Source organism: Delphinapterus leucas, chromosome 14 (assembly GCF_059928025.1).
Source record: "Delphinapterus leucas isolate spDelLeu-1000000601 "Yukka" chromosome 14, BTC_Dleu_Yukka2, whole genome shotgun sequence".
Classification (NCBI taxonomy): Eukaryota; Metazoa; Chordata; class Mammalia; order Artiodactyla; family Monodontidae; genus Delphinapterus; species Delphinapterus leucas.
Genome location: NC_143142.1, coordinates 82,216,564 through 82,504,921, shown reverse-complemented (window position 1 = coordinate 82,504,921; position 288,358 = coordinate 82,216,564). Strand labels below are relative to the sequence as shown.

The 288,358-nt window shown below is 38.9% G+C and overlaps 2 protein-coding genes and 2 pseudogenes across 15 annotated transcripts; 1 reads left to right on the top strand and 3 right to left on the bottom strand.

Annotated features, from left to right (window-relative positions):
- Positions 1 to 26,928: 26,928 nt before the first annotated feature.
- Positions 26,929 to 65,248, bottom strand: SOCS6 (suppressor of cytokine signaling 6). Of its 3 annotated transcripts, none has more exons than XM_022584278.3 (3): positions 65,170 to 65,248; positions 60,201 to 60,389; positions 26,929 to 37,114 (listed from the first exon to the last, which is right to left on the bottom strand). In XM_022584278.3, exon 3 carries the CDS (start codon positions 36,983 to 36,985, stop codon positions 35,378 to 35,380), a length of 1,608 nt encoding a protein of 535 aa, XP_022439986.1. In that variant the 5' UTR covers positions 36,986 to 37,114; positions 60,201 to 60,389; positions 65,170 to 65,248; the 3' UTR covers positions 26,929 to 35,377. The 3 variants fall into 3 exon arrangements, with proteins under 3 accessions (XP_022439986.1, XP_022439992.1, XP_022439989.1); XM_022584284.3 differs by lacking the exon at positions 65,170 to 65,248 and adding an exon at positions 64,506 to 65,143; XM_022584281.2 differs by lacking the exon at positions 65,170 to 65,248 and having other exon boundaries at positions 60,201 to 64,485.
- Positions 65,249 to 124,052: 58,804 nt separating this feature from the next.
- RTTN (rotatin) lies at positions 124,053 to 287,775 on the top strand. 12 transcript variants are annotated; one of them, XM_089895303.1, is made up of 50 exons: positions 124,055 to 124,626; positions 124,967 to 125,154; positions 126,011 to 126,188; positions 127,825 to 127,914; positions 130,306 to 130,399; positions 131,752 to 131,866; positions 132,828 to 132,978; positions 136,035 to 136,200; positions 138,471 to 138,652; positions 140,900 to 141,015; positions 152,422 to 152,592; positions 158,140 to 158,352; positions 159,556 to 159,668; positions 161,067 to 161,193; positions 163,742 to 163,867; positions 164,394 to 164,510; positions 165,425 to 165,564; positions 168,305 to 168,476; positions 170,030 to 170,129; positions 172,162 to 172,250; positions 172,597 to 172,714; positions 174,289 to 174,385; positions 175,023 to 175,091; positions 178,731 to 178,919; positions 179,552 to 179,791; positions 181,023 to 181,167; positions 187,985 to 188,139; positions 189,309 to 189,528; positions 195,632 to 195,760; positions 196,225 to 196,335; positions 198,027 to 198,185; positions 199,407 to 199,478; positions 209,921 to 210,110; positions 211,588 to 211,679; positions 217,691 to 217,784; positions 221,955 to 222,147; positions 223,729 to 223,819; positions 226,990 to 227,143; positions 230,244 to 230,381; positions 233,119 to 233,336; positions 240,956 to 241,061; positions 241,813 to 241,910; positions 243,680 to 243,757; positions 247,403 to 247,529; positions 249,593 to 249,795; positions 253,061 to 253,328; positions 259,189 to 259,292; positions 260,381 to 260,450; positions 261,526 to 261,655; positions 287,675 to 287,775. In XM_089895303.1, exons 1-49 carry the CDS (start codon positions 124,596 to 124,598, stop codon positions 261,609 to 261,611), a joined length of 6,693 nt encoding a protein of 2,230 aa, XP_089751429.1. In that variant the 5' UTR covers positions 124,055 to 124,595; the 3' UTR covers positions 261,612 to 261,655; positions 287,675 to 287,775. The 12 variants fall into 12 exon arrangements, with proteins under 12 accessions (XP_089751435.1, XP_089751439.1, XP_089751429.1 ...); XM_030762001.2 differs by lacking the exon at positions 287,675 to 287,775 and having other exon boundaries at positions 130,309 to 130,399; positions 261,526 to 261,834; XM_089895304.1 differs by lacking the exon at positions 287,675 to 287,775 and having other exon boundaries at positions 198,027 to 198,173; positions 261,526 to 261,834.
- Positions 207,085 to 207,908, bottom strand: LOC149747659 (small ribosomal subunit protein uS14 pseudogene; annotated as a pseudogene).
- On the bottom strand, positions 254,339 to 259,055 carry LOC149747658 (small ribosomal subunit protein eS1 pseudogene; annotated as a pseudogene).
- Positions 287,776 to 288,358: the final 583 nt, after the last annotated feature.

Below are 288,358 nucleotides of genomic sequence, written 5' to 3'. Positions count from 1 at the left end.
GAGCTAATGAAAAGGAGAAGTATCTTCTCTAACTCCCCTCTTTTACATTGGAGGAAATCACCATCCCAATACTTAATCACTCTATCTCAAAATTATAGTATCACTAGAAATCATAGAATTATTGGTCCAAGAAGCTCCCACACTGATCCTGCGTTACCAGTGACTCATATAAAATCACTGTGCACAGAGTTATAGAGCTAGGAGCAGATCCCAGGGAACAGGTAAATCTTTCTTCTGAAGAACAGAAGTCAACTTTGCGACAATGACTGTGTGTTTTCATTGGGTCCACAAAAAGCCGTGAGGCTTTTGACTTAGAGGCAGGGCTATGCTTGCTTTTCCCAAGGGAGAGGGATTGCTACTTTGGCAAGGATTATGGGAATAAAGAATGTTGATTGTTAGTAGCCAAAAAATCAATAAAAAGGAACACTATACGAGGTTAAGAGTATACAGTAAAGAAAATGCTGTTAAGGAAAAGTATCAAAATTAAATATGGTTAAAAAAAGTATATGGTAAGTAGACCATCTTTTTAGGTTAGCCAATCAGTTTTAATGGATGATCTGAGAATGAGTTTGACGAGCGAACCAAAGAGAGAATAATGACAAAGAAAAAAAAGCAACAAAAGCAGCAGATTTTTCCTCAGAACATTGTTTGCATATTGTCAAATTCACAGAATAACGTGATAAATATTAGTTTGACTTCAACCAAAAATTAGATAGGTTATTAGTACTGATACAGATACTGATGTAATAAACACAATGAAAAGTCACATAATTAGGAATAACTGATTCACATTCATGGATCATGCATTATAAAAATGGTTCACTGCTGTAAGCCAGTCATAGAGAGACAAATATCTTATGATATTGTTTACATGTGGAATCTAAAAAAAAAAGATACAGGGACTTCCCTGGTGGCGCAGTGGTTAAAAGTCCACCTGTCAATGCAGGGGACATGGGTTCAATCTCCGGTCTGGGAAGATCCCACATGCCGCAGGGCAACTAAGCCTGTGTGCCACAACTACTAAACCTGCGCTCTAGAGCCCACGAGCCACAACTACTGAGCCCACGTGCTGCAACTACTGAAGCCTGCACGCCTAGATCCCGTGCTCCGCAACAAGAGAAGCTACCGTAATGAGAAGCCCGCGCACCGCAATGAAAAGTAGCCCCCGCTCGCCGCAACTAGAGAAAGCCCATGAGCAGCAACGAAGACCTAATGAAGCCCAAAAATAAATAAATAAAAATTTTTAAAAAAAGATACAAATGAACTTATATACAAAACAGAAATAGACTCACAGACATACAAAACAAACTTATGGTTACCAAAGAGGAAAGGCAGGGGAGGGATAAATTAGGAGTTTGGGATTAACATATACACACTACTATATGTAAAATAGATAACCAATGAGGACCTACTATATAGCACAGAGAACTACACTCAATATTTTATAATAACCTATAAGGGAAAAGAATCTGAAAACGAATATATACATACACCTGTATAACTGAATCACTGCTGTGCACCTGAAACTAACACAACATTGTAAATCAACTACACTTCAATAAAAAAAATGTTTTGAATAAATTAATGAAAAAATGCTTCATTGTTACTGGAACCAAAGTTTCCTAGAAAAATAACGTCCAAATTCCTTTTGCATTTGCAAAAAAATCCTAGTTACAGATATTAAGAAACTTCACAGAGTTTCATTCTCCTTTTAAAAACCTTGAAAATAATTTTTATTATTATTTTCATTTTTATGTGTTTCTTGTGTGAATTTCCACTTAATAGAATGAAAGAAATCATTTATTTTCCAGTGTATGTGAGATGAAAAAGTGTTATATAAAAGGAAAGACAAAATTTGTGAAAGCAAAGGCACTTGGATTTTGGAAAGCATCTGTCAGAGTTAAAGACGGAGATTACAAGAAATTGTTGCAAAATAAATAAAATTCATTCAGTTCCATATAATCATTTCAAAGTATCTCCTTTATACTAGTCACTGTGCTGTCTTCAGGGAATTCAAAGATGACTAAGAAGCATATGTATTAGCGGGGGAGAGAGACACATAAATAAACAGATCATTTTGATAGAATACATAAGTGCTATGATAGAGATATCAATCGAATTGTAAGTTTTCAAATGAGAGAATTTTTTAAATCCACATACAACATCTTTCTAATCAACTAAGAAACAAGAGAGATATATAGGTTTTTTCTTCGCTCCTGCTTTTTATTGCTAGAGTATATTAACGTATTGTTTTCAATTTCTTTATTATTTACAGTCCGAGTTTCCAAGTCTCTCTTCCTTCTCCCCTCCCCGCCCGGCGCTTCCGAGCCCCTTCTCTCTCTTTTCTTTTTATTTTTCCGCACCGCACTGGCCCCGGAGAGCCAAAAATAATCGCGGTTCTAGATAGAAGAGTGTCCGGGCAGCCGGGATGGGGGGCCTCGAGGGGGGATGGAGGGCCTCGAGGGGGGATGGAGGCAGGGGACGCAATGGATTGCGAAGCGGCGGTGGCGGCAGCCTGGGCGCTGCTGAAAATGGCTCCAGGAAGCTGCTGCTGACAATGCATGAAGGGGTTCTGCTGACGTGCCAAGGTCCTCCAATGCAGATGTTCTTAAATACCTGTGGTAGCAGAATAATGGCCCCCAAAGATGACCGCATCCTAATTCCCCAACCTGTGAAACTTATGTTAGGCGGCAAAGGGGAGCTAAGGTAGCAGATGGAATCAAGGATGCAATCAGCTGACTTTCAAAAAGGGAGATGAGGACTTCCCTGGTGGCGCAGTGGTTGAGAGTCCGCCTGCCAATGCAAGGGACACGGGTTCGATCCCTGGTCCGGGAAGATCCCACATGCCGCAGAACAACTATGTGGCCCGCATGCCACAACTACTGAGCCCGCATGCCTAGAGCCCGTGCTCCACAACAAGAGAAGCCACTGCAATGAGAAGCCTGTGCACCGCAATGAAGAGTAGCCCCTGCTCACTGCAACTAGAGAAAGTGGCGCGCAGCCACAAAGACCCAACGCGGCAAAAATAAAAAATTAAATAAATAATTTTTTTAAAAAACTAGTGATTGAAATGCATTATCACCGATGCTTAGCAACAATAATAATAATAGCAATAGTAATATTAATAATTAGATAGAAATAAAAGTACCAAATTGAAGGTAAAAATAATTGCACAAGGATAGGACTTTAAAAAAGTAAGTTTCTATTTTATTATATGTAGATTTTAAATTAATTACATATTTAACATTTACCATCTCTATGTCATACCTGATTTTTTTGGAAGAGGTTTTATAGCTCATTGTATTCTGTGTTGCTAAGAACACGTTTTCTGTGGTAATCACCTGTTAAAGAACATTACCAAATTGTACTGATTCTAGAAGTGTACACACAGAATTGCAGACTATAGACATTCTTAGCCAGCAAGTACCTTAAAAATCATAATTCCAATATGAACAAATTGAGAATATTGAAATCATAGAAAGTAGAGATAATACTACCATGAAATAGAAGATCACTTAGATCCCAATCTACTGATGGATCCCACAGAGAACACTTACAGGAATTGTAGCTAAACCTAGAAAAAAGGAAGAGTTAATGGTGCAGTGACGACAGGTTACATAGGAGAAAAGCTGTTAAGTGAATAGAGAGGGAAGATTCAAGATCAAGGGTACAAGTTACAGCAGGGAAGTAAGTCAGGACTTTACACTAGCAAGGATTGTTAGCAGTAAGGACGGCTAATCTTTCAGTGAGGAGAGCCCAAGGTCACCAGGAGTGCCCACAGAAGGAATGAATGGGGAATGTTGCAAAAGGCCTCACAACACTGAATGGAGAAGTGCATGCAATCAAACTGCCAGGTTCTGAATTTCACGAGACCCCGGTGACTGACCCTAAGTCACCAGCTATTTACTTGTGTACTAAATACATTTAGAAAAAGAATCATCAAGTACAATAATTACCACTTCATTCCATACAGGACAGTTCAACCCCAGAACTTACGGTCAGAATCAAGGACCATCCTCTAAAGTGAATCAGTTTGGCTGTAGTTTTTCTCATTCCACCAAGAACTGGTGAAAATTGCCCCTTGAGCCTGTATGGACCTTTATGGCTGCCTTACCAATAAAATGTGGCAAAAATGAGGCTCTGTGACTTCCACGACTAGATCATTAAAAAAAAAAAAAAAGCCAGGGGCTTCCCCAGTGGTCCAGTGGTTAAGACTCTCCCTTTCAATGCAGGGGGCATGGGTTCAACCCCTGGTCAGGGAACTAAGATGCCACGTGGCTTGGGGTGCAGCCAAAAAATTGAAAAATAAATAAATTGCACATCTCTTTAAACAAAAAAGCCACGTTGTTTCCCCTTGTTCTCTTGGGGCACTTGCTCTGGGAACCCAGCTGCTGTGCTAGGACGAAGTTCAGACCACGCGGCAAGGCCACGTCAAGGTTTTCCGGTCAATGCCCAGCTGAGTCCCAGCCAACTGTCAGACACGTGAGCGATGCCTTCTGCATGACTTCTAACTGCATTTGCTTGAGGGGGTCCTAAGCAAAAACCACCTGCAGCTGTGCTCAGTCAAGCCCCCTGAATTGTGAGTGATATCCACAAAAATTGTACCAGGGTTCCACCAGGAGAGAACCAGAACTGGAAGGATGTAGATTTATGGCAAGGAGTTAGGTCATGATGGTGGGGGCCAGGAAGGGCAGGCTGGCAGCTCTCGGGCAGGAGCTGACTCTGCGGCCCACAGGGGGGATCTCTTCCTCCTCAGGGAAGCCTCAATCTGCCCCTGAGGACTTCCAACTGATTGAATCAAACCAACCCAAAACATCAAGGGTGATCTCCTTTACTTAAAGTCAACTGATTATAGATCTTAATCACATCTATAAAATATCTTCACAGCAACAACCCAGATGAATATTTGAATGACACAGTACAGCAACCTACCCAAGTTGACACACAAGGCCGACCACCACAATAATGAAAGGTTTTTGGTTGTGTTAAGTCATTGAGTTTTGGGGTTTTTTTTATATTAATTAATTAATTCTATTTTTGGCTGCATTGGGTTTTCTTTGCTGCGCACAGGCTTTCTCTAGTTGCGGTGAGCTGGGGCTACTCTTCACTGTGGTGCGCGGGCTTCTCATTGCGATGGCTTCTCTTGTTGTGGAGCACGGGCTGTATGTGCACGGGTTTCAGTAGATGTGGCTCGCGGGCTCAGTAGTTGTGGCTCGTGGGCTCTAGAGCGCAGGCTCGGTAGCTGTGGTGCACGGGCTTAGTTGCTCCACGGCATGTGGGATCTTCTCGGACCAGGGCTCGAACCCGTGTCTCCTGCATTGGCAGGTGGATTCTTAACCACTGTGCCACCAGGGAAGTCTCAAGTCATTGAGTTTTGAAAGTGAATCATTCTGCACAAAGAGGTAACTGGGAATGTCATGGACGTAGATTTAGTAAACACTCTTGCTTAATAATCTTTAAGAGCCCTTCCAACCCCAAATGCCATGATTCACTACATAAACCTCTTACTAAGTCTGAAATGATAATTCTAGTGTCTAAAACTCCCATGAAGATTTAACTGCGTTCATAGCCACCTTGATTGATTCATGTGGAGATAAAACCAAAGACCGTTTAGATTTCTTTGGCTAAAAGTAATAGAAGTTCCTATTTGAAATAACCTTAGGACAAGTAAATTTATCGTGTCTCATAGCAGAAAGCCCTGTTCTGAGGCATAGTAACGGGGAGGGTGGCTGGTTGCAGGGCTGTGTAATTAACACTTGAGCAATGGCAACTTTACGGGCTCCGATGACCCCCATCTCCCCGTCCAGTCCTTCCCAGCTGTGTTTCTTTCTTAGAGTCATGAAGCTTCTCCAGAAGATTCCTCCTCCCTCCCCGCTCCTCCAGGAGCTTGCTCTGAGCCCCTTGCCCAGAGAGAATGAGGTAACTATGGCCAACTTCAACTCGCCCCTCCCCGAGGGCCTGTCCCTGGAGAGGAGGGAAGGCTGCAGGAGGGAAGAGAAAGGGGGCAGGCAGAGTGTGTGCTGATTTGAAGGCAAGGAGTCTGCAAAGAGAGACAGCTGGCTCAGCACAGGTCACAAGAAAGTTTCCTAAGCTTAGAGACCACCTCCAGTGCAGCACGGCACTAAGAAAAGAGTCCCTCTCTGGGTGTCTGACAGAACTGAATTCAAATCCCCAACCAGCCACTTAACGAAAAGTGTCATCTTCATTTATTTAAGTCGACTAAGATCCGTCGTCTTCTCACGGACAGTAGGGATAGTGGCACCCGTGTGACACGCGGGTGTCAGCACTCAACAAGGAACGAGTGTGTGCTGATCACGGCTAGGGCGCCCCACGTCAACCGCACGCAGCAGGTACTTTCTTATTCTCACCCCACAGACAGTACGCCACCAGCAAGTGACATGCTCCAGGTGACACAGATGCTGAGACCCAGAGCATGGACACAACACAGCCTGGCTCCAGAGCTGCCCCCCTCTGCCTTTTGAATCCAAGCCCGGACGAGGCCAGGCCCTCAAAATACGCTGCCCCATATCACCTGCAAGACATCACCCTTAGCCGTTGCCACTACGATGAGCAAAACAGCACTGACATACCCTGTGTCTGGGGGCCAGTCTACACTGTCTGCACATCCTCACTCCTGACACTGATGAGAGACACACAGCAAATCTCTCTTAAATGAATACACTAACAAGGAAGGTAGGCAAAATGTGGGCTTTTGGGGTCTAACCCATAAGAGAGAGAAGGAGAGGTTTAATGAGAAATGGCTCTACATTTGTCAAAGAATACAATCTATTTTAAAACATCCACTGCGTGTGACAGCCCGGTTGGACAGCTCAGTGGTGGCACAGAGGACACAGGACACATCCCTGCCCTCCTAGAGGTACGTTCAAGTCCATGAAGGGCCGTGGACAGAGGCATAAACGATTTATATGTCTATAACATGTTCAAGGCTGATCACTGTCGGAGATCCATAACGTAAATGTCTATCCCCATTTTTACCGAGAAAGATCCTGAGGCCCAAAGGCTTTGAATGACCTGCCACCTCGCACACAGGTGGGCCGTGCTGACTAGGCCCAGGGTGAACAGTCCAGGCGGCTGTCACGTTGCATTCATGTCACAGGAGTTGCCAAAGCCTGAGCCTGACTCTCTCCCTTCCGTGCAGCAAGGCCACACGGCTGACAAGGATCTGTTCCAAGGGCTTCACCAGGGAATGAAGGGCAGACCTGTGCATAAATAAATAAATCTCAGGCTTGATGTCTTATTTTTACCCAACGCCAAAAACCAGTTCTTTCCTCCTTTTGTCCCTGGGGAGATCTTGGTGGCAACCGCCTGCCTGGGCACAGGCCTGTCCTCCTGGCCTGCATCGTCATCGGGCCATTGTGACCTGAGGACTGGATGCCCCTTTCTGCTGGATCTTGTTAACCCCAGTTGCTGCTAAGCTGACTTGTCTCTTGTTTTTCACTGTCCTTGTACTCTGGCTCCTGCTTCCTGACAGGGGCTTGTTTCTCTTCGCTCATGTCTACTTTTTGCTAACATATTCTTACAGTTAGGCTTTTATATTTTACTTTCTTCCCCGTGCATATATAACAGAACCTGGATGAAAACACAAGTTTTGTAATTTCGGATTACGAACTCTTTCTATTCTACTCCAAAGTTTCCTGATACATTACATGGATTTTGTAAGAAACAATCCGCAAATATTTACTGAGTACCAAGCGCTCTGCTCAAGGATCTTTCAGTCTAGGGGGTAAAGCACACACACGGGCAGACGATGATAACACCGTGTGTTAGCTCACGTGCTGGGAAAGCAGAGAATACGACAGGAACACCCAGGGTGTGCTCCTAACCAATCTCGACAATGAGGAAGAGTTAACCCAGAGCTGGGAAAGGGGGGTGGTGGTTTGATGCTTGGGAGGTGCGTTCCAAACAGTAGAGAGCCCAATGCGCTTAGGAGAGCCTGTAAACACTTGCTCACCCTGACCGGTTGAGGCATTTGACACAAGTGAAGTTTGGGGTTTATGTTGGTGACAGTGTGGGAATCACCAAAAGGTGTTCAGAAAGATGTGAAAATAGACGCAAAGATTCACTCAGCAAAAGGAGATGGAGTATAAAGCTGATAAGGACACAGTCCCCAGGCTCCAAGACGCTCATCACCTCCTGGGCCAGACAGGTAAATAAACAAATCATTACAGAACAATTTGTTTAGTCCTAAATATAACTTACACACAAAGGGCTGTGGGAGCCAGAGGAAGAAGCCATTAGCGCTGCCTGGAGGAGAAGAAATAAAGGCTTTGTGTAGGTGACAACTGGGCAAGATGACAGACGAGTGGGTGGCAGCCAGTCCTGGCAGAGGAGATGGACACTTCCCAGCCGGCGGTGGGGCAGGACCAGGAAAGTCACCTCCAATTCATTACCCAAAATTGAATTAACCAATTCAATTGCCATTGTCTTTACATTTCAAGTCTTGGGAGTTTGTCTCCTCCTGTTAGAGATACTGAATGTTAGACTGTAACTTACAGCTCTCTTCTCAAGGATTTTGAATGTTTACAGAGCACTCCCTATCTAGTGCAGTCCAGAAACAAAAGGAGCCTTTCAGGAGTATCTGCGGTACCAGGAAGCTCTGATCATTTCTGGAGGCTATATTTGTGCAAAAACCACAAAATCAGAAGCACGTAGGACTGGTGTGGGCTGTACCTGGGCGGGGCACATCTGGACCCACCTTGGTGCCCCTTACAAAATGACTCAGAATCCAAGTGTCCAAGTCATGGGCTTAGAGAGAGAATCTTCCTTCTCTCTAGTGGCATCAAACTTTGCACAGGCTTCAGCTGGAAAGAATACTACACTTACTATGTTCTTCTTACAGTCCAATAAGTGCATTGCTGAAGCACAGAATGTCATGGGATACAGGTTTCTCAGTTTTTCCCATAACACAGCTCAGTATCAGTACATAGAGAAGGTGAGGTTGACAGCCCAACATCTCCTTTGCTGAGAGAAATACAATCAAGGCGGATTCAGGTTTACAGTTCGGTAGAGTTCTAAGTTACGTGTGATAGTAGTTGTGGACATGGTGAAATAGAAACTATACAAAATGGGTTGAAAATAAAGGAATGGGCAGTAATTTACCAGGGAAATACAAACAAACTATGTAGGAATAGCAAGATTAATAAAAGATTAATAGGGAATTTAATGTTTTAAGAAGTCACAGGGTATGGGACTTCCCAGATGGTCCATTGGTTAAGACTCTGCAGTCCCAATGCAGGGGTCACGGGTTCCATCCCTGGTTGGGGAACTAAGATCCCACATGCCACGCAGCACAGCCAAAAAAAAATAAACAAATAAAAGGTCACAGAGTAATTTGGTAATGATAAAAAGTCATGAAAAAGATATCATAGGGTTTCCCTGGTGGCGCAGTGGGTGAGAGTCTGCCTGCCGATGCAGGGGACATGGGTTCGTGCCCCGGTCCGGGAAGATCCCACATGCCGCGGAGCAGCTGGGCCCGTGAGCTATGGCCGCTGAGCCTGCCCGTCCGGAGCCTGTGCTCCGCAATGGGAGAGGCCACAACAGTGAGAGGCCTGCGTACCGCAAAAAAAAAAAAAAAAAAAAATCTACAAATAATAAATCCTGGAGAGGGTGTGGAGAAAAGGGAACCCTCTTGCACTGTTGGTGGGAATGTAAATTGATACAGCCACTGTGGAGAACAGTATGGAGGTTCCTTAAGAAATGAAAAATAGAACTAACATAGGACCCAACAATCCCACTACTGGGCATATACCCTGAGAAAACCAGAATTCAAAAAGAGTCATGTACCACAATGTTCACTGCAGCTCTATTTACAATAGCCAGGACACGGAAGCAACCTAAGTGTCCATCGACAGACGAATGGATAAAGAAGATGTGGCACATATATACAATGGAATATTACTCAGCCATAAAAAGAAACGAAATTGAGTTACCTGCAGTGAGGTGGATGGACCTAGAGACTGTCATAAAGAGTGAAGTAAGTCAGAAAGAGAAAAACAAACACCGTATGCCAACACATATATATGGAATTTAAAAGAAAAAAAAATGGTTCTGAAGAACCTAGGGGCAGGACAGGAATAAAGACGCAGACATAGAGAATGGACTTGAGGACACAGGGAGGGGGAAGGGTAAACTGGGAAGAAGCGAGAGAGTGGCATGGACATACATACACTACCAAATGTAAAATAGATAGCTAGTGGGAAGCAGCCGCATAGCACAGGGAGATCAGCTCGGTGCTTTGTGTCCCCCTAGAGGAGTGGGATAAGTAGGGTGGGAAGGAGACGCAAGAGGGAGGAGATATGGGGATATACGTATACATATAGCTGATTCACTTTGTTATAGAGCAGAAACTAACACGCCATTGTAAAGGAATTATACTCCAATAAAGATGTTAAAAAAAACAATGGTAAGGAAATTCCCGGCGGTCCAGTGGTAAGGACTCCGTGCTTTCACTGATGAGGGCTTTGGTTCCATCTCTGGTGGGGGAACTAAGATCCCTTGGCCAAAAACAAACAAACAAACAAAAAATGGTAAGCACTTATTGTTTGAAACCAATGAGTGTCCATCCCTGAATTTTGGCTGGGGTCAATCCCACCAACATGAATGAAGAGACGATTGTTGAAGAGGAAACCAGGTGCCCTGTACTCTCTGAATTCACTCTCTGAATGAATAAGAAAGACAAGATAGTAAGGATGACCTTGACAGCCGTGCACAAAGGAAGACAAGTACACAAAGATAGGACTGGGGTTGTGTAGGAATCCCTAGACCTCTTGGAGATGGTTTTCTAGACAAGGGACAACCAAAAAATGTGCCAATGTTACCTTAAGTAATTTATCCAGTCATGTCCCTCCCCACCCTTTCTACATTTACAGATTTGCAAGTTAAAAAAATTTATTGAAATGCTGTCAGGCAGTGAGATATTTCTTTATTTGCTAACGGGGGTAATTGGGAGTTTATTTTTATCGGATTCTTTGTGTTGGCAACAGCATAAGAAACCCCAGAGCAAGAAACTTTCTGAAGGAAAATTGCAGGGTAAATTCCAAATGACTGAAAGTTCACCAACAAAAGGGGCATAAACAACCAACATTTTCTCTCCTCATTCTGTAAAGCTATCTTGCTTCCTGTTTCTAAAATTTTTCCAAATTTAAAACTGATTTCTCAATCATTGAATTTTTTAAAGCACGTGGGCAAACACATTGAGTTAACAAGTGTGTTCTCAGATAGTAAGAGAAGGCCACTCAGCAAACTTCGGGATACACGCTTCAGAGTCAAAGAGAACATAGCCTGTCTCTGCTGTCCATTGGCTATGGAATGGAACTGGAACACACTGCTTAAACTCTCTGTCTTGTCCCCTTAAAATAACTGGGACAATATCTCCCTAATAGGGTTGCACTGGAGACCAATGGCAATAATGCCCATAAACCACTTAGCCCAGTGCCTAGAAAAATCACTCAATATTTGCTATGTTATAATTATCATAATTCATGGGAAATCTGTTCCAAACACCTGAAATGCAACTCTTTACTTAAATGTTATTTAATATCCCTCACGTGACTCTAAAATGTAGACATCTGAGAAATGAGGTAGAGCTTTCCTCATCCACCAGATGCAAAAACTGAGGATAGAAGACAACATACCGACAAATCTGTAGCAAAATCAAAATTTCCTCCTAGCAATCATCTATACAAGTGAAAACGGCCAATGCACAGAGACATTAACCCTCAGAACCAGAAGAGGATGCACTGACTAACCCCCGTGTTTATCTGACAGAACTACCCAGGCCTAGGCAGTCAAGGAGGGCAAAAATCGGGCCAAATAACTATTTAATGATCTAGTTAATTAAAATAGATCTCATGGCCTCCTCATAAAAGTAATAGTAACAACAAGCTTATATATATATATATGTATATATATGTATAATATATATGTGATATTTCCAGGTATTGTTCTAAGTACTTTCCATATATTGATTCATTTTCATATAGTGACTCTTTCCATATATTGGCGCAATACATGACTTTCCATATATTGACCCCATCTGTTGACTCATGGTCTTCACGACAGCTCTGACAGACGGGGACACCATGGAACTGACCAGTGCAGCGACCAGCAGGGGCAAGGCTGGGATGCACACCCTGGCTGCGTGCCTCAGTGTCTGCGTCCTACCATTACACTCTATGCCCTACACAGCCCAATATGTCCTGCAGCCATATTTAAATTTTAAATTAACCTAATTACGCCAAGGGGGAGGGATGGATTGGGAGTTTGGAATTAGCAGGTACAAACTATTATCTACAGGATGGATGAACAACAAGGTCCTACTGTAGAGCACCGGGAACTATATTTAACATCCTCTGATACACTATAACGGAAAAAAACATGAAAAAGAATGTATTTATATGCAGAACGGAATCACTGTACAGCAGAAATTAACACAACACGTAAATCACCTACACTTCAATAAAATAAAATTTAAAAAATAAATTAAATGACCTAATTAAAATTAAATAATATTACAAATTCAGTTCTTCAGTGGGACTAGCCACAGTTCAAGCGCTCAACAGCCACACGTGGCTCGTGGCTTCCACTGGACAGGGCAGGTGGAGAACATTTCCGTCATCACAGATACTTCTCCTACAGCCCTGCGCTCCTGACCATGACACTGCACTGCACCGTGGACTCCAGCAGTCCGTCCGCTCTACCCACCCATCGTAATGGTTACACTTGAATTCAAAACATATTTAGGTTATCTCATTCTCTTATTGAGAAAACAGCTTACTCAGGGCCTACATTGTACACAGCTACTCAATATAACACATCGAAGGGTGCAAAGCAACTTTCTGAGACAGTAATTTTGCATCCATGTAATCCAAAAATTAAGCTCAGACAGGAGTCAAGAAAAACAAAGCACATGCAGAGGGTGAGGTGGAGCGCTGTTGGCACGAATCTTGAGGCGGAATCAAATTGCTCCATGTCTGTGATTGTCTATTCCTAACCAAAGTCAAGAGCCCCCAAAGTAACAGAAATGATTGACGACCACCAGTTGTCTTCCATCAACATCTTTTCTTTCTACTCTTCTTTCCTTCTCTCATTCTCCTACTGCATTTCTGCTTTTCTTCTAACTCCCTCTGAAAGTACCACAGTCTTTTCAGGATCCAAGTCATTCACAATTTATTATGAGAATTAGGGAATGTGTTCTTCCTTTAAAACCCCTCCTCCTTCTCTTTCTCCAGCTCCTTTTCTTGCTTTTCACTGACAGCAGCTGCCATAACAGTGAACCTGTTATATGCCAGAGCACTGTGCAGTGCGCCTTATTCTATTATCTCATTTAACCTCAGAACAGCCTCATCTGGTAGGATTGCAAAAGCTATTGACAGAGAGAAAACCAAGGTGTAACCTACCCAGGCCACATAATAAGAGGTGAAGTCTGGATGCGGATTCAGGTCTGCATGCCTCCAAGGACTGTGCTCTTTATTGATGTCGTAGGCCGTCCTCAGCATCCTCCAAACAGGATCACCTGGAATAGTGGAACGAGCTTTTTACTAAGGGAATAAAAAATACCTTGGCTTTCAGCCTATTCCAGAATAAATTCAACTGTTATTGTGGGGAAATTATTTAATGTCTCTGGATTTCAGTTTCTTGTTTGTCAGATGAGGAACCGAGGGAGAGGATTTTTGAAGCCCCTTCCAGCTCAAAACTAGAATTCTATTCTACTGATATAAGTATATTTTAATTTTTCTCCTAAGTATATGACTTTTATCACATTTTAACTGATGACAACTAGTATTTACTGGTTGTCACTATGCGCCAGGCATTTTACACACAGTATCTCATTTCATCTTTATCTCAACCTTGGGAGGTAATTTCATTTGGATTAAATTAATTCCATGGTGCAGAAATTGAGACTCAGGGCAGCTAAGTAACTTGCCCCAACTATGAAGGATGGAGGCTGAACCCAAACTCAAGGCATCTGGCTCTGTACTCAAAGGCTGCACTGACTCCCAGTTGTACCCACAAGTCCTCCCCTGGCCATATGCTAGACTTTTCACAGCACACAGATATCTAGCAGTAGAGAGTAATAGTACAGAAATGTATTAACTCTCCAGAAAAAATGCAGAACAGAGGAAAAACCAAGCAAACGCATTTTAATGACAAGCCTCTTACCAGTCTGTGATGCAGGAGGCATATTCAACTTTTACCTGCCTCATTCCACCTACAGAATAAACTTTCATTTGTGAATTAAGCTGACTTACATGGACTCTTCAAAAAAATCATATGAAGAACACTGACTGTAGTAGCTCCATTAAGCTTAAAATGCCATATAGTTTTTTAAAACTGGCATTTCTCCTTACACGTTTAATAATAATCTTTTTTAAGTGTGGGTAAATCCTGGCTCAATAATACTATCGACAAATGAACCTGTAGTACTTTAACTGCCTGAAGTTGGTGGACACTAAAAGTCTCATACGGGATCTGAGCCCCTCCCACGTTTGGCAAAAAATAGTGGTTTATAAGGGCAATTAAGACATTTCTGGAACAATCGCTCAACATTCTCTTGGGACTCTCTTGAGAATCTCTCCTCACGTAAGTATGTAAGGCTATAAACTGTTTTCTTTTTGGCTTAATCAAATGTGTCATAGGAAAATCCCTCTTGTGGAGCAAATGTATGGATAGACATGTGACGAAGCAAATATAGTAATAGTTCAGTTATGGAATCTAGGTGGTGGCAATATGGACACTTACTGTACAACTCTTTCAACTTTTATATTTGGAAGTTTTACAATAAAATGTTGGGAGAAAAGTCCCTCTTATAAGATATGTATTGCATATTCTACAAATACTTATTGACTCCCTACTAGACACCAGGCACTGGTATATGCTGAACAAGGAGCTTAGGGTTTAATGCAACAGTCCTGCAGCATTGGCTTAGGCTACACTTGGAGCCCAAAGCCGAGGACCAGATAATCTTTCAGTTGAAACAGGAAAACCCCCATGGCCTACCCAGCCTGAGAAGGCCCCAGTTATGTGCCTGCTGACAGTGACCCAAACAAAGACTGTCACATACATTTGCAAGGCAAACAGAAAACTCCTGGCCCACAACGCACTCCCACCACCTCCATACCACTTCCCAAAATCCCACCCTAAGGGGAAAAAATCCCTCCCAAATTGGACATGGACCAAAAGCTGTTTGAATTTCCTCCTTTCACTCTATAAAACTATCCTTTCGAATCCCTTTGTGTCTCTAGCAGAAGGAGTGAAAGAATAGCTGACTCCCTCACTACAGGAAACTCTGAATAAACAGACTTCGATAAAGTCTACAGGTGGTCTTCAACCATTTGATAGTCCTCAACTACCATCATCGATATACTTCGTTAAAATCAGTTGTGACAACCCTCTAAAAACACATAGCGCACCTGTATTTGTTTCCCCCTGTGTTTCCACTCTCCTTGGATTGCGGTCTGCTGTTAAGAGAGATGGTGACACAGTTACAGGTCGCTTGCCCAGAGTGGCACATAACCCAAGGTAACTCCTTGACAGCCTGTCACTTGAGAAGGTCATCTGCCTCTTGGGGAAACTTGTTGAAAATGGCTGAGTATTCATCGGTGTGCTCCTAAATGCTTTGCCCTCCCCAAAGTAAAGCATAGGGAAGTGTCAACACTGATGGCTGCCTGTGGGCTGCATATTTACTTTGTGAAACAGTGGCCTGAATAATCATGACTGAGTCACTCTAGGAGACTCAATAAAAAGCATGGCATTGGTCCACATGTTTTGATTCAATATCTCCCATCCCATCTGACCAAACACTCAAATAACTCACTCCTGATGTCTCTTCTCATGATTTCAAACCAAAGTGATTAAGCTCTCCTCCTTGAAACGCTCATAGTTGTAAGTCCTGGAAAGAAGGCATGAAGGAAAGCAAGACAGGGAGGGAGGGAGGGAGGAGGAAAGAAGGGAGAAGATAGCCCTGTTTTACCATCTCTCCGAACATGGAGAGGAAGATGATCAAAGTTCCTTGCAAGGATATATCCTCAACATTTTAATCTTAAAGACGCCAGTCACAAGGGCACATAACACCATTTGTTTCTTTCTGTTTTATGCTGCCTCACATTTTTCAGAATTGCTGCTGTGCTCCATATATAGGTCCCTCCAAATCTGCTGACGGAGGCTTACTATCGCTCACTTCTGAATCAACAAAGCCTAACGCAAAAGGGAAGACCTAGCAGTGTAATACCCAGTCGGTGCAATAGTCCCTTTTGTCATTTTATCCAATAGGATTTTGGAGTTTCACTGCTACTATGATGTTTTGAAATCTGATAGAAGCTAATATCCACCTAAGACAATCAACACCCTTCTGACGCGCTCTTCAGAACTGGCTGACTTGAGAAATGATGTGTGTGTGTCTGTAGATGTCTTCACAAAGAACTAGGTGAGGTCCTCTGAGATTCCTACAGGTGGGAAATTAGAAAAGTGCCTTCTAGATTCTTCTAAAAAGGTGTCTATTAGTATAATGTTCTGATTAGTATCATGGCTGCAAAAGGCTAACCCCATGAGTCCGTCGGCTGGGAACGCCTGTCACACTTTAGGTCCCTAGGGAAAGATCCCTGCTCGTGATGCAGTCAGGCTGTGCATGCAGCAGCCCCCCGCTCTGTTTAAATACACTGTTGACCTATTGCCTGACGCCGGCGGCAGCGTTCCCACAGACCCAGCTGGCCAGCCAGGTCAGCGCAGCACAAAATGAACCACCTTGGGACCCAGAAGCTTCTCCTCAGCCTTTAGCTCAGATCCTCTGCAGGTCGGGCAGGGTTGAGGGGGCCCTGGTTCCAAAGGGGAGGCCAGGTGCCCAGGTGCCATACAGGGGGCACAGAAGTGACCAGATGAGGCCCAGACCCATCTGGCAACTGAATGAATTTGCCCCTCCAAGATTCACTTTATCATCCAAATGAACCTTCACTTCCTCACCAAAACTGGGAATATATGTAAAACGACACACATAAAACTAGAAAACAAACTTCCACTCTGCACAAAAGTAAACACGCATAGGAAGGCTACTATTGCTTACCTGAAAAAGAAAAGAAAATGGTAGCTTCATTTTTGACATCTAATCGTTTTGACTTACATTAGCTATGGCAATAGTGATTGAGAATAATGACCCACAGACGAAACCCAGATACCATAACCTGCCTGACTCTTGGGTGTGGTGTCCACTGCGAGTTGCTGAGGCAATATCACTTCCCTGTTTCATCCTCATTTAGAGAATTTCAATTCTGACAGGAATGGCACTGGGCCCAGAGAACAAAACAGTCATCAGACCCTACTGCAGCTAAAGGTCACTGTGGGACACGGTTCAGGGCAAGAAGGTGTACATTTACTAGGGTTTCTGGAGATGTTCCAAGGCCTGATCTAGCCACTTACTCTTCCTCATTCATCCTTCTTCTTTGTTTCTGGAATGCTAACATGATTCTTAGATGCTCAGCCATTATGCATGAAGGATGGTGAAGTAAAAGGGTGAAATGAGCCCAGCCCTAGAACAGATGCACTGGACCCTGAAATGACCACCTCCATACTTTTTGCAAGAAAAATGAAACTCCTTATTTGTTTAAGCAGTATCAAAGTTCCTGCCCCTCTCAGCTAAATCTATCCCAAGTAAAGAGTGTGGATCAAGAAACACCAACATTTCCCAAAATTCTTTGGGTTTTATTCACATCAAGTGTTCCCTTCATTTTCAGATAAAGGAGATCACCTTCCGAAAGATGTGCTCATTGTTTCCAATCTGACCTCTCTAGGAGGAAGACAGGTTTGGGGTCCTGGCATTTTGGCAATTAAGGTAAAACTAAAGGAGAGTCCAACTCCATCACACTTCTCTTCCAAGGTGAGCTACTGAAGTCAATATTTTATTGAATACAATAAAAACAAAGAGAAATGTCCAGGATAATGATGCCAGTGTACGTTTCCTACATTCCTATCAATGGGAAACGATTCTAGAATTAACACATAGAGTTGATTGTATTGTATACTGCCTAACGCCAAGGTCATCCTATGCATTCTCCAACTATTTAGGGCAAACAAAATACAAATTTCAATGTAAAAGTATGGAATTCAGAGAAACAATCATTTAAAAGGAGAGATCCATGAATTCCAGCTGTCAATGGACATATATCAAACATGTTTTGGACAGAAAACTTATTGTCCTGGTACCTTTGGTCATTCGGAGCCTAGAAATGAAATTGTTCATGCCTAGTTCCTAGATTTCAAACTGCTACCCCTTTAATTGTTCATCCTCATTTATAAAATCAGTAGGATTAATGGTCATTTGTCTCCTTCCAAGGCAGTTATGAGAAACGGATCAATGCCAGTACAACTTTCCCCCTCAGTTCTTCAGCTTGCACAGGTAAACTTCAAAGTGATTTAAATGGACCTGTTCCATCCACTCACGTACAGGAGCTGATTACCTTTCAAAAATAGTGTAACAAAGTTCGGAACCCCATTCTTCCATGCTCGATGGGAAGTGTCAACTGCCTCGGCGGTAAGTTTGTCAGAGTCCATTTCCAAGAGTGAGGGAGGCTGTTGGCAGACACTGCTGTCTGTAAACGGAGTAGAAGGGAAAGAAAGAAAAGGAGCTTGTTAGTTGCAACAAACTCTTTTGTTGGCGATTCCTCATCCTTTCTCCTTGCCCACCTCCTAATGTAGACGTTAAAAAAGCGAGATCCTTTTCTAGCCACTTTTGTAGCTCAGAGAGGCCATGAGACCCCCTTCTGCCCAAAGAGATGTAAGGTAGAGGGACTTCTGGGAAAGACTTTTGTTCCTGGATAAAAGGAAACAGGTATGTGAGAAGAGCTGCCTCTTGCCACCTTGACAGCTCTCCTCCTTCTGCCCTCATACACGGCCGCATAAAGACTTGCTGTCTGTAGGTGTGGCAATCACCTGGTGACCATGAAGCCTGACACCTAAGGATAAAAACTAAACAGACTACAGATGTTGAAGCATAGGAAAGAAAGAACATGGGACCCCCATGATACTAAGTCACAAACCAATCTGGAAACACCTCCTTCTAAATATCTTATTAAGTTTGCAATAAATGTCCTGTTTTAATAGGACACCTAAAAGAACAATACTGACTCCGATTCAGCATTGGGACCTACAAAATTATAAGGGTTCTAAAAATATAACACAAAAATAACTCAAGAACTGGCAACAGTTACGGCCGAATCCATGAATAATCAATTTAAACAGCTTGTTAGTTCATGGAAATATTTACCTGGCAGAGTAAGAACCAGCTGGAACAATTCCAGGGTTCCTGAGCCTCCATGGCAATTTAGAATGAGTGTCAGACTTCTCTGGAAGGAATTTCACCACTCCCTCTTCACTGAGAACGTGCTTATTTACCCTACAGGCACAGGTATAAAGATCAAGGAAATAATGAGAATCATTTCTTATATTTATATAGCAAATTATCTCTTGATAATTTTGTTTTTAATAATAATTAATCTTTGCAATATCCTTGTGGGGGGGAGAAGGGATAAAGAATAATTACTGCCATATTAGAGGGAAAAGATACAAAGAACAGGAAATTAAGTGATCACCCATACATCACAGTCAACATGTAGCCCCACGTAAAGACAGCGAGTAAGCCAGCAGAGATTAGATTCCAGTTATCTTAAATCCCAGTCTAGCCTCTGTCCCTCAGGTACTCTTTCCTGATGACAGCAGATGATCCAAATGAGTCACTCAGTTCCTTACACCTCCCAGAAACTAGGACAGGATTCAGAGGGAACACAGACAAAAAGGCAAGTCAAACCAGCTCATTGAAATCATTGTAATTAAGGCACCATAGTCATTTTTTGTCTCCTAAACATTTGGAATAAAAAAAAAGAAAAAACAATAATAAGGAAAGCACCGATACAAAGGAATGCTTAAAAGTCAGAGATATTTGCAAATAATGTCTCCAAAATAAGCAAAAATAGAGCAACTAGCAGTAGCAGAGAGGGAAGAGATAGTTTAGATATATATTAAGTACTATTTGAGAGGTAACTGAGGTTAAGTGAGCATTTTGTTTTCATGTGTTAATAAGGCATGCCACAACTCTTTCAAAATAATGTGAGGTGGCTGGGAATAAAGTCTACATGAACCATAGGGCCTTTAGAATATCAATAGTACTGCCTGAGTGCAAACCCTTGCCTTGTCACATACTAGCCACGTGATTTAACTGCTCACTGCCTTAAGCTAACTGATCGAGTTTACTGTGGGAGCAGTAATAGCACCAACCTCAAAGCATTCTTACCTCATCTAAGTTAATGTATCTGAGGAAGCTCAGAGAACACCAAGCAGGATAAATGCCCAAAAAACTACACCTAGGTATATCATTTTCAAATTACAGAAAATCACAGATTAAGAAAAACCAAGAAAGTCCTGAAAGCAGCCAGAAAGGAAAAACACCTCACCTACAGGGAAACAAAGATAAGAATTACATCTAACTTCTCCTCAGAAACCATGCAAACAAGGAGAAAGTGGAGTGAAATATTTAAAGGGTTGAGAGGAAAAAACCTCACCAACCCAGAATTCTGTACCCTATGAAATTATCCTTTAAAAGTAAAGGAGAAATAAAGTACTTCTCAGACAAACAGATATTGAGAGAATTTGTTGTCAGCAGACCATCCTTTTTTTTTGCGGTACGCGGGCCTCTCACTGTCGTGGCCTCTCCCGTTGCGGAGCACAGGCTCCGGACGCGCAGGCTCAGCGGCCATGGCTCACGGTCCCAGCCGCTCCGCGGCATGTGGGATCCTCCCGGACCGGGGCACGAACCCGTGTCCCCTGCATCGGCAGGTGGACTCTCAACCGCTGCGCCACCAGGGAAGCCCCAACCATCCTTATAAGAAATGTTAAAAGAAGTTCTTTAGAGAGAAGGAATATGATCTAGGTCAAAAACTTGTTATCTACATAAAGGAAGAGCATGGAAGAAGGAAGAACTGGCTGTTTTGTCACAGTTCCTTAGACTGATTTATGAAACTTTTAAGAGGAATTTTCAAGGTGAGTTAATGTGCCACTCAAGATCAGTCTTACGTCTTTAGGTTCGATTATTTTAATGCTGGTGATAATCACATGCGTGAGCCTCCCCACCGTGATCCAGCAGGTCTGGGGTGAGGTCTGGCCATGGGACTAACAGCTCCCCAGGTAACTGTGCTGTGCAGCCAGAGCTGGGGGCCATGGCTCTCAACCATTTTTGGAAACTGGCAGGACCTACGTGCCATCTTACGCAGTAAACCTTACCCAGATCTTTGCAACACCAAAGGCTGTTCCCAACTTCTAGGGGCTGCCCATATTCCTAGGGTCATGGCCCCCTCCTTTCATCTTCAAAGCCAGAAATGATTGGTCAGGCCCCTCTCATGTCTTGCATCTCTCCCACCTCCACTGTGGTCACATCTCTCTCCCTCTTTCTCTCTCTTTCTCTCTCCTCCCTCTGACTTCAGCCAGGAACAGTTCTCTGTTGTCAAAGGTTCCTATGATTACATTGGATCCACTTAGATAATCAAGGATAATGTCCCAATCTCAAAATCCTTAATTGAAACACATCTGCAGGGACTTCCCTGGTGGTCCAGTGGGTAAGACTCCGTGCTCCCAAAGCAGGGGGCCCGGGTTTGATCCCTGGTCGCGGAACCAGATCCCGCATGCATGCCGCAACCAAGAGTTGCATGCCACAACTAAGAAGTCTGCACTTGCAACTAAAGATCCCGCATGCTGCAATGAAGATCCCACGTGCCGCAACTAGGACCAGGTACAGCCTAAATAAATAAATAAATAAATAAAACCAAAAAACAGAGCTTCCCCCAAAGCATAAAAAAAAAGAAAGAAAGAAAAGAAAAGAAACACATCTGGAAAGTCCCTCTTGCCATGTTACTTAACATATTCACATGTTCTGGGGATTAGGACCTGAACATCTTTGGGGCATCTACCTATCACACTCGCTACTCCCCATCCCAATCCCAAAGTCTTTTAAAAATTATTTTACTAGTGTATATTATTATTTCTGGATTTCTTGTTTGAGCCTTAACATTAAGATAAAGATTTAACTCTTTTATGTGCCCACACATTCACATACATACACCCTCCTCCTTTCCCCATTCTACAAATTTCCCAATGAGTTAACCAAATATTCTAGCCAATTTTTGGTTAAATCATTACCCAGGTGTTTAGATTATTATAAGCATGTAAATATTTTTATAACTAAAATAGATATTATGCTATGATTATTTTTTCTTTCTTACATATATGTCATTTCTTTCATTCACTTAATTTTCTCTGTATCAATCACCTTTGAGGTTCTCATCAAAATTGGGAATCATTTCTCAGTACATTCAAACACAGCAGAAAATCTAGTAATTTTTTTTCTTTTCTTGAAAATACCTCTCCTTGGCCTTATGCCCTTTCACTTAAACTTAGATTGATTGTTCTCGAATCTATTATAGCTAATGACCTGGAGATATTCTTTTGGTATCACTTCCAGGATTCCCTTCACATTTCTCCTATGTTGATGATTAACTGTCCCTTTTACTCCCTCTTTTTTGTTGGAACACATGCTCCAGTAGCTCTCTGAGAAAAGGTGCATGATTTTGTTTAGCTTGCATGTCTTAAAATATTTTTATTTTGTTTAGTGTTTAGGCTCTATATAGTATACTGGGTTGTAAATCTTCTTCCCTGTCTCCAAAATGACATTGAGGTTTGAGAGACAATCATGTGGAAAGTGGTCTATATGGCATCTTGTTGTTATGGAGTAACAGAGAAGGACAGTTTTGAAGGAGTTACCCAGAATGACACCTCCACCACAGCATGCTCTCAAGAAGATCAGTTTTAGAAAACAACAGACATAGTACTTGACAATCTGGGAAATGACTCCCTGAAATATCTATGCTTCCATATTTTAAAATAGTTTTCATGTACTTAACCTCTAGACTTTTATATACTTAACGCCATTTGAGGACTACTGTTTTAAAGAATTAACTCTTGAAATGTGGGACCCAAAATGTAGAGAGAAATAAAAAACCTAGCTTTCTTACTCTCTCCTTATTTTTTACTTTTCACCCTTTATTTACTTTTTATAGAAACAAAGAGCTTTAGCTATTTCCTTCTCCTGTAACACCTCCTCCTTCCACCTAATAGAACAGTAGGAAAAGTGGTTCAATGGCCTCTCTGTGATTCTGATGTTCAATAACCTAAATTTCTCTAGATTCTAGAATATTCAAATATAATCATCAATGATTACAATTTTCCTTTCTTATTTTTCATTTTAAAATTTATATTGGAAACATATATGGTCCTGTTTGCAAGATATGAAAAATTTAAGATTTATATGTACATTATAGATAGAAAAGATTCATGATATTTAAGGATTTTAAGATAAAGATGATTTTAAGGATTCAAGATAATGAAGAAAAGAAAGACTTCAATAATTTTCAATCACCCTTCTCTTTATTGTGAACAATTTTGGCATACATGCCTACTAAAGGAAATTATTATTAATTTTAGTAAAATTTTAATGACAGTCACCATGTCCTAGATGCTGAATATTATGGCAATGTTATAACCTTAATTTCTGGGTTTTTATAATCTCTTTGTGGAGCCCAGACAGCTATACAGTGAACAGTTAAGCAGTCTATGATTAATTGCTAAAATGAGAGCTATGAACATACAGTAGCTGATTCAGTATGATGTAAGACCTAGACTATTAGGAAATTTGCTCCAGAACTTTATCCTGTAATTTATTTAGATGAAAAATAAAATTTACTAAGCTGTAAGTTGCTGAGAAATGCAACTGAAAAATTTATACTAAAATTCAAACAGATTAATATATATTCAACCTCTGGGTCTAAGCATATTCATTTCTACCACAAGCTCTGAATAGGAACAAACATTATGATACTAAAACTGAATTTTTAGCCTAAGCCTAACATGGAAATGGAAGCTGAAAAACGTAAGTACAGTACATTTATTTCTTTTACCCAGAGTTTTACTAAGAGTTTTGAGTTATTTGAACATTTAGACCTCTTACACTTCAACTTCCTCTGAAAACAATAGAAATATATTCCCACCCTGTTACAGTTTTATCACCCAGTTCCTATAGAGAAATCCTTTCAACTGAAGCAGTTTAACAAAAAGGTTAAGTCCAAGATGCTATCAATTAATGATGAAGGTTAGCAATTTAGTAGTTGATAAATGTTACATATTTAATGTACTTAGATGAACTCTTTCGTGCCCTTGAGCTAATAACTCATATTAATTAAATTATTTAGTTAAATGCAGAATTAACATTTAATCTTCTCATCCCACGGCAAACGTATCTTCCCATCACACGGCAAATGCACATAGCCTGAAAAGCCACAAATGACTAGAAATAATATAAATGTGTAGGTATTTCAATATGTAAAGAAGAAAAAAAATCAATATTTGGTTCAAATTGTTCTAAAAACTCAAGTTCAGACTTCCCTTTCTAGTTGGCATTTGCCAAATTTCTGGATTCCACCAATTGTCTTTAAGTTCTAAACAGTGAAAAACTACTTCCTCAGAAGCAGACCAAAAAAAGAAAGAAAATGAAATCACTTTTAAAGCGATCAAAACCAACCATCAACCATCATTACCAGGGAAATAAGTAGTCAGGATTTGAGTGAGACCTTGAAGGCATAAATATAAACTTCTACATACCACGCCTTAGCTGTGCTTCTCAACTGAAGGCTCTAAAAACTACATGGTTTCCAATAAGTGAATTACATTCGTATTTTTTCCATAATCAAAGGACATAGATCAAAGTTTGGTTTCTCAACCTTGTTACTTCTTGAAGAAGCATTCTCATGTGAAAATGAGACCATCGCCTGAAACCAAGAAACCAGTTCAGAAAGTGATCAAAGCCGTGAAAAAATCATTTTGAAAGTTACTGAGGGACATGCAAGCACACTTTATTGAGAGCCCCGAGGTCACAGCAGAGAAAAGTATTGATGTATATTTTTGTCTTGTGCTTTGTCATATTTTTTTCATTAAAATGGCTTCGTTTGGAGACCTATAAGGAAAGGCAGTGCTGTACTAAAAGAAGGAAAAGAGGGTGTAGATTTTAACCTTTCATGGAATCATTTCAGCAACTGAGATTTCCTTTTACCTTTAATCTTTTCACATGGAGGAAATATTTTAGAAATGAATCTCTACCTCTCCCCCAAAATCAATTCTCGTTTTCGAAAGGGAATTTTGTTAGATACTGTACATCATGCACAAGTCAATATAGAATGAATAAAAATGTTGTTTCGGGAAAGGCAAAAAGGCTGAGTTAGGGTTAGAAGACTCCAGGGATGGGGGTGGCAAGAGCAGAGTAAAAGCAAATTAATCCCAGGATGTTTTCCATCCAGAGTAAATTCATCTACTGACGATGGAAGGTGGAAAAAGTTCTCTTGGTTAGGGATTGGGTTTGTCTAGAACTTTTAAACAACCAAAAACACCATTATAGGTCATATAGGTCATGAGAACTATCATTACAACCAAACATCTAACTAAATGGGAAAGAAATTAATTTCTGCCAGTTAGGCAATACTAAGTTCTTAACCTTGTTATAATAAAAGCTGTCCCTTTAAATAGTTCAGTAAGACAAAGACTTTTCTTTATTTCCATAGATGGGTCAAAAGGTGCACGCAATACCTGATGTTCTATGGAGTAAATGCTCTGGGCACAGCAGAGTCTTCATACCACGGCACACTATTTTTTAGGGAAAAAAAGAAAATGAGAAATGTAGGGAACGTAGGAAATTCCACGCCCAGGGAATCTTGTATCTACTCTGCAATTCATATATCTGAAAATTATTAACTATCAATGGGTTTCCCTGGTGGCACACTGGTTAAAAATCCACCTGCCAATTCAGGGGACACGGGTTCGAGCCCTGGTCCTGGAAGATCCCACATGCCATGGAGCAACTAAGCCTGTGTGCCACAACTACTGAGACTGTGCTCTAAAGCCCACGAGCCACAACTACTGAAGCCCATGTGTCACAACTACTGAAGCCCACACACCTACAGCCGATGCTCTGCAACAAGAGAAGCCACCACAATGAGAAGCCCGTGTACCACAACGAACAGTAGCCCCCGCTCGCTGCAACTAGAGAAAGCCTGCACACAGCAACGAAGACCCAATGCGGCAATAAATAAATAAATAAATAAATTTATTTTTAAAAACATTATTAACTATCGAAAGATTAAAGTTATTTTTAATAAGATACTTTAGAATTTTTAGGCTTCCCTGGTGGTGCAGTGGTTGGGAATCCGCCTGCCAATGCAGGGGACACGGGTTCGTGCCCCGGTCCGGGAAGATCTCACATGCCGCAGAGCGGCTGGGCCCATGAGTCATGGCCGCTGAGCCTGTGCCTCCGGAGCCTGTTGCTACGCAACGGGAGAGGCCGCAGCAGTGAGAGGCCCACGTACCGCAAAAAAAAAAAAAAAAAAAAAAGAAAGATACTTTAGAATTTTTAAAGTGTTTTAGTTTAGGCAATATTTATTAAAGTTAAAATGTAGTAAAACCAGTAGTAAAATTCTGATAACCTCCTCTCTGTTCTCATCTTAATGAGATGACTTTATTCTGAGAGGGTTTTCACATTTTCTTTGATCTCTGTCAAAACTCAGTGTAGCTGGAAGCAACCTAAGTGTCCATCAACAGATGAATGGATAAAGAAGGTGTGGCATGTAAATACAATAGAATATTACTCAGCCATAAAAAGAAACAAAATTGAGTTAAAAGAAACGAAACTGAGTTATCTGCAGTGTGGTGGATGGACCTAGAGTCTGTCATACAGAGTGAAGTAAGTCAGAAAGAGAAAAACACATACCATATGCCAACACATATATATGGACTCTAAAAAAGAAAAAAAAAGGTTCTGATGAACCTAGGGGCATGACAGGAATAAAGACACAGATGTAGAAAGTGGACTTGAGGACACGGGGAGGGGGAAGGGTAAGCTGGGACGAAGTGAGAGAGTGGCATGGACATATATACACTCCCAAATGTAAAATAGATAGCTAGTGGGAAGCAGCCGCATAGCACAGGGAGATCAGCTCGGTGCTTTGTGACCACCTAGACAGGTGGGATAGGGAGGGTGGGAGGGAGACGCAAGAGGGAGGGGATATGGGGATATATGTATACATACAGCTGATTCACTTTGTTATACAGCAGAAACTAACACATTGTAAAGCAATTATACTCCAATAAAGATGTTTAAGAAAAAAAAAAAAACCTCAGTGTAGGGACTTCCCTGGTGGTCCAGTGGTTAAGACTCCACACACCCAATGCAGGGGGCCTGGGTTCAATCCCTGGTCGGGGAACTAGATCCCACATGCTGCTGCAAAGATTCCGCATACCATAACTAAGACCCGGTGCAGCCAAATAAATAAATGATGGGCTTAACAATAACCTGGAGATTGCAGATGTAAGGATTAACTAATTTAAAGCTCCAGCAAGAGAAATTATACAATCTGAAGCACTGAGAGAAAAATGGTTGAGCAAATAAAGAGCCTCAATGATATTTCGGAAAATATCAAGCAGTCTAACACACATGAAATTGGAATCCTACAGGGAGAGGACAGCAAGAAAGGGACAGAAAGTATTAAATAAATAATTTAACAAAAATTTCCTAAAGTTGGTGAAAGACATGACTTACAGATCCAAGAAGCATAATACATCCCATATATACAGGATAAATACAAAGAGAAACACACAACTCAGTACCTCGTAATCAGACTACTGAAAAATAAAAATATAGAGAAAAATCCAAAAGATAAAATAAAAAATAATAAAGAGAAAGAGAAAAATCTTAAAAGCTGCTGCGGGTCAGAGGATTACACAAAATTGACAGAGAACAATAATATAAATGATGGCTAATTTCTCATCAGCAACATTGGGGCCCTGAAGACAATGGAATGGTGTTTTTAAAGTGCGTAAGGAGAAAAATACAGTCAGCCCAGAATTCTACATCTAGTGGAAATATCTTTCAAAAAAGGGGTAAAATAAAGATATTTCAGTTAAACAAAAAATGAGAGAATTCATTGCCCTCAGACTTGCACTATGAGAAACACTAAAATTCATTTTAAATAGAATTTAGCTACTTTCACCTAATTCTCTAAACTCTTCAGGCTAATCATATGTGCTGACAGAGTTTAGGACAACGATTCCAAGTCTATAATGAAAAGAGTATTTGTTTTAATGGTACTGAGCTGTGTATAATATAAATCACTATTTCCCAGAAGTATGGAGGGGAATTTCGCTTAGATTGATCATAATTATCATATGAACACGGGTGGTTAATTTTTCTACTCATTTAGGTATGGGCAGAGAAGCTGAACATAGGGTGGAAGTATAGTTAGAACTTCTTTTGGAAGGAAGTTGTTGCTCAGGGTGTGGAAGTGAGTTGGCCAAGCATGGGTATAGGAAATGAAAGAGAAACGGTGGGGTCTTTCTTCTGCTATAAAGCAAAAAACCATGGCTCCTAGTACAACAGGGCACAATGAATGTCTCAGGCAATCTGATCAAATTCATTAGCAAAAAAAAGCAGAATTAACACTTTTCCTCATGCACCAAACATGTGGAGAAGTCCTCCGAAGAGTTCAATTTCACTGAATCTTGTTCCTGTATTAGTATATTAGGTAGTTTTAAGAAACTTGACGAGGCCATACAAGGGAAAGCAGTGGTCCCCTTCCTCGGCAATAGCATATGAAGCCCCCCAGATACTCCACCAGTTAGGCCTCCGTAAGTTGTTTAAACTACAGAGTAGTCCCCTAGAGGAGAAGACAGTAGGTCACTCACTTGCTTCTGCTACAGTTCTTTCCCCTGACAATCACAGATAGAAACGCTCTAAATAATAGAAAACCCTGAAGAAAGGCAGGGTATCACATGGGATGAGCACACAGATTTCAGAGCCTGACCGTATGAGTTTAAAACTGGGTTCTTTGTGGCTTTGGGGAAGTTTACCTCTGCCTCAGTTTCCTTTTTTTATGACCCTCAAGTGCCTGCCTTGCATAGAGCTCTTATGAGGATATGAAATACATGTTAGGTTATTAGCAGTATATGTATTTTCACAACGTGTTTTCTATTATAATTAAAAAATGAATGGTGTAAAATCCAGCTCTCTGGTTTCATCTGTAGATTCTACTAAGTAGACTCCCGGAGAACCCCCAGTTTTTGCAGGGAAATGGATTCTTCTGCATTTAAAGATATACATCTATTGGTTTTCCAGGCAAGTGTCACACCGAATAGTCACTGTTAGGCTGGTAATACTTAGGGCCAAATGGCGCTCACCAGTTGCCAGCCACAAGAGAACAGTGTGTCAAGGACTACAGTGAGAAGTGGGCTGTGACAAAGGCATTAGGTGAGCAGGTGGCTTCAGAGTGACAGTTCTCAATGGAGAGGACCAGAGACACTACCTCTTAAAGCTGTTGGGGTGGAACGGCGCCAGAGGCCAGATTATTTACACAAAGGAAGGGAGGTTCTCTTTAACGGGATTCTAGGATGGAATTCCATGTATTTAAGAGAACATTATACAACTTCACTTGTGACCTAGGCTGGTGTTATCAAAAGCTAGTGTCTATTAGACTTACAGAACAAAGTGAGAGACCAGAAAAAGCTAGCTTCCTAAAAGAATCTGTGCTTCCTAAAACTTCCTTGGTGTGGGGAAATCCATGGCTCATGATCAAAAAGAGTCTTCAACTTAAGATGGACCCTTTATTTGCAAGCAAGTTACCAAGGACAGAATTTGATGGCCCAAAATGACCTCTAGGCAAAGGCAACTGGCCCTGTTCATAAACCCTGTCAAAATAATCCCAGCTCTGGTCAGCTTCTCCTTGGCTTTTACAGTCTGAAGGAGCCCTTCCCAGGAGGACCCTCCTCCAACCCTTCTGGAAGAGGTGGTGAGGCTGCCTGGTATTAAGTACGGAAAATGCAATTTAAAACAAAACTCCAGGAGTCTGGCTACAAAATTCAGCTGTGCTCAGAAATGGATGCTTAACGCAGACACCCACTCCTACTGGGTTCTTTGTCAGTGTCAGGCCCTGGTGTTAACAGGAGGCCCTGGACTCTGGGAAGGAGGCTTGGGGAAGGCGGACGGGGATGGTGGGAACAAAGAAGCTGAGGCAGAAACATCCGTTCGCAAGACAAGTCATGCAAAAAGAGCAGGACGAACAAACACTAGTCAATTTTTTAAAAAAAGATGTTTCAGAAGGTTGGGAAGCCCTTAAAACTGGAGACTGGAATACGAATAAGCTAAAAGAATTAAAGGAAATGTTTTAAAAAATAATGAAGTTTAAATGAAGCTAAAGAGTTGAAAGAAAAAAAGAAAACTAGATTGGAGGTTAAAATAGCAGACAATAAGGACTAAATTGAAGTGAAATAAAGGTTAACATATTTTTGACTCAGAAAGTTGAAGGTCTAGTAAAAGAATAAGTAAAATCTGTGAGGTTAAAAAAGTTAAAGGTGAGGTGGCAGGCAGTACGAGAAACTGACTATGGTCAGCATGATAATCAATTAGGATGCTCTGAGGTGGACCCAATGTTCTCAGTAAGTCATCTCACAGTGGACAGCAAGTTTTGCTCTCTTGTTGAATGAGTAAGAATCTGTTTATTTGGCTAGGGTGTAAGTTTGTGAAGTCTATACTTCTACATAGTTCTTGAGGCCTGACCATTCTCTTTCCTTAATTTCATATTTCACTAGCACCACCATCAGCAAAGTCTGACATTAGAATCAATGCTGTCTATTGATACCAGTGCTGGAAAATGTGGTTAGAACATGACGTTATTTGGAGTCTATGAAAGACAAAATTTGTGATATATTCTGAACAAGGTCATTTAAAAATTTATCTTTGTATCAGCTATGATAAAAGCCTTGTTAAAAAGTAATAGAACAACAAAACGCGAAAGAACGTTTAACCCAATATGGTGTTTAAGAACTTTAAAGGCATATAATGAAATTCAGGGGCTATGAGAACTCATTCCTGCCTATGAAGGGATTTCTAAATGACTTCTACACAAACCACTATTTTGATAACCTGGTTCTATATCTGTGAAAATACCATTAAGTAATAAGGGACATATTTTTTCAAATGTCACAATCCAAACATTTTACCATTAGGCCTAACATTCTTTTAAATGAGGTTTTATTACTGTGTCAATTTTAATTAGTCTTTGCTTTGCAAATGTTCTGCCAACTCACTCCAGCTTTTGTATTGAAGGCTCTAAGATATCAGCAACATTGGCTAATTCCTAATTTGTTGGATGTCTCCTATGTCACCATTTCACTTTTGCTGTTTTACTAAAATTTGTTGGTACCTACCCTCCAGTAACTGCCCAGTTTATGGGACATCCAGAAATTATCTAGTTAACCCTATACTAATTAAAATCCAACTCTGCATCTGGTTATTAAATAGACTGCAAGGCAGACCTTGTGAACGAAATTTTTATTTACACACTGTATCTAGAAGCAGATACATAAATTCTTTATACGATTAATTTCCAAAAATGTGCAAGAAATTACTCTAATTTGTTTACAAACCAAAACACCTATTAAAATCAATGGACTTTGGATAATTCATTCTGTGGCGTTCTCAGTACAAATGGTTCACACCTGATTCGAAACATACAGAAAAGTGTAAACTACAGCAATCTGGATTGCAAGTATTAATTCCATGGCACTCCAACGACTATAAAATGTCTTTAACCCAACATGTATACTTATTACAAAATTCTATAAGAATCTTTCATCATCTCTGGATGTAGAGTTTGGATCACTTTTCAGAAACGGCAGCTACACATTCGGCATGTTTTAACTGATTAATAAAAAAGGATGTTTATAAAAAATCTTTACAGGATTAAAAAAGTATTAAAAGAAACCGAATTTGTGATTACTAGCGTACCAATACTTTATTCTAGAATTTTAAAGTTATTTATTTACGGAACTGGCGACTGTTCCTTATTAGAGTTTTCAACCAAACTGTCTATTGCTGGTAGCATGATTTCATTTTCAAATTACGACTTCGCATTCGATGAAAAGCCATGAACATTTAAAATACGTTACTTTGAATCATTCATAAAGCAAGTATCTCTCATATACAATGTGAAATGTACAATGATCAAAATTGGCATTTCTGAAAGCACTGTTAAGAAAGATATTCAGACTGGTAGCACTAGTAGAGACACTCCATATAACCTACCTAAGATTTCAGTAACTTTTATCCTGTTTCAGTAATACTGGCTCAGAAGTTATCATGTGTATATACTTGGGTTTTACTTCCTATATGCCAGTGATATAGCCTTTTGGCACATGATTTTCTTTAACAGCAAGATGGTTGCCCTGTGTAGCTGGTTTCCTTAAAAACTATTTTTAGTTCTATGATCGTTTCCTGTGATATTTTTTGACCTTCCAAAATTTTCACATTATTGCACCAAACAGAGAACAGTTTTCCTTAGAAAGAGACTTTTTCAAGTACTTTCTATGCTTTCTTATTATTTGTAAAATTGCATAATAGTGTCCTAGTAACACTGGAAATAGCTTCTGGCCTCCATCATGTTTCTGTGATGAGATATTTGATAAAAAGCAACTCTGATTCATTTATTATGGCAGAAAGATACAGCTTTCTTGTTTTCTTTTTCTTGCCTTGAGCTCAGATTTTCAGAAACACATATTTAAGAAATCACTTACAGGTAGTGCCCATGTCATCTACGCTACCATTCAACAGAATCCAGAAATTCACCCAAATGCTACCTAGACAAAACTACAGGATGATTTCTCTTTTTCCCCTTTCCAATTTTAACCAGACTGTTTTACTACCCTACAAAGCCAGTCTTTCACATTATGTTGTACTGCCTATATGCCAAATGGTTCTCTTTAAACAAAAGCAGAAAATACTGCAACGCTCCTTTCTCTGTTTGTAAATAACTTCTTGGCAAATATTTTAATTTTTACTGATACACTATCAGACCCTAGCAATTTGAAATTGGATTAGAATAGGGCATTTTACTTAAAAGTATTTTATATTATGAACATAAAAAAGCACATTAAAGATTGGCTTTCTGAATTAGAACAGTATCAAGACTTGCCCTCCATAAAAACACGAAATACGATTTTAAAACCATTTATATGGAAATCAGAATGATCTTAACTTGAAACCAAATGGCTAGATCTTAAACACATGGTATCATGAGGAAGGCGTGGGGAACAGGCTACGCCCACATTAAAATGGGGTTCAGGGCAGTCCAAAGACCTCTGTGCACCACGATCTCACAAAGAGTACATGTAAATGCTTCTAGAAACATGGAGAAGCCATCTCAACATTTATTATTAATACACAGTGACTCTGTGACAATACCTGCCATCTAATATAGATGCACAGGGACTTTTAACTCACCCTAGATATATTTTAAATTGTTTAAAAATAAATAGTTTTGCAAAAAAATAGTTTAAATGTCTTGCATTAATTTGATAAGTTTACAACTCTGTAATAGTTCTTAATCCAAATAGCTTACAATGAACACTTAAATTATATTATTACAGTATACTCCATATTCCATCTTATTAGGTGAAAACATATCAGAAAATGAAAGAGGAGTCTTTGTAACAAGGTACAATCAAACATTCCACCAAAATTAAGTACCTTTTCCCCTTTAAGTCAAAATATCATAACAGATATTATGGCATTGTGCCTTTTCTTGGTAATTCTCAGTTGACTCTAAAAAACAAAGAGAAAAACATGGGGATACTGCTTATGTCTGAATGTCAACGCTATTAAATTTGATCTGAGACCTTTACTCTTGTTTTTAAATGGGGGTAAGAGATAGGAAAACCGAGGGACAAAGGAAGAAATGTCTTAAATTACATGCTTCGTCTGAGAGGGAAACATTTCCTTTAAAGTTATGTAGCTAGAAAACATCTTCTGGATGGAGCAATTCCGAAACACTAAAGAATCATGCAGTAAATAAACACTGCATTTCAAAATAAAAAGTATTGGAGGTAACATACTCCACCCCCGCCCAAAGGACTGACTCAGAAGAGATGAAAAAACTAATGATGTCAATTTACTAAGGACTTAAAAAGAAACAAATAGAAAACGTATTTTTAAAGGTCAGTATATACGGTAGGCAAACACTTCCATACACCTGATTGGGTTTTAATATTTTTCTTACATGGTGCTCCACAATCTCCACAGTTTTTCAACTAAAGTCACTGGGTTTTTTTGGTTTTTTGTTTTTGTTTTTTTGGTGGGGGGAAGGAAGGGTCAAATCTAGCACATCTTAATAGTGACTGCATAAAAGAAAAATATAAACCTAACTTTAAAACAATGTTTTCTTTCTATTCAAATCAATTTAAAACTTTATATAAACTTTGTGTTGCAAGAGGATCTAGTCCATTTATGAAAATCATTTCTACATCAAGTTCACCCAAGAAAATGTTGACTAAGCTAAAGAAATCACAGATAAAACATTTTACCAAAGGAAAGTATAGGTAACAATAAAACTGCTTAACACCGGAAACTATGATCATCTAGTATTTCTTTAATAGTTCTAGTTCCATTAGGTCTTTATATGTTACGCCAATTTGTACCAGAGTTTAATGACAGAAAAGGCAACCATTTCTAAATTGGTGGTATACATTTCTTTACAATTCTGTAAGGCCATTTATTAAAACAGACAAACCACAAGATGAAAATGAAGGCAACAGAAAAGTCCAACTTCTCACAACCAAAATAACAGCACAACCTTGAAAATAATTTAGAACTGAATGTTGTAAAAGATATGTAGCAGATCTCTGTTCCATTACCCAAGATTACGTCAGTTCATAATTCTAAATAAATCCTTCTGAAGTATGAAATTAAAAATCATTTTCAGTGTAGGTGTGACTTCTGTGATTTATCACACGGCTATGTTTACTCAACACTATCTTTGAAAACGGGCCATTGAAAGAGACATAACAATGTTCATTCTATAAGTTTCATTTAACTTTACTTAGGATTGAATACACATGAAATGTGCTTTTAATGCATAAAAATCACAGTGGATAGCAGCAAAGGACTGGGGGCGGGGTGGGTAAGGAGAATCTGATAATTCACATTGTGATTATTCTGCACACTGATGGAAGATAGTTCACTCTTCTAAAACCTCAAGACTTCCCTTTTTAAAGAACCAAAGTAAACCCAAGACACCTTGCCGACACTTCCCCACCCCTAAACGGACTGGTTACTCTTTTACACATAAAACTGAAACAGTATGGCAGCAAAAGATTTTGATAGCAATGGAAAGTCTGTAAACTGTATTTCAATCTCTTTTCCTTCCTCCCCAAGTGCAAGACGCAGGGTTCTCATAGCCTCTCAGTAGTGCTTCTCCTGTAAATAATCCTTCATTTTGTTTGGCAGAGGCAGCTTCTGAATCAGGTCTATTCTGGTGTACTGACGGATGACGAACCGGCACAGGTACTGCAGGGAGCGCACCTGCATGAAGCGGGACACGGGGTTGGTCAGCCTGACGGGGTAGGTGGCCGAGCCCGGCAGGCGAGACCTGGAGTAACAGAAGGCCCCGTTCTCGGAGTCCCTGACTGAGTGCTCGATCAGGTCCACGATAGACGTGTGTCCTTCCACGTCCGGCTGTTCATAAAAGCTAAACCTACCATTTGAATGTTCGATTCTAGTGTGAAGGGTCTTGCCATGCGAGCGGAAGCTCAAGCTTAAAAGGTAGCGGTCGTCAGAACTGTCCCGAACGAGGAAAGAGCCATCCGGCACGTTGGCCAGCTTCCCTTCTGCCTCCCAGCGAGTGATGGGGCCCCAGTACCATCCCTGTTTCGCAAGTTTCTTCAGCTCCTCCGTAAGGCTTGTCACGACCATGGGACCACTACTCTGCACCGAGTCATAAACTCTGGCAACCCCGGGGGCAGAGTTAGGATCGAAATTCAAGTGACAGCGCATACTTTCGGCCACGTGGGCGTCGGAGCTGGCGAGCCCGCCGAAGTTCCTTTGGATCTGATTCGTCTGCAGGGGAGGTAGCAACGGTGAGAGTGGCGGGGCGTCGTCGGGACTCGCTCTTGGGCTCTGCAGCACGACTCCCGTGGTGCCGATCAGCAAGCCATTCACCGACTGGTCCACGAAGATCTCTGGGGCCACCACGAGGTCCGGGTCTACCTGATTCTCGTCTTCGGGGAAGGAGCCCCCTCCCACTGGAGGAGGGACCGCGGAGACTTCCATGGGGGAGGAGCCGTCCAGACAATAGCCGCGCGGTCCTTCCAGAGGGTACATCCCCTCCTCCAAAGGCACAGTGTACTGAATGTAGTCCTGAGGCACGAGTCCGATAACGACAGGCACATGTTCTTCCAGGTGGAGATGCAGGTCCCCATCCTGAGACTCAGAACTCTTGAGCGAGTTCGTCTGTTCTTGGCACGCGGTGTCGGCCTGGAGGTCGTGGAAGTCCTTGCGCACGCCGTTCAGGGCCGGGCCCGGGCCGGGCGAGTGGACCAGGGCCTTGACCCTCACCTCCATCTTGATGCACGTCTCCTCCGACGCGGTGGGGCGCAGGGGCCACGGCGTGGGGCTGTAGTGGTGGCTGCGCAGCGAGGTGGACCTCATGGGCCTCTGCGCCCTCACGTCCTTGAAGACGATGGGGGCTGAGGAGGAGGAGAAGGTGTCCTCGTCCGCGGAGCCCCCGGAGGGCACGCCGCCCTTGCCCTTCGGCTTCTGTTTCGCAGACAGCCGTCTTTTCAACGTACCCATTAGGCTTTCACTTTTTGATCTACTCTTTCCGCCTTTTTCATCTTCACTGTTGAGATCACAGCTGGCTATATCTTTCCCATAGCAGCTACCAAATAAGGAATCCTCTTTTCCAAAGTCACTGGCTAGTGATGGTTGTTGTACAACCATAAAATCCGCTTCTTCTTTACTTTTATTCAAGTTGAAAGATTTCCGGAAGGTTTTAAGACTAATCTTCTTCATTCTGACTAGTTACCTAATCCAAGGGAATCAATTTCTCTCTGGAATATTATCCTCGAACATCTGGAGAGGCTGCACGCAATGCTGCATCTATGTATTTTTCCCACTTCATTTACCCTTTGGAGCCATTTTCTAAAAAAATGCAAAAAATAAAAAATGTTAGAAGGTCATGTTAAAAAATATCTCCACAAAAAGTTTTATTTTAGTCACTTTCAATCCTTTAGCTTCTGAACAAGGATGCCTGAGTATGTTTATAAGAAGGTAAGCTCCATTAAGACATATTTTTTCCATTTCACATAGCACAATGCATCACTGCCTACTACATGATCAGCACTGGACAAATATTTGATAATGCTTAGAGAGCAACCCCGACTCTACCTCTTTCCTTTCTGCACCTTACTTTGATTTTACCCTAATTACGGTTGGTGTTCCTTACTTCCTAACACAGCTCTAACAGAGCCACTCATCCTCTTCACACTGATCCACACCGGCCCCGGCCTCTCCAGCTACCAAGCTACCAGCCTGTGTCTTGCAAACGGCCAGCACTCAACAGAGAAGGCCCCACATCCGTAATAAGCCTCATCGATTCTACAACAAGCTATACATATTTTTAAATATTCAAACATCTGTAAAAATGAATTAAAGCAGTCCCATCATCTGTGATGAGTTATCTAGGAAAAGCCTAGAAATGTCCTTCTATAGCCATGAGTTAGTTCAGCGAGAACAGGGCCCATCCACCTTCGCGTTGCCAGTACCCTGCACAGCCAAGAGCGCCCCGAGAGGGGTACTTGCAGCTTCAACACTTTCACCTGCAGGGAACACTCTTAACAACTAGCTAAGTACAATTCATCATAGTAGTAGAAACTGCATTTATTTGTCTTAACAGGTAGAAATTGGTGACCTGAAGACTAATAAAAGCCTCCCTGTGTTAAGTGATAATTTTCTGGCTCACTAGCAATGAACCCAATTTTGTCCACCAAAAAACTGGGCATCAGTTCACACAGATATTAAGAGAACGTAACTACCAATATCCATAAAACCAAAGGCTGTGAAAACCAGACAAAACAAACATGTTTTGCCACAACAACAGGGACGTTGCAAAGGAAGTAACGTTTACAATAATAACCGAACATCAGCAAATTCTCGATAAACGAGATCAATGGATCGGTATCCAAAATGGCTTGTATCTGGTCTGTCAGGAGCGTCACCCCCACCACCTCCCAAACCCAAGCATGTAAATCTATTTAAAGCTCGACGTAGACGGTCAGGCCCAGCTGACTTTCTAGGAATGGTATAAAATGTTAATTCAGATTTCTAATTATTAGAGAAGTGTAAATCAAAACTACATTGAGGTACCACCTCACATCTGTCACAACGGCCAACACTAAAAAGTCTACAAATAAAAAATGCTGGAGAGGGTGTGGAGAAAAGGGAAACCCTCCTGCACTGTTGGTGGGAATGTAAATTGATACAGCCACTGTGGAGAACAGTATGGAGGGTCCTCAAGAAACTAAAAACAGAATGACCATATGACCCAGCAATCCCACTCCTGGGCACATATCCTGACAAAACTCTAATTCAAAAAGACACATGCACCCCTATGTTCATAGCAGCACTATTCACAATAGCCAAGACATGGAAGCAACCTAAGTGTCCATCAACAGATGAATGGATAAAGAAGATGTGGTACACAGATATGATGGAATAGTACTCAGTCATAAAAAAGCATAAAATAATGTCATTTACAGCAACATGGATGCAACTTGACATTATCATACTAAGTAAGTCATAAAGAGAAAGACAAATACCATATGATATCACTTATATGTGGAATATAAAATATGACACAAATGAACCTATCTAAGAAACAGAAACAGACTCATGAACACAGAGAACAGACTTGTGGTTGCCAAGGAGGAGAGAGTTGCGGGAGGGATGGAGTGGAAGGCTGGGATTAGCAGATGCAAACCATTATATATAGAATGGATAAACAACAAGATCCTGCTATATAGCATAGGGAACAATATTTAATATCCTATGGTAAGCCATAATGGAAAAAAAATATTAAAGAATGTATATATGTATAACTGCATCACTTTGCTGTGCCGCAGAAATTAAAGCACTGTAAATCAGCTGCACTTCGATAAAAAGAGAGAAAAAAAAGTTCAGTTTCAATCTTAATTATGAAGCCTTTTGTTTTTCTACTGCTGTGCCTCGTTTATGCTATTTTTCTCCTCCTGATAAATGTTCTCTTCTTCTTTCCTAATCCACCTTTCAGGGAATTCCTTAAAAAATATACTTCCTCCTTAAATATTCTCTGATCACCCAGCCAGAAAGGAGTTCCCTCCCTTTTCTGGACTCCAAATACTCAATCTGTACCTCTTTAATAGTATGTCACACAGTGACTTAGAACTGCTTGTATTCTATTCATGTCTTATCTCTCCAACCAGACTGTAGTACTAAAAAACAGAGACCATGTCTTATTCGTTTTTTATATTCCTAACCAGGAACTATCATTAGATACTTAATAGACACTGCTTAAACTCTTTGATACCAAATAAATATTCCTTAGCTGTCAAGTAAACGGATAGAAAAATCCACTGTGCAAAACTGGCGAAATCTCCTCTTATCAAAATAAAGCACTCCATATGGCTGATTCGCTTTGGTGTGCAACAGAAACTAACACAGTATTGTGAAGCAATTATACTCCAATAAAGATCTAATAAAAAAATAAAAAATAAAAAAATAAAGCACTCTATCTCCTATAAGAATCAAAAGTCATTATTACAAATGATCAAGGATTGGCAATTCCACGTAAAAAAAGACACACAGAAAAACACGTGTCTATCTGTTAGCAAGCTCTACCATCCGGGTAATGGGTGCCTACTCCCATACTTCACATGGTATGTGTTCAGACATGTGAAAACTACTGAAGAAATTCCACCAAATAAATACTAGTAAAGAGAAGGAAGTAAATATACTAAATTACATCCCACCCCCCAATACTTAGTACCATGTAGTTGTATAAGTACATCTAAAAATAAAAAGTATCTTTGATCTCACAAGTTGAGGCTGGGTGAAAAGTGGCCTAACAATGACATTACCTATATAAGTACTATGCTGTCATCAGGTCCAAAAGAAACATAAGGTTGTCCTCAGTCTCAGAATATTACAGTAGGTGCTACAGACTGTCCTTTCTGCTTGTAAGCTGCTTTTCATAAAGTCCTCTACTGCCCTTTCCCCCTCCCATTTGTAAGATACTCTACTGGATCCAAGAGGAGTTAAGATGTGTGATTCAAAACTAAGAGATGAAATCTGTGAGCTCCAAGATGGGTGAAAGAAAACGACAAGTACACCAATATGTATAAAATAGATAACTAATAAGAACCTGCTGTATAAAAAATAAAATAAAATTCAAAAAAAGAAAAAAAAACGATAGGAAGAGACTGGACAGACACAATCTGATAGAGTATCTTTAAGCAGTCAACTACGAACATGACCAACGATTAAAAGCCTAAGTCAGACCAGACTGTAAATAAAGACACAGGGGAGGGCATAGTGATTCCTGATTCTGCTTCCTAGCTGCACCCTAACCTGCTGCACGCTAGCGTGCGGGTAAAATTCAGGAGGGGGTCTTAGTGGTTCTGCCAATCTGCTGAACTCACAGACCAAATACTCTATGTTCCTTTCTCTACCTGTCACTTTCCTCACACCCTCAAAGGAGTCCTGACCTACAAAAAAGGTCTTCTGTCTTCAGAGAAAACTCTGTACATGGGAAGAATGCACCTCAGTGGTAACAGAGCCAGTGGCCCTAAGGTCCCGGTACTCACCATTTCCTGGGAGAGGCTGCCTGGGCCGTGCAGACACAGACCAAGTAAAGCAAAGAGGACGATCGTTGGTAACTGTGACAGATACCATGAAGGAAAGGGAGGCTATCAGAGAACACCAGGGTTCCTACTTTAGGCTCCATAAACACGTAAGACACGTATCCAAGGCCTCTCTGACAGCCAAATATTTAGGCTAAGGCTGGAATGATGAGAAGGAGCCAGTCGTGCAAAGGAAGGCTGAGTGAACAACTTTCTAGATTGAGGGAAGAGCATGTGCAAAGGCCCTGAGGTGGGAAACGGCAGATGCAAAACTGAGAAGCCCAGTGTGCCCGAAGTCCAAGGCGTGAAGGATGAGTGGGCACAAGACAGGCACGGCAAGGTACCTGGGTCTGGTTCGAAGTGCAATGAGAAGAACTAAAAGGTTTCAAATATGAACATGGTCTAGTTTATATATGCACTTCCCAGTTTTGAGACCACACATCATCCTCTCCAACACAGGCACAAACCCATCAGGAGTGTAACTTTGTTGACAAAACAAACCAAAAAAGCCCACAAAGAACCCAGGGGTCTCAAACTGCCTCATCTGAAAAACAGATGAACAGTTTCTGAATAAAAGTAAGATGCTAATCATGCGGAGCCACTTGGAGATCTCGGGGAGGCTATCCAAGTTCTCCTAACAGGCCACATGCCTCTTAAATTCTTCTAACAATGGATGGGTGGGGAGAGTTCAAGTTCAACATAAAGCACTGGAGAGACTCAAACATGAGTCAACTGCATATAAAGGTTTTATTCATAGCTAGTTTCCATTTGCAAGCAATTCTTCATAATGCCCCAATTTTGTGATATAATTTTAGTGAATTACATTCAATTTCAATTCTGGTAGGAAATAGTTGTGGTTTCAAACCCTTCAGGGTCCACCATTTATGGATAGGCCAGTCATTAGAAACGTGTGTGTGTGTGTGTGTGTGTGTGTGTGTGTGTGTGTGTGTGTGTGTGTGTGTGTGTGTAGGTGTGTAGACACAGTTAATGCAGCTAGGAACACATACAGACTCATCCCAAGGTTGAACGGAAAACATCTGCAGCACATGCCCAAGCTTTAGGGATTCACAACTTGGTAAGTTCTGAAAAGTAGGTTCAGAGGACGAAGAAAGATTCAGAACATGAAGTGGAAAGGAGGCCTGAATAAGAACACACTGCAGGATCCAGGCAGCCTATAAGAAGGCAACAGCCTCATCTCCTGCCCACATACACTCTGGTCTTCCTCGAATCCAGCCGCCAAACTGCAGGAAGAGTAAAACCCGAAAGAGCTTTCCATCTCACCCAGTGAAAAACAGGTCTTTACAGCGGACTGCAAGGCCGCACATGATGTCACGCCCCCATTCCTATACCACTCTTCCCTTGCCCTCTCCACTCGCGTCCTGGTGCTCTGAGAATACTAGACATGTGCTGCCATTTAGGGCCTGGGCGCTGGCTGCAAACATTACACAACCAACTCCTCCCCCGCCACTTCTTTCAAGTCTTCACGACTGTCACTTTCTCAGTGAGACCTGCCCTGATCATGCCATTTAGGCTGCAACACAAACCCGCTTACCATGCTCACTCATTTTCCCTGGCAGACAACAGAACTGTCTTAGTAGGTTCTCCGTCACTCTCCCCCCTCTTTAAAGAACATACGCTTTACAAAAGTAGGGATATTAACTCTGCCTTACTCACTGATGTGTCCCAAGCATCCAGGAACACAGCACGGGCACAGGAGGTGCTCAGTAACTATGAGTCAATAAATGTTAGACATGCAAACCTAATCAGGTATGGTGAACGGATCCCCTGCCCATCTTCACCTTCCTCACTCCCCACCTCAAGCAGTAATTCACCGTCATTTAGGAAAATGTTACAACACTCCTTAACATGGTCAATAAGGTTCTACACAGTCTGGCTATTTTTGATGATTTCTGCTCCATTCACATTCACCATATTTTCACTCAACACACAACTTCTTAACATACTGCTCCTTTGATTTGAACTGTGGTTTGTTTGTTTTTTTTCCATTCTCCTCCTTGACTAATTCCTTCACACATCAGCTCATCTGTCAGTTCCTCAGGGAACATACCTTACTCTTCCTGATTAGGTGAAATCCCCCAATTACATGATCTCAGAATACTGCATACCTCTCTGGCCTATGATTTTTATCTGGGATGTATGCTTACATCTGTTTGTATGATTATTCGATTAATACCTATCACCCCATCAGACTATGACTGAGACTATGTCCATTTTTTTCCCAGCATGTTATCGCAGCACCTAGCTTGTATCTGGCCCAAAGAAGGCACTCAATAAATATATGCTGAATAAACAACAAAGTAAAATGAATGAGAACACTGGTCCACAATGACAGGCGACTTGATGCTGATGTATTTAATTGCCTCAAGAGCAGAACCGGTAACTGCCTCTGATGTGGTAAGTATTACATTTAAATTACCCTTAGTAGATCTGGGGTTCAAATGGTTCTGCTTCCCACTATCACAACCATTTCACAGAAAACAAGACTGATAACCACAGTAAAAGTACTTGGTAATTATCTACTTGATAATTATTCCTTTTTCAACTACCAACCCATATGCAACTTAATATAACATTCAATAAACAAAATTCAATCCTAAACATTAGAAACTACAAAAAGTTCTAGTAGGCCATATGGTCTTTTATCTCTTCCCTTCATTTTCTAGGCAAAGATTACTCTGGAATTTTTAAGAGTATCTGTTTTTCTGTTTGCACTTCTAAAAATACATGCCATCTTTTTATAGGATTACCATCTGTCTCATCATGCCGAAGTAAATGTTCTGAATTAGTTTCACTGCTTTTCTAATTGTAAAATTTTAAGTTTACACATATACTTGAAAATGTGTATAAAGCTTCAAGGGGAAGTTTTAGACATGAATACTTTATCCATACAGGCAGAAGATAATATCTTCAAATAATTTCACAATCTGTTTTTTAAGGAATGATTGGAGGCAGTCATGCTTGCCATTGTAAAATGAAAAAACTTAAAGGACAACATCAAAACAACTACCTAACCTTCATCAAACAAAATAGCATTATTATTGCCATTTTAAAAGTGAGGAAACTGAGTCTCAGAGAGATTAGAACTTGCCCAGATAAGTTAAATAATTTGCCACGAGGAAAACTAGCAGATCCAGAATTTGAACCTGGATGCTGACACCAAAGTTCACATTTCCCCTATAATAAGCTGCCCTGTTGGTTGTGCTCGTGCTTAAGTCAGTGGTTCCCAAACTTTCCTGTCTTGGGACCTTTTTGTCCTTTTAGAAACTACTGAAGGCCACAAAAAGCTCTGTCTCTGTGGGTTATAATCTACTGAAATCGTTTCTTAAAAGTTAGTTGTCCTGGGCTTCCGTGGTAGCGCAGTGGTTAAGAATCCGCCTGCCAATGCAGAGGACACGGGTTTGAGCCCTGGTCCGGGAAGATCCCACATGTCACGGAGCAACTAAGCCCGTGTGCCACAACTACTGAGCCTGCGAGCCACAACCACTGAAGCCCGTGCACCTAGAGCCTGTGCTCCGCAAGAGAAGCCACCTCAATGAGAAGCCCGCGCACCACAACGAAGAGTAGCCGCCACTGGCAGCAACTAGAGAAAGCCCATGCGCAGCAACAAAGACCCAACACAGCAAAAAAAAAAAAAAAGTTAGTTGCCCTGGGAAACACGAAACCATATCAAGAATTTTTTTACTCTATTACATTTAATCCCTATTAGAAATTAGAGATTTAATAAAAATATTTATTAATTCATTTTTAAATGACAATTTACTCATTACATGTTAACATAAATAATTTTTCAAGAAAAATAAATACATTTTCCCAAACAAAAATTCAGTGAGAGAAGTAGTACTGTTTTACGTTATTGTAAATCTTTTCTCTGTCTGACAAGACAACTGCACTCGTCTGTGTTTGCATTCAATCTGTTACAATATGTTGTTTCAGTTAAAGTGTAAGAAGAAAATCCAACCTCCTACAGATATAGAACTGGAAAGGGGAGGATATTTTATTTAATAACCTTTTCCTATAACTGTGGATAGTCTTCTTGTGATACTAGAACAAAATCAAGTGCTAGTTTCCTAAAAGTTAGTAGTGCTAAGAAATCTACAGCCACATCAAGAATTTTTTTCCTCTACTACATTTAAATCCATTGGTCTCGGTGACATTTTGAATGAATCCTTTATGCAGGCATGATTTTTTAACATCATGTATTAGTTATTTCATTATACAATATCAAAAAATTACATGTAATATCACCACTGATCTCATCAGAAAAGTTTGTAAGTACTGGGAAGCAGTTAAGCAAACAGTGGTAGAAGTTTTCCACAATTCTAATTTTTGCTTGAATCTAACGTGGGCAACGATATTGTCAATGAAGAGAAAGGCTTTACTTTGACCATTTATAAGAAAATATCGACTGAACACTCAAGTTGATTAACCATAGTTTGTCTGTCAATTGTTCTTTTAGGTAAAAGTGGCGCGTCATGAAAGAGCAGCTAGTTCAGTAAGTAACTCAAACAATGGCACAAGGCTTCGCTCAAGACACCTTCATTAGCATGTGGTACAAGTGCTTCCTACGCACTTCCATTTCATCATAAGGATTTTGAAAAGGTGTGTACTCAAGGTCAAAATGTAATAAAATTAATAATTTTTATAGCTTCATCAATGACATTCTTAAATGTAACTGGAATTTTCTTCTTACTACAAGTGCTTGGAGGTGAAGAACATATGACTACTATGAAAGTTTAATACTATTACACAGTTAGTGCCATTGCTTTGTTCGTGGTAAGGCACCATCAATTTTATTCACATTGCTTTTGCACCGTCAGTAAAAATGGCGATACAGTGAAAAAGGCAAATGTTTTAGCATTATTATGAAAGGGGATCCACAAACCATACTTTGAGAACTGATAGCTTAAACTACCTGTGAAAACAGTTTAAAAGAACAAAGAGAAAGACTTTTAATGTAAGCAAAGCATCGACGTTAAAAATTCGCAAGATAGGAGGTTCACTGTTGTAACCATCTCTCTGCATTTCACTTCCAGCCAGTTTCTGAATGTGACATGGCTCATGCCCTTCCAGGTCAGCTCCTTGAATTCTACTCCACTGCTCCTGAATCTGCCAGGTCACTACCTGCCACTACCTTTATAAAAAAGGAAAAATATAAAAGAGATACTAAAGCCTTTCCATAAAGGGAGAAGTAGAAATGAGGGAAAGAAACAGACCATATAAAAAAAGAAAATAAGGTCAATGGCCAATATAACAGGAGATGGAATTTAGGTCCCAATGTTTGTTATGCCAATAAATATGAATGGGATACACCCACCTATAAAAAGAAAAAGACTTTCAGATCTGGTTTTTAAAATCCAATCATATGTTACATAAAAACAACACACTAAAACCAACTGCCTCATAAAGTTTCAAAACATCATAAAATTTCTATTAGCCACCTCTTTCCAATTCTCCTCTTCTTCAGCATTCCTGTGATTTTCTTATTCTATCAGCTGAATTATATCTACTTGTATTCTATTTGAGATCAGGAACACTATCACTTGGTCACTTGTTAGACCCCAGTAACTGAAATAGTTCTGGGCATTGCTGATGCTCATCCAAACTTTTCTGAACTTAGAGTCTTTTTATTTTTTCTAAGTTCTTTCTACAAAAAAAAGTTAATCGATTTGTAAACACTAAATAAATGCAGATGGCTAAAAAATTTTTCTGTGGAATTAGGTGTAAGCAAAACCGCTCTAAAGGACTATGAAAGCGTTATTTCAAAAAATATCTCGGCCTTTGTACGAAGGTTGCTTTGCAAGTGTGATTATAATTTTACTTAAAAGAAGTGCCAAACTGGAAATCAAAGATGATGCATTATGGAAGGCTGGAGATGACATAATTCAAACTGACAGAGTTTTTAGTCACTGATTATTTAAAGAAAAGACATTGGTCCTACACTTGGAAATGAGTAACAGTGCATATTTACTTCTTTTAATTTAAAATAAAATGTTTAAAAATACATGAGTGTATGTTTCAGTGCAGTTTTTTTTGTTTTGTTTTGTTTTTTTGCAGTACGCAGGCCTCTCACTGTTGTGGCCTCTCCCGTTGCGGAGCACAGGCTCCGGACGCGCAGGCTCAGCGGCCATGGCTCACGGGCCCAGCCGCTCCGCGGCATGTGGGATCTTCCCAGACCGGGGCACGAACCCATGTCCCCTGCATCGGCAGGAGGACTCTCAACCACTGAGCCACCAGGGAAGCCCTTCAGTGCAGTTTTTCCATTAACTGATAAATACCAATCCTAATTATTTTGGGAAAAAAATCCTCTAATAGAAAAGAATGAAAAAAGGCATAAGCTAACAACAACTGGCTGTCATAATCAAGAAAAAAGGGAAAATGTGTTTACACAAAATTAGAAATGGAAAGAGCAATAACTATGGATCTATGAGAAATCAAAATATGTTAAGAGTACTTTGAAATGCTATGAAAATTAACCTGAAACTCAGATGAAATGGATAATTTTACGGCAAATATATATTACCAAAATTTATATCAGAAGAGGGAGGAATCCAAAAGAGGCTGACAGTTGTCAAAGAACCTGAGACAGTTATCCAAGAACTACTGTGGCCCTCTCTTCCCTTGGGGAGAAAAAGTGACAAGTCACTATAGATATATGTCCAATACTCACACTAAACTACTTCAGGGCATAGCGAGGAAAAAAAAAAGGCTCCCAAATTTATTTTTGAAGTCAAAAGAACATTGATACCGAAACTGGACAGAGACAACAAATTCTAAAAAACCAAAACACCAAAATCTCACTTACGAACACCGAAACAGAGATCTTAAACAGCAGCAAACATTCAGAGTAGTGGGGGGAAACAATTCAACTAGATAAGGTACATCCCAGGATGGATGGCATGGCTGTATATTTGTAAATTTATTAGTATAATTTATCATAGATCAAAGAAGCAAAATCATATGAGCATAGCTATAAAGAACAAAAAAGGTCTGAAAAAATAACATCAATTTCTGACTTCCCCCAAAAATAGTCTTTGTAAAATTGAAATAGATGGACATTTAACACGATACATATAACAAAATTATGAGCCATAATGAATAATGAAGAAATGCTGAAAGCCGGCAACAAGGATGCCAATTATCAATACTTTATTTAGCATTATTTTTAACATATTAGCCAATTAATTAGACAAGAGTAAGAAATAAGTATAAATATTGGAAAGGAGGAGACAAATTGTCATTATTTACAAGTGACATGATTGAATGAATATCTGGAAATACAACAGATGCAGCTGAGGAACTACTGGGGGGAAGAAGAAAACTCAGTTAAGTAACTACTTACAAAATGTATATGTAAAAATCACTAGTAATTGTATATTTTTTAAAAGCTGGTAAGAAAATACAATAAAAGACTAGATTCTACTTATAACAGTTTTTAAAAAGATGAAATTAATTTTTTAAATGTCCAGAACTTCATGAAAAACTCTAAAACTCCTCAGAGGATCATAAGAGATCTAAATATATAGAAAGACTTATCTTGTTCTTCAATAAAACAATTCAATTCTGTCAAAATATTAATTCAAGATCCCATAAAAACATCATTGATGTCTTTGCCAGAAACCTGACAAAATGATATTGAAGTTAACTCTGACATATAAACAATGAAAAGAGTAAGGAAAATCCTAAAGGACATATGAAGGAGGATGAGCTGCACTGGATGTCAGAACACACTGTGAGCGCTTAAACCTGGAGGGACAAGGACTAGGAAGTCAAGAAACAGACCAGACACATAGGAAAGGCTCTGTAACTACGACAGGTGGAACTACCGGAGGAAAGGTGGGTTATTAAAGAGACGATGAGAGTAGGTTGGAAAACCATTCGGGAGTGGTGGGGAAAGCAAGATTCTGACTTTATTTCTTATGTAAAAATAAATTCCAGAAGGATCAAATATGTAAACAAAATAAATAAATAAATAAAAGTTGAAGGAAACTCTTAAAAAACTTGCACTGCAAGAAAGACTTTCTATGCACAACATAAAATCTTGACTCCATAAAGAAAAAGATCGACAGATGTAACAATGCAAAATGTATAAATTTCTGGATAGCCAAAAAATGGCATAAAGCCAAAAAAGCAAACTGGCCAACACATATGACCAAGGATTAATTTCTGTCACATAGACCATGCTCTTAGAAATCAGTAAGAGAAAGGCACACAATCCTATAAGCAAACGGGCAAAATATACAAAGGAACAGTTCACACCAAAAGAACGATGGAAGAAAAGAAGTCAAGCAAACAAGTAAGAGAGAAATCAGGCAAGCAGGAGAGGGAGAAAATGAATTCAAGTGGCCAGTCAACACCCTAGAAGATTCTCAACTCATTCACCGCAAAGAAATTAAAGGAATTTGGGCGTGATGCGAACTGTTCTACAACGAGATTGTGATGGTGGTTACATGACAGAATGCATTTGTATAAACTCAACAGACTGTACACTATAAAGGGTGTTTCACTGTACATAAACTGTATATCAACCTTAAAAATTCACTAAAAAGGAAATTCAAAACAAAACAAGATAATATCTTTCACCAATGAGTTTGAAAAAACTAACAACGTTGGCAAAGGTATGGGAAACTAGCACTGATAACTAATCTTTGAAGTGCAAATGGGTACAACTTGTGGAGGACTATTTGAAAATATCAAAATCAAAATCTTAAAATTCACATGTGCTTTAAGCAATAATTATGCTATTAGGAATTTGTCTTTTGGATCCATATTCATGCCGAAAACAGGAACATATGGAAAACAATGTTCGCTACAGAATTAAAAAAATGAAAACTAATATTACTTGATCATTTACCTAGTAATGGCCTACTATTGGTAAATATAGGCCGCATATTGGCCTAATATGTGCCAGGCCTTGGGTTAAGCCTTTGGAATACACTGCGTCTCGTTTAATCCTGATAACCCAGCGAGTTCGGTACTAGGCACAAGAAGTATAACACAGTGGGCAGCACTCCTCTGAAACCAGAATGCACGAGTTCACGTATATCCCCAGGTCCACCTTTTATCGGTGTGTTATCTTAGAAATAACAGTATCAATCATGCAAGTTAGTTGTAAGATTTAACTGTGTTCGTAAATGTGATGTCCTTAAAAAATGCTGACCACACAGTAAGCTATACAGGTGCTTGCAGCTAAAGGCAGTCGTAACAATAGTAACATTCCCATTGCATAAACGGGGACGCTGAGGCAGAGATCACAGCACTTGCCTAAGATCACAGAACTGATTCTACAGAACGAGTCCACTTAATCACTACACAAGACTTTTGCTGCATAATTCATTTTGGTAAAAATGTGGAATTAATCTAAATACCAGGGAGCAACAATAAAAATACACATCAAAAATCAGTGGACTAGTTTAATAAATTATAATCCATCAATACGACAGAATATTATATAAAGAAAGGGGTCTAAGATATATTGTTGGAAAAAGGCAAGTTACAAAATAAAATGCAAATATGATCCCATTAGTGTATTTATTTATATGCCTAAATATGTATAGTAAACGTCTCAAAGAATATCCAAGTATCAGTGATTACACTTCTAGTGAACAGGAAATGGGATCAGGAAGCCCTACATGCAAGACATACATTTTCTACAGTAGATCTTCCTGTGGCAATGGAGCAGGTTTCACTTTACTACAGAACAATGACCACCCTCTCCCCTTACAAAAGAAAATCTGCAGCCTGTGTAAAGGAATGTGTGTCTGTGTGTTTCAGCCACCTGGTGTCATGAAAAGCAGGACTCTGATGCCCTCAGGGTCAAAGGTAAGGTCTCAACAGCTTTCCTTAATCATCCATCTCTCTAAACCTGCTTAAACTGTTCCCAGTTCTCCCCAGCTTCTTATCTCCTGATCCATCTTCCCCTTTGCACCTTGCCTTGTCTCATTCCATATACCGCACTCTCTTCTTTCAGTCTTTTGCTTCCTATTCACAACCCAGACTCTCCCAGCAGCTCTGATCCCTATGAAGACCAGGAATGAACACTTGATCCAGCCAAATCCCTGACATCAAACCACCTCGGTACCACTGAGTTCACTCCATACAAGTGGTTCTCATCATTCACTACAATTTCTGTATGTTTCCTTAACTATGCCCACCTCTTTGCCTCCCTCTCCTACAGTATTTATCACTCCAGCTCACGTACTTGTCTTGACACTGATAAAACACTGCACTTCCTTGAACAGTATAAGGAGATAGCTGCAAACCACAGTAAAAACACAGGGGTGAAAGATAAAGTCCTTACCCTCCAGGCCCTTAGATTCTAGCAGAGAATTTAAGTAAGCAAGCATTTGCAGAAGGGTTGTAAAAGGAACACATTAGGATGCGACCATCATTCAAAGAGACCTAACTCACACCAGGAGGAAGAGGAGAAGTGTCCTGTCACTACGGCTACTAACACCACCACAAGCACCACCCACTAGGAGGTTACTATGCACTAAAATGCACACTAATCTCCTTGAATCCTCACAAGAACTCTGTTTGGAAGGTCCTATCTTTATCTCCATTTTATAGAAGAGTAAACGAAACCTTAGAATGTTTAACAATTGGCCCAAAGTCACAAAGGAAGTTGCCAAGCAATAGACACAAGAGCTGTCACGTGTCACTTTATCTGACTGTGTTAACACAATATGGAGCCTGGGAGGACAGAGCCTTGTGGTTCTGAGCAGAGACTCTGCAGCCATCCTGCCCGAGTTCAAATCACAGCCACCACCGCCCAATGATCTTGGGCAATCATGCCTCAGTTTCCTCATCTGAAAATAGGAATTAAAAAGTATATACCAAAGAGGATCCACTTCTGGCATGATGGAAAGGGAAGCTAATAAATCCTCTCTGTAAAAAGTAACTATAAAGCTGGGCCAAACTGTCAAAAGCAACCATTTCAGCATTTTGGAGATAAACTAACAGCATACAACTGAGAAGCTTATTCATAAAAACCAGTGAACACTGGGACTTCATTAAAATTATAGACTTTTGTGTTGCAAAATGCATCAGTAAGAGGAAAGAAAAGCCACAGACTGGGAGGAAATATTTGCATACCATATATCTGATAAAGGACTTGTACCCAGAACAAATATATGAACAACTGTTTAAGACTGAATGAAAGACAAATAACCTGTTTTAAAATGGGCAAAAGACTTAAATAATACCTTTTACCAAAGACATACAAATGGCCAGTAAGCACATGAAAAGGTGCTTAACACTACTGGTCGTGAGGACAATGTAAATGAAAACCACAATGAGACACCACCACCCACCCACTAGAAGGACAAGACCCAGCCTTAGCAAGAATGTAGAGAAACTGGAACCCTCCTACATCACTGGTGGCAACGTAAAATGAGTTGGCTTTTAAACATTTTTCTTTTTTCCTTATTACAGGAAAGAATGATTAAAATGCTTGACTAGATATACAGAAAACAAAGATTTATGGAAAGGCAGGTAATTTCAGACCCCTAGGAATCACTCCGTATCAGTTTATACAGATCATCTACTTCCTTTTTTCTACAGCTGTATAGTACTTGTGTATTGACGTTTTATTCTTTTTGTGGTGTCTTGGAGAACTTAAGTTTCTCACTGTATTTTAGTCGAATTTGTAAGTCTTCCCTCATTGCAGGCCGATTCTATTGTCTTAAGAAATTCTTCCAACAATGAAAGCATGTATCTCCTGTTATTTCCTATAAAAAAGTATTAAAAGTTCTGCCTTTCACATGTAAGTCCTTGGTTAATACTTGGTTAGTACTGACTTATGTGTGAGGTAGGGATTAATTTGCATTTTTCCACAGGGATAACCAATTGGCTCAACACATTAACAGAAAAATACTGACCCTCATAAGAATCAAAGAAATGCAAATTAAAATAGTAGTGATTTTTCACAAGTCAAATCAGCAAAGATTTTTCTAAATGATGATGTTCCCTACTTTAAAATGTCTTAATATAGTTGTAAAAAATCACTTGGCTATATGCAACTCTTAAAAACATTCATACTTTGACCCAATAATGCTAGTTTTATAAATCCTGAATATGAAAACAAAACATAACAATGTCCCCTGCATTATTATGTGGTGAAAAATAAATTTAAATTTAAAAAACCAGAAACATTCTAATTTCCAACATATGAGAACCGTAAACAAAATTCTTACACATCTACACAATGGAACTTTAGGGAACCACTAAAATTGATATTTATACAGTTAAAAATAACATGGGGGAAAAGTTCATATTGTTCATTTGTTAAGTGCAAAAACACAGGAAACAAAATCTTATGTAAAGTGTGGCCTCGATTATGTAGAAAGAATAGGGAGGAAAATCAGACCAGAAAGAAATACAGCATAACTGTCAACTGGATCATAGAAGACTTTGTAAATATTATTTTCAATACCTTATTTTCAAAATATTCTATAATAAACATGGAGTGTTTTTATAAGAATAAAGTCTGTAAATTTGTTTGTTCTTAAGGTACTTTTTAATAGGGAATGGCTGAGTAGATCCATCAGGTCAGAGCAGAATGCAAGGTCTTTTCTTGGCTTTTGTACATGGCATGACTACCAAACAGAAAAGTAAATCAATAGTTAAGAATACTGCATTATTTTTGTTTTATTACAAACTAGAAAGCCCCCCTCCTCCTCAGCCCACTTAAAATAACTTTTTGCAAATCTGACGTTACTTTTTATTTGGTGTATGAAATATTCAAAGTTTAAATGCTAAGAGTAATAACCCCACCAGCTCTTCAATGACCCTCTTCCCTCCCTACTTCAGCTTATATCCCATGATTAATCACCATCATTCCACAGCTCACACCTTCAATTCCCTTCCCCCATTCTCACTCTGAAAAACTCCCCTGGCAAAACCACAACACCCGTTAAATCCGACTCTCCCTGTGCCACTCCTGCACCCTTATAGGCAACATGGCTGGAGAAACACGTGACCACTCTGGCTGGTCTCACTTTGTAGTCATCACCATGAACCTCAGATGGAGCCTTAATGCCGCCTGGAAATCAAACCACATTCCCCTGGTCCATTCACCTCTCACTTTCCTTGCCGACCATATCACATCTTTCCTCATACCTCCAACACCTACTCCCCCATCTTCAAGCTCAGCAGGTGGCCCAGTGTCCTATTTCACAGAGAAAACTAAGAACTTCAGAAGAAAACTGCAGACTCCGACATCACATCAACCCATATCCATCCTTTATTATATACATCCACGCACCTTTCTACAGGGGCCCCTCCACTGGTGTGCTTGGTCTCCTTCCCCTTCCAAAAATTTCCCTCTACTGGATCACTCCTAAAAATGTCACTTCTCATAGATACAAATAAACTTGTCCTGACCCCACTTTCCCCACAATCTATGGTTCTGCCTCTTCAATCCCCCCTGCAGCAAAACGCCTTGGGAAAATCATGCATACTTGAGACCTGCAATTCCCTTTCTCCCATTTTCTCTTAAACCCAAGCCAGAGAGACCTACTACACCACCATTACACAGAAACTGCTTTTGCCAAGGTCACTCATAACGTCTCCATTGCAAATCCGGCACGGGCTCTCAGTCCTGATCTTACACACTCTACCATCAGCATCTGATACAGCTGGTCACTCCTCAGATGCTCAGCCTCTAATCTCTTAATGTTGGGGCACCCTGCACTCAGACCCCGGTCTTTTCTTCTCTATCTACACTCACGTCCCTCAGCAATGTCATTCATTCTCATGCATGGAATAATGATGCGTCATCCACTCCCAAACTTTCATCTCTTTATTTAGCCCAGTTATAGTCAACTCCCCTCTTGACTTTGCTGCTGCGCTATCTTATAGATATCTGAGACTTAGCATGTTCAAAACTAAACTCTGGATTTTTCCCATCCCACCCCCAAACCTGCTCTACCTGCAGTTTTTCCCACTTTCATTTATGGTTACTCCATTCTTCCAACTGCTCAGATCAAAACCTTCAGAATCACCCATGGCTTTTCTTTCTCTCACTCCACATCCAATAGCTCAGGGGTTCCCAACCCCCGGGCCTCGGACTGATACCGGTCCTCAGCCTCTTAGGAACCGGGCCACACAGCAGGAGGTAAGCGGTGGGCAAGTGAGCGAAGCTTCATCTGCCACTGCCCATCATCATCGCCCGCGTCACTGCCTGAACCATAACACCTCCCACACCGCCAGCCTCAGCCCCGCATCCGTGGAAAAACCGCCTTCCATGAAGCCGGTCCCTGGTGCCAAAAAGGTTGGGGACCGCTGCAACAGGTCACAAAATCTCAATTCCTATCTTCAAAATATAGGCAAAATCCAATCACTTTGGGGTCCAGTCTCCACACTGGACCAAGCTGCTGTCCTACCTTGCCTGCATCAATGCAACGGCCTCCTAATTAGTTTCCTGCTTTCCCCTCTGTCCCCGCCCCCAACCCAGTCTTCTCTCAACACTGCACTGGTGCTCAGGGAACTGGCACCAGATGCCTGTCACTACCCTGAGTAACAAAGTCCTGTATCTCTGACCCAGGAGTCTCATGTCTTCTGGCAGCAACCATGAAACTGTTTCTGGCTAACTTGATAGCTTGCAAGGAGGGTAAAATCTCCAACTCCTCACTAAATAACTGAAATGTAGTAGATGTAATAGAATTGCTTTCACTTCTTTTAGATCCTCTGGATCTTCACACAATAAGCTTTATTTTAAAAAGCAATACGGGGACTTCCCTGGTGGCACAGTGGTTAAGCATCCGCCTGCCAATTCAGGGGACACGGGTTCGAGCCCTGGTCCGGGAAGATCCCACATGCCACAGAACAACTAAGCCCGTGCGCCACAACTACTGAGCCTGCGCTCTAGAGCCCACATGCCAAAACTACTGAAGTCTGCGTGCCTAGAGCCCATGCTCCGCAACAAGAGAAGCCACCACAACTAGAGAAAGCCCACGTGCAGCAACAGACCCAACACAGCCAAAAATAAATTTAAAATAAATTTATTTTTTAAAAAAGCAATATGAATATTTGCATGGCTACAAAGGTAGACAGAGACATTTAAACATAATCAAATTAAGAAAAGTAGACTTAAAGTTGCCATATAATTTAAAATTAAGAATGAATTTATAATTATAGCAAAAGCTCTAATAAATTTTCTATTTTTAACATCTTTATTGGAGTATAATTGCTTTACAATGGTGTGTTAGTTTCTGCTTTATAACAAAGTGAATCAGCTATACATATACATACATCCCCATATCTCCTCCCTCTTGCGTCTCCCTCCCACCCTCCCTATCCCACCCCTCCAGGTGGTCACAAAGCACCGAGCTGATCTCCCTGTGCAATGCAGCTGCTTCCCACTAGCTGTCTATTTTACATTTGTAGTGTATATATGTCAGTACTACTCTCTCACTTCGTCCCAGCTTACCCTTCCCCCTCCCCGTGTCCTCAAGTCCACTTTCTACATCTGCGTCTTTATTCCTGTTCTGCCCCTAGGTTCATCAAAACCACTTTTTTTTTTTTTAGATTCCATATATATGTGTTAGCAATATGGTATCTGTTTTTCTCTTCCTGACTTACTTCACTCTGTATGACAGACTCTAGGCCTAATACATTTTCAAGTGATTCAAATCCCACTTTGTGAGCTATATACAAAAATACAATGTAGCCCTAAGTTTGCTACGTGACACTGAGTGAGTCTCAGATTCCCCATATAAAATAAAGAGGCTGATCTCTAAAACACATCAAGCTCTAAAATTATCTGATTCAAAGAAAACAAAAATACGCAGAGACTTAGAAATTTAACCTGTAGAGAAGTTTTGTGAGCACTTCTAAGTATCTTTTCCTGTAACTGTGTTCAACACATTGCTATTAAATTGAATATATAACAAATGTTCATAAATTCAATCATTTAAAACGTTAATGGAGCTGGCTTATAAGATTTGATTAATGAAATAAACACTCTCAATTTTTTGATTCAGATTTTAACATGCTGTATTTAAAAAGTAGTACACCTATTACCAATTCATTACTGTCTTTATGTATATACCTGCTAATTTTTAAAATGTATACATTTTTACACCTTTCCAGGAACTTACCAATGTTTTAGCTAGAAACATAGTAAATCCCTAGTCTCACCACTTCCACTGCCTATAAGAAAGTATTAAACTATTGGTTAAACTATGAAGTAGGTAAGTTCCTTTGAGAATTTTTTGACAAACTGTTGACAATTAAGTAGGGCCCAAATATCTGTTTGCTGTTTATTTTTATTCTGGGACAGGGGTGCTGTACCAAATAGTATAATGATGGAGTTCCTTCTCTACTTTTCTTTCTTCAAAATTTGTTCATACATAAAGTCTCTTAAATATAATGAACTACTAAAGCAAAAATTTTTAACTCCTAATGGCAACATGCACATAAAAATAATTGAAAAGTAAAACAATTGCTTTGACTGCTTTCAGCCTTTAGGTCTTAACACAAAGCTCCAATTTAAAATGAAATGTGTCAATTATGTGTTCAAGTGCTTTTGCATAGAATATGTAAGAGTTTTTCATTCAATCTGCATTAGAGAATAAGAGATTTTAGTTATAACAATCTTTTCCTCATTTTATATAAGTATACCTAATAAAGAAGAGCAGATTTGGGGTACAAAAAGTAATCCACAAAAGATTTATTAAATGTATATTAAGAGTGAATGTAAACCACATTCACTGATCATTAGCGATAAAGGGCATCCTGCAGAGCAATAATTATTCAAACGAATGATACAGTCCTATTAAGCAAATATAAAAATCTTAAAAACTGGAAAAGGTTATACACACTGTAAAATGATAACTTAATTATCAAAAGTAATCACTTATTATAGGCTGCCAAACAGGGGATCTCTTGACACTTTTAAAATGATCCAAGTTAAAAATAATTCATGTTACCCACCATAGATCAGCAGGCATTTCATAAATTAAGTTGCACAAAGTTCAGTAACATAGGTGTGGCTTCATGACAGCACTAACTGAAAACACACTGAAAACCTTTATTTAAAGAAAAATTAGATTTGGGTTTCCCCCAAAGTAAAAGACTTTAATATTCACTGATCCTAGCAAAACAAACAAAAACTATTAAAAAGAAAAAAACTTTGAATGAGCTTCTAATGAAACATATACTTTTTTATCTCCACACACACGCACACAAAAACACAAGGACAATGAAAACTGGAAAACAAATGACAACAGAATTAACTGGCTTAAACAAATGAGAGAAAGCTGAAATCTAAGCCTATTGGAAGGGAAGGCAGCAGAAACAAGCCTAAGAAAAAATATCACAAATCTGAAACAAGAGTCAGATGCTATTTATTAAAAAGTGGGGGTAGAACAGTTAGAAAACAAAAACTCCTATAAACCAAAATAAAAATTCAACATAAGTAAAACTGAAAAAATCCTCCCCCCAAAAAAGAACCAGAAAATTAACCGACTTAAATATTTGAGAAGAGGCTAAAAAAAATTAATATATCAATCCAGGAGGTCCAACATCCAACAAAAAAAGAGCTTTAGTCAGGAAAAGAAAGAAAATGAAGGGGAAAGCATTACAGAAGAAAATTTAAAATTTTCCCCTGAAGAACACAAGTATACACACTGAAGAATCCATGGAATGCTCAGTCCACCCAAAGAAGAAAAAATAATAATCAGGCACATCGTGGTGAAATTTTAAAATTTAGACAATAGCAGAAAGATACTATAAGCTTCCAGAAAGAGAAAAAATTTACATACAAATGATTGGGAAAGAGATGGCAACTGACACAGTGATAACACTGAAAGCTGGAAGTTAGTGGAGCAATGTCTCCGAAATTCCAGGAGAAAGTCTGCTTCCGATGCGGCACACGTTTACAGTCAGCAACCCTCCTGAGCACATGCACGTTTCCCTGCACTCCTGCAGGGCCACGTGACTGGTTCTGGCCAATGGGTTGTGAGCACAAGTGACATGCGTCACTTCTGGGCCAAATATTTACGCCAGCTTGTGACCTGTCAGCTCTCTTTTGCACCTGCTGTGGCAACCTGGAGTCATGGGGTGATATGATGGGGAACTGCAGGAAGATGCCAGAGGAGCGCCAGGCCCACAGCAGACTGGGTGAAACCAAGCAATAAGCATTTATTTACGCACTGAGATTTCAGAGTTAATCTGCCATTGCAGCATAACCCATTCTATGCTGACTACAACAGTAACCTAGAATTCTATACAGTCAGGCTATAAAGCAAATATTTAGAACACAGACGTTTTCTGACATGCAAGGTCTCAAACACACACGCACACACACCCCATCACCTTACTAGGAAGCTACTAGGAGGTTAAGCTCCATCACATCAAGGAAGTAAACCAAGAAATCGAAAACAGGTGACCCTACTTAGGAGAGGAGAGAAAAGAATCTCTAGGTTGACGGTATAGCTCGTACTGCTCAGCCTGTTTGGGATACTGTCCTTGCCCTCTATAGCTCTTCCCAAACACCCTCCAAGAGTCAGCTCAACTGTGACATCCTCCATGAAGACAGAAATCCAAATTTCCTGGCTACCAGCAGTAAATGAAAACATCTTGCGGCAATAGCAAGAAAAGAGTCGCATTCTAAAATCTGTCAGCAATGTGGTTTGTGACTCGGGCAAATTACGTAACCACTCTTAGTCTCAACTTCTGCCATAAGGATGAGGTTATCAGAAGGTTCCTTCTAATTCTAAAGGCAGTAATTCTGCCAGTGTACAAAACCGCTAAATCCTAATACAATTCTATGTTTGGTACATGCTTACATATTCTGACAGTCAGTGGTATTTGGTAATAATGTTATTCCCTAAATATATATATATTTTTTACTTTAAAAGCAATGTCAACAGACAAAAATGACTATTGTCAGAGGGACGATGATATTTCCTTTAAAACCCAAACTCAGGTTTAATAACAAACACCTTCATTATTATAAACATCTAAACAAAAGGAAAACCATACGAAATAACAAGTCTACCAGTAAGAATTCATCTTACTTTAAAAGTGTGTTAACCCTGTTGCTAACACCACTCAGTGTGTCATTGGTGTGGCCAGAATAATGTCTATCACTGTTAGTACAACAGCAAGCAGCACCGAATAATAGGTGATCTAGAGCACATGCTGACTACATCTTTTCTAAATAGTTCTAAAGAGTAACATTAAAGTCTTAAAATTGTTTTGGATAGAAATTTTATCTAGTAAGAGCCATATATTCCTCTGCCTTCTTAAAAGAGACACTTTAAACACAAGTGTGTACATTAATCTCATGCTGTATATAGACAGACGCCTCTTCACATGATCAAATTTACCTGCTGGAAGATTTCAGGACGGCATAGTGACGCTTGCAGGGTTTACTGATGCTCAGGAAACTTCGTCTCCCAGGCCTTCAGAGAGATGTGGTGTTTTCTTCTTTCCTTCTTCTCTACTACTCAAGAGTCGGCTCCCAAGGACAATGGGATAGCCACCGCTCCCCAAACATAGTCTCCAAGTGTGATGCCCTTTTAATAATTTTAAGAAAAAATTTCAGTGTGATGGCTGTTGAGAGTGATAAGACAATATTAAAACAATCAGCAGGAGAACAAGCGCCCAGGGCCTTGCAGGTGGCCACATGCAGTACCTTTCTGTTCTAGGTTTCCCACCAACTGACCGCGGTGACCCAGAGCCAGTCAACCCCCCGCTGCTTACACTGCACCCATGTGTAACCCTCACAATTCTAGTAGCTGCACCAGTAATACTTCTGTAGACTCCCGTTCTCCTTCCTCTTTTACTTCCATTTTTCTCGTCTCTTTGGTCTCACACCGCTTCCCCACACGGGGCTTCCTCAACAAGAAAAACCAAGTCTTACGCAGATATTGCTGATCAACCAGAATACTCCTTTTAACTAATCACAGTACGTTTTAAACTAATTATTACTGTTAGCCCTGTTATATGCCAGGCACTGAACTCATACACTTACATGCATTATCTCAATTATTACACCAATGTTGAGGAAGGCACCACGATTATTTTACAGATAAGACAAATAAGACTTTGATTTTATTTTAAAAACCTACCCTATAAAATCACAGTGTTGAAATTCAAACTTCGATCAGCAACCCTATGAGAGACTGCCTTCACCAGCTGCGGTCAGTCACCCAGGTCACTGGCTTGTCTAATTCCTAACGAGTTCTTCCTTCCTGCTTAATTCTGAGGATGCCCGAGGTTCCAGACAACTGAAGCTTTACCTTGCTAAGCTCTGTAAGGCAGCATCAAGGGAAATGTGCTCTGGGGCCGTTACTCTCCTCACACTCCAGTTAACTGTGCTTCCAGAAGCAACAAGAGGCCTGTGCATCTTCACGACCAGCCAGTGGGGCATGTGAGTGAATTCAGACACACATCGCGGTTCTACAAGAAGATGTAGTTCTCCCTGTGTGGGGATTTGGGGCCATGTAGTGTCAAGAACGTGGGCCTTATCAGTGCTATGATTTATTCAGTTGAGCAGATCAACTCAGCCAGGGATAAATAAAAAACACAAAAAACCCAACGGATGTCTAAGATCCAGCCAGCACATCTCTGCCTTTAACATGCAGACAAACATGTAAAAGCTACAAGTGCTTTCTGTATACCACATCCCCACTCAGTGGCCAGGCTCCATGCCATGTGTGAGGGAGACAAAGGAGAAAGGCCACAGCCCACGCCCTCCACAAGGAACTTAGTAATGAACGTTGTATCAGAAACAGACGAATTGATAAAATGGGATTACGAAGGAGCTGGAAGGAAGGGGTGGTCAGGGAAGGCTTCCCTGAGAGGGTGACCCTGAGAATGAACCAACCACAGGGGGAGCCACTGAAGAGCAGTCTAGGAAAACTGTCAAAGGGGAGGAAGCCAGACCCAGCCTGGAATGTTGAGGAACAGAAAGGCTAGACCACACCTTTGTGCTAAGGTGGAGAGAGGGCTGTTCAAAATGCGCTGAAGAACCAGGCAGAAGTCTTGTGGTCGATGGTAAAGAGTTTGGATTTTACTTTAAACAAAATATACATGTATTCACAGTAACTCTGACAGATAGATCATCCCCACCTTAGCCCCACTTGAGGAGTAAGACTCAAAGGGGTTATATAATGGGTTCAAGGTCACAAAGCTAGTAACGTACACTCTTCCCTAAAGACCTAACACCTCTAAAACGTCCTCTGTGTGCAAAGGGAGAATGGAAGTCTTAAATGACTTTATCTAAGTCTGTCTATTCTTCAAACATTAACGAGACCAACGGTCACCCAAAACAAACGTCCCAACAAAGTAAAACGTAATGTTTGTATGAATCATCAAAGATGACTCTGAAGTTGGTTTAAGGTAAAATGTGCCCTCAGTCCAAAAGCCTTCCCTACTTACTAGCTAAACCAACGTGTTGTGCAGCATAATAAATTAACCGTAAAAATATTAATGACAATTTCACTCTCAATACACTTTAAAACAAGTCCCACTGCTGTTTCTCTCTCTCCCTACCTGGACAACTCTTTCAAGCAAACTAGTCATACAAGAAAGTTTCCCCTTTTTATGACACATACTAACATTATAAATTTCTCCCTTGCAAAAACAATAATTTTACAAAATTACCCAGGCGCCACAGATGTGTCATTTCCAAAAGTGGAAGAGGTCAGGGATGAGGACAGAGAACTGAAATAGACAATCTTCTTTTCCCATAAAATGCAACAAGCAGAAGACAGCAAAAGGCGATCTTTTTAACTCTAGGTCATTTACCTACCTACCCTTATTAGGTATCAAAACAGATGCATACACACTCATTAGTTATTCGAGATTATAAATTACGTGGGGTATTTGACCTCATACTTCAGTATATTTGTATGTGTATGTGCGTGTGCACCGATCCATTTTGCATGACTGTGTATTTCTAAGGTAGTGATAACAGTAACTGCCACAAATTCAGAAATGGGCGTAACAGTTCCCTTTTCTGGAGTATGTTATGACTTTTAAATAAGATCACACAGGCACTTCCATGAGCAAAATAAAAGATAATGTTAGTAACACAAAAGTTTCCTGAAAACTGACCACAATGGAGAAAACTACCAGAGTTTTCTCTGAAGAGTGACATTACCCAACAAGACAGGCTTAGGAAGATGCTTTCTTCTGTTCCCTAAGAAGAGGGCCATTAAAGGAGCACTCAGGGACTTGCCTGGTTGCACAATGGTTAAGGCTCTGTGCTCTCAGTGCAGGGGGCCCGGGTGCAATCCCTGGTCAGGGAACTAGATCCCACATGCATGCCACAACTAAGAGTTCGCATGTTGCCACTAAGGAGCCCGCCTGCTGCAACTAAGCCCCGGTGCAACCAAATAGATAAATAAATAATTTTTTTTTTTTTTTTTTTTAAAGGCGCACTCGGGACCATGAGATGAGTAGGAATCCATTCAGTACAGCTGAGTTTCCCTCCCAGGTCATGGCACAGCCCAGGATGGCTGCAGCCCAGGTCAGTGGCACCCAAACCCTTTCTCTGCCACTCCCTGCAAGGTGCTATGGGGAGGGTGCCAGGTGACACCAAGAGTGTGCCCCTGGGTCCTGCAGACGCCGTGTTTAAGGCCTGCCCATCTTCCCACTAAAAGAAGGGAAAGGGGTAGTGCCATGTACTTCCCATCAATTCAGGAGGTATTTAAAGATCATAAAAAAAGAAAAAAAGGAAAAAATGTTTCAGAAGAGATGAAGGGAGCTCTAAAAAGGGTAAAGGTTCAGGTGAATAATCTGGGTGATCGTACCCAGACCAGCGGAAAGCACTTGCCAAGTCACAGGTGAGTTCTTCTAAGTGTCCTAGTTAAGCCCAAGGTCAGTGGGCCAGCTTCCCCCAAGGCAACAAGAAAACATTAGGGACAATGTCGGAACCAGAGGGTTGAGGCCACATCTTCTGTGCTGTATATTCTGGAATGGCTTCCGAAACTTACCACATCCATGCTACCTGATGCGGCACTGAGAAATAAATAAGAAAGCGTGGGGAACGGATCACAGGCTATGTTTTCGGGTTTCCTCTGTGAAACGTGATAAACAACCGCCGTTCATGTTTCTAAACAAAACTGATTCCCCACAGCACTAAACAGTCCACTTAAGATTCATTCATTCAAGTAAGCTAAGTAGATTTTATGTTGTGATATTTGTTAGGTTAACAAAAAAAGTCAGGATAAATGTACACCTACTATGGTTGAGAAAACCTCAGACATTTCATCTTGAAGTAGATAGCAGTTTACTTCTGCTTGAATACACATATATCTTTATTCCAAGGAACATGGTCCACGAAGAACATATTCGGAAACCATTCACATTATAATTGTGATTACTACGATCTCCGTCCTCATACCCAGTAAAGCGGCATATCGCCTTTTCCGGGGTAAACGTTCACGAAACATCTGCTGAACTGAATTCCACGTTATATATTTCATTACCGGAAGCCTGAGCTCCGCCACATATTCCCACCTGGCCCTGAATTCCAAAAAGTACAGATGGCAACCCAAAATTCCACATTCCGACTAAATGTTAAGGTGGCCTACAGGCGACCGCACACATTCCAAGTTCTGCGCCAGGACCTGCCCCCGAGAAATGTCAGTAGTTCTCACCCAGAATGAACCACAAAGGTGTACCTGAAGTTGTCAACACCTGAAGCAAACTGAAAATCAAGGCCCGTCTCGGGGGCGGCTTGACATCTCTAGTCCCCACGCCCGCGCGAGCCCGTGAGGGTCCGGCGGCGCCTCCACGCGCGGAACAGACCAGGGTCTCGGCCAGACGCGACCCCCCGGGGTACGGCACGGGCGCGGCCTACGGCCCCCAGCCCGTCCTGCGGCCGCCGGCCTACAGCCCGGGGGTCCGAGCGCGGCCGAGGGGCTGCGGAGCGCGCAGGCCCCGCGCCGCCGCCCCAGGCCTTGCCGAGCCCCGGCCTCTCCCCGGCGGACTGCGGGCAACAAAGGCGGCGGCCCGGGCCCGGCGCGCGCGGCGGACGAGAGGCCGAGGGGTCCGGCCGGCGCGCGGCGGAAGCAGGCCTCAGCCCTCCCCAGCCCGGCTTCCCGGACGCCGCTCCCCGCCGGCCCGGCCCCCGCCCGCGGACCCACGGAGGCGCGCAGGGCCTCACGCCGCCGGGACCCTCGCCGCTCCCCGCCCGGCGGCCTCCCCGACCCCCTCCGCGCCGGAGCCGCCCCGCCGGCCGGAGGAGAAGGGGCACCGCCGCGGCCGGTTCCCCGGGCCGCCGAGGAGAGGGGGCGGGAAGCCGAGCCCGGACCCAGCCTCCAACTCGGCTCCGCAGACGCTCACCCGGCAGCCGCCCGCTCCGCTTCCTCGCCCAGCGCCGGCGCGACTGCCGCGCTCGGCCCTCCTTCCCGCAACTCCTCCTCCCGCCTCCTTCCTCCTCCTCCTCCTCCTCCAGGAGGGGCGCGCCGGGCGCCGGCTCGAGCTGGAGCCGCAGCCGAGGAGCCGAGCCGGTAGCTCCGCGCCCACCACTCGGCCCGCGGCGCCGGCGGGCGTCTGCGCGGGGGGGTGGGCCGGTGGGGGCGGGGGTGGGGGTGTGCGGGGCGGGGCCGGGGGCGCCGCGGGGCCGGGGGGCCGGTCCCCGGCTCGAGTCGGAGTCCCGGCATCTGCCCGCCCGGCGCGCCCCGCCCGCGCCCACTGGCCCGGCCGCTTGTCCGGTGCTGCCTCTGCCTTTGCAGCCTCCCCGCCTCGGCGGCCGGGCCGACGCGAAAAGGAAGATGTCCTCGGCCCTCGGCCGCCGGCCCTGCCCTTGTCCCTGCGGTCGGGTGGCGGCCTCCACGCGGCCGAGGTCCGCTCACCTGGCGCGGTGACCCGGGCCCGGTCCCCGCGGGGAGGGAGGGACGGGCGAGCACGCGCGCCCGAGCAGGGCCAGGGAGGGAAGACCTTCCCCACACCTTGTCTAGCTTAACCGTAGAATGTGCTTATTAAAAGAAAACCTATTCCTTGTTTCAAGCCATCTGCTTTTCCATTTAGTCCTTGTTAGTGGGGTTTTATGCAGGAATAGTTCACTATTGTTTGCGCCGCCGAATTCCAAGGTAGTGTGACGTAAAGTTGCATGTTGGTGACTTGACTCATTTCTTTGGAAATTGGCGGAACCGTCCCAACATATAGCAATAGCAGCAAATTGGATTTTTGCCAATGAGAAGCAACATTTTTATTTCTCTTTTCATCAAAGAAAAGTGATTAAAGTGCATTAAAATCTAACTTAAGCTCTTTTCTCTTGTCCGCCATCCTATGTGCGGTTCAATTTGCTCCTCGCCATGTCTTCCCACAAGACTTCAGGATCAAGCGATTCCTGGCCAAGAAACAAAAGCAGAATCGTCCCATTCTCCAGTGGATTCCAATGAAAGCTGGTAATAAAATCAGGTACAACTCCAAGAGAAGGCATTGAAGAAGAACCAAGCTGGGTCTATAAGGAGCCTCACATATGAAGTGGCACACATTTACGCTATCAAGGTCAATTCTTACCGTATCAGAACATCACTAGTGTCTGGAACAGCTGCCTGTGTTTGATGGGAGAAATGGAATGGCTCTCTCCTCTTTTCTTGATCTTTCCTCACCACTGCTCACTGTGTAGCTCAGTAATAAATATGTGAAACCTTTTGTTGGAAAAAAAAAAATCTAACTTAATAATTGTTGGCTTTAAAACTTGTATTTCTTGAATAGTATGGACCTTTTAAGGAGGAAACAAGGCTAGGGAAAAAAGTCTTAAAGTTGTTCCAAGGTGAATTTGTAGCTGAATTATACATCAGTTAAGCTGTTATCTTTAAAAAAGTGCAAGTAATTGATCTTAATTCCTATAAATGTTGAATATATAATTCTCATCTAAACACAAAATGATTAATAATTTAAAAATTGGATTGCCAGGTGATTCAATTGGTTTGTATGACTGAATACTATACATAAGGTTGATGTCATTTGTTATATGTGATTCACCAGACCTTCTGTCATCTTCAGTTCTTAGTTGAATTTACCATTATTGTTACCCTGATTTAGATACAGCTCAATTCTCAAATATCTAATCACAGTTAATGTTGACTGAAATAGAATGGTCAGAGAGCTCAGTGATAATCGTAAGTGGTAATTAGAAAAGAAGCAAACTTTTCAATCCACCCCTCTTGTTGTAAGCCCTTCAGAAGGACAAGACATGGGACAGATTGGAGTATCAGGGGGCTGGTGTCTCCTTATATGATCTAAAGAAGGCCAGCTGGGGGCCGTCAGCAGGGCTTGATAAGCACTAAGCTAGCAGTGGACTGAGCTGACTCTTCCAGGAGACAGGATCAAGACACGGGCTTCTGAGTCTGGCAGAGCTGGTCTGGCATCTCAGCTTTGACAATTCATATAGTTATGTGACCTTAAGTTTCTCAGTTGTAACTTCAATGTCTTTGAAGAGGGGGGTGGGAGTGGGGGAGGGGTTTTTGATATTTTGATATTAAGTATATTAAATAGTTGTGAAGATTACCTGAGATAATGCACAAAAGTGGTCCATAATGATTGTTATTACTAAGTAATGTATATTTTACAGGCAAGGTGTTTAAGTAGTTTTTGGTGTATATTATCTACTTTATTTTAACAATAATCTATTTGTAAGGTCAGTGTTATTATCATCCCCACAGTACAGGTGAGGAAACTGTGGCTTCTTGTGTATAAGTGGTAAATAACTTTATCAAAGTCACACAGCTACTATGGGGCAGAGCTGGCATTCAGACTTAGATCTCTCTGACTCCGCAATATGAGCTCTTAACCACTAAATTGAAATAATAGTGATAACTACATGAATAATATAACAACTTTAGTGTAGAGATACTAGTGGCTAAATATACCATTAAAATCTCCATGCTTGGCTGAATTCCAATACTTTGGCTGCAGACAACGCTGTCTGATAGATACACTTGCTGAAAGATGGTGGGCTTCCCTGGTGGCACAGTGGTTAAGAATCCGCCTGCCAATGCAGGAGACACGGGTTCAAGCCCTGTTCCGGGAAGACCCCACATGCTGCAGAGCAACTAAGCCCGTGCACCACAACTACTGAGCCTGAGCTCTAGAACCCACGAACCACAGCTACTGAAACCTGTGCACCTAGAGCCTGTGCTCCGCAACAAGAGAAGCCACCGCAATGAGAAGCCCGTGCACCGCAACGAAGAGTAGTCCCTGCTCGCCGCAACAAGACAAGCCACCGCAGTGAGAAGCCCGTGCACCGCAACGAAGAGTAGTCCCTGCTCGCCGCAACTAGAGAAAGCCCTCGCACAGCAACAAAGACCCAATGCAGCCAAAAATAAAATTAATTAATTAAAAAAAAAAAAAAGATGGTGATGGCAAAGGGTCCTATTGAAAGTCTATCCCCTTAACAGGGGCAGAAGAGCATAGTTCTTCTACCTCTTCCTCCTAAAGTCATAGCTTGTAGAGCCAGAAAGAACTTTCTGGATCATCCTCAGCATCCTCATTTTATGGAGGAGGAAACAGACTCAGAAATCATCTGACTTGCCCAAGCAACAAAGTTAAAAATAGTTGAGTCATGACTTGAACTGCCATCTCCCAATTTCAAGTCTGGTTTGATTTCTAGTATTAAACATCTTCCTTCTTCCAGGAGAGGAGCTCAGACTGGAGAAAATTGGGAGGAAGCAGGATGGGATATGGCAGGCAGCCTTCCAACCTTGTCCTGATATTCACGTACATCCTCGCCAAAAGCACCCTCTAGGCCCCTGCGGGAAAGGTGTCCAAGTAAGCAACACTCCATGCTCTCAACACCCCTGTCACCTTCCCGCTGCCATTCTGCTGCCTCCTGCCTTCCTGCCTCTGAGGATCAGAAGTCCTCCACTCATTCGAGATTCCCTGTTTGGTACTTGTACTGGATTGAAGAGTGTCCTTCCTGGAATCTCAGAGTGTGACCTTGTTTGAAAGTGGGATCTTCCCAAATGTAGTTAAGTTGGTCAGAGTGGAGTAGTGTGGGCCCTTCAACCAATTTGATTGTTGTCTTTATAAGAGGAGAACAGACACAAGAGACAGGCATGCAGAGGGAAGACCGTGTAAAGACGATCAGGAGGAACCCCAGGAAGGCAGAGATGGCAGTGATGTGCCCACAAGCCAAGGATTGCCAGCACTGCTGCCAACACCTGGAGGTGGAACAGGTGAGGAAGGATCCTCCCCTACATCCTTCAGGGAGAGCATGGCCCTACACACACCCTGATTTTGTACTTCTAGCCTCCAGGAACAGGAAAGGAGATATTTCTATTGGGTTAAACACCCAGCTTGTGATGCTTTGTTGTGGCAGCCACAGGGAACTAGTGCAGGAGTCCTAGGCCTGCCCGCTCCTCCGTCCCCACCCCTCCCACCCCTCCCATCCACCCACCCGGAGGGCCTGTTCTCTGGAATGAAGTCACTGAAATCTCCTCCCAATCAAAGCTCCTCCTTATAGAGTTCCCCAATCACTAGAGTCACCATGTTTCCAGTTTGCCCGGGACAGTACCAGGTTATAACTATTGTTCCGGCACAAATGTGAATAGTGTCACCTTTCATCCCAAAGGTGCCCCTGTTCAGAAAATGAATTCTGTGTTCACCCTGCTTTCCCCATAAAGTACAAAAGAGTGACTCAGTTACTTGGCATTCAAAGAGAGAGTTGGACCCAACCCATTTCTCCAGCCCGGCAGTCCACTGCTTCCTCATATTACACTTTGCCCGGCCAAGCTGGGTAAGTCCATCTCCAGACAATCCCCACCCTGTGCCTTAACTCGTGCTTTTCTCTCTGCCTAGAATGTTCTTCCATCTCACCCCACCACCACCACACACACACACACACACACTCTGATTATTTCTATATATTGAAAACCTTACTTATCATCAGTCAATGTTCAGATTGTCAGAAACGATGTCACTCTATATAGAAACCCCACTTTGGGTTTTACAGCACAGGTCTACTAGTTTACTACTAGTTTACAGCACAGCTACTAGTACCTTGAATGAGATTTATTCATACAATAGGGACTCAAGACATCTTTGATAAATAAATATCAATATTTCATTCCTCTCTCCATCCATCTGAGAATAGTCCTTAAAGGTGCACTTTAAGGACTTCCCTGGTGGCGCAGTGGTTAAGAATCCCCCTGCCAATGCAGGGGACACGGGTTCGAGCCCTGGTCCAGGAAGATCCCACATGCTGGAGAGCAGCTAAGCCTATGTGCCACACTACTGAGCCCATGAGCCTAGAGCCCGTGCTCTGCAACAAAGACAAGCCACCGCAATGAGAAGCCTGTGCACTGCACCGAAGAGTAGCCCCCGCTGGCCGAAACTAGAGAAAGCCCGCGTGCAGCGACGAAGACCCAACGCAGCCAAAAATTAATTAATTATTTAATTATTTTGTTTAAAAAAAGATCCACTTTAAGATATAGGAGTGGCTGGTTTGTCCTTTGGGAAGTGACAAATACCTGATCTCCAGAGCATAATTCTGTGGACCAAAAAATGTTGCCTGCCCTTTCAGTAAACAATGAACGTTACCCACCATCAAGCCTTCCGCCACAGCTGCAGCCCTGACGGTGCACCCTGAGGGGAATTCAGGTTAGAGAAAAACAAGGTACTGCCCCTAGATAGTTAAGATGTGTACCAAAGGAATACCTTCAATGTGTCCAGCCACTTGCATCTTCCCATATACAGAAAGGCACTAAAATCAGTATCTTAGGATGTCTGGGTGTTTCGGTATGATTAGCAGTAATCTTTCGATGTTCAACTACAGGTTTTTGCAGCAAAAACTCCTATATATCCTGGCTCCTCCCTTAACTCTGCTGCAGTTCCTCAGAGCTATCTGAGAGGCTGAACCTCAGGCTATAGTCCTCAGTAGGCCACCGAATAAAACATAATTCTCAACTTTTAGGTTGCGCAATTTTCTTCAGTCGACAATTATTAAGGGAAAATGTCTGGGCTGTTTCAATCAGCAGCCAGATCCTGCTCGCTGGGGACACGCTGACAGCAAAGGAATGGTGCCTACCTCTCAGAACAAGGGATTCTGAGGGTTTTTAAGACCTGGCAGAAGGTACTTGGGTACGTGTTTGTTTGCTGAGAAAGGTAGTACTTCAGCAAAATATCATTCCTACATGGTAAGAGTCCCTCGTGCACTCAGCTTCCCATTATTCTCCATTTAAGATCAGAGATTCCTACTTGTAGACAATTAAAAGAAGTACCTCACTCATGCCTGCCCTTTCCACTTCCAGGATCCAGAGCCCCACTGACTGCTTAGGGGGTCTTTCACTCTGTAAGGTAACCCTGTTGATTTAGTGCAAAAAAAAAACCTAGCAAATAGCCATTATTATGAGGAGTTGATGGTGTGCGTAGGTCCTGTAGTAGAGGATAACACGATAGACACCCCCACCCTCACAATTAACCCAACAATGGAAGAAAGAATCAGAATTCTTCCCTAATGGGCAGAGAGTCAGAACTCCTACGGCCAAGTTCAGGGTGGTCTTGAAATACCATCACTACTTTCCCTCGCTTTGAGACTTCTAGCTGGGTAGAATCCCATTTCTTAAAGAACCCTTCTCTACAGCAAGATAACTCTGTGCATTCAATAGATAGAAATCCAAAGTAGGATTTTACAGAAAAGTAAACGTCTACCCATGTTTGTGATTCTAAAGCATTAGGAAGACCTGACAATCTGTAAAAATGAAAAAAACTACTGTACCTTCTATGGCATGGATTAAAATTCTATATTAGAGCTTTGTTCCTTTAGATTTGGAGTTATTAAAGAACAAATATTGGGAATTCCCTGGTGGTCCAGCGGTTAGACACTGCCGGAAAAAAAAAAGGACAAATAGCTCCCTAGAAGCAATAGCACTTTTAGACGTCACCAGTTGTTTATTACTCTGTGACCTATATATTGCTATCACATTGTTACTTGATTCTTGCATCATTTTTAACTTTTCATATCTGTGTTTCCCCATTCACCTATAGTTTATATTGAACTAATTTTACTCTCTTCAATTAACAGCAGACATATTTAAAAAGTGTGAGATTTCTCCTAGGGCAAGAAAAAATATCTGTTATTCAAATGCCTTGTCACAAAACAATAATGAACATATCTGTAACTGGTAATGCATACATTTCTTATCCTTAGTCACATCTTAGCACTGGCTGGCAAAGAACTTGAGACCAAAAGGCAGTCTTTTTGAAACGGTACATGCCATAGAAGTGTTTCCAGTGAATGGCTTTCCAACAGGATCCATTTTCATGCCCCCTTGACCTTGAGTTTTGGCGGAGATGGGAACCATAGGTGCTAAACACCTTGAGATTAAGGGCTAATCTATGCCAGACTAGCAAAAGGAGTGGCTTCAAAACCTGTTTTGCCTGAATTTGCTAACCTACCTAACTTCAGGGTACAGAAGAGAAGAGGCTGTGTGTCCCATCCTCCAATGAGGGAGGGAAGGAGTTGTTTCCTCCCCATTTTAAGCCAAGTAATGGAAAGCTTCAAGAAAACCAGAGCGTTTGACCTATGCCCTCGGAATTTGAGCTGTGGAGGACCTGGTGTCAGACGCTCACAGGAAAATGCTGAAGAGTATAGCCTGACCAGAGCTGCCCTGACCCAGCAGCAGAAAGAAGAGACAAGACCAACCCCCAACCAAGCATGGCAGGCCAAGGACAAGGGAGCCACCCGTGGGCTTTGTGGACCTGTAGATGCGAGCTGGAACCAGGAAATTCCCGAAGGACTTCTTCCTGTCCTAAAGGGTATTAAAGAAGAAAGTACTCTGACACTTGTTATCATGGTAAAGAAGACTTTATTTTGGTAGGGTCAAGACTATAGCAATAGGGGAAAGTGATGGGGCTTAACTCTGGAAACAGTAAAGACAGCCAGGAATTTATAGGGATTTATTTATAACAAGCAGGGTGAAGGGGGTCCGTGGATGGAAAATTACTAAGAGGAATCATGAAGGGCAGAGGGATTCTTGCTAAACCATCACCGTCTTGTGAGGAGACTCAAGCAACCCGAGGAGAAGCAGCCCAAGTTGGGCAGGAACAGAGGCCTCCTGCCCAAAACAAGCACCACATGAGCGAGCTTTATTGGGAACCCTAGTCCCGGACGAGCCTTTGAATGACTGAAGCCCAGCCCACACCTTGACTGCAACTTCATAAGAGACCCCAAACCAGAATTACCCAGCTAAGCTGTTTCTGAATCCTTGACCCAAAGAAACTGGGATAATATGGTTTAGCACCCTTCCTTAACCATTACATAGTCTCTCTGCCACTGAAAGAAAGTGAAGTGTGATGTTCACCTTGGGGATGAATAGGATTTCTAAGTGGCCAATAGGTACCTGAATATCCCAATGATACTATTGTATTATATGATTTTTTTCAGAATTTTAAATAAACTTTATTATTATTATTATTATTTTTTTTTTTTGCGGTACGTGGGCCTCTCGCTGTTGTGGCCTCTCCCGTTGTGGAGCACAGGCTCCAGATGCACAGGCTCAGCGGCCATGGCTCACGGGCCCAGCCGCTCCGTGGCATGTGGGATCTTCCCGGACCAGGGCACAAACCCGTGTCCCCTGCATCGGCAGGCGGACTCTCAACCACTGCGCCACCAGGGAAGCCCAAATAAACTTTATTTTTTAGAGAAGAAAATACTGATTAGTTTTTAACCATCAAGGCTTTGCATGTATTTGAACATATTCAGAAGCTGATAATGACTGAATATTTTATAATAAAGATTCTTCTGTGCTCTTTTCATTGAAAAAATTTTTTGTGGAGGGAATATATTTCTTTTACCTTGATTTACCTCCCTTCTCCATTCATATGAACCTGGGTTATAAAATTTAATTTGTAATAGACTGGATGTTTAATTTAAATAACCCAATGAAATATGAACATTTTAAGAAAATAGCATTCAACATCCACTCGTGAGGGTTCAAAATATATAAACTGCTTACTTAACCACATGTTCTCATTAAAAAAGAAAAGAAAAAAGGCACACCCTGACCGTGCTCTTGTTCTAATCTCTCTCCCTGTTTTCTCTTTACTCTTGACATCAGGATCCTCCCCTTGCCGTTCCCATGGTGACCATATTTTGTAGGGAAGAAATGATGCAACAATGATACAAAAAAACCAGGTTTCAATGTCATCTCACTGCTAAACTTTTGATCACGAGGCGTTGGGAATAACTGAAAGGAGAGTTAACGTGTAGTTATATATTAATAATGATCACAACAAGGTAAATGCTAGGTCAGCCACCTGTGCACTTCTTTCCTCTCTCCCTTTCTTACTCTTTGGTGGTCATGATGAAAAAGTATGACTTCAGATGAAACCCAGAAGTAGAAAAGGCAGTGCACTCACTTAAGAAAAGCACTTGGCAAAAAATTCTTCATGATGTAAGGAACTACGTAAATGTCTAGTAATAAATACCTATTTGAATATTATATTTTCATTAGCATACAGTGCGTACTTTATGATAGTAGCAAACTAACGTCTTTTAAAAAGAGTCAATGAGGGACTTCCCCGGTGGTCCAGTGGTAAGGAATCTGCCTTCTAATGCAGGGGATGCAGGTTTGATCTCTGGTCGGGAAACCAAGATCCCACGTGCCACGGGGCAACTAAGCCTGCACGCCACAACTGCTGAGCCCGCACGCCTCAACTAGAGAGCCCGAGTGCCGCAACAAAGAGCCTGCACACCACAATGAAGATCCCACCTGCTGCAACTAACACCCGACTCAGCCAAAAAATAAATAAATAATTTTAAAAAAATAGTCAATGAATAATTTTGACAGATCTCTGGGAATAGTTTCCTCACAGACTCTCCCTTTAAAATACTGCTGAGTGTGTGTAAACTCAGGAAAAATCTGGCACCTCCAGGATTTAACTTGAAAAGAGAAAGCAACAGAAGACCTGGGGAGCTATTAAGGAAACATCAGTGTGACTCAGACTTCCTTCTGTCACTGACTATTTTCAGGTTCAGTTTTGTTTGAACCAATCCTCCTGGGACAGTGCAGCAAACAATAGCAGTCCAACTACTTAGCGCTTCTTTCCAGAGGACTCACTGGAGCCCTGACAGGTCACCGCCACAGATACATCTCTCAACTTCGTTGCTGCTAAGCTTGAGAGGGAGCAGGATAAAGATTTTATTCCCAGCAAGTGGCTGGCGTGTATTTAAGTCTTTATTTCTCACTGGTGCAGAGAAATAGGCTTAACTTTTGGACATGTTGAGGCCAGGCCAGACACACACAGCGGAAAGTTGAGGGAGCAAATGAAGATAGAGCTAAATAGAAGATTCTTCCTACGTTGGCCCCCAGGTTGTCCCAGGGCCTTCTTGAGGGCAGGGTCAAAATAACCCTTAACAATCTTACCTCTGCTCTGTCATCCTGACAAGTAACGGAAGCCCCATAGTTCAAAGCCGTGCTTTAACATGGCAAAAACTTTTACCCCAACATACTTGTAAAGCAATACAAAACAGACATTTTCTACGACATGAAATAAATTCTCTTTATATTTTCTAAACTTCTTTACCTCTTCTTGTTGATTATCCACTTTAGTGTACCTTCTTATTTTGAAAGGGGAGGTGAGGATCCATATAGTAAAAATTAAGAAATGCAAATGCAGGTTTAAATAACAGCTGATTTTCAGAAATACTCTGATTAAATATTTTAACATGAATGCTGCCGATTTAAAATGACTCATTGTTTCAAAATATTTTGGTTGAATTTTAATTTTGTTTTATTTTAAATGTGTATAGAAGAATCCAAAAGGCATTTTCCTCTCTAATCTTATTTATACCTTTTAGTCTCCTACATCAGAGGCTTTTAAATCAGTTACCTGAGATATATATATATATATATATATATATATATAAAATCCAATCTTGCAATTCAAGACTGAATTACAAGAATGAAGTATTTCCTAAGTAATTATATAGTATTTCCTAAGTAATACTTATTATTACTTATTTCCTAAGTAATTTCCAAGAGAGGAAAGAAAAAATTTCAAATTATTTTACGCTAATTCATACTTTATAAGGCAAGATCAGAGATTTCCTGTTAATTTTTTTTTTTTTGCAGTACGGGGGCCTCTCACTGTTGTGGCCTCTCCTGTTGCAGAGCACAGGCTCCGGACGCGCAGGCTCAGCAGCCATGGCTCACGGGCCCAGCCGCTTCGCGGCATGTGGGATCTTCCCTGACAGGGGCACGAACCCGTGTCCCGTGCATCGGCAGGCGGACTCTCAACTACTACGCCACCAGGGAAGCCCCCTGTTAATTTTTTAAACTAACTAAAAATCGAAGAACACTAGGAAAAATTTTGACAGTTCCTTTCAGTTTATCAAATCAATGGAAATAAACACGCTGAAACTGACATCCAGTTCTAATTAAATTAATTGATACCAATAGCTCAGCTTTGAGAAACTCAGGTAGGTTGTAGAAATGCTTGTACAAGATCTTCTATTTTTCGTGTTTCTATAAAAAAAGATTCAAATATTTGTCCAAGAGTAGTAATGCACTTTATCAGTGAAAGAATAAACAATCCAAAATCTTAACATCTAGAAAGAAACAAAATAGTGATTTTTTTTAAGAAGTGGGAATTAAAATTGTAGCTCTGTAAAATATCTTCTAACTGCTTATCAAAGCTACCCTGGGTTCACAAGAATCCTGAGTGTCTTTCAAAATAAAATTCTCTTCATCCTACGTCAGTATTAAAAATTTCTTGTTACTGAAAATATAGCCAGATTATAAGAAAACATCACTTAATGAATAATTAATAAATAGAAAACCCCATCACCAAATTAGAGGGAAAAAAAGAACAGAAAAACTTTACCTCAAGGTCTAAGGCATTCAACAATTCAACAATTATGCCTCGCTTCATGAATATTTTTGTAAGATGTTCCAGACACAAAAGATCGCTTCAGGAAACTGGCTTCATTTGAACCATGGTTAAAATCCCTGAGAGAATTTCTAGGAAAAAAAATACTCTAAAACCCTCCCTGGGCTCGCTTCATGGGCTTGGGACCAGCGCTGCTGCCCGGCGTCCCACAGGCAGAGGGTCCCACAACTGTGGGTTAATGCTCTGCGGAGGAATTTTGAATGGCTTTCTTTTTGAATTTGAGTTTTGTTAAGTGGAGCATGCTCTGGAGGCTTGAAGCCTCAGCTCACACGTAGTCCAGCTCCCCTGCCTTCCCTTCGGGCTCTAAGTCACCTGCTCCATGAGCTCGGCTCCAGGCCCACCTGTTCACCCCCGCCTGGTCCCTGCCTAGGGTCCACCTGAGCGCTGATTCGCTCAGGGACGGGGCCAGAAGCGTATGCGCACCGCCTCGGCATGGGGCGTGGCTCACCTTGGGCCGGCAGAACCTTGTCTCATCCTGGATGACAGGCAGGACGAGGCCCTTGCCTCCCTCCTTCCAGGTACCTAGCGCGTCCCTCAGCGGAAGTTGCAATACCCTTGGCCTTGGGTAGAGGCAGCAGACCCACGGGCAGGAGAGATGCTGCCTCCACCGCCCGGCAATGCGGGCGAGGCGCGTTGGTTTGACACGGTCGAGGGTGAGGGGTGGAGGGATTGGAGAGGTAGCGGGGACCCAACAGTCGGTGACTTACACTCGCACCAAGTAGGGGCAGCCGTGAGGGTCTGCACTTGCTCTGCAAGTGTCCTGGTACCTGAGGGAGCATAATATCAAAGAGCAAATAAGAAGCACCGTGATGGTAGAGAAACAGACCCTTAGGAACAAATATCTTTTGAGTAATTTAGTATTTCCCAGGAATTTGTCAACCTTAGTAATATTTACACAAGTCTGTTATGGACTGTAACTTCAGTAGGATAAGCAAATGTCTATATAGATATAGATGTAGATATTTGCTTATGAAAGAGGCCATTTTGGTTTAGACTGGTCACTTGTGCTGCTAGCTCTCTTTTCCACTGAAATCCATGCTCACCCTTCTCCTGTCTGCACTCGCGGTAGCAGGCTGCCCGCTCTGGCCCCATCCCCTGGGCTTCCTTGCCCCCTCGTGTCCAAGTAGGTCCAGCAACGTTAGGAGAGTATGAGTGGAGACCCGGAGCAGAGAGAATTCCTGTGCTTGTTCCCCTGGTCCGTCCTAGCAGGGCTGGAGTTTGGACAGAGGCTGCCTTCCTTGGCTCTAGGTCTTGTAGGCATGCCTCTCAGCCACCACTCCCTCGCTCACAGGGGCTGTTCCCTCCACTTGCCCTTTTGGGTGGTAATGGACTTCCCACCTTGGCTGGTTCCTGGGTGTCATCTTCCCATGCTAGTCCTTACCTGTGCTTACCACTCTGTGTACTCTTCCTTACTTATGCTTTGTTTGGTTAAACCTTTTGGATCTGCCTTATGTTTTGCCAGCACTCTTGAGGGATACAGCACCTCTTCTCAATGGCTGCAGTTCAGCTTTGTAGCTTGGAGGAGTTTTGTTGGAGCATACATCTTAGAACCATGCTGACATTTCATTTTCTGGATAATCCCTAAGCATCCTCTGGTGGCCTGGCAATATGCTAACTTGGCTGAGCTAGCCAACATTTCCCGGAATTCTCGTCCCTGTATATTTCTGGTTAGGGCGGGGGCTACAGTGACATTTGAGAAGGGGAAGTGAAGTAGCACTTATATTAGTCTTATGCTCAGAAGATCGGTAGAGAGGCACAGGTTATGTGGCAGCTCCCTCCTGGTGTCATTTACCTGCTGGGTCACCCAGTGGATGTAAGCAGTACCTGAGCCCTGCAGCTGTGCCATCACCACCCACCTCCTCCTTTTCACGTCTGTGATGCCTGCGCCAGGTGTGTGTGTTTAGCTCTAAGATGAAAAGTGCCAGGTCCCAGTCTGTCTTTGCGGGTTCCAGCTCAAGTTCACACACCCAGTTCCTTTTCCTGTTCTCCAACCTTATACCTTCTTCCCTTTCTGCCTGTGGCCCTGCAGACTGAAGGCCAAACACCAGGCAGAAAAAACTGCAGCCTTACAGAGACTGCCTAACTAATTATAGTTCCCAAGATTGTGTGAGGTCAATATTTATAACATATCAATATTTGAATAATCAAGAATATATATATATATATATATATATATATAGTGGTTCTGCTTCTCTGGTAAAAACCCTCACATATTTACACAACAATTCTTTTATCTTCCCATATGTACATTAGATGTTCAAATACTTTCTGTTATTTATCTCTCTATTAACACCATTTCAACTCTTACTTCAGAGCCTCATTACGTTCTAAAATATCTTAGAAATAGCACTGTGAGATTGTATTCTCTTTGAGAACATAATTAACTAATTAACATCAGTCTGGATGCCTGATTTGAGGCCATTAGCATCCTCACAGAAGCTAAGATTTGGAAATTAAAATAAAATTCAAATTAGCTATTTTTCACACTTCTCAAACTATTGTATGTTATTAGGTTTTTCAAAAATATTTTAAAAATCATTAACTTTTAAATTTGAAACGATCTGTACATTTCATTTATCTGTATTAATCCCATTCTTTCTCTCTTGCCTTGTTTCTCTTTAGTTTATGCATGTCTAAATTTGTCAGAAAATGGGTGTTATTTATTCTTTTATTAAACTACTCCTAGGAAGCAGCATCCTTTCATTCCATGTTTTATCAGTGGAAGGTAAAGACCTCCTTTTATTGGGCCAATAAAAATCCCTCCATGTGAACACATTTCTGATTGTGACATTCTTTGCAATCACAGGAACATTTTCCATATTCTTCTTATAGAATTTTTTTCCACATATTTGAAACTTATTATGTCATCCATGTCTTTTGTGTGTGTAAGAAACAAAGGGTCCTAATTAGTATACGAAGAAAAAATTCTAGATGTGGCTACATTCCTAGTTTCTTTCTTATTTTGGAATTTATTCTTCAAAGTTAGGACTCTAATGCATAGAGTTTATTCATTGTCTGATACCCACATCTGGTAGAAAAATGTGACATGACATTAGGTAATAGCATTCAGAACAAATTATTTTGGGACTTTCTTTTTTATGAACATCTTTGCTTTTATGGATTATGTGATATTGTGGATTGTATCCAAATATTTTTATATTAAAAAGGGAAAAATTTGTTTTTATGAAGATAAGTGTAATAAACATAACCAGCATATCTAAGAATCATAAGACCTTTTGTTTATTTCATAAAGGAAGGTAAGAGAGCAAAAGTAGAATCTTAATTTGTCAATTTATGAAGTTAACTAAGTATAGCACAATAATTATTTGGAAAAAATTATACTTTAAATATCTTTTCTATTCACCAGCCTGAAAAATATTATTTAATGCAACCATTCTCTTTACTGTGTGAACTTCCTCTTAAGAGATAAGGAAGACCAATCATATTAACGAGAACATGCATTATCTTATTTAATTGAGTGCCATCCACAATGGAACTCATCAATCTGAAGGGGATAATGGAGTTGGGTAATGTTAGACCATTACAGAAACTAAACAAAGAATTTTTTCTAACTTTAAAAATTATTTTCTAAATCAAATACGTATATTGGCACAGTGTTCACTTTAGTTAAAAGATGTTTATTTTTAAAGTGATTGGCACCGAACCTGGACAGTGTTCTATTCCATTAATTTTATAGTCCTGGGGAGCTCACTACAAATAGATGCGAAGCATGGTCAGTACCGAGCCAGAACTAAGTTTGTAATTAACACAGAGTTTGTTTTGATGGGCTGAGGGAAGGGGAGAGAAATAAATTCATAGCAAGGGCATCTGAAATTAACATTAAACTTTCCACGGTGAAATATATTTTGTATAATTTACCACTAACAAATTGATTTTATTTGTATGATACATATTCCATAATTCTTTAAAATATAGGCTAGTATGATCAACAATGATACCAAAAAATATTCATTACCTAGATTTAGAAAAATCACTGAAAAAGAAGCAATTTCTGTTCTCTTTTCAATGTGGAGAGAAAGGAAGGGATCATCTGCCTTATGCATTTTATTCCTTGATTAATGGAACAGTTATTGGACATTTTGGAAAAAAAAGAAAAGATTAATATTTCAACAATAGATGAAAATTACCAAGTAATGTTTAGATACAGAACTCCTAGTGGAATTCCAATACATAAATTAAAGGTGAAGTGCTACTTTCCTTTTCAGGAAAACAGAGTAATTAAATTATCCTCTTTTAAATAAGATTGATTTTTTCTATTCCTTTTGAACTGATATAAGTTGATTTCAGTATTTTCTATTTTGTAACATTGAAATGATCCTTTCACATTTTGTGATAATATTAAGCATATTATTTTTCTTGTATTAGATGCCTAGCATTCTAGTTCGTATTAAATTTATTTATATATTCACTTTCAATTCCTGATACCTTACACATGGATGTTAGCTCTTTAACTGTCTTAATATCTTAAAATAAGCAGAACAAACATTTAAGTGCATCAGCGTGAGCATATTTATATGTCTCTAAAATTTTGACCACATTCCTCACTCTGTTGGTTTCAGCATCACTAAATTACAAGAGAAGTTTTGGGTGTTGCACTACTGACTGATTTTCCTACACGGATTCAAAGGCAAAGATGGTGGTTTAAGTCTAGGAAATGTTCTTGCCAGAAACACGTCTACAGTATTTTAGGTCGATACAAAAATAATCATTGGACTTTTTCTCACTCATATTCTAACTTTATGAAGTAATATTATGTTGACTGTACTGCACGAATTTCTACTCCAGAATATAACTGCAATGTTAAAACTTTAATACAGACCAATCTATCTGTAGAATTGTCTGCCATGAAATTACTGATTGATCCCTTTGGTTGGACCCTGTTAACTGATTTCTTCTCTCTGTTTAGATAGATTTATAGACCTATTAAACATTACATAAAGCCAGTAATGTAGAAATGTTATTTAATGAGGCTGCACAGCCAGTGTTACAAACTATGATGTTAAAATTTAAAAGCAGGTTTAGAGGATAGGACTGGCTTTAACATTTTTTTTCCTTAGAAAATTGCAATCACTTGAAAATAATGAGAACTTGTTAAAAATATATTAAACTTAAATTAAACAATTAAACTTAATACAGTGCATCAAAAACATACATGAAAAGCTTTCTCTTGAAATTAATCACACACTTATTGCCATTTATTATATTTTCATGCTTTTACAAAATTTTTCCATGGTCAGAGCCCAGTAGAAATTTAGAAAATTCTAAATAATCAAGTGTTGCAACTTAATATTTTATCTGAATTTTAAGATAATTCTCCCTAAGCATGTTTCATGTTTACTTTTTAAAAGCATCTTTTGTTACATTGATGAATGAGTTGCTTGATATCCAGCAGTTTGTGAACTGCTTGGAAAGAAAGCCAGGATCATAAGGCTATGTCATGGTTTCACTAAAAACAAGTGATGTCTCACTAACTTTATTTCTTTTTTAGGCAGTGTGACTAAAGGGGAAGTTAAAGGGCATGCTGTAGACCCGGGTATCTGGACTTCAGCAAAGCATCTAAGTTCTCTCACATGATATCTTTGAGGATTAGATAGAGAAATGTTAGCTAGAGGCAAGGACAGATTGCTAGTTAGAGCTCTGGATGAATGATCATCATCAAGAAATGTCAAACGATCATTGTCAAGGGCAAGCTTTGTCCTTGGTCCTTTGCTGATCGAATTTATTAATGGCTTAGATAAAAATGTACAGCCCCTTAGATTTACAGCTAGTATAAAAAACTGAATAGAATGATCTGGACAATTGGATTGAATTTACAAAGATGGAATTTAGCACAATAAGTTCTTGACCTTTGGTTGTAAAATTTTTTTGAACAAGTGTGATTGGAGGAAATTTATCTCAGCGATTTTAGTGAAAATATGAATCAACCGTATGATGTGACCTTAGCAAAGCTACATTGACCTTGAGCTGCATTACCAGAACTATAATGTCCAGAGTGAAGAAGGCAATTGTTTCAATCCACTCAACCAGACCCCACTTGGGAATTATATTATCTGTGTGCAAGTGGGAGCTTGTTCAAAAGAAAGCGACCAGAATGGTGAAGGAATTCCAAAGCGTGTGATATGGGAAACAGCTAAAGAAATGGGGGTGTTTAATTGGTAGACCAGAAGACTGCAGGAATCTAAAATCAAGGCTTTAAAACATTTGAAGGATGGCCAGGAAAAGAAGGATTAGACTCCTGTGTTGTCCAAAGAGGGAACACTGACCATCCTCCGTATAGAAGAGGAAAAGCTCTTCCTGCATATCAATGTTAGCTTATAAATGTAGAAGGATTGATGGAATTATCAAGTCACCACTTTACAACTATGACTGAAATCACTGCCTTGGGCAAGGATAATCAATGGATTCTAAAACCAGGGAGAGAAAGGTTGGTGAGGAACGAGGTATTCATATGGTATAAAATCATCAACCCACAGATTACTTCCTGCTATAACACTTATTTTAAAACCACACTTTGGGGCTTCCCTGGTGGGGCAGTGGTTGAGAGTCTGCCTGCCGATGCAGGGGACACGGGTTTGTGCCCCAGTCTGGGAAGATCCCACATGCCGTGGGCGAGAGGCCGCAACAGTGAGAGGCCCGCGTACTGCAAAAAAAAAAAAAAAAAAACACACTTTGGTTTTGTCAGAGAAACGACTGTTATATAAGTTCATCTTAAGTAAACTCAATTTCAAGTTTTTAATAAATCAGATTCTTTTTGAACTAGCAAAAAAAGACAGACTCATAGAGGAAAGTATCAGTTACGTGGCCTATGTTACATAAATCTGACTCTACTCTTGTTTTAGTTTCAGAACCAAGTGTAATAAACTGTGGTCACACGGCAGTCACCTGTGATGTTATTACAGCTCTTCACCACTGACAGAGCTTTGCTTTTTCTATACTTTGGCTTCTCTCTGAATTGTTAATCTTCATACATTTTCTCTATCAATGGGAAGGAAGTAAATTTTATTTACATAAATCTAAGACCGTTTAAATATTAGATGATTTCCCAAACCTGAAAATTGATGATCAGTATATCAAAATTACAAGACCAATTGTTACATTCTAATTTTTACTCAGAACAAAACTTTCATATAATAGACTTGACCTCTGTCTCACAGAGTCACAGGCCAGAGCAAAATTAATTCTTATGGAGAAGAATGGTGAAAAAATGAGGGTGAGAAGTGTGGAAAGATGGGAACCAGGTCTAGATTCTCGGTCCTGTGGGTGGTGAATGAGACAGAAGGCGTCGAACATGTGCCTGGGTTCAGAAGAACAGACTCCAGATAAGGGCTGTGACCCGGGAGTGATAAGGGCTGTCTGCGCTGCTGTGTCTGAGGCCAGGCACAGAAAGACAGGATTAGGAGACAACCTCGAAAAGCCAAGAGAGCTAGTGCATTTCACACACTGGTGAATGCATACATCGTGGGGATGATTCTTTTGCACCATGGTTGATGGTCAAGATACGTCTATAATTTTTGAGTGCCAAATGACTTTTCTCTTTCACCCTGAAATCTATAACTCCTGGAACTCTGACATCTCAGTTTTAACTGATAGCTGGCCATAGTTGCAGTTTCTTTCTTTCTTTCTTTCTTTCTTTGGCCTCACCCCGCCTCTTACGGGATGTTTGTTCCCCGACCGGGGATGGAACCCACAACACTGAAAGCGCAGACTCCTAACCCACTGGACCACCAGAGAATTCCCCACAGTTTGCAGTTTCTTGATATCATGTTGGAAGCCATACCTAGACCATGGATGGCATCAGTTCTCTGTCTTCGAAGGGCTCACTCTTGGAGAAGTGCTGGAGGAAAGAAAGAAGTTGGCTCGATCTTTCTCACGTCTTCTTCCCATTGATGACGACTGAATTGACCGGCACATATACTCGCTCAGCATGCTCCGCACCAAATTTCTGAAGCAAAAGAGGAATCTCTTCCCACATCTGCCTTTTTGTGCCTCTCTTTTTCCTCAAGGGAGACCGAAATTTATTTAACTAGATTCCAGCTGGACAAAATTGATAGTTAGGGAGAGAAGGAAGCATATAATATGATTATGCGTGCCCCAATACCTCCTAGAAATAACTCTGTGGACCAAATTCCCCTAAGGAGATGGCTTGCTGTTGTATAATCCACAGAGCATCTTATAATTATTTATTCCTTTTCCTGCTCCCAATTTCACTGATTAACTTATCTAACTGTGCCATTAAAACCCATGTATCATTTTTCACCCTTAATCAGTTATTCATGAGTTTTAGCCATGTCTGAAGTACGTTCATCAGGAAAAATAACCTCAATTTGCATTTTAATTGATCAATGTATAGTGTATCTGATAATACACATGGTGGTTTCTGGTTAAGTAAAAGCTTATGTTTAGGAAGATTAAAATGATCTTTATTTGACAATTCTCTGATGTGATTTTCATAAATGTACTAGAGTAAAAAGTAGGGATTGCTTATATGTTAAGCTGGTTTTACCAATAACCGTACAACTAGGGTTACAAGATAAAATATAGAAGGCCCCATTAAATTTAAATTTCAGGAAAACAAATAATTTTGTATATAAGTACACATCCAATATTTGGGACATATTTGTACTAAGGATATTCATTATCTGAAATTCAAATTTAACTGGGTGCTCTGTATTTTTATTTGCTAAACCTGGCAATCCTGGGTACATACGTATATACAACTACATACAAAGTCAAAATAACGACACAATTGTCTGCTATCAACAAGGCTTTCCTTTATTAACCATGAATACCTTTTAAAATATATTTTTTATAATTTTGAAAGTAATTACGTTATTGGAATTAGATAAGTCTTATCAAATTTCTTTATCTATAAAATATAAATAGCCTTCTCTATATATAGTCTTGAATAACATTATTAGTGGTACCAGGACACAGTGTTGACTTTCGCTTTTGGTCTTGCTGTTGAGAGAATCATGTTCTATCTTTCCAACTTTTCATTGTGTAAAACCATGTAATACTTGCTATCTAATTTCATATCCATCAGATAACAAGTACACAGAACTTTGCATATCTGTCTTAGACAAACATTTGTTTAATTGATCTGCAATTTTCTTCTTTCTTAGAAGAGTTAAAAACTGTCTTTTAAATCAGCTCATGTCCCTACTTCAGAAGAGCAGTAAAATACCGGTAAATAAAGATCACGAACATACTGTGTCTAAAGATAATCATCAGATCACCCATCTTAATTTTTACTTCCCGTTGTCCTTGACTTCAAGGGAAATGTAGTAGTTTCCAATTACTGCTGTAACAAATTGAGCAAACTCAGTGGCTTAAAACAAGACAAGTTTATTCTCTTACAGTTCTGCAGGTCAGAAGTCCAAAATGAATCTTATGGGGCTAAATTCAAGGTGTCTGCAGGGCTGGTTCCGTCTGGGGGCTTCAGGGGAGAAGGCATTTTCCTACTTTTTCAGCTGCTGGAGGCCCCTTGCACTCCTTGGCTCATGACCCCCTCTTCACATCACCCCCATCTCTTGCTCCATCATCACGTGACCTGCTACTCACTCTGATCACCCTGCGTCCTCTATATGACCCTAGTGATTACATTGGGTTCATTCAGGGAAACCAGGATAATCTCGCTCTCAGAAGCCTTGATTTAACCACATCTGCAAAATCCCTTTTACCATGTAAGATCACACAGTCACATGTCCGGAGAGCTAGGATGTGAATCTTTGGGGTGGGCAATTATACAGTCAACAACAGGAAGCGATTTCCACAGCTGTTATAAATACATTATGCATATATACACACACATATATGTACACATGTTTCATATGCACATATCTTACATGTGTACAGTATTTATATATATATTTTTAAGAACAGTGCTTTTCACTCACATGAACTAATTTGAATATTACAAAACACAGCAGGGTAGACAAGACAGGTGTTGTTTTACTGCTTTTCGTAAACTTACGAGTAATCACAACAAACTTTTCTTTTCTTTTTTTTTTTTTTTTTTGCGGTACGGGGGCCTCTCACTGTTGTGGCCTCTCCCGTTGCGGAGCACAGGCTCCGGACGCGCAGGCCCAGTGGCCACGGCTCACGGGCCCAGCCGCTCCACGGCATGTGGGATCTTCCCGGACCGGGGCATGAACCCGCGTCCCCTGCATCGGCAGGCGGACTCTCAACCACCGCGCCACCAGGGAAGCCCAACAAACTTTTTTGAGTATACACTCTATGCTAGTCATAATGTTGTAAATACTTTATTTCCTTAGGAAAACACTATGAGGTAGAATCTATTATTATTCTTATTTACAGATAACAATGATGAGGTATAGAGGGGTTAAATAATTTAGCAAAAACAACAATTTTTAAAACACAAGCTTTTTTTTTTTAAGTATTTACTCAGGCACTATAGTACTTCATATATATTATCCCATTTAATGCTTACAAAATTTAAGTGAGTACATAACGGTATTTTTAAAAATAAATTTATATATTTATTTTTGGCTGTGTTGGGTCTTTGTTGCTGTGCGTGAGCTTTCTCTAGTTGCGGCGAGCAGGGGCTACTCTTCGTTGTGGTGCGTGGGCTTCTCATTGCGGTGGCTTCTCTTGTTGTGGAGCACGGGCTCTAGGCACGTGGGTTTCAGTAGTTGTGACACGTGGGCTCAGTAGTTGTGGTTCACAGGCTCTAGAGTACAGGCTTAGTCGTTGTAATGCACGAGCTTAGTTGCTCTGCGGCATGTGGGATCTTCCCAGACCAGGGCTCGAACCCGTGTCCCCTCCATCAGCAGGCAGATTCTTAACCACTGCGCCACCAGGGAAGTCCCATAATGGTATTAATGCCCAAGTTTAAGAAGAGGTGAAGGGATGTGCCCAAGGTCACACAGTTTGTAAAAGGCAGAGCCAGGATGCAAACCTAGATCTATTGGATTCTGGGGATCATATACTTTAAAAGCTGCCTGGGTAATTCTAACGTGAAGCCACAGTTGCAAGATCCTAAACTCCTAGGAAGTAGCAGGTTATGAGCCACAGGGAAAACAGAAGATAAGAACATTGTTCTGGAGGTCAAATATGTACTTTGTCACTGGCCATCGGGAGGTTTGCTGCATCTTACAGATTATATGCGGGAGGTGACTGAGAGCCTGCGAAGATCTATTATTTTTTTGGTAGTCAGTGTTTTCCATAGAAGAAGAACCAATAGAACCGAGAGAGAGAGAGAGAGAGAGAGAGAGAGAGAGAGAGAGAGAGAGAGAGGTGGGGTGGGGTGGGATTTATTATAAGAATTGGCTCATGTGATTACAGAGACGGAAAGTCCCATGGTCATGTACAACTTGGAGAACCAGGAAAGCTGATGGCGTAAACTGAAGTTCAAGTCCAGAGTCCTAAGAACCAGGATCGCTGATGTCTGAAGGCAGAAGGAGGTGGATGTCCCAGCTCAAGCAAAGAGCAAATTCACCCTTCCTCTGCCTTTTTGTCATGTTCAGGCCCTCCACGTATTGGAGGATGCCCATCTCCCAGAGCAAGGGCAATCTTCTTTACTTAATCTACCGATTCAAATGCTAATCTCTTCCGGGAAACACCCTCGCACCTGTTCCCAGAAACACCCTCGCACCTGTTCCCAGAAACACCCTCAGAGACTCACCTAGATACAATGTTTCACCAAGGCACCTCTTAGCCCAGTCAAATAGAGACATAAAATTAACCATCATGGTTTCATTCTTAATTGAGTTTGGGGTAGGTTTGTAATTCTGGGCTGGAATTTTTCCTCAAAAGTGTGACCGCACGGCCCCATGGTCTTCAAGTTATTTGTTCCTCTGCCTTTACATATGACCTGTTTTTTTCCTTCAAGGAGCAATTAGGATCTTCCTTTTATCCCTGTTGCTTTAAAATTTCACAAAGATATTCTTTGACATTTGTCTTTTCCCATTCATTGTGTTATGCCCTTGATAGGGACTTTTATTCCAAACATTCTTACTTTTCAGCTTGTGGGGATGTTCTCATGTTATACCTTTGATATGTCTATTTTCTCTGGTCTCTGTTTCCAGAATTCTTACCGGTTGAATGATGGGTCTCTGTTGTAACCTTATTTTTTCATGCTTTTTCTCATATTTTCTCTCTCTTCTCCTTTTAATTCTCTGAGAGATGTGCTCAGCTTTATCTCTCAATCCTTCTGTTGCATGTTTTATTTCTGCTATCATAATATTAATTTCCCACAGCTGTTTTCATTTTCTGCGTGCTCCCCTTGATGTAAGATCAGGCTTTGTTTCATGGAGGAAATATATTCTTGTATAACTTTGAGAATCTATTTTTTTTCCTCTGCTTCCCAAACTTTCTCTGTCCTTTGCAATTTTATTTTCTTTGTTCTTTTTTCTTTGTGGGGGGGCGGTATAGTTGTTTTACAATGTTGTGTTTTTGCTTTGTTCTTGATCTTTCATTTCTGAGTTTCTTCAGATGTCTAATGGTCCCTCCTGGTCTATTACTATTTGAAAATGAGGCTCTAAAAGACTTATTCGGAAGCTCTGTGTGTTTGAGCAGGGCTTTTTTGTCTTGTGAGTGTCATGTCGGTCTACTGAGACACAGATATATCTTTAAGGTTTGTTTTTTGTTTGTCTGTGTGTTTGTATTCTCTTTTTTCACTGGTCAGTTTCCTCAGAAAGGAAGACATGGCTGCCTGCATTCTGGGGAAGGGGACAGAGGACACACTTTCCATGATGAGGATTTTCACTTATCCCCCCCACTTCCCAGTACAGGGGAAAGTGTGCATCTGTTTCCTGCCAAGACCCAGACTGATATACTTTTGGCTGTGCCATAAATCTGTAGTCCAGAACCCTCTACTTCAGTGTATTCAATGAATAAACCTCCAGTCTTTGCCACAGATGAAGGGAGGAAACAAGTATTTAATATGTACAATAGGATTCAAGTTATCTAAAAATCAGTGTGCCCACATTCTATTTCCACATACCTCCTATATGTTTATATAGGCATACACAATATCTGGAAAAATATACATTGTACTGTTAACAGGGTTATCTCTAGGAAATGGTTTGTGGGGAGAAGGAAAAGAGTGGGGACTTCTAATTTTTAGTTCTTACAATTCTATACTTTTCATGGCTTTATAATGACTTCCGAAAACAGCTCCCGGTGTAATTCCGATGTCCATCTAGACACGGAACCACTGGCAGCTATCTAATTTCTGGGTTCTCCTCTCATCAGAGTGTTGGAATATTGGCTGTGATAGGAATTATAGCAAAGGCTGCATGGCCAGATGAAAGAAATTTTGCAGAAGTCTTTCCTGTATGACGTTATGGGAACGTGGGTGTTGCAAAAAGGAAATGGTAAGCTTGGAATTCATAGTTTTTTTTATTTAATGCATTTTGGGCATAACAGTGTCTGAGTAGTTGTTTTACAGAATACTGTGGACGTTTAATAGGTATTGATAATTATCTCAACAATCTACCTGTGATCCTAAGCACTGCTGTAAAAGATGCAATACAGCTTTAAGTTGAGTAAATGATTCTGTTCTAAATGTTCTCTTATACTTAAAATATACATATGAGAAACTGATATAAATTGGTTCCTTTTTGTATCTATATATCTCTATCTTTTTGTATGTATGTATCTATCTATATTGGAATATTTGTAAAAACAAAGAAAAGCACTAATTACCTGACCACCTTAACACAATGACTATTTTAAAAAAATATTTCTTTACGTTAGAGGTTTTGATACATTCTCCATGTAAATAAAGGTTCTTAAGTTTTTGTCTGATTTTTATGATTCTGAAAATTATTTCACTTTTCAATACATTTCACTTTTCTATACACTGATTTTTTTTTAATAGATAAACTGCAGTGTGCTTGAAAAGTATTTTTCCGTTAAATAAAAAAATAAAGTATTATGTTTCTGAGTGTCTGTTGTTACTGTTTCCACCCGCTAAAAAAACATTCCATTGCTACTCAAAAAATGTCACATTTATCCCCCCCCCCCGAAACATTGTCAGAAATTCCTGGGTAGTCTTTTTTTCTGTTTTTAATTCTTTGCTAGTGTGAAAGGGAGTGAATATTATGCTGTAGACCTTTGTCTTATGCACCATTGTAATTAAATTTTGAGAAAAATAATTTTGAGAAAGAAATAAAGCACCCAATATTTTATTTGTAAGCACAGTTAAATCACGTGTGGATCTTTTGTTTCTGGAGATGGGAAAGGTAAATAGGGCAGTTCCTCTTACAATTATGAGGCAGATTCCGTTAAGCTTTCCTGCGTGCCCAAGTTAGCAAACAATGTTATTTGCTGATATTCACTGTTAATTATTGGTCTTCACACAAATCGAAGCAATGATTTGTAATTCCTGCAAGCTCGGTCAATGTTTTGCCTTGCACTGTAATGCCCTACAAATTTGTGTAAAGAAATATATCATTGGTAAACAGAAAAAAAATGCCTTTTTGAAAAGAATTACTTCAGAACTTTCAACAAGACCTTTTTGTCGGTTTTGTTGGTTTCTGGCTTCTGTCTGAACGTTGGAGTAAGCAGCACACTGATTTGTGAGCCTTCGTTGTCTGTGAATTAGGTGTCCTCTGATGCTTCTGTTTTTATAAGTCTTTAACTCCATGTGAACTGTGGGCTCCACCACACCCTAGCTAGTTTTTACTCAGAGAGACACACCTTTGAAAAGTATGCAGGATGTGCTGTCAGTTTTTCCTTGTTATACAATCTTACCATTGAGTAATGATGCTCTTGATGTTTAAGCAATTACATAAAGCTAGAATGAAGGAAGAGTCATTTCTTGTTTATTCGAATGAAAGTGCAGTGGTTGGAAACGGCTATAAATGTTCAAATAGAAATCGTCCTTGCCAAAGACCGTCACTCATTTATTGAACACGCCCTTCAAAGAGATTTTTATCTCAGATTCCACTTGTTTTTCCCCCTCCCATGTTGGGGTTATTTAAGATGGCCAAATGGAATGCTTTACAAACTGAATTTACAGAGTTTCACTCTCTCTTATCAGATTTTGCCGAATGTCCTATCCACTTGTTCCTTTTACCCAGAGAGAGCAGGCAGGATGTACGCTGAGCCCATGGGGAGATGCCCCTGGGATTCAGATGGTTGCCCAATCTAGCTCGACAACCTGAGGCTCTGCTTCAGGCGAAGAGAACAGGACCTCTCCTTCCATTGCACTATTTTAGAAGTTCCTCTTAACAGTCACTCCCACAGAGATACACACAGCAGAGGAAAGATAAACATATTCCCTGAATGTACTTCTCTGTGATGGACATATATTCATGAGATTTCCACCGAGTTTCATGGTGGGAGTCTCTCCAGGACTTGCTTATAACTAAACTGCTACCCTTTTTCATGAAGTCATGCTCTTTTTGATCGCTGCGGGTGTGTTTTTTTTGTTTTGTTTTTGCGGTACGCGGGCCTCTCACTGTTGTGGCCTCTCCCGTTGCGGAGCACAGGCTCCGGATGCGCAGGCTCAGCGGCCATGGCTCACGGGCCCAGCCGATCCGCGACATGTGGGATCTTCCCGGACCAGGGCACGAACCCGTGTCCCCTGCATCGGCAGGCAGACTCTCAACCACTGCGCCACCAGGGAAGCCCTGTGGGTGTGTTTTGCCCTTTTCTTTTCACTAGTTTTTCCACTCACTTTTTATTAGGAATGGGAATGGAAGATTCTGTGGTTTGGTTTCCTTCCTCTGCCTAGACTTCCCTTCCATCCCCATCTGATTTAAACGGGACTGTGGCTGAAAGACATGAAGTAATTTTGCCCAGGTTGCTTACAGCCAGTGAGCTTCAAAGCAAGCATTTGACTGAGGGTTTGACTCCCCAGCCCTGATTCGTCCTGCACCAGGAGTCACGAGCTCCAAAGCCTCAGGGACCTGTCAGGTAAGTGACAGAAACCAACTTGAGTGGAGAAGACGAGCAGCCCTGGGGGTCAGCTGCTCCCTGTGTCAGGTTCCCCGTGGAAAGCCATCCCGTGGCTTTTCATCCCATTTAGTGACTTCAAATTCCTTCACCTGCCCTGGTTAGTCCCTGTTATCAGGATCTGAGCAGAAATCAAATCCAGATAAAAGAGGCAAAGTGACAATTTCCTACACACAACGTAAGTGAGGTCAGCCAGATGCTAGGTCCACTCAGGATTTCCATCTGAAACAAGGGGAGGATGAATTATGTCAAAAGAGAAAACTAAGACAATTTAGTGATGAGTCTGATGTCCTTTATTCAAGGGAATGCAACCCACGGACTGGGGGAGCCCAGTGCCCCACGAGCAGTGGAGCACACTTCCTGAGAGATTTGGGGCAAGAATGGGTTTTATGGAGCTTTAGAAGAGGCAACTCAGAAACAGGGCGTGATTGGCTAGGAGGTAGGGGATTTCCTTCTAAGGCAACAGGTCCTATTTTCCAGGGTAAGGTGAGCCAGTAAAGCTAAGCTGGAGGACTGTGATTGGTATTTGTTAGGTTCCCTTGACAGAAGTTGCGCCTAAGTGCAGGCTGACTTTGGTTTAGATTTGTGACATGGGCCGGGCCACTGGGGCGCCCCCATTTTGTGCATCCTGATATATGAATTCACTTCATCGGTAGGATCAGGGCTGTGATGGTGTGGGAAACGGAAATGGGCGGACAGCAGGAGGGGCCTCCCCTCAGCACACCGAGGTAAGCAGCACCTGGTTTCCCTTCTCGAGAAGCAGTGGGCTTGTCAGCACACTCCAGGTACCCAAGGCGCTTGTGTGAAGGACCGAAGGGTTTGCGGGAGAGGCAGGGGATGCCTGGCAGACCTGTTTCTCCCTCTACTTACCTGCATGGTGAAGGCTCTTGGTGTATGTCTGTCTAGAATGAACTGCAGAAAGAGAAAACAAGAAACCAAAAACCTCTCACCGCCCTTGATGTTAGTTTGATGTTCTGTTAGAGCTTGAACCAGAACAGGGTAACGATTTATTATTAAGTTAGGTTCTGAGGGACTTGCCTGGCGGTCCAGTGGTTAAGACCTCGCTTTCCAGTGCAGGGGGCGTGGGTTTGATCCCTGGTCGGGGAACTAAGATCCCACATGCCTCACAGCCAAAAAAACCAAAAACATAAAACAGAAGCAATCTTGTAACAAATTCAATAAAGGCTTTAAAAATGGTCCACATCAAAAAAGTCCTAAAAAAAAAAAATTAGATTCTGAGCCTGCTGGTACTCAACTCCAAAAATCCATCTGTTGACTCATTGACTGTCAGCTGTATCAAGTATCAGCTATGATAATGTTGCCTGCGGGTAACAGAACACCCAGGTGGAAAGGTAAGGAGAAATTCTTCCATTATGAGCGGTCTGGAGAGAGGGTGGCTCCCTGGGTCATTAAATCAGAGGCTCAAGACATCACAGAGGATAAAGTTTTCATCTCTCTGCTCTGCCTTCGTAACAGCATTGAGGTACCTCTTGCCAGTCCCTTCGGTTGCAAGTTGGCTGCAATAAGCTTCCAACATCACATGCTCACACGAGAGTATCCAGGAGCTGGATGGGCAGTGAAGAGCACCTTCCCTCTCATGTCCTGTTTTTAGAATGGGTCCCCTGTGGAGTCCCCCTTCCTGTCTCATTGGCTGGTATTCCATCACCTGCCATCGAAATGAGCAAAGGAGGTTCACCCCTACCCAGGACTGGGACGGGCTCATCTCCTTGATGACTGAATACAACCCAAGGAATAAAATGCACAGTGAGTGTTATTCACTGGCCCCATGAAAAGGTCTGACACTAAGCACCATCCCCAGGGTAGCACAGCTGTCAGTGGTGTAGGTGGTTCCCAAGAGATTTTGTCACAATGGTTTATGCAATTCTTTCATCTGGGTAAAAGAAACTACCTCTCTCTCTTTTTTTAAAACAGAGACTAGTCAGCATTGATATTCACTCAAACATATTTGGGGTATTTATTAGCTAGGCACTTTGGCACTTATGTATGTCCCAGAGTAGAGAAAATAAGAACAGGCTGTTAAAATGTATGGTGATTAAGTCTTATGTGACAGCATGCTCACACCTGGTGAACTCCACAAAACCATGTGTTACCCAATTTAGATTGCTTCAGGAAAAAGGCTAACAATTTCCAACTGGAAGGTGTCTTTTTCTACAGTAAAATAAACAAACACCCCAGCACAATAGATTTCCCTGACCAAACTGATAAATACTTCCAAGTGGAAAACCTAGTTTAAATGAAACAAATGGGATCATTGAAACTTAAAAAAGATGAATCCTTCCTCAAGTACTTGATAGACATTGATTTCAATACTGTTTTCAGAGGCAGTTTTTCAATTAAGAACAACACTTGTTCATTACCTTATTACTATGTATGGAGAAAAGTGAATAAACGATGTAAAACTTAACTTGAAAATAGCCACAGAATTTTAGTGACTGTGATTTGGGAAATACAGCCGTTTCAGTTCCCTAATGTAAAGAGATGCTGAGTAAACTGTAGATGTAACCGCAAAGGAACTTATGCATTATTCAAGACACAGTTACTCAGAGTTTAAAAAATCTTAATGTCATTTTTTATTTCCTGGATGTTTTCTGTGATTTTTTTCAAGTCTAAAAATATAATAACTGTGGGGAAAGCAATAAATTAACCACACTGCAATTCTTCATAAACTTATTTTTTGTAGGATCTTTGTGAAATTCAGAAACTTCTAAGGAATTTACTGCTATTTGCCTCTATTTGACAAAATGGGAGTAAATTCATCTTACGTTGATCTTTGATTTGGGTAAATATATCAAATTTTGCTTATCTTCTCTGTGATGATCAATTCTCAAAATTGGAAATTAGCATGCTTCACAAGGAGGTTATCGACAAAACTGTTTTGATTTATTTTCTAAAGGCAGATCTCTTTTAAATATATTACTTTTCCTCTCTGGAAGATATATTGGTAAATGCTAAAGCAATATATTTACCAGGCCTTTTCTCATACATTACCACTTTTGATTTCCATAACACTGAAAAACAAAGAAGTGTTCATATCATTTCCACTCTACAGATGGAGGTGGAGCTCCAGAGATCGCGTTTCCCAACCCAGCCATGGCAGAGCTAGACATTGAATTCAGATCTTTTGACCTCAGTAAACTGTTCTTTTTGAATTAGTGAATGTGCATCAAACCAGAAGGAATGTTGGCATAAATACCAAAAGTAAACGTTTAGGTTTCTTTCCTAAATCTGTAAATGATTGCTGGGGAAGGTAATGAGATAACTTTGGGAACTCTCATACCTACTCTTGATATGTAGTCTGATCCTTACTTTCTCTGTGAAGGCATGAAAACAATCTTGGTTTTTTTTTTTTTTTCTTTTTTTAGAATTAGTTTTTATTGGAGTATAGTTGCTTTACAATGTTGTGTTAGTTTCAGGTGTAAAATGAATCAGCTATATGTATACATATATCCACTCTTTTTTGGATTTCCTTCCCATTTCGGTCACCACAGAGCACTGAGTAGAGTTCCCTGAGCTATACAGTAGGTTCTAATTAGTTATCTATTTTATACATAGTATCAAGAGGGTATATATGTCAATCCCAACCTCCAATTCATCCCACCCTCCCTTTCCCCATTGGTATCCATACATTTGTCCTCTACATCTGTGTCTCTATTTCTGCTTTGCAAATGAGATCATCTATACTATTTTTCTAGATTTCACATATATACTTTAATATATAATACTTGTTTTTCTCTTTCTGATTTACTTCACTCTGTATGACAGTCTCTAGGTCCATCCACATCTTTACAAATGACCTAATTTTGTTCTCTTTTCTGGCTGAGTAATATTCCGTTGTATATACATACCACATCTTTATCCATGCCTCTGTTGATGGACACTTAGGTTGCTTCCATGTCCTGGCTATTGTAATAGTGCTGCAATGAACTATTACACTGGGTCGAGCAGATGAACTTAACAATAAGCACGCCATCTTTGGAAAGGTTCGTGTCCAGTTATCTTAGGCTTCTATGATATATATGATCAACTTATCTAAGAGCTGCCTTCATAAAAATATTCCCTAGGATATTTATTTATTATTTCTAAAAATGATGGAATACTGTATATTCCTCTTATAATAAATTATGAGGGACCACCTGAATTTTTGTGTGTGTTTTTCAAACAAGTCATTGGTTTTAACTTTAAATTTTTCTTTTTTCTAAAATTGTATTAATGGTATTATTAACTATTATGTGTCTTTTTGAATTCTGGTTTTCTCAGGGTATATGCCCAGTAGTGGGATTACTGGGTCATATGGTAGTTCTATTTTTGTGTTTTAAGGGACCTCCATACTGTTCTCCATAGTGGCTGTATCAATTTACATTCCCACCAGCAGTGCAAGAGGGTTTGCTTTTCTCCACACCCTCTCCAGCATTTATTGTTTGTAGATTTTTTGATGATGGCCATTCTGACCAGTGTAAGGTGATGCCTCATTGTAGTTTTGATTTGCATTTCTCTAATGATTAGTGATGTTGAGCGTCTTTTGGCATGAAAGCTATCTTAGAGTCTTGAAAAGTATCATGGATGGGCCCCCCCTTAGATTACTTAAAGTTAAGGAAAGATACTAGTACCAGACACTGGTGGTGTTTATTCCTTTTCCATCTAGGCAGTTGACTTCGACCTCAGACCTAGTAGTCACTTTAATTAAAAGCATAACGATAGGCATGCTACAGGGTGGCATGGAATTAGAGTACGTGGCAATGTGAAGAGGCTGGGGCATTTTCATTTTATGTTGTTTATGAACAAGAGAAGCGCTAAATAAGTGAAAATAAGTGAACACACTTATCTTCTTTTTTGATATGCTGTGGAAAGGTGAGTCCAGTGTACGATATCCGTAGACCAGCACTTGCGAACCACCCACAAGGGTGAGGGATGCAGGACCTTGTTTCTAGCCTTCCCTCTGTCACTAACTCTGCCACCTTCCTTCAGGAGTTACTTCTTGCTGGGTCTCAGGTTTTTCTTATAAAGTAGAGAAGGCATTGGATTAGATAACTTCCAAAGGGCTTTCAGTTCTAGAATGTTAGGCTCTTGCATTCTCTCAGGAGTCTTCGGCAGTCTGAACCGACCTCACCGTGCCTTGCCACCCCAAGCCAGTTGTTCAGCATTTTCCCACCCACCACTGACTAGAAGTGATGTACTGATTTTTATGCTAACTCGCTAATTAGAAAGGTATGTCTACTGGGGAGAGTGGGCAAAAGAGAGAGAGTTGAGAGTGGTGTTTTTGTCTTAGAGCTCCAGCAGGAAAAAAGAAAGAGCAGATGACCAAAAGGAGATGGATAATTCCAGTGCAGTAGAGATGTTGCTTCTGTCTCTAGCCTTGGTTGCCAAGCCAACCTCAGAGTAAATTCCAAAATGATAACTTCTCCCTAGTCATTGGGACACACTTTCATTCATTCACTTATTCATTTATTTATGCATCCATTCAACACATTCTACTCTGTGTCAGGTACTAGTGGAGATCTTTTCGTGAGCTAATGATAAACATACTCTACAATATCTGTTGATACCTCAGCAGAGATGAGGTTGACGCCTGAAGAGGGAATTGGATTTCAAGATTCACTTTCAGAATTTGAGGAGCACAGAGGAAACTTCTATGGAAAGACCTCCAGCATGAGGCTGGATTGCACACTGTCAGGATGGTGATTGGTTACAGGTACAAGTGAATGGAGTTCCTGTCCCTGGAGATGCCAAATAACAAACCATGACTTGGTTTGGTCTTGTAGGTTCTCAACATGAGGCCAATGTCAGACTTTGGACCAAGAGGTTCTCTTGCTCCTGGCAAGTTCCAGAGTTTTACACAGTTGTGAGTTTGTCCCCTTGAAACTGTGGGAAAAAAAAAAAACTGTTCTAAGGAACGCCAGCTCTTAGGCACTTTTATGAGAAGAGTGAAACTGTGTCACTTATTAGTTGTGTAATCCTAGACTAATGTCTTTAAGCTTTTTAACACATTCTCCTCATGTGTAAACAATCTCCTCATAAAATCGTGGAGATTAAATGAGGGATTAAATCTTGGACACACATATATTCACTTTAAGTCATAATTATTATTAAAAACAAGCATTTTCAAACTGGAGAGTCCTTCTGTGATCTTATTAATCATTCCATAATCTTCTTGAAATCCTAAAGCCCAGCTACTGAACTAAATATATTCAGGTTTACTCACTGCACTGCTATGGTTGAGCAACCTGCACGCCCATCAGTCATCTGAAAATTGTAAGGAATTTCTGATTGTAAAGGAGGTACAGTGTTTAAAGTATCCTAAATAAAACCCTTTCATGTGTTGGCACAATCATCGTCTATGTTTATGTTTTTAAGCTAAAACTTAAATTCAGTTACTGCAATCAGCAATAACAAGCTCTTAAAAGTTCCTACTGCAACCACACCAACAAAAAACTAATTTCAATGGTTAAGCAGAGGAGAAAACTGTAGATTATCTAGTGACTGTGATCTGGTGAGTTTGATCAATGATACAATCTGACAAAAAGTTCTTGTTTGACTTTACTTGTCTGAAAAAGCGCTTTAACCTTTTCTATAACCCCATGTATATGCTATAAACAGTGGTTGAAGATGTTAATTAAATAGATAACATATCACAGGCACTTGCTCACTAAGGCAGGATGCAGAGACTAGGCCGGATGAGTACCACTGTGACAAAATTTGCGAATATTACATCTCGATCTGAAACCAGGTACTTTCTCAAGCCAATAATTGGATTCAAAGATTGCAGAAGAAAGATGAATGTACATGAAGGATAGACCTAAAATCCTAGATCTTACTGAACTCCAAGTTCCATTGGGGCAAGGGCAGTAACATTATTTTTGTATCTCTACAAAAAAGATCTTTCTAATGGATAATTGATAAATACATGATAATTGTTACTTCAAATATATAAAATGTTTAAAATCTTTTTTTTTTTTTTTTTTTTTGCCACTCGGCAAGCAGGATCTTACTTCCCCAGCCAGGGATCGAACCCATGCACCCAGCATTGGAAGTGCAAAGTCCTAACCACTGGACTGCCAGGGAATTCCCTAAAATGGTTAAAATCTGGACATGTATCTTTCAAAAAATATTTTCAAAACTGACACTACATTTATCATTAGTAAAACAATATTCTTCATGAAAACAATATCTCTTGCTATAGTGCACAATTCTTGCATATTCTTCTATTATGACAGAGGTGATAAATCATTATTATTTTAGTTGACAGATATATAAAACTAAAGAAGAGTATCTTTTTTTAATAAGTTATTTATTTACTTTTTTATATTTATGGACTTCTATTTATCTATTTATTTATTTTTGGCTGCGTTGGGTCTTCGTTGCTGCACGCGGGCTATCTCTAGTTGCAGCGAGCGGGGCTACTCTTCGTTGCGGTGCATGGGCTTATTGTGGTGGCTTCTCTTGTTGCAGAGCACGGGCTCTAGGCGTGCGGGCTTCAGGCTTCAGTAGTTGTGGCACGCAGGCTCAGTAGTTGTGGCTTGCGGGCTCTAGAGCGCAGGCTCAGCAGTTGTGGCACATGGGCTTAGTTGCTCCGCGGCATATGGGATCTTCCCGAACCAGGGAACAAACCTGTGTCCCCTGCATTGGCAGGTGGATTCTTAACCACTACGCCACCAGGGAAGTCCCAGAGTATTATTATTGACATGACTAATATTACTTTGAAAACATTTATGGTAAGTAGAGTATGCAGTTAATAGCTCTTTGAGGCAAATCCCAGGTTTGATTTTACTCTGCTTTCAATAATATGATGCAAACTTGCTTAAAATTAAAACAAGGAAGATGTTACCTCAATAAATTGTTTTTTCATTGGGTTTTTTTCCCAACTCTGTGGTCTCATTTAAATATGATGTATATTTTTCTATGCCCATGCTGTGTTATAAGAAGTCATACAGAGTATATGGGGCTTCATTAACATTGCATATTTCTGATTAATTATTAAAATTTCAGTATAGTCTTGGATTTCTACTGATACTCAAAAACAATTCAAAATTGTAAAGCAATTATACCCCAATAAAGATGTTTAAAAAAAAAAAAAAAAATAAAAAAAAAAAAAAAAACAATTCAAGCTGCAGATCTCTGATTATTGATATTGGTGTAATTCTCTCGGTAGTTACACTGAGCTTTGCTCTACAGAAGTAAATAACTAAACATAACCGGTATAATGATATACCTCAAATGGAGCTCCTTTTGAATCATAGCTTAAGTATTTCAGTAGAAGGATGGCACTGAGGAAAGAATTTACAGCCAAATTTAATACCCCTTGGGACAGAGATAAAAATTCACAGGGCAATTGAGAGTGACCCTTTATAGATTTGTGGAAAATGGGGACAATTACTAGAGGTTTAATGCTTAGAAATATCTTACCATTATATCCTAGCAGGAGCCACCAAATAAACCTTTCTGAAGCCTTGAAAGTAATACAGGTTATAAATTAAACATTCAGGAGGATAAAGAATTGACCATTAGCTGATAATTCATGACAGTTTCCCCATTCGAGAGAGGAAAGGTATGTTACTCCTTTGGGGACCTATTCTTAGGCTTCACCCAGAATAGAATACCAGTTTATCACACACAGAAATAAAGATTGGCCCTTGTGGCTTCAGTCCATACATAGCTCTGATGTCAGTGAGGAATTGCCGCCTGCTTTTTAGTAATAATAACATGTAACAAATTATCTAACTGCATTGGATAGGATGGTTGTGCCAGTTACCGAGTCATCAGCTCTCAGCTCTGAACTACCCTCTCTCTGAGCTTTGTGACATGGGGGCTGGCGTCTCTGCAAACCACATTTCAGCCCTGCCTACTGACTCCCTGTAGTAGGGAGCGCATCAGTATGAAATTGTCTCAATCTAATCTTGGATGTTTAATTTTATGAATGGAGGCCCTTTACTAGGTCTAGAATATTTTTTTTAAAAGCCTCTTAACTGAACTTAACTGGCGATTTTATGGAATGTCAGCAAAATGACTTTTATTGTTTGAAACAAGTAATATTTCTGTTGTCCTTAATCAGTTATTATAATTCCAGGCGAAGCAAGCCCCCCTGCCTGGTAGCATCATTAAGTGAAGACTTAGTAAACTTTCCATATTAGTTTGGGTTGGTGTTCCCTCCTTGTGGCTTGTTTCTGTCCTAGTAACAAGCTAGGACCCTGTGGGTCCTGACTATAGAGTCGGGCTGGAGGGATGCTGCCAGGCTGGGGAAGAGGGTTCTCCTTCCTGTGGGCTTCCTGTCTAGTCCTGTTGTTCTGAGCCCCACCCCAGGAACAACAGCTAATTATGAGAGCAGAAGATGAACCAGTTTGCAGCTCTTCTAATCCATGAAGGACTAGACTCAGTGTGCCGCCTCAAGATGCACCAGCATCCTTTGCTGTGCAAAAGCTTTTAAGTTTCATTAGGTCCCATTTGTTTATTTTACTTTTTATTTTCATTACTCTAGGAGGTGGGTCAAAAAAGACCTTGCTGCGGTTTATGTCAAAGAGTGTTTTTTCCTGTGTTTTCCTCTAAGAGTTTTATAGTGTCTGGTCTTACATTTAGGTCTTTAATCCATTTGGAGTTTATTTTTGTGTATGGTGTTAGGGAGTGTTCTAATTTCATTCTTTTACATGTAGCTGCCAACGAATATATATATATATATATATATATATATATATATATATATATGGAATCTAAAAAAAATGGTACTGATGAACCTAGTGGCAGGGCAGGAATAAAGACGCAGACATAGAGAATGGACTTGAGGACGTGGGGTAGGGGAAGGATAGGCTGGCACGAAGTGACAGTAGCACTGATGTATATACACTACCACATGTAAAACAGATGGCTAGTGGGAAGCAGCAGCATTGCACAGGGGGATCAGCTCGGTGCTTTGCGATGACCTAGAGGGGTGGGATAGGGAGGGTGGGAGGGAGGCTCAAGAGGGAGGGGATACGGGGACACACGTATGCATATGGCTGATTCACTTTGTTGTACAACAGAAACTAACACAGCATTGTGAAGCAATTATACTCCAATAAAGATGTATATATATAAAAAAACGATACCCCAGCATTGACCAGAAGTCTTGGTTCCAGTGCCAAAGAGCAACGCCTCTCAGGGGTCTGGGATTCAACTCTAAGGGACCTTTCCTCCAAGCTTCTCTTTCATTCCTCAAAGAGGAGGGGCCATCTTCTTCCTACACTTGTTACCACGGTGGAGGGTAAGTGTTCTCTTTTTTACCTTTTTAGTGCTTCAAACATGTCTTTATACTAAATTCTCTATGTTAAAATAACACGTTATTTCTGTCTCTTGACTGATACAATTGTATTTGGAGGAAAGGGGTGAAAACAATTCAACTAGAAAAATCAGTCATCTAATAGGGCTGGTATTCAATACTTTACAGAGGTCCACATTTACTTGGAAGGTCAAATGGCTAAATTTTATAGTATTTTATTAAGAGGGAGTAATGTGAAAGTACTCTAAAAATTGACCAGATCCGATGGTTTTTCTCAGTTGTTGTAATATCATTTTGCTGTATCTTTATTGAATATTTAATTCTGCTACAGAAGGCAAGAAAGAAGATGGTGTATTAGTCAAGTTTCTTCAGAGAAGCAGAGCCAATAGGAGTTGTGTGTGTGTGTGTGTGTGTGTGTGTGTATATATATAAAGTAGAAATTTGGATCACATAGTTATTGAGGCCAAGAAGGCCCAGGAACAGCCATCTGCAAGCAGACAACCAGGAAATTGGTGATACAGTTCAGCTGGAGACCAATGGTCTGAGGATCGGAGGTGTAAGTCCCTGCCTGAGTCTGAAGGCTGGAAAGCCAGGAACACTGATGTTGCTGCTTGAGGGCAGGAGAAGATGGAGGTCCCAGGTAAGCAGAGAGAGCAAATTTGCCTTTCCTCTGCCTTCTTGTTTTATTTGGGCCCTCAACGGATTGGATGATGCCCGCCCCGTTGGTAAAGGTGGATCTGTTTTACTCAGTCTACTGATTCAAATGCTAATCTTTTCAGAGACACCCTTGCAAACACATCCAAAACTAATGTTTTGCTGGCTATGTGGGCATCCTGTAGCCATGTCAAGTTGACACATAAAATTAGCCATCATAAATAGGATGGATGAAACTCATGGGTGTTAAGCACAGCTAATAAATAAGCTAGTAGCTTATGTGTTATAGGTAGAACACATAGGATGTATTAAAGATGGAAAATGAGTCAACAAGTAGCTTGAGAAACATGAGCAGAGTTCATATGTTAAATATAGATAGTGTATAACATTCTAGAGGTATATGATGAATAGAATGAAACCAGAAAACTTGTTTGTTTTATAGAAAGAAAAATATGAGAACGATCAAGTCATAAGGTAGGACCACGTCCTTTCCAGATCGAGAGCTAGTCATCCCTAAGTTGGCTACTCATTTGGACCCATCCTGCTGGCCCCATTTGTGTTCTAGTAGTCAGTATCTTGGTGGTTCAGCAGGCCAATGGGCAAGCTATAGCGGAGGCCAGGTGTCCATGGCTCTATGTTCTAATGGCGGAAGTGCATGTTACTGATCCCAGGCACTTACTGCTTAACTTCAACTCTGGTGCTTATAACTATGAGGGAGAGAGAGAGAGAGAGAGTTTTGATTATAGCAATTCTAGCGGGTGTGAAGTGGTTTTGATTTGCATTTCCCTAATGACTAATGATACTGAGCATCTTTTCATGTGCTTATTGACCATTAATCTTCTTCAGAGAAATGTCTATGCAAATCCTTTGTCCATTGTATTAGTTAGGGTTCTCCAGAGAAACAGAACCAATAGGGTGCGTTTATGTAATATATAGATATAAAGACAGAGAGGGTGTGTGTGTGTGTGTGTATACATGGAGAAAGAGAGAGAGAGAGACTTTAGGGAATTGGCTCACAGCACTGTGGAGGCAGACAAGTCCAAATTCTGCAGGGTTGACTGGTAGGCTGGAGACCCAGGGAAGAGTTGATATTTCAGCTTGTGTCTAAGGTAGTCTGTAGGCAGATTTCCTTCTTCCTTGAGGGACCTCATTGTTTTTCTCTTAAGGTCTTCAACTGATTGGATGTGGCCCACCCATATTATGAAGCTTAATCTACTTTACTCAAGGTCTACGAATTTAAATGTTAATTTCATCTAAAAAAATTCCTTCACAGATACATCTAGACTCATGTTTGACCAAATATCTGGGTACTGTGGCATAGCCAAATTGGCACAAAAAAATAAGCACCACACCCATTTTAAAATATTTTAAGATCAATTGTTCTTACTGAGATATAATTCACATGCCATAAAATCACTTTTTAAAAATAGTACAATTCACTTATTTTTAGTCTATATACAAGGTCCTGTAACCATTACCACGATGTAATTGCAGAACATTATCACCCCCAAAAGAAACTCCATACTCATTAGCAGCAACTCCCCATTCTCTCACCAACCCATCCCCCCCAAATCCTCCTACACCCTGGCAACCAATACTCTACTTTCTGTCTCTATAGACTTGAACATTCTGAACCCTTCATATCAGTGAAATCATAAATATGTGGTGTTTTGTACCTGGTTTCTTTCACTTATAGCAAAAAGTTTTCGAGATACAACTATGCTGTAGCATATATTAGTATTCTTTCTTTCCTCTCTTTTTTTTAACAGCTAAATAATATTCCATTGAATGGATATACCATACTTTATTTATTCATTCACTCATCAGTTGATGGATGTTTGCACTGTATCATTTTTTTTGGATGTTAAGAATACTGCTGCTATACATATTTGTGTACTGATTTCTACATGGACACGTTTTCATTTCTCTTGGGTGTACACCTAAGAGTGGAATTTCTAAGTCATATGGTAATTCTATATGTAGCATTTTGAGGGACCACTAAACTGTCTTCCACTGTGGCAGCACCATTTTACATTCCCACAGGCAATGTATGAGATTTCCAACCTCTCCACACTCTTATCAATCAGTACTTCTTATTTTCCTTTTTTTTGTTGTTGTTGTATAGTCATCATAATGGGTATGAAGTGTAAATGTAAACACATTGTAATTTTTATTCACATCTTTATTGGAGTATAATTGATTTACAATGGTGTGTTAGCTTCTGCTGTATAGCAAAGTGAATCAGCTATACATATACATATATCCCAATATCTCCTCCCTCTTGCGTCTCCCTCCCACCCTCCCTCTCCCACCCCTCTAAGTGGTCACAAAGCACAGAGCTGATCTCCCTGTGCTATGCGGCTGCTTCCCATTAGCTATCTATTTTACATTTGGGAGTGTATATATGTCCTTGCCACTCTCTCTCTTCGTCCCAGCTTACCCTTCTCCATCCCCTTGTCCTCAAGTCCATTCTCTATGTCTGCATCTTTATTCCTGTCCTGCTGTTACGTTCTTCAGAACCATTTTTTTAGATTCCATATATATGTGTTAGCATACAATATTTGTTTTTCTCTTTCTGACTTACTTCACTCTGCATGATAGACTCTAGGTCCATCCACCTCACTACAAATAACTCAATTACGTTTCTTTTTATGGCTGAGTAATATTCCATTATATATATGTACCACATCTTCTTTATCCATTCATCTGTCAATGGACACTTAGGTTGCTTCCATGTCCTGGCTATTGTAAATAGTGCTGCAATGAACATTGGGGTACATGACTCTTGAATTCTGGTTTTCTCAGGGTATATGCCCAGTAGTGGGATTGCTGGGTCATATGGTAGTTCTATTTTCAGTTTCTTAAGGAACCTCCATACTTTTCTCCATAGTGGCTGTACCAATTCACATTCCCACCAACAGTGCAAGAGGGTTCCCTTTTCTCCACACCCTCTCCAGCATTTATTGTTTCTAGATTTTTTGAGGATGGCCATTCTGACTGGTGTGAGGTGATACCTCATTGTTGTTTTGATTTGCATTTCTCTAATGATTAGTGATGTTGAGCATCCTTTCATGTGTTTGTTGGCCATCTGTATATCTTCTTTGGAGAAATGTCTATTTAGGTCTTCTGCCCATTTTTTGGTTGGGTTGTTTGTTTTTTGAATATTGAGCTGCATGAGCTGCTTGTAAATTTTGGAGATTAATCCTTTGTCAGTTGCTTCATTTGCAAATATTTTCTCCCATTCTGAGGGTTATCTTTTCGTCTTGTTTATGGTTTCCTTTGCTGTGCAAAAGCTTTTAGGTTTCATTAGGTCCCCTTTGTTTATTTTTGTTTTTATTTCCATTTCTCTAGGAGGTGGGTCAAAAAGGATCTTGCTGTGATTTATGTCATAGAGTGTTCTGCCTAAGTTTTCCTTTAAGAGTTTTATAGTGTCTGGCCTTATATTTAGGTCTTTAATCCATTTTGAGTTTATTTTTATGTATGGTGTTAGGGAGTGTTCTAATTTCATTCTTTTACATGTAGCTGTCCAGTTTTCCCAGCACCACTTAATGAAGAGGCTGTCTTTTCTCCATTGTATATTTTTGCCTCCTTTATCAAAGATAAGGTGACCATATGTGTGTGGGTTTATCTCTGGGTTTTCTAGCCTGTTCCATTGATCTATATTTCTGTTTTTGTGCCAGTACCATACTGTCTTGATTACTGTAGCTTTGTAGTATAGTCTGAAGTCAGGGAGCCTGATTCCTCCAGCTTCTTTTTTTGTTTATCAAGATTGCTTTGGCTATTCGGGGTCTTTTGTGTCTCCATAAAAATTGTGACTTTTTTTGTTCTAGTTCTGTGAAAAAGGCCATTGGTAGTTTGATAGGGATTGCATTGAATCTGTAGATTGCTTTGGGTAGTAGAGTCATTTTCACAATGTTGATTTTTCCAATCCATGAACATGGTATATGTCTCCATCTGTTTGTGTCATCTTTGATTTCTTTCATCAGTGTCTTATAGTTTTCTGCATACAGGTCTTTTGCCTCCTTAGGTAGGTTTATTCCTAGGTATTTTATTCTTTTTGTTGCAATGGTAAATGAGAGTGTTTCCTTAATTTCTCTTTCAGATTTTTCATCATTAGTGTATAGGAACGCAAGAGATTTCTGTGCATTAATTTTGGATCCTGCTACTTTACAAACTTCATTGATTAGCTCTAGTAGTTTTCTGGTAGCATCTTTAGGACTCTTTATGTATAGTATCATGTCATCTGCAAACAGTGACAGCTTTACTTCTTTTCCAATTTGTGTTCCTGTTATTTCTTTTTCTTCTCTGATTGCTGTGGCTAAAACTTCCAAAACTATGTTGAATAATAGTGGTGAGAATGGACAGCCTTGTCTTGTTCCTGATCTTAGAGGAAATGGTTTCAGTTTTTCACCATTGAGAACGATGTTGGCTGTGGGTTTGTCATATATGGCCTTTATTATGTTGAGGCAAGTTCCCTCTACGCCTACTTTCTGGAGGTTTTTTTTATCATAAATGGAGCACATTGTAATTTGATTTGCAGTTCCTTAAATGCTAATGATATTGGGTATCTTTTCATGTGTTGATTAGTCATCTTTTTGAAAACATGTGCAAATCTATTCAAATCCACTTTCATTTTTCAATTGGTTTATTAGTCTTTCTATTGTTGAGTTGTAAGAGTTCTTTATGTACTCTGGTACTAGACATTTATTTAATTTTCAAATATTTCTTCCCATTCTGTAGATTGTCTTTTTGTTTCTTGATAGTATCCTTTGACACACAGAAATCTTAAATTTTGAAGTCTGGATTATTTTTCCTTGGTTTTGGTTTTCCTTTCCTTTGGTTTTCCTTTCACTTTTGGTGTCATATCTAAGAAACTATTGCCTAATTCAAGGTCATAAAGATTCAGACCTGTTATCATCTAAGAATTTTATGCTTTTAGTTCATACATTTAGTTTATTAAGTAAATAAATTTGTACATAGAAATCCTAAAGTAAAAGTAAAATGTAATTTTTCTCTTTTTCTACCTTTTTGCAATTTCAAACATGTCTTTAATGACAATGATTATAGTGAAAACTCCAAATATATAATTTTAAAAATCCAGTGATATAGAATTATTTGGGTAGTGGAAATACCCAGACTAAACTATAAAAAGGACTATACATCCTTTTTGAGAGTTTTATTGCATGTTTGTTTTTACAATGCTCAAAATAAAGTTGTTGTATTTGATGTCAAATTGACACTAGTTAATTATATATATATTTTTTGCAATTTCTAATGCTAAGTAGCTCCTGTAGCCTTCATTTATATACTGTTTAGGTGTAAATCATTTCTGTTTTCTACTTATCAGTTTTTTTTTGCCAAATAGGTTTTCAGTTTCTTTTTTATTCTTCATTGAATCTTATTCATGCTATATATTACCATAGAGAATCCTTACATAGCTCAATAGTTAGTATATGTTGTTTAAAAAAAGGTTATGAGCAGCAAATTGTGCATTTGACATCACAGGAAATGATTTTTATTTTCCATGGGGTAAATAATTCAAATTCTGACTGCAGCATACAGGCAATTATCATGACAGTCCTCAGACTTCCTGACTGGTCATTTCATGCATACAAGAAAAAACAAACCAACATCTCTTATATTTGCTGTCCACATTGCCTGAAGCAGATTTAGAGTCGTGCACAGGACAATGATTAATTACTTGAATCTTCCCCATTCGTAAAACTTGTCTCTCACCAGCACTGAGTGAATCCTCTGAGCTGATGCTGTGCAGAGGCTGGAGCACATGTAAGCACTGTCTGAGCTGCTCTTTATCCTGTGAATGCCATTGCTCCCTAGCTAATCGCAATAGGTTCTTTGCTGCTGACTTCATGCTGGAAAGACTGTGCCCCATAATTTAATTAGTTGATCATTCTAATCTGCTAATTTAACTTCTTTTGAGTATTGTGTCCCTTGCAGAGACATTTTTGAGACTTAATGGACAAGTGTACAGTTTCCAGGCAGTGTGCCTTCATTTACTGAACCAGTATGGCACCTTCCGTAGTTGATTTAACCCTTCTGTTCTTTGGTATTATGAGGTGTTCAGCCAGACATACTGATGTGCGCTCCTTATGACCAGTTGTCTACAAAGCACCTGCTTTCCTGAGAAAGGATCTTATTACTAAAACATAGTTCTTGCCAAGAAGAGGACTTAGTTTCTTTGGCTGGCTCGATGCTTGATCAGACTGCTTGTTTGGTCTTTGCTGTGTTCAGCCCAAATTTCTTCCTTCTCCTTTTGTTCTGGGAAGGTGCTGCTACGAATCACTTTCCATCCTCCCTCCTGGAAGCTGGATCGTGCTGTGCCCAGCCCGGCAGCGAGATTGTGCCGCGATATGAGTACAATGGTTCTAGTTCCTGCCACCTTCTCAGGGGAGTCATTTGGGTCAAAGGACGGCCAAAGAGTTACATTCTGCACCTCCCCCTCCCCCATGGCTGTCAGCAAATACTGTCCGTCCCTCTGTTCCTCTTTCTGGTCACCCTCCTCCCTCCCTCATTAAAGGACTCCCATTGGAATCAGTAGGGCAGGGCCAGCAAAGTCAGGGTTTGTGCTACCATCTGTCCCTTTGTTCCAGGACAGCTGGTTCCAGCAGAGCTGGCTTAAAAACGGAAATACTCCCACAGGGGAAATCACCTGAAACTCAAAAGCACCTGAGCAAAAAGAAGCAGAATCTCCTATAACGAACTCTGTGACCTTGGGCTTGAAGCCTCATTTCTTCACATTTCAGTTTCCACACCTGAAAAGGGTGAGAGTGAACTGGATCTCTTTCTTTATTTCCTGCAAGTTGATCAACGCTTTGGGAATCTGATGAAAGCCAAGGACTTTCTCTTTAAACAGTGCACGTGTACAAATAAGAAAAATGATAAAAAGTTAGGGATTGACTGACACCCTGGGACCAAGGCCACTAGGTTAAAATAAAAAATAAAGAAGCAAACAAACAAAACCAGAGACACAATCTCTAAGTTTGTGTTTTGACATCTCACATTCTGCGGTTCCAGCCTCCTCCTTCCACGTTCTTGACCTGCCTGGAATGTCCTCAGCACTGATGTGTCCCTCGTGCCTCATTTCTGTGTTATGTTGTCACATGTTCGTTTTCCCATGAATTAACTGTAAAGGGACACCTTTTGGCAAAATTATGAAACTGTGATGAGACACTACAGGACCCTATCATTGGCCATTTCTTTTCACTTTTGAACTTTCTCTCTCTCTTTTTTAATAATTATTTTTTAAGTTGTGGTAAAATATACATTAGATAAAGTTTACCATCTTCACCATTTTTAACTGTACTGCTCATTGGCAGAAAGAGATTTGCATTGTTGTGCAACCATCATCATTATCCATTTCCAGAACTTTCTTTATCATCTGAAATTGAACTCTGTACTCAGTAAACAATAACTCCTCATTCCTCCAGCTCCTGGCAACCACCATTCTACTTTCTTTTTAAATTTGACTACTCTAGGTATTTCATATAACCGGAATCATATAGTATTTGTCCTGTGTCTGGCTTATTTTACTTATCATAATGTCCCCGAGGTTCATCCATGTTGTAACATGTATCAGAATTCTATTCCGTTGTAAGGTTAAATAATATATCATTGTATATTTGAGCCATATTTTGTTTATCTATTCATCTGTTGAGGGACACCTGGGTGGCTTCTGCATGTTGGCTATTGTGAATAATGCTGCTATGATCAGGTGTGTATGAATGTCTGTTTGAGTACTTGCTTTCACTTATTTGGAGGTATGTACCCAGAAGTAGAATGATAATTCAATTTTTAATCTTTGGAGGAACTGCCATCCTATTTTCTGTAGCAGCGCTAACATTATACATTCCCACCAACAGTGCACAAGCATTCCAATTTCTCCATCCCTTCGCCAACACTTGTTATTTTTTGGTTTTTGTTTCTTTAGAGTAGCCATCCTAGTGGACGTGAGGTAGTATCTTATTGTGGTTTTGATTTGACTTTCCCTAGTGATTAGTGATGTCGAGCTTCTTTTCATGTGTTTATTTGCCATTTGTATTTCTTTGGAGAAATGTCTATTCATTTCTCTCTTTTTAACTCATACATTTATATTTTTTTCTGTGCTTTATTCCCCTTTCTTTCTCTGTCTTAGATTTTTGCTCAGTTGGTGGCGCTAAATACACACGTAATTTAATTGTGTGGTAGTTTTGAGTGTAAAAACAAGAGGAACAATTGCTTAGTTTTCTCTTATTTATTACTATTACTGTTATTGCATTTATGTTCCTAAAATTGAAATGAATCTAAAAAATAAGCATCAAAAGAAACTTGCCTACTCTCAATTATAACATAATTCTCAGTGCCTACCCACCTACTAATGTAGACACACTTTGAAGACTCTATGCATCTAGCAGATTAGCTTAATTATTTCCACTGGTACCATTTCACAGGGTTAAATTTTTCTTTATAAATTTTATTTATTTATTTATTTAATTTCAATTTTTGGCTGTGTTGGGTCTTCGTTGCTGTGTGTGGGCTTTCTCTAGTTGCAGCGAGAGGGGGTTACTCTTCATTGCGGTACATGGGCTTCCCATTGCAGTGGCTTCTCTTGTTGCGAAGCACAGGCTCTGGCGCATGGGCTTCAGTAATTGCAGCATGCAGGCTCAGTAGTTGTGGTGCACGGGCTTAGTTGCTCCGTGGCATGTGGGATCTTCCTGGACCAGGGCTCAAACCCATGTCCCCTGCAGTGGAAGGAGGATTCTTAACCACTGTGCCAGCAGGGAAGCCCCACAGGGTTAAATTTTAATTAATACTTGGATCACTAATTATTAACTAAATGTCTTCAAAAAAATTACACCATGATGTAACACTGAAACTAAAAGACAAAGATTTCACAGAATATTGTTACATGCCAGGCAATGTAATGAAAACAGGAAAACTGGCTAAATCTGCCAAGTGTTAATAGAAATCCCTTGGAAAATTATAAAATACTCAGAGATAAATGACACTTAAAGCATTACATGCCAAAAATTTGGGGACAAATCTAGAGCAGAATAACATAAGTTTATGTCTTTGGATACATTGATCAGGAAGCAAATGAGAATCAAAATCTTCCCTGTCCTTTGAGATAAAACATGTACTAGAACAGCCACTTGGCCTCTGAAGTGGAAGGCACACGTACAGGCCCTACACATCTGTATTGCCTCCTGATATCTGGACTGTTGTGAGAAGGAAATAAAATTCTCTCTTTCTTAAGCCACAGATAGTTTGGGCTCTGTTAGGGCAGCTGAGCCAATATCCCAACCAACAGAGATCTACTTCACACCTCTTACAAGATAAACTCCACCCCTGTGAACTGGAAGCCTAATGGACATGGTTAAGCCGTGACACTAACCAAGGAAGGTAAGGAAAATGTCTTTGAGACTTGGGGTGGAGGAGGTGTTTTAAATAAGACCCCAAAAAGTACCATCCACAGGGACTCACAATGAGAGAGATTTGAGTACATAAAAATTAAGTAAGGATTTTTGTTGAATGAAGGACAACATAGAAAATGCTAAATGAGTGACAGAAGATCAAAAGTTATTTTCAATGTGCAAAACGAGTACATAGATCAGTATCTAGACTATATAAGGAAATCTAGTCAGTTGACAAGAAAAAGATAGGGAACGGTACTCATTTTCTGTTTGCTGCTATAACGGATGACCATACACTTGGTGGCTTGAAGCAACACAAATTTACATCTCACAGTTTTGTAGGTTGCAAGCCTGACATGGGTCTCACTGGGCTAAAATTAAAGTGTCTGCAGGGTTCCGTATACTCTGCAGACTCTAGAGGAGAATCTCTCTCTTCGCCTTTTCTTTCCAGCTTCTAGAGCTGCCAGCATTCCTGGGCTCATGGCCCCTTCCTCCATCCTCAAAGCCAGCACAACAGCATGTGAATCTTTCTCACACTGCCTCATGCTGACCTCCTTTTCTATCTTCCTTTTCCACGTTTTCTTTTTATAAAATCACTGAACTGTGCACTTTATTTTTTATTTATTTAAATAAATTTATTTATTTTATTTATTTATTTTTGGCTGCGTTGGGTCTTTGTTGCTGCATGCGGGCTTTCTCTAGTTGTGGTGAGCAGGGGCTACTCTTCGTTGTGGTGCACAGGCTTCTCCTTGCAGTGGCTTCTTTTGTTGCGGAGCACAGGCTCTAGGTGCGCAGGCTTCAGTAGTTGTGACACGGGTTCTAGAGCGCAGCCTCAGTAGTTGCAGTGCGTGGGCTTAGTTGCTCTCAGCATGTGGGATCTTCCCGGACCAGGGCTTGAACCCGTGTCCCCTGCATTGGCAGGCAGATTCTTAACCACTGCGCCACCAGAGAAGCCCTCCTTTCCCACCTTTAAAGCCCTTGTAACCACACAGAGCCCACTCAGATGATCTAGGATAATCTCCTTATTCTAAAAGTCATCTGATTAGGAATCTTAATTCTCCTTTGCCATGTAAAATAATGTACTCATAGGTTCCAGGGATTAGTATGTGGATGTCTTTGGGGGAACATTATTCTGACTACCAGGCACATACCAGAACAAAAAACAGGCGATATGAACTTCTAGAAGGGGGAACACTGATGATGAACAAATTTAGGTCAGAAACTACCAGCACAATGATCTAAAGCATTATCTGGAAGTTCATTCATTTATTCAATCAGAATATTTATTAAGCAGATAATGTGGGCTAGATTCCTACAGAAATGCAAAGATGGAGAAGTTTTTGAGCAGTCAACCACAGGCCCCTTTGAGACCCTGCCCTGAGCCATACGAGGTGTCCTAAAATACTATAGGTAAAAAATCTATTTTAGGATGGGCATCCTCAGAAAATCTACAAACAACAAATGCTGGAGAGGGTGTGGAGAAAAGGGAACCCTCTTGCACTGCGGGTGGGAATGTAAAGTGATACCCACTATGGAGAACAGTATGGAGGTTCCTTAAAAAACTAAAAATAGAATGACCATATGACCCAGCAATCCCACTACGGGGCATATACCTTGAGAAAACTAATTCAAAATGCACCCCAATGTTCACTGCAGCACTATTTACAATAGCCAGGTCATGGAAGCAACCTAAACACCCATGGACAGACAAATGGATAAAGAAGATGTGGCATATATATACAATGGAATATTACTCAGCCATAAAAAGGAACGAAATTGGGTCATTTGTAGAGACGTGGATGGACCTAGAGTCTGTCATACAAAGTGAAGTAAGTCAGAAAGAGAAAACAAATATCGTATATTAACACATATATGTGGAATCTAGAAAAATGGTACAGATGAACTGGTTTGCAAGGCAGAAATAGAGACACAGATGTAGAGAACAAACGTATGGACACCACGGGGGGAAAGCAGGGAGGGGTGGTGGTGGTGATGGTGTGATGAATTGGGAGATTGGGATTGACATGTATACACTGATGTGTATAAAATTGATGACTAATAAGGACCTGCTGTATAAAAAAATAAAATTAAAAAAAAAAGTCTATTGATTGTGGACACCTACCTTATGAGACGTGTCCTTCAGAATTCCAAGACTCTTGTCTTCATTTGGAAGTCAAAATGACACAGTGTTTAATCTACCTGATTGCTGTACAAGGTTACCTTCCCAAATTAAAAGACCAAAAACATTAAAAAAAAATTACCAGGGTTAGCTCTGGATTACCTTTTCGTCTTAACTGATATCCCACTTTCCCGTAGAGATACCTAACTTTAAAACGGAGCCAGCCCTGGAAAATATCCACGGTATCAACGCGCATTCTGTAGCAGCGACTGGAATCAGTATTTTATTTGCAGGTCCTAGATACGTTCAGCACAGCTGTATCACTGACAAGGCAGGCCTGAAAGTCAGGGTCATTTTCTGATTGTCAATTAAATAGATTACTTTCGGCTGGAGCACAAACGGAGGTCATTATTATTAAAGTTGAGTTGAGGGAGGTTACCCACATGGGAATCACCTGAAGATTACAGGAAAATGTATCGTTGTGCTGGATCTCAAAGGAGCTGGGTTTTATTACATTTTCCTGGAAGTAACACTTGCCCAGCATCATATATTTGACTGCAATAATGAGGTTATGTGACTTTACACATTGAAAAAAATATCTAAACATAACCAAAATATTACTTTGAGCTTCCCCTGCACTCTTCATCCAAGGACTTTAGCTAATTAAATCTCACAGTTTGGAAATGAAAGTGTATACTTACCTCATTTTACCAAAGAGAATGTTCTGGGGAAGTTAAATGATAGGCAGTTACCCCAACTGAAAGGAAGTGGGGAAACGGGGCAGGTATGTCTTGCATTTACCGAATAATGTAGGTGATAAATGTAATGAATCTCAGAGGTTCACGGGAGGACCACCCAATCTCTAATCTATCACTTTCGAAGGGCTGCATCTAAATGTCACCAGATACAGGGGAAAAACACTCTCACAAATTCACAGGAAAGGACATTCTGTGATTTTCCTCGGCAATCTATTTTGGTGTCTTTACAAAATAAGTCCTTTATAAAATAAATTCTTGTTCTCAATTTAATGTCTTCTTATTGCTTTTCTTTTTATAACACTTTCTTGAGATATAATTCATTGCCATATCATTCAGCAATTTAAAGAGTACAATTTCCATGGCTTTTAATATATTCACAGATGTGTGCAACCATCACAAGCAATTTTAGAACATTTTTATCATTTCATAAAAGAAACCCCTCACCCCTTAGCTATTACCACTCTATGCCCCAACGTTCCCCAAATCTAAGGAAGCATGAAATCACTTTCTGTCTCTATAGACTTGCCTATTCTGGACGTTTCATATAAATGAGATCATATAATACGTGGTCTTTTGTGTCTGACTTCTTTCACTCGGCATCATGTTTCCAAGGTTCATCCATGTTATGACATGTCTCAGTCCTTCATTCCTGTTTTTAGCTATATAATGTTTTATTGTTATAGATATGATTTATCCATTCCATACACTCGTTGTTTCTCTTTTCATGAATTGATGGACATCTGGGTTGTTTCTACCTTTTGGCTCTCGTGAATTAATGCTGCTGCCAACATTCATGTGCAAGCCTGAGTGAGTACATATGTTTTCACTTGAGGGGGTATAATACCTAAAAGCAGAACGGCTGGGTCATATAGTAACACTATATTTAACCTTTTGAGAGACTGTTGACTATTTTTCAGAGTTGCTGCAACATTTTACATTTCACCAGCAGCGTACTGTATAAGGGTTCTGATTTCTCCACACCCTCGCGGAAACTTGTTTTTCTCTGACCTTTTATAAAAGTTTCAATTAGTTTTTTTATTGAGGGAAAATTCACATACCATTAACATTTTAAAGTGTACAATTCAGTAGCATTTAGTACATTCACAAGGTTGTGCGACCATCATTTTTATCTAGGTCCAAAACATCTTCATTACCCCCAAGAGAAGACTTTGTAGCCATTTATCAGTTACTCCCTATTCCCCCCTCCCGTCTTCAAGCCAGCAAGAGAGGCCCCACCAGAAACCAAATTTTCAGGCACCTTGATCTTGGACTTCTTGCCTCCAGAACTGTGTGAAAATAATTTCTGTTGTTTAGGCCCCTCGGCCTGTAGCATTTTGTTATGTCAGCTCGAGCAGACTAACACACAGATAAATGGAATCATAAAATATGTGGACTTTTGTTACTGGCTTCTCTTACTTAATAGAATGTTTTCAAAGTTCATCCATATTGTAGCATGTATCACTACTTCATGCCTTCTTATGGCTGAATATTATTCAATTGTGTGGATATACTATATTTTGTTTATCCGTTCCTCCATTTATGGACATGGGAGTTCTCTTCACCTTTGGCTATTGTAAATAGCACTGCTATGAACACACGTGCAAGTATTTGCTTGAATACCTGTTTTCAATACTTTGGGGTATAAATCTAGGAGTAGAATTGCTGGGTCATATGTTGATTCTGTGCTTACCTTTTTCAAAAACTGCCAGGGTGTTTTCCACAGTGGCTGTAACATTCTGCACTTCCACCAGCAATGTATGTGGTTTCCAGTTTCTCCACATCCTTGCCAACAACGTTACTGCCCCCAATTTTGATTATAGGCGTCTTAGAGGGTATGAAGTAGTATCTCATTCTGTATTTTGATTTGCATTTCTTGGATGACTGATAATGTGTAGGATTGTTTCATTTGTTTATTGGCCATTTATACATCTTCTTTGAAGATGTGTGTATTCATATCCTTTGTCCATGTTAAAATTGGGTTATTTGTCCTTTCATTGTGGAGTTGTAAAAGTTCTTTACATATTTTGATTAATAGATCCTTATTGGATGTATGAGTTACAAATATTTTCTTCCGCTCTCAGGTTGTCTTTTCACTTTCTTGGTAGTGTCCCTAGAAGCACAAAAGTTTTAAATTTTGATGATGTCTAATTTATCTATTTGTTTTTGCTTGTGTTTTTGCTGTCACGTCTAAGAAGCTATTGCCTAATTCACATTCCTGAAGATTTATGCTTATGTTCTCGTCTGTGAATTTTATAGTTTTAGCTCTTGTATTTAGGACTTTGATCTATTTTGAGTTAATTTTGTTACTGGTGTGAGGTATGAATCCAAATTCGTTGTTTTGCATGTGGGTATCCTGTCCCATTTGCAGAAAAAAATTATTCTTTCCTCATTGAATTGTCTTGGAATCAGTTGACCATATATGTGAATGATTATTTCTGAACTTTCAATTCTATTCCATTAGAGTATATGTCTGTCCTTATGTCAGTACCAAACATTCTTGAATACCGTAGCTTTGTAGTAAGCTTTGAAATTGGGAAGTATAAGTCCTTCAACTTTGCTCTTTTTGAGATTATTTTGGTCAGTCTGATTTCCACGTGACTATTATTTTCATACGGATAAGGTTGTCAATTTTTACTAGAAAGGCAGTTGCGTATTTGATAGAAATTGCTATGAATCTGTAGCTCATTTCGGGAGTATTGCCATCTTAACAATAGTAAATCTTCCAATCAATGACACAGGTTGTCTTTCTATTTATTAGGTCTTCCTTAATTTCTTTCAATGATATTTTATAGTTTTCAGTATAGAAGTCTTACATTTATTGTGTTAAATTTATCTCTAAGTATTTTATTCTTTTTGATGTTGTTGTAAATGGAATAATTTTTTCCTCTTCATTGTTTTAAATTGAAGTATAGTTGATTTACAATGTGCCAATCTCTGTTGTACAGCAGTGGAATAATTTTCTTAATTTAATTTTTGGATTGTTTATTGCTAGTATATAGATATAGAATTGATTTTGTGTATTTATTTTGTATTCTCTAAACTTGCTAAGGTCTATTTTCATCTAATAGTTTCTCTGTGGATTCCTTGGGATTTTCTCTATATAAGATCATGTCAATAGCAAACCGAAATAGATGTACTCTTCCTTTCTAATCTGGATGACTTTTCTTTTCCTTGCCCAATTACCCTAAATAAAACTTCCAGTACAGTATTGAACAGAAATGGTGATAGCAGACATCCTTGTCTGCTTTGCCACATGTATAATGAAGACCCATATTTATTAAATTGTGCAAAAAAGGCATAGTTCAAATTTATGTTGCTTTGCTATTTGAAATGGAACATGAATATATCTTGGTTCCATCCTTCCATTCTAAAAGGGCATAAACTATTTATTAACTTTCTATCTTGGTATTGGGAGGATAAATTAGAATTTGACAATCCCCTTAAAAGTAAATATTATGTAAATTCATAGGAAAAAGTTATGGGGCATGATTAGGAAAATTCATGAGAGGGGGATGAAACCTCAGGCCTCAACCATTTTTCCCTCTTAGAGATCAGAATTATTAACAAATCGTGAGCTTTATTCTTTTTTTATTTTTTTTTTGCGGTACGCGGGCCTCTCACTGCTGTGGCCTCTCCCGTTGCGGAGCACAGGCTCCGTACACGCAGGCTCAGCGGCCATGGTTCACGGGCCCAGCCGCTCCGCGGCATGTGGGATCTTCCCGGACCCGGGTACAAACCCGCGTCCCCTGCATCGGCAGGCAGACTCTCAACCACTGAGCCACCAGGGAAGCCTGTGAGCTTTATTCTTAAATAAAGCAGGCTGGGGTCCAGGTGACTTTCCTGGAAGGCACACAGAATGTTTGCTGCCCTGGGGGACTGTGAATTACTTCTGCACAGCTATTGGTTAGAGCCCTTTTGTTTAGGAATCCCGCTCGCATTGTCTTCATAAATAAATTAGTATCCCAATTAATATAAAAGTAGCCTGTAAAAGGATTGCCCCTTTGGGCCAATAAATTTCTTCTCTCTGAAAAATGAGGAAAAGGGGTCAGAGCACTGTTTTTTTTTCTGGAAATTTCGCCTTGATATGGCTGTACAAATGGTTGAGGTTGTGACCTCCAATCATTGAAGCCTCCCTCGCTGAGCAGCAAGGTCGTTTCTGGGGCCCAGGCCCCCTCTTATGAAGGGAGCTCCTACCCTGTGGTTATACCTGCAGGTAACACTGGGATATGGTCTGACATTGCATTTGATTCCTAGAAAGAGGATTATTTCAGTCCTTTTGGGCTACTATAACAAAATAGACTGGATGGTTTGTAAGAAACAAATTTATTTCTCACAGTTCTGGAGGCTGGAAAGCCCAAGATCAAGGCACCAGCAGATTCAGTGTCTGGTGAGGACCTGCTTCCTGGTTCATAGGTGGTTTCTTTTCTTCTGTGTCCTCACATGGAAGAAGGGAGGAGGGAACTCTCTGGAGCCTCTTTTACAAAACCAGAAATCCCACTCATGAGGAGTCCACTCTCAGGACCCAATCACCTTCCAAAGGTCCCAATTCCTAATATTATCACAAATGGGGATTAGATTTTAACATGAATTTTTTTTGGTGATGGATGGGGGCAAGACATTCAGTCCATAGCAAAAAGGCATCCTTCACTTTGACAGCTGCTCAAATGTTTATTAGTTGTAACTACCTCTTATGGAGGTCCTGGGATAAGTGCTTTCTCTGAGTTATCTCCTTTGGTCCTCAAACAGTCTTATCAGTAGGTACTATTATTAATCCCAATGTCTACTTGTAGAAGTTGAGGTTAGAGAGTCATCAGGTTGTTTTTCCCCCTACCCAAAATTCTTTCCCCCCATTTTCTGTTAATACCATCCTTTTCCTTAGTGGAAGTCTTCTGCCCACCTCCTTGTGACCCTAATATAGTATCTTGTTATTAAATCCAGTTAAAATATCCTGCCCTACTGTTCAGAGAGTGTGAACAAGTAACCTAGGATCAGGTAATCTCATAATAATGATTCTGATGAAGTTCTTATCATGGATTTGATATCCAGATGTTGAGGGAGAAGGTTTCCTTTTCTCCTAGAGTCATTACATGGAAAGATGGAAGCCTGGATCACAATCCTTGCTTTTCCTACATTTTTTGGAGAATTTTTCCAGTAATATAAGAGAATGAAACACACTGAGAGAAGCATAGCAAAGAGATTGAGAAAAAGAATCGTGATATTTTTGAGTCTCTGAGGCCAGATCCTTTTCTATAGTGAGATAATAAAAACTCATTTTTGCTTACTTGTTCGAGTTAGAGTTTTGTCATTTGCAACCATAAGCTTATCCACAATTATGCAGCTAATGTTGCAAAGCTGGTTTTAAATCTCTGCCTGTCTGGCTCTAAAGTTCGTGCTCTATGCAATACTTTGGTTATACAGCTCTGAGCCAGATATTTCAAGTGAGTCAAGTAGCAGGCATAAAGTGTATGAAAGACTCAGGTTCACAACCGGCAGACCTACTGTACATAACCCCAAGTGTTAAAATTCATGTCCAAATTGTGAGGAGAGCAAAACTGCACATCTCTTTGAGAAAACAAAATTAAGCATTTTTCTCCTAGAATAAATCACCATAGATAGTAGTCATATGAGTTCTTAGAGGGCAACTGAATATTTCCTGTGTAATTATCTTCATCTAATCTGAATGATCTGATATAGCAGACTGAGGCAATGACTGATTTACGCGTATGACAGTAAGGTTGAAGAACAATTGAGAATTAAGTGGATCTCGGGAGTAATTAGTAGAATTTGACCTGTGCTCTGGGTCCACATGTGGTTCTCCATAATGTTGCATGGCTTGTGCTGATAAGCAGACCTCAACACATAAGATCTTCATCCTTCACCCCTTTCCTGATCCACATATGTACTGCCAGTTGAATGATTGCCATTTACCATCATGTAAAATTCAATGTGTATTTATTTTGTTTGCACTCAAATAAATATAACAAAAACTGTTGTGAGTACACATAGAAAATTACAAAATACATACACATACAGTTCTCCATACATCTATGCAGATACCTATTGTCCATTTTTTTCAAGTATTTGGGCATCACTTAAAATATTTGACCTTGAAGTTCAAAATTACAAAAGCCCCAGCTGTTGACTGGGATATAAAAAAGTAGACATTAATAACTAAAGTATATGCAACAAAGACAGCAACCACCCTTCTAAATAGATCTTGGGTGAAATAGGAAATATCAAAACAGCAGTTTCAGGATGGTTGAGAATAATAACAGAATATTATAAATCTGAATTCATGATATATGATTGATGATTTTCTTAGGTGCAGATTCATGGACTTAAAATTCACTATAACTAAATAAGAAAGAATAAAAGTAAAGCAACAAAAGCTTAACCTCAAGAAGTTAGAAAAGGAATGGCAAAACAAACCTAAGGAAGGAAGGAGAAAGTAACTGATATTAAATAAAAGTACAGTTAATACATTAGAATATATATATATATTTTTTTGGCGTGCGGGATCTTGGTTCCCTGACCAGGGATCTAACCCTTGCCCCTGCAGTGGACGCACAGAGTCCTAACCACTGGGCAACCAGGGAAGTCCCTATGCATGTTTTTTTAACAGTAGAATTAATAAATTGAAGGTTGATATTTTGAGGAAAAATTGGCAAATCAATACTTAGTCTAATAGGAAAATGATGGATAACTGTTTTGCTTTGAAAGTGATAAGCAGGACTTAATTATTTTTGTCTAATTAAAAAGCAATATATGCTCAACAATAAGTTAGAATATAAAAGCAATGTAAACGATATCATTTCATAGTTTGATCCCCCATTTTACTTACAAAATGGCTGTTTTAAATTATTTTTCTCCCACAGTATCATCGCCCCATACCCACCGACATCCTCAGTTTATTATCACCTAAGACTGTTCAACTTAGAAATATCATTGAAAAATTATTTCTCTTATTCCTCTGAACTGTTTTGTGCCTTTTGACCTTGACATTTCAAATCTACAGCTAAATCCTTCATACCTGTATAACTACAGATACTTCGCAGTTGGTATAAGTGCCTCCACAGTTTCCATTTTTTGGTCAATTTGGGACACTTATGCATCAGGAACTATTGTCCTAGGGTTGAGCAAGGCAGCCACTGTTACACTCTTGGCCAGGCAGGCTTAGGTATGGGCTGTCAGAGTCTTGGTTAAATATCCACAGTCTCTTTCTTCCCCCGTCTGAGTTCTTTCTGGTTTCTCCCATTAGCCACAGTCAACTGGATGCCTGAGGGCCAGGGAGCCTGGGTGGTGCAGCCTTTTCCTGTGTACAAGTCAGTTACCTGCAGAGGCTGGCAGAGTGGGAAGGAGCCACTGGAGGGCCACATGGAGAATAACCAGCATGCTAGCTGCCCTTTCCCCTTCTTCTCTTCCTCCCAGAGGTAATCTGGCCACACAGACTTTCTCATTTTGCCTGACTTTGACAGGCTCACTCTGAATTCTTGCCTTTGCATGTACTGTTTTCTTTGGCAGAAATTCCCTTACTCCATTTCTTTGCCTGGCAAACAAACTCCTACTTATCCCTCAAGCTCCAGCTCAAATGTCACCACTCTTTTACCTACACACTTGTAGAGGCAGCAAAGTCCGAACAATGGGACAAAGAAACATAAGGTCGGGTCCTCAATCAGCCACTTACTAGCTGCTGTGGGCCAGGTACTTCTCCGATTTTACGTAGTCCCCCACCCCCACCCCCTTTTTTTTTTCTTCTGCAAAATAGGAATGGGAATTGCTGCCTTGACATCCTTTCTCCAGGGATGAAAAAATCCGTGAGATAAAATGTTCTCTAAAATGCAAATCACTTTACAAATTTAGTTCTGTTGTGGTTGCTCTTACCATTGCTTAGATTTTTTTCTATCAGTTCAGACCGATCACAGTGCAAAAGGCAACTTTAGTGGCATTCAAATACGAATTCAAATTCCTACTCACCCCCTTTTCTTTCTACAGCCCCCTTTTTCTCTCCTGTTAAGTTATTCCGCCCCCCGCCCCCCGCCGCCGCTCTCATTTCTTTTTCGGCTTGTTTACTCTGAACCCAGGTATCCAAGGTCATTGCATGATTGTGCAGGTGCATCTCACAGTTAAAGAGGTTGAGTCATTTAGTAACGGCAGGGAGGTAGGGGTGGAACGGGGTAGGTCATCCTAACAAAACGCTGCACTCTAAGTTGTAAAGTTCTGGGAGCTGAGAATTCAGACTGGCAGGGTCATAAACGAACCCCACTCAGATGGAGGGTGCAGGTCCGACTGGGGCTTCTGCGCGAGCCTCTGCAGCCCGCGCCGCAGCCCGCGCTTGGACGCCGGAACCCCAGGCAGGCGGGAGCGGTGGCGGGTCCGGAATTCCGGGAGGAGAGCACGAACTGGCGAAGACTACAACTCCCGACGTGCACGGCGGCCAAAACGCGTTCTATCCCTGCTTGACTCCTCATTCTTTCCAGTTCTTACGACGGAGTCCGCTGTCTAGGAACTGCATAGTAGTCACTATAGCGAGACTGTAAGCTTCTCTGTTGGCGCGGGGACCGGAACATCTCACGGAATGCCTCTCACTCTTTGGGTCCTTCGCTCAGGCGTTGAGGAACTCGCTTTCGGACCTGCCGGGTTTCTAGGGGGACAGTAATTGTGGTCGGACGCTGTGGCGCGGCAGTTTAATTTTCCGGCGGCGGCTGGTTGAGCGGGACGAGATGGTCCTGACGGGGCTCATCAGGAAACTGGGTAACAGTCTGAGTTGCCCCTCGCCCGGGTCGCCCACCCGTCGTGGCCGCTTGCTGAGAATGGCTGTGTCACGTTTCCGAGGCCGGGCCGCCCCGCGACGGCTTCCTGTCTCGTCCGGGCTTCGGCAGGGCAGCCCCCGGGGGCCCACCTCGGACTTTGTGTAAACTCCCCAGTTCGCGTCGTGAATGCACCAGCGTCCTGCGTGTGGAAAAAACTGGTTTCTTTATTTACTTCTTCACCGCGTTCCCGCCCCCAGCGTAGATAATGAAGTTTTAGGGTAAATTCCCTGTGGGCGTCTCTTTGGAGTCGGGAAATAGCTCTGTGCTGTCTTCTTTGACAGGTCATCAGCTGGCCGAGATCAGGGCACGCGCTCTCAAGAATATTCTCTGCAAGATTGAGCACAGTTTAATCTGCTGTGCTGATCTGGTTCAGGAGAGGCTCCTTTTTCTCCATTTGCTGGAATGGTTCAATTTCCCGTCCGTTCCAATGAAAGAAGAGGTTCTGAGTCTGTTGAACAGATTGGTCAAGGTAGGATCATTTTGAAATAAAATAAACAAGTGAGTATTTCATAGTCATTTAATTGTAGCATTTGTTGAAAATTTAAATTATTAATTTTTTAAAAAACACGTGTGAACGTTGAATTTTAATTCATTTGGGTATATAGTGCTCCATCCTCCTTTTCTCTTATTTGTGATGTTGAATCTCACATTGTCTCTGCTGTGTTCTGAAGTAACACAGTTTCTGAGTTCAGGTATGTTCTGATTTGGGGGATCGTCTTTGGAGGTTAATACTTGTCATTCTGTTTTCCCTTATGGTTCTGTTATTTACATGTTAAAATGAGATGTCTTTGTATAAAAGAGAACACATTTAAAGATAAAGTTACAGACCATGATACTAAACAGCACAAGTGTGTTAAACTGTTTTTCCCATATCTGTTTTTCAGATTTATGTTTCTCAGTCTGTCTTGAGAGTAGTTAGTTGTCAGGGTCAGATATCAAAGTGGCAGGTTTAACTTTTCCAAACTGTAAATCGCTATGCAGTTGTAGGAGATACTTATTACTTTGGCATCCTTTGAGTGACTGGAGGTAGAAGAGGATACAGTGAGTGTCAGTGAAGGGAAATAATCAATTTAATAAATAAAAGTAGGAATGGATAGTGTGCATTTCTAGCGTTCAGTGTCTGGGCTTTTCTCTCATAAGTGTTATTAAATGTTTTACGTATGTCTCTGTAAATCTACGTCTTATGTATATCACCGCAAAAATTATGTTTTAAAAATGAACATCTGGTATACCAAAAATAATGTCATGTTTTGATTGCTGTAAAATAAAGTCTGGAGATTTTGATATTTATAGTTGTTCTCAAGACACTCCTTTTCTTATTTCAGTATCCCCCAGCAGTCCAGCATTTGGTTGACCTTGGTGCAGTCGAATTCTTATCTAAACTTCGTTCTAATGTGGAGCCGAATCTACAGGCTGAAATTGATGGCATTCTGGATGGACTTTTTATTCTTCCTTCAGAAGTTCCTGAACTACATTCTGCATCTTACCAAACCAGTCAAACTGGTAACTCTTTGGAATCACTCTGATGAAATCAATCAGTCAGTTTGTTAAAACATAATATATTGGTTCTAATGGTTAATTCTAAGGAAAGGAACCTTAGATTAAAAAAAAAAATAATCCTCCCCTTCTCCCCCCCTGCAACTCTTATTTTTCTTATGTTAACTTACATGAATTTGATCATAATTCCCCTCCTCTAATGTTACAGAGAGGAGGATACTTGTGTGTTTTTGTTTTGGTCAAGGGGCATAAAAGATGAAGTGACTTTCTTTTTGTGAGACTAGTTTGACAGATTATCTTTTTTAGCAATAACAACAGATTTTCATTGAGCACTCTTTACTATGTGACAGACGTTGTTTTAAATATTTTATACTTGCATTTTGGGGCTGTGTTCTTCATATAGGGAGGATGTCTGCCCTGCTTATGATTTTGTTACGGGATCCAATCAAAATGAGCTACACGTGGTATACTGGCTAAGATCAGAGTCAAAGAGACATGGATTTAAGTCCCAGTTCTGCCACTAGTTGGGTGACCTTGGCTAAGGTACTTAATCCCTCCAGGCTTTAGTTTTCTCATCCAAAAATTGGTACAATAAGCAAGAACATCTTATAGGATTTTTGTAAGGATTAAGTGGGGCAATGTCTGGACGGTGCTCAGCATAGGGCCCGGTGTATATGAAGCACAGAATCCTTGTGTGCTACTGTTACTTGTTGTTCTTGTTATTATTTGATGTCCAGTATAGTGCCTTGCTCATGGAAAGCATTTAAATTGATTTGAAGGAAAGAAAATGCTCTCGAAATTTATATGATTGAGTAGTAAAAGTATAAAAAACTGTGTTTTTGCTCATTTAATCTGTTAGACCCTATTCTTCTCTATGCCAGTGCTGTACTGCCACTTCTGTGACCCTCGGTCCTGCTGTTAACAAGAACAACAATAGCAGCTGCCATTTACTGAGTTTCTTGTGTGATTGTGATTTTTAACAGTGTATTTTGCAATTTCTGTCTAAGCTATAACAAATAAAGTAGAATCTTAAGTCATGAATTTTCAACCTAGTTCCTTGCAGGTGAGTTTAGAGGTATGGTCTAGGGCTAATTTTTAGTTTTCTGTATTAACATTAGAACTACTGGCATGAAAACTTCAAACAGAAAATGACAAAATTTGGTTTTAGCCTTTTCTTCATTCTCAATCTCATGACAGCTGAAGTGCTGAATATGTAATCATGTATGATAGGGGATCGTCAGAGTTATTGAAAGATAGTGTCTGACTCTTGCTTTTGACAACTTTTTCTTAAAAAACATGAAAATCGAAGTGATCAGGAAATATGTAGAGTAAGGGAGAGGAGAGCGATGGACTAAGAAGCTGAGATGAACAGGTCTTGAATAAATACCTGTAACAGGTTCTTTATGTGCATCGTGTTACATAACAGTAAGAGAGGGAAAACCCTCAACTCGAAACTGACTCGGCATCGACATGTTTGTCCTCTTTAGGAGGACAGGTTATTCAGAGAACCATAACTGGATTACTTTTCTAGTTTTTAAAGTGATTCAAAAACTTAAGATAAACCATTTGTATTTGAAAAGAGCAAGTTTCACTTTCAGCAAATAATGCATCAGTAACACAGTAATGTATATTTTCTTTTCAGAATTGCCACAGCAACCTGAAACCTTAACGGGATATTTTCCTCAAGACAAAAGTACTTTCCAGCAGATGGAAGTGCCTCCAAGACCTGTGGGTGTGTATCTACAGGGACGTAGGTCCTGTCTACCTGGGAAATTGGAAATTAATGTACTTTCCCTCATTGTTGTGAAGACATATTGTGGTCAGACTTAAATGTTTAAGCACCAAACTGAAAGTCTGTTCCCTCAAGTTAGATTAGGATATAGAGTCTAAATGGTGAAACTGTGTATTATTCTAAGTGCCTTTGACCAGCTCTGTAGGCGGTGGTAATGGTGGCCGTGGTACTTGGTGCTTATCGAGCCGGGAGTCTTTGTCAAGAGCCGAGCTGTGCACTGTACACACCGCCTCATTAATTCTCCAGCTCACTAAGCGGTACTGTCGACCCAGTGACTCAAGCCAGAGGCTCAGGATCAAATTTGTTTCCTCATTTATCCTTACTCCAACATTCAGTTGACTGAAGAGTTCTGATTTAGAGCCTCTCTCAGGAATGTCATCCAGGTCTTTTTGCGTCTGGTCTCTGGTCAGTCATATGCCGCCTCCTCAAAGAGACCTTCCCGAGGACTCTAGCCAGTGATCACTTTTTATCTACATTTGGTTTTCTTCCTATATGTATTTATTAAATTATGTATTCATTTACTTCCTGTTTGTCTCCCTCACTATAAGCTTAATGACAGCTGCAAATACTGCTTTACCTGTGTGGGTGTGGGGAACAGTGCCAGAACTGTATTGGGCACTCAGTATGTACTTCTTGAATGAACGAATGAATCTCCATGGCGTCCCAGTGAGGCTGGCATTATTGTTAGCGCCGTCTTACTCATGAGAACACTGGGGCTCAGCAAGGGCGAGTCACCTTTGTACTGGGTGACACAGTCAGGGCATGGTTAAGTAAGCATGTGCTTCACATCTTACTGCCTGCATGGTTGAAATTAAAAGGCTGCTTCCAAGGATATATGTGCGGACGTCAAGCATCCAATGTGACTCAGTTTGGAAGCCCTCTGTTATAAAAACGATTTCGTAGAAACTCTCAGCTTGAGTACAGCATAAGAAAGAACAGAAAACTTGTTCAGCTGTTAAAATACTTTACCTTTCAAAGTTTTGTTAGGCTTATAGGGAGCTTTGGGTTTTTTTTTTAGCAGTTATTTTTTTCAACCAATTTTTTTTTGTTTTTTTAGATGTTGGGGGTAGGAGTTTATTGATTAATTAATTTATTTTTGCTGTGTTGCGTCTTCGTTTCTGTGCGAGGGCTTTCTCTAGTTGTGGCAAGCGGGAGCCATTCTTCATCACGGTGCGCGGGCCTCTCACTATCGCGGCCTGTCTTACTGCGGAGCGCAGGCTCCAGACGCGCAGGCTCAGTAGTTGTGGCTCACGGGCCTAGTTGCTCCGCGGCATGTGGGATCCTCCCAGACCAGGGCTCGAACCCATGTCCCCTGTATTAGCAGGCAGATTCTCAACCACTGCGCCACCAGGGAAGCCCCGGGAGCTTTGGTTTTGACGTGGTAGTTCTTTGTGTTTGTGGCTGAGAGGTTTAATTGAGTGACAACGAGAGACATCTGAAGGGAGGGTCTTCAGGGCTGGGAATCATGGGTATTTGAGTGAAGCGGTTGAAACATTCAGGAAGATTGAGATGGTAACATTTTTATGTGGGTTGCAGTTTGTGGATTGATGGTGTGGCTTATTTTGGACACATCTTTATGTGTGCAGTATAAGCCTGTCCTTCCCTCCACCCCCCTCTTGTTTTTCCCTTAGAAAGTAAACCCTGCTTTTATGTTAGCACTTTTGAAGGAAGCAACTGCTATGTTTGAGAATTTAATAATACTATTATCTGAATTTAACAACTCCATGCTCTTTTCAGAGCATTTTGCAGAAAGACTGTTGCCCGTTTGGAAGGGCTTATGTGTTGCCACCTTAACCTGTACACTATGTGTTTAAAAATAATTTGAAGGAAGGTAGTATAAAATTGCATTTGGTTTCTCGGATTTCTTTTAATCTTGTCTGAGCACTGATATTTGAACTTTAATCTTATGGTCTTCAAGTCATCTTCAAAGAGGTTTAAATATCTAACACGATTTAGGATATTTGAACATGACTAATTAAATATAGTATATGATTACGTTTATATCGTTTTTAATTTCTACAGTTAGAGATCTCCAGATGCCAGCTCCTTTTTTGTTTATGTTCTATGTTCTGGTTAGCCACATGGTGAAATAGAAAATTTAATTGATGCTCTAAATGTCATTCAATATTGGTTTGTGTTTAATACCCTTCTAATAATAATATATGAGTTCTGTTTAAATTATGAGAAGAGAGCTCTGTTATTTATTCTGTGAGGGCACTGTAGGCTGTGCCTCTGTTTGAGGACTTGTTTTAAAGGTGAAGCCTTATTCTGAACATTGTGCATCTGTCAGCATTGTCTCCTTTGATGCCTTAAGTTTTGCTCTTCCATTAGCAGCAAATCCGACCGCAAAGTGTTTGAAGTTTTCTACCTTCCCTTGGCTCCCCCTGACCACAGCTGATAGGCATGTTCTCTCCTCTAATGAAAGGTACGGTACCTGATGTATTTCAGGTGTTTTGGCTTTTGGTATTGATATTTATAACCCTGAAGTCTGAGAGTTATTACTGTACATTTTCATCAGGAAAAAAGATCCTGAGTGGCTGTGATAGGTAGCAGTGGGAATGTATGAATGATTTTCAGTATTTCGAAAAACAAGCCAGAAAATTCCTCTTTGCCTTGAATCAGGCTTCACATCGTTTCTTTTTTATGCTTAGAATCCTGTGCACTCCCTGGTGATATGAGTCATCTCTTATCAACCAGATTGGTGGCCATTGCTTATGCCCTTGGTGAATAAAAATGGAGAAATTTAGCATAAATGCAGTCTTTTTAGTAGACAATGTATTTCAAACCGTGGACTCTGTTAGGAGAAGGTTGGGGACCACTGATCTGATCTGATGTATTGGATTTTATTTGATCATCACCCCCAAAAGTAGAGAGCCAGTATCTAGAAGTTTGGAGACTGTTTTAATGTCTAGTTTCACTTTTTGCTGAAACGTAATTTCAGTGAATGCCACATCAAATGAGTTGTCTGCCTTTTTTTGGTGAGAATCTGAAAAATAAAGACCAACTTCTAGAGTTAGGGCCCAATACAGGGGGATGCTATGAAATGGCTTTGGATGATGGCCCTTTTTACTGATGGGCGTCAGTAAATTCTCTTGGAATAACATATTGAAGAGGTAGCGTGCACACGGGGATGGGGCAGGGGTGGTGTTGATCTGTCACTTTTGAGTCGGTCGCTAAGGAGGAGGTATGGTCTCCATTGGGCGCCTGTGGGTGGTGAACTGGGTGGACTGGAGCTGGGCTGAGAGCAGGTTTGGTTTCTTGGGGTGAGAGGTGAACGACTGTGACATCCCTAGGAGGGCACATATTGTCAGAGAAGTTCAGAGGTGTCCTCTCCATGAGATAAGAGAGGAGTACCAGCTTCATTCCCCTCGAGTAGGGAAGAGCAGTAAGGAATCTAATTCCTGGAATTTAACTCTGTACTTAGTATGATCTCCTCTGCCTTATTTCCTGATTCATTTAGCAGATTTCATTGATCTCATTTCATGGCATTGTGATAGCCTTTGGGTATACAGTGGTGGATACTGTGTAGTCCCTGCTCTTGAGGAGGGTCTAGTGGGGCTACGAAGTCAACAGGCAGTTTCGTAGCACAGGTTATGGGCACATGAAAGAACACACCTACCCCAGGGTTGTTCATTGATTAGGGAGGAGATTTGGGAAGGCTTCCCAGGGCAAGGTGTCTCGGCTGAGACCTGAAGGATTGTGAATAGGTTACTTAGAATCTGGTATAGGTAAATTCTTTTTAAAAATAAATAATACTGTATTTTGTATATTTTGTAGCTCTTTAAGAAGTAGTAACCACACTTTAATCTGGAACACCTGTGAGCTGTTGAAAGATGTTATCATGCAAGATTTTCCTGCTGAGATTTTCCTTCAAAGGCCAAAAATTGTTCAGGTGCGTTTCCTCTGTAATAGTTTTAGATTTTGAAACAGGGAAGTTTTTGCAATGAAACACATTTTGCAAAGTAGGAGTCCTTGGGAAGGAAATTTGCACTACCATAGTTAAATAATGAAGTATTTGGTTATTTAGACCACTTACTCTCTAACTTACTTAGATAGTGGTTGTTCTCCTGATAGGAAGTAGTCTCGTTTGACACATGCAGTCCAGTTTGACGACCTTGAACTTAACCATTTATGGATCACTTGGGGAGACTAGACCTGGGAAACTGAGGTTGGGCAGCAGTGACCAATCTTAATAGTTAGAATTGCATCACTTTGGGTATCCGGGTGTTTAAGGCACGGTGCTGGATGCTGTGGAAATATGGCAGAGGTGAGCAATGTGGGTGGATTCTTTGCAGTGCAGTTTACTGCATACGTGTATAGCAGAGAGACTGGGATCCCGGGCTGGGATTGGGGTGTGTCCACGGCATCTGGTAAGGCTTCGTACCCTTGCTCTGCCATCACGGGGCTGAGATGGGTGCCAGTGAGTGGCAGCTATTACTTCATACCGTCCCAGCTATGAGTGATAGCAGAGGGAAAGCTGTAAATTACCAGAACATGCAAAATGATTTAGCTCTTTGAGATGTAAGAGGCTTCTTGTGGTTTTTAAAAAGTACTGTGTAACTTAGTGTCCTGAATGGGGAATAATTCCCGTGTTCTTCACAATAGGTACTCAACTAACAGTTCAGATATGAGAAACGCTGACTGTTGTATTTAAATTTTATCTTACTTTGACCCATCTTCCTGCATTATGCCAAGTCATTTTTGCCTGTTTCTGTTTCTTATGTTTTATAAATATTTGCACCTTATCTTAATTCCTTTGACTGTTCATTTAACCTCACTTAAGCTCCACATCCTTCTTTGAAAGTCGAGCACTTTGTTCCCTCGATAATTTTTATAGCTCTTCTTTATTGCAGAGCCTTTTATCTCTGTTGAAACTGGCCTTTGGAGGAGATGGAAAACATCGCCTGGCATTGCAGTCAGTGTCCTGCTTGCAGCAGCTGTGCACGTATTTAAGAAACAGACTTAACTTTCACCGAGATCCAAGTTTTTTCTCTAGTAAACAAGGTATTATGTTTGTATATTCCTTGGTCACTGGTGGTATTTGTAGATTCTTCCAAGAACTCCCCATTATATTTACTGTCAGGGTTATTGTGTATACATTTTCACAACATAAATTCCCCATTCCTAAATGTAATCAAATTATCATCTTTGAAAACAAACTGTATGAGTGACAGAAGCACTCATGATCCCATCCTCTTTTTTTTGATAAGAGACATTTGCAAGGTGTTTTTCTCCCACGTATGCTGAGTGCTGTTGGGAGCTAAGGACCAGGATTCTGAGTGCAGCTATTCATGTGGGACTTTGGGCATTTTAGCAGCTTATATGTTGTGTTAAGAAATTGTTTGGTTTGAAAAATACCTAGTTGTATTTTATGAAAACTATTTTTATGCAACTTTTGATGTAGGCAGATATTATGTGATAGCAGTGCCAGACTTTTCAGGGAAGAAGCACCACCTAATGGCCAAATAGAGTACTAGGCTGGCCTTGTCAAACTAGCATTTACAATTTAGGATTTCTGTGCACTTATATAATACAATATATATTGAAAGTCGAATATTAAATTATAGTGATTTGTCATCATGCTTCATAGTTAAGCCCTGTTTTGTTGAGAGTTTCACTGATCCCTGTGCTACTTGAATATTTATCCTTTATGTTAGCTTTATTATAGACCTCAGGGGGCATGGGGTTTTCTCATTAACATTCTTGAGAGCTTGTGAGTACCCCATATTTCATCAGAAAAAGAGTTATAATGTGGGTAAAAATAGTGGATAAATCAGAAGACTTATTCGTGTATTAAATAAATATTTATTTATCACCTACTGTGTGCCAACCGATACTCTAAGGGGTATAACACTGAACAAAACAGATAAGGTTCCCGCCTTTATGAGCTTGTATTGTAGAAGGTTGGGACAGGTAGTAAACAAACAAGTTTTTAGATATGAAGTGCTCAAAGGGAATAAGAAGGGTGATGTGACAGAATGTGACTGGGGATGTGGCTTTCTCGGATAGGATGGTCAGGGAAGGTGTCTGACAGGAGGCAAGCTGAAGGGTGAGAAGGAACCTCCGCTTGAAAAGCGGCAGGAAGAGTACTCCAGGAAGGTCAGAGGCCTCAGCCCTGAGGGCCACACGCTTGAGGAAGGAAAATCAGGCTGGTGTGGGTGGAGCGTAGTAAGTGGGCTGGGGGTACAGAGAGGGGAATGGGGTGAGGTCAGAGAGGTGGCCCGGGGCCAGGGTGCAATGGCACTGGCAGACCTTTGTAAGGGTTTGATCAGTATATTCCCAGTATTGTGCGGCCCTCACCAACATGTTTCCAAACCTTTGTCATCCTCAGTGGAAGCCCTGTAACCATTAAGCAGCTCTCCCCATTTCCCCTTCCCTCTGCAGCCCCTGGTAATCTCTCATCTATTTTCTGTCTAGGTCCCTAGACTGAGAGCAGGATTGTACAGTATTTATCTGGCTTATCTCACTTAGCGTAATGTTTTCAAAGTTCACCTATGTTGTAGCACGTGTCAGAACTTCATTTTTACGGCCGAATGACATTCCACTGTATGTACACACCACATTATATTTATGTATTCATCTGTTGGTGGACGTAGGGCTTGTTCCCACCTTTTGACTGTTACGAGTGATGCTGCGGTGAACGCTGGCATATCCGTTCGAGCCTCTGCTTTCGATTCTTTGGGTGTATACCAGAGCAGAACCGCTGGGCCATACGTTGATTCTACGTTTAGCTTTCTGAGGGACCGCCAAACATGTCCCACGGCGGCTGCGCCGTTTGACATTCGCACTAGCAGCGTATGAGGCTTCCAGTTTCGCCACAGCCTCACCAAAACTTGTTTCTTTTTCTTTCTTTTTTGTTAACTGTAATCCTCCTAGTAGGTGTGAGGTGGTATCTCATTGTGATTTTGATTTGCATTTCCCTAATGACTAGTGACTCTCTAGTGACTTTTCATGTGTTAACTGGCCATTCGTATATCTTTGGAGAAATGTCTATTAAAGTTTTTTGCCCGTTGTTAAATTGGGATGGTTGGCTTCTTGTTTTTGTTGAGTTTGGGGAGTTATTTATATATCCTGGATACTAAAACCTTATCAGGTATATGATTTGCAGATATTTTCTCCCGTTCTGTAGGTTGTTACTTTCTTTTTTTTTTTTTTTGAAGATCTATTTATTATTTATTTATTTTATTTATTTTTGGGTGCGTCGGGTCTTCGTCGCGGCACACGGGATCTTCGTTGAGGCATGCGGGATCTTTTGTTGTGGCGTGCAGGCTTCTCTTTAGTTGCGGCATGCAGGTTTTCTCTCCTCTAGCGGTGGTGTGCAGGTTTTCTCTCTCTAGCAGTGGTGCATGGGCTCCAGAGCCCGTGGGCTCTGTAGTTTGCAGCATGCAGGCTCTCTAGTTGAGGCGCGTGAGCTCAGTAGTCGTGGCGTGTGGGCTTAGTTGCCCTGCGGCATGTGGGATCTTAGCTCCTGGACTAGGGGTCGAACCTGCGTCCCCTGCATTATAAGGCAGATTCTTTACCACTGGGCCACCAGGGTCCCGGTTGTTACTTTCTTGTTAATGTCCTTTGATGCATGAAAGTTTTAAACTTTGTTGAAGTCCAATTTATCTCTGTTTTCTTTGGTTGTTTGTGTTTTTGGTGTCATATCTAAAAATTCATTGCCAAATCCAAGGTCATGATGACCCACCCCTATGTTTTCTGCTGAGAGCTTTACGGTTTTAACTCATATTTAGGTTGTCGATCCATTTTGAATTAATTTTTGCACAAGGTTTGAGGTAGGGTCTCTGGGAGGGTTTTAAGCGGGAGAGTGCATGATTCGGTCTCTAATGTTGTAAGTGAACAGTGTTGGCTAAAAGGTTCCGTGTAATTAGGTCAATTAGACATGAACCTAAGTGTGCTAAGGGAGTATTGCAGAAAAGGTTGACTTTTACTTTTACCTCATAGAAGCATTTCTACTATCTTAATTTTGTTAATTTTTTTTTCCTGAAGAATGACAAGAACTACATAATCAGTAATCTGTCTCTACCAAGGAATAATTTTATTCTTTTTTTTTCCCCCAGATACAGTTTCCCAAAATTCTTCTCTGTCTTATTGTCATGAAGCAAGAGTCACTCATCATTCCCAGAATCCTTCTCCAGGAAGCAGCAGCCCTCGGCCTTCTGTGGTGGGACGCACAGGCCAGCGACCCAGAGGAGATGGCCAGGATTGGGACGCCGTGTCTTCCAGGTGACTGTAGGAAAGCCAGGTTAACTCGTGTGTGTGTTTCAGTTTTAGAGGGAGATTGTTGTTTTGCTGTTGTTTTGCTCTTTAGTCTTTTCTTTTGAAACATTAACACAGGTATTGGCCTTGTGTTAAACCAGTGACTTTCATACTTTTTTGACCATGACCCCCAGTAAGAAACAAGTATTATACTGCAACTCGGTACTCAGTACACAGACATATACTCTGTGTATGTGTGCGTGTGCATCTGTGTGTGTCCACTGAAAAAATGTTCACAAAGTTGTTCTCTCATTCTGTGTTACACAGTGCATTTCTGTTTCATCAAAAAAATGGTGATTCTGACCCACTGAATTGTTTTTAGCAGCCACAAATGGAGTGTTATCTAGTTTAAAAGCATAGTTTTAAATGCTATATATTTTTTGATAACATTTTAAGCCCATTTTTGTAAGTTTAATCATAATTTAAATGCATTGGTGTTTACTATTAAAGGGAATGATTGGAGAATCTATAAAACAAAGTCCCCTTCAAGGTGCACAGTTACGGTATTTTATTCGTTGCTGTAAAGAAAGATATTTATATATCTAGTTTTCTTAAAGGGATTGGTGTGGTATTTGTGTGTTACCTCATTAGGCTCCAAGCATCTTAAAACCTCTTTTTTTTTCATTTATTTATTTTATTTTTATTTATTTTTGGCTGCATTGGGTCTTCATTGCTGTGTGCGGGCTTTCTCTAGTTGCGGCGAGCAGGGGCTACTTTTTGTTTGTGGTGTGCAGGCTTCTCGTCGCGGTGGCTTCTCTTGTTCTGGAGCACGGGCTGTAGGTGCGTGGTCTTCAGTAGTTGTGGCTCGTGGGCTCTAGAGCGCAGGCTCAGTAGTTGTGGCACATGGGCTTCATTGCTCACGGCATGTGGGATCTTCCCGGACCAGGGCTGGAACCCGTTTCCCCTGCATTGGCAGGCGGATTCTTAACCACTGCGCCACCAGAGAAGCTCTTATTAAGTCTTTTCTTTAGTGTCATTCTGCTAAATGCTCAGTGAGACCAGCACTTGTCTGTTGGCTTGATTATTTTCTTGTGACGTGGCTACTGCTGCTCCAGGCTAACACTGACTCAGGCTTGCTGTGTGTTTGGTGTTACGTCAAGTGCTTCATGTGCTTTGCCTCCTGTGGTAGTCCTCGTAACAGTCCTATAATAGAATTGGTATTATTATCATCATTTATAGAAAAGCCTGAGGTTTGGAGAGGCTGGGAGCCAAGCCCTAGTTTATACAGTTGGTGAAGAGGGGGGCAGGGGTGTGGGCAGTACATGGTCCGGGAGCCTGTGCTCCTCGTCCTTACCGGGTGGCTGCTGTCGATCAGGTGTGGTTTTTCTCTTTACCTCATTCTCTGAGCTATATCTAGTGCGCTACATGCTTGTAGATTTTCACTCCTGAGTGAACGTCCTCCTGGGCCCTTTCAGAGTTTGAGAGAAGCCCATCTCATTTCCATATTTTGGGATGCTTGGTATATTGGAATTGAAGAAATGACAAAATGTATTAAAATTGGGGAGTTTTACATGTTCAGTAGTGTTAGTGCATCTCTGTGATTCAGCTTCAGTTGTGGATAACATCAAAAGTCAACATTTTGAGGTGCTTTGTAAATGGGAAGTTCAAGCCTTTCTATAGCACTTTTATCCCCACTCCACTCCTTTACACCCAAGGTAAAATTTTTTTTATGAAGTAAGCCAAGAAGGGATGTTCCATTTTGGGGTACATTTTCAAAATCATATGATGTTGACTGTCCTAAATAAAGTAAGCCATTTCTCATCATGTTTTTCTGGCATTTTCTAGCATTCTTCAGTTGCTAACATTGGCTTACTTAGAACATTTGGTGAAAATCACAGAAAATCTAGGAAACCATACAAACTATTTAGTTTTGCCTTTATAAGTTACGGAAGAACTTTGCTATGAATCTGTTTGCTTTCCTTTAGAAATGGATGGGTTATCAGTGTTCATGTTGATTGCTGCTATAGGAATGTTGACACGTTTGGAGAACATCAGTTTGAAAAGCAACATATAAAAAAAGCATTCTTGGTTTCACTTACAATTTTGAGCCATCTTTATGGAATTTAATCTCGTAAATTTGTCAAGGTTTCTGTAAATCTGACCAGAATTGTTTCATGGAGCAATATAATTGTGCACGGTGTAAGTCTCCTAATATTCCAGGCAGCAGCTCTGCAGTAAATCTGCTTGTGGGCTGTTTCCATACTCAAGGTTTATTATTATCCTTGTCTACTTTACAGTGGAAGTAGTAGTCACGCTCATGTCAACTCAAGGGTCTCCATCCCTTCCCCTTTGGACATGGTGCACCTGGACCTGCCAGAGCTGGAGGCTGAGGACACGCTAGAGCTGCAGTTCCAGCAGCTGAGCCTGCCCCAGCTCTGCGTCTCCATCCTGGAGTGTGCCGTTCCTCTCTTAAGAACAGGTTGGTTGTGCTTGAAGTCAGAGTTCCTTTTGTATACTTTGTGTTTGTTTTGTCTCTTTTCTAGGACTCTAATTTTTCTCGTTTTTGCTTTCTATCTGTCTTAGGACCTTTAAAATCTGGATTTACTTATCTTTTGGGGTACAAATTCCTAAGAACTTAGTAAGGTCTTTATTATCCCTTAATTAAACGTGGATGCCATGGAGCACTTTTCAGATAGAGTATCCCCTTCCATTGCTGGCCTTTTATTGCACAGACTTCCATTTGTGTGTGGCTATTTTAAAGGTAAGCACTGAAAAAACAATGCAACTGGAGTAAGTTAGAGAAGATGGATTGGCATGAATAGACCAGAATAAAAAACTCTTTGGCTTTTGCTCTTTAGAAATTTCTTGAGTTGCTTTCAGTTGTTCACTCCTCCTACTCAGTTTTTACTTGAGCTATGAAACATGTTAAAAACCGTAACAGACCCAACACTGGATTTGTACCTTTGCAGTAATTTCTTTTTCTTAAAAAACAAAACTCAGAAAACCCAAATGTTCTGGAGTTACATTTTCTCTCAAATGTGCTGGGTAAGTTTGCAAAGATGTACTGCAGTGTACACTGGGATGTCTTTGTGATTTTAGTGGAGAGTGATAAGAAGGATAATAATATGGCCAGTGTCCAACAGAGCCTAGTAATCAAACAAGTTACCACGCATTGAGTACCTGCTGTGCTCGGCTACCGGATGTGGTCTTGTGCACATTATTCTATGCACTCCTCACACCAGCCCATTTTATACATCCCTTAGTGGTAATTACTGCTTTTCTCCCTGTTTTACAATGAGGAAGCTGAGGTTTAGAGTGCTTTAGAAACTTATCCAAAGTCAAACAGTGAGGAACAGAGGCTTGAACTACGGTTCTGAGACCAAAGTCCATGCATTTTGCAAGGTGAAGAAAGGTTTGGAATAAATAATGATTTTTATTCTCTAAATATATACATTTTAAGTAGTTGATAAACTTGTCAAAATACAAATACAAGATAAATAGGTTTTGTTTTTTTTCGTTTATACTGGCTGAGTAAAAAATCTGTCCCATGCTGATGGTTCTTTAAGTCCTATGGCTATTCTTTGCCTGCTTGGAAGTGATAGGGAAGAAGGCCGGAGGTAGGTGTATATTTGGGAACATGAACAATTTTTTTTTTATTCTGAAGAAAACGCTATACCTTAACTTCTCACTGACTGAAGAACTCTGCTTCCAGGAGTGAGGGATACATATTAATTCACGTACTAATAATGTGACATGAAGGAAGATCTGAACTCTGGCATCATCAGTTGTATATGTTTGTCTGCATGGTGTACTGAGGAGGACAGTTTTAGATTTAATGGTTTTGCATTTAACCTTTTCTTAATTTGCTGTAAAAAGTCAGATTGATAATTATAGAGCTGTATCATGGTACATAAAATTTTCTAAATGTTCTCTTGCCCTTTTGTGGAAAATTATTGCATAATTTGCATTTGTTCAGTGTCGTAAGAGATTTGTAAGAGAATTTGCTCCAGCTGTTCTCATGAAACAATTAATCTAGACCCTTATGATCTGGTAGTTTGTTTTACTTTTATTCATTAGAAATTGACCTTTGGTATGTGGGACAGGAAAGTCTTGATTGAACATTCACCGTACTTAGAATTATGGGCGGTGGAATTCCTTTGTTATTCTGTCTCTGTGGAGAAGGGAGATTGCTCAGGTGGGTGTGACTCTGACAGCACAGTTTCCTCCGGAATGTTTTTAGAGTTTAAGGTGAGTGTAGGTTTCCCAGGCAACTCCTGTGTAGGAAACTACTAATTCATGACAAGGCTTAAACCTTCTAGTCCTAAGTGGGAAATTTATTAGACTGCATCTTCTCAACTAAACCTGTGCTTTGTCACCTATTACATGTAACATGGATGGTCTCTGAATCTGAAAAGTTATTTTAATCTATCTCACAGTGCTTTTAGTTAGATTATTGTTATACTCTTCCTGAGTATCTTTCCCACTTAAAAGCACATTTGATTTTTTGTAGTTAAATAGTGTTATGATTGAAACAGAAGTCTAATGGTGATTGTATATTGTGACTTCCCTATTCGTCTCTTTTAAACAATTCTAAAAACATCAAAAAATAAAAAGAGAAATAGGAACTTGGGGGCATTAGCTAACCAGAGGATTGAGCAATATGATGTTCAGCTTTATTTGAATTAACTTTATTTTTCTTCTCTCTCTCTCCTATTTGTATTCCTAGGTAGTAGACAGATGATAATAAGAGTTCTGGAATTGCTTGCAGAGGATATGGTACTTATTGGTGAAGCGATTTCAGCAGATATCTGGGATGACAGCAGTCTTTTTGCTATAGATATGGTGAGAATCAAGGTTTTCCTTGGGATGTGGGTAATAATATTAGTATTTTATTTTATCTTGGTCCTTTTAAGCTGGTTTCATTGTCTCATTAGTCTTTGAAAACTTTCTTTGTTTTAGACACAATAGATCCCAGGCTTATTTTGTGCATAGTCTGGAATAGGCCATTTCTCCAGAGATTCTGGTTACTTTTAATGGGGGAAATGTATATCAAGACCCGAAACAGGCCATTAGGGCTGCTTGTAGTTACAGTGATATCATTCTTTCCCTTCAGTAATAGAACTAGGAAACCTGTATTTAAAAAAAACTCATGAATTCAGACTCTGCTACTTCTGAGCTTCAACTTGTATTTCTTTGCTTGGACTTTATTGTCCTTCATAGATTCTTAGCAACATCAACATAATTGCTTATTAGTTTTAACCTTCAGCATAAAGTAAGTAATTTCACAGTAGCAGTTATTAGTATCACTGTGGTCAATAACTAATAAAGTTCAGGATTTTCTTGCAGTTCTTTTTGACGTAGACTAAGTCTCACTAAGTATATATCTCACTAAGTATATAAAGTCAAAATTCTGTGCCTTAAAGTCACTCAAAAGAATTATTTTCTCTGTTACCAATTCAGTATACAGTTAGATTTTTGTTTCAATTTGTTTTCATTTTTGGGAATTGTTTTCTCTTCATAAAAATGTAACTCAGGGGTGTCTCCCTGCCATCCTGTTTTCTAGTTTATTTTTTCCATTTTTATTTTAGTTTTTGCAAATGTAAGAAAATAAGTACGTAGATTCTTATTCCCCCTCTCACATCTTACATAAAAGGTGGTATATCATATACAGTTTCATACCTTGTTTTTACAACGTAAGAGTAAATCCTGTATAGTAATTAGACTTATTATTGTGACCATTATGTATAGAAATATTGAATCACTATGTTGTGTTAAGTCAGTTATTCTGCAAAAACAAGCAAAGAAACGAACTCAGAGAAAAAAAAGATCAGATTTGTGATTAACAGAGGTGGGAAGTAGGGAGAGGGGGAATTGAAGGAAGGTGATCAAAGGTACAGATTTCCAATTTTAAGATGAATAAGTACTAGGATGTAATGCACAACTGCTGTGTGTTATGTATGAAAGTTGCTAAGAGAGTGAATCCTGAGGATCTCATCACAAGGAAAGGAAACTGTTTTTCTATCTCTCTAATTTTGTTTCTATATGAGATGATGGATGTTCACCAAACTTAACGTGGTCATCATTTCATGATGTATGTAAGTCAAATCATTAAGCTCTGCACTTTAAACTTATACAGTGCTATATGTCAACTATATCTCAATAAAACTGGAAGAGAAAATAATGCATCCTGGATAGATGGATGGATGTAAACGTAGGCATGGAGATTATTCCATGTTCATATGTGAAGATCTTCATTCTTTTTTACAGGCTGCGACTGCTTCACTGTGTATTTATTCACTCAATAAACACATTGATAGACATAATTGCTAACAAAAATGTGAAATGAGTAATGTGCATTTTTTAAAATTAATTAATTTATTTTTGGCTGCGTTGGGTTTTCATTGCCGTGCACGGGCTTTCTCTAGTTGTGGTGAGCGGGGGCTACTCTTCGTTGCATTGTGTGGGCTTCTCATTGCGGTGGCTTCTCTTGTTGCAGAGCACGGGCTCTATGGTGTGCAGGCTTCAGTAGTTGTGGCACGTGGGCTTCAGTAGTTGTGGTTCGCGGGCTCTAGAGTGCAGGCTCAGTAGTTGTGGCGCACGGGCTTAGTTGCTCCGTGGCATGTGGGATCTTCCCGGACCAGGGCTTGAACCCGTGTCCCCTGCATTGGCAGGCGGATTCTTAACCCCTGTGCCACCAGGGAAGCCCTCTCCCAATTTTTTTTATCTACACAAATCTTTTGAAAAGAAACACAACTGAAACATTTTACAGTAGGTGTAATATATTGTTTCAAGTCCTACAATTTATTTATAAAACAGGGATAATAGTTCTTATCTTAGTTTTTTGTTCATCCTTAAGGTTATCACATTATTCTGTAGTACTTTTAGAAGGTTTTCACATATTGAAGGTTTTCAACAAGTGAGTTTTCCTTGAGAAGTGTGAAGAATGTTTTATCAGTTGCTTCTTAAAATAGCTCAAGTTTCTTGGCCAGAACATTTATCTGTAAAAGTTAGTCATTCATTTTTAACTTTTGGCTGCTGATCTTTTATGATTCAATGAATTATTTTTACTTTAAAGGTTAAATCTGTTGTGCAAGTGCCAATTGGTATGTTAGAAATGTTAAATAGTACTGCTGGAAATTATATTTGACTTACTTATTTAAAAGAATAAATGCTTCCTAGGAAAAATCTCATCCCTTTGGGCTATATATTAATAGAAGCAGACAATTAAGTAGAATTCCTTAATGTCCCTACTTTTGTGAGGTTTACACAGAAGGCAGAAGCATATTTTTGTCGTGTCATTAAAGGAACGAAGTAATAAATGTTGACCAATTCAGTAATTAAATGCATGTAGATATGTAATCAATTCTCTAGATCTTTCCAAATAGTGCTAATAGCATTCATGTCTGGAATTCCATAACTCAGTTTATGTAAGCATAGTCAAAGAAATTTTTTCTCCATAAATTGAATATTTTTATTTCAGTCGAAATAAATAAAAGAAGAAATATTTTCACTGAAATTATATTTTGTTAAAATAAAAAATTTTTTTGGTAAGCACTTGTAAAAGTTAGGATGACCTGAAGTATGTCATCCTTTTTTTGCCTACCTATGAAATTAAGTTTGTTTTTTCCTTATTCACATGGTAAGTTAGGTTCACGGGAGTAAGGCTCTTTTCCTCATGCCAGATAACCCCAGACTCTTGGGGCTGTTTTCTGTTCGTTTTTTGCCTTTCTTCTTTCTGTCACTGCTGTCACTCAGTGTCACGAAAAGCAGTGTTTTCTCCTTCTTTATGACTCATTCCTTCTAAATTCCCATCTGACCTGCTGTGAGCTGGTAACTTAGGTTTCCAGGCATGTTGGAAGAATTGCTGGTTGAAGTTCAAGTGAAGTGGAGAGGATTATGAAAGTTTCTAGAGAGAAGGGGTTGGTATCCAGTAAGGGCTCAAGAAGGGGAATTGAACCAGATTGTGAATTTATAATTGGCTGAGTGGAATCTCTAATTAGCATATGCTTTTCCTGCTACTGCCGCCGGTCCAGAGACAGGTGTTTTAGTTCACCAAACATTCTTTGATTGCTCATTATATGCTAGTGATAAATAGAATACTGCCTGCTGTATCAGTAAACAAAGGATGTCACAGTCATCAGTGATTGCAGCCACCTCCGATGGTGAGCTGGTGAGCCGTGAGGAAACTCAGGAAGGAAAAGAATACCTGCCATCTAGCAGCCATCAGACTGCAATGATTTCAGTGAGCCCAGACTCTTGCATCTTCCCGTGCACAGAAAAGCGCTAAATTCCTTAACTTGAGATATGTGGTTCTCCTTAATTAACAGTAATCTTTTGACATTCAGACTCCATGCCCTTCGTTACAAAACTCCCATGTATCCTGGCTCCCCACCTCGCCTCCACGGAGCAGTTCTCTCAGGGTTACTTGAGATGCGGCCTCCTGGGCTTGAAGTCCTAAAAATTCCTGCTGAATAAAACATAACTCTCAACTTCTAGGTTGTGAATAATTTTTTAGTCGACCCTGGGCCCTGGGGGTGCAAGATGTATAAGCAGCAATTCTTTTCACTCTTGTGGGAGTTAGATAAAAAATTGACTGTATTCCCCATGCTGTACATTTCATCCCCATGACTCATTTATTTTGAAATTTGCAGTTTGTACCTCTTAATCTCTCTCACCTATTTCACTCATTCCCCCCCTCTCTTCCCCTCTGGCAGCTACCTGTTCGTTCTCTGTGTCTATGAGTCTGTTTCTGTTTTGAAGTTTGTTCATTTGTTTTTTAGATTCCAAATATAAGTGAAATCATATGTTTTTTGTCTTTATCTGCCTTATTTCACTTAGCATAATACTTTCTGGGTCCATCTGTGTTGTCACAACTGGCAATATTTCATTCTTTTTTATGGCTGATTAATATTCCATTATATGTATATGTGTGTATGTGTTTGTGTACATATGTGCCACATCTTCTTTATCCATTCGTCTGTCGATGGTCACTTAGGTTGTTTCCATATCTTGGCTGTTGTAAATAGAGCTGCTCTAAACGTTGGGGGGCACGTCTCTTTGAACTGGTGTTTTCATTTTTTTTGGATATAAACCCAGAAGTGGAATTGTTGGATTATACAGTAATTCTCGTTTTAGTTTTTTGAGGAATCTCCATGCTTTTTTCTATGGCGGCTGCATCGATTTACATTCCCACCAACAGTGTACAGGGGATCCCTTTTCTCCACATCCTTGTCAACATTTGTATTAGTGGTCTTTTTGTTGATAGCCATTCTGATAGGTGTGAGGTGATATCTCACTGTTGTTCTGATTTGCATTTCTCTGACTAGTAATGTTGAGTATCTTCTCATGTGCCAAGGGTGCTTTGAAAACACTCCCAGCCGAGAATCTCAGGAAGGGCTTTGTGTAAATCGTGGCTGAGCTGAGTTTAAATTACGAACACGATTTGGCTAGGAAAGTAAAGGTAGGGCTTTTTGTCTGGCGGAGGGGAAGAGAATGATGGGGAGGAATGAATAGTGCTGATTGGTGGTCAAGGCTAGGGCTGTTGGGAGGACTGCAAGCAACCAGAGCATAAAACGTGAGGTGGATGTGGTGGGAGAGAGGCTGGAGGGTTCAGGCGGGGTCTGCTCACAGAAGGCTTTTGACGTGCTGCTGAGTAGTTTGGCTGTCATTCTGCAGGCAGGATGAGCTTGCTCTTAAACATAGAAGTGCCTGGTGAGACTTGCATGCAGAACAGTAATTGGCTGCCTTGTAGAAGGGGAGTGGGGAGTGTGAGGCTGGGAGCATATGGGGGAGAGTCACTTATCTCAGAGGCTTTACGGAATCCAAAACCTGTTTTATATTGTGCAGTTAGTGGAGATATTGTGTTTGCACTATAAATTCTGTTTCATTGGGAATAGTTAGAATATTTTGTTCATCTGATATTTTAAGTCTGTAATTTTGTAAAAGCTTTGACTATCCTCTGAAAACTGGCTCTTTTTTTTTTTTTCTGCATCAACTACTTTACAGCTGTTTAAATATCTTTAGCCCAGCAAATTAAAACTGTGGACCAGATAGTATTGTTTTAAAATCCTTTCTTTTCTTAAAACATTAAAAACAAAACACTGGGCTTCCCTGGTGGTGCAGTGGTTGAGAGTCCGCCTGCCGATGCAGGGGATGCAGGTTCGTGCCCCGGTCCGGGAAGATCCCACATGCCGTGGAGCGGCTGGGCCCGTGAGCCATGGCTGCTGAGCCTGCGCGTCCGGAGCCTGTGCTCCGCAACGGGAGAGGCCACAACAGTGAGAGGCCCGTGTACCGCAAAAAAAACCCAAAAAAAAACACTTTTTTTTTTTTTTTGGCTTGGAAGAAGCGTTGGAAATAGTAAAAGCTGCAAGACTGATTCTTACAGTATTTAATACTTCCTTTTTATACTATTTTGAGAAGTACGTCAATTCATCATTAGAATTAGCAAGGTTATTTGAAACAATTTCACAAGCAAATAGATTTTTACAAAAAGCCTTGCGATACTGAGGTCTTAAATGTGTTCATTGATTTAAATTGTAAATTGTCAAAGTTAGTCTTGAATAACAGAGATAGGTTGTTTGTAGACGTAAAAAAGTATTTTAATGGAGAAGCACTGGGTGAAAAATTGCCTGTCCATGTAATAAGACTGTCACTGTGTTTCTAATTTGTTTTCTGTAGACCAGTGGTTATTAATATAAGTGCTATTAAAATTTTCTATTTTAATTTTGTAAGGGTGGCCCTACGTTTGGTTGAAATTTTTAACTTTTAGTTTTATTTCCGTGGGCTCAAAGAACATAGTCTTAAATATACACTGACCATTTTTTGCGATTAAGTAAATGGCTAGTTTTAGTCAGTGTTCCTTGGAAACTCGAGGAGTTGTAGTCTTTGAAATGTTGAAAGTTTATATCTGTTTAATTTATCAATTAAGGTAAAAAAGACTGAGTTAAAACCTTTAAATCCAACTTCACGTTTTGCTTCATATTTATGTTATTCAGACCACAATGACTCATTCATGTTGGGTCTTTACTCTCTATTATGCACTTCATCAATAGAAAATTACCTAATTTATCTAATTTTTTTGTTCTTAATTATTCATTATTTATATTTCATACATTTTTGTTCATATTTCACTACACTAGTTTTTTTTGAATTTTTGAATTTTATTTTATGTATTTTTTTATACAGCAGGTCCTTATTAGTCATCAGTTTTATACACATCAGTGTATACATGTCAATCCCAATCTCCCAGTTCATCCCACCATCACCCCCACCCCGCCACTTCCCCCCTTGGTGTCCATACGTTTGTTCTCTACATCTGTGTCTCTATTTCTGCCCTGCAAACTGGTTCATCTGTACCATTTTTCTAGGTTCCACATATATGTGCTAATATACGATATTTGTTTTTCTCTTTCTGACTTACTTCACTCTGTATGACAGTCTCTAGATCCATCCATGTCTCTACAAATGACCCAATTTCGTTCCTTTTTATGGCTGAGTAATATTCCATTGTATATATGTGCCACATCTTCTTTATGCATTTGTCTGTCAATGGGCATTCAGGTTGCTTCCATGTCCTGGCAATTGTAAACAGTACTGCAATGAACATTGGGGTGCATGTGTCTTTTTGAATTATGATTTTCTCTGGGTATATGCCCCATAGTGGGATTGCTGGGTCATGGTCATTCTATATTTAGTTTTTTAAGGGACCTCCATACTGTTCTCCATAGTGGCTGTATCAATTTACATTCCCACCAACAGTGCAAGAGGGTTCCCTTTTCTCCACACCCTCTCCAGCATTTATTGTTTGTAGATTTTTTGATGATGCCCATTCTCACTGGTGTGAGGTGATACCTCATTGTAGTTTTGATTTGCATTTCCCTAATAATTAGTGACGTTGAGCATCCTTTCATGTGTTTGTTGGCAATCTGTATATCTTCTCTGGAGAAATGTCTGTTTAGGTCTTCTGCCCATTTTTGGATTGGGTTGTTTGTTTGTTTTATATTGAGCTACTTGAGCTGTTTATATATTTTGGAGATTAATCCTTTGTTGATTCATTTGCAAATATTTTCTCCCATTCTGAGGGTTGTCTTTTCGTCTTGTTCGTAGTTTTCTTTGCTTTGCAAAAGCTTTTAAGTTTCATTAGGTCCTGTTAGTTTATTTTTGTTTTTATTTCCATTACTCTAGGAGGCGGGTCAAAAAGGACCTTGCTGTGATTTATGCCAAAGAGTGTTCTTCCTATGTTTTCCTCTAAGACTTTTCTAGTGTCCAGCCTTACATTTAGGTCTTTAATCGTTTTGAGTTTATTTTTGTGTATGGTGTTAGGGAGTGTTCTAATTTCATTCTTTTACATGTAGCTGTCCAGTTTTCCCAGCACCACTTCTTGAAGAGACTGTCTTTTCTCTATTTTATATCCTTGCCTCCTTTGTCATAGATTAGTTGACCATAGGTGCATGGGTTTATCTCTGGTCTTTCTATCCTGTACCATTTATCTATATTTCTGTTTTTGTGCCAGTACCCTATTTTCTTGATTACTGTAGCTTTGTAGTATAGTCTGAAGTCAGAGAGTCTGATTCCTCCAGCTCTGTTTTTCTTTCTCAAGATTGCTTTGGCTATTCGGGATCTTTTGTGTTTCCATACAAATTGTGAAATTTTTTGTTCTAGTTCTGTAAAAAATGCCATTGGTAGTTTGATAGGGATTGCACTGAATTTGTAGATTGCTTTTGGTAGTATGGTCATTTTCACAATGTTGATTCTTCCAATCCAAGAACGTGGTATATCTCTCTATCTGTTTGTGTCATCTTTGGTTTCTTTCATCAGTGTCTTATAGTTCTCTGAGTACAGTCTTTTACCTCCTTAGATAGGTTTATTCCTAGGTGTTTTATTCTTTTTTTTGCAGTGGTGAATGGGATTGTTTCCTTAATTTAGCTTTCACATTTTTCATCATTAGTATAGGAATGCAAGAGATTTCTGTGCATTAATTTTGTATCCTGCAACTTTACCAAATTCATTGATTAGCTCTAGTAGTTTTCTGGTAGCATCTTTAGGATTCTCTATGTGTAGTATCATGTAATCTGCAAACAGTGACAGTTTCACTTTTTCTTTTCCAATTTGTATTCCTTTTATTTATTTTTCTTCTCTGATTGCTGTGGCTAGGACTTCCAAAACTATGTTGAATAATAGTGGTGAGAGTGGACATCCTTGTCTTATTCCTGATCTTCGAAGAAATGCTTTCAGTTTTTCACCATTGAGGATGATGTCTGCTGTGGGTTTGTTGTATATGATCTTTATTTTGTTGAGGTAGGTTCCCTCCATGCCCCCTTTCTGGAGAGTTTTCATCATAAATGGGTGTTGATTTTGTCAGAAGTTTTTTCTACATCTATTGAGATGATCATATGGTTTTTATTCTTCAGTTTGTTAATATGGTGTATCACATTGATTGATTTGCATATATTGAAGAATCCTTGCATCCCTGGGATAAATCCCACTTGATCATGGTGTATGATCCTTTTAATGTGTTGTTGGATTCTGTTTGCTAGTATTTTGTTGAGGATTTTTGCATCTATATTCATCAGTGCTATTGGTCTGTAATTTTCTTTTTTTGTAGTATCTTTGTCTGGTTTGGGTATCAGGGTGATGGTGGCCTCATAGAAAGAGTTTGGGAGTGTTCCTTCCTCTGCAATTTTTTGGAAGAGTTTTAGAAGAATGGGTGTTAGCTCTTCTCTAAATGTTTGATAGAATTCACCTGTGAAGCCATCTGGTCCTGGACTTTTTGTTTGTTGGAAGATTTTTAATCACAGTTTCGATTTCATTACTTATGATTGGTCTGTTCATATTTTCTATTTCTTCCTGTTTAGTCTTGGAAGGTTATTACCTTTCTAAGAGTTTGTCCATTTCTTCCAGGTTGTCCACTTTATTGGGATAGAGGTGCTTGTAGTAGTCTCTTAGGATGCTTTGTATTTCTGTGGTGTCTGTTGTAACTTCTCCTTTTTCATTTCTAATATTATTGATTTGAGTCCTCTCCCTCTTTTTCTTGATGAGTCTGGCTAAAGGTTTATCAATTTTGTTTATCTTCTCAAAGAACCAGCTTTTAGTTTTATTGATCTTTGCTATTGTTTTCTTTGTTTCTATTTCGTTTATTTCTGCTCTGATCTTTATGATTTCTTTCCTTCTACTAACTTTGGGTTTTGTTTGTACTTTCTCTAGTTCCTTTAGGTGTAAGGTTAGATTGTTTTTTTGAGATTTTTCTCACTACACTAATTTTTAACCTTTTATGTACAAAGATAGTCTTTTTTGTATGTGTAGATTATTTTTGATTTTTACTTCAGTATGAAATCATATTTCACGTACAGAGAAATTTAACCTTTTTTAGTACAGTTATTATACTTGGTCTTCATGCAGAAGTTTTGCTATCTCTTTTGTTTCCTTTTTTTTTTTACTCTATAGATTATTTTATCTTCCTTTTACTTCTGTAGTGATTTGGAAAGTATCATAGTTGTAATGTTATTTGTGTTTATCTTTAAATTTTTCAAATGATCCATGTAAGTAACAAAAAAATGTTTACTCCTTTATATAATTTTTAAAATTTTGTAAAATATACATAACATAAAATTTACCATTTAACTCTTTTTGAGTGTATAATTCAGTGGCATTAGGCACATTCACATTGTTGTACAATTGTCACCATTATCTGTCTCCAAAACTTTTTCATCATCTCAGAGTGAAACTCCACACCCACTAAACAATAACTCCCCACTCTCCTCTTCCCCCAGTCCCTGATAACCACTCTTCTACCTTGTTTCTTTATGAATTTGTATATTTTAGGTGCCTCATATAAGAGGAATCATACAGTACTTGTCTTTTTGTATCTGGCTTATTTTACTTAATGTTTTCAAGAGTCATCTTGTTGTAGCATGTGTCAAAATGTCATTCCCTTTTAAGGCTGAATATTTCATTGTATGTATACCATCTACTGCATATTGTTTATACATTCATATGTTGATAGACACATTTCTACCTTTTGGCTGTTGTGAATAATGTTGCTGTGAACATTGATGTACAAATAAGTGTTTGAAATCCCTGCTTTCGATTCTTTTGGCCATATACTCAGAAGTGACATTGCTGGATCATATGGTAATTCTATGTTTAATGTTTTGAGGAACTGCCATACTATTTCCACAGTGACTGAACCTTTTACATTTCCACCAGCAATGCACAGGTGCTCCAGTTTCTCCACATCCTCGTCAACATTTGTTATTTCCTATTATTTTTGATAATGTCCATCCTAATGGATGTGAAGTGTATCTATTGTGGCTTTGATACTTTATGTAACTTTTATAGGCCCCATGTCTTTTAGTTTTATTTCGTGTTTATTTATCCTTGAATTAAAAAATTTCTGACACACATTATATTTTTGTCTTCAGTTTACTGGTAATTTCTCATTTTAATTTTCATAAATTTTCCATGGAAAGTTGAGAGTGAGAACCCCAGTGCTTTTTTTGTTCTACCCTTTTTCTGATACTGTCCTTTCAGCAGCTAGTTTATAGGGTTATGTCAACATATCTAGGATATATTTTGGTCTATGTTGTTATTACTTGCCAGTTAGTCTACTGTATTTTAGATTTCATGTTTTATGCATACCTTTCAATTTAAAAGATACAACTTCTATTTAAGGAGTAAGGTATCTAGAAATTCATGATGGTGGAACATTTGCTCTGAAACCACCTTATTACCTGAAGAGAGATTATACAATTTAATATTTCATTGTTTTTTAATTATTTGACTCCCCCTGTTTCATTTCTTTAGTAACTTTGGGATCACTTTGAGGGCAGGGATCATGTCTCTTGAACTAATGCATTTTCCCCCATATACCTGCCACTGTGTTAAGCATACACTAAGTCCAATAAATATTGGATGAGAGATTTACATGCAGTGTTCAGAGTTGGAACAATTAAGCACTAGAAACTAGGAGGAACTAATGGATCATTAAGTTTTTGTATTTTGTTTATTTTTATTTATTATTAGTTAGAATTCATATTAAATACTTAAAAATTGTTAGCTTTTTAAAAAATTTAGGTATACTTATCATTCTTTCCTATCGTTAAAAGTATCTCAGCATGTATTGGTTATTCTTATAGGGAGGAATACATTTATATTATTTAATGATAACATTTTATATTGTTCTCCATGATATTTCTATATTAGCCCCTAAAATTGATTGTTTTCTTCTGTTTCGTGTTAAAACGTTTGCAGAAAAAGAAACTGCTCATGGTGTTGGGGTCCCTTGGAGACAGCATGTGCTACCATAAAAGCAACATCAGTTTGGAACAACCAGAGGCGGTGCTGGTGCACCACAGGATGGCCTTTGTCAGCATTTCGCTGTTTGCAGTCCGACTGCTGCAGACGCTTCTCCCTGTTGAAAAGGTAAGGCGGGTAGCGTGGCTCTGTTGTAGTTTACTGGGTGTTACAGTCACTGTTCTGTTGTAGATTCCTTCTGATCATTTCATGGTGTACAAAGATTATATTGGAAATGCAGAAATTGAGAAATGGCTAACATTTTTTATTAGTTTTAACAAATAAATTGATAGAAAAAAATACTCATTTTTTAAGATAACTTTTAAAAACTGTGGTGTAATATGTTGAGAAAGGTGCACAGTTCAGTGCATTTTTACTAAGTGAATATATCTGTGTTTAGAAAGTGACCACCCCCCAAAACATGAAGTAGAACATGACCAGCCTTTCAAGGCCGCTTCCCGTCGCTTAACCTCTCCTCTCCCCACCCCTGCAAGCTAAACTCCTTTCTGACTTCTGTCACCATAGAGGGGTTTTTCTGTTTTTGAGCTTTATATAAATAGATGTATAAAGTATGTAATTGCTCAAGATTTTTTTTTTTTGAGATTCATTTTTGTTGTTGCTTGTAGCAGTTGTTTGTTAATTTTTATTGCAAAATACTATTCCATTATGTGACTGTATGTTAAAGGTGATTTTAATAGGTGTAAACATTTCTTTTAAATCATCTTATTGACTGTACTTTAAAGTGGAGGTTATATCTCTGAATTTGAACGTTGGTGGTAAAAATATCTCAAATGACTCATATGCAAGTGTTGTGTAGTGAACTTATTGCAAAAAGAAAGGTGTAGCATCGTGCTTAACTGAAGGTATGGGAAAAATTACTGCAGCTAAAGAACCATTTCCTGTGCCTTTTGTTGTCCTTTGTTATAGCCACTTGCCCTTTTGCTCCATAGAATTCTGCAGAGCATGTAGTCTAAACTCCATTTTTTTTTTTTTTTTTTGCGGTACGTGGGCCTCTCACTGTTGTGGCCTCTCCTGTTGCGGAGCACAGGCTCCGGACACGCAGGCTCAGCGGCCATGGCTCACAGGCCCAGCCGCTCCGTGGTATGTGGGATCTTCCTGGACCGGGGCACGAACCCGCGTCCCCTGCATCGGCAGGCGGACTCTCAACCACTGTGCCACCAGGGAAGCCCTAAACTCCAGTTTTTAATAACACATATGCAATATATGCAAAATAGTATCAGGTCATCTGGAAAAATAAGAATAGAACATTAAATTTTAAATATAGTATTTTCCTTTAGGGAAAATAACATTTCTGTTAATTTTAATTTTTAACTTTTTTATTAATTGTTATGTTTCTGAATAACACTCTCTGTTAAAGAGTGATAATTTTCCAAGGCATAAACATTATAAATTGAAGAATTTCAGTCATATAAGACTGGAATTGCATTTAAAATATAGGTGTCTCAACTTTACATGATAATGTTATATAACTGAAAAATTAGTAGTGCTACAATAACTTGTTACTAAGTATTACAAATGATCAATCTATGTATAGGTTGAGGTATTTTTGGAAAAGTTACTTGTCAGTTGTACCGTAGAGCTTATTTATGGCTTTTTTGATTATAGAGTTTTTTTCATCTATATGCTTATTTGGGCAGGAATCAAAATAGAAGTCAATAATTTATTTTATTTGACTTACTTTAGTGTTAGAATAATGTAAAGCCAACTCTCCATGTCTTTTTTTAAGGTAGCTATTTTTTGTTTTTGAAGGCAAATCAGTATCTGTCATTTTGGGGAGCTCTTTTAAATATGTAGCTTGGAACTTCATTGGAACAGTAAGTGGGGTCATTGAAGAGATTGTAATTAAGGTATCAGCTTATAGATGGTTATAACTGCTTTGATTGCTTAACTAAGAACTTTAAAATGAGATCTAAACAAACATGCTCTTCCTTCAGTTTATATGAATGCAAGGCTGTGCTGCCCTCTGCCTGTTGCTGGCCCACCAAACATTGAAGTGGAATTTGGACTCTGAAACTTTCTACCTGAAAAGTGGCTTTTAAATGTTTGAGTTGCCACTTACCAAATATGTAATTTTGAAGTTGGAAAATGATATAGTATGAATCTATGTAGAGATTTCCTGAATTTGAATGTTTTGACAAAATGCCCTGAAGACCTTTTCTGAAATTGATAATTGCTGATTTTAAATGAATTTGGAGAATACCCATGTATAGGTTAAAATGATGCATTGGTAAATGTTATTACCAATGTTATAAATTAAAATTAAAAGTGTTCTGGTTGGGTAAATCAAATTGGTAAGACAAATGAAGTTAACTTCATATGGGGGAACCATCTGGGAAATAAGAGCTAAAAATACTGGTCCTATGCCAGAAGCAAGATCCCAGAGCATCCTAGGAACCCCTGTGACCCTTTCTCAGCCAAGCAGACTGAAGGTAGGGAAGAATTTATACCACAGGATTTTGACTTTTTTAGTGAGGTATGTAAAATCTAATAATTGGGTGTAGCTGATTGATTCAGAGCAGCATTTCTCAAAGTGTAATGTGCACCCAGATCACCCAGAGATCTTGTTAATCCGATCTTGCATGTTCTGGTCTGTAAGGTCTGGATAGGGCCTAAGAATCCGTACTTCTGACAGGCCATGCCAGGATAACGCCCTGGCTGCTCTGAGTGGCAGGTTTAGAGAAAACAGTATTATACCCCTCCTCCTCCAGCACGCACGAGATGACGATGTTGACTCTTTTCTAATACTGGTAATGGCTTTCCACTGAAATGTCATCACTTTTAGTCCCAACTGACATGAGACTAATGCTTATATATGTAGGACCACCGTCTTCAGTCTGGGGTGTAAACTGTGATGGGTCCATTGGCCATGCAAGGATTAAACGTATGACCTTACCTTGGTGCTTTGAGTTGCTGAGAGGAGTTTCAGATGTAGGTATGCAGAGTGAAAATGTCAGAATTCCTTAATGATGGGATGAAAAGAGGAAAGAAAGGAAATTAGTGCTTACTGAATGTGATATGCCAGACATCTGCCCAGTGCTTATTTAATCCTCACATCAGCTATTCTTATTTTTCTGCCTAGAGTCAGAGAAAGCGCCTTTAAACTAAAACACAGTGCCTTTGGAGTTAGACCCACTAGGATTTACTATCTTAGCGCAGAGCCCCACTCACTGAGTCTCCTTTGCTAATTCCTCTCTATCTTCCTAACCTCTTAAAGGGGTGGAACCCCAGGACTGGCCCTGGCCCTCATGAGATATCATCCCATTTTGGTCTTTAAGTGCCATCTATTTGCGGACACCTCCCAAACTTATATTTTCAGACAACACGTGTCACCTGAACCACAAACTCATAAGTATATATCCAATATCCTTTTTGACATCGTCACTTGACAGCTGATATCTCCGACTGAACATGCCCCAAGCCTTACTTCCCTGCACAAATGTGTTCTTCCTCTAGTCTTCCCTAGCTCAGTAAATGGCACCTTCATTCTAATTGATTGTTGATCAGGAAAAAACCTTAGAGTCATCCTTGATTCCTGTCTTTCACACACACTTAGATCCAATCCCTGAGCAAAATGTGTTATTTCTCCTTTGAACGTCTATCCAGAACCTGAACACTTCTCACCACTCCCACTGCTGCTACCTGAGTTTAAGCCACCATCCTGTCTTGCCTGGATTATTGCAGTAACCTCCTCCTTGGTCTCTCAGCTTCCACCCTTGCTCTTTTCCATCTGTTCTCTCCAGACTCATCCTGAGGCTTGCTCAAAACCTTCCAATGCTCCTTCTGAGGACAAGTCCTTATAATGACCCAAGGCCTTACCTGATCCGGCACCACCGCCCCCTGACTCCATCCCTCAGCACTAGCTCCAGTGGCCTCCTTGCTGTCAAATATACTCTGTGTCCGAGCCTCTGTACTTTCTGTTCCCTCTTCTGTGAGTGCTTTTCCCTCAGATATCCACTCCTCCAGTTCTCTGCTTAGATGTTACCTTATCAGAGAGGCCTTCCTCTGCTTCCATCTCCTGTAACTTCTCTATTCTTCTCCATCTTTCCTATCCCCTGTTTTTAAAATTTTCTTAGCACTCCTAGCCACACTGGACAAGTATGGTTTACTCTATGCTTTCTCCACTGGAGTGTTAACTTCGTGAGGGCAGAGGTTCTGTTTTATTTCCTGCTGTGTCCCTAGGATCTGGAATGGTGCCTGGCATACGGTAGGGGCCCAGTGAGTATTTGCTGAGTGAGCAAAGAATTGGTGACTAGGTAATTTAGTTTCTCGCTCTCTCTTTTTTCCCCACTAGGAGAGTTCTTTACAGAATAAGAGAAATTTCTCTCGACTTTATAATTGCTGCTGTCTTAATAGTTGTTTTTTTTTTTTTCATGCTTAGTAACCTAAAATTTTGATTCCTTTAGCTTTTGATATTCATTTGGCAACTGCATTTCATTTAAAAGCATTGTTTAGGGCTTCCCTGGTGGCACAGTGGTTAAGAATCCGCCCGCCAATGAAGGGGACACGGGTTCAAGCCCTGGTCTGGGAGGATCCCACATGCCGGGGAGCAGCTAAGTCCGTGTGCCACAACTACTGAGCCCACCTGCCACAACTACTGAAACCCATGTGCCTAGAGACCATGCTTTGCAACAAGAGAAGCCACCACAATGAGAAGCCTGTGCACCGCAACGAAGAGTAGCCCCTGCTTGATGCAACTAAAGAAAGCCCACGTGCAGCAAAGAAAACCTAATGCAGCCAAAAATAAATAAATTAATTAAAAATAATAAAGAACAGTAATTCTAAAAAAAAAAAGCATTGTTTAGCAGATTTAGTTCTTAGACTTTCAGGCAGTTAATGATTATCCTTAAAATAGGTTATCCATGAAAAAATTATGACCAAACCTACTTTAATAAAGGCAGCATTTCAGCCGTAGTAGTAAACCCTGCCAAATGGTTTTCTCTGAACATTGAATTTTCAGGCCTCTTCATTTTCTTAATTCATGCATAAAATCCTATTACAAAGCTAGAATCATTAAAAGAAACAAAACCCAGCAAAGGGTTTTTTTAGTCTTAAATCAATTGATTTAAGTTATAAAACATACACTATTTCATTTGGGCCCCTTGATTTTATACTAATTAAAGGTCAGTCTTTTGTGAGTGTTCTAGAACTATTTTAAATATGTTGAATTTCTCCTTTCACCTCTAAAACAAACAAAACCAAATAAAAATTGTACTTGATTTAGTGATACTCAATTCAATATGTAGTTAATAAACCTTGGGCTGTATCCTCAGGGGTTTATTGCATTTTTCTGGAGATTTGTGTGCACCTGCACGAAAAACTTAGAGAAAAAGGCCTGGTACCTTCAGTTCAGTAGCAGAGGCATAAACGAGGTGTGGGCCCAGAGGGAGAGCAGTTCTGGGTGTTGATGTGGGGAAGAGGAGGTATCCTGAATCCCAGGCTTTGGGAAGGAGTTGAAATTTGGACTTGGGATATTTTGGGCAGAGAAAAATTGCAGTGAACCTAGGTGTAGATAAATGATGTGTTGGGGAATAGAATTTTCTTTGGAAAAGCATAGACTTTGTGATAGAGAATTACTAAAAATGTTCAACTACATTAATATTATAGTTTACTATATTTATCTAAAAATGGTTAATTTTTTTTTTTTAATTTATCAAGGCAAGCCACTTTTTACCAGAGCCTATGTCAGCAGCATTATTTCTAGTTTCTTTGGACATGCCTGTTTCTTTGGAATATCCAAATATTCATGAAGCTGTTGTGGCCTATTTGGAACAGCTGAATTCTGAAAACTACACTATTTATAAACGAACTGCAGAGGCTGTTTATTCACTTGAGTGTACCTGTAACTTCCTGTCTGATGTTGGGAAGGAGGTAAAAAGTTTTGTTAATATCTCTTTAAAATTCCTTTGATAAAATATTTAGAAAATTTAACCTATAGTTTTCAAGTTGATGGACATTTAACAGTTGAATTCTTAGGGGTAGGATCCATTATTACTGAATGGCCCAATTATAAGATTAAAGTAAGGGTATGATTTATATAAAAGTAAAATGGAGATTTAGATTAATGAATGGTATATATTCATGAGACCAGTGGTTTAAAAAACAACAATAATTATTATCAATATCTTTATTAGTGAGTTCCTCTTTGAAGTGGCTTACTGTGGGTGAACAGAGTGACAATTGATGTAAACAATTATAAGGGCCATTTTAGTGCTTATTTGTAGACACATTTTTTCCCTTTATAGACCTTTATTTATTCACAGAAAGAGCCTGATTTTTTATTAAATAAAGCCATGAACTAGATTGTAAGGTAGGATGACTTTCAATACCATGTTATAGCAATAATTATGTATTTGTTATTTATCCCTTTTAGGATATTATTTAGTACGTTATCAATTAAAGGGTTAATGAGTCTTAAAATAGACATTGACTACAATAGTTGTTTACTGTTTGAAAATAGCAAAATGGGTCCTGAAGATCTTGAAAAATTAGGAGCAAAATTTTATTCCGTTTGGCCCCTACAGTGGAGTTTTTTGAACTTCATATTTTAAATTTTCCTTATTTACCCACTATTGTTTATTTTTATTTTCTTTTCCCCACATCTTTATGCCACTGTATCTTGTCTCCTCCATGATAGAATTTTGAACTGCCTTTTATTTGAATTATTTCTGTGGCATTCTGCATGGTCAGTTAATCACACAGGTATTGATCACCCCCTATTTTCCCTAGAACCAATCAGGATGTTAGAAGTGGGAGGTGGATCTTAAAATACATGAGTCCTGCCTTGAGCTGCAGTTGGTAGGGGGATAAGGCCACAATTGAGCAGTCAAAGAACCATGCGACTCAGAGGTAAATAATATAAAGTCTTAAGCGGCGTTGAGTTAGGCATTTTCCCCACATTTTTCCTCCTAGGCTGACGTTTTTGGTTTGCTTGTTGAGCAGGTTGACTTAAGCGAATGTGAACAGTCTCAGGGCCTCTGGATGATCTAATTTCTTGAAGCTGCTTTGTTAGCTGTTGAGAATTTTATTGTACATGACCTTGACATTTACTGTTCCATTCTCTTCTTTTTTTAGGGAGAGAAGAATCTCTTAGAATTAGTGGAGCTGGCAGACCAAGCCTTACATAGCTTTTCCTATCATCAGCATTTCCCCCTAATAAAGGAAATCATCTGTATTTGTTCAAAGATGTAATGTTTTTTTTCTTAATATGATTATATTATTATAGGTCGTGTGTGTGTGTGTGTGTGTGTGTGTGTGTAAGTTTAGGAGCAATGAAAATGAAACTTGTCTTAAATCTGTTATTTTTTAGTTTAAACTGCTTTTATATGTTTTGACCTTTAAACTGTATATATATAGTAGCATTAGGACAGTTAACTGTTTTATTCAAGAGTAAGCTTTAAAAATGTCATGCCTATAATCAACATGAATTATCCTTGGATTTTTATACATTTGTTTTGGTGTCTTTCCAAACAAGTATTCAAGCACATTTGTTTATTTATCTTTAACATTTTAATTAATAACTTGAATTGAGGATTTTTTAAATGTAAATTTCATTATTCCTACCTTTTATATGGATTTTTGAAAAGCATCATGCACTGGTTAATTTCTTTGGGGGACATTGGAACAGATTTTTCTTTAAAACTTAGTATTTTCATTGCTTTTGGAAAGAGTAAATTCCATGGTGATAAATATCCATTAAATATGGGATTTATTTTTCTTTCTGTCTATCTATCTATCTATCTGTCAATCATCTCACATAATTACCTTTTTTTTGTGGTGAGAACATTGAAGATCTACTCTCTTAACACATATCAAGTATACAGTACAGCATTATTAACCATAGTCACCAGAACTACCTATCCTGCATAACTGAAACTTTGTACCCTTTGACCAACATCTCTGCATTTCCTCCAGCCCCTGGCAACCACCAATTCTGCTCTCTGCTTCTAAGAGTTTTAGATTCCACATATAAGTCAGATCATGCAGTATTTGTTTTTCTGTACCCTGGCTTATGCCACTTAGCATGTCCTTCAGCTTCATCCATATTGTCACAAATGATAAGATTTCCTTCTTTTTTAAGGCTGAATAATATTCCATTATATATATATACACATACACATACATACCACATTTTTAAAAATCCATTCATCTATCAACTGACACATTGTTTTCATGTATTGGCTATTGTGAATAATTCTGGAATGAATATGGGAGTACATATATCTGTTTGAGGTACTGATTTCATTTTCTTTGGTTACATACCTAAAAGTGGAATTGCTGGGTCATATGGTAAATCTGTTTTTATTTTTTTGAGGAACCTCCATACTGTTTTCCATAATGGTTGTACCATTTTACAGTCTAAATATAGGTTTCTAAAGACATTTTGTTGTTTTGTATTCTTTAAGAGAGAATATTCCCTGCCTTGAAACAAGTAAATGCTTGAGTAAATATTAATTCTGGGTTAGTTAAACAAGATCTCAGTTGTAGGAACTGGAGTAGGAAGAAACCCCTTTCTCTGTGCTTTTTAGTCTCATGTTTAGTACCTTACTTGCCTTAGATGTCTTGTATGTTTACCTTTTTACCAGCTGGAAATCTGCACAGGCCAGTCCATTATTACAAGGAGAAAGTCAGAAGGTGTTTCTACGTATGTTGTCTCACCCTTTGCCACAAGTGAAAGTTAAAACTTACCACTGTTGTCTGGAAATTGTTAAGGTAGGTTTTTTTGTTTTTGATTTTTTTGGGGAGCATGAACAGTGGATTTTCTGATTATAACTCCAAAATTAAATTACTTGACCTTTTGGATATGATATAAGAGTTATTACCATAAAAATAGATGGTAGTTATTAGTCAACTCTAAGAAATTTATACTATTGAATTCCCTTAGTAAGTCTAGCAACTGAATTGCCTTATTAGCAGTTTTAATAAGAATTACATTTATGTTGTGTTATTTAATGATGGAAAAATTGTAAGGAAAATTTGACTTCTATCAAGTATTCAAAGGTGATTTCTATGCTCAGGAAAAGTTTTAGCTTATTATGGCTTAAATTTTATAGTTTCAGATCTGTTTTCTTAGTAATATTCTTCTTTTCTTTCTTTTGAAACAAATATTTCCTGCGTTTTTAAATTATAAAATATTTCAGCATAGAATAGTACATAAATATTAACTATTTCAATATTGAAAAGAACACTGTACATAGGACAGTATAGAAAAATATATATATTCCTGTGTACTCTTGAAAATGTCCTCTTGTATTCAGTACTCTTATAAGTACTATCTAGATATAATGTTTACATTTTGCCATTTTTTACTTATGATCCTTTTTTTCAGAGAAATAAAAATATTAGTTATAACTGAAGCTTCTTTCTTTTCTCTTCCCCTTTTTTTATGCCACCAAGATAACCACTCTTACAAAGTTTTGGTTTATCCTTCCCATGCATATGTTTTATATATGCATATCTCTATAAATCATTACTGTTTTTGTCTCTTTAAAAAAGTATATAATTTCATACCGTACACGTTTTTGCTGCCTGTTCTTTTCCTTTAATAGTAAGGTTTAAGATCTACCTAGTGGATTCATCTTAACTGCTCTTTACTTTGAATATACTTTCTTCTATTTATTGGTAAGTATTTAGGTTCAGCCTACTTTTTACTGAGCTGTGTTTTTCAGTATTTTCAATGACAGTCTGTAACTGATAGTGCATGTGTTTGAAGATGTCTTGATTTCACCTTACTCTTGAATGATAGATTAGCTGGAATTGTAGAATTCTGTAGAATTCTATAGAGTTCTAGATTGACTGCCATTTTTCCTCAGCACTTCACCAGTACTGCTTTGCTCTTGGTAGGCTTTTATCATTGTGGAGAAGGCTGCTGTCAGTTAAATTATAATTTCTTTGTATTTTTTTTCTTCTAGTTGCTTTTAAGATCTTTTCCTTAGCTCTGGAGTTCTGCAGTTTCATTACAATGTAACTTTGTATACACTTTTTTTTTTTTTTAATGTATCTTTTTTAGCATGCTTCAGTTTGAAAACTCATGTCTGCCTTCACTTCTGGATAATTCTCAGTCATTATTGTTTCCCTTATCCTTGCTGTTCTCTCCAAGTGGAACTCTCATTAGATCATGGTAGATCTTCTTATTTTACCCTTTGTGTCATTTAAGCCCTCTTTTATATTTGATCTTTTTTTGTTTTGTTTGGATAGAATTGCTCAGTACTGTCATTCAGTATACGAATTCTTTGCTCAACGATGTCTAATTTGCTTTTTAAAAATTGTGGTAAAATACACATAACGTAAAATTTACCATTTTAACCATTTTTAAGTTTTTGGTGGCATTAAGTGCATTCACATTGTGCAATCGTCAACATTATCCATCTCTAGAACTTTTCCATCTTCCTAAATTGAAACTCTGTACCCATTAAAAAATAACTCGCTATTACCCTCCAACCCCCCCAGATCCTGACAACCGCCATTCTACTTTCTGAATTTGACTGTTCTAGGTACCTCATACTTGTGGAATCATATAATTGTCTTTTTTGTGTCTGGTTTATATCACTTAGCATCCATGTTTAGTCTATATCAGAGTTGCGTTCCTTTTTAAGGATGAATAATGTTCTGTTGTATATATACCACACTTTATTACCCATTCATGTGTTAGTGGACATTTGGGTTGTTTCCACCTTTTGGCTACTGTGAACAGTGCTTCAGGTATACAAATATACCTGCTTCAGTTTCTACTTTCAGTTTTTTTGGGTGCATATCCAGAGTGGAATTTGTGCTAATTTTGTCGAAGAGATGATACAGAGTCATTACTTATATGCTGGTGCATCACTGTGTTGATAAGAAAAATCCCACATATATGTTGTCCTCCCCCTCACCCAGAAACTTAAGTCTGTTTTGATTTGAATTTTCTCTTTGTCAAACCTCAGTAAGCAAAATACAAATCCCTTAGGATAAGTTTATGGTGTTGTTTATTTCCTTTATGTCTGTTATTACGAACAACTTTAAAAGATTATGGTTGTCTCAGCAGTTTGGTTATTTAATTTGTCAACACCACTCTTGTTGGCTGAAAGAAATGTAATAGGTATCTCATGCAAACTCAGAAACTGTTAGTTAAGAGAATCTTTTTTTGTGTTCTACCGGTTAAAAGAAAAGTTTCAGTGACATAAGTACTAAAATTGGATTTGAATTATAAACAGAAGAAAGAGGAATGCTTTGGAAAAATCACTGTCACTAATTTTTAAAAACTTTTTGTATTATTTTGCAGGAATGTTTAGGTGTCCATAATGTCAGTAAACCTGTGTCTTCCCTTTGTAATGCAATTCATTTTCTACTTCACCCAAAAGTTCTGTATGAAATCTCTGCGTTTGGTATTCAAGAGCCCAAAAATGAGGTATGGCATGTTAGAAGGAAGTACAAAAGACTACTCTGATTCTTTAGATACTCAGCTAAATCAAGATAATATTCTAGTGTCACAAGGTAGTATGAGAAACTAAAAAGAAACTTGTCTTTGATGTATGGGTTCAGTTAAGTTGTTGTTTAACTAAAAAGAAATGTTAAAAAAAAATGAGGCTCAAAATACAGGACATACTTGTTCTCAGAGAATTCAGATCAAACTGTTAACTTAAGTTTTTCATGTTAGATGTAGGAATGATGCAGTAGTTATAATAAGCAGAGTATTTCCTTAAGGAACATTTTTATTCAATGGAAAAATACACTCTAAAGGTTAAACAAAAAAAAAGGAAATCATTAAGGGGGAAGGACTGGTTGAGAACAGAATGTAAGATGATGCTGTGGAAATAGGAACGTTTGAAGGAAGAGATGCTAATTACCTTTCCAGATTTTATGAAATATTACAGGTATGTAAGTCATTAACAGGCCACCTCCTCTTGGATTGTTTCCCCCGTATTGTTGAGCAGGTGAATGCCACTGCCAAGGCCATCCTGATGCATCTGCTGCAGGGGCGACTGCGGATGACAGCACTGACCTGGAACAAGTTTATCGAGTCCCTGTGTCCTGTCATCCCAGTGCTACAGGTACTCTGTGCTCACCTGCTTACGCTACCATTTCTCTTTAGTGAGTGTGATTGATTTAAACGCATGCAAGCAGTAGAACCATCATGCTGTGGGAGAAATGAAGTGAAGCCACGAAGGCGCTGTGGATAAGGGAACAGGAAGTGGGCGGCTGTCTTGTTTCTGGCAGAAGGTTAAAGCAGGCTAGCAAATTTGTCTGTGTACACCGGGTGGGAGGTTAAGAAGTGAGGCGCAGGCATTTAGCATTGACTGTGAAAAATAGAGCTCAGCCTTATATAAAGGCTTTTAGCCAAAGCTAACTGCTTTTTAAACAGACTTTATGTAATGAAACTGGCTTCATGAGTTCTATCTGTGCATATATGGATTAGCCTGATACTTTGATTAATGAACTCTTAGAAACAAAGCTTTTTTAGCAGTCCTTCTGGGCTTAGGTAAGGAGGGAGGGAAGTGCAGGGCCTTCCCTCCCTTGCATGAGAAGGTGGAGATGGGAAACACCATCATAGGAACAGTCCTCTTAGAAGAGAGAGCTGGGCCTCAGGCCCTGCCGCTTGCACAGCTCAGTTCCTTGCAGGCGCATCGGCAGCACTCCACCTTTGTAGTGAGGGCACAGGTCTGAAGATCTGGGAGGGGCCTCATCTAGGGGCAGTGCCACTACTAGAATCTTGGAAAGTAGAAAAATTAGCAAGTGTCAGGAGGGTTGGCAAATTTTCCTGAAGTTCTCCAGTATTATTTTTTAAATACAGTTGTATGTAGGCTTCTTACCTCATGTAGGTTATTTTGAAAAGTCATATTCAACTGAATTGAAAGAAATTTGTGAGTTGCCTGACAGGTCAACACAATTCTTATTCCAAGTTAAAAAATTAAGCAGTATGTGCATACAATCAGATGGTCATTTCTCTTTTTATGAAATCTGTTAGGGCTATGCTGACACAGAGGATCCTTTGGGTAACTGCATTCTCCTCCTAAGCAAAGCGAGTTCTGAGGCTGGTGAAGGGATTCTCCCCTGTACCACCTGGTTAAAGTCCATACTACGGCTCCTGCTGGTGAAAAAGCCATCGTAAGTACAGCAGAGTCTACTGAATGTGAAAGATGAACGGGAATGTTCTAGGAAAGGGTAGTAATTGTATCAAACAGTATAGAACCAAAGGAGGTAAAGGAAAGTGATTCTCTTACTAGACAGAGACGGGGAGCTAATGGCTGAAACTAACCCGGTAAAGGTCTTTTGGACACTTTCTAAGACGCTCTGTGCATCCTCCAGCCTTGCTGTCAGATCAGCCTATGTTACGGCATCGCTGCCCTCAGTGCTGTTCATAGTGCTGCTGCGGGCAGGGTGGAGAGCCGTGGAGAGAAACAGATTGCCAAAACCATAGGGCATTCGCACTGTCTTCTCGTTAGAAATTGTTAGTCTCCTGGAGTGCAACTTTTCTAATTAAATACTTGTTCTGAAAATTAAAGTTTTTCATGAAAGTGTAGTGGACCAGTTGCCTCACATACCAGGGTATGCATGTATTTTAATCTTGTTTAGCTTGTCCTCTTTTTTGGGAAACTGAAAAAGTGTCCTTTCCTCTACCATTAGTGTAAGTGTCATTTTAACTGAAACAAAAGAAGGAGAGAAAGATTGTCTTCCTTCCCTCTCTGTCAGTGCAACATGAATCTTGTGTTACTCTTTTTAGGTAACAGTGGTTAGATTTTCTCTCACTGAGAAGAGAAAAAAAGCTTAGAGTAAAGATGGATAAGCAGTGATGAAGAGAAAGTGTCGGTTGAAAAGGCTAGGAGAAACAGACAGATGTTCTTTTGACAATGGATAATATTGTTTTCCCCATACTTACATCAGGATAATGCAGTGGCTTATTTATAAACAGATGATCAGACTAAAAATTAAGGAAGTAGGTGAAATAAACTAAAACGTTAAGAGAATGGAAAGAGGAAAGTCAGAGGAGATTGTAAGGGCTCATGCATCGTGCAGAGAGGAAAGCTGTGGGTGATGCAGGAAGCAGAGGGGCACATGGGGTGAGTGTGTTTGTGCTCCTCGGGGATTGGCTTCTGCAAATGTTCCCGTTGACCCTTGGCAGTGTCTTTATTAATGTGCTAGTGTAGTATTCCCTACCCCAAATTTGGTAATGTAACACAATAGGTGTATATTTTTGGTTCACCTTTGGGGGCCCAGAGTCTCCAGGTAAACAAAAACAGTCTTATCAGGCAGGACATTCTAAGGGCTTAGAGATCCCCTCCCAGGAGCCAAGGGCAAGGCCAGACCTCCCTTTGGGTAAGGTAATTCTCAATTACACAGAACTTAAAGCAGTCTAAATTACATATTTGTTTCATCATTTGACTAGTTCTACCCCATCTCACCAGACCATAAACTCCATTAGGCAGGAACCCCATCCATTGGCTAATCTTTACATCCTCAGAACTTCATTGAGTACCTTGGGCATAAATATGCTCAAAATGTATTTGTTGAAAGAAATAAGTATAGAGAAATAATCGCACCATGGTGCTCATGCTAAACCTAAAGAAACGGCTAAATTTATCTACCGGAGGAGGGGATGCATTAAAAACAACATGCTTTACATACCTCACTCTGGGCTTTTGCCTGGGGGTGGTGGCTGTCTCTCCACTGACGACCCAAGATGTTAATACAGAGAGTGCTGGTACAAAGGAAGAGCGTCGTGTGGGTGTCTGGCTGTTCTGAGCTTTCATGAGGTCACAGCAGATGGGAGAGGGAGGTTTGCCTGACTCCCGCACCATCTTGGAGTAAATATTTGCCCTCCAAAGATGATATCTATTAGTAATACACTAAATTCCTGCTTTCTCTAGATTTGGTAAGCACTTGAGAACCGTGGTGGGCAATGGAACCTAGCAGCACACAACCCAGACATGACGCTGCTCTTCCAGAATTGGGCATGTAATTGAGAAGAGAGATCTTACCAGTTATACTTTATTATTAATTGTAATACAGCGAGATCAGTGTTATGATGGGGGACTTCAGGGGTCAGGACACAGCCTTTGCTGTGGTAGGGATGCCTCCCCGAGTGTGCAGGTTTTAATCATAGCCTCACAAGTAGTACCTAAAACCTGGAACTTATATTACTGCTTAAAATTTGCCCAGTGTCCATGTAGTTCCAGAACCTGTCTCAGTAACTTATTGCTGTGTGTCCACTCAATGGTTTTTTCTGTTTTTCCATTTCATTGTCTCGTGCATGCAGTATTTAACCTTTTCTTGAAATCTTCTACCTCCCCACTCAGTGCTCAACTGACCTTGATGCTAATCCATTCTAGATAAAATAGAATTTTGATGGGAACCAAAAGTATTTGTATTTTCATATCTGAGGGCATCTATTTCACCCCCAATATCTCGCTTTAGCTGTTAGTGTGATTAGTCTCCTGGAGGTTCGACCTGTTGCTTGGGCTCTGCTCATGGATCTGTGATAGTTTTTATGATTGAGTTACATCACTAGACTTGGAGTCAGGAGCTAGGATTTTTAATTTGCAGACCGATTTACTGGAGCTGAGGTGATATTGACAGTGAAGTTTGCAGCCTCAGTGAATCTGCACCTTCCCTTGTAATTATTGATTATTCTTTATTTCTGCTGCTTATTCATAAATGTAAAATGCAGGAATAACAGTGGTTATACACTAAGTATTTTAATAGAAAAGGTAAAATGTCATCAGTAATGTCAGTATAAGCATAGCTAATTATTGTGTTGATTGGTAATAATTCTTTGTGTTATGGGCCTTTATAATTTCTATACATTTGTATATTACAAAATGTTGACTTAAAGACTTTGTTTCTTCAGGGTCCGGGTGCTGGCATTAAAGCTTTTAGCAAGTCACCTTACAAGGGAAGAGGGGGCGGATACCAAGCGCCCTTCAATCGATGCCAGAGTTCTCTCCAGAGTTACTGATTTATTTATTGTGAAAAAGCCTATTGAACTCAAATTGGATGACAGAAGAGAACTGATTATTAAGGTGATCATAACTTTCAAGTTTATTTATTCATAACTGTGTGGTTATTTGATATATCTTATGTTACATTTTTCAATTTGTGTTATGTACGGGAGAGGGAGAGAAATGGTGGCTTCACCTGTGGTTTTTCCTGCCTAGTGTGAAGTTGTGTCCTGGCTTTTTCTGGCTCCTGGATACATTTATTTATTGAACAAATATTTCTTGAGTGCCTACTATATGCCAGCCATCGTGTCCCTTTTCATTCAGAATATACGCTGGAAATGCAAATTAGTTTGAATGGTATCTTAAATACAACATAAGGCTAATCTAGTGGAAAGAAATTCTCTGATGACTCTTAAAAACAAACATCACTGACATAAAATTATTCTCCTTTTTCTTCTGTTGGAAATTGCCTGTAATACTAAAACAGAAAATATTATGATACAAGTTTTCAGCCTCTTCGTTACAGGAAAAATAATATAGAAGGCAAGGGCAATTTCTTTTAAATGTTACAGTGGTTCTGAGATTTTTTTTGTTAATCTCTTTTCTAAATCTTTGGCTTTTTCCCCCTTTTAAGAGGTGTAGCCTTCATCTCCCTGTCTGCCCAGAGCTGCACCCAAATCATCACGGACTGATGTAGGATCAGATAAAGCAAGCTGTCCGTTATCTTCATTGCTTCATTCCTGTGTTTTATAGCTTCTCCTGTGACTCCAAGTGTGCAGTCTGGCAGTTTTCTTCAAGTTTAGACCAGACCCCGAGGCCTGTGGTAGAGCCACATGCAACACAATGGATTTTTTAAAACAGGGAAACACATTCAGTGTTCTTCTAACCTAAGTGTTCGGGGCCGTCTGATGGCCCTGGCAGGAGGATTGGAGAACCTTCCATGGGCCACATACCAGGTCCTGTTGGGGAATTCCTGCGTACTGAGTCACTGGTATCACTACTGCGCCCTGTGTGTCACGTGGAGGAAGGTGGAGTGGGTTTCTAGAACTCTCTTTCCTAAGTCCACATGAGAGCTGCAGGTGGCAGTGGGGGGGGGGAGAAAGGAGGGGTGTGCTCTCGGTCCTTTTCTCCCCACCTTTCCTGTTGTGTTTTGCCTCCTCAGACTGTCCCGGCAGGAAGTGACAGTCAGGGACTGCTGGTGGGGGGCTTGGTCAGAGTGCTGGGCAGCAAGCCCCAGAGAGCTGTCCGCTTTGGGGTCCCTAAGAGGGGGAAGTGGAGAGGGCCAAGGGAATTCCAGCTGGTGGTTTCGGGGAGCAGCAGAGAAATCCCAAGTCACGTGTCTGGGGTTGCTGTTCTCAGGCTAGCCTGGAACTACCCGTAGTGATGCTGTGTAACTTGGATGGTTAATGGGTCATGAATGCGTCCTAGCGGAAATGTACGGTAAGAGGAGAGGCTTATTTGACATGATGGATCTTTGTTTTAGATCCTAACTCCCTCTCTGACCTAGCACATCATTGTTGCAAATGTAAATATATCAGTTACTTAAATAAGTTGGCCTTCGAGCTTTTGTTTTTATAACTGTAGACTTTTACTGGAGAATTGGAAGTAGATGAAAAAAAATTTTTTTTTTTCAGTTGGAGACTGTTGAAAAGGTATATGACATCTTTATCTCAGACGATATTGATCTTATTTTGAGAAAGTCAGCCGCAGAACAGTTAGCTGTGATTATGCAAGGTAATGTCTTTTAAGGAAAATGCTGCTGAGAATGGAATTTTAGATTGCTGTGTGTAGTAGTACTGGGGGTTGGCAAACTATGGTTTGTAGGCCAATCTGGCCTGTGGCCTGTTTTTCTTTTGCAGCCTTCAAGTTAAGGATGGTTTTTACATATTTAACAAAGAATATGCGACAAAGGCCATATGCGGCCAGCAAAGCCCAACACATTTACTATCTAGTTCCTTAAAGCAAAAGTTTGCTGACCCCTGGTCTAGATTATTGTTGTTTGACCTGTGGAATGTCATTTGATAAAATTATCTTTCTTCTGAAATGTTGATATAATTCTAACAGTAAATTGCTTGTTCCTGTCTCAGTTTACCTAGTATATGATATTTCAGTTTGTTCCATCTTGCTTAGAGAAATCAATCAAATTGTACTTTGTGAGTAGGTAAGATAAAAATAATGCACTGTAGCTATGTATTTTCTTTAAAAGTTTATTTTTAAAAACAACTAGTAAAATTTACTCTTAGCTTTGTTTGTAGTGTTATTATTCTTTGAGTTTTTAATTTTTTCCTATATGTGATGTATGTAATTTATCTTTAATGTTTGAGAGAAGTAATTTTGCATTTACATAAAAATATTTTTTTAACTTGGAAGGTGGGGTATGATGGATATTCCCATCCTGACATTAGTTGAAACTGGGATGAGAGAGTAATTTGAAAGATCATATTCAACATATTTGTGCTTTTAATAACAATAATAGAGACTACAGAAAATAAGGCTCAATCAAATGTGGAGAGCCTTGGCTAAGAAGATTAAAGAAAACTTTTAGAGGGTATTCGTTCAGTATTGTTTAACATTTCAAAAATGAAGCTTATGATTTGGGTATGCACTATATTGGAGGGTAGTGGAAACTAAGCTTTTTAAAGTGGCAGCTAAAGGTAGTTACAGTGAAAGCTACAAATTAAATATCAACTTTATATTTGTACGTCTTTCTCAATGAGAATATAGGAGCACAAACTAAGAAAATTTGTCTGCAAGTTGTGAAATACTTGTCACTAATCTATAAGAAACTAGAGTTTTTGGTGCTAGTGATAGCTAGTATGTGTGTGTGTGTGTGCTTGTATGTGTGTGTGTCCTAGTCTGTTTGGCCTGCTATAATAGAATACCATAGACTGGGTGGCTTATAAACAACAGAAATTTATTTGCACAGTTCTGGAGGCTTGAAGTCCAAGATAAAGGTGCCGCAGATTCAGTGTCTGGCGAGGGCCTGCTTCTTGGTTCATAGGTGGCTGTCTTCTCCCTGTGTCCTCACATGAAAAAGGGGCAACAAAGCTCTCCTCTTTTTATAAGGACATTGATCTCATTCAAGAGGGCTCCACCCTCATGACCTCATCACCTCCCAAAGGCCCCACCTCCACGTACAACCGCACTGGGGATTAGGTTTCAAGCGTGTGAGTTCTGCGGGTACAAACATTTAGACTGCGGCAGTGTACACACACCCCCGCGTGTATGTGTTTATTAAAAAAAAGAGGTCATATTCTCTAGAAATATGTAGAGTGTGTTACAGACCCTTTCTTTTATATTTGCTATTAACAGTTTGAGGTTAAAGATCTTATATTAATATTGATAGAAAAATGCAAGTCATATTTACATATTAGCTTGTGGAGAATTCTAAACATTTTGAGATGATGGATTTGGAAAAGAGAAGAAATGTCCATGAAAGAACATAAAATAATTTTCCATGTACAAATAAAAGTGTTCATTTGTATATTTAAAATTCTAGTCCTTTTCAGAATCTGAGCTAGTTCATTTAATTATTCTTCTTAAATAGCTTTTTTTTTATATTACAGAAGTAAGATGTGCTTGTTACTTAAAAGTTTTCAAATTGTTCAGATGTGTATAAAGTAAAAAGTTTAAAGTGTCATCCTCTAATTTTCAACACTAGGTGTAATTATTTTTAAAAGTTTGAAAGTTGTGTGGCTGTCTATTCTATTTTTAAAACTATAGAAAATGTTCTTTAACTTTTAGTAACTTTTTTTTTGGTCTACAGATATTAAAATGCATGCTGTGGTGAAAAAATTATGCTTAACTGACAAGATAATTGAGTATTTAAATAAATGTGTGAGTCAGGATGGAGAGGTAAGACATATTTTTACAGATTGGTTTTTTTATCAATTAAATTTGAAATGAATTCAACTGGATTTGGATGAGTACTTGGAGTTTCAGTCTTGAGTAACATCCTTGTTCATTTTTTTTAATTTCTAAAAGTGAGATCTCTAAAGGAAAACCTTAACATTTCTATTAGATGTATAAGCAGAAGTATATACAAAACGTACTTTCAGTGGAAAATCTTAATATTTGCATTTTAGTTTCACATGATTTTGATGAAAAAGCATGACATTTAGAATAAGACGATGTTATAGTATATTTTATCTCACCTTAGAATTGATAAAAATAAATAACTGTGGTTTCCCTTGCTGGCCAGGTAATAGAGTGTCTAGTACAGCCAAGCCTCACGCTCCTGAGGAAGGTTCTCTGTGCTGACCCAGTCCTGCGTGTTTCCCTCTCCCAACAACCTTCTCTCTTGACCCTGCTGTTCAGAGGTAAATAAAATACATTCTGACAGTAATGAGAGCAATCTTCAGCTTTAACTGTTTATTCTTTAACTGTAGGTAACATTTTCTTTCCGCTTTACTAACAAAATAACAAAGTTTATTAGTGAATATGCCACTGAAAAAACCCATCGCAGTGGAAAACGTTTAACACTTTTGTGGGAATTTTCTTAAAATCCTGTCACAGAGTAGACCTTAGGGCTGAGAAGGGCTGAAGCCTCTGATCGCCCTCTGCACCTTGATGTAGCTGTCGTTTGGTGCTCAGATGGTCAGTTGTTGCCTGTAGAGAGAGAGCGCTGCAGCTGCTGTCACTATTGCCTCTTTCCAGTGTCTGTTTTCTTCATTCTTGTTTTGTTTGTGCCTTTAGATCTGATGCTTTGCTGTTATAACTGATTATGTCCTTGAACTGGCATTCAGAGTGTATAGACTCAACTTGTGGGGAGGGGAACTAGACCATCCTGAATGACTCTGAGCATTAACTTATTACATTTTCTAAAGTGTGATTTTTTTTTTTAACCTTTTTCAGTTTGGTTGTAATTGAGTAATGTATTTAGGTGGAAAAATTCCATGTTATTTTTTTCTCTTCTTTTCTGACTGTTCTCAATAGAGAGCTTGGTAACATTCTGTGCTATTTTCTTTCCTAGAAATGTAGGCCATTGCTTTTAAATATTCCACAAGAGACATCTTGATCAAATGTCTCAATATGCCTAACCTTGTCAATTATCAGGCATGTAAAAGATTAATGATATTTATGTTCAAAATATTATGAGTCATTTTATTTTAGTGTTTTCTTCTCTTCTAATGGCTTCTGCTTGCCAAGTGAATAGGACACAGCTTAAGTAGCATTGATAAAGGTTCAAACCAGGTAAAGTTCTAAAGAGAGTCAATGTGTTCGGCTTCATAAATTTTGAATAGTGTGTAAAATTTTATAAGTTTTTTTATAGATTGATGTGGAAGAGTAACAGTTATGGATCTCTAGTTTTCTTTTGTCTTGTTAATAATTGTCTTCCTGTTAACCTCATTCAGTAGAATTTAGTTCCTAGTTTACCTTTTCATTTATAATTTTGATTTAAATTATTCAAGCAATCAATTATGAGCACCTACTAGATTCAAAGGCATTTTCTAAGCTAACATAATCTGTACCCTTTTAATACTTTTTCGATCTCATTGATGTTTCCAAAAATTACTTAAGTGAGCCTGAAAATGAATTATAATATCTCTCATTAATGAATTTAGGGCAAAGTTAGTTTTTTAACTAGGTACTCAACAAGGAAAATTAATTCCTCAGCAAACATTTATTGAGTGCATACTATGTGCTAGGCCAGTAGTGTCTGTATCCTCCAAACCTACCAGATCAGAAACTCTGTCTTAACAAGCCCTGCAGAGATTTGCATAGATTTGAAAGTTGAGAGCCACTGTTTTAATGATGTCAGTTTATCTGGGTTAACATCGCATTTCTCTGAGAATGGCATCTCTTCTTTTCGAGTTAAGATATTTTAAATTTGAAGTTCATTCTTTCTAGAGGTAAAAATATTTTATAAAGTTATGCTTCTTTTTATTTACAGTTTCCTTGATATTTCATGAAGATTGTACCATCGTGACTGAAGTTGGAGCATTATTTTGTCTTCTGTTATTTGATGAAGTATCAAGAATGGATATGTGGTGAGCTATAAGAGTTTTAAAAGGTTTTTACTCTGAATTGTCTGTCTGAGTTTCTGAGGCAGTCTTATAGCAGTGCATGGAAATTTCTGACTTAGGAAGCTTATGCTTTCTATGGTAGATATACATGGTATGATTTTTGGTTTGAGTAGCAGTATTATGCACATTGGCTCAAAAAGTCACCCTGAACTTTTGTTGAACATTACTAAGTACAAAATTTGATAATTACTATAATAAGTTTTGTCATTAATACGTTTTTTGGTATATACACTCAATTTTGTGTGTTTTTTCTTTAATATTTAATTTTAAAAAACCTTGGGGAAGATGTTTAGGATGTAATATCTGATTTAACACTGACCCTGAGCAGGATCAGTGGGAGAGAGACACAGAGGCCACCTGCCAGTACAGCGTCTGCATTGTATGGGTCATTTATTATATGGACTTCTTAAAGAAAAGCATAATTTTCTCTTCAAAAGCAAATCCGGGTAGTGGCACCATGTTATAACTATACTAAATGATAGAACCAAATGCAGCTCTTGATTTGAGTTTCAGTCAAGGAAGCGAAGCAAGTTGTGTTTCTTAGACAAAACGATGGTCTGCTCAGTTGTTTCTTTCCTTTTGTGTTTCTTTTGTGAAATAGGTCTGATAATCTTTCCAATAAACCTTCTTCACCATCAGTCTTCAGTTTGCCTGTTTCAGTTTCTAGAAGGTAAAGAATTTATTTCTTTGATTTTCTCAAAGATAGAATACTGTTACAGAAAGGGAAATCAAAATCTATGATTTGTTAAAGTTTTCATCTAGCGTTTCATCACATGACTTGTAATGCTTTAATCTTTCCTTCATGCTGGTGCTTCTGAAAGTTCAGTAAGTGTACATCCCTGTCGCCAAGTTTTTGTTTTGATATTGTTCAAGTCTACAGAAAACTTGAAAGAACTATATAGTGAACACTTGCATACCCTTCAGCCTAGATTCAGCAACTGTTAACACATGGGTCTGCTTTTCTGTCTTTCTCTCTCTCTCTCAATACATTTATTTATTTTTATGTAATCTTTTTCCCCAACCCATTTAAATATAAGTTTCAGACATAATTTTACTTCCCTCCCAATTATTCCAGCATGTACCTCCTTAAATTAAGGACATTATCCTACATAACCACTGTACCATGAATGGTCACATCTAAGAAAATTAAAAATAATTCTGTAACATGATCCAGTTTCTCCAATTACATCCCAAATATCTTCTATAGATTTTTTTTTTTAATGCAGGATCCAGTCAAGGTTATGAATTGCATTTGGTTTTCATGTCTCTCTAGACTTTTTAAAAAGTAAATTGTTTTCATTGAAGTATAAGATACATAAAGTTTACAAATCCTGAATTTTTCCAGATAAATACACCCATGTAACTAACACGTAGATTAAGGTACAAAATATTGCTAGCATGCCAGAAACCACTTGTGTCCTTCCTTATTACCTTCCAGTGCCCACAAAGATAATTCAGTTTTCATTCCTGTTATTATACATTGTTCTTGAACTTTATATTCTTGCATTTGCCTTCTTTTGCTCAACTTGGGTACAGGGTACAGATTATGTTGCCTTAGCAGTATTTGATTTATTTTCATTTTTGTGTAGTATTCTGTGTAAGAATATACAGCCGTGTAGTTACCATTCTATCACTGATGGACATCTGGTTTGTTTTCTGTTTGGGGCTATTATGAATAATGACCGCTAAGCATCTTCTTGAACACATATGGATCAGAGGATATTTATATGTTTAGCTTTAGTAGACGCTACCAAGCAGTATTCCAGAGTGGTGTACTGGTTTACATTCCTGCAGCAGTGCAGTGGTCCCAGATGCTGCACACCCTCTCCAGCTCTTGGTTTTGACATCACCCACTATCCTTTTATATACATATATATGTGAATGAATGTTCATAACAGCTTTATGTATAGTAACCAAAAGCGTGAAACATCCCAAATGTCCAACAGCAAGGAGAATTGATAAATGACCTGTGCTATACTCACACAGTGAAACATTATACAACATTTAAAAACTACGTTTTACACAACAACATGCGTCTCATAGACATAGGGTTTATGACATAATCATAGACATAATGTGAAAACAGCCACAAAAGAGTATATACTGTATATTCCATTTATTTAAAGTTCACCAACAAAGTTGATCTCTGGTGAGAGAAATCAGAATAGGTAACAATAATAGTTACCTCTTGGAGGAGGGCTAGGAGAGTAATTGACAAGAAAAGGGAACAAAGAAACTTTCTGAGGGGATGGAAATGTTCTGTGTTTTATTCTGGGTGGTGGTTACACAAATGAACACATATATAAAAATTCATCAGGCTTAAAATCTGTGTATTTTAAGGGTAAGAAAGTTATATCTTAATAAAACTATGATTAATTTAAAAATAACATTTTATAGCTTGCTAGATATTATTACATGTAGTATAATCATTTTCACTGCTGTGTAATACTCTTGTTAGACGATACCACAGATTATTCATTCTCCTGTCGTGGGGTATTTGGGTTGATTCTGGGTTTTTGCTCCTGTATACATCCCTGTAAACATTATTATATGTATCTCCTGGGATATGTGTCCAATAGTTCCTCTTGGATATATCCTTAGGAATGAAATTCTTTAGTTGTAGACATCACATTCTTTATGGTCTTTAGGTTTGGCTAAATAATAAAACACACACAACAGTAGGTCATGCTTGAAATGTGATTACCTGTGTGGGTGCTGGGGGCTGTCTTGGCATAGGAGGCCCACGTCCCAATAGAAAATGTGATCTCTAGGAAGCATGCCATGGGCATAACGTCCAGGTCCCCGCAAGGCACATCATGTATGAGAGCCACAGCACTCAGGGATACTCAGAGCTGTGGCTTCCCACTGTACATTTGCACACAGGTGTGGGTTGTTTCCACACCTCCCAGTCCAGATGCAGGGAGTGATTGTCACCATAAGCAAAGCGGTTTAGTAAAATTGTTGACATTCCATATCTATTTGGTTGTCCTGGGGAAAAGGGTCAGAGAGTTACCTCAAGATCAAGGTTGTCCATACAGAAGAAATGTCAACAGTAATTTCTTTACACATAGTAATGTCATTTAAAAAATTGTCCACATGGTGGATGTGTAGTGGTTTCTCAAACCGGTCCTGATGTAATACCCTTTGCTTTTTATTATTTTCTTCCTTCTGTGTTCTTCAGGTGTAATTTGCAGTACATTTTATAACTTATTAAAAGCTTGACCATTGATTCACAGCCTTAACTCTTTTCGTTTAGTGCGAGTCCTTTCAAGGAGGCTCTTGTGTCATTTTGACATGGCTTCACAAGCCTTTTAGTACATTCTTGCTTTCTGGCATGAAGAGATGTCCACGGTTCACCTTTGATTTCCCTATTTCAGACCTAGCATTAGCCATCTCTCTAAGGAGCCCTGGTTACTTCTAAGGAAAATTCCAATTTTTAAAATTTATTATCTTTTAAAAAATTATTCTGCTTCATTTATATACAGAACTCTACCTTAGCCTCTTTTTTTTGAGATGCATGAAATGAAAAAGCACACTAAATTTCCCCTTAAAAATCCTACCCAATTGTGTTTCTCTAATATTAGTTACCAATACATGAATTAGGGGTTTGGGATATGTTTTATAAGCAAAATCATTCTTTAACATTTGAGATGCTAGGCATTGCAGTCCTGCTAAACACTATTAAATTAACATTAACTAGTTTAAGAGATACTGCTATTGAATCTTTTCTTAGATCTAAAAGTATTTCTGGGCTCTCTTGGTGACACACAGTGACTGAGTTTATTGATGGTGCAACTGTGTTCTCAAATGAAAATAGTAAGTTGTGATTCTGTCACTTAGTGACCCCTGTGAACATAAGCAATTCATTTAGCATCTTTAAGACTCATTTTGATCATCTGTAAAATGGATTTCATGGTGCCATGCCATGTAACTGTCAATGAAAGGTAGATAACGTACAGTGTGTAGCATAAAGTAGACATTTGTGTTTCAGCTGAACACCTTGTGTGTGTGGTTACTGTAGCCATGGGGGGCCTCGACTTCAAGGGGCGTCAGTCATCTCTGCAAACAACCCTAATACAACACAGAGTATGGTAAGTCCTCAGGAAAGAAGTTTAATCGGGTGTTTTTGAAAGTTTAGAGGATGGCAAAAGAATAAAGCCTGGTAACTGTTCAAAACTGGGACCACGTGAGAGATCTTTGTATTGCTGTAGAATGGGAGGTGTAGAACTAGCCCTCACTTGTGGCTCATTCTTTTGAGTAGCACTTAAGAATTTAAAAGTATGTAATTATTTTTCTACATGTTCTATAGGTATCATCTACCAGTACATGTACTTGGCCACCATGCTGTGAGTCCTTACTCCATAGTTCTGCCGTTATCTGCTGATTGTTTGGCCTTGAAGCCGGTCTCAGATATGCTGAGAATAGCTTGGAACCTATCATGGTATCATGGGAGTGATAATCTGTTGAAGCAAATGAACTCTGAAACTAAAATCCAAGAGTAAGTTGTTACATGTAGTAGAAAAGCATTCACATCTACGTAATTATGATTAATTAGCTAGGCGTTATTTTTCCTTTAGGTCAAGTAGCTTTCTTTTTATCGTCTGACCCTGCTTTCTCACTGAAGATTATAATTTTTACTTTGTTTTAAAGATTACATGTCGTTCATTACTTTTTAAAAACTATCACACAAAGAAATTTAAATTAAAAAGCATTGTGCTCTATGCTGTTTTGGAGATTATATAAAGTTTGGTTAGTTAACAGATGTAATTCACTAGGAAAAGTGCTCTGGGTTAGGGTAGAAGCTTAGTAAATACATATGTGAATTTCGTTATCGTCACTGGGGTGATGACGATGATGATGACTTTTAAATACCTCAGTATTCTAATCTGTCAGTACTTTCTCATTTGAAAGCAAATTATATTTCTGTAAGCAGGAAAATGTCAATATAAACATCCTCATGCTAGTGTGAAACCCTAATATTGACAGATACACATCAGATTTTCTTTTGGCTGTGAGTCACCCTTAAAAGGAAACAAAACAGAATTTGGGGGAGACAGTTTATAATAAAAATAATTGTGAGCTTTTATTTAATAGCTTTATATTGCTCTTTCTTTTTTTCTTTTTGTTTAGATTTTTAGATACATTGAAGTTATCTACTGAGGACACCCTTACTCTGAAGATGACACACACAGCAAGTGGACTGAAGGACTGTCTCTGCTCCATTGTTCAGGCTGCAGCCCACAGGGAAGTGAGGGCTGCTCTCACGAGGATGAGTTTTTATCTTCTGAATGACAGATTGTCTTTCAAGGGTGGCACTGGCCCATGTGGGATTACCTTGAAGTCCTTGTCTTGGCACACCACACTAAACAGGTCAGTATCAGCTCAAGCCTGCTGGTTTCAGAGGCCTGGATGGAATTGTATTTGGGTTCATCTCCACGTGTTTGAAGTTAGGAGCGTGTGTTCTTATTGTTGGTATCATGAGAGAAATGCTTTTTAGAAAGAAAAATTTAAGGATTTTTATTATCTGTAATACAGGTCTAATAATAGCAAAAGAGAAAATTTTAACATAATTACTGCATTTTGGAATTATTAATAAATTGTTATAATTTTTACAAATATTATAATTATTATATTTTTATATCCTAACATAGCAAATCTTATTTTTTATCTCACAGAAGTAAATGATTAGGGTAAGACATGGGTAAACAAACTGAATGTTTATTCCTGTCCATATTATATCAATAAATGAGCTGAGACATCAGGGAACTGATTAAAGGCTTGGTAACTCTGGCTGTTTTGTTTTGCTTTCGGTCTGTTCTTAAGTAAATTATCTCATTTTTCTTTTTCCTCTGAATTTCATGGAGTTGATAGCCATGTGGAGGTCCTTTAGTAGTTTTTGGGAAGGCCCTGGCTTGTAAATTTAACACGTTTAACTGGTAGCAGATGGCTGCCTTTGAAACAAGACTGATAAGCAGCCGTTGCCAGCAGTTTTACATTTTAGTCTTCATGTGACTTTAGTATAAAATGTATAACTCTATTAAACGGAAAGTGTGCCATTTTCAAAATGCAAGGTTATCTGAGTTTCTAAAATGTGGGCTCTTGTGTAGCTCTCACAATTCGGATATCTAGTTCACCTTTTTCAGTGGTGTGCTGTCGCCAGCTAGGACTGCCCTGTAAGAGAGGTGATGGTTAAATTATCTGGATTTTTGCAAGTTAGTTGTTAAACACAACCACTCTTAAAATTGAACTTTGTAAACTTACAATTAAATAAATTATATTAAAAATAAAGGTAATGGTTATGCAGAGTCATGGCTTCCTAAGTATTTTACAACATTTTCCTGATATCTGTGCTCTCGGTGTTATTTATATGGATTCTGTCTGTGCTGTGGAAATGCTGTATAATGGTGTGCTGCAGTGCCTGTCTCCACATCTGTGTGGTAGATTGGAGGATTGCAGTCAGCCATGGCGGGGTATTTACACTATGGAAATTGGCAAACACAGCAAATCAGCACCCCACTTCTCAGCAGGTTGTTAAATACTTATCTGCACGCCACTTACTTTAAAGAACTAGAAACCATGATTACTGTCTTCTTTATTGTAGATTTTTACAAGTACTTCCTGCTTGCACCGAAGATGAGAAACTGCTAATAGATATCATACATTTTCTAAATAAGTTATTGAAGGAACAAAGAAAAAATGTATCCGTAGAACTTCTAAACTGGCTTCTCGAATTACTTCTTAGACATGTAAGTGTTGTTAAGGAATTTGAATTTTAGGTTTGGCAAATGATATATTTGTAAAAATCATTAATACTGTATATGAAAATATGGAAAAGTATAATTTTTACATAGCCCGTGTTTAGCCAAGTAGTCCTTATGTTGTAATAGATGGCTTTTAGCCATATGCCTTCCTGACGTGATTGTTACTAGGTTTAAGTTAAAAGTCCGTAGCCTAAATGGAGCCTTCAGTCTTGGCATTTAACGAAACCTGTTCTGTATGTGAGCTTTCAGCAGCAGCTGTATTAAGTGAGAATCTTGGAGTGGGGGAGTTCAAGTAGGGATGTGGAGGGGCAGGGAGGGGTAGTGAGGTGAGGTTGGAAGGACTCAGTCAGACTGTGCTCAGGCTTCATGTAAGTTTACTGTAGTGTTTACCCGTGTTTGCCCCCCACTACTCTCTACTTTTTGTAGCTGACTGTGTTCTGAGAAACTTGCCAAGAACCCAGGAAGCTAGCTTGTTTTTTTATCGTTGGCCTGTATTTTTTTTTTTTTTTTTGCAAATACTGTATGGATTTACTTAATCTGGTAAAGATAAACCTTCGCACAAACAATCACGAAAAAAACACATTAAAATTAGAAAAAAGGGCCTAAACTGAAAAAGAAGATAATAGACCTTATAAAACAAATATATTTCATTATATGTTAATACATTTGCAAAGCTCATTTAAAGACGTGATTTTCTATAAAAATGCAAGGAGCTAATATAATGTAAGTTAGAAATTCTAATTGAGAATACTTTTAAAATTATTTAGAGATTTAAAAAATATGTATATGAATGTTTATATGTGTATAAAGCTTGTTTAGATGTTTATTATTTTCTACCTTATTGTGGATTGGTGAAAATAGGGACCGTTTCGTTCACCGTTGCATACCCAGCGTCTACCATAGTGCCTTGCACATAGTGAGCTCCCAATAAACATTTATTAACTCACTAGTAAACATATCACTTTAAGGAAGCTATGTAGTTAATTACAAGAAACGCACATAACCTTAATTTTGTAACATGTTAAAATACAACAAATGGAAACTATAAATTCCTAAAACTGTAATTGCTGAGTCAGTTACAAGTTGCAGAGATACATGTTGTATATGTGTTTGTATTGAGGTTTTGTTTTTTTTTTTAAATAGGTAACTCTTATTTTGAATGATACGATGATTTTCATGATTGGGGTTTTTTTGTTTTCCGTGAATTGTCCCTTGATGCCCTTGCTAGTTTTGCCCCACAATTGGGTTTTTAGTTTTCTCTCGCACGTGTGTGCTCAAACACGCTCTCTCTCTCTCTCTCTCTCTCTCTCTCTCTCTCTCTCTCTCTCTCTCTTTCTTTTTTGGTAACAGAGGAGCCCTTCATAAATTAGAGAGATTAGCCCTTTATCTGTGATATGAGTTGCAAATGTTTTTTTTTGTCATTAGTCTTCTGACCTTACTGTATTTTGGACTTATTTTCCTATTTTGTCTACCCCTTTCATCCCCTAGCTTTTGTTAGTTATGTTGTTTCTACTTTTCATCTTTTATAGTACTTAAATTGTGTTCCATGATCAATCATAACTTCCACATTTAGGTATAGTGCTACAGGTGTGTGTGTGTGTGTGAAAAACCTGACTTCTCACCACCTCGACCGTTATCACTCTAGGCCGAGCCATCACCGCCCTTCTCCCAGGTTATTGTTAGGTCTTCCAGCCTCCACCCATGCTGCCTGTGGTTCTCAAGACAGCTGCCACAGGGATCTTAAACTTAAGTCACATCATGTCCCTGTTCTCAAAATCCTCCACCAGCTTCCTCTCATTCAGATTAAGCTCCATAGGCTACAAGGCTCTATTTGAGCTTGATTCTGAGTATCTTTCTGATTGTCCCTCCTACCACTGTACTCCACTCCTTCTTTTCCAGCCACATTGGCCTCTGGTTGTTTTTCAAACACCGCACTCATAGCTCCCTTTGCATTTCTTTTTCTCTCTGGCTGGAATGTTCTTCCCCTAGATAGCTATACAGCTGACTACTGCACTTGAGTCAGTGCTCTGTTCAGATGTTAGTCATCCTTATCATCATAATGTAGCATTTCTCTGTGCCTGACTCTCTGTGCCTTCTTAATCCTATTTTACGTTTCTTCATTGTACTTATCGCTCCCACTTGCAGAATATCTTTGTTCATTTTCTTTCTACCCCACCCCACCCCACTAGAATGTGGGCAGTGGGAGGACAGGTTATGTTGTTTGTTTCATTCACTGCCATGTTATTTTTGTGTAGTCATAGGTTTTTTTTATAGTTTCTAAATTATGTGTCTTCTTGGAAAGATCTGTTTTCCAGAGTTTGAGAAAACACTCTCATGTTTTCTTTTGTGATACTTAAGGTTTATTTTTGTTTACATCTTTATTCATCTGGAATTTCTTATGATGTAGATTTTTTTTTTTAATGGTTAGCAATTTTCTCATGTCATGTCTACCCATGATTTGAATTGGCACCATTTTTTAAAACCATAAACTGATTTCCTATATATGCATGACTCTTTGTTTGAACGTTGTATTATGTTCTTTTGATATGCCTGTATTTTTCTGAAGAACTACATTTTAAAATTATCATAGCAAATTTTTCCTTAATAAAATTTATTTTTTATATTTTTCTCTGGCTATTTTTTTTTTTTTTTTTTTGCGGTTTGTGGGCCTCTCACTGTTGTGGCCTCTCCCGTTGCGGAGCACAGGCTCCGGACGCGCAGGCTCAGCGGCCATGGCTCACGGGCCCAGCCGCTCTGGGGCATGTGGGATCTTCCCGGACCGGGGCACGAACCCGTGTCCCCTGCATCGGCAGGCGGACTCTCAACCACTGCGCCACCAAGGAAGCCCTCTCTGGCTGTTTCACTTCTATTTTCATTTTGTGAAACATGACAGAACATTTGTCCAGTAAGAGGGCATTTATATGTGAATTTTATTGGTTTCTGTATGTATGGCAAGAAATACCTTAAGCATAGTTAAAAAGACATGATAAACTGAGAAAATTATTTATAACACAAATGAGAGACAACATACTAATTTCCTTAAATTATAATTTTTGAGTCCTTATTAAGATGATTGCACTTCCAGGGTACATAGATTTATTGTTCAGTAAAGTTTGCTCTTCTGTTACTTTCCCAAGGATGATTTCAAAGTACTGTATTTACTTCTATTTTCTCTTATTTTTTAATTATTAAAAAAATTAAGGAAGCATTCAGAGGCAGTTTTTTTCTGGATATTTTTAATAAAGTGAACAGGAAAACCTATTGTCATAGTTCTTTCAGCTTTTAGGCCTGCTTAAATATTTTATAGATTAGACATTAAAATATTATTAAAATAATGTCCATGAAGCTTTTCCTCTGAATGAGGTTTTTGATAAATTGATTTTTGATCTATAAATTTTTTATAACTTCATAATCTTTTTACTCATTTTAAAAAAAGAATAACCTCTAAAACAGTCTCCTTCTTCGTTTAGAGTTCTTGTACACTGGGAGCTGTGGTTGCTTTGGTTTGTGAAAATAGCAGATATATGGTGGGCTTTAGTTTTAGAATCTTTTCTTGAAAATCTGTGCAATAGTTGAATGTTTGCATATGACTGTAAATAGTATATAACAATAGAAAAATTAAAATATACGTACCTAAACTGTGTAACTATAACTAGATAGTTAAAACTTTACATTTAAACGATTATGAATTTTGTAGTATGTCATGAATGCTGATACATATTGCATAATTTATTCATAGTTTTGAAATTAAATTTCTACAGGACTCTAGATGATTGTACTGTAATTTTAATGCAGTTTTAGGAAAGGATTTTTGGTATGATTAGTTTGTTTGACTTTGTATGGTATCAAAGCTGTCTTTGGAGAGCTTTTACCTTGTCTCATATATTATCATCACTAGTGTTATAAATAATAGTAATACTTTTAAGGGTGAGTAAAGTGGACTTAAGCATCCACTATCAGGAGAGTTTACTCTCTAAATATCATGGTACGAGGATTAAATTATTAAGCGTATGTAACAACCAATGTTCAAAATAAAAGAAGCATGAAAATAGAAAGTCAAAAAGTGACTTTTACTAAGTTTATCATCTGAAATGGGTAAAATAAATGAGAAATGGCTTAAGAAGTTCAGTAAAATAGCATTTCCAAAGGAATTGTTTTGAATGTATGGACATAACATATGAAGATGTGCAAAAGTGATGGTGGCAAAAAGAAAATTAGACAGAAATGAATACCTGATCAAGCAGAAGAATGCCTAAAAGATATATAAAGAAAAATCAGCTAACTTACCGAGGGAAGATACAGAAAGTTTATCTTGTGAAAGTTTTGTCTACATGTTTTATCAAAACTTTCATTTATTACAAGCATTTTATGTACTTAAGGAATTTTTTGTACTACTAATTTATATTTTAATGTATTGATATTTTGTTAGTATATAAAATAACTGAGAAGTGCTGAATTTGAATGCATTTCTTTTCAGAATGAGTTTTTGATAGAAGTTTATCGAAGTGGGGCCATACTTTTTCGGGGGGACCATTCAGAACTACACAGCACGTGTCTATCTGTTGTCAGACTTCCACTGGCTCATGTGCACTCAGAGTTCACAGAGGGCGTTGTCCATCCTACTATTGTAGGTTGCTGATGGATGGAAAATTGGATATGATGAGTGGTAACTCTGCAGGTAAAGATAATGAACCATCACTGCAGAAACTGTTGCCTTTTGGAGGTCAGCACTGATGAAGTAATGGCCCACGTAGTTGGTTTAAAATTAGGATTGAATACTAATGTCTAAAGACAAAACCTTCAGATATGATTAAGTACTTGAGATCAGTAAGCATCAATAGAGACATCTATTTCCTCTTGTACTTGAGGAATAGTAATAAATCCCATATTTTAGAAGTGGTGTTGCTGAGGTTCACTGAATCTTAATGTTAACATGTCAATCCAAGATATGTTATAAAGGGAAAAAGTCTCAGCAATTTACCTGCAAAAATAAGTTATTAATAGGATGAGATTCTTTGGAAGGGTCTTAGTTTTAGGTATTTACATACTGCTTCAATATATTAATATGTTAATCAGTAACTTCTACTTAATTTTTATATGTATATCAGAATTAATAATTGCTGATAATGGGTTTGCATTAAAAACAGCTCGCTCATTTAGTCAGTATTTATGGGATCTAGAGGGAGTGTGGGTGTAAGCCTTTGGTTATTTGGGGCTAAGAATACTATAGAATATATATTTATTTTTATGATTTTATTAAATGTGTGTCTAGTTATTTATGTATGAAACTTATAAATTGTAGTTATTTTTTATGTAATTTTACTTGAACCAAGTGAGACACTTCTTGTTCAAGATGAAAGGAAAAGCTGAAAAAAAATGCTGCTTAGGTGTGAAACATAGTAAAGTAAGTTAAAAGGTAAAGCATCTCTCCTCAGTATTTTCCAAAAGCTCTCAATTAGATTATTTTTAATTCTTCGTACCTGGTAGAAGTATACTGTACATACTACATAATGTAAACAACTTGGAATTTTCTTCCCATTTAAAAAATTTCTTTTTCTTAAAAAGAACGTAGTTATTTTTGAATTGAATTCTTTAGGTGAAGGATGCCATGACAACATTAATTACATTTTGATTTTATCTCTTTTTGAACGTTGTAATATGCACTATTGATGTGACATAATGCCGGGGGTGGAATGTTAACTATCTCTGATGTAAGATGGTCCTGAGGTTGAATTCTTGCTCTGCTCATTCATATGACTTTGGTTAAGTTACCTACCTTCTTCATGAACCTCTGTTTGCCCATCTATAAAATATGAAAATGCAGATCTTCTAGTTTAACTCAAAAGTTAAATAAAATCTTATTTTCTTTCTCTCTTTCTTTTTTTTTTTAGCACAGTGCCTATGACATTATAGATGATAGATAAATATTCCATCTATTTTTAATGCTGTTGGTTAATGTAACATTTTCTGCTCTCTCAATATTACTAGAAATCATCTAATACATCCTTTAGCTATTTTTTTTAAGTTGGAAAACAGGTTGAAATTTAAGTAGTACTAGTTTCTTTTGTTTATCAGCCTGTCAAATTGGCAAAGATTACAACAGTAATAATACTCAACGTTGGCTTGGGTGCTGTGGGCCTTAATCATATGTACTGGTACATTTTTTGCAGGGACAATTTGGCAGTATACATTGAAAGCATTAAAACTATTATAATGTTTTGATTTAGTGATTTCATTGCTTAGAATTCATACATAGGGTATAATCAGAGTTGGGCATGCTGCTGCAGCTCAGTGAAATTAGAAATCACGGATTATCCAGTAGTTGTGGTAAACCCTTATGGCTGAATAACAATCAGATACTAAAATAATGTTTTTGAAGAAATATTGGTAATAACATTGTTTAAAAACATGGTCACAGTAGTGGATTTTTTCACTTGATCTCAGTTTTGTTAAAAATATTGAATTATAATTCTGTTTGCACTCACATAAAAAGAATAGTATGTACCAACATACTAATAACAGCTACCTCTGTGAGGTGTGATTATGGGTGGTTTTTGTTTTTCTCATTGTGCTTCTCTCTATTTTCCTCAGTTTTCTGTAATGGATATGCTTTCCTTTTCTTGAGATAACATATGAAGCACCTTTTGAGTTGAGAACATCTCTACTAATGCCGTAGAAACCTACGATTTAGGCGCTATAACTTAGTTACTCCAGAACATGATTAGCAAGAAAAACCTTTATGGGAAACAACATACAGCTCCATTAGAGGGTAAATATATGTTTTACAAATTCCATTTTTTAGAGTCCAAACCCACTATTGGAGCTGCTGCTTCTGACAGAGTCCCAGGCGCGAGAGGAAGCAGATGACATCCGCACCGCCGTCCGGCAGCAGCTCCAGAAAGAACTGGTCGCTCTCTTCAACACCCTGCTGCTCGGTTCCGTGGCACTTACCGACAGGTACCATTTGTATTATTGGAGGTCTGGGAACTTCACACAGAACCTAGTTTTCTTTTGATTTCTAAAGGGTCTTACTTTTCATTAGTTTCAAATTAAGAGGAGAAAAGACTTCAGTAAAAATCAGTTGTGGTGGTTTGTTTTTTAGTTCAGTTCAATTTCTGATATAGCCTGATTGTAATTACACACACACACACACACACACACACACACAGTATTTTGTTGTCTCTAGGTTTAGTTCTCTCTTAATTTTCTACACATCTGCCTGAGCAGTCATACCCATTTCTATGACTGTACAACTATTTTTGCATGGATGATTTTCAATTGTATATCTGTAGCTCTGACTTAAAAATTTTAAATTCACAATTTTAACCATTTTAAAATGTACAATTGAGTGGGTTTTGGTATATATACAGTGTTGTACAACTATCACTGTTTAATTCCAGAACATTTCCATTACCCCCAAAAGAAACTTTGTACCCATTAAGCAGTCTCTCCCCATTTGCCCTTTACCCAAGCCCCTGGTAACCATTAATCTTCTTTCTTTCTCTGTGAATTCGTGTATTCTGGACACTTCATATAAATGGAGTGAAACAGTATGTGACCTTTTGTGTCTGGCTCTTTTCATTTAACGTCATGTTTTCAAGGTCCATGCGTGTTGTAGCAGATGACAGTGACTAAATGACAGTCCGTGTATGGATATGCCACATTTTGCTTATCCATTCATCTGTTGGGGGACATATGAGTTGTTTCTACCTTTCACTGTTGTGAAGAGTGATGTTATGAACATTCATATGCACATTTCTGTGTGGACATATGTTTTCATTTCTTGAGTATATACCTAGGACTGGAATTGCTGGTTCATGTGGTAACTCTATGTTAACTTCTAATTTCATTATTGGTTGGCAATAATAATACCCATTTATACATTTTTCAATGTAATTGTTACTTATATTTTACATCATATACTCTGGATGGTATATTAACTATGTTTTTCTTAAAAAAATCTTGTTTTAAGAGGGAGTATTTTCTGCCATTTCCCGCCATTTCCACTAGTTCATACTTTTTTGATACAGTAAGTTGCTAGTAACCCTCCACCACCACCAAGAAAGCCCATTAAGCCAGTTACGTTTGTTCCGTGGTTGATTTTTTTTCCTCCTTTACATACACAGGAAATGCTTGGAACTTTTTTACGTTTTCCAAACGCAGCTGGCTCTGAAACTGCTCCAGTGTCTGAGAGTCACGGACGCTCCTCGCTTCTACGGCCTGCCGTCCCTTGAGAGGACCTTACGAGGGATGGCCCACCTTACAGCATTTCCGGGATGGAGCTCACACTCTCCTTTCACAAAGCCACTAGAAATTTGTGTGAAGTACTTGTCAGGTCTCCTCGAAGTAAGTAAAAATAGTCAATAACTATAAACAGCAATAATAAAACCCCTAAATGATAGCTATTTACAAACCCCCAAATGATAGCTATTTACTATTTACTGACCACTCAGTGTGTACCAGGCACAATATTAGGTGCATTGTATGTGTTATTATATTTAATGTAGATTATTATTCAGTGTTTATGGCTCATTAATGGTTAAATGTGTTAATGATTTTTATTAGCAAATATATAAGTAAGATTACTTTTATGAATAAGCTCATTTTCAAGAAAAGTAAGGCTTACACTTCATTAAGCCCCTTTATTTGGGTAACTTATTTTGCATTTATTAACTCTTTTGTTGTAAAATACAACACATACAGAAAATACACAAAATGTAAATACATAGTTCATTGATATAATAAATAGTAAATACATAGTTCAATGACATAATGAACACACATGTCACCACCCTGATCCTAAAATAGAGAGTAGCCACCATCCTAGAAGCTTTCATCATAACCACTTCCAGTCTCTAATCCTCCTCTGAAGGTAGTTGTTATTTTGATTTTTATGGTAATAACTTCTTTGCATTTCTTGATGGTTTTACCACTTAATTATGTGTCCATATATACAATAATTTCTCATTCTCTTGATTTTGTTAAATGGAATTGTATTTCTTTTTAACATTATGCTTATGAGAGTTAACTCATTTTGCTTCCTGTAGGTGGAGTTCAATTTCATTTTTGTGTAGTATTCTCTCTACTACAATGCTGAAGGACAATTTGGCTTGTCTTTTTCTTCCTGTTTAGGGCAATTTTAGATACTGCCACTGTACACTTGTGTTGAAAATGAGTATATTATCTCTTCTGTGAAATTTTATTTTCTAACTATTGCTGATGTATGGAAATATATTCAGTTTTTATATGTTAATTGTGTACCCAGCAGTCCTTGTTTCCAAACTCAAAGGAAAGGCCTTTAATGTTTTATCTTTTAGTAAGCTATTTGTGGTAGTCTTTTTTCAATTACTTAAAGAAAAGTCAGATTAAGGACATTTTCTTTTAGTCTTACTTTGCTAACAATTTTTTTTAATCATAAGTGTGTATTGCTTTTTCTGTATCTTTTAAGATAATCATATGGTTTTTTTTTTTGTATTCCATAAGATGATGGATTACATTGGTTGATTTAAAAATGGTAAACAACCTTACATTTCTGGAAATATTTCAACTAGTTTGTGATGTATTATTCTTTTTATATATAAACAGATTGAGTTTGTTAATGTTTTAGATTTATTCTACCTATTTTCATTGGCAAAAAATGTTTCTAGAATTACTATATCTATCTTCTTTCTCATAAAACTTTTGTCAGTTTTTTAATATCAAAATAAGTCCATCCTTATATAATTTTCTCTTTTTCTTTATGTAACTTCCTCTTTTTTCTTCTTTGGAATAGTTGGCTTGAATTGGTGTTATTTCTTCCTTAAATGTTAAGTTGACAGTATAGCAATCTGGGACTGGAGTTTTCTTTTTGGGAAGATTATAGATGAAGTAAATTTTTAAAGTAGATCTAGAATTGCTCAGATTTCCTATTTTTTGTGTGTCAATCTTAGTAAGCTATGTTTTACTGAATTTTATCTGAATTTTCAAATTCATTGCCCTAAAATTGTTCATCACATCATCTTGTTTTTAAAATATCTGTCAGATCTGTAGTGAGGTCCCATTTCATTCCAGACATTGATTTTTCCTTCTCTCCAGTTTTGTTGATTGGCCTTACTAGTGGTTTGTATGTTTTATTAGTCTTTTCAAAGAATGAATCTTTGGCTTTGTTTATCCCCCTTTAATGTTTTTTTCCCTCTTTTATTAATTTCTGCCTGTATTTATATCCTTCTTATTTTGGTTTAATTTATGGCTTTTTCGTACCTTTTTAAGGTAGAGCCGTATTTCACTGGTTTTTTTTTTATTTTCTCAAAAATATATTTTTAGCTCTAATCACCTTCCAATCATGGCCTTAACTTTATGCCTTGTTTTCATCATCATTTAGTCCAGTATATTTTAAGAATGTTGCAGTGAATAGAGCAGTGATAGGTTTCTGTATGAGAACAGCTTTGCCACGGTACCCTGGCAGCTTTGTGTGTTTGCACATGGGCCACGTAGGCAGGGCTTAGGTGCGGCTGATCTAAGCTCTGGCAGAACTTCCTGTGATCCTTTTGGAACGTGAGAAGCCTGTAAGGAACTGCTACAAGGCCGTTGCTCATTCACTTCACTTTCTCTTAGGAAGTGTGTCACGGGCCTGTTTTTATCACCTCCTGGGTTCTGATGCACTCGCGGGCTTTCTGCCTCGCTCCCTTGGGGTACGGCAGCAGGCTATAGATGGCTCAGCTGCAGCTTGGCCTGAGCTCCTCAGCAGGAGTGCGCTGCCATTGCACTGCTGTCATCTGGCCCCTTTGTTTCAGTGTCACCCTATAAAAGGGACACTGAGAGCTGGCACCTTTGCCTACTCTTGCTTATGCTTTTTATGTAAGTAATAAACTGTCTAGATCTATAAATGGATCACTGTTTGCTTAGTGACCAAGTCTGCCAGCATTGCTTGCCTTGAAAGGTTCAGTTATAGAGGTTGGCATCTTTAACTGTTAGGAATTCAGGCAAGGCTCCTGTAGGAAGCAGTGTAGAGAGAGGTTTGGAAGATGAATAAACTGATCAGAAGTGATGGGCTTTCTAGACATGGAATGTTTTGACCAAATCGTGTCCGTAACTTCCTATTCCTTTTTGTGCTGCACGTTTCTACTTGCCACTGGTCTCTACCCACCACCAGATCATCCTTCAAAACAGAAACCTTTCACTCCCAATCTCCTTTTTCAAGTGCATAAGGCTCATTATAATCTAGCATTTTGAGTCTTATCTCTGTTTAAAATTTTCCCCACATCTCTTGAAGTTTCAGTTATATGTGGCTCTTCTCATTAAATAAAAAAGCATGCTTAAAAAGTCTGTTTCTTGGGCTTCCCTGGTGGCACAGTGGTTGAGAGTCCGCCTGTCGATGCAGGGGACACGGGTTCGTGCCCCAGTCCGGGAAGATCCCACATGCTGCGGAGCGGCTGGGCCCGTGAGCCATGGCCGCTGAGCCTGCGCGTCCAGAGCTTGTGCTCCGCAACGGGAAAGGCCACAACAGTGAGAGGCCCGCGTACCGCAAAAAAAAAAAAAAAAAAAAAAAAAAAAAGTCTTTCTTTTATATAGCTTCTTTTCTCTTTGGATGGCACTCTCTACACAAAGTTGAAGATCTCACTTGTTCATTTGCCTTCCTTTAGTAAGCCTTTTTTTATTCTTTCACACATAGTCACCCAGTAAGTATTACTTGACTGACTGATCTCTTCTACAGGTTATGTACCTCAAGCAGTTTATATATGCCACTATTATGGCACTTAATACATTGTATTTTTATTTTGTTTTATGCTTTGATCTGTTAGACTGTGAGCTTGTGAGAATCATCTGTGGACCATTTCCACTACCCCCAGCTCCCCACTGGCCTAGGACAGTGATTTGTACATAGTGGACAGATGGTGAATAATTTAGTTGTATCTTATCTATGATTTTTAAATTAGAATAAAGTTTGAATAACTGGAAATGTGATGTAAGTGAATGTAAATGATGTGTGTTTAATTTTTGTATTTTCATTATGAAATCATACTTTGGGTGATGTTTATATATTCAGCTGTAAATCACGCTTCAGATGATATTACCTAGGATTTGTTTCCAAAAGTACATCTTGTTTTTTAAAAAATATTTAAAAATTCTAAATACTCTCAGCTGTACTATAAAATTTAATATGAATTTTAGTGTAGTCACTTTAATGAAATAATTTTTTTATCTTGAATACTTGTAAATACTGAAAAAGAGCAAACTGTCAGTAAATTAATTATCTCATGCTTCAAGGTGTCCATGATCAGAAATAATATGAATTTTTTAGAATAGATGTATTAGCTAAAAACTTACCATAATGTTTTTTAAGAAATAAGCTCCTCCAATGCATTTAATATAATTCAGTCTACAAGTACCTAATTTATAGCATTATTTGTAATGTGATTTATAAATACTCCATTTATAAACCTTTTGGAACACATCTCCTCTATTAAGTGATTTTTATCTGTTTCAGATCAGGGATATGTGAGGACCTACTACAGCAGTAATTGAAAAAGTGTTACATTGTTTATATTTAGAAATCCTCAGAAGTACTTTTGTTTGTAAAATTGTGTAACAGGAGAGACTTCAGATCACACCTGTGTTTCAAATACCTGAAATTAAAATGAGCTTTCTATGTTATTGGAGAACAAAAAGGCTTAGTTCTCGGTAAGAAGTCGGGGGGAAAAAAGACAATACTGTCATTTTAAGCTCAGTTGTCTTTGAGGTAATAAAAATCAATACAGTTTATTAGCTAAGGAATAGATATAAGGTGTGATGCTTGTTTTATAATGTTTCACTGTTATGAAAACCTGATAACAAATCTTTATTTGGTATAAACAGAGGAGTACATATTATGCTTCATATAACATCTTGGGAAGAAAATCTTTATGTCTTTACATTAAATGACAGGAAAATAATATGAAAAAAATCTGTCACTTTTGTTAGAAATTGTGTTGGAGTCCTATTAAATCTTACTTGGGTCCTTCTGCTTACTTAGCTAGCTAAACAGGTTTCTTTATTTTACTACTGGCTAAATTGATCTTTTAGAGAATAAAGTAATGCTCATGTAACTGGACATTGAAACAAGCCATTGTTGGTCCAAATGATTTGCTTCATAGTTTCTCAGTAATTAAAGCTGATTCCTTTTCAGATGGGAGTTGTAATTCATTATTAGATATTTTGTTTCTGCACAGTGAAATTTGAATGCAGTATTTGCCTTTTGTGGTTGGGAAATGAGACTTTTAGACTAAGCATGATTCATTATGATAGGTGAATAAACTATGATAAATAAAGCCTTAAAAATTATATATGAAGTATAATTCCAGGGATCTGACGGTAAGTTGAAAGGAGATAATATCAACGTTCTTGACTTATCCCTTTTAAGCTAGAACCTAAACCATGACAGTATAGCTCTCTCCAGTGACATATAGGAAGATAATAAAGACTTGATCATTTGGATCTCTTCTAAAATAGTCCCTTAAAGTTTTAAACTTTTAATTATAAAAACCTTAAACATATACATAGGCAGAAAGAATAGTAGAGCAGGGCTCCTGTAGCAGTCACCTGTAGTTGTTAACCCCTGGCCAAACTGTTTCATTTTCAGACATACTATACAGTTACTTGGTTTATGAAAATTCTAATTTAAGTCAAAATCCCCAAGTTATCTTACGAATAAATTGCTTTTGTTAAATAAGCTGTGCCTAATGTGATTTATATTTATGCCATTTTTTTTAAACTAATCTTCTTTGCTGCATGAGCTAAAAAGAATCCAAACTAAAAAGTAGTCTCTGTTATAAGACAAAATGGCTTACTGTGCTAACTCCCCATGTTCATTCTGATTCAGCTTCTCAGATAAGGGCATAATAGCTTCAGATAAGAAACATTTCTTTTGTTGTTACTGATGGAAATGTGTTAAAGCCCTCAGGTATGTGGGAGAGAAAAAGTTGATAGGCAATGATTTAAGTAATAAATATATGCTTAAATATGGAGTAGGAATCTAAGATCGCTTAGAAATGTAAATGTCCATTTACATTCAAACCATACTTCCAGAAAACTTAGCCTAAATCTGGTAGTTAGTAAGAGTTTTATATAGCTAGCAATTTCTAAGTATACTTTTCAACAAGGTATTTATAAAATAAACTCTTTTACTTAAAGGATACTATAACATTTGAAGAATGTTACGAGCATATTTTAAATCACAAAATCTAGGAGGATACTACACATTCTTTGTACAAATTCCAAAGGAAAACAATTTAAACTAAGAATGTTTGTTTTAATTGTGGTGAAATACACATAACATAAAATTTACCTTCTTAACCACTTTTAAATGTATAAACTAAGAATATTATAATATACTTTATGTGGTTAGGTTTCAATTCAGACAAGTCAGTAGAAAGGTATATATTTAGCCACTAAGAGTAAAGCTGCCACAAAATTGTTTGCATTTGTTTTTCAGGTCATTACTTCTTTTTATGTGGAGCGTGGAGGAAATGCTATGTCCTTCATGGGAAAAGGTGTCACAAAGAGCACGGTTCTCTGCTTGCTTCACTTATCCCATGAGATGATGGCCCAGGCCCAGAGCTCGGTGAGAGCTTTCAAAGCTGTCTGTCTTCCCACAGTTGCTAGAAAGGGAATGTGCTGTGTCTAACACGTTTCAAGCCTATATGTTTACTCTAGGAAAATGTCTTTTGACTTGTCTTTTTAGGAGACAAAAATGATTTTTGTCAAAGATGTTTCTTAGAAGCTGTATATTACACAAATCTGAATTTTATTTTAAATTTATTTTGATTGAAATCTGCATGCACTAGAGAACTATGTTTTATCTAAATCATGGGGAAAGTAGCTGTTCTGAAGAAAAATTGTTATGTATAACTTTTTAAGGAGGAGCTGAGATTGTTGTTTGCCTTGTGTTGGCTAAATAATGAATTAAAACCAAGTCTTAAGCATATTTTTACTTTGTTTTGATTTTTAAAAATTCAGTTATTTTGAACTCTGTTTGATCCTTAGAAATGTACATGATGTGTTTCTGTTCCCTTTTTTTCATTCTAGGAGTGGATGTCACTTTGGTTCTTGCCTTTGGGTAGTCACAGTGAAGAACATGCTACCACTCAACAGGGATTAGCTTGGTTGATTCCGTTGTGGGTTGACCGAGACCCAGAGGTCAGTGTGAAGGAAAATCGAGTCCATTATGTGTAGATTAAAGAACAAATGAAACAAAACATGTATGCATATACTTGTTCATATTTTCCAAAATGAGGTTATTTTAGTGCTATACCTTAAGCTATATTTACCCCCTGTCTTGGTCAGTTTGGGCTGCATAATAAAACACCATAGACTAGGTAGCTTGAACAAAGAAATTTATTTTCTCACACGTCTGGAGGCTGGACGTGAAGATCAGAGTGCCCACCCACATGGTCAAGTTTGGTGAGGACTCTTTCTGGCTTTCAGATGGTTCCCTTTTCATTGCATGCTCATATGACCTTTTCTCTCCTCCTCTTCTTATAAGGCCACCAATCCTATCAGATTAGGACCCAATCCTCATGGTCTCATTTAACCTTAATTATCTTCTAAAAGCCCTCTCCTCAAATACATTAGGAGTTAGGGCTTCAACATATGAATTTTGGGGGTACATAATTCAGTTCATGGCACCCCCTATTCAGTAAGATTCAGAGTACAGATTAAAAATAGTAAGAAAGGAACTATTATAGAATCTATCAGTTTTATAAAGAACAGCAAAATATTATTGGAGAAGTCCAGCCATTTTTAAACAGTTTAGAAGGATAGCGGCCAAGTGACTTTTGAGTGTCATGTAATAGAGTAGTATCATTTCAGTGCAGCGTTTTATATTAATGAATTTTCCAGTTTTAGCCATTTGTCTACTGATTTGATTTTTTTAAACCACTTTATTGAGGTATGATTGACATACAAAAAGCTGTACCTATTTAATGTGTACAACTTCATGAATTTGGAGATAAGTATACAGCCCTGAAATATACATCACCAGATTGAATGCCATAAACATATCCTTCACCTACAGAAGTTTCTTCTGTCCTCTTACTGCTTGTTTTTGTGATTAGAACACTTAGCATAAGATCTACCCTCTCAGCAAATTTTTGTGTATATAATATAGTGCTGTTAACAGCTAGAGATACATTCTCGAGCCACATTGAACTTGGACTTGGTGCTTGACTGCCTTATGACTGCATTGCCGTTTGTTACCCTGTGGTAACAGGGTGAAACTCTGTTCTCAAATCAAAATTCACAAGTTCACCCGATAAGTAGCTTGAGCAGTGGGGGTACTATGGCAAACATTACACCATGTCAATCTCTTTTGAAACATTTTTCTTTTAAAAGAATTTTGGGGAAAATACTAAGTACCTTATAAAAAGATAATTCAATTACTTCTGTTGGAAAAGAAGTTTCAAAGAATTTAAAACCATTTGTTTGAAAGAAACACTGAAAAATTAAGGAACGTGGAACAAAATAATAGTATCCTCTCAAAAATGAGAAATAAACAAGAATCATGTTCATGAAAGATACGTAAGCACCCTATGCTTTCCCTAGAAAAAGACTTTTGAACTATAATTTTTAGTCTTATAGCTGGTTTTGACTTTTTGTGACATTTGCTTTTATTTAGCTTTTATAACCTATATTATTACTTTTCTTAAATCATGGAATAGGAGTTTTATTCGCTCATAAACTTATAGGACAGTATTCTTTAAGTATCTTATAATTTAGGATCGTCAAGACAGTGTCATAAAAATGTGATGTTTTATGTACCAGAAAAATTGAGAATTCATGTTGTGAAATCGGGTTCTTTGGTTTCACAACGTTTTCTCTAATTTGAACAGGTGAGGTTCACTTCACTGGGATTAGGATCGGCACTGACTACCCTTGAAACTGGCTGTGTGGCCTTAGCAAACAGTTGTCAAAACATTTCTGGTGGGCTCTGGGGAACCGTGGTGAACATTCTTCTGGACCAGTCGGAGTGTAGCATGGTACGCCGGGAGGTAGGCCTGTCTGTTTAGCCCCACCCGTTTTCCCTCAGAGACCTGTTGTGGTAGTTCTTAGGAACCATACTCCCTGTTCAACACCGTGGGCTCACCACTGACTGTTGTCTCTTTGACCTGCGAACAACTGAAATGAAATGGTTATAGAGAACAAAATGGTATTGATTCACAGTCAGAACAGGAGTCCTTTACTCTGAAAGATCAAAGCAGAATTCAGTGCATTTTAAATGGACTCTTCTATTTTATTACACATTGAAAAGTAGTTCACAGGAAAAGAAATTACTTTTATATGATCTCAGTGTTTAAGTTTATAAAGCTTTACTTAAGATAAGGGGCTGTCAAAATACTCTGTAGTATTTATTATATAACATGTAAGAGGAAAACTAAATGCTATTTTAATTCTTTCTAAATAGTTTGTTATTTTCTTTACTGCTGCTTTTATCAAAGTGATGATTGATGCAGACCATTTTAAGAACAGTAATCAAATAATGCTTAGAGGCTTGTAAAGAAAACAGCAGCTCCTGGGCCCACCATTAGCCAGTTTCCAGTTTCAAAATCCAAAGGCTGTAGTTTTCTTATTATTTGTTTGTTTGTTTTTAATAATAATGCTTAAACTTGTAGCTTCCTCTTGATTTAACAACTTTAAAGACTGTCTACTGGCTTCCAGTTAAGGTGGTTGAAAATTTTACTCCCTTTGGATCCCCTCTGTTACTCTGGTTATTCTCCCGTTATAATCTTTCACTAAATAGATAATCAGTGTTCATAATTAGTATGATTTTTTAATTTGACCATCTTCAGGACCTAGGAGGTTAAGTTGGACATTTGTGGTTTGTATTTCTAGTTAGCAGTTTTTTATTGGGAGGAGCTTGTATGAGAGAGGAAGAAAGAGATGGGGAGAAAGGTGTGTGTATATGATCTGTAGGAGGATAATAGAAACATGAAGTAGATTTCTTAAATACTACCAGAACAGTTTATGGTTTACAGATCATTTTTGGAAAGGCAAAATTCTGAAATAGGAAAAAATATCTTTCCTGGTGAAGTAGTTTCCCCCACTACTATGTCATCACCTAACAGGAAGGGCAGTGGGGAGTTCTCATGATGACCTCTCAGCATGTGCAGCTGACCAGGGATATGCTTTTTTGTTATTGAATAACACTATATTGGTTATTTCAGACATGACAACAAGATGGCAGTATTGACATTTTTTTCCTTTAATTTCAGGCTGCATTTATTTTTCAAAATCTCCTTGTAATTCCAATGCCTTCAGAAATCATAAAGGGTTATACTTGGCAGGTAGGTGACTTTAAACAATTATCAACCTAGTAGATATTTGAGATTAAGTGATGATAAAGTTTCAGCATATATATATATATATTTTTTATATATGTATATATTTCCTTACTGATGAAACTTTATACAAGCCAACAGGACCTCTTGAAAGAGAATGTAGACTTTTTTTTATGCTTGATCAGATTTACAAATTCTTCTCTGTGGTGTTAAAAATAATTTTAAACAGAAATAATAATCACTGACATGTTTACTATGTACTAGGCACTCGTCTAGAAACATAACAAATATCAGCTTGTGTAATGGTTTGAGTTATGAACCATTATTATCCTCATTTTTTAGATTAAGAAAATTTAGCACAGCAGGTTTAAGTAGTTGGCCCTAAATCACACCCTTCTGCTTTCAGTCCAGGCAGTTTCTCTTTCGCACTCACCTTACTGTCTCTCTAATTTAATAATAATAAACAAATTTGTTTGTAGTTAAATATGCATTGATGTTAACTTCTTTTTTTCTTTTCTGGGTAAGTACACTGAGTCATAATTTATCTTTCTTTGCTTTCTGTTAGATTAATTTTTTGTATCATGTTCTGAACGACAAGTCAGTAGATAGTTTTACCTAACCTTTTTTTTATAGCCTACTGCTTTTTAGGTGATTTGGAGGATAGAAAAGTGCTCACCTGGGGCAAATGAGACATGCTTTTTTTCTACCCATGTCTTTATCCATATGTCCTCATCCTATACGTGCATATTTATCACACTGTTGCATCTCACCCCCCAGGATCTTAGATAAGATCTAAGGTTTCTTTTTAAGTTTTCGTTAGAATATATTTGGAGGAGTTACTGAATCTAGTTGAGCTGTAGTGAGGGCAGCTTTTGGGGCAGTCACCTAGAGCCTGAATCCTGGTGGTCGTTAAGGCCTGCATCTCATTTAACTCTTGGAAGCTTCACTTTTCCAAACTTTGCAAACCCAGTTTAATGCTGCCAATTATTGAAAATCCCAGGCTGCTTGTCCACTGGCTCCTTTAATTTGTTTAACGTGCCTTCTGATGCTGGTTGTTATTCACAGTCTGTGTTGTAATAAAACCATAGGAGACAAATTAGAAAAGTCTACACAGGATTAATATTTATATTAACAGTGTAGTGGTTTTGATGCCTGTTATCCAATAACTACATTTAAAAATGTTATTTTTGGCTCAAATGCAAATGATCTCTACTCCCATTGTTGAAGTAGTGACATTTGTATACTATAACCTTTGTGATGTACTGCCAGTGAGTTTTTTTTAAATTATTGAAATAAATATAAAGGCAAGAGTGATAAGTTTTCTGGGTTCTATTAAAGCTCTTGGGACATTATAATATAAAACCATGTGTAGAAGTTCACATTTTTTTCTAGTAAGTTAAATAGTATACAGCTCCTTTTTGCTACTGGTGACATGCTTAGTGCAGCTTTTTGATTTTGTTATTTTCCAGTTCTTCATCACAGAATTAATTTTCTACTAAAAAAGTTGAAAACAGTGGTTTAAGTATGCTTTTAGAGTCTTTTGCTTCACCTATGTTGGCCATAATCAAAAATATTTGAGAGCCGCTCTAATCCAAAATAGTACTTGATGATGAAACTTCTACTAGTCTTAAGCAAAATTAGGAAAATCAGTCTATTTTTTTGTGTATTTTTAATAAACTCACATTTTCTTCCTCTCTTTTTTAAATTTGCTTTTGCTTATTATTTTTTAAGTGTCCTCACTTGGTAGTATAAAATAGTTGGTAATCTAGTATATGTCCCCCAATTTTTAGAAAGTTTAGTGGTACTTTAAATCCCAAAGTGGAAACAGCTGCTCTAGTAAGGGAGGAAGATATTCTTCAAATATAGATAATGGAATTTTTTTTTTTTTTTTTTTTGCGGTACGCGGGCCTCTCACTGTTGTGGCCTCTTCCGTTGCGGAGCACAGGCTCCGGACGTGCAGGCTCAGCGGCCATGGCTCACGGGCCCAGCCGCTCCGCGGCATGTGGGATCTTCCCGGACTGGGGCACGAACCCGTGTCCCCTGCATCGGCAGGCGGACTCTCAACCACTGCGCCACCAGGGAGGCCTAGATAATGGAATTTTATGATCTCCAAGAAGTTGTGACCTTTGCTAGTTTACTACAGCCAGAAAGAAGGTGCTACTTTTTCAGTAATTTAAAATTAAAACTGTCTTTGGTAGAACGATGAGTAATAATCTTATTCAATAAGATATTTCATTTACTTGCCTTGGTGTACGTTTTGCAGTGTTTGGGAGGATAGAGCAGGAAGTAGCACTAGTATATAGAAGCTTTGTAAATATTTTATTTTGGTTGAGGTAGATATTTGATTAATAATATTTTACAAAGAGAACTGCTTTTACTGCTTTGCACTTTGTCTTGGTGCCTGAAGTCTGAGTTGATGCCCTTAACACTCTTGTTCCACTGGGCGTTCTGCAGTGTTTGCTTTAAGATTATTACCTCTGTCCCAGTTCTTTCCCCACACAGCAGGTCTAGATTTCTATTTCATGTTAGTATTGAAATTGTACTTCTGAGTGGGAATCATTTGCATAAATAAATTATGAGTTATATAACTGGCCGGGTTTCCTTTTGTTGTTAAGTTTAGTGCTCTCTTATCAAATGTGGTAGATACTTTTTAGCTGGTTCCACTGTTTACATACCTTTTGTTTTTCTTTCATTTCTGGTGTACTTTTCATGTTATAATTTACCTTTCCTTGTAATAGGGCTTAAATCTTTTCTGGAACAAGGTAAGGCATAAGTCACTTAAAACATTTTGGGGGGGTTTGAAAGGAATATTTAATTTATTAAAGTTATAAATTTTATAAAAATTTAGTTCTTCCTTAAGTTTTAAGATTTAGCTTATAATTTTTCTTTTTCTTAGTCTATTTATAAGGCTACCAAAATTTAGCAGTGTTTTCAAGGGGCTTTTGGATAACGTTTACTTCATTTGCAAACTATTTTTTCTTTTTTTAAATTGAGGTATAGTTGATATACAATATAAGTTTCAGGTGTACAACATAGTAATCCACAGTTTTTAGAGCTTAAATTATATTTATAGTTATTATAAAATATTGGCTATATTCCGTGTGTTGTACAATAAAACGTTTTTTAATTTAAAGAAAGTATTTTAAAAAAAATACTTTCACCAACTGCTACAATCCATCTTAATCTTCCTCTTCTCTGAACGATACTAGCATTTAATGTCTATACCATTAAATTAGGTTCTTCTCATATATTACCTTTACTGCCTTGCATATTTCTTACTATTTAACTTAATCTTCCTAGGTGGAATGTGTATTTCAGGACCATGTTTTTAATATTAAAAAAAAATGTTTCTCCCAGCCCCATCCACAGAGAGTGGTCCTCTATCCGTCTTTGCTAATGCGTAGAGATGTGGAAATCATTCCATTTATCCCGTTAGTCTTCTTGATGTTGCTAAGTAAATAAAGTTGAAAATCAGGTCTTACTTTTTGTAGTGAAATTCCCATTTGGATTTCCATGGATACAGAAGCGCACTGGGAGTGGGCGGTCACGAGGAGTAGGAACAGGTAAAGAGCCTCTCAGCGCAGCTTCCCCAGGCGCCCAGCAGCCCTCATAGGGCCCCGTTCCTGGTGCGTGGGTCCTCGGGGCATCACAGACCTTTTCTATTCTGTTTTTTAACAGCAGCGTTTATAATAATGGCCTTTCTTTGTTCAAGGCTACATTCCTCTCTTAGGGAGGGAAAACAGAATTAGTGTCCAAGGGACCCTCAACTATGTTGTGTTCCCAGCTGTGCAGCGTCTTGTAAACTGGTTTCCTAGAGTCTGACTTGGATTTAGTATTCCTGGATGTGGAAGATTCTGTTTCTGGGTTTAGTTTGAGAACTAATGTCACAAATCCATATCCCAGCAACTTTAACAACCAGAATGGAATCTTAGAGTTGATTATAACAAGAAATCTGTTAGATAGGGATTATCTGTGTAGTTTGTTTCAGTTCATTTCTCTAAATGTTTGTTGAGTATTTAAATGTTGGGGATTCACAGATGATCTGACTTAGTGCTCTGGGGCTTATGGCCTGTGGGGGGAAGACAGTGTTCTACCAAGAGAACATTACTACAGTGTTTTATATATGCTCATGGTAGCTTATGTGTACTTTTTACAATATTAAAGTTGTTCTTTCCCTTGAAAATGGTGTCACAGATTTAAATGTAAAGGTAATTTCATGCACTTAAGTAATATAATGAGATGTCAGTTTGTGGTGTAAATACACTTGTTAATGCTTTCATTCCTTTCCATGTTTGTGAGAGGAGTTGGCACATATATTTTATTTTATTTTTTAAATTTTATTTTAAAAAAAAATTCGACTTAAATGCAAGTTGCAGAAACAGTATAGCAGTTTTTATATCCCCTTCACCCAGATTCCCCAAATGTTATAATTTTACCATATTTGCTTTAGCTCTACCTAGTGTCTTTTTTCTGAACTATTTGAGAGTTGCAGACATATACTTCTATTTTCCCTAAATAGTTAATTGTGAGTTTCCTAAAAACAAGGACATTCTCTTACAGAATCACTATAATAATTATCAAAATGTGGAAAGTATTCAAATTTTTCCAATTGTCCCACTACTGTCCTTCATAGAAAACAAACAAAAAGAAGACAGTCAGGATCTAGGATCCAATTTAGGAATACATGTTGTATATAGCTGTCATGTCTATTTAGTTTCTTTCATCTAAAATAGTTCCTAAATCTTTAACATTTATGACCTTGGCATTTTTGAAGAGCATAGCCTATTTAGTTTTTGTAATATTCTTTAGTTAGGTTTGTCTGTTTCCTCAGAATTTGATTCAGGTTATGCATTTTTGGCAGAAAAGCCACAGAAGTGCTCTGTGCTTCTTATTGTATTATATCAGCAGATAGGCTATCTCTTTGTCCATTGCTGGTGATATTAACCTTGCTTACTTGGTTAAGGTAGAGTTGGTCTGTTTTCTCCGTTGTGGACTTAAAATTTTTCCTTTTGCCAGGAGGTGCTTTGAGACTGTAAAATATCTATTTCTCATCAACTTTTATTAGTTTTAACTTCCAGTTGTGCTTCTTGTCTGAAGCAGTTATTACAGAATGGTTGCCAAATGATGATTTTCTAATTCCATTATTTCTTCCACATTAATTACATTTTACTGTAAGGAAGAGCCTTCCTTTCTTATTTATTTATTCACTTATTTATTTACACCAGTATGGACTCAAGGATTCTTAGTATGTTTCATGGATTATGATCTCTTTCTATCATTATTTATTTAGATGTTCAAATTGTTTCAGATTTGGCTAGGAGGACTTCCTTCACAAAGACTCCTATATCCTTTTAGCATGTCTTTATCAACCTTTGAGTACTTGTTTACTTCCTGGCATAGCAAGATGTTCTTGACTTTCCCAGCGCCACCCTGGAATCAGATATTTGCTCAAAGAGCCCTGATTTCTTTCAATGGAGAATGTATATAGAAATGAGTTCTAGATATGCTCGTTGCTCCGAGGGAGGGGTCTTTGCTTCTATACACTCTCAGTGGACATAGCTAGACTGTCTGCATATGTGTTTATATGTGTTGTAGAGAGATGGCCGACTCATTTATAGTTGTAGTATGTATCGTTTTCATATTTGATGTTATAATTATCAATGCATATTTTTCATCTTCTAATGTGTTCATCATGGATCATTATGAGTATTGATTTCACAAAATGCTAAGTACTTGGTGTCAGAGAAACAATACCATTTTAACTATATTCATAATTTATATGCAGTTAGGGATTTCTTATGTAACTAGGGTCATTTTTTTCAATCTCTGCATTACATTATAGCATTTTAAAAATTTGTTATGTATCAAAATAATTCCTTTTTCTTCTTGAAAATATTCTCCATTCTTCTTACATGCAATTTTGTTTGCTTTTGAATCATAGCTAATGGGTATGTTAGTACTGTGACACTAGGAGTAAAATGTCTTAAATGTAATATTGTAGCTTATTGCATCCTTGAGATCAATATTTTCAAATTAATCGGAGTATTCTATGACATAATTGCTGTTTTCTTTGCAAACTTATTTGTTATGGCTCTTGGTGATTTGAAGAGTTTTCTTTCTTTGCATACTGCCCTTCTCAGCTCTCCCTGGCAATTTTTGCAGATGATCTGGCAGCCCGAGCGCTCACCTGAGGGCAAGGCTGGTAAGGATATAGACGTCCTGAGACAGAGCAATTAGACTGTGCTGATTTCCCCACTTTACCAGAAGACAGCCCCATCAATTACTGATGAATCTATGGAGCGAAGCCTAGTACATGCGTGAAAGGCTTCATTGTTCTGGCCCTTGTACATTAGTCATGTGTGGAAAGCCTGAGCCACACCATCTTTTGCGCTTATGCTGGACTTGGCTTCACTGCTGTGATTAAAGCTCTGTTGATAATGTGCCATTGCTACTAGGAAGCTCTGGCACGTGGAGATTGGGGATTCAGGCTAAATGCTTAGCTAAAATAAATCAAATAAAAAATAAATAATGGTTATGTAATATGTACATATTCCAGACCATCTGGTTTTGTTTGAGAAATTTAAAAATATTTTGAGTGAAATGTTTGAATTTTTAGAATAAATTATTTTTTTCAAGTAATGAATATATATGGTTAAAAAAGCTAATACAGCTTATACTGAAATTCTTTACCTTCTTCATTCACAGAGACAGCTTTACCTCCTACTGATTTTAATTCTTCAGGTAGTTACCTTCCTGTCTCTAAATAGTGTGTTTGCAGTAATACAGTATGTTTGTTCCTTTACTGTGTCAATACATAGGATTTAGCTCACTTAAACAATGTCCTGCCAATATAGTTCTGTTAGTGGTCTTAGTTTCTCCCCTGGTCACCCCTGCTGTTTCTGGTCTTCTTACCTATGGGTCATATCTCTTGCCCGCCCCCATTTAGAAGGTAAGATGTGGCTAAGTTGTTCCTTTTACTGGTATCTCGTCCCCCACTTCTACTGCCAATCTTTGCCAGTTTCATCTCTACTTTTACTTTGTGAAGGCTGATTATGGTTAGATTCTCTTCTACAGCCTCCTTATATCTATAAGTTGATTCTAAAAAGTGAAAACTAGTAATTTGCTACAGAGCCATTATTTGTTGGGCTGTTGTTACACTTCCTTATCTATGCTTCCAGGGCTATGACCCCTCTGGCACTCAGAGGAAAACTTTCCTGGTATTTGTGTGTGTGTGTGTGTGTGTGTGATTTAAAAACTTGATTTGGGCGTTGGGTGATTTTTTTGCCCTTGGAGTTTCTGTTAATTTTTTTTCTTGCATTGTGAGTCCATATCATAGCTCAAGTTTTTCTAAGCTCTTAATCATCCTTTCTCTTCAGTTAGAATCCCCTTTCCTAGTAAGCATCCTCAAAATAATTGTATTCCTACCTAAAAACAAATGCATGAGTGACAAACTTCTGAGTTCTTGTTTGTTTGAAAATGTATTTAAATTGCACTGGATTGATAGTTTGGGCTACTAGGTATTAGGCTGAAATCATTCCTCATAAGAATTTTGCTCCACTGTCTTCTAACATCTCGTGCTACGGATGAGAAGTTGGATACCCATCTTTTTTTTTTTTTTAAGTTTTAACATTTTTATTTATATACAGAGAGTTAGTATTGTTTCTGAGGAAAGTAGATATGCTTGATGACCCATTCAAGAAGTTCACACTTAGTCCAACTTAATGAAGCCGATGTCCTTCGCATACTGGGAAACACTGGCGGCACTTATTGAGGCCATGTTTCTGGATCAGACTGTGCTGGTTTAAGCAAACGCAGCAAGAGTGAGAACCCTGGCCGAATTTTCTCGGATGGCTCCTGTAGAGCTGCTGGTGACCCATGTTGCTTTCTCGGCTGCAACGAGGCAAAACGAAAGAGGGAGCGCATGCCGGCACTCTTCAGAATTTTTCCATCTGATTCTTTTTACCTCTTTATGGATGACTTTTTCTTTTACTATCTTCACTTTGTCTTTAATGTTCTAGAGTTTTATGATTCTATGTCTTTTTTTCATTTCTCTTGCTTGATATTTATTAAGCTCCTTAATTTGGAGACATAGATGTTCTATTTCTTTTGGCTCTGACAATTTTTTTTCATATTTATTTATTTTAAAAATGACGTTTTCTTTATTTTTCTAGAAATTATATGAGTCTTATATTAGGCCTCTTGAATTAATATTCTGCTCCTTATCTTTTCTATCTCCTGGTCTTTAAATTCTGGGATATTAATTTTTTTGTTCATATCAGAATTAGTTTAACTTTTTCAATCTTGGTAGGCCAAATAATTTTCACTGTGACTTATAGGCGAAGAAAAAAAGTCAGGTTCTAAACTTTACTAGGTTGATTTAAATTTATGTCTTTTATGACTTCTTTCGTTATCTTTATTTTCTAAATCTTTTTTCTTTTTATATTAGTAAGAACTAGAGAAAAAAATGAATTTTTAAAATATATTAATTAAAGGGTGAATATTATGTCAATTATATACCATGATAATTATACATATTTATAGAATAACTACTATAGTTCTGCATCATATTTACGTGTGTAATTTCTCACTTTGAAAATATTTGTAACTAAAGAAAAGATGGATTTTAGAAGACAGTGGGTTTGTAACACTTCTCCTTCTAGCACGTGGTGAAACCATCAGCCTCAGTGGGCCTTTACCGAATAAAGAATCAGCAGATTTAAGAACTCTTGAGGAACTTGTTTTCAGCATTTATACAGTTTACATTCCTTCATGTATTTGTGGCTAAACCTTTGTTAATTTGGACTGTGGCTGTTAACTCATCCAGGAAACAATTATATAGACACAATTTTGCACAAGAAAAAATTTTGAATAATTTTATATAATATGTATAATAAAATATTTGAAAATTATTCTTAGTATTATTATGAAATAAATTAAAAAATAGTGTTTGTGGTACTTTGTTTAATAATTTTATTTTATTGATTTATTGGGGTATGTTACACAGCTGCAATTAAGCTAGTAACCTTTGCTGAATTATTTTTAATTCTCCTCTTGGTTGTTGGTCCTTCCTGGAATCAATATAATGGGGGCTTTAATTTGTGATGTTAAGCAACTATTGCAGATCTCATGTGTGCTTTTTACATTTATGAATGCTATAAGTTGCTTAAAAGATAGAACATTTTGAATGTTAGGATTGGCTCTGTGGCTTTGGATGAATTACTTTGTCCTAGATATTTAAATAAAGTAATGCACGAAAGGGCCACATTGCCTGAAATGTGCACCTGGTTCACAAACGGGAGCCACGTGACCCTGTTCATGTACTCCTCTCTGTTTCGCCTGCCACTTCTCAAGCTCCGGATTTAAAGTTAACACGGTGACCAGCGTCTGTGACTGCTCATTAAAGAGTCTTATTCCTTCTTGGACAAGTAAATTGCTCTATTTGTAAAGAGTAAAGCTCACAGTGTTGGGTAGGTTTATTAGAACACAACAATAACAAATTCATAAAAATAAAAAGTATTTAATATTGAAGTAAGACATTTAATTTTAATAATATTCTTAAAGAGAAGGGTTAATGGAAATAATCTTCTTAATGTAATTATATCTTTAACTGTAATTATACGTTTAACTATTACTTTATCTTCCTGGATAGTAAGTTTTAATATCCATCTTTCCTTGGTGACCAGGAGGCATGAGAGAAGGGGCACGTATGCAAATTTCAGTTAATGGTAAACTTTGAATAGGCTTTGACCAGACCTTTCCTGTTGGCACTTAGATTTCGATTTTCTGTCTTTTATTTTTCTCTCTATTATGGTCTGTTTGAAAAGTCTTAACTATATTGATTATCATTTTCCAAAAAAGAGAAATATTTATAAACTAATGATGTGATTATTTGCATACTTTAAACCGATCCTTTGCATACTTTTAATGGCTTGCTTGATTTTTGCCATTTGGATATTCCAGGAAAAGTAGTGACAGTGCAAAAAATTATTTGAAAAAAAGTGCAAAGAGATTAAAATTTTGCAATGGCAGATCCTTCTCAGCCTCCTGCTGGAAGGTGTGTGTGTGTGTGTGTGTGTGTGTGTGTGTGTGTGTGTGTTTGCACGCATGCATGCATGTATGCAAGGAATTCCCTTGGAAGAAGGGTTAATTCAGTGGGAAGTAAAGTGGCAAACAGATTTTACTGTGGATATCAGGCTTTTCATTCTAGCCCCTCAAGAGAGCGACTAGATCAGCCTTCTGCCTTCAGTGGATTTTTAGGCAGCAGAGACCTGGAGTCCTGTGAAGTCCTCTGCCTGGGTCAGGCTGGTGTATGTGGGGAAAGACGGGCAGGTGAAAGGAGAATGGTCACATCTGGGACCCATTTGTTTCGTTGAGGGGAATGTGGGGAGACGTGGGTCTTTTTGAAGAAATTAAGTGATAAATCACTGTCTCCCCCTCTTTTCCTACAGGGCCCCTGTGTCCATGATGAGGACTCTGGCCTGTCGCTCATAGGAAAACCTGCCCTTCAGGCTCTTTTGTACCACTGCCATTTTTATGAACATTTGAATCAGATGGTAAAACATTGTTACCTGGGACGGTATACGTTTGATTTGAATTGTTCTGCTCTTAATGGAACTTCTGAAGGCAATGACTTAAATGGTAAGAATATTATATTTATATTTTTAATAAAATGTAACATTTCTTAAACTGTTAAAAACCTTTGTGTTTGTTACAAAATATTTGAAAAATAATGAAAAGTACACAGGAAAACATTCTCTAATCCCATTACCCAGAGGTTGCCTTTGTTACCTTACAGTGTATTTTCTTCCAGTCTTCTTTCTCTGTATAGCTCTTGTTTGTTTTACATAATTGTGTTCATATCTTATGTACATTTTTGTATTTCCTCCTTTCACTAAACATTGCCTAAACATTTTTCTATTTTATAAATTCTTCATGGAAACCGTTTTTGACATCTTACTAATGTTTCATAAGTTATTTCATGCCCTTTAGTAAAGTTTTACAGTTTTTTCCTCTATTAATGTCTTAAATTTTTGGAAGGTTCTTCCCAGGCAAACAAGAATGAGACCTTTCCTACTAAATTTTCTAATTTGTTTTGCTAATATATTGAAAAGCTATTTGTTTTTTGGAATGTTACTCATTTATCAAAATATATGCTGAAATCTTTTCATTTCTACTTGTTTGTAGATTCTCTTGGATTTCCTAAGTATAAGATCTTAGCGCATATAAATGATAATTATGTCTCATAATAATAAATGATAATTTAATAGTAAGAATAAAAATGATTTTAAGATAAAAATAAATATAAAATAATAAAAATTTTTAAAATTTTAAAGTAATGTTAAAAAACCTTGACATAATTTCCCACAGAAAAGGTACAAGAATAGGACAAAGAATTCCCAAATGTTAACATTTTACTATATTTGCCCTCCTGTACCATGTGTATGTATGTGCGTATAAGTGAAATATATTTATTTATATGCATATATACATATATATTTTTTTTTTCTGAGCCATTTAAGAGTAAACTGCAAACATGAAGTTCCCTTACCCTGAAATACTTAAATGTAAATTTCTAGTTCACTTTTCTGCTCACTTCTTGGAGGCATTAAGAGGAGAATGACATTTAATGAAGTTTTTGAACATTCTAAACAAATGTCCCTGTGAGGAAAGTGACCACTTTAATTGTTTGGATTTCTCTGTATCTGTGTTACTGGAAGCATGGCCCTTGAACCAGCAGCACTGACATCTGCTTCCAGCTTGTTAGAAATGCAGATTTACGCCACCCCCGACCTTGACTTGGGGAATGGAATCTCTGGGAATAGGATTCAGGAAACTACTTTAACAAGCCCTTTATGATTCTTCTGCACTTTGAAGTTTGGGAGCTGGTGCTCTTGCTAAATTGTGTTAGATTAAACTAAAGCGCAGTCAACTAATTGTTTTAAATTTTTTTGTGAAACATGCTGTATATATAAATTAATTAAGAATAATAAAAATTAGGCACACTTCCTTCACACTTCTTTAGTTCTGGATTGGTTTCATGTAAGGAGTATTCTTTCTGTTAATCGTTACAGTGCCCAGAAGGCTATTCACGTTGACAGTTTTCTTGTTGTCACAGGTTTAGATGACTCATTCAAGTTTTGGAGGGCTCCATCTCGGATGTCCAGTCAAGATCGAGATCCAAGTTCTCTCTCCACTTTGGAAACAATGGTACTTCCAAAGAACACATAAGTGCTGCATTTTGAATTTCTGAAAAAATTTGAATTTACATAGTGGAGGGATAAGAATGGATGTGAAATACAAGGTTATGACCACAACAACTGTGATTTATTTGAAGTGCCGTCTATAGCAGAACTAGTGTCTGTTTTGCTCAAATAAGTGCACTGAATATCCTTTTAGATGAATTTTCAACCTCTTTCCTACCTTTTTTGATAGAACCGGAAGTTCAAAAGTTTTAAAATGTTTATCAGTAGTAGTAGAAAAAGAGAACAAATCCCATGTGATTAGTAATGCTTGATTACCCTGAAATTTTGCTTAAGGACAAGGCAGTTTGAAGAATGTTGTTGATCCATTCAGATGATTCCAGTGTGGTACTAATGATTTTAAACACATTTCTAAATGCTTGCATCAAATAGAAGCTTGTCTTGATTATATGAAATACCTGAAATTTATGTACACCTGCCTGCCTTTCTTCCTTTTTTTTTTTATTTATAAGGTGCTTTGTTCTAAAAAGTTTGAGACACTAATTATTTCTAAATAATGACATGCTAGGTTTCATTTGTTTTATAAGCATACAAAATCATTCTCAACTGGAAAGCATTGCAATGTATTTTTGGAACAATATACTGTGTTGTAGAACCTATTAGGAAGGCAGAGCCTCGACACCACTGCTTCCAGGAGCAAAAATAATATGAGAATTAAATAATTAAACAGGCATTAATAAGATTCACCTCCTACAGTTTCTCAAGAGACTGGTACTTTTTGCTAAGTTTTAAGAGACTTTTTTTTTTTTTTCCCTCTAGACTCAGAAGAGTTTATGTTTAGTGCTAAATTGAACCTTTATTGAGAAAAACAGAATAATTACTCCAGTTCCACTAGATGTCATGCTTTCTTTTGCAAGCTAGAAATAGTGTGTATCTTTGTCTCAATAAGAGAAATAATTATATGATTCAATGCTAAAGGGGATTGTATTAATTGGTTATTTAGTTCACAGAAGTACAGCGTTAATATGTGCTTAAAAATAATTCTTCTTAGGTTACCCTGTTTGTTTAAAGGGTTGTAGACTAACTTTGAAATCTTTGTACATTCTTCAGTTCTTTGCTTATAGTAGGTATGCAGTAAATAGTAATTGCTGTAAATAACTTTTGAGTTAGCTATTTTGTAGATATCAAGTTACATTTATTTTTTAATTAACTTTTGGCTGTGTTGGGTCTTTGTTGCTGCGCGCGGGCTTTCTCTAGTTGCGGCGAGTGGGAGCTACCCTTCGTTGCAGTGTGTGGGCTTCTCATTGCGGTGGCTTCTCTTGTTACGGAGCGCGGGCTTCAGTAGTTGTGGTACGCGGGCTCAGTAGTTGTGGCTTACGGGCTCTAGAGTGCAGGCTCGGTAGTTGTGGCACACGGGCTTAGTTGCTCCGCGGCATGTGGGATCTTCCTGGACCAGGGCTCAAACCCATGTCCCCTGCATTGGCAGGCGGATCCTTAACCACTGCACCACCAGGGAAGTCCCCAAGTTATATTTATTCTATACAAGGAAACTTACATACAAAAAACAAAAGCAAATCAAACTTTTGCATTTCTCTATTTTATAATAATATATAAATCTTACAGATTAAGCTACTAGATTTTCCAAGAAACACTTTGTAAATATGTCACTTATTATAATCATTATTAAAATAGAAGCACATCTATTAATGCAAAAGTCTTTAACTTGTTTATGTTAGGATATCACATAGACTTTTAGAAATACATACCAGTGAAATCTGTTTTTTTTTTAAGAATTCATATATATAGTCTTATGTAAGATTTACCTTCTTGTAGTTCCTCAAAAGATTAGTATTACCTGTTAGAATTTTTACAGTCAACTTTTTTCTTTCTTTTTTGGTTTCCAAACAGAAGAGTTTTGGTATTGGTGAATTACTCACTGAATTGGTGACTTTTATTCACAAAAATTAATCTAATTACCCCAGTTCTACGAATTGTCATGTTTTCTTTACCATATGAGATATACTATGTATCTTTTTTCCAGCAGGAGACAAATATGGAGAGTTTATTCCTTATACCATTACTTTAAATTTCTTTTTTTCTTTCTTTATTTTTGGCTGCATTGGGTCTTTGTTGCTGTGTGCGGGCTTTCCCTAGTTGCGGCCAGCGGGGGCTACTCTTTGTCATGGTGTGCAGGCTTCTCATTGCAGCGGCTTTTCTTGTTGCGGAGCATGGGCTCTAGGCTCACGGGCTTCAATAGTTGTGGTGCTCGGGCTCAGTAGTTGTGGCTTGTGGGCCCAGTAGTTGTGGCTCACGGGCTCTAGAGTGCAGGCTCAGTAGTTGTGGTACATGGGCATAGTTGCTCCGCAGCATGTGGAATCTTCCCGGACCAGGGATCAAACCTGTGTCCCCTGCATTGGCAGGTGGATTCTTAACCACTGCACCACCAGGGAAGCCCTTATACCAGTATTACTTTAAACCTAAACTGTCAGTACCCAGACCAACTAATACTTTCTCAGGTATAAGAAAATGTTGAAGTTACAAATTGAGGTATCAGTTGAGTGGATGTAAATCTTGCTAATGAGTTTATCTTGTTATTAATATCATTATTTTGTATGTCTCCCAGAATTGAGAAAAGATACAATTTGTTGATTGGTTTGTCTTTCCACTTTGTCTTTCTGAGGAAAGCACTGTCTTTTGATATGGGTCGTATCATCCAGTGTGCTGTTGCTGGATCATTATCTTTTCTGTGTTGTTAATGCCACATTAGGGACTTTAATGGTGTTATCTAATGAATATTAGTTTAGTTGATTATGACTTGTATGTTTTGTAAATTATAGGTAGAGTAAGGAGTGTCATTGTTACCTTGGGGGTGTTGCCCTGGTAAATAAATGCCTTTTCAGAGATGGCTTCCCTCAACTCAGTGTCTCCTTCCCCAGGGGAGGGGTCAGGTATCAGTTGTTTTTCCTCCTGAGATCACATTTCTACTTGTCAGAAATACCCAAACTAGATAGGTGTTTATGCCTAGGACAAACCAGTTTGTAGCAACAGCTTTAAAAACAAAATTTGATCTTTTCTGCTGCTCTTGAGCAGAATTATGTCTGTATTTTTTAAAATCTGTTTTATCAGTTATCAAAAAAGAGGAAATGTGGGTCATTTGCTTTTGAGCTTTTCTTTGTGAAATATGTGATTCTTTCAAACTTCCTTGAGCACTAATTTAAGGAAAACTGATTTTACTTTAAGTTTATTTAAACATTTATAGAGAAATTTTCCTCATGGGTCCTCTTAGTCTTTAAAAAATTGATAATCATTTTACTGTTTTACAGAAGAAGAGATTAAGGCATGGAATGAATAAGTGTCTTGTGTAAGGTTCCAGCGCTGCTAACTGGTGGAGCGTTATTTGAATCCAGAATTGTGTTTGGCTCTAGAGCCCAGGTCGTTGGCCATGATGTTTTGCTCCTTCGCTACAGAGCAAGATGTGATCAGTCCCGAAATAGATGTTACAGTCAGGGTGCAGTGAGCTTAGATTAGAAGGAATAGGCAGTGATTTTGTATAAGAAGTGGCAATTGAAATGGGCTTTAAAGGGTCAATCCCTTTTTTGTATTATGTACACATTTGCAAGGAACTAAAAAGATACTCAAATATGTCTTAGAATTCAGTACCCACTTCTGAGGTTTGAAAGGCTACTTGAGAACATAAAGCATAATTAGGAAATAGCTGAACGCCAAGCTGTGTGGTACTGAATGCCTTAGATATTCAGAAGATGCAAGATGGGGTTGTTTTGAGGGTGGGAAGAAGGCTGAAGTTTGATTCCTGATGTAACCAGGTGGGGTTAGCCAGGAGAGCCAAGTCCGGTTTTGGATTTGAAGAGATAAGAGATAACAGCTGTAAAGATATAAAGACATTTCAGCAAAGTAAAATGTCATGAAGCATTACAAAGGACATTAGAGAAAGATGAATTACATTTATTTGATGGTAGTTAAAAGTTATTTTATAGAACAGGATGACAATACATTTATGTATTGATGTGTATTATTAAATATAATCAAATGAGTGTCCATTGAAGATTATTTTCAAGCAAGCAGGATTTGAGCATAGTAGTAGAGCAAGTCAGCTTAATACTTTTTTACCTTTATTTATTAAAATAGTAATATGTTAATATAGCAAATTAAAAAAATATAGATAGGCTAGTGGAAATATAAATCACCCCTAATCAATTTTTAAAACACAGTATATTGCTATAGAAAGAAGTTCTTGTGTTTTCTCAGCCATATGGGGTAAGTTATAATGCAGCCATTAGATGCTTTCTAAAACCATATTTTCAAACTTTGTGTGTCCCTTCCTTGGACTATACAGAGGACGATCATGGTGTTTAATGCCTGACCTTGGTCACGAATGGCAGCTTAGCGTTCTCATGAGCCAGGTATTTAGCGGCCCTCAGAAGCTCTTTTCCTGCAGTGAATGCTATCTCTGTTTTCATCAGTAGTGGGGACTGCTTGAGTGTTTGCCAACTGAAAGGGTGTTCAGTGAAAAGATAAAGGATTCCGGCATCCTTGTCCTCTTAAATTTTCTTGTGTAACCGAGGGAGCTTGTGGCAGGAGCCAGGCTCGTTCATCAGCTCCTGCACGGTTGTGATGTCAGTCTCCGTGTGTGCTTGTTGCTTCACACGCTAAAAGTTATCTGGATGTCTATTGACAGGAACTGTTTTTTTTTTTTAAACACATCTCTTATAACCAATTGTAGGTAAATATAATTTTTAAAATGTCTTTAGGTTTTTTTTCCCTGTTATGTAGATCTAATGTTATATCAAATAAGGCATTTTATACATGCTTATTTATGAGTGATTTCTTTAGACTGAGATTTATCCAGCCTTCATTTTTAGATGACTTCACGTGCTTAGCTTACTTTTTTGGCTACAGCTTCTGTCACTTATTTCTTATTACTGTAATGTCATACTTGAAGTGGTGAGAGGTGATTGAGGTCCTAAGTTGAAAGAGGGATTTTTTAAAACTATGTATTAATTTCGTGTGCCATTTTCTTCAAATTTATATTCTCTTTACTGTCAGAAACTGCAAATGAAAATAACCTTGGGTTTTGTTTTCATCCTGTTATATCAAGTCTAAGGTACCTACTTTAAGCGTTAGAATAGATATGTAATCAATACGCAAATATCGTGAGCTGTACAGTATCTGGGTTTGTGGTAGGGTTGATTCATAAGTTCTGTTGACAGCTTACCTGTGTACATGCACGGGCCTGGAGCTTATCCAAGTATGGAAAGTTCATGCTGTCTCAGAGAAAAGAAAATTGATGGGAAGATACAGTATTTTCCACATATGAGTTACTTGACATCAGTTTGGGCTTTTTCAGTTTTAAGGCTTTTACAGCCTGCTCATTGGTAAACCTGTGTGTGAAATTGTGTTTGTTTTCTACAGAATTTCTGTTATGTTTAATGTCTCCAAAAAATGTATTCTGAAGAACAATGTCAGATATTGCCTAATTTTTAAAAACAGTTCATTTGTGACATGGGGAGAGGTAGAGAACAATCTTTTAATACTTCTGCTGATTCTTTTAGAGGCACTATTACAATTTGTGTGTGCCATTTGAAACTTTAAAAAACCCTTTTATTATGAATTAAGAAGTGCAAAATATCTCGAAGGACACAACAAATTATAAAGTAGTTTTTTTTTTTAGCCTTTCAACATTTGAGCGTAAGTGGGAAGAGGCTTTATCAGGACCTTAAACTCTAGATGGGCTTCAGATCAAAACTGTGCTCCTTTGAGTTACTGATTTGTATAAACTGTAACAGGTCCTATAAGAAGAAGTAGAAAATGCCATTCAAAACACTGTTTTAACTCTTGAGATATGGAGTATTTTCCAGTTATGCGAACTAGTGTACTTTTGTAATATACCTTTTTGTTCAAGGATATCTTGTATATATGTGCTCGTGTTTCATTTTCCAATTAGTAATGTTAACGAGTGACTGTTCCGAGTATAGAATGATTTTCTTTACTGATCCCCAGGTGGCAGCTTCGTCGGCAAGTGCTGAATTTCAGCCGCTAGTGCCCTGCACGGCACCTCTCCCTGAAGCCTCACATGACCAGCTTGTGGCTCAAGGTATCCTTTTAGGAAGACATTCTACTTTCAAAAATAAAAATGATAAGTTGGTCCAGGCAGATATGTTGAAAGTAAATGTTTAGATAAGAACCAAATTAAATAAGTCACAGAACAAACTGTCTAGATAAGAACAAAACGAAATATCACAGAACATGATAGAATAAATATATCAGAAATTAACAAAACAAATACTCTTAACTAATAAGTGGGAATTTGGCCATCAAATAAACAGTCTGATTGTCATATCGTTTCCTATTAGGTAAGAATAGATATTTGGTGTTTGAATCGAGGAACTAATGAATATTAATTAGCTTCATTTTTTTCCCCTTTTGGGAAAACACCTCAATTTACCACAGTAATCCACTTGAAAGTGATGAGAATGGGGTCATAAGTATTTTGCAAAGCCTATGCTTTCATTTGAAAGCACACAAAGTGTTTTGAGTCTTTATTTTGTTAGAAATGTGTGATGAGTAGCCTAGGATTTATTTTTATTAATGACAATATATCGATTTTACTCTTTGTGTTAGGCACTGCCTCCAACTCTATTATGCTTTACGCTTTATATATTTATATAGATTACAACCTAACTTTTGTTTCTTCTAAGACGGTAGATAGACCTTTTATTCAGTAGCATTAAATTCCTAACCTATATGGAATATACTACCTAAAAAAAAGGTAATTTTAAACACTGAAATATAAGCATGTGCAGAGAAAATGCTTTCTAAAACTTTAGAGATACTTGCTTAAGGAAGACTTTACTCTGAATTTTCATTACAGTGTTTGTTCCATAACTTCCTAAACAATGTCTCGTTTTGGTTTTTAGTAATTTATGTTAACAATATACAAAAGAGTTTAATTATAGAAAGTACTCATTTCATCCTCTTAAGAACAAAAGGAGCAAACTCAGGTTGTTTTAAGTGGCTAAGGACACAGAGCATGAAATGAAATTTGATAATGAATTTCATGAATATTTATTTCTAAGAGTGTGTTACGTTACTATTTTTAAAACAGCTTTATTGAGATATAATTCACATTCATACGGTTCACCCATTTTAAGTGTACAATTCATGGTTTTTTAATATATTCACAGAGTTGTGCAATCATTACCACAGTCAGTTTTAGAACATTTTCATCACCCCAAAAAGAAACCTTGTTCCCATGAGCAATCACTCCTGATCTCCCCCATTCTCCCCAGCCTGAGGCAATCACTAATCTACTTTCCCTCTTTATAGATTTGCCTGTTTTGGAATTTCATAAAAATGGAATCATACGATATGTGTTCTTTTGTGTCTGGCTTCTTTCACTCAGCATAATATTTTTAAGATTCATCCGTGTCGTAGTCTGTATCAGTGATTCATTTTTTATTACTGAATGATATTCCACTATGTGGATATACTATATGGATATATATGGATATACTGCATTTCATTTACGCATTCATCAGTTGAAGGACATTTGGATTTTTTCCACTTTTTGGCTTTTATGAATAATAATGCTGCAAACAGTCATACAGGTTTTTCTGTGACCATACAGCTGTGCGGTTTTTGTTTGTTTTTTGATTTCATTATTCTTGACTTGGATTTATTTTCAAGGATTGTGCTTAGAATATACATGCACAGTTTTTTTTTTTCTTTCGGTACGTTGCCCTCTCACTGTTGTGGCCTCTCCCGTTGCGGAGCACAGGCTCCGGACGCACAGGCTCAGCGGCCATGGCTCACGGGTCCAGCCGTTCCGCAGCATGTGGGATCTTCTTGGACCGGGGCATGAACCCGTGTCCCCTGCATCGGCAGGTGGACTCTCAACCACTGTGCCACCAGGGAAGCCCCCCATGCACAGTTTTACTGTTTGCCAATTACTTCAGTGTATGTATTTGACAAAACAGTATTTTACTCCTTTTTGTTGAATCTGCCAATGAATCTTTGAATAGTACTGGAAAGCATTAAATATCTTTTGTCACTGAGCCTTAAGACTAAAGCAATTTTGTTGTTACATATCTTTCTAAATTCCGTCTCTTTAAAATAGTTAGTGTTAAGATAAAATTTTTTTAGTGATAATGAGATTATAGTTCCCTCAGCTGGAATTCTCAGTGAAGGATTTCTCCATGAAGCTGGTTAGTCCTTTTATTTCTTGTTCTGTTAATTCTTGATTAACCAGGGAATTACTGTGCCCCAAAGTGGTTTAGAGCAGGATGACAAGAACTTTCCCTATCATGTACATTAGGGCCACTTTAGATGTCCAACTTCTCATTCCTAAGTTTAGTTTCTAACTTTTGTAAAAGAAAAATCCTTTTATCTTTTAAGAAAGGCTTTAACAGAGTCTCATGATCTATAAGCGTACATTTGATCTACAAAGTTGAAAAGAATCATTACAAAATAAAAATGTTAGTATATTTGAGTATTACAAATATAAATAACTGAGATAGTTCTCTCCAGATAAAATACTAAATTTTTTAAAATATATTGAATGATTTTGAATTTCTTAAATGTTAAGCCCCTCCTATTTTATTGGTATTCTTTTCTTCTGTATGCTGCCCTAGAAGTCCTGAAGACATGTAGTACATCTTCTGTGAATATATAAAATTTTCCCTTAAAAGCAGTTGAACTATTTCTGTGGAATTCCCTAAATTTAATTTTCCCAATTTAGTTTAAAATATCAAATCTGTCTTGACAGTAAATAGTTCCAAAGTGCCTCCTCCAAGGAATTAGTTAATTACAAAGGAAAATATTATAACTTTATAATGGAGAAACCTAGTAGACACCACCTTAATCCATCAAATGGCCAAAGTTAACACCACCCATAATGGGCCTAATAGGAATCATGTTTCTCCTGATATAATGTCCTGAATATATAATGTCCTGAAGATCTAATTATGAGGGAACATCAAACATCAGACACTCTACAAGGGAACTAGCTTGTGTTCTTCACAAAATGTCTGGGTCCTGAAAAACAAAGCAAGACTGAGGAACCCTTCCAGTTCAAAACCCAGAGACATGAGAACTAAAGGAAAAGCAGATCTCAAATTGGATCCAAACAAGAAAAAGAACTTTTTCCTTTTGCTGTAAAGGATGTTGGTGGGACAGTGCAAAATTTGGAAAAGGTCTATGATTAGATAGTACCACTGCATCAATGTTAATTTCCTGGTTTTGATAATTGTACTGTGGTTATAAAAGACAAAGTCCTGTTTTTAGGAAGTTAACTTAGGATTAAAGGGGCATTTGTGTACAGCTCACAGTTCATAAGAAGGTAGGTAGGTAGGTAGATAAAATGTGGTAAAATACTAATATTTAGAGATCTGGGTGAAGGTATATTGGGAATTTTTGTACTCTTGTACTTTTCCGTAAGTTTGATTTATTCAAAATATAATGTTTCTTTTAAAAAGAAATAAGAAACGAAGGTCATGAGGGAATCTTGAGGCAGGTTAAGCTTTCTTGTTAGCAGTACCCTGCTGAGTCTTCTAGGAAAGTTCCTTCATATCTTCAATTCTAAAATCCAGAATCTCTGAAAATGGAAAGTTTTCTCAGAACACAGGTGGCAGTAAAACTTGCCCTTACCTGCATATAGTTGGCTGCAAAATCTGACCAATTCTAGTTTGAGGTTGTATTTGCTTATGTATTCATCCTGCTTGCTGTGATTATGTGTCTGCTACATTGCAGAAACATTTCTATCCTTATGGGCTGATGCCCAAGATTCCATTGGAAGTGTTAATTAATATATGGTACACATACCTTATTACTTTTCTAAAATCTAAAAATATTTTGAATTCTGAAACACTTCTGACCCCCAGAGTTTCAAAAAAAAGGATTGTGGAGCATCTGTTTGTTCCTCAGTGTCTGAATGCTTGGGACACAAAACCACGCCCTGCCCTTCTTGTCTTGGCTAGTACACTGTCACCCAAGGTACACACACACACCCTTGTGTACATGCATGTACACACACACACACACACACACACACACACACACACACACACACACACTCACACTCTGGAGGAGCTGGACGTCTGACTCCCTGGCCTCGGGGTTGAGGTGTGTTGAACAGTTAAGGGAATTTCCCAGCCATCTCTCTTTGGCAATTTTAGGAACTTCCTCTGATTATCAAAACTTGTGAATATTGTACATAACCACAAGGTAAACAAAATGGTGATAATTTTCACACTTATTTCAATAATAGGTCAGCATGAAACTGCATCTCCACGGCTTCCTCATGATTCATCCCTTTCTGCTCCTCTGCCCAGACAGTGTGTTTTTGTCACTCCACCTCTTCTTTCCGCGATGTGCAGCCTCCTAGACAGCCTCTTGGCAACGACTCCAGGCGACACTGCAAATGCTTTTCGACAAGCTCGTCTCATAGAGCTTCTTTGTAGGTAAGAGATAAATACTCCCAGAGAGGCGTGTAGACTGCAGGTTTTTGCTTTTGCCAGAACTGTCTCGACAGTTTTTATTTTAGATATGTTAAAGCACTTGGATGGGTTTGTTATGTTGACTATTAAGCTTCCCCAGCTCCCCGTCCTGATTTTTTTTAAACTCCGAAGTTCTGAAACCTTATTTGTCCTCTGCCACATTCAGGGAACATGATGCAAGTCTCCTTGGTCATTCAGAATGCAAGAAGGAGTTTTGGGGTTCATCTCCCTAGCAGTCATATCAGAATAATGTCCTTGGTTTGAAAAGTCATTTTTAAAGTTCATTTGGAGTTACTTAGTTATGGGAGCCTGAGAGTTTTATCAGAAAGTAGTCTGATAAAATTTAGGGAAATCATGATTTGGTTCTTTCATTTACCTAATATTAATCAGTGTCTGACATAACTTTTTCTGATTTTCTGATTGGCTATATGGTATAGTTAAAAAGGCCAAGGATATTGAATTCAGTCTGACTTAAGTCCTAATTAGAGTTCATTCTCTCACTCGTGTTGCAGCCTTGGGAAAGTAACTTTAATCTCTGAAGTGTCATTAATAAACACCTAGTTAATGGGGTTACTGTTAGGATTAAAAGTGATGTTGTCTAGGATACTCTCTTATCTTAAGTGTTCCTTTTCTCCTCACATATGTTTATTCTAGCCAAGTGTACCTACCTCCTGTTCACCACATATTCATTTGCATTTCTCTGTCTCTGCCCTTTGAACATTCACTGCCTGAAATGTCTTCCTCCTCTTTGCCAAATCACAATGCTTTCGCTTTCTTTCTGGGATAAGAACAGTCTAAAAAGAAAGAAGTCTGCCTTGCTTCCCTTCACTCAGTTGTGATTACTCCTTTACTCTGCCCTTATAATAAGCAGCAGGGTGTGAGTTTGTTCTGTTTACATTCATTTGTCATCTTTTCTACTTTGATGCCTACTAGAGTTGAAAAAAGGAAACTGCTAGTTGTCTTTCCTTCTTGAATGTTTCCTGCCTCAAAAAGGGTCAGAGTGGGGCTTTAGGAATATTCTTGCTTCTCCAGAGTCAGTTAAGAGTCTGTTGTGACATTGAGGGCACAGAGGTATTAAAGACTCTTTCTTGGCAAAGGCTTATATTTCCATCCCTCTTCTTCATTTCTGATTTAATTTTTTTTTCCTGTTTGTTTTTCATTATTTTATTTTTTACTTTCTAAATCAGAACTTATTTCCTGGCAAATGTTTTTCCTGTTTTAAATAGGGACGTAACCACCAAGGTCTTGCTCTTGTTTCTTTTCCTTCTGAAAGGGCTTTATGATATTTTATTCTGCTTTTAATAGGTTTCATTAGATATTTTTCTTAGAATTCCTTGTTTCCCACATTTATCTGATGAGATCTTTTCCTGTGTTCTGAAATATTGTAGGGTAACTTTTTATAAACAATTATTTCTGTTATTTTATAAAAATCCTTTTTCTTGAATTCTGTTCATGGTTATATCCGAACTTTAAATTCTCACGAATTAGTCTTCAGGAATAAGCATACTGATCATCTGAAGGGTGTTCCTTCTCTGTCCTTCACAGCATCGCAGATGCCACCCTCATAGAGACAAGTGTCCAGGAGCTCCAGGCCCTGCTGCCTGCGTCACCTCCTGTTGAACACACTCAGGCTCAGGTAAGCGCCTGCGTCTGCATGTGCGTTCGTTTACCCTTAAATGCCAGAAACGTAAATTCTGCTGATATACTAACCACAGGAGAAGGTTGAAAATCTCTCAGGATATACGTGGTATGACGAGGTTATTTGAAACAGGTTACTTAATAGATGGTAGAAAAGAGCAGTGGGATTTGAAGACCTAGATTGTATTCCTGGTTCCATCATTAACCAGCTGGAAATGTTTAATCAAGGATCCGGGTTTCTTTGAGCACTGTATTAGAAAAAGTGGATGTTGTGTAGCCCACCGTCCCCTTCTGTGATTTTAGGCTGTCTCTGTCATCCACCTAAATTGAAGTTGTGAAATACTTAGTGACTAAATTCTGTGTATATTCAAAACTCAGTCTAATAAGAATAGATTTATGTTTGTTCCTTCACACATATTTAGTGTAGCTGCTGCTAATAGAAACGTTACCGTAAAATCAGATTTTGTAAGAAGGGCTACACGATTTATTTGGGGTGAGAGGTAATTACAGGTGGACTAGCAGTCTCTGTTGCTGCGTGCTGTCTCCTTTGAGCTTTCTGAATAAGGCGGACCCCCAGGACAAGGTTGGGTAACACTGTGCCTCATCTTGCAAACACTGTCCCATTGCAGTGTTTTCATTTGTGAGTGTGCTTATTTGCATAATGGCCATCGCCTCCATTTTTCTGTCTGTCCATCCAGCAAATCTTTATTAAGGGCCTAGTGTGCACCAGGATCTTCCCTAAATGAATAAAGCAAAGACCCTTTCCGTCAAGTTGGGAGAGTAGATAGTGAGCAACTACATATGTGCCTGATGATGTCTTAGGTGTTGAAGAAGAAAAACTAAAGCAGGGACAGGAAGTGAGGTCAGAGTGGGGGGCGGCAGGGCTTTTCCGCATAGGGTGGTCAGGGAGGGGCTTTCAGACTGTGACGTGTGGCCTGAACTTAGTGAGGAAGCTGGTCCTATGGGACATAGCAGGGCCCCTGAGAGCTGGCCTATTCAAGAAGCAGAAAGCAGTGGCCAGAGCAGAATCTGTGAGGCGGAGATGGGGCTAGAGGGTTCAGGGCTCCATGAAGGCAGGGCCTTCCTGTTTCATGCCATTGTGTCCTGAGTGTCGGGCACAGTGCCCTTCCCATGGCAGGTGCTCATTCAGTCCCTGTGGAATGAATGAATAATAACAGTAACAAACCTTCATGTGTGCTTGTTTGTGTGAATTTATGTAATCCTCACATCAATCACATGAAGTACCGTTAGTGGCCCTGTTTTATAAAGGAAGTGACTGGAGCCCAGAGATGAGTAACTTGCCCAGGGTCACTCACACAGTAAGGGGCAGAGCCAAGATTCCAGCCCACGCAGGCTGGTTCTAGAAGCCACGCTCTTACTGTTGCGCTACCTGGCCTTATGTAGACTAAATGTTCTTGCCTTTTTGTCCTTATATAAGATCATTCATTCCAGAAAAATTTTGGAGCATATGCTTTGCCACATTGTGTTGTAGGCGCTAGTGACGCATCTGTGAACAAAGCAGACACATACCCCTGCCCACATGAAGTCTGTGTCCTCGGTACAGGAGACAGACAGTAAACAGTAAATAAAATTTAACTGTTTTATCGGATGGTGACGATGGTGTGGAAAAAATAAATGAGGATGGGTAAAGGGGAGACAGGTTGATGTTTTTCTTGTGTGGTGGTCAGAGAAGGCCTCCTGGAGGTGAGATGTGAGCAGATGCCTCGGAGGTGAGGAAACAGGCCGTGGGTTGTGGGCAGAGTGTGTGGGCAGGACTCTGCACGGCGAGCCTGCAGGCAGCCAAGGTACGAGGGTTCTGAAGCATGGGGTCGGTTGGTTGGTCTATTTATTTGAAGAAGGAGTTTCAAACATAAAAAAGAGCTACTTTGTGAACTACCATATCAATGGCTGATTACGTCTTCAGTATGGTGATTTACAGAAGGATCTTTGACAGCTCAGTTGTTCTCTCTCTAATGCTTCCTCACCTCCCATGGTTTATCTATTTATGGTTACACCATACCTGGAGAGGGCAGACTCGCTGTAACTTCAGTAGTGTAGTCTATGAAGGGATCAAAAAATACTTCACAGCAATAAGGAAATTAAATTTCACAAACTGCTTGCGTTCTACCCAACAGGAAAAGCATAGCACCACCTATACTTTTATGTAAAATATATTTGCAGATTAGATAAAGGGAGTACGTTTCATCAAGAGCAGTAGGACAGAAGAACTATTTGGAAATAGTCTGAGGCCATTTACCATAGAGGCACTATGCCTCCACAAACGCCCAATGGTCCCTGCTCTCACAACAGCAGCCGAATAAGGTGGGAGGAAAAACTGTGAGTGTGTGTGTGTGTGTGCATGTGTGTGTGTGTGTGCGTGCGCACACGTGTGTACAGAACGAGACAGAGGCTTCAGAATATCTCTGTAAAGCTCATTTATATGGGCTGTCTCATTGCCTGGGGATAGTGGACAAATGAGCCCTCGCAGTTTATTCTTAAATTATTACATATCCAGAGAATTTTTTTAAAGTACTTTTGCCAGTTAATACTTCTTATGGTATTAGTATGTATCAAGCAACATTCCAGAGATGTTTTTATTGGTAATTTGGGGGAAGATTTAATTTTTCTTTTGTAACTAAGAATAGTATTTTTATGCTGAAGGATAGTTGAGGCCAAACATTGGACATGTTTGCATTTTATTTGTAGCAATAACTAGGCTATTAAGCTGGCTTTTCCCACCCCTCAGTTGTACACTTTAAAGAGTATTTTGTAATCTTTCTTTACAAAATTGTAGATTTTATGATTTTGGACTGCCATTTTTGCTTCTTCCAGAGTATTGATTCTACAATTTAGCTACTTGAAAAATATGAAGACTTTCTTTCTCTAAATAGAATTCAGAATTTGGTTTTGGAAATATTGCTTTGTTTGGTATTATTATAATTGACAGTGTTAAGGTGGCCATTAATGACAAGCTTATGAGAAAAATAATGCTTTCTGTGTATTCATTTTAGTCTTTAAAAATTATGATGAATATTTTATTACTTTTTTATTAACTTATCTTACAAAGAGGTGACTTCTTGTAATGCATAGAGAACTAAAATACTTTATCACTGAGATGGGCTTTTCATATGACATGCTTTGTCTTACTTTATATCCTTTTTCGAATAGGTATCCTTTCTCCTAGAATACCTGTCCTCTTTGTCCAGGCTTCTTCAGTCATGTTTATTGGTAGATCCTGACCTTGTGATTCAGGATGAGCTTCTGAAACCTCTTATCACAAACATCATCAGAGTTCTCACCGTATGCACCAAAGATATATCAGGTAAGCTTTATTTTTTTAGTTTAGGATGAAAGTAAATAATACTGAGGAAGAATATCTTACCTTGCACCAGGTATTCAGATCAAGGTCACATTTTGGGTTGTTCTTTGCCAGTATTTTGGAAGCCTTTTATAATGTGTTTTATAGTTTGGATATTTTAAGTGGTTCCAGGAGACCATTTGAGGCAATTATGTAGTATAATAAAGGACCATTCCCTGTGCTGTCATTTTAAATGAGGGTAAAGTTCTTTATGAAATGTTAGAAAGTGCACTAAGTATTAGATGGTAATTATTCTTATAGTCTATGGCTAAATAACAAGTTTAAGCAAGTCTAGAATACAGTATCAGAAATTTCCTAAGGTCTGGAATTTTTTTTTTATTTTTTGGCTGTGTTGGGCCTTTGTTGCTGTGCGCAGGCTTTCTCTAGTTGCAGCGAGCGGGAGCTACTCTGCGTTGCGGTGCGCGGGCTTCGCATCGCAGTGGCTTCTCTTGTTGCGGAGCACGGGCTCTGGGCCTGTGGGCTTCAGTAGCTGCAGCATGCGGGCTCAGTAGTTGTGGTGCGTGGGCCCTAGAGCATGCAGCCTTCAGTAGTTGTGGTGCGTGGGCTCAGTAGTTGCGGCGTGCGGGCTCTAGGGCGCACGCCACAACTACCGAGCCCGTGTGCCACAACTACTGAAGCCCGTGGGCCCTAGAGCATGCAGGCTTCAGTAGTTGTGGTGCGTGGGCTCAGTAGTTGCGGCGTGCGGGCCCTAGGGCGCACGGGCTTTAGTAGTTGTGGCACACGGGCTCGGTAGTTGTGGCTCATGGGCTCTAGAGCACAGGCTCAGTAGTGGCACACGGGCTTAGTTGCTCCACGGCATGTGGGATCTTCCCGGACCAGGGCTCGAACCCGTGTCCCCTGCATTAGCAGGTGGATTCTTAACCACTGTACCACAAGGGAAGTCCTGGAATTCTTAAAAAACATACTTTGATGAAACGTTGAACATAGAGCTTAGTAGCGGAGAAAATTAAAACAACAAGGTTCGTTGTCAAAATTAAGATATGATAATTCTCTAAAATAGTTTATAATGAAGTAATAGATCATGTGATAATTCTCTTTGCCCATCAGTTCATTCTTATTTAGTCCTTTGAATTTATGGATTTGCAGGCTTTAGGTCTGGTAAGTGAAGTGGTTTTTGATGCCCAGCAAAGCTGGTCCTCAGTGTCTCATCAGTACTAAGTTATCCCAGTGCTAGAGCAGCAGTAATTACTTACGTGGAAATTTTACAAGTGGCAGTGATGTCCTGACCAAGCTAATTAGGTTACACCATGTGTTCTCTACAAGGGTGATGTCTCCCTACAAGGAGCAAAAAGTGATTCTTGAGGGAAAGGGATGGGGGGAAAAATCTTAGCTGTTAGAGTGGTTTGTGGCCCTCAAAAGCTCAACTCTACTCAATAAAATCTTATTCCTTAGTATTTAGTTTCTCTTGTTAGGTATCAGTTGAGAAGCTTTGACCTTGAGCTCATGGAACATGTATGAGAAATATGCAAGATCAGTGCTGAAAAGCTGGTGCGAGCATGGCTGTGACTGGAGTGCTTTTGATCTAACGCTTGATCCCAAAGTCACATGACAAGAGGTGGCCTGCATGTTTTGGCTGCCACCAGCTGCCTTGTGGATGTTTTATTGATTTCCTTGCTTTGATTTGGGGCTTTGAAAATGAAATAAAAATGGTATATATTTTAATATCTAAGTATATGAAAGTTATTTAACCCGTAATTAATTACGCCAAGTGCTGAAAAGAAAAAATGTCAGTAATATCTGAATGTATATTTAGCAGGTTGTTAAGTTAAAAGTTATTTTCTCATATCTTTCAAACATTAAACATTAACTAAAATAATTAATTTTTAAGAAATTAAATTTTTTTTCTGGAAAAATAACAGTTTTGAATGATTTTATAAAACATTGATTATACTTCTGGTGTATATTTGTATGATTTGATGATTTTCATATATAATTTTATATATCTTAATTTATATGTATAAATAAATTACATTAAAATTATTCAGCAAGCACAGTTATAAAGTTAAATGTGAATAGCTTTTTAGTTTTTAATTTAACTTTCAACTTAAATATTTTATTTGACCATCTTAAGCCTATATTAAATAAAGCTAGCAAGCTTTATATTTACTCTTTTTATGTGTAAAGTACAAATATATAGATATTACATAAACAGATATATGGTATCTGTGAAGTTAATATTTCATGGGGGTTGTGATAAGGTGACATATGATTAAAAAGACTCCTATTTATAGAGCTGATAATGACAAAAAGGTTGAGAAACACCAAAGGTTGCTACAATCCAAACTCCCTTGGAAGATGCTCTTTCCCAGTGCCTCATGGGTGCTGAAGAACACTGAGCGGGGAGCCTTCAGTTCCTTGTAATGAGTTTGACACAGTTGGCAGATAACTGCTGGTGGTGTGGCCACAGATGACTGGTCCTAAGGTAGCTACTGCCCTCCAGCTCCCATTTGCCTAGTAGAGAGAAGGGAAAAGCTGTTTTTTCCTCTAGAAGGTTAATTGCTGCACCCTTAGCCATACATAGGCAAAGCTGCAGAATCCTCTTTTGTATCACAGTTTTCCTTTTGGGGAAATACTCTTTTTTGTTCTTCAAAGAAGTTTCCTTTCTTTACTGCTGTGACCTTGGCCATTATGTTTTCCCCTTTCACCCCTACACAAAGCTGCTAGAGGGGATAAAGAAAACAGGAGAAACTTCACTTTTATAGAAGTAGCACAAGCAATGACATGTTTTTATGATGTGCCCAATATGTAGTTCTGAGGCTATGGCTTAATATTCAATTTGCCAGTTTCTGCTTATTGATGAATATGCTTTAATAAGAGGAGGATGTGTGAGTGTGTATTCATTTATCTGTAGGAGGGTGGGTGGAAGAGAGATCTTTAAGAAGCAATGAAAAGGAGAAATTAATTGAAATAAATTTTGGATCATGCTGAATTACATTTGTCTTCATTTGATGAATACATACCTCTTATTTTATGTGTAATGAAGTGTCGGTGAGGTTTTTCTTCTTTGTGTTAATAACTTGAAATGTTTTGATTAATTTTATAGATATAGAGTTAATATCGGCTTTTTATCAGACATGGACACATTTATTTAACCTTCTGGCCACACTCCTGAGGAAAGCTGGCCCTGCCTCTTTCCCACCTATTACGATGGGTCTGGCCAGGTACTGGGCGACGATGGTCGGTAAGAAGATAGTCTCGCTGGGTTTGGGGTTGTTCTGCTAATAAAAATTAAGATAATCCCTTATTTCTGATTTTATATATAATTTATATGTATTCTCTAAAATTATGTAGTTATGGCATGGTATATGAAAGAGGAACGAGGTACTTGCTTTGAGAAATTTGCAATGCTCTTTAGGAACCCAAAAAATGCATTTAAAAAAAATGAAACGTGCCAAGATACTATAAAAACAAGTAAGAAAAGCCTGTGGCGTTATGAAGACACGTATGATGTGATTATAAAACAATGAGATAGATTTTCTTCTGTTGATGTAGAAACCCACCTCTTTTCTCACACATATGCATTGTGAGTGGGTAAAGCTGCCTATATAATATCCTGCTTACATGATAACTTAGAAAGTTATAATAAAAATGGTGTCTTGTCTTGAGACATGAGGATTTTCTGATAGCCAAGGGTATAGTGTAGTTAATTATTTTTGTAAGATGTTTTCCATATAGTAGTTACCTACTACAATAAATAAATGATTGTTTTTAATATTACCGCTGTCTTTAATTTTTCATAAAGTCTCTTCTAAATTTTAGCATAGCAAGAGCCTTTTTTTACGTAAATGTATATAAATAACATTTGTTACCTTTTAAAAATAGCCAGTTAAAATGTATTCAAAATTGAGTTCTTTTAAGTTTCCACTAAATCAGTTGACTTATTTTTTCACATTTCATTTTATCATTTGGTCATTCTGTAAACTTACATGTATGGTACATTTTGTCACCAGAGTGATAGCTTTGAAGAAAGGTTATGGGGAAGTACATGTTCAGCAAGAAACAGAATTGTTAGTTATCTGGATATAGGAGTTCTGAGTTTACCCTAAGGGGAATAATGTCCATTTAGGGATTATTATTTTGTTAAAAGAAATAAAAATTGAAAGAGATTGACCAAGTGAGTGACTAATATTTTCCTCTTGCGTCCATGGTGTGGGGCAGGGGGGAAACTACTTTATCATCTGAATCACCAGTAGTACAGAGCAGCATGCTTTATGGCACTCATATGGGGCACCTAGGCCAGCTGGTCAAATCTGGCCACTGCCTGATCTGGTAAATAAAATCCTACTGGAACACAGCCACACTTATTCATTTTCTTATTGCCCGTGGCTGCTTTCCTGCTACAGTGGTAGAGAGGTGAATATTTGTGACAAAGGCCCATGACCTGCAAAGCATGAAATACCTAGTTACCCTTTGACCCTTTGCAGAAGAAGTTTGCTGACCCGTGATTTAAGCCTGTTTACCTGACACTATTTCCCTAGTGATAAAATAAAGACATATTAAATTCACAGTCTTTCTACAAAATATACACGTGGTTTTATATAATAATGGTGCTAATAAAAAACAACACACTACATATACTGTTAGCTTTGATAGTCGCAGTGTTGATGAAAATATAACTAATAAGAATGATCATTGATATTCCTTACTGAGGGGTTGTTTTTGTCTGTTTTCTGTTTCTCTTATAATTTTCCTTCCCACGTGCCCATATACATTTAAAAATATTAAGTCACTTTGTAACTTAAGTTATCTATAACAGTTTTTTCTCAAATCTGACTAATATTTAGACATCATTTAAATGATTCCCATGAAACCTGCTGACTAAATTTCTTTTCTTATGTTACTTAAGAACATAAGAATTTCTGTAAGCCTGAATCTAGGTAGAAGTTCTTATGGTTATAACTCTTGGACAAGTATAAATCCAAAATAATATAAAAATAAAACACAACAAAATTATAAACCAGTGCAGTCAAATTAATAAAATTAATGTAATATAGCAGACATTCTTTTGATTAAATTTAAATCAGTGCTCACAACAGGAAATTAATAATGACTGCTTTAGTCTAGATTCTTTTGAGTTTGTTTGCCTATTCTTTCCTCTCTGTTATACTTGCAGATCACTTCATAATCACTCTTGTTCTCTCTCTGAACTACTTTGAAACCTTTGTTCCTACATTATGCCGACACTGCAAGCTGGGTCTTGTTTTAAGTACTGTTTAGCATCAACTTGTTTGAAAACAGAAAAACAATCACACTTATTTGTAAAATAGTAATCTAGATAATCCAGAGTATAGTTACATTAACTATTTTTTAAGGTTAGCACTGAAATAAAAACTCAAAAACTCTAGAGTGTTTTTGGGTCCCCCAGTAGACCCCAGAGGGATCAGTACTCATTTATATATAATCCTCTTATTTAGATCTTAGCAGATATTGTGTATATGTACACTTGTACACACACACTCACATTCATATAAAAAAGAACCTATATAGGGCTTCCCTGGTGGCGCAATGGTTGAGAGTCCGCCTGCCGATGCAAGGGACACGGGTTCGTGTCCCGGTCCGGGAAGATCCCACATGCCGCGGAGCGGCTGGACCCGTGAGCCATGGCCGCTGAGCCTGAGCATCTGGAGCCTGTGCTCCGCAACGGGAGAGGCCACAACAGTGAGAGGCCCGCGTACCGCAAAAAAAAAAAAAAGAACCTATATAAAAAGAACAACATGAAAATTAGATTCCTTCATCACTAGGTTGTCTTAGTACTGTTTAACTTACCCTTAAACACTATGGTTATTCGTGTGCTAATAAGCTTTACTTCGTTAGAAATTAAAAAACTATAAACTTCATTACTCAAATAAATCTGATTAACTTCTTTAATTTTGAAGAAGTTTTCAGTCATTTACATATGGAATTATTCTCTCTTTCAGATATGTTCTGCAAATGTGTGGGTTTGTCTAGCACCTGCCCCACTCTGTGTACTGCCAGCCTGCAATTCCTTTCTATTCTCCTGACTGAAGAAGCAAAAAGGTATCTCCAGGATAAGGATAAAACAAGTTTAAACCACAGTCCAATGATGGCTTCACTTCTTGATAAAACCCAGGAAAGTCAGAAATCTCTAGAACAACTTAATGAAGTAATTCTTCAGGTATGTGATTTCTTAATTTTTCAAGATTTGGTTTAGTTTTTAAATGAATTGACTTTCAGTCTTGGTCTTGTAAGAATTTTTTTCAATCATTTGAATTAAAAAACAATGCTCATTATGACCATTTAAATAATAAAAAAATATATAAAGTTAAATTAACCATCTCCTCTCCAGTCTCATTCCTCTGATGCTGACCAGTTTCTTTAATACACGTGATGTAAAAATTCAAAATGAAACATTAGTAATTTAAATCTGGCTGTTTATCAAAATAGTTTGCTGGATCATGACCAGAATGATCATGTTTCAGGAATACAGCTATAATTCATAATTTATCGCCACTTTCAAGACATGTTTACATCTTTGAAAATATTTTTACCTCAATGGCATTTGGCTTCTACTGTAAATGAGCTATATATTTAAGGTGTATGTCCGTGGAGGTAGGTGGACGTGGTTGGCATATTTCTGAGAAAATGCCCCCTTTCCAAACCCTGCTGCCTATTTTATCTTGTAAACTTATTTTTTGCAATCCTAAAATATGAACCAAGAATTTTGTTTCATCGAAAACTTTCTAAAGCCGCTGAAGTATTGTTATTTTATATATAGATTAACAGTTAAAAAAAAAACGGGAAGTGTTTCCTGAGTTGCACAGCTTTTTACAAATAGGAATGTTACTAGATTTTTCAGTATTAAGAATCCTTTTTAATAATCACATTTAATAAATCAACTATACTCTAATAAAGTTAAAATTAAAAGAAAATCATCATACGGTTTTATCATTTTTGCCTTCTCACTGAAAGGTGGGTCAGTGGTGGGTGGGCGCATTGAAGGGTTTGCTCCTGCTTCCCGGGCAGCCAGCCGCGTTTCCCAGTCAGCGTGTGTTCTGCCCACTTGCTGCCGTCCCTGGGGCCTAGGGTTCTGGGATCTTTGCTCCTCCCATGCCCAGGAGGGTTGTGGTCGCGCAGGTCCTTCTGGTATGGCCCCTTGTGTGTTTGGCATGACAGCCTGATTGTGTTGGGGTACGGAGGTGGCCGAGGCAGGGGCAAGCCCCTGGCCCCGCCTGAGCTGCCCGTGGAGGGGCTCGCGGGCTCCACGGGGACTTCTGTCTCCCTCACCCAGAGGACTCTAGTGGTCTTCACGGCACAGGAAGGAGCCTGGTAGGGGCTCCCCGACACTTCGTCTTCTGTCTCAGCAGCTTCCTCAGGAGCTGGAGCTCTAGGGGACAGGTCCCCAAAGTATTCCTCAAAGACACCTATTCTTGGGAAGCCACCACTTCCTGTAGCTCCTCCCTCACTCATTCCACTCGATTTTTCTTAGTTTAGAACCCAAACTGGACACTGTTCTGATTGTCTCAGTCACCATCCAACAATAGGCTTTATTCCCCCATGATTAACTGAGTCCGATTTTGCACTTTAAGGAATATGGTTGGCTCTCCGTATCTGCGGGTCCTGCCTCCGTGGAGTCAACCAAATGTGGATTGAAAATGTTTTTTAAAAAATTTTCAGAAAGTTCCAAAATGCAAAACTTGAATTTGCTGTATGCCCAGCAACTATTTCCATAGCATTTACATTGTATTAGGTATTAGAAGTAATCTAGAGATGACTTAACGTAAATGGGAGGATGTGCCTAGGTTATATGCAAATACTTCGCCATTTTATGTGAGGGACTTGACCCTCCGCAGATTTTGGGATTCACGGGGATCCTGGAACCAATCCTCTGTGGATACCAAAGGACCACTGTGTTATAAGCAGTAAACTAAAACTTACACTTTACCGAAGTTCTTCCCCAGCCCCGATCAGAAATCATTACTAGTTTCCCAACTTTGGCTTTGGCAGAACACTCTTCTCCTGGGCGAGGGGCCTTTGCTCGTGCCAACATGTTCTCCTCTTCAGGGAAACAGAGGGTACCTCAGTGGTTTTCCTGATGATTAGCTAACTTTCCTCCCCATTTCTTCCACATTACAAAAGATGCAAGACCTGTGTGGATATGGATATGTTAACCAGTTATTTAAATCGTGTTTCCTAATAAATCATACTTTTCTTGCTCATGTAAACAGTAGAATATGAATATGTGACTTTTGTTAGGAGGGCACAGAAATTTAAGACAAAGGAGAGAAAGGAATTGTACCTATGACAGTTTATGAGAAAAACGTATGCCTGACGTGAGATGGGGCACTTATTAATGAACTTGTTAAGCTGCAGATACTGTGTTTTCTTTACAGTGCCCTGCATAAAGATGATATGTGAATTAAAATATTGTTAGAATGCATTAAGCAGTGATACATTATAATACATCACATATGTTTCTTAATATATATCCATGTGAGCCATGAATTGTGCCAGGAGTTATATGAAGCAAAGTAAACTATAGTCTTTAAATTATCAGAAAAAATAGTATTCTGAAATTGCCCTTCAAAGGCGTATTTAAATTTTCTGTAAAACTGTACTCAAAAAATATTAGACGTGTGACCGTAGGCATATCACTTAACCTTTTCTGATTCGGTTCTTCAATGCAAATGGTTGGATTGTATTACATGATTGCTCAGTTTCTGCTGGCTCTAAAATTTTCCGTCTCCTGATAAATTATTATATTGTTGTAACTTCAATTAAAATGTCTTGACAGAGAATCTTTTGTAATGGCTGCTTTACAGCAGTATCCTACAGATGGTACATGTTGAAAGTTTGCATTTGGTACTCATCTCTTAAATCACGTATGTTTATTTTTCCATAATTTTTGTAATTCTGTTTTGAGGTGCTTTCAGGTTCAAAAACTGTTAGCTGTCTTTTGAACATAAAATATTGAACACATTTGACTTAATGGAGATTTTGCCTTCTCTAGTGAGATACTCAGTATGTTTCATTTGCAAATACATATAGATAACAAGATTAGTAAAAGCTATCTCTATAATAGGTTTTGTCTGTAATTGATATGTTGGATTATTTTTACTGTTTTTATTTGATATGATATCTAAGGATAGTAATGCAAGGAAACAGCAAACTCTTATGTCACATTTTAGGAGTTATGTTTTGCACTACTGCTTAAGTGAGTGGTAAAATTCAACAGTAAATCTGTTGGAGAGAAGACTTGTTATATATTTGAGATTCTGCTGTGTCAGTGAATGTTCACTGTAATTAAAAAGGCTTTTCTCTACTTTAGTACCTTGTGGAAAGAAAGCAAAAAGCCTAGATCACCTAGTATATAGAAAGAGTTATATCAAAAACTGTGTAACATTTAAACAAATTACATTGAGTTCTCTTATTTTCTTTCTGCCTATGGTTTTTCGCTCTGTATCCTCTTGTTTTGCATGTCTGCGTCATCCAGTAGCTAGTCGTCTGTCACTTCACCTGTCATATGTGGAATCTTAGCCTCCCCTCCTGCACCCGGCTCCTCACCCTTACAGGGTGTCCTGCTCTGATGCTGCAGCTCCTTGTCAGTCTGCAGTAAGAGCTAAGTGGGAGACCAAATTAAATCCTGTGCTCTGGCCTTCGGTCTATGTTGAAAAGTGTGTGGATTTACTAGAGGTTAGTTCTCTCTTTCTTTCTTTCTTTTTTTTTTTTTTAAGTTTTGGGTTTTCATACCAGTTTTACCACCCACACATTTTAGAGTGCCAGTTTTGTAAGGTTTTTTACCCAAAGTAGGGAACTTCTGCCACCTTCTCTCATTTCCTTCTTCTCAGAGGTGACTCCTTGTACCTCTTTAGCTTATTATTATTATTAATTTTTTTTTTTTTTTTTTTTGCACGGTACGCGGGCCTCTCACTGTTGTGGCCTCTCTCATTGCAGAGCACAGGCTCCAGAGGCGCAGGCCCAGCGGCCATGGCTCACGGGCCCAGCCGCTCTGCGGCATGTGGGATCTTCCCGGACCGGGACACGAACCCATGTCCCCTGCATCGGCAGGTGGACTCTCAACCACTGCGCCACCAGGGGAGCCCTAGCTTATTATTTTATAGTTTCCCTTCTGTGTCTCTAAATAACATGCTTGTATTTCTTTATCTTGATTATTCAGTTTTGGACTCTGTTGATTTTCTGGTGTGGAAAATGAGACTTTTAACTCTCTTTCCATGTCCCACCTACCTGCCCAACCGCAGTGAGTTCCCCTCTCATTCCCCCAGTGTTAGATAGCTTCACATTGACTAGGATTAGGCAGGGCGTAGTGTTAAACTGTGAAAACGTTATACACAATTGAACCATGTTGCAGTGTTCACCTTTCTTTTCCTGCACAGCTTTCTTTTTCCTTAGAGGTAATTGTATTACTTTTCATTTGATGAGTTTTCTCTTATCACTGGAAAGCCCCTTGTTCTTTGCCAGCCATTGAATGTCTTCCTAGTGTATTCAGAAATGTCAGAACTTATATCAGCTTCATCTTCTGGAAGAAATCACTCCCAATTCCTTCTGACCTGCTTGGTGCCCAGTGTCATCCTGGGGTCTCCATTCACTTCCTTCCTGGGGAATTCCTTCACCTCTCTGCCTTTTCCTGTGACCCTCTGTGCCCCGTGCCTTCTTTTGGTAGAGTCTCTTTTCCAGCAGCTTCCAGAGAAAAGGTGCATAGGAGGCTTTTTTGAAATCTAGCCATGCTTCCATTTAATTTATAGTTTAGCCAAGTGAGAATGCTAGACTGGAAAACATTCACTTCAGAGTTTTAAAAGCATTCGTCTATTTCCTTTAACTTTTCATGTTACTGTAGAGAATTCTGAAGTCATTGTGATTCCTAGTATCTCTCTCCTGGAAGTTTTTAGAATTTTTTTTTTGTCCCTAATATTCTGCATTTTCCTGATGAAGTACCTAGGTGTGGGTCTCTTTTTTCTGTTGTGCTGGGCTTTCTCGGGGGTTCTTTTCATCTGTAAACTCCTGTTTTTTAATTACTTCATTGACATTCCCTCCACTTTATAGGCTCTGTGTGCTGGGAAATTTTGTTAAGTTTTCTTCTTCCTACATAATCTCTCTTTTCTTCTTTTTCCTCTCATTATTTTGTTTTCTATCCCCTGCTGTGGGAGCTTTTGTCAGATGTCTGGTAACCTTGGTTGTCTGCTATATTTCAAACTGCGAGACGTAAAGCAGGTGGATGCTCTGAGCCTGTGAGCGGCGCTGGTGAGCTGCAGGCTCTGTGCGGGAGGGATCTGGCTGGGTCATTTTGTGACCCTGTCTCGGTGAGCTTGTCACATTCCCGAGAGCAGAATCTTCCGACCTCCTGCCTGGGGTTGAAAACCCACCTGCCAGCTGTTTTGCAGCAAAGTTGGAGAGAGCTGGGGTCTTAGAATTTAATTTGAACAGTTTCACTTAATCCTTCATTGTTTTCAGTAGAACACCCTCACCTACACAGGTGCCGAATCTCTGCCAGTTTAGAATCCTTCTAACTCATCCTCTCCAGAGACTAAACCTCCAGATTTTTACAAGGATTGGGGAGGAAGAGTGGCTTGGCTGCACAGAGCCTGATGGGAAGAATCTGGTCCCATGTAACTGCTTCTCAGAGATTTTTCAAACAGTCCTCCTTGACTCTCACTTCCCGGGGTACATGGTACTAAGTTTCCTCAGCCGTTGTCAATTCAGTGTATGGACTGGGGTGATACTCAGTTTTTCTCACTCACCGCTTAGAATTCTCAAGCCTGCGAATGCATTGGCCATTCATCCATCGACTTTCTAGTTTCCAAACTTGCACGTGCACACGTGTGTGTGTTTAATCCCATTTCTCTCATTTTACTGAGATTTCACGAGAGAATAAAAGGCACATCTGTGTGCACAAGTCTTTCCCTGGAAGCCTTACCTCCTTTTTCCCTCATTGCTGCAGATGGTAGATGAATAGTGTTTTTCAGTGAGCTCAGTTTTGTTTTTCTCAAATCACTAGTATGTACAAGTTCAATAAGGATGTGTTTGTGAGAGCAGTTTTCCTATTAATGGTGAAGATTGTTTATAGACAAATTGGGATTCTCATAGTTAACTATAACGATCATACTGCATAGATATTCATCATCCTGTAACACTTCACTGCCTTTTCACCCCTTTCTCATGGTCACACTCAGCATGGTCTTTATCAAGCATCCCTGGCCTGGCCATTTAATATCTAACATTGGCCAGACAGGACCTGCCTGGTTCGAGGCAGCGACCTAAGTGAGATATTTAAGATGGAATCACTGCCCCTGGTGGGAGGGCTGGGAGGCCCCCCCACTCTGCAGGCTCCTCCAGTGTCATGCTGCCAAGTGTAGGCCGGGCTGGAATTGTAAATGGAGTTGCACCTGTATAATTATGCTGTTCTGTATTTTATGTAAAGTTATGTCATTTAAGCTTAATTTTAATAATACTGTAAGGCTGGATCATTTTTAAATTACTGGTAGAAGGAAAAGTTATGAATTTGAATGATATCTAATATTTATAAACCAAATGAAGAACTTCTAGATTCTTCAACTTGAGTTTATGAACCCCTTGAACTTGTAATAAAAATGTACTCATATATCCACATGAGAATCTTACCACAAAAAATTCAGCTGAATCTAGTCAACCCTTTAGAGCTAAAACACCCAGTAAATGGGAAATAACAGAGGAGAGAAGACAAATTAAAATCATTACAAGGAAGCAAACAGACTGTTCCATAATGCGAGCCATTCTGTAGGATGACTGATCTGGTTTATTCAGCTTCTCAACAACAACAGTGAAAAACCCTGGTGGGTGGGGTGGGGTGGGTGGAAGAGGCAGGTGATCGTAGGAGATATAATGTACAGATACGATGTGAATGCTCCATTGGGTCCCAATTCCAATAAGCCAACTGTGAGAAGACGTTTTTGAGACAAAAGAGAAAATCTGAATTTTGACTGCATATTAGCTGATTCCAAGAAATTATTGATAAGTAGTTTAGGCATGATAATGGGTTTATGGTTATGTATACTGGAGTGTGCCATTTTATGATATCTACTGTTTACTTTAAAATACTTCAGCCAAAAGTGTTTTAAAAGAGTATGAGGGTTTGTTATCCTGTTTTTTCTACTCTTACACATACTTGAATTTTTTATAATGAAAGATTTTTAACTCATAAATTCAAATGTATAAAGGAAATATACCAAAATACCAGCATTTTCAAAAGAACAAGTGATTTTTTTCATTTATGTCAGAGTAAAAAAATTAAGTAATTTTTTTTTTGAAAAACATGCCACACGATAGGTTAATGTTGCTATAGAAATGAAAGATGGAAAGAACCAAATCACCTGAGATACAGGGGTACATTGAGTAGAAATTGAGGGAGGGGAATGTGTCTCAAGAAGAAGACAGGAGGAATTTGATAACAGTTCTCCAATTCCAGTTTTCCAAGGGCCCTTTTAAATAAATTACACGTGTTCATATATTCCCTGGTGAATTTAAGTGTATAAACTTGCTATGTGTTAGTACTAAACATAGCTTTTTTCTTTAGATGATGAGTCTTTGAGAATGATTTTTGGTCGTTTCCATATTATAAATTTCTTATTCAGTCTTATCCACACAGAGCATTCTCAAATCTTAATAATTTATCAGATTCCAGTGAATTTCATGGAATTGTTGAAAACTAACCATAGCTTTTAAATGGAATGCATCTTTTATTCACAACCATTTTGCTCCAGCTTAAGTTTTTCTCGAAGGCTGTTTGATATATGTTCTTTGCAGTGTTATGAAGTAAAATCCTCCAGAGATGTCCTGAAAAGAGTCGCTGTGAATGCACTGATGTCGCTTCTGGCCGTCAGTAGAAGAGCACAGAAACACGCTCTGAAGGGTGAGCCACCTGGCACATCAGCTCCTTTTATGGCATGCTTTCAATTCGTATATTTTACTGCCTGTTCATTTTAATTTTCTTTGGACTCAAAGTGTAAAGAACTTTAGTGTCACTAAAAAAATACAGGTTTTATTTTCCCTGTACAGAAACATAGTAAACATGCATTACTTTTAAAATAAAAAGATTACACACGTAGATTATTTTTTGTGTAATGATTCTGACTCCAGAGAATCTACATCTAAATATTAGAGAAGCTTTTAAAAGTAGCACATCACTCAATTTCATAATACTAACTACAGGCACATATTGCACACATGAAGAAATCACGTACTTTTGATAGTAATAACAACTGCATTAGATGATCCTATATTTTCATAGAAATTCCCCCTCTTGTGTGTCATAATTTCTCATCTGGAATCAGGGAACACAGGTCTTAAGAGATGAAAGAGAACATCAAGCAGCAACATCGAGCCCACTAATTTGAGTTGCGACTTTGCTACTGAAACAAACTCTGCACGCCTCCAACGTAAATGAGACGTGGGTGGTATCATACTAAATTGAAAACAAGTGGGCTTTAGCATTTTAGTTCTCTTACGTTTTTATCCTCTGATTCATTAACGTCTCACTGAAAGTGCAAAAATGAAGTTGGTTGGAAATAGAAAATGTTATTTTTTTGAGAGTTTGTTATGTGTAGTTTTAACTTTTTTGGAAATGGAATATCCTTTTGATTGTTTTGGATTTTCCCTCTCAGCCCATCTAATAGACAGTTGCGTGGAGCAGATGAAGCACGTTCATGCACAGCTGAACCTGGAATCTCTGAGGCCTGGGAGGGCAGCACTGAAGAAAAAGGTGACTGAATTCTCAAATTCTGGGAGGCAGGAATGGCCATACGTAGAGACCGTCCCTCCAGTATCCTTGTGCTTATAAATGACACCAATGTTTGGTTGAAATGAGTGTCTGTTTTAGAAGAAAGGTACAGCCAAATAAATTAGTGGGATTTCTACATTAGCAGGTTTGCGTTCGGGTTGTGTGTGTGTGTGTGTGTGTGTGTCTTAGTTCTCACTTGAAAATCTTTTAATGAGATTTATGTATTATATGTTGTTGTTGTTGTTATAAGCATTTTGGAGTGTGCATGATACATTTTTATACTACAAAAAGAAAATCTTTCTCTCATAGGTTCACTAGGAATGAGATAACTTCCTAAGTGTTTTCTATGTGGTAGGCACTATTCTAAACATTTCATATTTATTATCCCCTGCACACTCATGACACCACAGTCACATAACTGATAATGGATAAAGCCACTGTTTGCCCCATATCTGGGTGGTGGCAGAGCTCGTATTCCTAATCGTGTTTATTTCCTTCCGTGACTTCTGAATGTCTCTTTTAAGCGTTGAGTCTGCTGGACTCATGTTCAAGCTGCATTTTCACTGTAAACTTGAAATAACACAGGTTTTTAAAAAAATTATATTTTATATTGAGATAACGTTGGTTTATAACATTATATGTTTCATGTGTACAACATTATATTTCTATTTCTGTATACGCTACACCATACTCATCACCAAAAGTTTAGTTTCCATCTGCCACTGTAGAGCTGACTCCCTTTACCCTTTTTTCCCTCCCCCTCACCCCTTCCCTTTTTGGTAACCACTGCTCTGGTCGCTGTATCTCCGTGTTTGTTTTTATTTGGTTTGGTTTGTTCATTTATTTGGGGTTTGTTTGTTTGTTTTTTATATTGCACATGTGGGTGTAACCGTGCAGCATTTGTCTTTCTCTGACTTCTTTAACTTAGCATAGTGCCCTCAAGGTCCATCTGTGTCACTGCAAATGGCAGGATTGTGTGTGTGTGTGTGTGTGTGTGTGTGTGTGTGTGTCTGAGTAATATTCCATTGGATATATACACGTTTTTAATCCATTCATCTGTTAGTGGTCACTTAGGTTGCTTCTATATCTGGACTATTGGAAATAACACAGTTTTTATATAATAGCAATGGTTAATACTAATAACTATGGTTAAAAAGATCTGCCACGCAGGCTTATCGAGAAAATGAATATGTGTATATGTTTATAAGTATATCTATTATATTTATATATATATAATATATACATAGATCTAAGAGCATTATTGCAGCAGTCTGTGTAATAACTAGTTTCTGCTGCCTTTGATAAGAAACCAAGAAAAAGCCATATTTGATAATTTCATTGGTCCAGGGGCTTATATGTTTGTCAGTTTCTTTTCTTGCCTCTTTTCCTTTTTCCTCTCATGCAGAGGCCCTTTACTTCATCATTGAGAGTGTCAGCCAACACCTGATATGACTGAAAACCAGTCAGTACCTGCTTCACTTTATCGAGATGAAACATGGAGCTTATTATATACCTCAGTTCCTCCGTGCTTGATAGAACAGAAATAGCTTTTTCTTGGTGGATGTGCTTCTCGAGATATGGTCATCTTTCAGAGATTATTAGCCTGTCAGTTCCCTCAAAGCTATGGTGGTCAGGCACAGTGAGAGCATAGCTGCATTGTAATGTGACCCAGGGGAGAAGGAATTACTGTATGTAAAAAGTGGAATACGCTATTGTTGTTCACATTTTTCAACTGCTTTTTGTTTAAACAGGAGGATGGTTTTATTAAAGAGTTAAGCATTGCCATGCAGCTCCTAAGAAATTGTCTTTATCAAAATGAAGAATGTAAAGTAAGTAGAGCTTCTTTTCAAAATTTTGATGGTGCTGTTATTAAACAGTTTAAATTTTATATGAGATAATTTGGGAAAATGGAAAACTCTTCGAATTTTTTTTTTTGATGCATGGTTGATTGGTTTGTAAGCTCAGTGTTCATTCTCAGAAATGGATGCACCTAATCTTATCATAATTTCTCAACCCTGATGACATTTCTTATGTCGGCGTTTTAACTTTATCACTGAAACTTTAACTTAAGGCAGCTAAAGCAAACTTGAGCCTCTTTTTTTCTACTGGTAGCCATTTCGGTTGTTTTTTTTTTTTTTTTGACTAAGATGGAATGAATGGCCGTGTATGTCTTTTTTTTGTTTGTTTTTGGCTGCGTTGGGTCTTTGTTGCTGCACGCGGGCTTTTCTCTAGTTGTGGCGAGCGGAGACTACTCTTCGTTGCAGTGTGTGGGCTTCTCATTGTGGTGGCTTCTCTTTGTTGCGGAGCACGGGCTCTAGGCTTGCGGGCTTCAGTAGTTGTGGCACGCGGGCTCAGTAGTTGTGGCTCGCAGGCTCTAGAGCGTGGGCTCAGTAGTTGTGGCGCATGGGCTTAGTTGCTCCACAGCATGTGGTAATCTTCCCAGACCAGGGCTCGAACCCATGTCCCCTGCATTGGCAGGCGGATTCTTAACCACTGTGCCACCAGGGAAGTCCCACGGCTATGTATGTATCTTAAGGCAGAATTTTTTCAAAGGTGGTTGTTAGACAACTGTCCAAGGGGATAAGTAGAGGTGTCTGCATCCATAGGAAAGAAGATGAGGGTGTCTCCCACTTCAGAGGAGAAATCGCTTACTGCTATTGCCGAGTGTGGGCCTGTTGACGTCCAGGAGGTTCTTCACTCCCAGCTCTGCGGCAGCCCCTCTGTTGTTTTGCTCTGTCTGTGAGCATTGATGCTGTCATTTAACACAGCCATTGGTGCTGTTATACAGGATATAGTGTCTGGAACAATTTGATTTGCTTGGTCATAGTGATACGACACTTTTGAAGAACTAACTTCCACACAGAATTACTATGGAAAATGAGTAAGATGAAGATAAATTACAGAAGTTTTGTTTTTTAAAAAAATTTCTTACCTTTTTTGTTTTTAGTTGTGATAAAACTGGAAAATATATACTATATCTAGGAAATGCACATCTTGAACACATATCCCTTAAACTGTGTAAAATAATTTGTTCAAGACACGTGACTAACAATTTACATTTCAAAGCAATTTTGATGGGAATTAGGCATTGATAGATTTCATTAAGATTCCCAGTGGTACAAACTTTTTACTCCAAATAGAGGTGTCATTTACTAAGCTTGTTAGGGTCCTTGTGACTGGGTGCAGTTAGTATGCATCTGTGACACCTCGCTCAGGCAACACGCCAGCACACTTTCCAAGTAGGATCTGCCTGTGGATTTCCGAGATGCTCGCCTGAGTACTGGTTGTAAGTGTAGTGTTCACATTTGTAACACATCAGCCAACTATGAAAGTGTAATCTCTCCATAAGTCACGTGTTTCTGCATTCCCAAGTTGTTTAATAAGGAATAAATCCAAAGAAGAATATTTAGATTACTCTTGAGAATAGACATAGTTCTAGGGGGCAAAGATTCTTAATTTCTTTCCCTGTTCCAGCTTACCTGAGGTGTGTGACACACTCCCATCACTAACTGTTGGTCACTCTTGTGGTGATTCACCAAGTCACCCACGCCCACCCCACCCCGCTGTCTATATGTATGACACGGAGGAGTTTCCATACCGGAAAGGTCACCGGGGCTGTGAGGTAGATGGAATGAAGAGCGGGCAAGGTTAGAGGGGGTGAATGTGCTGGTGCAGCAAGAGGTGACGAGACCTTAGCCGGGCAGTGAGAGCAGGGAAGGAGGGAGGGGAGCAAATGCGAGAGACTGAGGAGAAAGAAGAGACATGTAGAACGACGTCCAGGCTCAAGTCTACCGCAGGCGAGCCTAACAGAGCGGCCTGTAGCTGTGAGGGATCCTCATGTTGGGTTCGCACATCGCAGTGTAAAGTGTCTTCAGGCTCTCGGGGTGGGAAATGGCTGGTAGTCGGCGGATTACACGGCTCTGGGACTCTGAGGGGCGGTGCAGGCTGGGGATCTTAGGAGCTAGCAGTGCATAGAGGTGTTTGTAGCCGTGACTATTGTTGACCTTTCCCAAGAGGGCATGTAGTGAAAGCCTAGGTCATGTCCTCAGAAAATATAACTATTGGAGAGGAGACAGAAAACAGCTGAGAAGGGAATGCTGGAGAGAGTTTGGAGGTGATCTAGGATAGAGGGACTGCATGGAGACAAAGAACTAAGAGCCCTTAATAGTTGCCACAGTGCCTGCGGGTTTGACAGCCATAAAGGTAGGAGCGATTTTACCAGCCTCATCAGTTCAGAAACGAAATTGAAGTAAAGCTGAAGATTAAATAATAGCTGGGAAATGACAGCATTAGGAGTACTCTTCCTAGAAGCTTGGTTCTGAAAAGCAGCAGTTATAATTTAGGAATATAGCATCAAAGGAAGCTAGTCTGTATGTTTACTCCTAACATGTAAAGTGCTTAAATATAAACAGAAATGAGCAAATCGGGGCCTAGTTATTAAAGAGACAGGAAGGGAAGAACTAATAGATGGGTGAAGATCCCTGAGGAGGCACGCGGGGCTGTGTTCCAGAACACAGATGGGCGGATCAGTCTCTGCCCAAAGAGCACCTGTTCCTCACTGCCAGGCAGGAAGGGCAAGTGCAGGGATACACAGATCAACCGTGTGGACGGAACGGCGGAGTAGAGCAGGAGCCCGTACCTCATCGTGTCTGTCTTCTGCGTGAAACAGTAAGCAGGGTCGTCCGCGGCCGTCGTAGGGCTGTGCTCCAAGCCTGTGGAGAGTGGGGAGTAACATTGGGAATAACCCGCCCACTCTCTTTACGGAGTATTGATACTCCATAAAATTGTGTAGGGCATTATATGAAGGCCCACATGTGTGCACATGGGTCTACAAATCGCCTAGTAACTCTGTTCATTAAAAAAATTGTTGCATTTACTGCCAATAGTTATATTTTATCCATAGTATTTTCCCAGCGGTAGCTGATCTTTGTAATAAAAACTGAGTTACTTAAGAATTATTGATTTAGCATAATATTTTGACTGAAGTTTATCATATTCAACTTATTTAAAAACAGTAATCTACTTCTGATCTATCTGTCTAGCTACACATATTAGATATATATACATATACATACACACGGGGGTGGGGAGGGGAGAACTCAGAATTGATCAGAATGTTTCCTTAACCAGAAAATCCCTTTTCTTAACCATATCATAGCATTTATAAGAGTTTATTTAATGTTGCAAGATATCACTGTCTTGCTTAATTTACATGTTCAGAAGCTGTTTTTCTACAGTTCTGACCTAAGCTGCGTATCCTGGTCACCCCCGTGTTGCAGGGACTTCTGAGACTGGTCAGGCTTGTGGTCAGGGCAGTCCGGGTTGCAAGGTGCTGAATCTGTCCATAGGATTCCTTTCTCTAATCAGAACAAAAATCAATTCAGTTTTTGTATCATGTTGGTGACAAGTTTTTTGGCTTTGATTTTAATTTATATCTTCAGACTAATGCTGCCCTTGTTTCCTTCCTGCTGCAGGAGGCAGCCCTGGAAGCTCATCTCGTCCCTGTCTTGCACTCTCTCTGGCCTTGGCTTTTGATGGATGATTCACTGATGCAAACTGCCCTGCAGCTGCTTTGTGTCTATACTGCAAATTTTCCAAATGGTAAATGGAACCCAACACTGCCTTTCAAAAATATACTACAATACTAATCTTAGGTAATGTTGTTAAAGTGGAGAAATGAATATACATTTTGAAGTGTTTCTTCCACTTATTTGAGGGTATGTTGGTTAGATGTATGCTTTCTCACAGGTATTATAAGAACGAGCGGTTACGTTAGTATGTGTTTGATGAGACAGAAGAGTCACTAGACAGCTCAGGGATAGAGAGGGAGAAGCTGTCGCGATTATATGGCAGCGGAACGTTGAATTTAAGAGGAAAATTGAGAGTGAAAATTATGATGGAAGACCTTAAAAACAGGTTAAGGTTAAAACTTTAAGAGATTCTAGAACAGGAGGCTGGCGTGGTGAAAGGTAGCTCTGGGTTCGGTTGGCTTGGCGACAGTTGGTATCATTGGGGTGCCTCTTTCATTCCTGCATTCGACAGACTTTTTATTGAGAGCCTCCCGGGGCCCTGCATTGTTAGAGGCCAACAACTAAGAGAGAGCAGAGCAAGCGGGGAGGTGACTTGGGAAGAGAGGAGAAGGTGTGAGGCAGCTGTTTGAGGGGAAGGAAGTGGGGGGCATTGCGGGCAGTGTGAATTTCCCATGTAAACTTAGGGTCACAGATTTAAGGTTTAGTCAGCAAGTTTAAGGTTCTCGTGCTTCTTCTAGCAACAGTCAGCAGCGTAGCAATTGGATTCTCCCGGTATCAAAAGACAGAGAAAGGACCGGAACTGAGAACAATTCACAGCCATCTTGACACTGCTGTGTGCTGGGGGTGGCTTTTTCCTCCACCCTGGAGCCGCCTGTCCTGTCGCCCATCCTGTCGCCCACTCCGCGTGCCTCTGGCCGTGTGAGCTGGTGGGAACAGAGCCTCAGGCTCTGTGGTGTATGGAGAGCACTGCAGGGCAGCGTCGTCCTTGTTTACAGGCCGCTGCTGTTGACTTTCCAGTCCCCACTTCTGCTCTCACTGCCCCCCATCCCAGCTCACGGCCTCTCGCAGTGTGACCGGCGGGGCACGGCGGTCTCTGAAGTGTGGCCTCTGCACATCATCCTTCTTTACCCAACCCTTCACTCCTTAATTTAGGGTTTAGGGAAGCGTGCTTAGGGGAAGAAAAGAATCCGTTGCAAAATACTGAGCAAAAGAAACATATATTGGGTTGGCTAAAAAGTTTGGGGTTGTTCCATAAGATGCTACAGAAAAACCCAAACGAACTTTTGACCAACCCAATACTTTACGATAAATCTTTGAAACCGTAATCTATGTTACTTACATACTTACAGTTGATGCAAATATTAGAATGTGGTTCTGATTGAGGAAGAAGCTTTTTATTTTCCTGTCTTGTTTGTTTCCAAGCAAACCTGCATCATTTAGTGATAGTTTTGTGTAACATGAACGGAAACCTTGGTATTTGGATACTGCTATGTAGCGTGAATACAGGAAAGATCACTCTATTTATTTGTGTTTACTTTTATGAGTTTATTTTACAGAATGTATTTGATTCAGATCTAGTTGTACTTAAGCTGGCCTCCTTGCATGGACTTTCACAAGCTAATCACACCTTAGGCTTACGTTACAATACAGTAAAATGCATTTCTAATTCTTTTATGATTATTTTTCTCCTTTGATAAATCCCATATGGTTGTTTAAATTACTGAGTAAATACTGGACTCCGGAAAACCAGTTGATGCTACTGCTGGTGCTCGCTGCTTGTGAGCTGTGTGACCTTGAGCAAGTCACTGACACCTCTGAGCCCCGAGATGCCGTTTAGCGTACATGGTTGGTGGCGTTTGTCCTGTCCTCCCACCCCAGGGTTATCGTGGTCCTCATTTTTTTCTTCTGGAAAATGGAGGCAATAGACCACAGTGTTTTTAAATGCTTCATTGAAATCATTAGGCCCTCAGTCCATTAGATCAGATGCGGACATATCAGCGCCAGCCTTCAGTGCCATTGCAGTTCACAGGCTAATGGCCGAGTCCTTTGATAGACAGACATGCTTTACCACTCAGGTTGTTGAACTAAAGCGTGGAGCTGAGACGACATTGTGATGGACTGTTGTTTTTCAAGGTTGCAGTTCTCTCTGTTGGTCAAGTTACGGACAATATCCTGTTCAAACTGCACATCGAGGGGCCCCTGGCAGCTCCCTGATGCTGTATATCCTGAAGATGGCTTCCCAGGTTCCTCTCGAGAATACTGCAGTCCAGCAGATGGTTTTCACGTTTCTTTCAAACCTGGCCTTGTCTCATGACTGTAAAGGGGTAATTCAAAAAGTGAGTACTTAAACTCTCCTTCCTATCATTAAAAAAGAGACTCAGTAAAATAATCCTTTCAACCGAGGACATGTGTGAAAAGTCTAGAACTCAGTTTCTAGGATTAATTATTATGATTTTAAGGCATTTTATTTTAAAGGATTGTAAAAGGATCAGGAGGTTCACTTTGTTTAAAGCCTGTTGATAGATGATACATGAAAAGTGACAGAAGCTAGAATATGATCACACCATTCCCTTTTAGTTTGTCTTCTTAGCTTTTGGACTGTATTTTCTCTCTCTCAAAGATGATGGTTTTAGGGCTTCCCTGGTGGCGCAGTGGTTGAGAGTCTGCCTGCCGATGCAGGGGACACGGGTTCGTGCCCCGGTCTGGGAAGATCCCACATGCCACAGAGCGGCTGGGCCCGTGAGCCATGGCCGCTGGGCCTGCGCGTCCGGAGCCTGTGCTCCGCAACGGGAGAGGCCACGACAGTGAGAGGCCTGCGTACTGCAAAAAAAAAAAAAAAAAAAAAGATGACGGTTTTAGAAAGACAGCTGTGTTACATTTATTTGAGATCATAAAAGCGATATATTGGTCTTTAAACAAACAAAAAACAGACCAAATTGAGCATAACAATTCTAGTTCAACTTACATTGTCAAATGGTTTCTGAAATGAGGGCCCCCTCCTCAAGTTAGACCTAAGTTCTTTATGGCACACAGGTGACTTTTCAGTCCCTGAAACTCCTGTGCCTGAACGTGACTTCCCGCCGCTGGTTTCAGCTTGGGCTCTTTAAGAGGGACGGTTGGCTTAAGCAAACCCAGTACACGTGTTCCCTTAGGCTGTATTTAGGTGCGTGTAAACAGGATCCCTAATTTGGAAGATTCCTTAAAATTTGAATATGATCAGATTATCTGTTACTTACTAGTACATAGTAATTTGAATGCTTCCCTTTCATTTACATGAAGGCCAAGGTAAATTGCAAAAGTTGACCACATTCATAAGAATTGAGTCTCCTTTTCCTCTATTGTATCATCTCCCCAGCCACCACCCGCTCCAAAAACAAACACACTTTGAGTGCAATCTCTAAATAAATAGCAGTCTTACTAAACAAAGATCTTCTCAGTGGTATGTTGGAGCTAACTCATGCTGGTTCATGAGTGTTTTTGTTAATTTTCAGGAATTTTGCAAGCCAGCTGACATCTTGGTGGTATCTTGAAATCAGCCATGGTGGGAATATTCATGCCATGCACATCAGAAACCTACTACTCTCACCTCAGCACATGACTGGATATTTGCTCTGTGTGTGTGTGTGTGTGTGTGTGAAGTCATCCGCAACTGGATTTTGTTGGGCGGGGGTGGGGGGGACAGTGCTTTCTGCCACTTCCTTATGGAGAGCACGCTGGTAGGAAGCAGAGTAGGAATTCCCAAGTGGAATATAAATGCTAATCTTGGATCAGATGTGTGACTGAGCTGACGCTTATTCTTTTTAAGCTTCAGTTTCTTTATTCAAAAAAATTTTAGGTTAAACAAAATGATCTCTAAGATATTTCAACCCCCAATCTATGATTTTGGTAAGGTACTTAAGCATATTTTGTTTTTCTCCTTTTTAAAAAAAAAAATATATATTAATTTGATTGCGCCAGCTCTTAGTGGCGGCAGGCGGGCTCCTTAGTTGCGGCATGCATGTGGTATCTAGTTCCCTGACCAGGGATCGAACCCAGGCCCCCTGCATTGGAAGCGCAGAGTCCTATCCACTGTGCCACCAGGGAAGTCCCCTTAAGCGTATTTTGATATAAGTGTGATCGGACTCCATTTCATCAGATTTCCATTTCAGGTGCAGATAAGTCAGGTTATTTTTCCTCTGCTCTAATTAGGAATCCTCCGAGCCTTCCTCTGCTCATTGTTATAACGAGCCCTGGACACTTTCAGCTACACCTCCCATAACTCATCTGTAGTTATTAGAAAATGTAGCTAATGCTATTGTACAACTAAAATTCTAAAATAATCTCTTTTCTCTCTACCATGGCATATTTCTTTGCACTCTACCCAGTGCAGGAAATCGTCTAAAAATGTCTTTAGGCCCAGCAAAAAGAAGGACTGCCCAGAACATATTTACAATTTAAAGTACTATCATATATTTTATCACTGTTGTCAACTCCAGATCTCCAAGATCATGGCAGAATCTAGCTGAATGGGAAAGACAAGGGATGAATCTAAAACGCACTAATTTGGGCTGAGAGGTGGGAAGAGATGTGAGTGATGGCAAGGGCAGGGCAGAGTGGGATGCAGTTCTGCAGTTTACTTGTTGCTTGGGTGGTGTTGCTAATGTTTCTGTAGCTCGTTTCGTTCTTGTACTCAGTTCTTTTATGTAAAAGTGCCAAGTTTATTTTATAGATTCAAGCCAACATTTTGATTTAGGTGTAGGGGAACCCAAAAAATAAGCCAGAATAGGTTGTTAAACAGGAAGAAAGATGAGCTACTCTGGAGAGTTGTGAAAGTTGAGCGATTGTACTTCTGCGCCCTGATCCAAATGCCTGTGGCTCCCATGCTGTCCTGGGCTGCTTCTCGATCTAATACTTTTATGCTTTCTTTCCTTGTTTGCATACAGATTATTCTAGGCAATAAGTTATTGTCTTTCACATAGTTCAGGGTTCGGTGTGGTTTTATAGAAGGGGTTTTATTTGGAGGTTGAAATGACTCTTACAGTTAAGTAATGGAGCTTTCCCATCTTTAAGTTTACAAGAATGACATGTAGCCACGAGAAATCATCTGTAATGATGAGCAGCTGGGGTAAAGTGAATATAAGATGTACCCACAGATTTTTTTTAAAAAACACTTGTCCTTGGTACTACCACAATTGTTAACTGGTGTCCAAGACTGACTGAGGTTTTGTTTCTTTTTCTTTCCTGTAGGATCGCTTTAAATGAGTAGCAAAATTGCCAGAAGGCAGACAGAAAGAGAAAACTCAGGAAGCCTGAAATAATCCCCAAACTGAATGATCGACCCTAAATAACTAGGAGTTGACTAGTTACTGTATCCATCCTCAGGAAAGGATTAGTGAGAATTAAAATTTGAGCACTTAAAATTTAAATTAAAATTTAAGCACTCCTTAACCTTTTCACTTATACCTGGAAACAGTATAGATGGAGTATTTGGAGGTATTGGGAGGAAGGAGAAATTAAAGTTGGGGAAAAGAGGAGCAGAATACTAGTACGTGATCTCTGAGGGACTAGGAAAATAATGAAAAGACTCAAGAGGAAAATAATATTCTCTCTATTTATCCACAGAGTAACTTCTTACAGAACTTCCTGTCTCTAACATTGCCAAAAGGAGGAAATAAACATCTCAGTAATCTGACCATTCTTTGGTTGAAGTTACTCCTGAACATATCATTTGGAGAAGATGGGCAGCAACTGATCCTGAGGCTCGATGGCTGTTTAGACTTACTTACAGAGATGAGCAAATTCAAGCATAAGAGCAGCCCTTATTTACCTCTTCTTATTTTTCATAACATTTGCTTCAGCCCTGCCAATAAGCCCAAGATCCTGGCTAATGGTGAGTATTCTGCCTGTACACCACACGCATCCATTTATACGTGTGGTTATTCAGGTGAATCCCCCACAGGATAGTTTATAAATAATGTGCCAGGTGCTTATTCATCACGCGCCACGTTCAAGGCACTGTGGGAGGCTGCAGCTGTAGGGACGAATTGAATCGGGTGTGATTCCCGCCCCTGAGTTGCCGCTGAGTCTCCCGGGTTAACAAGTCGCCGCACAGCAGCCAGGCTGGATCCAGGAGGTGGTACCGAGGTGGGCCTGGGCCCCACCTCCCTCCTCCCGTCCCTCGTCCTGGTCCTCTGACTCCTCCACGCCTTTGAGCGGGCACTGCCCTGTCCGTGGAGCCTGCCCAGACCAGCCTGTCCACGTGGTAACCCCACCTCTTCCTCCTGCCTCCCCGCCCTCTCACCCTCTGCCCCCTCCCCTGTTTTACGTTTCCCCATAGCACTACCACCAGCTGCTACACTGCGTTTTCAGTGTATATCTGTGCGTTCCTCGTCTGCCTGCACTGGAACGTTAAGCTCTTACACGTCAAGAGGTTTCTGCCTCTTTTGTTCATGTTTATCTGGAGCAGCTAGACTCACGCCCGTCACTAGTGGGTGCCCAGTGGGTGTGTGAGCTTGAGAGCCACACTGAGCAGTCAGCAGAGTTCAGGACCCAACAGCACATGGTGACAGTAGCTTCACAGCGACTCCATTCTCTGATCTCAGGACAGATGGAGGCGAGGATCGGTGAGGATTCAGGAAAATTTTGGAACAGAAGGAGCGAAATGGAAACATCTGTTTGTGCAACCATGTGCTGTTTCTGTGAGGGGTGTGTGAATTTCAAGTTTTATGAGGAGGTGTGTTATCATGAAAAGACAAGAGGTGGGCTCTAGTCTCCCACGTACCTGGTGCCGGATGCCAGGCCCTCGTGTGCTCCCACAGCGTCGCGTGGGGCAGCTTCTCCGGGTCCACTTTCTTCATCTAGAAAATGGTCTCTCCTTTCTTGACTTCGGTAGAAATCAGTTGTTAACACATAAACTGCCTGGCACTGTTTGTGGTACATGGTAGATGCTCCAGATGTATTAATTCTCTTTCCATTCATGTTTTTCACTTAAACTTTTCTTAGGGGTGTTTTTCTATGAAACGCGGAGTTTTCCAAGTGGAAAGGATTCTGCTTACATTCTGTTGTGTATAGTCATGATTCTATTTTTCTGATAATAATTATTGAATTGCTAGAAATGCAGGGGAAGATTTTAGAAGCTCAGCCAGCCTTTAACTTACCTAAATGAACGATGATCTCCTTTCCCGTGGCCCCTCTGCTGACTCTGTGTAGCTGCCATGGGGGAGGGGCTGGGAGGGGCGGCTTGAGCGACTTGTTTCCAGGTTTCCATCCTCCTTCGCTGTGTCTCCCTCAGTCCTTACGTTTGTGAAATGAGGGTGACGTTAGGGCCTTACCTCAGAGGGCAGTGAGACGGCCTGTGTGAGGCGTCTGTTCCTCTTCCTGCCATCACCTGTTAGCATTCACCTTTCTCAGAATAAGTGTTTTCTTTGGGGACTGCTAACTGCAATTTTATTATTGAGAGAGTTGGGAAAAGGTCAGGCTTTAGGGAGCTGAAGGAAGAGTCTGCATTTTCCATTTCTGGATCACTCAGGGTTTTGTGTTTATTTTTCCACAAATAAGATCTTTTATTTGTCACCATTAAAAGTCTGAATTTTAAACAGATTCTTAGACTGGTGGCTCATTTCCATTAGCTCATTCAACTTTAGCACCTGTCTCATCCCCAATAGCTTTTCCAGGACTACTACCTTCACCCTGTAGCTCCGTGAGTTTTCCCAGTTCAAACTTGGGCTTCTTCAGCATTTTTACTTTTCTAACAAAAACATCATGGACCTTTTCTGTGTCTTTTCCAATGCTGTCTGGAATCAGTTTATTGACCACCTTTTTCAAGTCATTTGTCTGCTCCTCTCCGGTCATGATTTCCATCACCTTCTTGTGGATCTGGTAGACTTGCTGGTGCCGGGCATAAGAGGTCTTCCTGAATCTGATTTACATTTTTTAGTAAAACCCACACAGAAGAGACGAAGCAAATAACCGTCGGTAGTCTTGACATCAACGTGAGCTTCAATCATGTCTGCCATTTTTTGACCATGGAGCACATTTTGTCATGCATAAGATCCATGCCATGGAAATTGGTCAGGCAGTTTTTGCCCTGAACATCCTCAGTAATTAGCTTGAATTTTCTAAATGCAGCTTCATCATTCTGCAGATCAGCAGGGCTCGCTTCAAAAACACGACCCTTGAGGCCATCAGATGTGATTTTGGTTCCTTGAGTTCTCGTGACCAGTATTTTCCCAATATTTCTTATATTGAACATAGCTGGTACTTTCACATCATACCAATCTTTCTTAGAAAATTGGTCAACCGCTTTCTTCTTGGCTCCCTTTTTGCTGCCTTTCATAAGATGCTTGCTACTGCTGACTGCCAGGGTGCTGCTCAGAGAACCAAAAGGCTGGATCACTCAGGATTTATTTTTAAACATTTCCTTATATCAGCAATGTGCTCTCTCCTTCATTAGCTTAAAGAAGTAGCTTTCCCCAGCCCCGCAGATGTGAGATCAGGGGCCTTCAAGGCAGGGTAGGAAGCAGCAACTGTGCCGTTTCTACATGGATGTGTCGCAGGCACTGCCTCCGTCTCCACTTGGGGATCCAGAGGGGATGCTTGGCAGGGTCAGGCAGCTTGAAAATCTTCCCAGCAAGGCTGCGTAACTCTGATAGTAGCACCCAAACATCCAGTTTAGATGGCCAGGAGTAGAGTGGGCAGTGGGGCTTGACTTTGCTGTTTAAACAGATCCAGAGTACTTCTTGTTTCTGGTCATGTCAGGGTAGGTCTCCTCTCTGAAAACAACAAGAACATGCTAGATAAAATATATTAAAATTCACCTTAAAAAATGAAAGAACTGAAAACATAGTGGGAAACTTCTAGGCCAATTTTGATTGAAAGTGTGTGCCCAGAGAGGTGAGAAGTTTGTAGAAGGCTCTTTAGCTCCCAGGACATTTGCCAGCTTTGTGTGCTGGGGCTTTTGTCCAGGAGTGCCAAGAGGGGAGGGGACAGACGCCAGGAATCTCTGGAGTCTTATGGACCATCCTGCAGGTATTGAGCTGGAATCCCAAAGAACTAACCTCTTAGAAGAGGATGAATCAGAATTAAATTGGTGCCCCAAACCTCATGCAGGCGACTAGAAAGAAAAGAAAAACAAGTGTGAGAATGGGCACCACAGACTGCCCCTCACAGCTCTGCACCCCAGACACACATAGACAAGTGGCCCATGACCTTGGTTGGAGCTGATCCTCAATTGACAGTGCCGCTGGGGGCTGAGCAGAAGCAAACTGCCCTCTGATGGATGGAGGACAAGTTTGGACTAGGCCTCAGGGAACCTCCACAAATAATTTTTCAAAAGCATCAGCCAGTATACAGTTAAAGATGACCAAGCTTGTCAGGAGAAATGGCGACATGAGTGAGAAAGAGCAGGGGGAAAAATACCAACTTATCTGCCTAGATTTCAGATGTTGGAATTCTAAAACAGAGATTTGAAATGACTTTATTTATACAGTATTTAGATAAATAAATGACAAACGTGAAAGTATTTGCTGGGAATAGGAAACTGAAAAATTGAAAGATTTGGAAAAAGAACCAAGCAGAGCTTCACTGTTGAGTATGATAATCAGTTAGCAACTGATAGGTGTTTAAGTGTAAATTAGATATTCAGTTTGTTAGTCACACTAGCTACATGTGGCTATTGGCTATCTTATTAGACCACATACATATAAATATTTCCATCACTGTAGGAAGTGCTATTAGACAGGACTATTCTAGAACTTCAATAGCCAAAATTAAACACTCAGTATACATGTCTGGCAGCAAGTTAGGTGCAGTGGAGGAGAAAACTTAGGCATTAGAAGATAGATCAGAAAAACAATATCCAGAATGCAGCACAGACAGCTAAAAAAGATGAGAAAGGATTAAAAGAATAAAGGGTTTAAAATTTTAAAAAAAGGTAAATGACATAGCAGATACATTGGGATAGTCTAATTGCATGTTTAATTGAAGTCCTCAGAAGAGAGGAGAAGAGAGGAAATGTAAGCGAGGACAGCTAAACATTTTAAGAACTGTTTTCGTCAGACACTAATCCATAGATTCAGGAGACTCAGATAATTTTGAGCAGATAAATAAAAATAAATCCACGTCTGTTCTCGAGGTTATTTCTATGTTTCTGTGCAAGTTCAGTTCATACCTATTTGTTAAACTTAAGAATGTTTTACATGCTTTTTTGTATACATATTATATTTCACAATAAAATGTGTTTTAAAAAAAATTGATCCACTTGCATTATCAGAGGGGGCACTACATTAAGTGACCTATACATTATACAGTACCTATACAGTACTTTATTAAAAATTTTAAGAGATAGTAACTGGTTGAAGGAGTTATATAAACTTATTTAGATCATGGGTTATATGTTCTGAGTGTCTGATAAAAAGTGTGGAAACATGCCTGGATGATACTCAGCTGGAGAACACAGAAATCACCCTCCCATTTGATGATGGTCCCTAAGAGTACCAGCTGCCACCCATCACCTCACATGATGAATTGCATCAGGTAACAGTTGTATATATATAGCCTGGGTCTGGGTAGGCTATGATACAGAGGTGGCGGGGAGTGCAGAGCAGGTGGTGAGGCAGGAGGGGGTAGTCGGCAGAAAGTTGCAGCACCCACACCTCACTTCCACGCTGTCTGTCCCTCTGCTGCACAGAGTTAACTTTATGGAGCCGCTTTTTTTGTTTTTCTGTAAAAGATTTTAAATTTCTTAAAATTTCTTGAAAAATGCTAAATAAGATTACTTGAAATCATTTTTGTTTGCTTTAGTTATGGAATCTTTCATCCAACTAGTCTTTATTGAGCCCCTACAATAAACTTGCAATGTGAATATTCATCAGTGAGCAGACACACAGAGTGTACCCTCAGCTAGGTTACAGTTTCATGAGGTGCATTCATTGAGGTGGGGATAATGCATAGAGAGAGTTCCCAATAACAAGTGTTTCACCCCTAAGAATGCAACATGTTCTTAAAATCACACATTTTAGAGGGAGAATAGTTGGATAGAATTTAATGATCCATGCAGTTAAGTAGTAAGATAGGTTCGTGTATTGCTCTGAAACACTTGGACGATGTCCTTGGGGCTGTAGACATCTGTACTTTAAAATGGGTAGGCTGCTGCAGATAATTTGTAAGTCTTTCATCCTCTGGCCAGCTTTGCACAGAGGGGCTGTATCTTGTGTGTTGTTACGCCTTTAAAAAACATTTTCCTCTCTCTCTCTCTCTCACACACACACAAACATGCCTTTGAAATGTTTAGTCCTTTTTTACAAGGCTTAACTAATATGGTATTTCTTGATTATTGTTTTATATAGTAGCCCATGCTATTGATATGTTTGTATAATGTCTTTATAGTTTATCATAAGAGCAAGTCCTATTTTCCTGCATGTGCAAATGTGAGAGATGATTGAACGGCTCATTGATAAACTCATTGTGTAGTGGCTTACTTCTGCTCTATCGTTGTCTTTAAATGAATGTGCCTTTGTTGAATTAGGGACTAAAAAGTTAAGCAGCCGTGGCTTCCCTGACAGTTCTGTGCCTGCTGTGAAAACAATTTGTTTCCAGGTGGTTCTCCCACATACCACATGTTATAAAAGATTGCTTTTGCCAACTTTTTATTTGTTTGGTGGGTAAAAAGGGGTTATCTGACCAGTCTAAGATATGAATACAATGTATTGTCTGGGACTGAACTTTTTTTTTTTTAATGTGCTTATTATTAGAAAAAGTCATTAGCGTGCTAGCTTCCTGTCTGGAAAGTGAGAATCAAAATGCTCAGAGGATTGGAGCAGCTGCACTTTGGGCTTTGATTCACAATTACCAAAAGGTCAGTTTTTAAAATCGTTGTTGTCCCTACGGGGCAAACACCAAGGCTGTCCGGAAGTCAGGGGACTGTCAGAAAGGAAAAAATCAGAGTCAAAGATAGTGTTGCCTTTGTGCGTTCAAACCATTAGTAAACTATCTGTCAAAGTCTTTCATGTAATCATTTCAATAGGAGGTGTCTCAGTTCCAAGTGTTTCTCCCTCGAGTGAATTCTCCCTGTGAATATAACTTGATTTGCCATATTGGTACAATGCTAGTATGAACTGTTTCTTCTAAAAGACGTGTCAAGGAAAAACTCATCTTGAAATCAGGCCGAACAATGATATTTTATCCAGTTGCGAGATTCGCCTTTCTCTAGGACACGTCATCACTGAACTTTGAAGTCAGCTCAGTCCTTGTAAGGCTGTGACACAGGGCCGGCCCCAGGGGAACGGCCAGCAGGTGGGACTTGCACCTGCTCTCTCTGGCCTCTGGCCTTCTCTTTGATTGCAGACGTCTCACTCCTGAGAGAAATACCTGTGTGTACCTAGTGGCTGAGTAGTGGCCAGGTGACAGTGTTAGGATAGATGGCCATCCCCAAACGGTGCTCATGCAGCTGGCCGTCCCTGGTGCGCACTGGCTGGTGTCAGCACTTGTGAGGACAGAGGCTGCTCTTGTCACTGTCACCCCTGTACCCCCAGGGCTCAGCACAGGGTTATGCACTTTGGAATCGCTCAGTAAATACTTGTTGACCAACTGACCGACTGCTAGTATTGTGTATCCTTTATCTGAAATCTGAGGTTTGAGGAAATAATGAAATACTGAAACTGAGATGGCATAGTTTAAAATAGCAAATTGAGATCAGGGGAGAAGGGGGAAAAGGGCAGGGAAGGAAGAACATGGGACAGTAGAGTAAAAATCAAGTCAGATAGGGAAGGATGTGGGCGGTGGCACAGTGGGCTGGAGCAGTGTAGAATCTCCAGCTACATTATTCTCTTTTGTAGTGTCCTGTTTAATAGCGTAGTCAACAAGCGCAGACTTAGTATTGTGCTATCCTGGTAATTAAACACATGGGAATAAATCTAATTGATGGATTGCTCTATATTATCCTAGGCAAAAACAACTTTGAAAAATCCATCAATAAAAAGAAGAGTGGATGAAGCATATTCCACAGCAAAGAAAAGTAAGTTTTATTATTAAAGAGATTATAGTTAAACTTGGAAGCTGTTCACTGAATTCTCTGATTAATGATACATTTGGACAGTTCACAGCAAAATGGCAGTTTTCTACACTGATGTTCTACACTGAGTTTGAGGAGCTTTTATGCTGAGGCATTGTAAAGTGTGCCAATACTTGGTCCATGTTTTTCATTGTAACATTTTTTAAAATAATAAAATGTTCTAATAGATGAATGTTTGAGATACAGTATTTTCTTGACGTGTCAGTGATCTTCCTCCAACTCATTTTTTTGTATCACACTTCTTTTTGCCGGTGGCCACCACTGTGCTGAAGTATGTTCTTACATGATAAGAACTAGGCCCAATTAGAACTGACCTTGAACAGAAAATGTTGATCTAACGTCAGGGAGTTGAATTACAGTCTTCCAAGAATAGATCCCATTGCCCCTGCATCCACTCGGTCCTGTGATGTGACCATGATATGAGGCAGGGTTTTCCTGTCAGAGTGCATTTTTCATTTTAAGTGATACCAGTTTTCAATGAGCATTATTCTCTAAACCTTTTTTCCGCTAAGGTACTGAACTGTGTCTTTCCGGTACTGTTCTGTGTCTGTTGGCTATTAATTTTTATGTTTTTATAGTGTAATTTTTTTGTAAGTGGTTTGGTTTGGGGTTTTTTTTTTTCCCCCCCTCTTCGGTTTGTTTCTAGCTATGACCATGAGTTTCTAGAGGCAGTGAATGTTTGAATTTATGTGGTAGGAGGGGTGGTCCGTAAAAAGAGCAAGGCATTCATTTGGGATCGTAGGTAATAGTGTCCATTATGGAGGTATATTAATTTTTGTTTATACTCTGTGGCTAAACCAGTAATTAAAAATAAATTCCATAACTTCTTAATTTTTAAAATGTTTAATATTTTAAATATTAAATTAAAAAATATTCTTATAATGCTAGCACTCAAGAATTGGAATAGAACTTTGTCACAGATAATCCTGTTCACATGTGTTTGTATGTGTGTCTACTGTTCAGTGCAGTGCTGAAGTTTAATAACTTGCTCTTCTGTGCTCTAATTTTTCTGTCTCAGCTTTCTTAAACTCAGAAGAAACTCCTCTAAATGCCTATTATTTGAAATGTCTTGAAAACCTTGTGCAGCAACTTAACTCTTCATGAGCGCTCTGAGATGCTTTGCCCCGAAGCCAGCGGCCACCGGACAGGTGAGCCAACCTTGAAGCAAGTTGTGTGTAGACCTGTCCCTGAAGACGTGCTAAGCCTCTGCATCAAAGGGCATAGAGAGTCCTGGGAACACAAGCTCTTTTTTTTCTATGCAATGTGTTTTGTAAAAATCCTATTTATCAGTTATTTAATAAAATAAAATATTTTTAGCAACTGAAAATTGACTAATAATTGCTGCTTACAGGCTTTTAGCAGTCTCATGAATATAAATTTTAGGAATGGAAAGAAGACATTGTGTTCTGATTTCCTTTTTTAAAAAAATTTTTACGTGAAATTTGGCTCATCCATACGAATCCTTATTTTTCAAAGCATACACATCAGTGAAGGAATATTTGTAGTAAGCGTGTATAATTTTGTGATTAGCTTCTTTTTGCAATTTTTAGTGATAGTAATTCCTTTCCATATGATTTATAAATGTGTTATATTTTATTATTTTCACCTTTCAACCTCTGAAATGTTGTGTAATAAAAAAGGAAGAAATAGTGTTTATGGTCATGTACCGTGGCCTGGGTTCAAATTCTGTCTCAGCTCAGAACATCATGAAGAACAGGAATGTGAAAAATGTAGCAGGAACAACTCTGTCAAGACCTCACATAACTCTTAACTAACATGTAGTTCTGAACTCAGAACTTAAGATTGGGAGTTCCCTGGTGGTCCAGTGGTTAGGACTTGGCGCTTTCATTGCTGTGGCCCAGGTTCAGTCCCTCATCGGGGAACTAAGATCCTGCATGTACATACACATACACCACACACATATATACACACTCATTATTTAGGAAAAAGTTTTCTAATTAAACTATGATTAACAAGAAAAAGAAAAAAAACTTTTTTTATTAAGTACTGTTAGCAAATTGCTATCATTAATCAAATAAGCCATGGGATGTTATTTACGCTAGAAGCATGGGGACAAAATATGTGTTAATGCTGAAGTAGAAGCAGATAAATTGGTAGTTTCTGAAAGTTATTCATTAGAGATCTGAAAAATAGGTCTAGGAAGTTCAGAAGTTTCTGGATAGCCCAAATTAATTTGAAGCAATGGACATGCCAGTATTCTGAAGAATTCTAAGAGCAGGAATCTTAGGAATTATTTCTTCCTTTTTTCCTGGTTTCTTGTACTCTATGTCATTTTCTTGGTATCACCTTGAAGCCCTCATTGATGACTGATAGAACAGATTTCTCTGTAACTTCCGTTTAAAGAGCTCTTTCTATGTCACAGGCACTATTCTCCAAACGTTTATTGTTTAATCTGTCTTTCTCTAAAATACTGCCGTTGTACCTGTGTTAGAGGTGAGTGAATGCAGTGGCTAGGTGATCCGTTTGTGGGTGATGAAGAGGGAAGTTGAGGTTGCAGGCAGACATTGATCCTGAAGTGCCTGTATTTAGGGCCTTGAGCAGTCTGGGGGACGAGGCAGCCCCTGGTTTTGAAAACAGAGGAAACAAGTAGAATAATTAGCTGACCTAGTTGGAGCCTTTCCCCACTCTTCCTAAAATCTTTTTCAGAAGTGAATAGCTGGAAGTACTTTTCTTTGGTATTCTGTAAATAATGGAGTGAAAAATAGAATTTGACCATTTAATTGCAGGCCACCAGTTTTCCTTTGTAGTGTTAAATTACTCCAGATGATGAGTATATTCTCCATCATTAGTCTTGTGGCTGCACCTTGTCTACCCCCCATTTCCTGGGATCTGCTGCTTGACCCATGATGTTTCTTAAATTCGGCAGATTGATGAGTAAGAATAATGACTGGCATTCCTGTTCCTGCCATACGAGGTGTGACCACAGTTCTTTCGGGGAACGTGGCGAAGTGGTTAAGGGCATAGGGCTCTGGAGTCATATGGACCTGGGGCCAGCCCTGGCCTCACCCTGCACAGCTGCAGGGACCTGGGACAGCCTCCAGGCCATATCTTCCACTGTCACTGGGGATAAGTATACCTACCTTGTAAAGTTGGGGAGAGGATTGAGTGCCCAGTCCTCTCTGTGTACCTGGTACATAGCTCATTGTCTATTAGATGTTATCAGTGATTGATTATTCTTACAGTCTCAGAAATGTATCTCTCTTTCATTAAAGCATTAACTCTTCTGTGTCCTTGCAATGCTTCTCTCCCTTTGGGGAGGGGGATGTGCTGGAAAGTGAGTTTTGTTGTCAGAACTAAGGCTCCCACATTCCAAAAAGATCATCCGTTTCTGGTGGAAGTGCACATCCACAGTCCTGAGGTCGCTAAAGGCACAGACATTGAGCAAGTCGTCTAAGTCTTGCAAAGCACTGCATAGAGGTGCTAAATACCTCTAAATACCTGGGTGACCTGATGCTTTTTCTTCTTCTAAATACCTCTTGGAGCAAGTCGTCTAAGTCTTGCAAAGCACTGCATAGAGGTGCTAAATACCTCTAAGTCTTGCAAAGCACTGCATAGAGGTGCTAAATACCTCTAAATACCTGGGTGACCTGATGCTTTTTCTTCTTCGGCTCAACAGGTTGTCTTGATTGAATGTCAGTTGGTGAAATATTGCCCTTTCTCCATTTGAATTGTGAAAATGGAAAATACAAGAAATTATAACCTTAGCAGCCAGAAGAAAATCTTAGCTTACAGAATCCATCAGTTTGGGAGCAGACCTTTTCCTCTTGCCACCTGTTGTTGGCCTTTGTGATCCAGGAAGTTAGGGGAATGGATGATAAAAGGCCATTGTGAATTAGGAAACTTAGTTTTGGGGAACTTAGAGCTTATTTTTCTTAAGTCAGAAGTTATTCCTCAAGGAAATTCCTTATAAAACTCAGGTAACAAGTCTCATGCATAGGCTCAGCATGTAGGGAAGACCATGCCAAGACCTGGGATTCTGAGGTTTGGCAGCGAGACACGAGGGGCTCGGCATGATACTGTTTTAACTGTTCCCAGCAATGTTCATCTTTGTGTTTCATTTGCTCCTTCTGCATTTGGGAAATCTGCTTCAGAAAAAAAATCTGCTTTTTTTAAAAAACGGTGTTTCATAAAAGATCCATATGGTAACGTTCAATAAATTTCTTTTTAACTAATTTCACATGAAAGCCAAGAGAAATGTATGTGCTTTAATGTAGACTCCAAGGGAAAAATTCTTTCATGCATTTCTTCTTTTCCAATGACGTCTCTTTCCCTGTGGCCTTACCCGTGCCCGCAGCCGTGCCTTTGGAGCGTCTGCGTCCCATTTGGTTCATTCATCTGGGCAGCAATGCTTGGTGTTCTGGTAGCAGATTGCTTGCAGTTCTGGAAACATGACTTCCTCAGATACTCTGTTAGAACATTCTTCCCTTGGCTTACCCTGGGAAGAGACAGATTATAAAGTGGGAAACTATTTTTAATCGTTTTCTGGTGTTATTTGTAAAGATTGGATCGCAAAGAATCAGTATATGGATATGATACCTCTTATAAAAAGTTACCTCTTATATCTCTTAGGAAAAGCCATGATTGCAGAGTAGAAAGTCCAAAATAATAATGGCTTCAGTGAGAGAAGAGTTTCTTTTTCTGTTTTTTGGTTTTTTCCACAGCCAGTAAGCTCCCCACCGCCACCCTGGGGTGGGGTGCAGTCCTTGGCTGACAGTGTCCTCAGGGGCTCAAGTGCCCATCCTTCTTTGATGCATTCTTCCTTCGGCAAGTTGCCACGTGGACATCTGGAAGGAAAAGAACTCCCCCAGCTGTCTATTGCCCCTTTCAGGAGGCTTCCCAAAAGAGCAGTCTAACAACTTGCCCTTAGGTCCTTGGACAGAACAGTGTGTTGACTACAAGGGAAGCGAAGGGTTGTAGTCCTTCAGCGGGGCTCACTGCACATTTAGTAACACAGGCCTCTGCCGGGCAGAAAGGAACAAGGGGTTCGGTTAGGCAACCACCAATCCCTGCCCCACTGGCCAACGTTCTAGCTGATTTAAGAGAAAAACATGATACAACTAGAAGTTAAAGTATTATGTTCCCAAATTTAAAAAAAGAGGTTAGATGCTTACTGAATTTATTCGATCTGCGTTTAGACTTTGTGATTAAGTCTAGTTGAGTTTAGAACTGGAGATAGTACTGTCAGAGAATAAAGTAAGATCACTTCCTGGTGTGGGTTTATTCCCATGACATGAAAGCCTTCAGTTGTCAGAACCCACCTGCTTATCATAGAGAAATATGGCCGTGAAGACAGAGTAGTTGGTCTGAGCAGATACCAGCATTCTCAATGATAGTTTAATTAATCAAAAAATTAATTGGAAGATTAAAAAATATATGTACTTTTACCATTTATTTCAAATATGTAAATATGTGTTCATTACCCAGTCTCTTAATAAGGGCTGAGGCCTTTTTTGAAGGTAGTTCCTTCACTGATGTTATGTTTTGGGGCATAAATCACATCTCTGGACAATTTCCAGTTTCAGTTTCTGGAAGTGGAGCAAAAACTAAGACACTTACTAAGCGATCTAAACCTCAACCTCTTCCAGATTTTTCTTTACCATTTTATCCAAGAATTCTTCCAAATTTCTATTATTTCTGACTTTCTTTTGAGTTAACTCACCTCACCAGATTCAATAGCAATTTGTGACTCCTTGTTTCTAATTCTTTGCAAAGCATCCAACTTAGCTCTTATAGAAATAATTATTTTTCATCTTACCGCTGTCCTTAGTATTTAACCAAATTCTATAATTACAGTAAGGAGTCCAAGCGGTACAGATGTTTTAGGAACAAGTACAGCCAGATCCTGGTCAGTATGAAACTCGCCGAGTGGAAGCCAGAGAAGCCTGTGCTGGAGGGAGGTCCACTCGCCCCTGTGCTCATGTGCTCTGGCGTTGGTTGGCCGGTATGTTTATTGGGAAAATGGAGAGAATTGTTTAAGCTTAGCAAATCCGTTCTCTGGTGGCCAATAAAGAGAGGTTATACTATGAGCTTCTAAGATTTCTTGAAACTTTGAACATCCTCTTGTTTGTTTTTGTGGCTAATCCTTGCCTGGCTCCCTGTATTAGACACAAAGAAGGCCAGAGGATAAAGGACACGGGTCCTTGTTGGACATTATTCTCAACTTACCTTGTACCTTCTTCACATTCTCTGGCTTGTTTATCTGTGCCCTTTCTTCTACTGCCTCTTTGATTGAATTCTCTAACTTTCCTCCACCCACCTTTACGTTTCCATTTCTGCCTGCTTTAAAAGGCTAAGATCAAATGTCACGTCTCCTGTGAAGCTGTGTCAGATTCCCCAGCTGGCAGGAAAGTCTTTACTCTTTGAGTTTCCACACCAATTTTAGTCGGTTTTTTTTTTTTTCTTTTCACTTTTATATCACTTAGCGCTTTTCACCTTGTATTATACTCACTTGCATAAAGTCATTGTTCCCACTGCTTCAAAACAGGACTTCTGACTCAGCTTGTGACTCCACGCCTCCCACAATGCCTCACAAAGCAGGCGTTCAGTTTATATTTATTTATGTGAATGAATGAATGAGTGGATGAATATGGAAAATACTTTATTAACAAAAGCTACAGAATTTCATAATGTAAATTAGGCTAAAATTCTGTAGACTTTGTCAAAATGCCACTACTATAAGTAGTTTTATATGAGAATAGATAGGTTCTAAAAATAAAGAATGAAACCAAAAAGCACTGCTTAAAAACACTTTAAAATCCTTAGAATATTTTTTTAGTTTAGCAGAGTAGGAATAAAACCGCAATATTTTAGATATGATTTGAAAATATAACCAGCACTGACATGGAACAAAGATTCTAGTCTAAACTTGCAAGATCCATTGCTTACTAAGAATCTTATTTGGGCTATTCTTTTTGGGAGGCAGGATGTAGGTATCAGCTTTTTGGAAATAGAACCTTAAATTCTGAAAGTTATATAAGCTGCAACCCCAGCAGTGTGGAACAAACAGAAGAAGCCAGTTTGCATTACCCATGCTGTGTAAAAAGCACAAATCAACAGATAACCTGTCAGCTTCCTTCCAGTTCCTGTTTCTTAGTGCCCACATTTGGCAGCAGCAGGCACTGTGAAAACCTGACTAAAATAAACGTGACACCGCTTTGCACAGAAAGAGAGGAGGGGCAGCAGTAAAGGCCGAAAGGAAGCTTTTAATACTTGACTTAAAATTGGGGAAAATGCTTAATCTCTTGGTACCATTGCAATAGGGAATGAAGTCTGTGATTGCATCACTTTACATTTTTCATGCATATTTCCTATCCACAGCTGATAATACACAGTTCCATTTGCAAGGTGAGGATAATACTACAGCTCCTGCACAGTGATTTTGAGTTTTGACCCAAACGGGGAAGCTTTAAATGTACAGAGTCTGATTCAAAACTGGTAGATCCGGGCTTCGCTGGTGGCGCAGTGCTTGAGAGTCCGCCTGCTGATGCAGGGAACACGGGTTCATGTCCCGGTCTGGGAAGATCCCACATGCTGCGGAGCGGCTGGGCCCGTGAGCCATGGCTGCTGAGCCTGCGCGTCCGGAGCCTGTGCTCCGCAACGGGAGAGCTCACAACAGTGAGAGGCCCGCGTTAAAAAAAAAAGAACTGGTAGATCCAATGTATATGGCATTTGCTCTGTTTGATTTAAAGATTTGAAGTTGTCAAGGAGACGGGGGCTGGTACTAACAATGATGCTGAACCATCAGGACTGCTGGTCCCTCCTCCCAGATTCACTCCCAGGATGGGGAGAGAGAACGGTGAGCAAACCCTGGTGTCACGGGGCAGCTCTTGGAGCTGCTGTGTGTAGGGGGAGGCCGTGTCTTTGGTCATGGGCAGCAGACAGCCCCACAGGGCTGTGTGAGGGAAAGCACACACGGGGGGTCTGTTCTCGCTCCCTCCAGCCATTGCCTTGAGGGAACCAGTGCCTGCCGCTCCGTTCACATCTCTGGGCCTAGGGTGCGCATGAGCAAACTCAAGGCCACAACACAGAACCCCTGCAGTGGCGAGGGGCTGAGAAAACAGGTGGAGCTCACTGATCTCCATCAGGCCCTGCTGTGCCCTGCCGCTTCAGAGCCCCAGGCCTGGGCACTGCAGCGGAAAAGTGTCTCTTCCTAACACTGCTTCTCACCAAGCAGGGGGTGGTTTTTGGAGTGTGGAAGTGACTGATCGATGGGTGCCCTGGACCCACACTCTCCACGCCTTGAGCTGACGTGGGCCCTACAGACGAGCGCACCGCCTTTCACGGTACTTGTCTGACATTCCCACAGGAAGTGAGCTCACTGGTCAAAATAACAAGACATTAGAGGAATACAACCGCTTCAAAAGGAAAAATCACATGCTGGAAATACATTTTCCAAAGAAGCAGAAATGTTAAAACAGATGAACCAGGAATTTTAAATTAGCCAAATTTAAAGAGATAAGGAAAGAAATTAAAACTATAAGACCCAAATGAGAAAACATTTAAAATGTACAAAAAAGTATGTACAACAAATATAAAGGTTGAAAGAAAGACAACAATAGGTAGGACAAGTAGAATGGATCCAGCTGAGTTATGAATTAATGACTCAGAAAACACAATTGAGGAAATCTTTGAGAAGGAAGAAAACAACAGTAAGTAGGAAATACAAAATAAAAATATAAAAACTAGGAGAATAGAAGTAGAAGTGCTCACATCTGGATGGCAGAAGTCTCAGAAATGGAAAAGAATAAAAAGAAAATAAGTACTTGAAGAAACGTGGTGGTAAATTTCCTAATACTAAAAAGAGAAGATAAAATTTATACTTAAACAGCTCATAGAAAGCCGAAGAAGAGAGGGAAGAAAAAATATATATATACACTCATTGCAGAAATCTAAGAATATCAAAGACAAAAACACCCCAAAAAACCCAATAAAAATGATAATAACCCCAATCTGGAAACAACCTAAATGCCCGTCAACAAGAGAAGCTAAAAACTATTGTGCTATATTTATGCAATGAAGTATTGCTCAGCAATAAAAACTAACAAAATACTGATAAACACAACATCATGAATAAACGTCAGAAACATTAAGCTGGGCAAAAGAAGCCTGACACAAAAGAGAACATACTGGTTGATTCCACTTATATGAAGTTAAATAACAGGTAGAACTAACCTCTGGTGACAGGAGTTTATAATAACGGTAGTCTTTTGGGGTGTGTTAACTGCAAAGGCACAAAGCAAGCATCTGGCTTCTGTGTCTTGATCTATAACGTTTTATTCCTTGATCCAGGGCGTGGTAACACAGGTGTATGCATATGTAAAAAGCCTTAAAAGTGTACCTGTTACTATATGTATATTATACTTCAATAAGACACCTGAAAGAAAAAAAGTTTAGATAATATCAACATGATGGACATTAGTGAGGAGAAGAACAAAGCAAGTAAAAGAATGCTATATTGTTATTGAGAGGGGAATGCAGGCTCTAGAGCGCAGGCTCAGTAGTTGTGGCTCGCGGGCTTAGTTGTTCTGCGGCATGTGGGATCTTCTGGGACCAGGGATCGAACCCGTGTCCCCTGCATTGGCAGGCAGATTCTCAACCACTGCACCACCATGGAAACCCTGAAGATGTGGCAATTTTAATACATGTATCTAACAAAATAACCTCAAAATACTTGAACCCCAAGGTGGCAGAACTATAAGGATAAAATGGTTACCTGGTATTGCAGAAGTAGCTTTCAACCCATGCTCTTGATTTTCTATAAGTTGGCAATAACTCAGAAAAGATATAGAAAATCTGAATAACAAAATTGATAACCTTAATCTAATGGATATATACAGAATTCTGCAACCAAGAATTAGAAAAGACACATTTTTTCCTCAGTCCATGTGAAGCATTTACAGTTGATTCAAGTATCAGGCGAAAAAGCCCCAATAAATTTCAAAGAATAGGTCCATATAGAAGGAACTCTTGCCACTGTGTAATTGAGTTAAAATTTAATAACAAAAAGACAAGGAGGATATCTTTGTGTATTTGGAAATTAGAAGACAAACTTCTAAATAACTCACAATGAAAAGAAACCACAATGGAAAGTTACTGAATGATAATGAAAACTACACAAAAAGACCTGTGAGATGCAGCAAAAGTGAAAGTTCTCTCACTTTTTTAATCCTTGAGAAATTTTTAGCTTTAAATCTGTCTAAAAGAAGGCCTCAAAATGAATACGCCATGTGTATATCTTAATTAGAAAAATAATGACAGAATAAACCTAAATTAAGTTGAAGAGATAGTAAAAAGAGCAGAAGTTAATGAAATAGAATCAAAGGTATTACAATGTAGAAAATCAACAAAGCAAAAACTGGATCTTTGAAAAGAAATAGTAGACAAATTTCTGCCATAAATGATCAACTGAAAGAGCAGAAGAACACAAATGCTATAATGAATATAAAGGGGGACATAAGTACAGATAAAGTAGAATAAAGAGTTACTACTGGAATATTATCAACAATTCTATGCTAGCAAATTTGAAAGCATAAATGGACAAATTCTTGGAAAAATATTTACTAGGATTGACCTGAAAAATAATAGACTTTAGCAGCCCTATAGCTATTAAAGAAACTGAAGTAGTGATTATCATCTTCCCACAAAGAAAACACGAGACAAATGGTTTTATAGGCAAGTTTTAATAAACATTCCAAGGACAATCCCAATTTTATTCAAACTCTTAGCAAGAGTTATAGGAAAAGAAGGAAGAATACCAGTTCATTCTAAAAAGCCAGTATAACTATGCTACAAAAACCAAACCAGAAGAGTATGAGAATGGAAAAGTATAGGCCACTTATCTCATGAACAGAGACAAAAATCCTAAACAATATTACTAGCAAATCAAGTAGACATTGTATATAAAAAAAGAAAAATATCTATATGTTTCTCTTAGTACATGTAGAAAAAGTACTTGATAGTATTCTAATTAATGTCAAAATCTCTTAGTGAATCAGAAGTAGAAGGCAATACCTTAAACAATAAAGAGTATGTTTAAAAACCAGAGCACCAGCATTCTAAATGTGGAAACAGTAGAAGTACAGTTGGCCTGCCATATCTGCAGTTCTGCATTCTCGGATTCAACCAACTGCAGATCAAAAATATTAGGAAAAAGAATTCCAGAAAATTCCAAAAGCAGAACTTGATTTGCTACACACCAGCAACTAATTACATTGTATTTACAGTTATTTACATAGCATTAGGTATCATAAGTAATCCAGAGATGATTTAAATTGTGAGGGAGTATGTCCATATGTAAATACTAAGCCATTTTATATGAGACTTGTGTATCTGTGGATTTTGGGTATCCGTGTGGGTCCTGTAACCAATACCCTGTGGATATCGAGGGATGACTGTATTTATTCCCTTACAATTAAAAAATGCCACAAGGAGGCTTGCTATTATCACTTCTACTGAAATTTTATTGGAAGTTCTATGCAGTGTAATGAGGTTAAAAAAATACTGACTGGAATCATAAAGATTAGGAAGGAGAAATAAAAGTATCATTATTTGCAGATGATATAATCACATTAAAAAGTCAAAACAATTTTAAATAAATTATTTTAGGAGTTGGGAGTTTAGCAAGGTGGCTGGATTCAAAAGCAGTTGCATTTCTTTACATCACAAGCAACTAAAAACACATTTAATAAGAAGCCATCATTAACAATAGTTATGGAGCATATAATGTACTGAGTAGTAAATCTAGCTAAACATGCACTATCTCTACAGGGAAAATTAGAAATGTTTATTAAGTCATAATTATAAACACATAAAAATGAGCGATACCATGTGAACAGACAGGGAGACTTATGCGGCAGACTGTGTTTTCCAATGATAGCCACAGCAGTATTTACTATCCCATCTACTTTCTTAGAAAGTGACTGGTATTTCTCCCTCCAGAAATGGGTTTATGATTCTAGGCTGGAAGTGATACTACGTAACTTCCCAGGTTAGACCGTGAAAGGTGATACAGCTTCCTCTTGGTTCTCCGGGAACCAAGCCACTGTGCTGTGAGAAAGCCAGGCAGCCACATGGAGAGGCCATAAATGGATGTTCTGAATGACAGCCACAGCTGAGTTTCCAGCAGACAGCCGGCTTCAACAGCCAGACATGTGAATGAAGGAGCCTTCAGACGAGTCCTGCTGTGAGCTACTGAGTCCCCTTCAGTCTTTCCATCTTCCCACCTGAGGCCAGATGTCACGGTAGGTGAAGAACCGTCTCTGCTGTGCTTCCTCGGAATCCTGACCCACGTATTTCTGACCAACAAAATGGTGGTGGTTTTATATCATTAAATGTCAATTCTTCTCAAATTAACGGATAGATTTAATACAATTCCACCCAAAATTTCAACAGGGTATTCCTGGTAGAATTTGATGAGATTATTCTGAAGTCTACATGAAACAATAATGAGATAGCCAGGACATTTTTGAAGAACGATAGCAGGAGGAGGGGATTTACCTTACCAAGCAGCAGGATTTCTTATGAAATTATGGTAATTAAAACTGTCTGACATGGTGCAGAGATAAGCAAAACATGTTTGGTATATGACCAAAGTGGCATGACAGATAATGGAGAAAGGAGAGACAATTTGATTAATAGGAGAAGAGAAAATGTTGTCCATATGGGAAAAGATGAAGTTGTATTCCTTCTTCACAACATATGTAAAAATCAATTCCAAATGATTAAGGACTAATATGTAAAAGCCAAAACATGAACATGGTTAGGAAAAATTTTTTTTGACTAAATTTTAAAAAGCATTGAATATAATGATAAGATTGATAAATTTTAATATATAAAAATTAAGAACTTTAAGGAAAGAACTACAAAACAACCAGAAAATAAGTGACAAAATGACAGTAAGTACATGCTTATCAACAATCGTTTTAAAGGTAAATCGTTTTACCTTTAAAATCGTTTTAAAGGTAACTCTACAATTAAAAGATGTAGAGTGACTGAATGAATAATAACAAACAAACAAGAACAAGACCCATATATATGCTGCCTACAAGAGACACACTTTAGAGCTAGAGATACACACAGATGAAAATGAAAGGATGGAGAAAGATATTCCATGCAAATGGAAATGAAAAGAAAACTGGGGTAGCAATACTCCTATCAAACAAAATAGACTTTAAAACAAAGTCTGTGACAAAAGACAAAGCAGGGCATTACATAATGATAAAGGAGTCAATGCAAGAAGAAGATATATAATGTTCATAAACATATGCACCTAACATAGGAGCACCTAAATATATAAAGCAAATATTAACAGACATAAAGGGAGAGATTGGTAGTAATACATTAATAATAGGGGACTTTAATACCCCACTTACATCAATGAATGTTGATAGATCAGACAGAAAATCAATAAGGAAAGAGTGGCCTTAAATGACACGTTAGACCATTTGGAATTCACAGGTAGTTACAGAACATTCCATACAAAAACAATACACATTCTTTTCAAGTGCACATGGAACTTTCTCCAGGTCACATGCTAGGCCACAAAAGAAGTCTCAATAAATTTGAGAAAATTGAAATTATATCAAGTATCATTTTCTGACCACAAGGTATGAAACTAGAAATCAATTACAAGAAGAACACTGGAATAAAACACAAACATGTGGAGACTAACCAACATGCTACTAAAAATCCAATGGGTCAACAAAGAAATCAAAGAGAAAAATTGAAAAATACCTTGAGACAAATGAAAATACAAGCGTAACTTTCCAAAATCTATGAGACAGAGCAAAAGCAATTCTAAGAGGAAGGTTTATAGTGATACAAGCCTACTCAAGAAACAAGAAAAATCCCAAATAAACAACCTAAATTTCTACCTAAGGGAATTAGAAAAAGAAGAACAAACAGAGCCCAAAGTTAGCGGAAGGAAGGAAAGAAAGAAAGTAGAAATAAATGAGAGACCACCACCACCACCATCAATAATAATAGAAAAGGTCAATGAAAAGATCTGTTTAAAAGATAAACCAAATTGATAAACCTTAACCCAGACTCATCAAGAAAAAAAGAGACAGGGACCCGAATAAATAAAACTAGAAATGAAAGAGAAGTTACAACCAATGTCACAGAAATACAATCTTAAGAGAATACTATGAACAGTTACATGCCAATAAATTGAACAACCTAGAAGAAATGAATAAATTCCTAGAAACATATAATCTTCCAAGACTGAATCAGGAAGAAATAGAAAATCTAAACAGACCAATTACTAGCAATGAAATTGAATCATTAATCAAAAAACTTTCCATAAATGAAAGACCAGGATCAGATGGCTTCACAGGGGGAGTCTACCAAACATTTAAAGAAGAGTTAATACCTAGCCTTCTCAAACTATTCCAAAACATTGAAAAGGAGGGAACATTTCCAGACTCATTCTATATAAGACCAGCATAACCGTGAAACCAAAACAGGACAAAGACACTACAAAGGAAGAAAATTACAGGCAATATCCCTGATGAACATAGATGTGAAAATCTTCAACAAAATATTAGCAAACCAAATTCAGCAATACATTAAAAGGATCGTACATTGTGATCAAGTGAGATTTATTCCAGGGATGCAATGATGGTTTAGTATCTGCAAATCAATCAACATGATACAACACATTAACGAAAAGAAGGATTAAAAAATCACATGATCATCTTAATAGATGCAGAAGAAGCTTTTGGCAAAATCCAGCATCCGTTCATGATAAAAACTCAACAAAGGTAGTATAGAGGGAACATAGTTTGCATGTGGATATCTAGTTTTCCCAACCTCCTTTGCTGAAAGCAATATTGATTCTGGTGGTTATAGGAGGCACGACTCAAACTTTGCTGATCATGTACCCCTTCCCCTTCTCCACATGGGCTGCCCAGGATTTGGGGGTGAGATTTGATGTGTGCACTGAGAGTGGAAGTTTTTCTTATTCTTTTAAACTGTCAACTGTAAAAGTAGTCACTTGGAGCTTTTTATTTCATTGATTTTGTAGAATCGATCCCTCAGTTTACGTTTCAAGCTATATAATGTTGTATGATGGGTTTTTAAAAGTTCATGTCACAAATGCACAGAGCGAAACTTGATAATATACATTCATATGTTTTGCAAGTCTGTTTGGTATACTGTTCAACTTAAGACTGCTCTATCTCTTATTCTGGTTATGTATGAATAGCATAGGAGAAAAGCATTATTTGACGCAGGACTTGGAAACAAACTGAGAAATAAATTGGTAGAACAAGAAAAATGGAAACTGTATGCTTCTTAAAGAAGGGCTCTAATTGCCAACATTTTTTAATTGAAAAGTTTAAAAATGCCTTTAACCTATTGCCATAATTTAGAAAGAACCTCTCAGATTTCGCTGTTATGAAAGCATACCTGGAATTCTGAGCATCATTATCTAAAATCTCAAAAAAGAAAAATGCTATGTACTAGGCCACTGTACATTTCCCCCGGTGTAGACTTGTATTAACTCACATTTATCCAACACTTACTATGTTCCAGGCCTGGATACCCTGATATGAAACACAGAGCTTCTGGTTAAGCAGCTCCCGGCCCTCAGGGCAGAGACAAACATATACACACATGAACTGCCAGGTGGCATGACCAAATAAGAGCACGGTGCTCCTAGAGTCCAGTGGATGAGGCAGCTAACTTCACCTGCCCCAGACCACTGGTGCTGAAGATGGCACTTATAGTCAGTGCTGATCTCGTGGGGCATCTTAAAACTAGCTCAGCTCATGGTTGCCTTCTGGTTACTTCTGAAATTAGAAAAGTAGTATAATTTGAACTCGTATTCAGACACAATCCACAAAAGTCCTAAAAGTACTTCAATCCCAAAGGAGAGGTTTGCTCTGGATGGACTTGGAAATATGTGGATTTGACCCCCAGTATCCTCTAGGGCAGGAGAAAGTAGAGCTCTGCCTTGCACAACACCACACACACACACACACACACACACACACACATCATGGGCATATATATTAGAGTTTGGAGAAGATACCTAGAAACAGAGAGAGAGTGATACCAAGCAACACAAACATCTTCAAATTGACTACTGAGCACCCTGTTCAGGCTCCAGCGTTGCTTGGGCTTGGGTGCCCTGCGCTGGGCGGGGCTGTGCTGCTGTGCAAAAGCTACCCCACGTGGCTCGGGCTCTAAGGCCACAGGCAGGGCTGCCCTGATCTCGGGTCCTGTCACCTCGCTCTGGGCGGCGCTCCACCCACCTCCAGCCTCAACGTCCACTGGCCCCACACATGGGTATTTCTGACTATACAGTGATCCTTCACCTAATTTTACATTTGGATGCCAAACAGTGGTCACCAGCCTCACTCCCTGAAGCATGTGAATTATGTTATCGTTCTCCAATCCAATGAAGTTGAAGGTCTGTCTCCTCTCTGCTTAGAGCTGATACGAGCACAGATCAATTTAATACACTTGTTAAATTGAAAAGAAAACAACTGCTAGTCTGCTTTTATTCCATACTTAGAGAATTGTATATCCCAAGTTCTCGGGCAACAGCCACTAATTTCCTTCCCTCTGCTCGATTAGTAGGTAAGACATTTCATATATCTGAATTCAGTATGTGTGCGTGTGTCTTGAGGACCCCTAATATTCTCCTTCTAGCATCTTAAGATGGCTAAACTTTTCTTATTTAGTCTTCAGACCTCCTTATTTAGCACACCTTGTTGGTGCTCTATTTTATAGAATAGAAATGTTATTATTTATTGTTAGCTATAGGATGATCACTAAATTGAAAACACTTGTGGCAAGGACTTATGTTTCACTTTTACCTCTACTCAGTGATGAGCTAGTTCTCACTTCTGAGAATTTGAACCCACAATAAGATCTGTCTTCTGATCTTTCAAGGACCCTTTAGAAATGTAAGGTTTAGGGTTTGATTGGTGTTATTTTTGCTTTAGTTTTACTATAAACATTCTTCAGCTCTTTCTCCTGTGTACTTTCCCCAAGATGTCATATCACCCCTCTAACTTCAGTTATTACCTCTACTGGGAAGACCCTGGCTCTGCTTGTAAACCCTCGTCTCATTCTTACTGTTCCTTCTCACTATCCATATGCCTCCCTATCGGCCTGATTTCTCAGGTCCTTTTAGATCTAAGTGGCCGCCTGTCCAAGAGGAATTAAAGTTTCCTCCACATTCCATGCACTACATTGTGGAATCATCCAGTGGTTAACAGTTCCTCTTTGTCACTGTAACTGCCGTTTGTTCAAGCTGACAGGACAGCAGTCACACAACCAAGGTTATTGACAGTCTCGGCAGGACATGTGCAGACTGCAGAGGATCGTGAAATGTAATATGGGGAAAATTTTGGTGTTCTTATACAAAAAATTTTATAATTATGGTAATTAAGGAATAATAAAGAGATAAATGATTGGCTTTGAAAAAGAATAAAATATCCTACTAGAAGCTCATGTTTATCTCTTCTAAAAATGTTTCCAAATTTTCAACAGACTACAGTTTTGCTCTTTCATATCCACTGACCTTGTCAAAATTACAGCATAACTGAGTGTGCTTTGTGATGGCTCCACCTACAACACTCTCAGAAGTGGTCCCTTCTTTACTTTCCACTCCCACTTCCTCTTCAAGGGCCTTAGATCATTAGATTCAGAAAACTGACCTGACCTCATTCTGCTGGTGGCTAAAATAAAAGGCGCCTCAGTGCCCAATTGTGTCATCAGATCTATAATGTTGCTAGTATATTCATAGCTGTCCAAAATACTATAGGGAATGAGATCTAGAAACCAAGCTGACGGGGGTAGATAGGCTTGTGCTTGGCCACTCAGCTGTCACTGCTTCTAGACCCTTTTGGTGGACAGAGCCAGAAAACTTATTTTTAAATTTCATGAGTTTACACTGATAACTTTAATATTAGCTTAGGAACACAGAGTTCTTCTCCTTTTCCCATTCCATATTTGTATATCTCTTTTTCACAGTGAGAACCCTGGTTCCCTACAACATCAGAATGAATATATCTACTCAGTTCCTCTATCCTCCAACCCCAGCAAAATAGCTTCAGAATCACTACATGAGTGATACCACCAGCAACAAGTTGGTCCTACTTTACTGCTAAGTAAAGTTCAAATATTTTGGGGGTTTTTTTGCAACTGCAATTATTTTGTGTTTAGAATATAGCCTTAGTATTAAAGTTTATAGTCAGAGAACTGAGTTCGAAAGTGGCTGGAATTAATTCTTCTTCTTCTGTGTGGTTATATATTAGAAGTACACTTAGGTTAATTTTTTTGTATTCAATTTTAGTTTGATTTTTTAATCCTTTCATTTAATTGTTTTCTTTTGAATATGTAAAACATACATAACTCAAAAGTCAAAATCATATAAAGAGGAATAGCCAGAGAGGTCTCATTCCTATCCATTTGCCTCCACCTGCTTCCCACCAATGCTACATATAACTATCATCCCTGGTTTATAACTTATCCCTTCTGTATTTCTTTTTGCAGTATATATATATATATATATATATATATATATATATATATAAAATTATTCCTTCTTTCTTACAGAAAGGACAGCATGCTGTACACACTCTTTTGTACTTTTTTTTCATTTAAAATATATCCTGGAAGTCACTCTGCATGAGTTCAGAGGGCTCTTCCTCATTCTTGGTACTCCAGTATATAGATGTACCATACTTTATTCAACCAGTTTCTCATGAATGAGTATCAAGTTGTTCCCGATGTTTTGCTATTATGAATAATGCCACAATTATTAAAAACCTGTTCCTATGTTGTTTTGTACTTGTAGAGGTGTCTGTTCAGAGCACACTCCTAGAAGTAGAATTTCCAGATCAAAGCGTAAATGCAGACACAGTTTGTTGGCTCCTTCTAAATTCCTTTGTTGGGGTACCGCCTCATCCTCCGCCCCACCCCACCGGTCCCAGGAGTGTATGTGAGGCCTTTCTCCCCAGAGCTGCTGTAGGAGATGCCTAACTTCTGGCCCACATTCCCCCAGCTCCCCTGAGTCCTGCAGCTGCGATAGACAGTTTCCAGGTCACTGACAGCTGCCCACTTCCAGCACCTGTGTCTCTCTCCTCATCCTGAGGGAGAAGCAGTTCACTAAACCCAGAGGGGAGGCCCGTTTCAATGTAAAAGCACAGAGGTTGAAAGAGAATGCTTTGTTTGAAGAACAGCTTGAAATTTACTGCTATGAATGTGACTGGAGTGTGTAATTTGGAAATTCATAAAGATCCATTGTGGACAAATGTGAACGACACCGTATGCCATTTGCAGAGCACAGACTCAAATGAGAGTGTCTGCTCTGTGTGGGACCTGTGTTCAGAGTCCTGTGGTCTAAATAAACTGCTTTCAATGCATTTTTATCTCTCTCAAATTGACTTTAGCAATGACTTTCTCTTCCTAAGAATCAAGCACATTTATATACTTCTTGTGCCCACCTATTTTCATTCAGAACATATTCAGGTCAATCAATACTTATTGAAGAGTTTGTCCATATTTTCGTGGATTGTTTTACTGTAGTAGCTTATACAAGGTTTGACTGCAGCACTTATTAATCCATTCAATAAATAATCATTCATTGCCTTTTTCATTTAAAACGTTCTTGTCTGATAATAATAATAATACGTTTTCATATGAAATATGTAAAATAAAGAGGTTCATGAATAAAAATATAAAGATTGCCTTTAAGGCACCAACCCACATAACCACTGCCATTTACATTGTGGTATCATTTTCATTTATTTAATCCCCCAATAAAGTAATTCCCTAGTGACAGGAACAATGGCACATTCATTAAAAAAATAATTCCTCCTTTATCAAATGAAACCATGCTCATATTGTACAGAAAAAAGAAAATATCACTCCTGTTCTCCCTCCTACTCTATTCTTTCTAAGCATAAAGGAAGAAAATTAGACCCTTGCCACTGTTTTACAACCTGGTGTGGCATCTTCTTTCACCTGTTAGTATTACCTAAGCTCCTGTATGCTGCCTAGATAATTCCCTTGCTTACCTTAAAGTTATGGGGAAGAGGGAACTGCAATGTTTAGTATTTCCTATGCTACTTTATATCTATATCACAGTCTGTTAGAGGTGGGAAAATCACAGGCAGTGCATGAATTGTAACTGTCAAAAACCCAAGTTAAATACCCTTTTTAAAAAAAATTTTATATTATTTGTTTTTTTATACAGCAGGTTCTTATTAGTCATCAGTTTTATACACATCAGTGTATACATGTCAATCCCAATCGCCCAATTCATCACACCACCACCACCACCCCGCTGCTTTTCCCCTTTGGTATCCATATGTTTGTTCTATGCATCTGTGTCTCAATTTCTGCCCTGCAAACCAGTTCATCTGTACCATTTTTCTAGATTCCACATATGTGCTTTAATATACAATATTTGTTTTTCTTTTTCTGACTTACTTCACTCTCTATGACAGTCTCTAGATCCATCCACGTCTCTACAAATGATCCAATTTCGTTCCTTTTTATGGCTGAGTAATATTCCACTGTATATATGTACCACATCTTCTTTATCCATTCGTCTGCCGATGGGCATTTAGGTTGCTTCCATGACCTGGACATTGTAAATAGTGCTGCAATGAACATTGGGGTGCTTGTGTTTTTTTGAATTATGGTTTTCTCTGGGTAAATGCCCAGTAATGGGATTGCTGGGTCACATGGTAATTCTATTTTTAGTTTTTTAAGGAACCTCCATATGTTCTCTATAGTGATTGTATCAATTTACGTTCCCACCAACAGTGCAAGAGGGTTCCCTTTTCTCCACACCCTCTCCAGCATTTGTTGTTTGTAGATTTTGTGATGATGTCCATTCTAACTGGTGTGAGGTGATACCTCATTGTAGTTTTGATTTGTATTTCTCTAATAATTAGTGATGTTGAGCAGTTTTTCATGTGCTTCTTGGCCATCTGTATGTCTTCTTTGGAGAAATGTCTATTTAGGTCTTCTGCCCTTTTTGCATTGGGTGGTTTGTTTTTTTAATATTGAACTTCATGAGCTGTGTATATATTTTGGAGATTAATCCTTTGTCCGTTGATTCATTTCCAAATATTTTCTCCCATTCTGAGGGTTGTCTTTTCATCTTGTTTATGGTTTCCTTTGCTGTGCAAAAGCTTTTTAAGTTTCATTAGGTCCCATTTGTTTATTTTTGTTTTTATTTCAGTTACTCTAGGAGGTGGATCAAAAAAGATCTTGCTGTGATTTATGTCAAAGAGTGTCCTTCCTATGTTTTCCTCTAAGACTTTTCTAGTGTCCGGTCTTACATTTAGGTCTGTAATCCATTGTGAGTTATTTTTGTGTATGGTGTTAGGGAGTGTTCTAATATCATACTTTTCCATGTAGCTGTCCAGTTTTTCCAGCACCACTTATTGAAGAGACTGTCTTTTCTCCATTGTATATCCTTGCCTCCTTTGTCATAGATTAGTTGACCATAGGTGCATGGGTTTATCTCTGGGCTTTCTATCCTGTGCCATTGATCTATACTTCTGTTTTTGTGCCAGTACCATATTTTCTTGATTACTGTAGCTTTGTCATATAGTCTGAAGTCAGGGAGTCTGATTCCTCCAGCTCCTTTTCTTTCCCTCAAGACTGCTTTGGCTATTCAGGGTCTTTTGTGTCTCCATACAAATATTAAGATTTTCTGTTCTAGTTCTGTAAAAAATGCCATTGGTAATTTGATAGGGATTGCATTGAATCTGTAGATTGCTTTGGGTAGTATAGTCATTTTCACAATATTGATCCTTCCACTCCAAGAACATGGTATATCTCTCCATCTGTTTGTATCTTCTTTAATTTCTTTCATCAGTGTCTTATAGTTTTCTGCCTACAGGTCTTTTGTCTCCCGAGGTAGGTTTATTCCTAGGTATTTTATTCTTTTTGTTGCAATGGTAAATGGCAGTATTTCCTTAATTTCTTTTTCAGATTTTTCATCGTTAGTGTATAGGAATGCAAGAGATTTCTGTGCATTAATTTTGTATCCTGAAACTTTACCAAATTCATAGATTAGCTCTAGTAGTTTTCTGGTGGCATCTTAAGGATTCTCTATGCATAGTATCATGTCCTCTGCAAACAGTGACAATTTTACTTCTCTTCCAATTTCTATTCCTTTTTTTTCTTTTTCTTGTCTGATTGCCATGGCTAGAACTTCCAAAACTATGTTGAATAATAGTGGTGAGAGTGGACATCCTTGTCTTGCTCCTGATCTTAGAGGAAATGCTTTCAGTTTTTCACCATTGAGATTGATGTTTGCTGTGGGTTTGTCGTATGTGACCTTTATTATGTTGAGGTAGGTTCCCTCTATGCCCACTTTCTGGAGAGTTTTTATCATAAAAGGGTGTTGAATTCTGTCAAAAGCTTTTTCTGCATCTATTGAGATGATCATATGGTTTTTCTTCAATTTGTTAATATGGCGTATCACATTGATTGATTTGCGTATATTGAAGAATCCTTGCTTCCCTGAGATAAATCCCACTTGATCATGGTGTATGATCCTTTTAATGTGTTGTTGAATTCTGTTCGCTAGTATTTTGTTGAGGATTTTTGCACCTATATTCATCAGTGATATTGGTGTGTAATTTTCTTTTTTTGTAGTATCTTTGTCTGGCTTTGGTATCAGGGTGATGGTGGCCTCATGGAGTGAGTTTGGGACTATTCCTTCCTCTGCAATTTTTTGGAAGACTTTGAGAAGGATGGGTTTTAGCTCTTCTCTAAATGTTTGATAGAATTCACCTGTGAAGGCATCTAGTCCTGGATATTTGTTTGTTGGACGATTTCTAATCACAATTTCAATTTCCTTACTTGTGATTGGTCTGTTGATGTTTTCTATTTCTGCCTGGTTCAGTCTTTGGAAGGCTATACATTTCTAAGAATTTGTCCACTTCTTCCAGGTTGTCCATTTTATTGGCATAGAGTTGCTTGTAGTAGTCTGTTAGGATGCTTCCTATTTCTGCGGTGTCTGTTGCAACTTCTTTTTCATTTCTGATTTCATTGATTTAAGTCCTCTCCTTGTTTTTTATGATAAGTCTGGATAATGGTTTATCAATTTTGTTTATCTTCTCAAAGAACCAGATTTTAGTTTTATTCATCCTTGCTATTGTTTTCTTTGTTTCTATTTCATTTATTTCTGCTTTGATCTTTCTGATTTCCCTCCTTTTAGTAACTTTGAGTTTTGTTTGTTCTTCTTTCCCTACTTCTTTGAGGTTTAAGGTTAGATTGTTTATTTGGGATGTTTGTTGTTTGTTGAGGTAGGATTGTATTGCTATAAACTTCCCTCTTAGAGCTGCTTTTGCTGCATCTGATAGGTTTTGGATTGTCGTGTTTTCATTGTCATTTGTCTCTAGGTATGTTTTGATTTCCTCTTTGATTTCTTCAGTGATCTCTTGGTTATTTTGTAATGTATTGTTTTTCCTCACTGTGTTTGTGTTCTTTACGTTTTTTTCCGTGTAATTGATTTCTAATCTCATAGCGTTTTGGTCAGAAAATATGCTTGATATGATTTCAATTTTCTTAAATTTACTGAGGTTTGATTTGTGACCCAAGATGTGATCTATCCTGTAGAATGTTCTGTGCGCACTTGAGAAGAAAGTGTAAGCTGCTGTTTTTGGATCGAATGTCCTATAAATATCAATTAAATCTATCTGGTCTATTGTGTCATTTAAAGCTTGTGTTTCCTTATTAATTTTCTGTTTGGATGATCTGTCCATTAGTGTAAGTGAGGTGTTAAAGTCCCCCACTATTATTGTGTTACTGTCGATTTCCTCTTTTAGTGCTGTTAGCAGTTGCCTTATGTATTGAGGTGCTCCTATGTTGGGTGCATATATATTTATAATTGTTATATCTCTTCTTGGATTGATCCCTTTATCATTATGCAGTGTCCTTCCTTGTCTCTTGTAACATTCTTTATTTTAAAGTCTATTTTATCTGATATGAGTATTGCTACTCCAGCTTTCTTTTGATTTCCATTTGCATGGAACATCTTTTTCCATCCCCTCACTTTCAGTCTGTATGTGTCCCTAGGTCTGAAGTGGGTCTCTTGTAGACAGCCTATATATGGGTCTTGTTTTTATATCCATTCAGCAAGCCTGTGTCTTTTGGTTGGAGCATTTAATCCATTCACATTTAAGGTAATTATTGATATGTATGTTCCTATGACCATTTTCTTAATTGTTTTGGGTTTGTTTTTGTAGGTCCTTTTCATCTCTTGTGTTTCCCACTTAGAGAAGTTCCTTTAGCATTTGTTATAGAGCTGGTTTGGTGGTGCTGAATTCTCTTAGCTTTTGTTTGTCTGTAATGCTTTTGATTTCTGCATTGAATCTGAATGAGATTGGTAGAGTAATCCTTGCTTGGTAGAGTAATCTTGGCTGTAGGTTATTCCCTTTCATCACTTTAAATATGTCCTGCCACTCCCTTCTGGCTTGTAGAGTTTCTGTTGAGAAATCAGCTGTTAACCTTATGGGAGTTCCCTTGTATGTTATTTGTCATTTTTCCCTTGCTGCTTTCAATAATTTTTCTTTGTCTTTAATTTTTGCCAGTTTGATTACTGTGTGTCTTAGCATATTTCCTCTTGGGTTTATCCTGTATGGGACTCTCTGTGCTTCCTGTACTTGGCTGGCTATTTCCTTTCCCATGTTAGGAAAGTTTTCAACTATAATCTCTTCTAATATTTTCTTGAGTCCTTTCTCTCTCTCTCCTCCTTCTGGGACCCCTATAATGTGAATGTTGTTGCATTTAATGTTGTCCCAGAGGTCTCTTAGGCTGTCTTCATTTCTTTTCATTCTTTTTTCTTTAGTCTGTTCCGCCGCAGTGAATTCCACCATTCTGTCTTCCAGGTCACTTATCCATTCTTCTGCCTCAGTTATTCTACTATTGATTCCTTCTAGTGTATTTTTCATTTCAGTCATTGTATTGTTCTTCTCTGTTTGTTTATTCTTTAATTCTTCTAGGTCTTTGTTAAACATTTCTTGCATCTTCTCGATCTTTGTCTCCATTCTGTTTCCTAGGTCCTGGATCATCTTCACTATCATTATTCTGAATTCTCTTTCTGGAAAGTTGCGTATCTCCACTTCATTTAGTTGTTTTTCTGGGGTTTTATCTTGTTCCTTCATCTGGTACATAGCCCTCTGCCTTTTCATCTTGTCTATCTTTCTATGAATGTGGTTTTTGTTCCACAGGCTGCAGGATTGTTGTTCTTCTTGCTTCTGCTGTCTGCCCTCTGGTGGATGAGGCTATCTAAGAGGCTTGTGCAAGCTTCCTGATGGGAGGGACTGGTTGTGGATAGAACTAGGTGTTTCTCTGCTGGGCAGAGCTCAGTAAAACTTTAATCCACTTGTGTGCTGATTGGTGGCGCTGGGTTCCCTCCCTGTTTGTTGTTTCACCTGAGGCAACCCAGCACTGGAGCCTACAGGCTGTTTTGGGGGCTAATGGTGGACTCTGGGAGGACTCATGCCAAAGAGTACTTCCCAGAATTTCTGCTGCCAGTGTCCTTGTCCTCACGGTGAGAAACAGCCAACCCATGCCTCTGCTGGAGACCCTCCAACACTAGCAGGTAAGTCTGGTTCTGTCTCCTATGGGGGTCACTGCTCCTTCCCCTGGGTCCTGATGCAGACACTACTTTGTGTGTGCCCTCCAAGAATGGAGTCTCTGTTTCCCCCAGTCCTGTCGAAGTCCTGCAATCAAATCCAGCTAGCCTTCAAAGTCTTATTTTCTAGGAATTCCTCCTCCCTTTTGCCAGACCCCCAGGTTGGGAAGCCTGAAGTGGGGCTCAGAACCTTCACTCCAGTGGGTGGACTTCTGTGGTATAAGTTTTCTCCAGTTTGTGAGTCACCCACTCAGCAGTTATGGGATTTGATTTTATTGTGATTGTGCCCCTCCTACCATCTCATTGTGAGTTCTCCTTTGTCTTTGGATGTGGTGTATCTTCTTTGGTGAGTTCCAGTGTCTTCCTGTCTATGATTGTTCAGCAGTTAGTTTTGATTCCGGTGCTTTCGCAAGAGGGAGTGAGAGCACGTCCTTCTACTCTGCCATCTTGAACCAATCTAAATACCCTTCTTGATGGCACCTAAAAGGTGAATGAGTCCCCAGTTCTGACTCTTCACAGAAGATTCCTGGCAGTGGGGAACCAAAGAACCATAAATGTTATGTTATTGCCTTCTCTCTTTATTTTCATTGAAATTTCATTGAGATAATTGTAGATTCACATGCAATTGTAAGAAATAATACAGAGAGACTCCATATATTTTTACCCAGTTTCCCCCAATGGTATCATCTTACAAAATAGAGTACAATATCACAGCCAGGAATTGACATTGATGCAATCCACCTACAGTATTCAGCTTTCCCCAGTTTTACTTGTACTCATTTGTGTGTGGGTGCATGTGTGTTTTAAGTTCTAGTGTATTAAGCTGTATAAGATGCATAAGTATATCATGTTAATACAAGAATAATTGCATTAATTATATTAAGATCTCTACAGTGTTGTCCCCTGTGTAAATCTGCATATCTCCCACCACAGTCAAGATACAAAACAGTTCCAACATCATGAGGATCCTTTGTGTTGCCTGTTATGACAAATATTTCTTTCCCACATCACTCCCCATTTTTAACCCCTGACAACTTCTAATCTTTTCTAAAATTTCTAAATTTAAAAAATTTTGTCATTTCAAGAAAGTTGTATAAATGGAGTACATTCACCATGAAACTTTTGAGACTGGCTTTTTTTTTTTTTTTACTCAGCGTGATTCCCTGCAGATTTATCCAAGTTTTTGCATGTATCAATACTTTGATCTTTTTTATTGTTGAGTAGTATCCCATGGTAGAAATATACCAGACACCTAAGTCTTTTATTTTATTTGGAGTGATTATAAATGGTATTATGTTTTAAATTTTAGTTTCCCTATGATTATTATTAGTATATAGAAATACAGTTGATTTTGGGGTGTTGATCTTGTATACTGCAAACTTACTGAACTCACTTATTAGTTCTAGAAGATTTTGTAGATTTCTTGAGTTTGCTACATAAACAATCATGTCCTCTGCAATTTGGCCTAGTTTTATGTCTTCCTTCCCTATCTGTATGCCTTTTATTTCTTTTTCTTGCTTTATTACAGTGGCTGGGACATCTAGTACTATGCTGTACAGCAATGGTTCAAGCAGACCTCCTTACTTTTTCCCCAGTCTTAAGAGGAGAGCATTCAGTCCTGGCTACGGGTTCTTTGCAGATGATCTTGATCAAGTTGAGGTAATTCTCCTCCATTTCTAACTCATGGCTTTTATTGTGAGTGGGTGTTACATTTTTTTATCAAATGATTTTTCTGTGTCCATCAATATGGTCACATAATTTTTCTTCTTTAACTTGTTGATATATTGAATTACATTTATTTTTGATTCTCAAATGAGAAGTGACTTTGGACAGGTGAAGAAGGGAGTACACTATGTAAGACTTTGAAAATGAAGCCAAGGTGTTCAGATGTGAATCTATTGCACACCATTTTCCACAGTATGTTTTGAGACGTATGCTAATAGAGGATACATAAAGATGTAATTTCACAGTCAAACTAGTTTGAGAAACAGTGGTTTAAACTAAATTCAGTAGGCTTCTTCGTTCCTGATTTTCTCAGAACCTTTAATATGCTGCATTGAATGATATCTGTATTTCCAAAAGGGGATTAAAGAGTGTAAAGTTCCCAAATCCAGTTTATCCACAAAATCCACATTTTCCATAATGTCTATGATAATTGGAAGATGCACTTTGGGAAACATTGCCATAGGAAATAATTTTTTCTAATGAAAAT

Excerpts from the sequence above, each read along its gene's own strand:
- SOCS6 (XM_022584278.3), bottom strand. The coding sequence starts at position 36,985 with ATGAAGAAGATTAGTCTTAAAACCTTCCGGAAATCTTTCAACTTGAAT.
- RTTN (XM_089895303.1), top strand. The coding sequence starts at position 124,596 with ATGGTCCTGACGGGGCTCATCAGGAAACTGG. Across the intron at positions 124,627-124,966 it reads GGGGCTCATCAGGAAACTGG|GTCATCAGCTGGCCGAGATC; the intron begins GTAACAGTCTGA and ends CTTCTTTGACAG. Across the intron at positions 210,111-211,587 it reads TGAAGGCAATGACTTAAATG|GTTTAGATGACTCATTCAAG; the intron begins GTAAGAATATTA and ends TTGTTGTCACAG.